Source organism: Larus michahellis, chromosome 1 (assembly GCF_964199755.1).
Source record: "Larus michahellis chromosome 1, bLarMic1.1, whole genome shotgun sequence".
Classification (NCBI taxonomy): domain Eukaryota; kingdom Metazoa; phylum Chordata; class Aves; order Charadriiformes; family Laridae; genus Larus; species Larus michahellis.
Genome location: NC_133896.1, coordinates 36,683,177 through 36,971,534, shown reverse-complemented (window position 1 = coordinate 36,971,534; position 288,358 = coordinate 36,683,177). Strand labels below are relative to the sequence as shown.

General features: G+C 43.2%; 2 protein-coding genes across 2 annotated transcripts; both read left to right on the top strand.

The window, feature by feature from the left end:
- The first annotated feature begins 22,426 nt into the window (after positions 1-22,426).
- Positions 22,427-28,921, top strand: AVPR1A (arginine vasopressin receptor 1A). The gene is made up of 2 exons (XM_074571980.1): positions 22,427-23,544; positions 25,865-28,921. The coding sequence occupies exons 1-2, from the start codon at positions 22,524-22,526 to the stop codon at positions 26,146-26,148; spliced, it is 1,305 nt and encodes a 434-aa protein (XP_074428081.1). The 5' UTR covers positions 22,427-22,523; the 3' UTR covers positions 26,149-28,921.
- An 89,507-nt stretch (positions 28,922-118,428) lies between these two features.
- PPM1H (protein phosphatase, Mg2+/Mn2+ dependent 1H) lies at positions 118,429-262,405 on the top strand. Its single transcript, XM_074571862.1, has 10 exons — positions 118,429-119,058; positions 188,296-188,461; positions 197,835-198,179; positions 206,793-206,905; positions 223,618-223,702; positions 230,919-231,037; positions 244,259-244,322; positions 246,018-246,125; positions 253,832-253,983; positions 260,137-262,405. The coding sequence occupies exons 1-10, from the start codon at positions 118,823-118,825 to the stop codon at positions 260,282-260,284; spliced, it is 1,536 nt and encodes a 511-aa protein (XP_074427963.1). The 5' UTR covers positions 118,429-118,822; the 3' UTR covers positions 260,285-262,405.
- The last annotated feature ends 25,953 nt before the right edge of the window (positions 262,406-288,358 follow it).

Genomic DNA, 288,358 nt, shown 5'->3' with positions numbered 1-288,358 from the left:
TCTGCTGTGATTGCTCCTATAGTAGTGCAACGCTGTATGTACATACATTGCTGTTACTTTTTCTCCAAACTCTACACTGACACAAATGGGATGCAGAGCAGCGTTCACAGTCACTAAGCTATTTTAACCCCTTTGCAACTCCTGAAGAAGGGACAAAGGGGATGAGAAGTTTAAGAAAACACTTTTTCATAGGTGATGACAGAAGTTGTGATCCAGCAGAGTGAGCCTGGAAGCCCATATGCAGATGGATCAATGCATGGATCTGCTGAGAGGAGCTATTATCAGTCAGGTGGTGGAGCAGAGGGTGATTCTTTCCCAGATAAACTCAGCTGCCTACAAGGGGACCATGCCTGTAACCATACTAGTAACTAGAAGGAGCCTGACAGTGATTTCTGACCGTATGACCAAGAGGAGAACTTTGTCTATATCTACGTACTGGAAACTGCTGCCCCCAAATGAAGGTGGCTGCACACGAACTAAATGTTTACTTGGCAGCGACCCTAGCAAGAGTCCTACAAACTTCTGATCCCAGGTCACACACTGAAATTAGGCCCTGCATCCTGCAGGGTCTCAGTGGAATGAAGATTTGGGCAGCTGGACACAGGCATTCAGGGATAGACATGCCGTGGTCACTGTGCAGGCTACTGCTAATGCCCAAACAACCTGTGCAAGCACCTCACAGTAGAAGTATAGTGTCATGGTTTAACCCCAGCTGGCAGCTAGGACCACACAGCTCCTCATGCAGTTCTCCCCTTTCTCCCCAGAAGGGCAAGGAGAAGAGGGAGAAAAGGAGGGGAATGAAAAAGAAAAAAAAAACAACAAAACTTTAAAAAACTTTGTGGGTTGAGATAAAGACAGCCTAATAGAACAATATCAGAAAAGGAAAATTGCAATAATAACAATAATAATAATGACACAAGTCCCTCTCACCACCCAGTAAATTGGTGAGTTCACACCATCTCGAGCTGCAATAGCGAATTCCTGCCCCCCAGCCAACCCCAATTAATATACTGAGCATGACGTCTATGGTATGGAATATTCCATTGGCTATTCCATCGGTGTGTCTATGCTCCTTCTCAGCTTCTATGGAAAACTGAAAAAGATCTTTGAATACTATAAATACCACCTAGCAACAACTAAAGCAAGATGCATTATTGACATTACTTTCATACCAAATCTGAAACATAGCAGCCATAAGAAAGAAAATTAACTCTATCCCAACTGAAACCAGGACAGTATCCACCCCTTACTCCACACCATTTACATCATGCCCAAGCCTTACACTTTTCAATAACTCACCACCACTTTTCCTGTCTTTGATATATATGTTTATATACACACACAGATATCATTCCCTTAGTCTGTGGGCCATCCCTCTAAAATGTCCATTGAGTTAATTTAGTCCATAACTTTGGGCTCCATCTGTCATAACAGTCTTTCAGAGCAGAAGGGATGGTGTGTTGAACTGTGGCATGCTGCATGTAGAGCTTGCAGCTGGTGTAGGTGGCACGGTCCATGCCCACGGTCTGTGGGTTGAGGATGTTGATCTCGAGAAAGTTGCTGGGCGCCAGTTGCTGAATTCTGGTTCTATCACCAGTTCAGTCTAACTCTCAGTTCGTCAAAGTTCATTCTCCATTAATTTGGGTGATTTTTACTGTAATACTATTGATATAGCATATAGTAACCATAGTAGTGATAACATATAGTGGTAATCTTTCAGTTAACATCACTGGCTTTTTCAGTTAACATCATTAACAGTTTAATTCATTGGCTGTTCTCACTCAAAATCAAATCCCCTTGAGGTATACATCAGATATCCCATCCTTTTGATTCACCCATCAGGTGCACCCAGGTCCTCGAGCAAAAGCAAACCATAGATGGGTTTGCCTTTGCCTGTGGCAGGAATAACCCACAGTGTTTACCCTGACATATTTTTCACGTGCACTGTGGCGACTTTATCCCCTTCCACAGTACGTAAAAGCTCTGATTGGGCAGGGCCACCTCGACTGGCAGATCCTCTAGTGTTAACTAACCAGGTGGCCTTTGCTAAATGTGTATCCCAATGTTTGAAGGTCCCACCACCCCTTGCTCTCAGTGTAGTTTTTAGCAGTCCATTGTATCGTTCAATCTTCCTGGGGGCTGATGCATGACAGCGAGTGTGATATATCCACTCAGTGCCATGCTCTTTGGCCCAGGCGTCTATGAGGCTGTTTCGGAAATAAGTCCTGTTGTCTGACTCAATTACTTCTGAGGTGTCATGTTGCCATAAGACTTGCTTTTCAAGGCCTAGGATAGTGTTCCGGGTGGTGGCATAGGGTATGTTTCCAGCTATCCAGTGGTTGCTTCCACAGTTGTAAGCACACGGCATTTGCCTTGGCGGGTTTGTGGGAGTGTGAGGTAATCAATTTGCCGGGCCTCCTCATATTTATATTTCAGCCATTGTCCTCCATACCCGAGAGGTTTTAACCGCTTGGCTTGCTTGATTGCTGCACGTTTCACATTCATGAATAACCTGTGCAATAGTGGCCATGGTCAAGTCCACTCCTCGATCACCCATCTGTATGTTGCATCTCTTCCTTGACGGCCTGAGCTGTCATGGGCCCACTGGGCTATAAATAATTCACCCTTGTGTTGCCAGTCCGGATCCACCTGAGCCACTCCAATCTTAGCAGCCTGATCCACCTGCTGGTTGTTTTGATATTTTTCAGTGGTCCACCTCTTGGGTACAAGGGCATCTACGTGACATACTTTTACAATCAAATTCTCTATCCAGGCAGCAGTATTTTGCAACAATGGTGCAGCCCACATGGGTTTGCCTCTGCACTGACAGTTGCCCTGCTTCCGTTGCCTCAGCTGCCCCCACAGAGCATTTGTCACCATCCATGAATCAGTATAGAGATAAAGTACTGGCCATTTTTCTTGTTCAGCAATATCTGAAGCCAGCTGGATGGCTTTCACCTCTGCAAACTGGCTCAACTCACCCTGGAAAGAAAATTAACTCTATCCCGGCTGAAACCAGGACACACAGCTAATGCCTTCCAGGCCCTGCACACCTGCTCTGGCCTTACTTTCCTCCCTTGTCTCAGCAATAGACACCACCAAGAAGTACACGAAGCTGCCTGTTACCATCACAGTCCTAGTAAACACTGTAACTGAAGCCACAATATCCTTTTTGCCTTACTCTATGAACAATCAGGAAACAGATCTGTTTTCTCTCCCTTGGTCCGTATTCCTAATGTTTGCAACATCGATCTCTCCTCACCCTGCTGTGTCCTATTTCTACTGCATTTTTGACAGGCAGTTTCTTGCTGCCCACCTTAGTCCCTCCTTTCCCACCAGATTCTTCCCTTTTAACTCCCCATCTGCTTCCAGCAACTTCTCCCCCCTACTATTTGCTCTCTTCCTGCACTTTCTCTGATGCCTCTCTGAACTGCACAGCAAAAGCAAACTCATGAAATAGTTCCCGTCCCCTCTGTGCAAGACATGATTTGCTTGGGCTGCTGTCATCCCCAGCTTGCTGAGTTACTTTGTGCCTTGATGGCCCCCCAGGATCCTTTGAAGTCTGCGCCTCTGCCATGCCTGCATTGTGCCTCCTGATTAGAATTGCAGCCATCTCTGCAGCTTGTCCTACCTCAAAGGCTCTGCCACAGCAACCAACAATTTTGCATGTTCTCTGCACAGGAGTTTCAGCTGAGGGAAAGGGCGAAGGAGAAGGCTGGCAAAACAAGGACAAAGCAAACTCGCCTCATCCAAAAAACCTCTGAGGGTGGGGACATATCATGTCCATAGGTCCTTCTCTGTTGCTGGGACGAGGCACGTGAGGGCAGTAGTGTTGGCCTGCAGGCTGGTAGGAGGGTTCAACTACCTGGTGCCGTGGGGACACCCTTCCTCTGATAGGTGGAAATGGCCAAGCAGGAGAGGACATCCAAAGACCTCCCTAAGAAGTTCCTGCCTCTCTTCCCTTTCCCTTCTATGTGGGCAACCCCACATGCCTCAGATAGATACATCCCAGGGAGCTCTACTCAGGACAATCATGCCTGGAGGATGAGACAGCATGGGGCTGTCATCTTCTTGTCCTCTGCCGCGTCTCACCAGGAAAGCCTCTATCTAATTAGGCTGTGACTTTCCACAAACTCTCTTTTTTATAAGGCTCTTGTAAGGAGATGTATCCGAGGAGACATGTCACTCCAAGAGAGTATCTGGAGGCACACAGGATAACATGCGGAACCTTTATATAAATTTAATATCCCAAGGCAAAATGGTGCCAAAATGTTCAGGGAAGCCCTCTTCTGAGCCTTTTCTTCTCTGGACCCTGAGCCTGCCACATCATCCACATCTTGCTCAGGGATCACGTGCGGACATTCCCTCCTTGGATGCCAGGTCATCAGAGGCTCCACAAAGCCCAGACAAAGCTGATTGTGACCCTGAGTAGCATTAAAGGATAGCTGGGGCTTAGAAGATCCAGAGCCACAACTGGAGAAGAGGTGCTAAGAAACCTCCTGCCTTTGGGGTAGCCCTGAGCAAAGTAGGGGTGCCTGATGGGATCGGGAGATGAACCCACCCATCTCTGTCTGTTCCCTATATGCGCTGGGGACAGCATCTTGGTGGCATATCTGGTTGCTTCCCAGCATCTGTTGCTTCATCTGCTGTAGTTGCTGTAAGAGATTTTGCAAACCTGAAGTGCAGCTCCTGTCAGCAGGACCCCTATCACACGACTCTCAGGGTATATTTAGCGTGATTCCCCTTCCTCTAGGCCTTTTTCCCTTTGTCTTCTGAGGTGGTGGTAGGAAATCGTCACAAATTAGTACAGCAGTTAGGCAACAAAAAGAGAAGTTGTTGTGAGCTAGGGCAGTTCTTTTGGGTAAACAAAGATCTCCATTGATTCAGTGAAGTTAGTTGCCGATATTTTAAACTTTTTACTTGATAAATTTTTCATGTTCTATGACACTCAATGGAAAAGTATATGTATAAAATTATTCATCAAAAAGGGGATGTTAATTTTCAGGGTTTTTTTTTTTGCTGCTATCAGCATTAAGTTTTTCACAGGAAAATTAAAAGTTTGAGGGGTTTAGGTTTCAGGATTTTCCACAAAATCATTTAAAAAAATTCAGATGAACATTACCATAATACACTCTCAACGAAAAAAAGCAAACAGACAGAAACCTGTCAGAAAACTGTCAGCTACCTCTGGTGGTCATAGTACAAGAGGCCACATTAGTAAGCAAGGTAATATAATTTATTAAGCCAACTGATATAGAATCACAGAATCACAGAACGGTTTGGGCCGGAAGGCACCTTAAAGATCATCCAGTTCCTACCCCCCTGCCATGGGCAGGGACACCTCCCACTAGACCAGGCTGCTCAAAGCCCCATCCAGCCTGGCCTTGAACACTTCCAGGGATGGGGCAGCCACAGCTTCTCTGGGCAACCTGTTCCTGTGTCTCACCACCCTCACAGTAAAGCATTTCTTCCTAATATCTAATCTAAATCTCCCCTCTTTCTGTTTAAAATTGTCACCCCTCATCCTATCATTACACTCCCTGATAAAGAGTCCCTCCCCATCCTTCCTGTAGGCCCCCTTTAGGTAATGAAAGGCCGCTATAAGGTCTCCCCGGAGCCTTCTCTTCTCCAGTCTGATCAACCCCAACTCTCCCAGCCTGTCCGCATAGCAGAGGTTCTCCAGCCCTCTGATCATCTTCGTGGCGCTCCTCTGGACCCGCTCCAACAGGTCCATGTCCTTCTTGTGCTGAGGACTCCAAAGCTGGATGCAGTCAGTACTCCAGGTGGGTAGTAATGATATCACCTACAAATCAGGCCTCTCTCTATGCTTTGACCATTAAAACTACAAAAATGCAACCATTTCATCATTATGGGCAATGCCTTCTATTTGTGTTTGATCTTTCATTTCCCCTACTCTTTTTGCCTCCCTCTTGCCTGTTTCTTGTCCCCTCTCCTGTCACTCCTGCATTTCCTTTGCTACAGCACTGTTCATTCGTCCCTAAAATTGATTTCACCTCGTCTCTAAAATAGATTTCACCAGAAAGACCTTGTTATCCCTTATTAAAGCGATCAAAAGGGAAATACTTGCATACTGGCCCTTAATGTCATAATTGGGCTTCAGATTTGGAGTCTTTAAAATGAATTTCTCTTCTCTCAAATCCACTGTTTTACACTGTCTCCAGACTCAGTTTATTAGGTAACTCCCATGCCTAAATAGAATATATTCTCATACCTACAAAATCTATTAATTTTTTATTTGTAAATCAAAACTGTACATTACAAGAAGGACAGATTTCACATCCTTATGTAAGTGACATCTGATTTAATGTATTAGGCACAAGAAAGGAATTAGGACAGTAGACTTCTAAATTTGGTTCAGTCCCCAAAATGTTAGGCATGTGTTGTTCTGGCAAATAGTTCCCCTTTCTGTAAGTGCATTTCATCTCTACAATGCTCCTTATCTACTGCATGGTGTCAGTTTAGAAAATAAACAGCATTTATGTACAGGCTGGTTATCAGAGTTCCTAACTTGGGAAAGCATCTCTGTTCTACGGGAGCGTTCAGAAACCTGTGCCACCACCTTCTTGAATCAGGGCACAAATGATGAATAACAGATAACAATGCAAAACTCTTGGTCTTTTCTACATATTCTTCCTCGAAATGCAGGCACACAGGGAGGCTGCTCCTGTGGCATCTGCAGTGCACGTACAAATTGCTGCAAGCCCTTGTATGTTTTTTTTACAAAACCAGAAAGACAGGAAATCTATGCAAGAGAAGCAAAGGGAAAATGCTGCGTGCATATTTTTTTTTGAATGGTTGTGCACATTTATTAATTTTGTGTGAGGAAATTAATTTCCTCAAAGAGTTCTCATACAAAACATTTGGATGTGGTCATTGTGTCGCAAGAAAATCTGCAATGTTTCTTAGCAAATGTTAGACAGCACATACATGGGATGGCTCATCCTGCCTAGCTTTGTATCTTGAGCAATCACCCGTTATGCAAATGCTCGCTTTGTATCCATAGATCCCAATGCACTTATGAAAAATTCAATTCACATTCTAGGAAGTGAAACAAAACCACGAAGACTTCAACTTACATTAAAACCCATTCTGTTTCTTCCTATTGCCCTGCGTATCTGTTTGTTTCACTGCGATGTGCAATATGCGCGACAATTCCTTGGGGATTGTCTTATCATTTGGCTCCAGAAAGTCTAAAGAGATCCGTATGGTCCAACATAATTTTTGTCTATGTTTATTCTTACTGCAGAAGAAATAGCCTCATTCTGCAGATAAACCAAATCCTTTCAGAAAAATGCTTTTGCTACTAAGTGAACCTGGTAATGGACACCTAAGGGATATTTTTTTCTCTTCATGCGGAGCAATCAGGCAATGTTTTTGCATGATGCACTTCAAAATCAAACTCCTTGCATATTGATAAACTGAACTGCATAAAAGAAAAGTGCATAATAATGCCGTGAAGGACTGTATTGCTTAATTAATCTACAAGCCAATATGAATTTGGCTATCTGTCATCTTGAAAGAACATCTACAGTGCAATCAAAGAAGCTAAAATTTATGAAGATTAAACCAGTCCTTACTGCACATTCTGAATTTACCTGGAGTTCTTCTCCGCTGATTTCAATCGGAATTGCATTAAGGCTGCCAGGCAGGTGAGGATGTGTTAATGCATTGCAGAGTAATTCTATTCAAAGCACATGCAGAAGCAGCAGCCAGAGAAGCAAGAAAGAGCAGGCTAAATCTTAATGACCTCTCTGAATCCCTATCCAGACACGTCTGTCACTTTGCTAGTTGTAACTGATGTTCTCCAAAGCATCTATGGAACTGTGTGAGGTGGCCGCTCCGAAGGAGACATTCAAAGTGCTTATTCAGCAAATTAATAGTTGCTAAGAATTTCTGCTGAGGTTAGTTCACGTCAGCTTCCAAAATATAATTTTGTTAATGGGCATTGCTATTCATGCTTAAATTAAAGTGGCATCTTTCACATCATACTGCAATTATTAAAGGGACTTCTTTAACCTAATTGCTGTACTGTGTTTTGGCAAACTCATCAGGGATGTTGCAGTCAAACTGATACCTCTGAGCTGAAGAAATAGTGCCAGCTTACGTATTTGTCTCATCTTGACATTCCATACTTGTCCCCTCTTTTCCTGCCTGCCTTGTAGAAACAGGTGGAGTAAAGAGGAAAAGGCGTAATAGAGAATCACTTTTTTAGCTCTGGAGTTTCTGTACCTTTTCTTCTCACAGGATTTTGGGAATTGAAAGCTTATATTCTTCTTATAGCTTGGCTGGATTTTAAAAGGTCCCTTTTTGTCCTTTTTGCCCTTCTTTCAGTAGTTCAATACCTCCATGGGAAGCTCATGAATGTGTGTTCTGTTTACTGTATATTCACCAGACTTGTAACTTTCCCTTAAGTTAATGGTTATACAGCCTTTATTCTTAGGATGTTTTAAGCTTAGCATTTTCCCTATTCCAGTTTTCTACAGGTCTTCTGGAAATTATTGAAACTTAAAATTCTGGTTCAAGTAAGTCCAAATACTGCTAGATTCTTCAGAAAGTATAGCAATTTCAGAGTCGTCTTTCATTAGTAATCAAGATCTCAGAGTTTTAAACTTCAGTAGTTGCTCCAAATTTTTTTAAAGCCTTTGAAAATGTGGCTCTGGCTCTCATCTCTTTGAGTTTGGTAAAACCTTTTTCCTATAGTCTTTTAAAATCTAAAGACTCCTATAAAGTCTGTCCATTCCTTATCTCATTTTCTTGACATAAGAAGCTGATATTATCTTAAAAAAAAAACAAACCCAAACCAAAAAAAAACCAGAAAAAGAGTAAGATATGCCTCAAGACCAAAAGTAACTGATTTACAGCCTACTATTTGCAGGCTGCATTCAATTTGCAAATTAAGATCTCACTCATTTTTATAAAGCAAATGTTCTCTACTAATATATTTTCTAAACAAATCATAAAAGAGTGTGATATGGAAAGCAGCAGCAAAATGTGTCATGAAAGAAAAAAATCAAGTCTATATATCAATAATTTTACAGGAAAACAAAATATTACCTTCCCAATACTTAGCCTATCCTAGTATAATACAAAGCTAAAACTTTTTGGAATTAATTGGAATAAAATAAGCAACCAAAAAATCATGTAAATGCAAGTTGTTATTATGTCCAAGTGCCAGAATATTTCAGTACAAGAAGGTAGAAATGTAGAGCTGGGACGATCTCAAGAGCTTACATTTCCTAGTCAATGCGTCTGATATCAAACCACAGAATTTTGTAACAAAAAGGTCCCAGTTCCCTGCTAAAGAGAAATTTTCCCGGACTTTACATATGGCCTTGCTATATACTCCTTTTCAGAGCTTCAGCAGTACTCTTCAGTGCTGCACAGAGCTGATGTAGCTACTTAAATCTCTATCTTGCAATGTAGTTGTGGCAAACATGAATTTGCTGTAGGCAACACCCAGGTTGCAAACAATTTGGGTGCTAAATGTGGGCAGGGTGCTATAAACCTCGAATGCTCTTGCTTATCGAATGGCATATGAGGATGAGGAGTAGATGGCAAGATGGAACATGAAAAGCTCTGTGGTATTTCAAGATTGATTGTGGCCAGTCCTTCAGGATGAGAAGGAATTGAGGTGAAGATTTCTTGGTATTTCAGGTAGCCTTTTCCAGGATTTCTTGTATCCAAAGTATGTGATTAGCGTTTTGTCCAGAATCACTCACTGGTGATTACTTTCTTTACATGATTCGTACATTTGAGTTGCCAGTCACATCTCTAGCAACCACCGGCAGCTACGTATGTTAATTCCTAGAATTTCTAACCCGGACTTGTTTAATACTATGGATGGTATCCAAATCCATTAAGCCTAAGCAGCATCTTCATGTTTAAATACATCTTAGAGCTGTCAACATAAGGTGTGTTGGGGACACAGTTTATGGAACTAGAAGCAGCTGCCTGGATCATCTTTCAGCTTCTTGTTTCAGGAAATCACAGGGTCCTTTCACAACTGTATCCCATTACTTTATTTGTTTTTTGCTATTCTACTGTGACACTACTCCAAAAGTGCTGTCAGAGATAAAAAACTGTTTTCCAAGGACTTCAATTAGTATTTTAGGGTCTCATTGATGACTGAGACAGCACTGCACTATCTCATAAGCCTCGTGAGGCTTCCTAAACTTGGGATTGCATTCCCTTTGCCTTTATTTTCCCGAGCCTGTTGCATATACCGAATAACTTGTGAGCTGGCTGATCAAACTTTTTCCTAGAATTACCAGGTAAATTCATGTGTACTTCTTGCATTGCCAGCTCTTAGTTCTTTAGTTTGCCAGATTTAGCTCTGCTAATTTCAAAGAGCTTCTGAGAATCTGAAAGCTGTGACAATTTACAGTTTGGAAAAAAAATAATCTTCTAAAGCCCCTTCTCTAATTAAGCTAACAAAATATAAATTTAAATGACTTAATTACTTGTTGTGCTAGGTTCTTTGGTAATACTAACTCAAAATTAATTTTGGCCATGATTATCTTACTGCTTCAGTCCATAAGGTGGCAGCTTGACAGATCTGAATTTCTTGAAAATGCTTTTTAAGCAACTTTCTCTTTCTGGCTGTTCATTTTGTTATCTTTTGTGGCTACCCTGAAAGCTTAAAGTTTCTCTAGTGAGTGGGCCAGAAAAGATTTCTCTACAAAGCTTCTCATTTCTGCTGGTAAGATGCCTGTTAGTTCCATAACTCAGAGGTGTTTGTTACGCACAAGGTAATAACGAAGCAGCAGAAGAGGAGAGTCTATTAGAAGGGTGCTGCACTAAGTCACACCCCAGCAGGAGCTGTATTCTTACAAGGGATGAAGACATTGTACCATGTCCAGGAACTGAAAATGGCACTCTAATCGACTTAATTACTAGTACGAATCTACGTGAATTTTAACGAGAAATACGTTATAAATATTGATTGAAAGTACTAACGTAATAAGGAGTTTAATAACTTTACTAGCAGTAGGCAAGAGAATAGGTGCATTCTGTGGCAGGTGTAGGTACACACTCGAAATAACAGACTCAGCCTCCTGGGGAAGATCAGATCATGTCTCCTTAACTGGATCTCTTCTCATAATGGTGGTGGTGACAGTGACAGAAGGAGATGAAGGATGCTGACTTGTTCAAAACAGGGACAAGCACTTCCTTGAACTCACTTGAGATAATAAGATAGTGATGACCCGTATTGTTCAGGGTGAAAAAAGTAGAGAAAATCTGGATTCTCACAAGTAGGGGCATAAGTGTTAAAAATCAAATACAAGGCTCTATTGCAATGTTGTAGACAGAAGACAGGAAGGGCTGAAATAAAGCAACAGCAGCTGATTTAAACACAAAGTCCAAATGTTAAAGAATTTTCTTTCATATGGCATATCCAATTTATTCAAGCTCTGACCTCTCAAAGAACTTGAGCGCAAATGTGGGTTTAGATCACATAGAATCATAGAATCATTTAGGTTGGAAAAGACCCTTGGGATCATTAAGTCCAACCACCAACCCCACTCTACAAAGTTCTCCCTTACACCATATCCCTTAACACTACATCTAAACGAGTCTTAAACACATCCAGGGACGGTGACTCCACCACCTCCCTGGGCAGCCTATTCCAGTGTCTGACCACTCTTTCTGTGAAGAATTTTTTCCTAATGTCCAGCCTAAACCTACCCTGCTGCAGCTTGAACCCATTCCCTCTTGTTCTATCACTAATTACCCGTGAGAAGAGACCAGCACCAACCTCTCTACAATGTCCTTTCAAGTAGTTGTAGAGAGTGATGAGGTCTCCCCTCAGCCGCCTCTTCCTCAAACTAAACAGTCCCAGCTCCTTCAATCGCTCTTCATAAGATTTATTCTCCAGGCCCTTCACCAGCTTCGTTGCCCTCCTCTGCACTCGCTCCAGCACCTCAATATCTCTCTCATATTGAGGTGCCCAGAACTGGACACAATACTCAAGGTGTGGCCTCACCAGTGTTGAGTACGGGGGGGACAATCACCTCCCCTCTTCTGCTGGTCACACTATTTCTCATACAAGCCAGGATGCCATTGGCCCTCTTGGCCACCTGGGCACACTGCTGGCTCATGTTCAGCTGCTTGTCAATTAGAACGCCCAGGTCCTTTTCTGCTGGGCAGCTCTCCAGCCACACTTCCCCAAGACTGTAGCAATGCATGGGGTTGTTGCGGCCCAAGTGCAGGACCCGGCACTTGGCCTTGTTGAAGCTCATGCCGTTAGCATTGGCCCATCGGTCCAATCTATCCAAGTCTCTCTGTAGAGCCTCCCTATCCTCATGTAGATCAACACTCCCGCTTAGCTTCGTGTCATCTGCAAACTTGCTGATGATACACTCTATGTCCTTATCAAGGTCATCAATAAAGATGTTAAACAGAAATGGTCCCAACACCGAGCCCTGAGGGACACCACTTGTGACCGTCTGCCAGCTGGATTTAACTCCATTGACCACCACTCTTTGGGACCGCCCATCCAGCCAGTGCTTGATCCAGCAGATCGTATGCTCACCCAGGCCATGAGCTGCCAGTTTTTCCATGAGAATTCTATGGGGGACAGTGTCAAATGCTTTTCGAAAGTCTAGGTAGACAATGTCCACAGCCTTTCCCTTATCCAATAACCTGGTCATCTTGTCATAGAAGGAGATCAGGTTCGTCAGGCAGGATCTGCCTTTCATAAACCCATGCTGACTAGGCCTGATCCCCTGCTTGTCCGTTATATGACTTGTAATGGCACTCAAGATGATCTGCTCCATAACCTTTCCTGCTACCGAGGTCAGACTGACAGGCCTATAGTTTCCCGGATCCTCCTTTCTGCCTTTTTTGTAGATGGGCGCTACATTTGCTACCCTCCAGTCCATTGGGACCTCCCCAGTTAGCCATGACTTCAGGTAGATAATGCAAAGTGGCTTGGCGAGCACGTCTGCCAACTCTTTCAGCACTCTTGGATGTAACCCATCTGGTCCCACAGACTTGTGCGCATCCAAGCGGCGTAGCAGGTCACCGATCACTTCCTCTTTAACTGTGATGACCTCGTCCAGCTTCCCTTCCCTGTCTCCTAGCTCACGAGGCTGGGTGCCCAGGGAACAGCTAGTTCCACTGCTAAAGACTGAGGCAAAGTAGCCATTGAGCACCTCAGCCTTTTCCTCATCCTTTGTGACTATGTTTCCCTCTGCATCCAGTAAGGGAGATTTTCCCTAATCCTCCTTTTGTTGTTAATGAATTTATAGAAACATTTTTTGTTATCCTTAACAGCTGTAGCTAGGTTGAGCTCTAGCTGCGCTTTGGTTCTCCTAATTTTCTCCCTGCATAGCTTTGCTATATCCTTATAGTCTTCATGAGAGACCTGCCCCCTCTTCCAGAGGTCATAGACTCTCCTTTTGTTCTTGAGGCCCAGCCAAAGGTCCCTATTTAGCCAGGCCGGTCTCCTTCCCCGCCTACTTGTTTTTCGGCACACAGGGACAGCCTCCTCCTGTGCCTTTAAGACTTCTCTCCTGAAGTACGTCCATCCTTCCTGGGCTCCTATGTCCTTCAGGGCAGCCTCCCAAGGGATTTTGTCCTGCAGTCTTCTGAACAGGTCAAAGTTTGCCCTCCAGAAGTCTAAGGTGACAGTTTTACTAACCCCTCTCCTTGTTTCCCCAAGAATCAGAAATTCGATCATCTCATGATCACTGTGCCCTAGACGGCCACCAACCTTTACTTCCCCCACAAGTTCTTCCCTGTTCACAAGAAACAGGTCCAGGAGGGCACCTTCCCTCATCAGCTCACTTACCAGCTGCGTGAGGAAGTTATCTTCCACACATTCCAGGAACCTGCTGGATCGTTCCCTCTCTGCTGTGTTGTATTCCCAGCAGATATCCCGGAGGTTAAAGTCCCCCACAAGAACAACGGCAAGTGACCGCGAGATTTCCCCCAGCTGCTTATAGAAAGCTTCATCCGTCTCACTGCTTTGGTTGAGAGGTCTATAGCAGATTCCCACAGAGATATCAGCTTATAAGACATATCTTACTGCCAGTTCTGCAGCTGAAGTGTCTTGAAATTAACTAGTGCAGTGTCTGAAGGCTTGTTCTGGATGACATTGCTATTATATTTGTACACGAACTACACTCTTCCTTATACATACTCTCCTGGTAATTGCCAGGGCTTCCCTAGATGAGATATATAACACAGTGATTTCCATACCAGTTAGAAAAGATTCAGAGAAAATCATAACCAGTATGAAATAGTGCCATTTACTTTTCAGTAAATGATAGAGACGTTCATGAGAGGCCACTGGGAGCAAACACCGATGGAAGCCTTCCATAAGGGTCAGTTCTAGGAAGATTTCATTTTTAGTTTTGGACAACGGCAATTAAAAGTTTTTTACCTTTTCCTTTTGAAAAGGTTCATATATAAATCCGCCTAAGAAAATTTCAGGAAATCTCCATGTGCTGGCTACTAACTCCAGAATTCTGTTTCAAATTCGCTTTACTCCTCTGCCCTATCTGAATGAGATCTGGATCCAGCTACACTACTACTATCACCTGTGTTCCTCCCCGTACAGCTGGCAGAAAAATAAAGTGATAAAACCTATTTTCAGTAGTCCAAACAAGCCATTCCACATGGTTTACTAATTCTGCTGTTGGCAAATTAAGCATAAGCAATGTAATGGCAAAACTTACGAAGAAACCATTAAAAATGTTTATTCACTGGACATAAAATTATATACTTTGGCTTATAGCTTGGCTATATCTCATGGGAGTGCTTTTCCTCTCTTGCCATGCTAGTTGGTTCGTTAGTACCTCCTATCCTTTAAAATTTATTGCTTGTTATCCTTCTTTATCGTAGAAGCACGCAAATTTTTCTCTAGTCATGAAAGGAACAAATAAAATGTTATATGATACAGAGCTGCTAAATATGATGATGAGGGAAGTACAAAGAGAGACTGCTTAAAACTGTCAGGTAGACAACTTGTTTGGAGTGAAAATGATGAACTGTACTTGTTTAAAGTATAAAGCAAGAACACCTCAAAGGGCCCTGAAGCCGCAGTAATTAGCATCAGGAAGTTCTCCCCATCTAAGTACTTGCCACGATCCAATTTAACTTACAGAAATTTGCATACCCACACAAAAGCCCTACCATCTTTGACCTAGGGCTGCTAAGTACCACTCTCCACCCACATGCATTTAAAAAACACAAGAAAATCGTCAGCCAAGATACTCAATGTGCCACCTAAATACCATTAATCATTCCCCCTCTTCCTCTCTGCTTCTTCTGGTCTTCTTCAACCCCTAAATCTACCTCATCAGTGTGAGAAACTAAGGTCTGGGCACCAGGGTATTGCTGCTGCGCCCATGCCTGGGACACGGGGCTGCCTCTCATCGCCCTGCTGGGATCCTCCTTTCACATTCTCACACGTTATCCTACAGACTCTGCTCCAAGGGCCATCTACCTCCCTGACCTGCATTTCAGCTTTCTTCTCTCTGACTTGCAATGTCTGATCCTTCTCTGCCCTCCTCAATACCGCTGTTTACTTTGTTTTATCTCTGGAGAGGCCTGAGCAGAGGAGAGCCTGTGCTGTCTGCATTGACAGCTTGTTGCTGGCTTGGATAGGGACAGCAGATGCGATAAGAGAAGACACGCTGGAAGCTGGTAGGGAACGTGCTTTTTGCTTCTTCTGCATATTGAGCATTCTGCACACCACAGCTCAGGTTAAACAGTGCCATGCATCTGCAGCCTTCAGGATCCTAAACTTGCATGTTAAGGCAATGATGAAACACACTTTGTTTTGCCTGTTCTCATCCATTCAAGCAATTTATCACACAGCTGCAAGGACTAGAACAGCTTATCCGTTGCACTTTATATTTGGATTTGAAGAAGCTGCTGCCAGTCTTTACAAACCGGTGCCAGTCCTTACAATTGTCAAAGTTTTGCATAGAGCTGTGGTAATCGTGGATTGGAGCCCTTTTCTTTTGGAGACCCACTAGGAGGCACAATGATCACCACGAGCAAAACCTGGATAACATCAAGTGTGAGCTCTTACTGAGCCAGTTGGACTGCACAGTCTGTTCCTCCCTAGAGGCTTCCTCAGGCGGCGATGCAACGCACCATGTCAATAAAGTAGCGTCAGAAAATTCTGTCTACAATACGGAAATGATTAAAAAATTACCCTTGTGCATACCAAGACCGCTTTCCATCTCCCTCAACCTTTTACATTTGGACCAGCAATAGTTCTTGGAATGAAAAAAAGGGTTTTCCCAAAACCATTACACAGATGCCTATGAAAAACTGCAGTTTTGACAAAGTGACCTTCTAATGAATGAGCATTTTGAGTAAAACATTTTTAGCTAGCTCTGTTCCAGAGAGGATTGAGCTTTAGACTGAGAGGACAGTCTCACAGAGGATAGTCCCATAGAGACTGGAACAATTAATGTCCCATTAAGTATCTGTAAAACTAGCAGGCATTTGGACCTCATCCAGTCTGTAAGAAAGACTGGATCCTATTTTTCAGTAAAGCAGTGATAAAATGTTAGCACCCCGAACTACCAAGCTTGTGAGAATGCAGCTGCCACAGTATTTTCAGTACAGATGATTTGCGTGGTGTTTTCTTTACATTAATGGTTGCATCAGTATTCTGCATCAATCACCAATGTTCTGTATCGGCAGAGTCTTCAAAACGGTCACCAGGAGAATACTGACATACAGCGTTTCAAAACCAGGTAATTTTAAAATGCTTTGGAGCGTGTTTCTTAAGGATAGCTACTGAAATAAATTTTGTCATAATTAGAAGCATTATTCTCCTTATTCTGCATATGTTAAGTGGCTCTGTCTTTCAATTAGAATTATGAAGCAGTAACACTCTGCCAGCGTATTCTCAAATACAGTATGCTTTCAGTTCTTGGCGTAGTTCCGGGATAAATATGGCAGTTTTGTACCCCGACTAGCTTTTACACAAATATTTTGGACCGTTTCCTAGAATCAGTTGATAGTGTCATTGTCAGCTGCAGTTAAATCCCTCAGAAAAATTGTCATGCATAGATTGTCTGTGTTCCTTCCGGCTGCTTTCAACGCCTGAAGAGAATTTTTACTAGAATGAAATATTTGTCTAAGAGAGTCACATCTCACTATGTCAAGTGTTTTCTAAGAAGAAATCATATGAATAACTATAAGTGTTCGTTTCGCTTCATTTTTACTGATTACTCTTGCCACCAAACTTGCCACAAATTTTCCTTCAGTTTGGCTTAGTGTATGTTAGCTGGGAGAGAACACAAAAATCATTATTAAATTGCCCCAAGATGAATCAAAACTTGTAAAAGGCATAAGGAAGCACAAGGTATGTGTTAACACAGTGATATAAACACTAGGTTACAGATGGAGTGAAAGTCAGATAAGAGTAATTTAAAAACTGGCTCAAGGCATGCTAAAGATCGTCAACAAGAGCTTTTAAGTTCTCTGAAACAAGAGAACTGAGAGATACAACTAGTGATTATGTGCTTAAAGCAAAACCAGTGCTGCCATATCTGTAGAAGTGCAAAATGTATATTAAGCCTCTTTCAGGTCTGGCAAGTCTGAGGTTATACCATTTCTCAAGGGAGATGCAACATGAGGAAGCTCAGTTCTAAATTTTTCATTTTCTGCCAACCTCAGCATTGAATGAATCCATGGATTTACGCCCTGATGAATTTAATCCTCCAGGTTAAATGAGACACTGCTGGCTGATGCTCTCGTTAAACTATCACAGGCAGATTTTATTGTGCCTTGGATGTGCTGAAAGTCTGAACAACGTGACGCATTGGGGAAAGGCAGGAGCTTTCACCGTGGTTTTTGGTACGTTCCTTCCACAAGGTTATCAACACGCATAGGCCCCTCATCCCTCTAAATGCCCATTTCCTTCGCTACCTTGAAATCCGGACAGGCTGGGAAGCTGCTGTGTTAACATTTCTGCAAGAGAATGGTTGAACTCCCTGACTCCCAGAGGCCCTGATTGCTATCAGCCAGGTCAGCAAGGCTGCGATGAAGGAGAATAAGGGCAACGTGCTGCTGCTTCTGGTGAAATTTAGCTGTATAGGCCACTCTGTGGCACTGCTGTAAATATCACACTCAACCTCCAGTACCTCAGAAAGAGAGAAACCCAGTAAGGCAGGGACGGTCAGATACAATTTCCTATGTGTGAAAATACTAGAATCTGGATCTGGCCGTGGCTCCAGTTAACAAGCAAAGGAAAACTTGGAGCATAACCTTGAGGCTCTGTGTTCCCTGGCCACTTTTAGACATTTCCAGACAGTGAACTGGGCTTTTGCAAACTGAATCCTGAGGGCTAATCCTGAAGGCCTGTCTTAATTTCTTAATTCCATGTTTTCCACAGTGGGAGTTTGTCCTCAGTCTTACTCATTTCTCAGTCCTGTACTACAGCCTTTTCAGAACTCTGAATTCAGACTTGTATCTGTTTTGAGTGTGGTTTGGGGGCAATTCTCCCGTAAGTTTTGTTCTGCTAGCCAAAAAGCTAGACCAATACAGGTTGTAAACAAGGCATTTTTTCAGGAGGCTGCAGTGAGTCCCATATGTCCTCCTGCCTGCCTTCAGGTGACATTTCCTTCCCGGGGATGGTAAATGGATGGGGTCTCTGCTTGTCTCCCTGGTGTCCCCCACTTTCAGCAGTCCCTCACTCAGCACACAGGCTTTCTCTTGGTTCCCATAGTTGTGATTTTAAAGGTTGGGATCTGCGCTATTTAAGTCTTGTGGCTCTCTGGGAAGGGCTATCAAACTCAGCCTTACTTATTAAATAGTGTCCGTGGAAGGGAGCAGCGCAGACACTTTGAACTTGGAGACAGATCACAGGAGACAACTGTTCGTAGCTATGCAGATGGTTTATGTGCTATTTAACAAGACAGATGTATCCTCTACCAATAAACAGACCTCCATTTTTTAGCAGTGCTTTAACTCTGATCCTGCATGAGGAATTTATTTGGTAAAAAAGGTTGACCTTTTTTTGCTTATATTGCTTTTTTGCAACTCTAATGGCTAGAGCAACTCTTTACAAAACCTGGCAGACAATCATGTTTTGACTATGAGTAGCTACAATTCAAAACTGTCAGTTTTCCTGAAGAAGATTATGCTGAAAGCCCCCTACCTTTTGGTGAAAAGTTATCTTGCAGAATACAAATCATCGTCAATTTCCCAGGATTAAAATCCTGAGCCTTTGGCTTGCTCAAAGCATTTCTTTAGCCATGGAAGAAGAGACTGAGACTGTCTAGAGGCAGCAAAAGTCACCACCACAACAGCACGGGATGAATGAAAAACAGCTGCATTTGGCAACAAACCAGGTCATGTTCCAATTAGGTTTTTGAGTATTTTACAGAAGCCATTGTCACCAATGAATTCAACCAACAGAAAGATATCTGGCAACCTTTTAAGCACTTCTACAGAAAGCCATATGCCAGCAGAGAATACGCTAGAAACCCTTGCCATCCTTAGACATTTTTACAGGAAGCTGCATGCCTAGTGAGAACAAATAAAGGCTTCTTGTAAGAGCAACCTCAATTTTCTTTACTGAGACTTCAGCTCCAAGCTGAGCTCCAGGTGAATCACAGAGCAAAGATGTTCATTTTCACTAGCAGCCTTCCCAGTCACATTTTTTTCTCTTTAGAAGGGCATTCTACAAGTGTTCTGTTAACCGCTTTTTCCCCAAGATGCCGTCCGTGTTACAGCTTTCTGTGGGCAGAGGAGCCCTCTCCATGTCTGGACAGATAGGAGGGCGTTACTTGTTCAGCTTGATAAAGGACACTTACTGGGAAAACTGCAACCTATACTCATTAATGGGAACAACAGCATTTTATGCAAGGCTTACCCTGTCTACCCACTGATACTGTCAGAATGGAGTAAACAAGACCAGACTAGATCCCAATTAAACTAGTACAGAAACCTCAAGAGCCCTGAATTTACTTAATATCTAGAGCAGGAGGACATTTCTGAAGTACTAGATATAAATACAATTCTCCACTGAATTACCTAGATCTACTGAAAGAAACAAATTTGCATCAGTCTGGGTAGATATATTATCTGTAAAAACACAAATACTGACTAATTTGGGGATGGGTGAAAAAAGGCATGAAATCTAGCCCTAGGTTACTTCTGGCTGACAGAGTACAACGCAGCAAAGATCAGTATCAATTTCGTGCTTAATATTGCCTGTAATCAGTAGGTGCAGCCTTGTGCAATGATGCTGAGGCAAGCTTCCAGCCTTTTGCTCTGGAAACATTCTTACAAACACAGTTCAGAGAAACTAAGTATGGGTTGTGAAGGCTATATCTGAGATGATGTGGGCTTGACAAACTCTCCGTACTCTGAACTAGCACAATCACCCTTCTCTTGCTGTCTGGCTGTTTAAAATATGTCTTTGTCACACCTGAAGTTTCCCCTCTTCTATTAATGGATGACGTACCCGGTAGTGAATAGAGCTTTACGATCCTTACACGCTTTGCACAGCAGAGGACCTGGTAGGAAGAGTTTCCTGAGTAACACCATTCATTTATGCAACATTCAGCTCCTGTAAAGCGTGGCAGAGAGAGGGGCAAGGAAATCTTCTCATGGCTGGCTATGATGCTTCGGATGTGAAAGAAGCCTCGGTAGCTGTGCAGTGGTGTGAGATTTGTGATATGTGGCTTTAATTTCCCTCTGTATTCGACCTGAAACCTATAGTCACACACGCTGACATGCGGTTCACAGGGTTTCCTAGGTCTAATACAATGTATAGCTAAGGCAACGTTATGGATCTGTTGTTGAAAAGTTGGGATACTGGGGGGGGGGCGGTGGTGGGGGCGTGAGAATGTGAGTTCGACTTACAAAGTTTCTGACTCCACAAAGTTTGAATTTCTCACCAATCCTTTCAGTAACATTTGCAACATAAAACGGAATAGGCGCTAAGTAATGGATAATGCACTGAACTGTTCATAAAAATTAAGCTTTGGAACAATGACACCTTTCAAGAAAGAAGTTCACGGGGAAACTTAGCACAGCCACATTTTTTGTCTGTATTCCAGGATTTGGGGTGGGGTTTTTTTTGCAGCTTTTTACAGAGAAGCTCATGCCAATTATTTGCACTGATGGACCAGGTGTCCTCCGAGACTACTGGCGCTGAGTCCCAAGCAAAAGAAGGGTAATGGCAGGCTGGCGTGGGTGCACATACCCTCTCACAGGTAACAAGCCCAGGAAAGGGCAAAAAGCCTGCGATAAAGCCTTGCACAATTCTAGCATGTTCAGAAGCATATAATCTTGTATTTTAAGCTGGAAGAATCTTCTGGAGTCAAAACTTTTGGAAACGTCTTTTTAATCAAAGAAGTAAGAATTAATCTTTAATTCTTCACCATTTTTCCTTCTCCCTGTAAAACCAGTAGGAAAAAACCTACATCTTTTTTTGCACCTAAATTTAACTGCAATCACATATGAGCAGACACAGAGAGTTTTATTAAAAATAAAGTAGGATTGGCATCTCAAGTAATATTTCTTTGTTGTAATGTCACGTATTTTTGTGTGACTGAAGGAAACAGTTTCTAAACAAAGGGTCAAATTCAGGTGCCGGTGAAATCAGGGTGTAAATCCACAATCCTGGCAACAGTACCAGAATTTTCACCAAGTCCAGTTTTACCAAGAGGAAGAAAACTCTGCAGCTCAATCATGTTTAAACCAGAGATTTAATTGACCCACTGCCAGGAACTTTCGAGGAAATGAAGAAATTTGGATTGTAATTGCAGAAACATGATTTTTTAGACCTATATGCTAATGTCTGGGTGATATTCGTTATCTCAGACAAAATCCTGAAACCTTTAAAGACGTTAGGTATGGGTTGCTTTCAAAGTCCTTGCAATTCTTCTAATAATAATTAACTTTACCGGGGTTTACCCGATGTCTAGATGGGTCCAGATGGGATTCCTCTTAGAGCCAGCCCTCACTTCTGACCCCCCCCCGCTTTGCCGTGGGTAGAAGCGGGCTCGGGGCCGTGCAGACCGATACCGGCAGACCTGCGCCTACTCTGCACGGCTACAGCAACCTCTCCATTCTCAATTAAACTTTTAAGAGCTGCTCTAAGTGGCCGTGAGGGACCTCTCCGGGGGCCACGCTTCGGCCGGCGCAGCTGTTCCAGCAGCCCCCTGTCTCTCTCCGACGAGCCGGGCTCCCCGGAGGCGGGGAAGAGCTCACGGTTCCCCCTCGGAGCAGCGCTGTTCGGACGGGGCGGCCCCGCGGAGGGGGAAGAAGGCGGGGGCGGTGGCGGGGGGCGGACGGGGCGGCGGCGGCGGCGGCAGCCGGGGAAGGAGGGGGCTGGCGCTTAGGCTCTGGGCAGCCACTGGCACGGAGCTCCCCCCTCGCGTCGCCTCCCGCGGCGGGGGATAAAGGCACCGGGCCCCGGCTGCTCCGCGCCGCCGGAGCGGGGAGGCGGCGGGCAGCGGCGGCGGCGGCCGAGCCGGGGGTGCGGGGGCCGGGGCGGGCCCCACCGCGCAGCCCCCTCCATGCGCCTCGCCGGCGGCGCCGGCTCCCCCCGGGCGGCGCCTTCGCCCGGGAACGGCAGCCAGTGGCGGGCGGCGGAGCCCGGTGGTGGCGGCGGCGGCGACAGCAGCCCCAGCCCCGAGGCGTGGTCGGGGTCGCCCAACGGCAGCCTGGGCGGCTGGGACCCCTTCGGGCGCGACGAGGAGCTGGCGAAGCTGGAGATCGCCGTGCTGGCCGTCACCTTCGCCGTGGCGGTGGTGGGCAACGGCAGCGTGCTGCTGGCCCTGCGGCGCACGCCCCGCAAGGCGTCCCGCATGCACCTCTTCATCCGCCACCTCAGCCTGGCCGACCTGGTGGTGGCCTTCTTCCAGGTGCTGCCCCAGCTCTGCTGGGAGGTGACCCACCGCTTCCACGGCCCCGACGGGCTCTGCCGCGTCGTCAAGCACCTGCAGGTCTTCGGCATGTTCGCCTCGGCGTACATGCTGGTGGCCATGACCGCCGACCGCTACATCGCCGTCTGCCACCCGCTGAAGACGCTGCAGCAGCCCACCAAGCGCTCCTACGGGATGATCGCGGCCGCCTGGGCGCTCAGCCTGCTGCTCAGCACCCCCCAGTACTTCATCTTCTCCCTCAGCGAGGTGGAGCGCGGCTCGCAGGTCTACGACTGCTGGGCGCACTTCATCATGCCCTGGGGGCCCCGCGCCTACATCACCTGGATCACCGGCGGCATCTTCGTCGCCCCCGTCCTCATCCTCGTCACCTGCTACGGCTTCATCTGCTACCACATCTGGCGCAACGTCCGGGGCAAGACGCGCCCGGGGGAGGCGGCGGCGGCGGCGGCGGGCAGCGGGCGGCGGGCGGGCGGCGGCGGGCGGCGGGGGCTGCTGCTCGCCCCCTGTGTCAGCAGCGTTAAGACCATCTCCCGCGCCAAGATCCGCACCGTCAAGATGACCTTCGTCATCGTCTCGGCGTACGTCGTCTGCTGGGCGCCCTTCTTCACCATCCAGATGTGGTCCGTTTGGGACCACCACTTCCCCTGGGTCGGTAGGTGACGGGGTGGGGGTGGGAACCCGGCGGGCACCGGGAGGGCACGCCGCCGCTCTCCCCCGGGACGTAATGGCACTCGTTGGGGTCCTCCGGGGGCTCGGACGGCTTTCCCGGGGCGGTGCGCAGCCCTGAGCCGAGCCTGGAGGAGATGGGGCGCGGAAACCGAGAGCGGGACCGCGGCGCAACCCCCCCACCCCCCGGTGCCGTCTCGCCGAACGAGCCCTTTTCTCCGCCGGGGGGAAGAAATAGCGGGTAAAACAAAAAAGCCCCCCTCCCCCAGGCGCCGTTGTGCGGCGAGATGAGCAAGCTCTGGGGCCGCCCCCCACGGCCCCACTCATTCCCCGACGGGGCGGCCCCGGGCCGGGGGCTGCGGAGCGGAGGCAGCGGCGCTCGCCCGAGCTGTCCCGGGAGCAGCCGGAGCGGAGCCGGGTGGAGCGGGGCGGCTGCTGGTGCCAGCCGGACCCCCGGAAAGGAGCAGCAGCCGCTGCGTTCTCATCCAGAGCAAAATCAGCGGGTGGGAACTGAAAGTATTTGCTGCGATAACTTGAACCACAGAATCATAGAATTGTCTAGGTTGGAAGGGACCTTTAAGATCATCGAGTCCAACCGTTAACCTAACAGGGACAAAACCACCATTAAACCATGTCCCTCAGCACCACGTCTACTGTCTCTTAAATACCTCCAGGGATGGCGATTCCGCCACTTCCCTGGGCAGCCTGTTTCAATGTTTGATAACCCTTTCTGTGAAGAAATTTTTCCTAATATCCAGTCTAAACCTCCCCTGGTGCAAGTTGAGGCCATTTCCTCTTGTCCTACCACCTGTTACTTGGGAGAAGAGACCGACCCCACCTCGCTACAGCCTCCTTTCAGGTAGCTGCAGAGAGCGATAAGGTCTCTCCTCAGCCTCCTTTTCTCCAGGCTGAACAACCCCAGCGCCCTCAGCTGCTCCTCGTAAGACTTGTGCTCTAGACCGCTCACCAGCAACATTTTCTTCCATTGGAAGCTGCCAATTAATAAAACTTTAGAAATCTTTTGTGTTATTACCAAGCATATAGACATATATGCCACGAACAATTATACGATTAGGGAACTTACTAAGCCTTTTTTGCTGTAACTGCCTTGCATGTGCATTCCCTGCTCTCTAATAATGGGGCTGGGCACACCCTCAACCCTTCCTCTGGACCGGGCAGTCACCTCTGAGCAGCCCCTTTAGGCAGCCACCAGTTCTCATGAAACAGTGGCAATTTAGTGTTTTGGAGATAACTGTCCCTCGGTTAAATCTGGCTGAAAATCATTGGTGAGTTTAAAAGTTGTTATATATGGAATGGCAGGCAACGTAGTAACATATACCCTGTTTCCTCATAATGAGAAAGCAGCGAGTCAAAATGTTGGAATTTGTAATTTCTTGATTTTTTTTTTAATATCCACAAATTATCACTTATTGTAGTGAGATCATTGATTGCTTCTAATATGGGACTAAAGTCAAGCCTAAAATGCAGATCCCAACAGAGAAATAAAGGCTTGCAGTGGACAAGTAGATTATTATTATTATTTTTTACTTCAAAAGAAATGCAAACCTAATTGAACAGACGGCTATTTTGTAGGTTTGTTTGAGAGATTCTTTAAATCTTAAGGAGCTGCATAATGCAGCAATTATACTTCTTTGGAGATGCAGTATTACAAAAAAAGCTCACTAATAATTAATTAGACTAAATAGATATTTAATTTTAACTAGTTATTGAAGGTAGAAGACCATAACTGTTTTATGGCAGAGTGCTAACTTCCATTTTTTCCTTAAGTAAAATTTGTTCAACCTCTGAAATCCAGATTTGATTCACAAGCCAGTAGTTCCTTGAGCATTCAGCACTTTTCAGCATGCAAATATATACAGGAAAATTCAGAATTATTGAAAGCAGTGGGAAACCAGTGGGAATTCTGCCATTGCCTCCCAGGGTAACCAGTTTTTAAAACAAAAGTCTGAATAAAAACTGTTCAGCATTTAAAGCATGGGCTTATCAACACATGGATAAACATCACTGGAAACGGGACTAAAGAATTATTTTTGATAACTTCTTCTCCCACAGCTTCTTGAAGTTTGTTCAGACAAATTCCCATTGACTTCAACATCAGCCTTACACACATAAGAACTTTCCCGATTATGGCCTCGTTATTCCTTTCAAACGCTGCTGCTCAAGTTTAAAAAATAGAATTATTCAGTAACTGAAAAAAAGTAATAATCCAACAGTTAATGCAGCAATTGATTGAACAGTGCAAATGTCCTTTTGATGATTAAACTGCTTTCTTCCCCCCTCCCCAGATTCTGAAAACACTGCGACTACCGTCACGGCTCTGTTGGCCAGCCTGAATAGTTGCTGTAACCCCTGGATCTACATGTTTTTCAGCGGGCACCTCCTGCAAGACTGCATACAGAGCTTCCCTTGCTGCCAAAAAATAAAGCAAACGCTGAGTAAAGAAGATTCAAACAGCAACAGCAGGCGACAGACTTCTTTCACCAACAACAGAAGCCCGACCCACAGCTTGAACACCTGGAGAGAGTCGCCCCACTCCAAATCGACCAGCTTCATCCCCATTCCAACCTGAGGGTGGCCCCGTGGGCAGGCAGGGCTTCCAGCCCCACGACGGCGCTTGGGATGGCTACGGCATAGCACTTGACGCTGGTCACAGGCACCAGTCGCGGTAGCAAGGAATGACTAAGACGGCCATAAGACAAGAACGTGCCGCTTTGCTCGATAAGCTATTCTGCAGCGTGTGAAGTATTTTATGAGAGGTATTTAGGACTTGGGCAACTGTTCAGGAAGGCGTGACAATAAAGCACTTATTTTTCTAAATAGAATTCATTATTTTAATTTTTTTGTTTGTTTCTAAAATATTAAATGCATTGTTTGCTTGTTGTGCAGAGCAGTAAAAGTAGTGGAGTTGGCGTGTGTTGGAGTGACTCCGCTCTCTAGCGTTAGTGCCTAAAACTTCTCATGATTGTTCAATGAAGTCACAGGGAAAGGTGATGATAAGAACAAGATCACAATTTAGTCTTAAACACAAAAAGAAAAGAGTTGGGAGAAAGTCCCGGCTGTCCAGATAAGGAACATGGTTAGACAGGATCTCTGTTATTGGGAATGTAATTGTTTTATCTTGTAAAGGTCTAGCAATTCTCAGTTAATGAAATTTAACAGCCCGTGTGAGGCAAATCCTTCAGTGCTGTTCATGTCTCTATGTGTATTGTGGGGTTTCATTTTTAGGGTGACGTTTCCTCTTCCCTTCATGTTGGTGGAAGTTACACAGCATCTTTTTTTTGTGTGCCGTTGCACCTACCGTGATTTTTTTAAACTAATTTTTAAAAATATATTGATAAATAAGTAGGATAAGCTATGACTAGCTCAGCACTGTTGCAAACAGATACACCAAGAAAACCCATTGTGACTACCAGAACCACTTGCTTTACGGGTAACAATTGCATCTTTTCTTTTTTCTTCACTAAAACAGCTGGGATTTAGTCACATTTGGTTGTCAAGAAAATAGCCCCATAAATTCAGGGGAATGTGGCTGTTTGGTAAGAGCTGAAGAATCAGTATATTCCATGACACAGATCATAGAATCAAACTTGTAAGTCTTCTGGGAACTTATAAAAATTGTCAGTGCTCTTGTTTATTTATTTTTGGGGTGATCATGACAATATAGGCTTTGAAATTGGCAGTAAACTGCAACAAAATGTCATCACAACACATTTACTAATTACAAAGCATTCGAGGTGTGCTTGTTTTCACTACAATGCACGGCAAGTCAAACATAGTTCCTACAGCTTGTAAATAATCCCGTTACGTCTTTCCGTGGAGTCTGTCTTTGACCTGGAGATCGGGTTTTGAAGGTCCTTGAGTAAGTTTTGCTGTGGTTTTAAAGTGCTGAGGATCTCTTTGAGAAGTCCAGCTACCTGCCTGCTCCTGAGCTCTCTGGGTCCTGAGATCCAGGTGTTCCCCTGTCACCGCGCAGGACTCCCGATGCAGTCCCAGCTGGCTCCCTGAAGCCGTGGAACACGTGCACGGCTGCATAACGCGCATCCTTATGTTTGCAAGGAGGAATCTCAGCAGCAGGTTCCTCTTTTTTTGGCCACCAAAACCATCCAAACAAGACGATTGCTTTCCTAATTGCCTGAGGAGAAAAAATATAAATGGTGTCACAACTGTGGCTTTCACTGAAGACGGTGCGGTCTTCATGCCTCTCGCAATAATGGTAGTAAAAATTAATAGAGCTTGATGCCAGATGAGACCATATTCAACCTGACGTCCACCCTGGGAGCTCCCAGGTGTATCACTGACTATTCCAGGCAAAGAGTAGGGAAGAATACAGCTCAAAAAGAGTATTTGGGTTTTATTGTCGCTAAAGAAAGTCTTAGGTCTTCTCTCTACATTTTGTGTTATCATTTTCTGCTCTTCAGGAGAACAATCTCGTCTAATGTTTTGTTGTTGTTGTCCAAAACGCTAGAACCCAAAGGACAGCATGGTGGAATGGCTTGTATTTAACAAATCATCTTTTTGACCACCTTTAGTACACAGAGATGACTACAGCTCCCACCAGCTATGAGTGAAGGTTTTGTGAACTTAAAGCTATATTTTAGTCTGAAAAAATGCATGCCGTGGCGCTGGGTGTGTGTGTATTTGTGTACATTATATATACTGCATATATTTCGCAAGTAGGTAATTCACTATTACTGAAATTGCAAATGTTTGAAGTTGAGTACGCTGTCCTTTGCCTAGCTTTCTATTTGTGTTACTACTTTCTTTGTACATAAAATATATATTAAAAAACAATTAGCTGCACTAACAGAATTTTCATGTTTGCGGAATTGAATTATTTTTCTATTACACTTTATATTCAAACAGAGAAAAAGAAAATAATGTAGAATAATGCTGATTATAAAACTAAGCTGGGTAATGGAAAATACATTAAAAAAAGTAAACAGGCTCAAAATTACATTTTTTAGTTTCTCCCAAATACGTTACAAAATCTAGGCTTACACTTGGGGCTTGTCAGCGTAAATGTACTCTGTGAGTGTTCTACAGCTTCTGTAATTAAATTGATGAAACTATGTAGCAGTATTTGGACTCCATGCACTTTTTGTACATACTGAGTTTTGCTTTTTCACGTAATTGTAACATTGGAAGATACAGCCCATATTTTTTTAAGTGTTCATCTGTGGAGACGTGCGTTTTTTTAACAGCTGCTTTGGGTTATCATGAGGGCACAGCAATGAAAACAGAAGGAAACAAGAAGTTGTGAAACCATTGCACGTTTAAATAAACCTGTACATTTGTTTGATGAGAAGCATTTTGTTTCTTTCGCTTGACTAGATTTTGCAGATTCTTGGTGGTACTCCCTGTATTTTACAAAATGTAAAATTTCTTCATTCATTTTAATGAGTTATCTCCATGAAAAGCTTTAAGGAGTGAACAAAATTAAAATGTTTCTCTGTTACACAGAGTGCATGAAGGACACGGGCAAAGAAGGAACGTGCAGTTAGTTTTCCACTGTATCCTGCTAGTATTGTTAAAACAGGTAACATAGCACTTATTCACGTTATAAAGGGGTTATTTTGATATTTTTTGCTTTAATTTGGGGGAATAAAATGTTTAGCTTCTAATGTAAAACATGATTGACTGCATGAGCCAGCACTCTGTTGTTTGTGCCGGTGTTACTAGAATTACAGCATTTTAAAGACAATTAGATGGCAGAAGCGAAGCACATGTGATGATACAGAGGATGGAAAGAATTTTATTCTTTTAAATAAGAAACAAAAGTTGCCAAAAATCTTGCTTTTCATTCATTTATTTTTAAATTTGTAGGCTAAGAAATAAGAAAACTTTTTTTTTTCTGTATTACCCCATCAAGACCAAAGTCTACAAGAAGACGCTAATTTGTGTGTGTCCAGTCCTGCAAAGAGAAAGGTTTTGTCTGCAACAAATCTTACAGCCAGTTCCAAATTGTCCAGATTGAAGGACCTTGTTGAAGTGCACATGTGCTTCTTTCCAATTCGTGCGTACGGAATCCAGGGCAGAAGGAAAGGAGCTGCACAGCTGGATGTCATCCCACGGCATGTACCCGTGACCAGCTGTGGGCAGTGAACCTGTATCTTACAGTAGAGCTATTGCTGAAAAGCAGAGTTACTTGCTGTGTAGGGGAAGCTCCAACAGAGTTGTCCTAGACTGAGTTCCCCACCTACAGAAAAGACTAATTAAATATAATGCCCCAGGGCCTACAGGAGAGAGCGGGAGGAAGTCTTTGTCAGGGAGTGTAATGATAGGATGAGGGGTAACAGTTTTAAACTGAAAGAGGGGAGATGTAGATTAGATATTAGGAAGAAATTCTTTACTGTGAGGGTGATGAGACACTGGAACAGGTTGCCCAGAGAAGCTGTGGCTGCCCCATCCCTGGAAGTGTTCAAGGCCAGGCTGGATGGGGCTTTGAGCAGCCTGGTCTAGTGGGAGGTGTCCCTGCCCATCGCAGGGGGGTTGGAACTAGGTGATCTTTAAGGTCCCTTCCAACACAAACCATTCTATGATTCTAAGATTCTAAAAAGTGTCTGCATGAGTTTCAGTTGGACAGTCCCTTCTGTACAGGATATCAGAAGTCTGGGGAGGCAGAAAGGAGTTAGTGTGCTTAAACACTAGTTTGGAGCTTTAGTTATTATTATAAGATAGTTTTCTGTGTTTTTCTTTAGGAGTAGGCTTTACTGGAAAATGTAGCACTTGCTACTTGGGTAAAGGAATTATGGGGTATATAAACGAACAGGTTTCAAGGTTCAGGAACAGGTCACAGCTGCTCCACCGGGAGCAGTCCTGGCTGGTTCAGGTAACAGTCCCTCACACTAGAGTAGGTGCAACTAGTCTTGCAAAAGGCAGGGAAATGTCGAAGGTAATGTAAGTCACGCGGAATGGTTTGTGCAGGTATGTAAAAAGCAAGCAAACAACAATCATGACTAGTCCCTGCTGAGCTTCGTTAGAGCCAGCCAGCATGGGTTTGCCTCTCCCGGGACTAGTCCTGCAGAAACTCCTGGATCAGTACTCTATTGATGGGTTAATACTGTATCGCTGTTTTGGTACAACTGCTCAGTAAATTGCCATGTCTTACTGTAAACTTGCTTAGAGTAACAGTTTATATGCAAATTAGCCTTAGGTCTTCATAAGGACATTTTTAGCTGAATTCCTGACACAGTCCATTGGGTTACTCCGTTTCTGAAAGGCAAGGCTGTGAGGCAGCATCGGGAGGGCAAAGCTCTCTTCCCAGCTGTATGGTGAGGAGACCGGCAAGTCTCTCTAGTTCCAGGTGGACCAAGATGTTGTTGGGTACATGTGGACTTTCTTCTAATCAGAGAAGATTAGAAGAATCTTCTGTACATTTCCAACATTTTGCACATTCCCAATAATTTTTTTCGGGGGGGGGGGGGCGGGTAGTAGGGGGCGATTAGCGATGTCACACTTTCTCAGTGCTCTGCAAGCAAAGGATGGTTTTCAGAAAAAAACATCAGGATCAGTGAAAGGTCATATACAAATTTCCCGCCTCTTCATTGGCTTAGGGCTTTTCCTTATACTGATGAAGTAAATGGAAGAGTGCCTTCCCTTCCATTTCATGTCAAATTAAGTCATTCCCAAGAACAGTTTTCAACTGCTGTGGTTCATTATGGGTTTCTGTAAGGCGCTAACACTATTAATAAAGGCATAAGCAGGAATTAAGATTTAATGGCCTCTGATTGCAGAAATAAGGACTACCATTTCATGACTGTCTATTGTTAAATTGATTGTGCTCCTACTCTGCAATAGGACAAAGTGCTATTGAAATCACAGTCCTCCTTCCATGGCAGTATTTTATATACTTAGGACTATAACATTTTAATTTTCCTGCTCAAGTGTGGTAGACCTGTGAGACCTGCTTAACCAGATTTATGAGCTTTACTTGTGCCACTGGCCAAAAAATACAGCCTTACCAGAACTGAAGATAAAGAACCCCCATGATTTGGATCCCGTTTTGACTTATGAATGACTTGTTAGGATGTGTTTCTCCTGTGTTGTCCCATTTGACATGAATCATACCAGACTGTGACCCCTGAACCAAGGAGTTTTCAGTCTAACTCAGAAAAAAAAAACCCAGTCACTGAGCCTTAGAACTGGGCTAGGAAGGATTGCTCCCACAGGGCATGAACACGCTGGGCAATGACACCATATGGACAAAAGTTTACCGCAGAAGCCGTCCTGCCGTTGCTGTGCCTCTTTGTGTTCACCTGTCTCATCCCTCTCTAGCCCAGCTGGTAGGGATCCACTGCTGACCCATGTTCAGTGTTGTCTACACCCTCTTACAGAGGCTCAGACACCGGCAGGATGCTGGGAGGTCTGGATTGTACCTCCAAGTGACAGTGGCCGCATTATCCAGTACTGGTCAAGTTAATTTACTGGTGCCTGGGTTATGCATCTGTAGTTCAGGGTAATGATGTTTATCTTCCTCTTATAGGACACATGGATAAGAAGTGCTGTGCATGAGTTTAACATTTCTTTTCAAGCAAAGCACTGGTAATGCAGGTTGTAGGTGGCCCATCAGCTTTTACACCTTTGAAGCAAAACATGGCAAAACTGGCATTACAAACCACTTGGCTCTCCAGGGCATGAAGCACATTCTGGAAAATAAGGACTAGGTAACCAGAGCCTGGCACAGCGGCTGCCCTGGCCTCTTTCACCACTACTGCTGTGATTGCTCCTGCCATAGTCTCTCTGGTCCCTGGTAATGACGGCTGCAGCATCATTACCTGCCCCCCCCCCACCATGTGGGGGCAGGGAGCGCAGGAGCCACAGCAGACAGGGTTGTCATTAAAACACATTCATTTTAAACTCCTTTTAGAGGAAGGAATGCGGATCCTACCAAATAAAAAACCCACAGTGAATATTGGGAGAGAGAGGAGCTGTGACTCAGAGAGCAAATAAAACATGTCATAGTCCAAAGATGATTTGAAAGCATCAAGATGCTTTGCACTTTGCAACTGTAAGGTTTGTCTTATATATTTAGAAAAGGAGTCCCTTGTCTTCCTGGCACTGTAACTACAGGAAGCTCCTTACAAATTTAGTAATTATCTCTGCTGAGATGGCTATGTCTAAAAAAGGGCAACAATCTCTTCAAGCTAAGCATTCAACATGTGACCTGTGGGGTCTTGGCCCCCGCAATGCTGACATGTCCTGTGGGAAATGTGGGGAGCCGCAGAGCTTTCAGGGAGGGGAAAGGAAGAAGCCTAAACACCAATCCCCTTTTTGGAAAGAGGTGATAAAGTCAGGCTAAATGTCATAAGAGATGCCTAAATCTTCAAGTTAAAAGGCAACAGTCTTCCTAGTATTTTAGCAAGCTTTTAGTTGAAGATGTTGTGGAAGTGAGGAGCAGTAGGTGAAGAACTTGAAGGATTAGGAGGCATTTAACATTGTAGCATTCTAATCAAAAGGAGAAACTTGGTCAGGCACAACTCAAATGTTTTTCTAAGTAAGAATACTAACTGTACGAAATAGTGTTAAAAGTAACAAAAAGTTGGCTAGCAAGTGCTCTCTCCTGGCTCGCTGTAAAACAGGCAGAGTTATGCAATAGACATCTGCAAACCGGGCTAGCCACAGACAAACGCATCCTCTGAAATACTGCAGGTGTTGGTCACCTCGGAGGAAGACACCGATAACGATTCACTCTATCATTGTCTGAGATCAGAAAAACAAGGAGATCGAATCATCAGACTAATTTGCCACACACTTGATCTAAATAATCAAACATTATTAAATAGTCACCATAATATTTTCTAAACATGAGACATTTCAGTGTTTACATGGGAGCGAAGGAGGGCTCCCAAGTACTATACGAGACACTAGAGCTAAGGATTGAGTTCAGTAAAACACTTGGGGGTTTGTGTGGATTTCAGTCCTTCTGGAGCCCCATTATCTCCAGTACCCCAAACACCGTGAGGGCAGCAAGGGCAATAGAGAATTACATGCGGTAATTAATAAAAAAAGGAAAAGACACATTTGTGTTTCTGTACATAATCTTATTTCCCAAAGCAAATTGTACTTGTCTTTTTCAAAAGAAATGAGCAGGGATTAAGTTATGTATCTCTGATGATAACTTAGTTCACCATGAAACTGACGTTCAGAAGCTTAGGTATCCTAAACTCTGATATATGATTATGGATGTTCTTTATTAAATTTATAGGTTTGAAGCTTATCAGTTAACAACATGTTATTAAATTAAATAGAAGCCGGGAAAATGAGGGAAGAGGTCTGCCTTTGTTCTCTCTTTTTTTTTTTTTTTTTTTTTAATCTATTACAGCAATTCCCCTGAAAAGCTATATTTTAAATATGCCGTGCTGGAGATGAGATGATCCAAAGCACCACGAAGAATCCCAGCTTGACTCACTCTTTCAACATAAGATTTATCATTAACACTTGCTCTCTGTCTCACAGAGATCACAGTGTGAGGCATAATGTAATTGAACAATGGATTCCCATTTCTTCCCAAATTTATGAGCCAAGTGCCTGCATACAGAGACTCAAAACTGGAGGACATGAAGGTGGAATTCATCTGCGTGAATGTACCTACAGTGCCGGTGTGTCCATCTGAGAAAGAGTGATTATTTTTGTAGCCAAGGCAGAGCTAGCCTTTTGGAGTTCAGGGAGTCATCATAGGGAGGATGTCAGCATCTGATCAGAAGAATGCTGCCTTTAAGTCCATTAATATATGGACCAGAAGACTATTTATTCACTGATTGCAATGACAGGTAGACAACCAGCTCAAATTGGTACACCTGTACTGCAGATAGCTGTCTACAGGTGCTATTGGTTTTATTGTCAGATCTCAGTAGAGTAGTTCAGGATTTTACTTTATTTCAGGGCAACTACAAAATGTTACCATCTAATAGCATGATATTAATTTGAATGGAGCTGATGATGTTATCCCAATAGCTAACAAAAGGTGGCTCATATTGCAAAGCTTCTGCCAGCTGGGTGCCTTTGTTAGTCATGTCACAAGAAAGACCAAAACCAAAATGAGCCTAGAGATCAATTTACCTCCTCACACCCAGGTGACATCTCTGGCCTTACAAAGGGGGAACGATCTCTACATCTAATCTCTCCACGTGTCCCATCTCTGCATGCTGAACCTTTTCGGGTTTCATCTCCTTTGTGCTTAAAGGTGGATTTACGAGAAAATCCTTAATTAGGCAGAACTCTTGAGATACTCAGATAATACAATCCTAAGGGTCAATGTACAACATAGAAAGATATATCCTATTACACAGAGAATTAGGATTGGAGAAAAAACCACAAGGATAATACCTAAAATTCTTGGTAATATAATATGGAGAAAAAAGCACTAATAAGGCAAGCGAGAGTGGCATGCTAGGTACCTCTACCACGTACAGCACGTGTAGTCCTGCTTTCCTAAGAAACTGCACAATTACAAAAACTTTGAGAATATAACCAGTGTAAAATGATTTGCACCTGATGCCATCAATGACTGTTTTCAACATGAGCAGGAGCACTGTAAGAAAAAAAAGGAAGCAACGATTCTGGTCAACAACCTTCTCTCCCAAGTGTTTAAATGAAAATGAAAGCAACGTAATGGCTTAATGGAAAAATCAGATTTGACCTCTCTGATCAAAAGTGTCCTTTTTCCACAGATGTCAGGTTCGTGTAAAATAAAGAAACAAAGTCTGTGTGCCTCCAAGTGCGAGTACCCTGTGGTCTGTGTGGGGAGGCCAGGGGTGTCTCTGGTTTCCCGGGTGCATTTCCCCAGGGCAGGGAAAACAGGCAGCAGGAATGAGCTGCCCCAGAAGCCCCCTCAGCTCCTGCTGGGAAGACACTCTGGTTTGACAATATTAATTCTGCTTGTATCAACATAATTAAGTTTCTGAGTGTATCTTTCCATTACAATTTTTAAATCTTCCTGAAGGCAGGGATACAAGGGAGTGCGGAGACTCACTGGGACGCTGGCAGAATACTTGGCAATCCTTCTCCATGGACCCAGGAGGAGGTTACGAGCAGGGATTACCTGCACCACTGCTGAGCTGACAGCAGGGCATAGGATCTGTGCTTTCCCGCACTCCTCCAGCTTCAGGTTGGCAGGCTCTGGGTAAGCAACCAGGGAGGTGGTCTCCCCACCCTGGGCGTATGATGCAGCACCTTCAAGCGAGGTCTTTCGTATGGCCAATGTAGGTATCCATCCTCCCTTGCCCTCTCTGTGGGCCTGGAGGGAATCTGGTTCTCTTTTGGGACACAAATGGTTAAAATCCCTTTCCACACGCTGCTAGCTGGGATGGGAACATTTCCAAACATGGGGGCTGACCTCCCTCAGCATTGAGAAACCGTTGGAGGGATAGGTGTATCAAGCAAAAAAATGTCTTGCACATGAGATGAAAACTAATAGGAGTTTCTTTCTGGTTTGGTTTCTTTTTTTTATAGCGCGTGTGGTAGCTGAGACTCCTTTCAGTGAGCTTGTTAGCAGGAGCCGGGAAATACAGCTGCAGTAGGCCTGTCTCTTGATGTCTGGTATTTTACGGGAGAATAACAATTTTTCTGGTTTAAAAAATAGCACTAACACATCTCAGTCTTGCTGAGCTCTGAGCTTGACCCGGCACTATGATACGACCACCAATTTCTCGCATTAGGAGCTGACTAAAAATGAGTCAATATATCTACACATATTTTGACTTTAAGCTTTTTTTTTAAACCAAATCTAATAATGACACTTTCAATGTAACATTTTAAAGCATCATTTTCTCATTATAGAGGTTTATCATAGAATAATTTGTTAAAACAAGAATATAAACCATTTTTTTATTAACATTGTCCTTTAATGTTAGTGGTCCATGACTAACCACATCTCAGTGGTCCGGTTGCTTTTTCCTTTGTGTAGATCTCTCCAACTTGATCTGGTTTGGAAATGTTCCTCTGACAAAACTGCTAGATAACATAGCAGATGTTTTAGCTGGTACAAATCCTCAAGCTCAGATGCCTGCTTTCATTTCAGTGAAAAAGCCAGAGCAAACCAACATATTGCTAATTAGCAGAAACACTGTGATAACATATGCCAAACATTTGGATTAATCCATTATAAAACATAAATATTTTAAAATGCGCTTTCTTCAGACTCTGTGATTAATAGGTATTACACGACAGAAAGAGGGTACTAATTTTTCAGAATTGAATTAATCTGAAATGAAAAGCATTTGAAACTGTTCGTTCTTTGTCTTTTTACTCATCTTCTTAACTTGAAATTGTGTTCTGTCTTGCAATCGTGTACTAAGCATGACAGAATACTTCCATCATACTACAGAAATGTTTTCCAAGCATAATACAATGATCTTTATGCTTATCCGCCCTGTAAATTACAGAATCCTGTGCGTGTTAGGGATACCAATTACAAGAATTAAGCCATGCAAGCACGCCTTCAATTAATTTACCTTTGATCTTTTGTGTAACTATGTTTGTCACGGGAAAGGATTCATCTCTTCATTTCGTTGCTTTTCAGTGAAAGCATTTGCACAAAGAAGGAAGCTTGCTCCCAAGACAGACCCAGCTCTGCCGTCTCTCGTAGGCAGCCTTGTCTGCCTTCGCTGCCTGCCTCAATGTTATGTGCGGTGGGGCAACAGCAATGAAAGGATGAGAAATCACACACACTCTGTCACAAAAGGAAATGGTTGCAATCCTGTCGCTTTAATAGTGGGAGAAGAAACATGTGAGACAGGAATAATACCAGCTCTGACACTTCTGCATGAACCCAAAGGCTAGAGAAGGCCAGCACACAGCTTCTCCTTGCAGCAGGTTGTGTCCAAGGAGACAGTCCTAGTGCTCCTTGCTTCCCAGTCTATGCTATTTTGGTTTCAGGCAGCTTGTATACCTCTGGAGAGCAATACTAACCCACTAAAGCCATGGCTTCACATAGAAGTGCCTCAGGCTCCCAGGATGGCCGTCTGCCACATCTCTGGGCAGGCTGTCCCAGTGCAGTTCGTGTCTGTTGCTCCTCTGCTGGGAGTGTGGCAACCCTGAGACAAGCTGGGCTTCAATCTCTCTGCAACTGCCCTTTCAAGGATGGCAGGCTGCTACTGAAGCACCCTGAGGCTCCTTTTTGCCAGAAGAAACAAACCCACTGCCTCAGCCTCTCTTCACACCACCGAGTACCTTGGCAGCCTGCCACCACACCCTCTCCACGTCCTTCTTGAGCAGGGGGCCCAAAATGAGACACCGTTCCAGCTGTGGCCCTGCCTGCAGCAAGCAGAGCTTGATCTGCAGACCACTCTTCCTAATGTAGCCCAGTTCCCAATTTCTGCTTGTTCCCGGTCAGAGTGCGCTCTTGGCTTGTGTTGGCCAGGGCATCCCCTGTATGCACAGGTCCTTTCAGCAGGGCTGACCACCCCAGGCAGCATCCTGCACCTCTCCCTCTTGAACTTGCCTTCTCCCTGCCAGGCTTGTGGCAGTCACCTTCCCCAGCAGGTTTAGGTAGCCATGATGGCATTTCCAGAGACTGGAGCACAGCCACAACCAAAGATGTCCCTATCAACACTGCTCTCCCACCAAGGACCTTTGTCTGTTCCACAGTCACATCGGGGCACAACCCAACAAGGGGACAGGGCTGAAGCAGGGCTTCCTCAGCCCACCTCTGTCCTGTACCCTGTGTTAGGACATTCAAGCTCTTCCACAGCATTGTCACCTCTCCAGCTTAGAGCTAGGGGGAAGGGTAAAGGGTTGCTCACCCTCACAGCAGCACACATGTCCATGCTATAGCTTGGGGTGATGGGACAAGGAGCGTGGGGAAGGTCATCTCACGCAGATTTTCACCATGGAAGTGCTGCTGCTCAGCTGTTTCTACTTGGTGCCTTCAGCATTTGCAGGTCAGGGTATAAGCAGACAATCTCCTCTCCAGAGAGCTGACCTATTGTCAGGAAAGAAAATGTCTGAGAGGCTACAAATAAGCACTGAAGGGGATTCTTGAAGTTTTTCCTCAGAGATTGGGAATTTCATTTTTTGTAAAATGCTGGCACTTTGAGGACAGAATTGTATTTCTTCTGTGGTGTGCACTCTCAGGGGTAAGTAAAAGTTCAGTTTTGACAACCTGACAAAGAATTAAAGGGATGTGATACGTGCGTTGCTTTTATTTCTTCTCAGAGCCACTCTCAAACGAGTGTCACTTGAAGTGATGCGGTAGGTAAATATATAACTAGGAGGCCAAAGGGCTTCCCAGTCTGTTGTGTACCTACAGCGAGGACAGCATGAAAATTCATGCTTACCCACTGATCCCTGACACTGGTGATAAAGCTGTGGCAGTGGCACGCAGCACGGCCTTCCTGACGGGGACTTCTCCGTTTCCAGTTTGATTGCCTGGGCTGGTTTGAGGCCTCAGTGCTATCTTTCAAAGACATTTTAAAGAATCTTTTAAAGACGTTTTAAAGAATGCTCTTCGGTATGTTACTTTTTATTGTACTTATTCTTTTAGCCAGGCTTGGCTTAAGAACTGAGTAAGAGTATACGGCCAAATGCAGCACTTCATTTATTGGTTCCAACGTGGTGCATTCTTATGAGCCTCTGCTCAGCTGCAGCTGGGAATTAATCACTGAATTTCAGTGCTTTTCTCAGCCACCTGAATGCAGGCGTGGTTTTATATGACCTTTTGTTTACCTTGCATTTAATGGGGTCATTTCCCTACCTAAATCCTGTATGTCAGCCCTATATCCTGTACATAGGCCTCTTCCTGAAGGATGCTCCAGAAATGGCAAATCAGTCTCACACAGTCTGCTATGGGGACTGGGGATTAAAGAAAAGAGATAATATGACACATTCAAGGACCATGAAAATGCTCCTTGCTTCCTACTGACGAGTGTCCGGAAGTTGGCTGAGGATGTCTCTTCTGGAGTGAAATTTGTGGCCACGCACAGCTGTATTGCTTGGTCCCTTCATCAGCCGGGGACCATCAGGTCACATTGGATGAGGCGATGGGGCGACAGCTAGCTGCAGTCCTGGACCAGACAGAGCAGCACTGGTGCAACACCGCAACCATGCGGATTTGTAGACATTTGTAACAGAAATGTAAAGATTGATATGAGCTAATTATGAATTGAAATGTTTGCATGAAAGCTGCAGAAGAAACGGTAGAATGAAGTTTAGAAGGAGAGGTAAGATTAATAGCTTTATGTGTGTGATTTCATTCAAAGGAAGAGGAGGAACAAACTGACCTTAAGATAAGGTGACAAGAAGATGAAGAACAGAACCAGAGCCATAAAATAACCAGATAAGGAAAGGAAGACTTATGAGGGCATAGTTGACATACTGAGGCAAAAGATCCCAAGCAGCATCCGCTTCTAAAGGGCACGAAAGCAAACCCACATCAGTTCCTCATTGCTACCTCTGGATGTACATGTCTCAGTGCTTCTGAGCACACGCGTGTGATCACGCAAATGGATAAAAACCAATTTGGGAATTTTGTAAATGAAAATCACCTTTCGCTCCCATAAGATCTCTTAAGTGAATTACTGTTATACTAATTTGCTACAAATTGGCCTTGCTGAGATGCAGGAGGAAAAAAGCACAGCAAAGCACTCACTGATGCAGTAATTCTGCTTTCAGAAGGATCTCTCTCTGGGCCTATGTCACAGGCAAAGGTGTAGCAAGTTGACAGGTGTCACTTCATGGGTCTGGACACTACATCCCACTGAGTTTGGGACCTGTGATCTGAAATATTTGAAATAAGGTTTATAAGACTTTTGGACAGTATCTGAATTTTGTGCTGGCTTACTGGATATTAAGGGTAGTGAAAGCATACTAATTGCAAAACAGGAAGAGAGGCACCATACCCAATCTTCCACAAAGCCCAGGAACAAAACCATTTTAGATTTAAGAAATAATAAAGAAGCATTGTCATCCGCCTTTCCAGTAACCTGCAACTGTTCTGCATCAAATTTAATTCAATCCAGCCAGAGCACAGGCCAAATTCTGATTTTGGCTATATATGTTCTAATTTTGCTGAAACTTGGAATGATTTTGGTCCCTCAGCTCCAAAATTTAGGCTTGATTTATAATCAAACCGGAATTAGTAGGCAGTCTTTTAAATGACATCAATTGCAGAATTAAAGTTACTGAAAAGGGAAGGATCTGAGGACAAGAAAGAGACAGAGCAAGAAGATTTTGGGCCACGTGACTGGCCAATAAACCCCTACAATAGAAGAAGGCTCAGAGGAGATGGTCAAGGATGATGTACCCATGAAGCTCAGGGAATAATGTAGGATGTGACTGACCAGAGCTGTTGCAAAGAAGCTGACTTCTTTGCGCCAGGACTCCGTTGCAAAGGAGGGTGCCCTTTGATTTAGATAAACAGCTATCAACAGCTGAGTGGATCAACTGGTAGTTAATTAAAAGAGTGTAAATGTCTCCCTGAGTTAGCCAGACCAACATGGGGGGAGCAAATACATGGCTCAGCCCAACATAGAGTATAGAAACTAGGCAACTAGCAAAAGTATTTCGAAGAGAGCAATGGGCTTGAGCTGGCTTCAACCCATGTATTCCTTCCTGGTGACTGGGAATGCCCAGGGTCATGATGGTGAGCGTATTGTCATAGAATCATAGAATTGTCTAGGTTGGAGGGAACCTTTCAGATCACCCAGTCCAACCATCGACCTAACACTGACCAAATCATCATTAAACCATATCATTAAGCACTATGTCTATCCATCTTTTAAATACCTCCAGGGATGAAGACTGATACTGGGAATCACATTGGTATTGTTTTTAAACTGCTTTTTACAATTGCTATATATATATTGCTAAGTGTAACTCACATTGGTGTTGTGATTTCAATGTATTTTGTTACATTCTGCTAAATCAGAGATCTTATGTAACATTAACTATCTTTAAATAAGTAAATTTGATATTAAACACCGCACCCTCCACATGTGGAATATCTAAAAGAACCTGGTGAGAGAGTACTGGACTCTGACAGGCCAGTCTTGTCTTCTCCCAGTACTGAGTTGCCCTGGGGATGCTGCTAACCTCTGAGAAAGCGATAAGAAACCATGTTAGCTTGCCAAAGGTGCAGTAACTTTGCTGTGAATGCAGTCCTGCGCCCTCTGTCTCAATAACCCTTGTGCATGGACCAAGTAAGAGAAATCATCCTAATGTTCTTTCTAATGCATAGGATATGAATTTTGAAGTGGTGGGGGTTTTTTGCCACTGTAATCTTAGTGGTATTATTTTTAATAATAATAACAATATTAATAATAGTAACAATAATAATATATTGTTGTTGTTATTATTCTTATTAGTATTATTAAGTGCTTCTCTTTTCAAATTGATGACATTTAATGTGTAGGCTCTTGGGAAATCCTGGGACAGTGGATTTGGAGATGCCTACTTCCAAAATTTTCTTGGTTGCTTTGAAAATTCCCTCCCATGAGTGCACTAGAAGTAAGCCTTCTGTTAAAAAGTTTGCTGGAATACAATCAAACCCTTACTCTCGAGTATTTTTCCACATCCAGAGGTCAATGTCTCTTTTAAATTGATGGCAGAGCTGGAGTGCTGCATAAGCTTGTCTGAGTACGGCTCATTGCATGCTCTTCGTTGCACTGTTCCCATAGGTGAAGAGACAGTTTTGCATGTCTGGTCCTACACATTTCAGAATAAGGAAGATTCAAACATGTTTCTTTCTTCAAAGGCTGTGGAAGAAGCCTATAAAGCTTTCAGAATATATGGTATTTAATTTTTTATTCTTAGCACGGACTGCAATAAACATCATGCACCAAAGTGTTATGAGTTTTTCAGTCCCCATGGTGAGGCGTGTGACTCCCATAACCTCATAGAGTTAATCATCATTAAAAGGATCTGCCAGTGGAAGGCATAGGGACTGTTTTCCTCTGGCTGTGGCTCCTGTATAACCAATTCCCTTTTCAGTGGGGATAAATTAGAGAGCGAAGACTATTTGGAATACTATTTGGAATACAGTATTCCAAATTAGACCTCTGGCCCAAATTATGACTCCCAGTTACACGATATCTTTGCAATATCAATAAAGTCAGTGGTCTCTCCACCTCCATTTTTTCTCTTTAGTTTAAGATGTAAAAATTGGGGTAGAAATTGTTGAATTTAATCAGGTTTTCGTATGCATAAATCTAAGGGTAGATTTTTTTTCCTTACATTTTTAAAAAGTGAGTTATCTTCAGAAATAGCAGTCCAGTAGCCCCAGTTGAACCAGCATGGTTTGACAAATTACAAATGCCATGAAAGCAAGGCATAATCCACTAGGGAACTCCAGTCTCCTCCCTGCCATAAGGGTATTTATAGCTAGAAATAAAAAATGCATACACAAAAAGAAGATATAAATGGCAAATGATAAACAAGTGCTCAAGAAGTGGAAGTCAGTAGAAATTTTTAGATGTCCTCGATTTTTTTTCCATTTTTTAAAAGAACGCTCTGTCCACTTCATGACTTGACCAAGGTAAGACAAAATAAAGAATGAGGCAAGTGCTCTTATCGCACTTGTCAAAAAACAGGAAAGGAATGTGTGTGAACATTTAGGGAGTTTCGCTATTAAGAATTAATATCTTTTTTGTTGAAATAAGTCAGTCGTGGGGGGGTGTGGAAATTTATGGCCTACAGATATCTGCCTGGGAGGGACACAAGTGGGAAATGGGCTGTAAGTCAATTAACTGCTGGTACAGAAAACACTGTAAAACATTGAATTTGGTGACATCTGTGCTCTCACTCTGGTTTTATTAACAAGGATACATAGACACCACCTGTGTTGTTTGCAGTGTCTAGTGGCAATAGGAAACAGGGATCCATCTGTCTTGCAATATCCGACAAGTTTTAGACACGCTGGGAAGGCTCAGAGGTACCTGGGAAAATTACTATACTTAGTGTAAAACCTTTAGCCTTACAAAGATTTAAATATTTAACAGCTAAGCACTTGATTCAGAGGTCAGTCCTTTACTGTAAGATAGGTAGTGCGGGAGGAAAGAGAAGCTCAATGGTCAGGTTGCCTCCTTCTGTCTTCCTCAGCTAATGACATGGAAATGGGAAGCAGAAGGAAGGGAAGGAGGGACATTTGTTATGTCGGCAGTACAGGCAAAGGGAAGGGCAGCAGCAGAAGGATGCAGCCTTGAAAGGGCACTGATACCCCCTGCGCCAGGTGTGTCAAATATTGGGGTAAGCTGAGCTTGTACCCAGTGAGCGCAGCTCTACGCAGGGCACAGGGTCAGCATGACAGTGGATGTTTTTACACCATGCTTGGAAATGGATAGAGTCTGTTACATGTTTTAAGGGCGTGTTGCAGAAATCAGCGCAATTCCTTGGTGCTGTACAGCACTGAGCTGAGCACTACATGGCGGGTAGTGCTGTGCAACGTAGGATACAGCCTGCTACTGGGACTAGGATGGGTAGGGACTGACCTGCTGCCTCTGGAGGAACTCAGGCTCTGGGGACGCCTTTGCCAGCCCTAGTCCTAGTATGAGACTTCATTTCTCCACTAGCTTCTGCCTCGCACTGCCTCCTGTGATGCTGGATCCTCATGCAGTACCAAAAGATTTGAGGCAGGGGCTAGTGGGAGAGAGATGGTTATGTCCTCTTTGAGTTTTCCTCAGTAAAACTGCGTCTCCTCTGCAAGACAGGGATGGCATTCACCAGCGAATGACTGGTGGTCACTGGGAAGCAGTGAAGGTCTTCTGAGAATTACCGGCATGTGGGAAATCCCACATGCCAGTGCTTTGCAGCAGCAGGTCGTGTGGCTGTTGGCTCACTGCAGAGTTAAGTGATGCTCATGTGGTCTCTGGTTAACAGAAGCAGCCTTTGGGCTATGAGATAATATTCTTATTCACTTATACGAGTGAAGAGCCTTGAGGGAATCAGCCCATCCAAATCAGTGTGAGACTTCAAGAAGAATTCATCTACTTCTGAAGCGTGAGATCTAAGCAAACCTAAAAGCCCTGTTCTTTTTAGCTCACTGCTGTATTTATTTTTTTTTTTTCAGTTGGGTTTGGCTTTTAATGTAAATATTAAATTAACTGACTCTCCCTAATTTCTTGGGTCATGACTGGTAATGGGAAGAAGACTACAGCACAAACATGAACTTTGTAAACTCTCACCATGAGCTCTCCCTCTGCTCTTCACCCTAGGGACAATTCATCTCTGACTTATGAGTACGGTTCTCAGCAGACAGCTAATCTGTTCTATAAACAAATTTCTATTCCCTTGGAAAAAAAAACAACAAATAAATGTACAATCTATGAAATCAATGTTCCAATCCAAAGGAGAAGCAAAGAGCCAACACTTGGCCTCTCAGTTGGTTTTCTTTACTTTTATGGCCTCTTGATGACAACTCTGCAAATCATCAGCTATTTCAATGAAAAGCCATGCACCATACTTTTTTTTCCCATGAAGAAGAATGAAACAATTAAATTTGGTGTTTGGGAATCCAGGAGAGTTACAGCTTATCTAAGGGCTACATTTTTATCTATTCTAGTCAGTGGGAATGTTACAAAGGAGCAAGAGAAATGCATGAGTGGTATTTTTCACAGGACTTAGTCCTACTGTATGAAAGCCAGTAGAATAATTATTTTATCAATGACTACAGCAACCAAAGTTGCTCTGAAGTCCTCCCTAGCTACAAGGACTTGTAAACCCTATTTTGACCTGGGACTTAGAATTCCTCCTCTCATACTGCCACCTGCCCAAGGACTACAAACTGGTATTCAGTGGAGCCCCTTGTAAGTGAGGTACATCAGATAATCCCCATCAAGTCGTCCTCAGCACTCCACCAGCCATTCGACTATCAAGGCTATAGTCACCCCACAGTTTCTAGGAAGGCTCAGAGGTGCTGGCATGTGACGTACATCCTTTCAGAACCATTTCCACCCCCTCACTAACTACAACGCTTTTCAGGATCATAGATATTCCCCTGAACAGTACTGCTAATCCCTCATTTTGGCATAATATGATCATGCTGTTATAATAATGATGTAATATTTGATATAAGATTGAGTCTGCTGTGCTAGATGAGCTGATTTACACAGACAGGGAAATCTATCGATGTTTTAGGCCTACTACTACACTGTGGTCTTGACAGCGAAGCATAATCCCAAACAAGTTTTTATTTAATTCATAGAAAAGGCTATGGAAAAAAGATTTTGTCAGATCTGTAATTCTGTTTCAGCAAAGATCAGCTCAATGTAGAAAGAATACGCCGTGGAAGGCTGTGAATCATCACACACTCATGGTCATCTGTATAGTAACCTAAGGGGTTTAACCCAATTCTTTGATCCACAGGCCCTGCCATGACTCCAACACCCCCACCTGAAAGGCTGCATTAAGATCCTGGTCTTTGTCCCAGGACCACCCTGTAAAACTCAGTGGAAGTGATGGGATGTGATTTGTCCTGTGTCCCTCATGCCCCCTGCACTGAACGGGCTCTTACCAGGCATGCAGTCCACCCCAAGCCCAGCATCGCGTTTCCCACCCAGGAGGGGTGTTACAGTCTGCCTTAGAGCACAGATCCCAGTACAGAGAACTGATTGTAGAACTCTAGGTCTTCCCTAGTAGTGATGGGGTAAGACACGTAATTTGGTTGCGGACAGACTTTGCCCAGAAAACGGCTTAATGATTGTTCAGGTGTCAGTGCCACTCCAGAAAGTTTCAAGCTCTTGCATGTTTCTGAGACATGTATAACATGAAGGGGGTGAACAGATTTCTGCACTGTCCTACCAAGAGTCTGGATGTTTGGTTCACTTCCTAGAATATCCTGAAGAGAAGACACTGTGTCTGCAAATGTGCTGCTCAGGGACATGTGGTGGATCACAGCTTCTGCCCAGCCTGTGTTTAGAGATGACAGAAGTAAATCATAGAGACTCATAGGTATAAGCCCATCTGCGGATTCAGATGCTTGGTTCATTCAGATGGGTCTGAAGACCAAGACAGAGTATGGTCCATTAGAGGAGAAGGTGACTCTGAGCATCTGGAGACACTGTTGTACATTTTGAGCTAGAAGCTGCACAGCCACGTGCAGATAAAAAGTCTCTCCCATGGTGAAAAGTTTTGCTCGGTAGTGAGGAATGCACACTGATAGAAGCTTGCGACAGGTCAGTGATATCCAGACTTACTGTCACCTCTCTCAAATCTTTCCATTACTGGATGAGATCTCTGTAGTTACTTTTCAAAGACTCCGCCTATAAATAAATAAATAATGTTGCAGACACAAAAAAAGGTCATGAGACATTGGATTTTCTATATATGAAAGTTCGAGAGGAGTCAGCAGGAAAGACAGAATGTTTTCGTGTTAATAAAAGGGACATGCTTCAATCGACATAGGGTTTTTCATCGAAGAGGGGACATCAATTCTCGTTTAGATTTGGTTTGAATTATGCTGGCACAGTCTGGCCTTGAGAAAAGCTGACGCATGAAAAATTCCCTTCTCTATTGGCACGAAACAAACCTCTCAGGATTTTTATGCAATGGGAATGGATCTTAATTGCATGTCACTGCATGCTTGTTGTAAGATTAGAAAGATAGATAGACAGGAAGATAGGTAGGTAGGTAGATACACAGATATGTAGATACACAGATACATATATAGACAGTGAAGCTGGCAAATTATCTGCTGGCCTCCATTTTCAGTCAGTTGCATGACTCCTAAGGAGATTTTTTTCATAGGACAGAGAAATTCCTATTTACAGGTATACTTACAACTACACAAGTACAAAATGGTGAATTTACTGAGTAGGTCACCATTCATTTTTGTGCCTGTTTCATGAAACCGACCCTGAGTAGCAGTTTTGAGCAGGAGGGTCATAATTTCTAAAAGATAAGAGAGCTGGCTCCAAAGGGCCCCTCAAATGAAGTCTTGCATCATTAGGAATATTAATAACCAATCCTTTTTAAAGGGAGATTCCTGCTGTCATCCTGAGAAGACAGACATCTATGCTGACCCATCTTACTGAATGTTAGCACTCAGGATTTCCAAATAGCAAAGCAAAGCAAAGCTAAAGTCCTTGGGAAGCTGTTATTATGAGAGCCAGAAAGACTGCTTCTTTAGAAAGAAAGAGAATTAATTTTCCTTTATCACCCTGCTTTATACCTGTCAGATACCTTTGAGGTCTCGGGAATAAAATGTAGCTGTTGAGCTGCTTTTATTTGGCTCTTGCAGAGCATCCTACGCCTCAGCAGCAAACAGGGAAATCTCTGTGGGTCTAACATTTTCCTCCTCTGGAGAAGGGCTTTTTCTGCTCCATTTGATGATTCAGCACCGGTACTTTTTTTGTTTTTTCAAATCCAAATTCAGTTACTACTTAGCCAAAACCCAGTGATCAGAGTAATAGCTAACTGGTCCAGTAATTCTCCTCCGACTCTTTTACTAACTGTTTCTCTCTTTTAAAAGCATTCATGTTCTACTTAGGCTTTTTATGAGTTATGCCACTTTTTCAGGACCCCGATTTGCAATTAGTCTAAAGGATATTTCCTTTTAAGGTATTGAAACTATTTCTGAAATGGCTGCTGCTAAATCACGTGAAGCAACACACAGCACAGCTTTCTTCAGTTGCAGGGAGTACCGGACAGGGTACCTTAAGAGGTCATTTTCCTCTTCACTTTAGCTGCCCGTGTTTTCTTTCAAAGTCTTTAAAAAGGGTCTGCTGCTACATCCTCTCATTATACAACTGTCATTTGCTTTTTTCCTAAATATGTACTGCAGCCCAATGTGGAGACAAAAAAGCCCTGATGGGTAATCAAAAAGCATCTGCTAAGGGGCATTTCGGTCCTACACTGATATCCGTAATACATCATGGTAGCACCCACATAGAAAGCAAGATGCCATCTGTATATATCTATCTATCTTACCTAGTTTGCAAACTACTCTGTATTCCAAGTGTTTTAAAGCAGAACAATGTGCTCTGAGTTTCACTTACTGGCTTTTTCATTCTGATAGCATACACATGATATTCCTGTCCTTATGGTGCGTGGACTTAGCAAAGGCTTTCTCATTATAATTCCTTTCAGAAGCAGAATACATCAACTAAGCTGTAACAGCACCATTTATTCTATTGCCTAAAATCAATTCTCCATCAGTACAAGCAATAGGTAAACCTTCCATAAAATTGGGATTTACCAAGAAATTCTTTATGCAGAGATTGACAACAGCTGCATCACTGCACATTGATCATGGTCTTGGTTGTCTAGTAGAACAAATCTGTTCTTTTTTCCTTTCTGTTTTCTTCTTAAAATAAAGTTGTTTCTATTGCTTTTGCTGGACCCTGTGAGAATTAGAGAAAAGTGCAGTTCCTACCTCTATTGATTTTCCGAAGTTTTAGGGGCAATGATTGAACACTTCTGTGACACTCTCTTGTATAAACAAAATCCTGAGAAAACAGTCAATGCCGTCCCTAACAGTGAAGGAAGCCACACACGTGACTTTGCAGGATTACTCCTTCCAGGCCACAAGCTCAGGCTTGCCTGGCAGCATTGCTATGCAGTGGGATCTGGTGCTCTATGCTGGAAAACCATGCAAAGATTCCCACGTCTGACTGTGCCCTGTTGCAGCTAACACGGCCTCTCACAGGTTTCGGGCACGCTTTGGCAGGCACCGTGCCCAGCCGCAGGCAGCTGCCCTCTTTGCTGGCACAGGCAGATCGCCAGCACTGCTGCAGCTTTGAAGACGGCCCAACGGTGAGCAGGGGTTCGGATGAGGTGCCCTCCAGGAGTCCCTCCCAACCCCTGTTTTTCTGCAGTTGTAGGAGCTGGGTCTTTTCATACTCGCCAGCCTCAATGCCTGACAAACTGAATTGCTAGTATGGACATATGTCCTGGTTTGAGCAACATAGGATTAATTTATCTTTCAGTAATTTTACTTTTCAGTATGATTTCTTCTAATGCCAGGGGAAACTGCATTTTTAGAAGACTCTAGTGTCTGAATTTGTGAAAATATTTACTTTATAGCCAGCTATGGTATGCAGGTTTCAAGGTCTCGGTGTTTTTGAGCCTTGCCAGGTGCAGGGATGAGGAGGATTGAGACCCAGGCACTTGACCCAAGCTGGCCAACAGGATTATTTCATACCATGAATGTCACATTCAACATAAATTAGAAACTTTGCTGAGAAGTGCTCTTTCTCCCGTGATGGCTGTGATCCTGAGAACTTCTTGCCCCGGTGCAGTACCCCTGAGCCCTTCCCTTCCTCCTGAAGCCGTAACACTCGCAGGGTCCGACATTTGCTGTCCACTGCTGGGAGTGCACAGCTTCCTGCTGATAGAATTGGCTGAGTATAATCCTTGTATAGTTTATATTGGTATCGGGATCAATTTTGGTTCTTTAGTATTATTAATGGTAACTATTTAGTATTATTCTATTAAATCTGTTTATATTTCAACCCTCAGGTTTCCTTGTTTTTTCCTGATTCCCCTTCCTGGGTGGGGAGGGTTCGTTGGGTGATAGAATAATTGTCTAAATTACAATAAATTGTCGTGGGTTCTTCAAACCATAACAACATACCCCCTATAGGGCCTATGCAGTAGACTAGAAACTGGGTGGGGCTTTTTTCCCAACAATTGGCCATTTTCAGGATATTCCCCTTGAATTTGTGGAGGCCATTCCTCCTGACAGCAAGCATCCTTCTGGTTTCAGACCTGGAAAGGTCCAGGCAAGCACCTCACAACCTGCGCAGCAGCCTGTGCATTGCCAAGCGAGCCTTAGCAATAGTGAAACAGACTATTAAAATTTTTGTAATGCCTGAGTATATATAATAGCCTTTGGCAGGCTGTCAAGACACACAGGCTGTTACAATCAGTAAAGTTCCATACTGAAACCTCACAACCTGGGGAAAATGAGTCGTGAAAGAGTTGCTCAGGGTTCCTCTCAGTACTTGTACTAATAAAGCTTGTACTGCGGTCTAACTTACCTCACAAAGAATTTCAAAGTATTTTAGCAATTCAACACTTTGTGGATTTACCCTGCTCTCCCAGCTGTGGGAATGCACTTTCTTCCTGACAGAAGGTCCTAACACTCTCTTTCTTTTTCTTTGGGAAAGAAAACAAATGCCTTCAAGCTTCATGCATCTGGTAGAGATGTAATCTTTTGTTCTCTGAAAAGCGTATTTTTATATTTTCTCCTCAAAATGCCAGTGGTTGTAGATTTTAAACAATCTAAGTGCTTTTCACTGTAAACTGTGCTAATCCAGGTTCCCAGACTGCTTTTCTGTGGTTGTATAGTTACATGTCTCCTGCCTTATTTTCCCACACTGTAGTGAAGTGGGAAAATAGGTTTCCGTTCAAAATGCCCATAATGTGAAAAAAGGGTCCCCATTAAGAGCATGTTTTCACTCAGACAGTCCCAAAGGTAACTGGGAGGGAAACAAATTTCTACGTATCTGATATTGTATTCCTTGGTTTTCTTTAAAAAATATTTGGCTGTGTAAATTCATGACAGTTTCTTCACCAGGTTTATGTTTCTAATACAAGGTATATAGCACTAACCAAAGGACCATTGCAAAGATGAAAAAAATTCATCACTTTAATGTTTTTCATCTTCCTAACAAATACGGAATTCTACACCTGCTTTTTCCATTAAGAGACGGCCAACAGAGAATAGCCAATATTATCTAAAATTGTACACTATGAGAGTTTTACTCCAGAACTCTGTCCCTAAGTGTCTTAACAAAACCAAACCGATACGCTTTGCCCTTAAAGTCCCAAGATTTTTTCTCCTTCTGATTTTCTTGTGTTTTGGGCTCATAGCAAGAGCTTTTTTAACTCAAGTTCATCAGCTGCCAGAGCTGCACTTATATGCCTGTGGGTCAACAATGCAGTCTAAAAGTAGGACATTTCTGCAGCACTTCAAGCTGGTCCGTCTTGCACTCAAACAGAAATGGTACTTGAATCCACAGACAGACTATGACCGTATCATGTCTGGATAAATTCTAAACTCTCTCTCCAAGTAACTTTTTCAGATCCAGAGCTCCAGAAAAATGCTCACTGGGCAGAGAATTAAAAGGGTTTGGGCTACAAGATGATGGAGTGTTCAGGTCTACCTGAGCACTAAACTGTAAACACTGATGCAACAGATCGACAGGATCTTCTTTATGTCCGATCATCTCAATTTCTTATGCAAACAGATTTTCTTCTTCTTCATTTTCTAAAGGAAAAGGGAGGGAGTGAGAAAGGGTGATGTACATTTCCCCAAGGAACCATCAGGCCACAGCCGGGTTGAGTACCCTCACCTGGGAGCTGGGAGACATTCTCACATCACACAGGACAGTCATTACCACCTGTAGCCAATTCTGTACTTTTGCCTTTTTAGCCTGTAAACCGTTTGTTTGCCAACAGTCTCAGTCAACAAGTTTTACTCAAAATTTTCAGAAAAATTCTCATTTCCTTGGCAAAAGTTATCCTCTCTCAAACCTGGAATTATTTAGACATCCCACCTGTTAAGTAAGCAAGTCTGCTTAAGACTTTTTTCCCCTGGAGAAGACAAACATTTTCAAATTTCATATACATTTCTTTTGACCATCATAAAAAACTTCTTCTTGTGGGGTGCAGAAGTACTGACATATTAAGGACATCGTTTGGCAACTCTGGATGACAGTTTTCACTTTTTGCAAGACATCTCTGCATGCAGCACATAGCATCCTTTCCTACAGTTTATGAGTTATCATGACTCTGTTTTTTATTCATGGCCTCTGAAATCAAGCTGTGGATGCTGTCATGTCTGGCTGCTGCCTTCCTGATCCCCTTGGCTATTGGTGCACCTATGGACAGAAGTTTCTGCAAAGGTTTCCAGATGTTGAGCAGCAGCAGAATTAAAGGTCTTAGTGGTGTTTTTCCTTCTCTGATTTTTGCTTGTGCATGAGTGTGTGCTGTGTGAGTGTACATATGTATACACATGAAACACGAACACAGTAAAGCTCAATGGACTCGGGTGTTGCCAGAACTGCAGTGATTATCTTACTATGTATAAGTAGATCTCAAATAATAAAACATATAGAATAGAGTATTATAAACTTTCCATCTGGAAGGAAAACTTTTACTACCCCTCACATTGTTTATCACCCAGTCCTCAACAGAAATGGGAATGTAAAAACATTTGAAAAAAATGTACCATCAGCATTTACATCTTTACAGAAATGAATGTAATAGTCTTCTTTTCCCTTCTATTGAAGCACCCATGCACATTTCATGCATTGTGCCTCTTACCTTCCTTCCAGTGTTCCTCCTCTTATTTAAGACTTTTTTAATAAACAGAGTATAATGAATAAATGACAGAATAAATGCTACCTGTATCAGCTGAAGTTTCTGTAATTTTTCAAGTAGCATCAAAATGCTTGACAGTTTCAAAACATGATTGCAAAGTGGTTTTTCTTGCAAAGTCTGTTATGAGGAAATTTGTCTATCCTGGATGATTTACAGAAGATCACTGGCTTTCATCATTACACAGAAAATTCTATAAGCAAGACACAGACCCTAGTTATTAAAAGGCATATGGCTGAAACAGAAAAACGGGCATGCTCATGTACCATTATAAAATAATTTATATCTACTTCATGTCTGTAATTGCCACTCTGTCCATGGGCTTTTTACATGAAAAAAAAGGTTAAATTCTGATGTTTTTATGTTTTTATTTTGTTGCAATTAAATGCAACCTTAACTTTATAGATGACATCATACCTCCTACTGTATGCAACACAAAAAAGAACTATTTTGCAACATGACAATGAAATGAACATTCTTCCAACAACAATTTTACACCAATGTACAACTGAAAGTTTTCTCCTCTTCCTTTCAAACCACAAATTTCCTTTCTTACAACTTCTAAGAGCAAACATGAAAACACACTTTCTGGAAATGAGCCTCACGTTCTGTTCATCTGTTCTGAGATTGGATTTTCACTGTCATCATGGGAGCTTGAATCTTTCTTTAAGAAAGGATAATTGAGGTGCTTAAAGTCACAGGTGTCCTGAACCTCTGGCAAAGGAAAACAACCATTGATGTCAACAGCACACTCCATGTCAAAATGTTAGTGGTGAAGTGGTGGCAGCTGGCAGTCCTGCAGCTGCTCCCTAATCACGCCTACTAGTTACCTGGGGGGATCGCTTTGTGCTTTGGGATTACACCACAAAGCTCCCGTGAGCATCCTAATATGCCATGCAATGGCTGTGACATCTGTTTTTACATTTCCAGTTAGCAGAAGACACGCTAGAAAAGATCCCTGTTTGGCTTCCATTGCAGATGCAAGACACTTCCCCAGCAGTCCTGTAAGAGAATTCAAGGCCTTGTCAGACAAAGAAAAATGATAATTTAGATCAGTGATTGATGAGATCTCTTTACATTGACAAAAGCATTCGAGTCCCCTCTGTCTCATAAGCTCACGGCTGTCTGCTTTCAGTTGTTTATTCCTAAACACAGAATTTTAATTTCTATCAGAGTTCTTTCACAAACACGTCATCTCTTACTTCTGCAAAGCCCTTTCTGCGCTGAAAATTCCTTCATGTTAGGCACACTGCTTTATCGTTAAAAGATTCCTCTCTGCCTTTTCCTGCAGCCAACATCCATCCACATCTTTTATTAGGGCTGCATGCAGATTTCGGTGTTTGCTACATGTGCCTTCATAGTTTACACAGCATCACAATTTTCTACCTATGTTTTTCACATATTTGAGGGCCTCAATCTAAAATATATTACCAGAGCTGAGTTGTGAATGGTACAAACTAATTTCTGTCAGACTTTAAATGCTCAGACATGTATTATTCCTACATAAAACCTTCATGCAGCTACCCCAGTAACAAAAATATAGAGTATTTATAGAGATAAAATAGAGAGCCATAGAGTAGATGTCTTCAAGTGATGATGTAGGACTGTGGACACTTTATTATGTTACAGCTTGCATGAATTCCTCATCACCTTCCAATTTTTATTTTTATTTTCATAAACAGCTCTTTAGTTTAGAAATGTGTTGCAGTCTATGTCACAAAGCATTCATTCTTCACCCTGTATTGATGGGTTATCAGTCTTCTGGGTTATGCTCATTAAAAATCATGAGGCTTTTGCAGACTCTTACACTGTATCTAATAGGGAAATGCCATGCACTAGATATTTTGGGGCCAAGCAGATGGAGTGTATAGTGTAACTGTCAGCTGCAGTAATAACAAATGAACTTTCCAAATACACATCGGTGTGTGAGGTGGGGAACATTATGGTTCATACGGGTGGTGGCCCAGAGCTACATAATTCCGGGGCAGGGGCACCCCCTGTACAACTGTTACAGTCTCTCTTGTAGGCAATGATTAACTCTGTAAAGTGAAGGCCTGGGAGACAGAGGTGAGAGTTAGCCTTTGCTAGTTACACAGGCAACAAGCTCCTAAAGACGAATGGCATTCATTAGCATTGCTTAAGATACTGTCTGCAGAGCATTATATTAGCTCAGGAAAACCAAGCTGGGCCTCTTTTCTCAATGTCTGTTAAAATCACTGTCAAAGGTTTACCTCACCTTATCTGTTCAACCCACTGTCAAGGAGCCTCCAGAAAAGCTCATTCAGACCTGAAGAGATCTTGAACGAGGAATACCAGCGAGTCATTTACTTGTAGTTTGTTCTAGTCCTCAACGCAGCTGCCTGTGCCTTGCAGGACACGTCAGCAGGTTGTATCAGTCCATCCAGGCTCCGTCATCATGGTGTTGGCTCTGCAGAGGGTTTTCTGCACCATTAAGAACAGCTTTCCTTTAGCAAGATACGAAGATGCTGTGGGTCTCCCAGGCACGTCACTGCCTGTTTTCCCCTTTAGACCTGAGGCCGAAGTGTCCTTAGGTAAAAGGTCTGTCACTGGTAGGATGTTCCTCAAGACACCCTGTCCACTTCCTGGGGTCAATATCAATGAAAACAAACAGACTTCCTTTTCAGACAAAGTTGTGGTTTTCCACAGAAAGCTGAAACTTAGGGTGAAAGTATTTAGAAACATATTTTTCCACCAGAAGGAGTCTGAAAACTCGCACCCCAATTTCCTCCAGTTCTCCTGCAGTCGCCGGTGGGAGTGGGCGTCCCGAGGGGTGGTAGCGGTGCTGGGGGAGGCCTGTGTGTCCTTTGCCATTGGTGGGTCTCGGACTCAACCTTTCCATGGGTGCTGACCCTGCTAAAGTACTGGCACCCAGCCGAGGTGGTTGAGCCACGCTGGTTGAGGGCCATGTAATGCTGGGAGAGCAGAGACAAGTGGGACTGAAAAAGCAACACACTGAGCTGTGTCAGTATTTGGTCATCCTGAAGAGGAAGACTGTGTTTGCCTCAGTGTTTAAAAAAAATATCAGGCCCTGGCTTCCCTCAGAAGCTGTCACCATTGCCGCGAGGAGGCCCGGATCGCCATTACACTGGCACCACACTGTGGACACTTCCTATCACTGCAAGAGCGCTTGAGCTTTTGAGACATATTTTATCTTCAGGGGTAAAACATGCTTAAAAAACATATTTATCCTGTGGGATAAAGTAATCTAGGGGTTCAGAAATGTCAGCTTGAAGCTCCCACCTGACATGCCTGTGTCAGGCAGTGGGTAAGCGACATTTTAGGCGCCAGGCCTGGGAGGAAGCAGGAGGCTGGTGGCACCCTGTCAGCGCCCACTGTCCCCTCAGTCAGCCGAGAAGGAGGGGGACTCTGAAGGGGGAGAGTCAATTCCGCGAAAAATTAAGCGCTTCCTTCTCTCCCCGGTGGAGGAGCTTGGGCCAGCACCTTCCCAGGAGCGGGGCCTTGCACTACAACCCTGGGCCTCCGTGGTGGCAGCGGCAGCCATCCCACACCAAGCTGGGCTGGGGTGCTGGTGTCCCGTGTTACCTCTTCTCACCTCTCTTCAATAGTTCACCATTGGTAGCCACCACTGGTGAAAGCGCCTTCGCTTCGTACCAGTTAACACCTGCGCCAACATGCGTTCACCTCTTCATCGTGACTGTGGCGGAACAGAGGGACTTCTGGAAGTGTACCTGCAAAGGTCTTCCTCACCTTTTCCAGTATAAATACAGGTTTTAGGGCAGGACAGTAAACAACTAAATTAAGCAGGATATATTTTTCTGTAGTGTAGCTTCACCAAGTTTGAAATGCTAAAATGTGTTAAGAAGTTGTCTCTTGAAACTGAAAGTTGCTGTCGCAGACCACACACCTGTTTTTGACTCGCCAAATATTTGCCATCGAGACCTATTTGGGACCTACGTGGAGTGCTAGCTATTTTGCAGGTTTGAATATTTTGCTTTCCTGGCTCAGTATACACAATTGCTTTCTAGCAACAAAATGGAGGTAGGTGCTGGTAGGCCTTGGTTATTTAATCCTTTACTTATTTTGCATGGTACACTGTGGGAAGGGAGGTCTGAGCATCCATTAGCAGCTGGTTTTTGATTTGGCTTCCTCCGGGGCTAGTGAGGCTGTGTAAGCTGCAGCCGGGCTCTGCTGGCCTCGGTCTCTCCATCAGGGCCCATGGAGCCGGGTGTCAGCCGGGTCCTTCAGCATCTGCACCTGAACCTGCAGCAACCTGAACACCTTGGTCTGATTTTCACGTGTGTTGACTCACCACAAAATTCAGGATCTCTAAACACTTGTGCATTTATTTGGGAGTATAAATATGCATTCAGACATCGGACTAACAAGGTTGTGTTGTTAGCTTGTATTGGTAGTTAAAGAACATTAATAATGCTGATTTTTGTAGACTTTTTTGGTAAGACATTGTTCTTTATTTTCCAGTCTAAATTGCCACAATATGCCATTTTTGACCACAGCATGGTATAGGTAAGATGAAAGAAAAATAGGAGAGAGGAAGCAGATGACAGCAAATCCCATCAAGGTCTAAACACTTCACCAACCTGTGTTTAGAGACGATGGGTGCCTGTTCTTTCCCCCTCTCCTCAGGAAAGCATTCCCAAGGCAGTGGAGGACCAATGGGCACCTCCCTGCTGTCTCCGTGGGGCTGGCAGATGAGAGCTGGCTCAGCAGCTGCTGCAGGAGAAGAGGAAAGGACCCTCTCAAACCCAGACCCAGAAGTTTTCAGGAGTACTATTTGAAAGGCCTGAGGGCAGCTGGCTTTCCAAGAAAAGGTCTTCCCAACACAGAGAGCTGCTCACCATCCCTAGCATTTTCAAAATGATCCCTAATTCTTTTGCCAAATGGCACATGCTCACTCCCATATTCAGACATGCACTAGACTGTGACTTCGGCTGTCCATATAATAACTTTCCGCTCCCTGTAGTCTTTATGTATATCACAAATACCACATGTAAATAGCATATACATCCTGCACACTACCACCTAACAAGACATCTATCAAGCATGAACTGTTTACGAGTTTCCTTTCTGTCTAAGGCTTGTCTTCCTTAGATTTCTGATATCAAAACTATCTCTATGAGAGACAGTGCCAGGCTCCTTAATGTCAAGGTCTGATCTTTTAAGACCAAAGTCTTTTCTTATTTCACTAAAATTTATTAAAATCAGTTACTCATTGCTGAAAACTCTTGTCAGTTTAAGAAATATCAGCCTATTGTAATTAAACACCGTCTGGCTGCCAGTAATTTAGAAAAATGGTAACCGTCTGTTTCAGATCACATATTACAGCTAACTGTGATTCACGAGGGATTTTTTAAACATTGCTTTCCAGTGACTGATCTTGCCATGCGCTTGCAGGTACGTCAAACACTTAATGTTCACATATGCTATACTACTTTCTGGTGGAATAGATATTTTATTGATTGATATATGTTCTATACAACTGATACCTTATTTCCCATAGTTCCCATTTACTCTTGATATTATCCAAATATTGATTTAAATAATGCACTGTTAGTAAGTACAACAATCCCCCCCAGGTCGGTAACATCTGATTCACCAATCAGTCTGATATCTCTGCATTTTACAGCTGGGGAAATGGAAGTGCAACTAATGCAAAACTAATCTCAAGGTATGTTGATAAATGTGTGAGCATTGCCAAATAGTTAATTATCTTATCAGTTCATGAAGCATAAACTGAGGAATGAATTCTTGATATTTGAGCAATTGCTGAGCAGGTTCAAAGGGAAAACATGGAGAAATTTCCTAGGACGCTGCTTTCCTTTCTTGACGATTCTTCACAGTTAGAGGCTGTCTTTGCAAATTTGAATGAGTCACAGAGATTTTTTCAACAGCCGAATATTTTTTTTTACACGGGGACTGAAAGCATGTAGGCTGCTTTAAAAATGAAAGCTAAGTCTGTGGAAATAAGTGGGTTTAGAAAGTAGGTTAAACAAGACCAAGTAAAACTCACTCTCCTCTTGAGTGCTCCCATGCTCGCTCATGTCATAGGAGCGTAAAACTGGACATAGTCAGGTCCCATCTACTCCAGAACCCTGTTCTGGGCAATAGCAATGGTAGATGACTAGGGATAAGTCAGAAGAGCTGGCAAACATGTAATGATCTCTTCCCAATGCAATCCCACAGCTTCCCCCAGTCTGTAGCTTGTAGGCCTCTTCACTTGGTCTTATTATAATGATTTATCTTCTAGCTTACATTTGTTGTCTCTTGCTAATGTGGTTATGTTCATTCAATGCACCTGGCTCATTTCAGCTCACTGCCCCTGCCAGGCAACACTCTCACGGACAAATAAACAAACAGGAGCAGGAAGAAAACAAGGAGGAAGGCGAAGGAGGAAAAGGCCTCATAACATAATGAGGAAAAGCTCTCATCTCGTAACTGTTCATTTAGAGCCCTTGTAACAGGGTTTAAATATTAAAGCTCATTACAATGATATTGATAGAAAGCTGCTCCATCAAAATCCCGCTCCCAAAGGAGTCTGATGGTTACGGTGAAGTACAGGCGAAACAGGCACTGATTCATCTTCATGTTGTTGTTCCACTTCCAAACTGTCCAAATAATTGTTATTGCTGAAGCAAAATGTTAAAAACATTTTGGAGGGGGAGAGAAGAATTATATGCAAGCTACAATGAGCAGAAAGAAATAGCGTTATTTAGTTAAAGAATTATAGTTTGCCTGTCTCAAGACTACTTACTGAATTGTTTTTTTCTGAATAAATACTGTCATATGTTTCATATGGCTTAGTAATAATATTTTGTTTCTGTCTCTGTGTAAAATATTTATATAAATGCAAGCAAGATCAATAAAGTTTTTGGTGATATTTCTTTGTTAATCTATAAATCGTTATTTTTTTCTGTGACACACACTGAGATAAGGCTCACAGTTGATATGGGAGGTAGAAAAGAGTGGTCTCAACAAGAAACTGGCTGAAATGGCAGTGCTTTACTGCTTACTTGTATTCCTTTTTATTCAGTTTTTAAAAAATCATAAACCAGTAATAGCCAATGCAGTAAGTATTGTTCTCACACTGTAATTTTGTCAGGGTCCTGGCATAGTAAGGACCCCGTGATTAAATATTGGAGGGCACATACCTGACTTGACAAAAGGAAAAAACCAGACTCTCCCCACCATTTCTTGTTAACTAAGTGATCCTGATTTAATAATATTTGGAATAAAATTACTTGATGTTTTTGTTTGTAAATTTCCCTTTCTTCCTTACACAGACAATCCTCATGCCAGAAATTTTTTGCTGCTTAAAGAAGAGCAAACAGAATCCAAGATTGCGGTCTGGAATAATTGCGTCAGTCGGCAGGGAATAGACTCCTCCTGCTCTTCCTCTTGAGATTGCCCTTAAAAGCTGCTTATAGTCCTAACCACTTAAGTAGAAGAAAGATGTAAGTACCCTGAAAGTAATGGAAAGAGCAACAGGGATTAAGGGGCTGCAGGGATTCATTTACAAAGAACTATTTTTAAAGCATTGCACTTCATAGACAGATGATTTTGTCCTGGATGGAAGTGCTTTACATAACCACCACCGCTGTAGTCAGCCAGGGAAACCACTTCTCTCACCATTTTCTGTAACCTCTAGGCGATTCTCCCGTTAGATTTTGTGTTTCGGTTTTGGCTTTTTTTTTTTTTTTTTTTTTTTACTTTGCTGCATCTCTGAAGTGTATAATGTTTGTAGGCCATAAACATCAAGGTGAGTGACAAATTGCTGGAGCTACAAAGCAAAGTGCACACATGAAAATGTGCCTGGCTATCTCAGGAACTGCCTGGTGCAGGGATTTATTAGACTATGATACAGCCTCCCAAAGGAAGCAGTGTAAACTTTATAATTTAAGACATTTTAAATAAGACCAGACATTGCTTGAGGAAAGGTACTCCAGCTGTTTACTTTTATGTAGTATCCTTCACGGCTGGGTCTCAGAGTGCTGAACTAATAACTCCAAAATAAAATTATCAGCACTTACTCTGCAGGGAACCAGTATTTCTTTAGTCTTCTTCTAAGTGCCAACATACAGACCGAGCGGTGAAATTCATAACTTAATTCAGAGTGCAGAGTTGCCACGTGCCCCTGTCTCTAGCTGACCTGAGTTAATAACTGAGGCAAAGCAAACATGGCATCCTGCTGCTTCGGACCTTAATGCACTGCCCTCAGGAACATAACCAAAGAGCGGATGAGCTAGAAACTGCTCTGGAGCCCTGGCTCGGGACTTTGAACGTGAATGAAGCAGACTGTGAAATCAGTATGTAATCTGATGGTAAACCAATGAAAAACCAACAGGACTAACGGTACATGTCTGGTAAAAGAAGAGCTGTTGTATTTTGACTGAAGATGCATCTTAGACACAGTACAAAGCAGAAATACAGTAAATAAGCATCACAGCTACATACAACAAACCCCAAAGACATTCTGTTTAGAGTTACGTCTCTTTTCCTGAGAAATTAGCTCAGCACTGGGGGGTTTTGTAGGCAGTAAAAAGGACTGTTTACAAGCAGACCAGTACATCAGAAATCTGAGAATCATAACAAAAAAAGAATATATTTTCTTCTTGGTGATGTAGGCACTGAAACATGGCTGAACTAGGGGAGAAGGGACCACCTGGCCTGAAATTTTTTTTGGTTGATATAATGAATCTACAGTTTGAGCTTGGCCAGTATCCCTTCAGGTGCATGTTTGCCTGAATGCAAGTACCTCACCAGAGCACAAGGTGAATTCTGCAGACTCTGCTTTAAAATCCAGTAACTGTGGAGAGTCTGCAATAGGCAACCTCCAACATGCAGAGACTTAGTGAACATGCCATGATGACAGGTAACCGGAGCTGGTCATTGTTTAGAAGTGTTAAAACTGTACAAAGAGCTACAGAAAATCATTGTTTCTCTACTATGGTACTGGTGCTGGTTTTCTTTTGCTTTTCCTCATGCAGAAGACTGGGACCAAATTGAGGAGAAAAGAGCGGAGTGAGGAAGTGCAGTGGGCTTTGCTGTGCTTGAAAACCCATGCTGCTGCGCATCTTGCTGCTGACCAACTTATCATTTTGCTCCATCCAGGTCTGCAGTCCCAACACAGTAACTTGAAAGAAGAAAGAAACACAGCATAGGTGGCAACCGATGGCTCCATAAACTTTACTCCTGTGGCTCTGGTCATGTCCCATTGACAATATCATACAGGGAAAATTGGTGATACTGAAAACATGAAGCACTGAAATGGGCAACCCCAGGAGAAGCTGTTTCTCTTCAGCAATTTGAAGAGCACTTTTAGAAATCACAGACAAACTTCCACCCTGCTGACCAGAAGTTAGAAAGGTCAAGAAAATCAGCTATCTTGTCTCGCCAGAAAAGACGACTTCTCTCCCATCAGTCTTCAGAGGCCTTGATGGTTGGCTGAGCTGATGCCAGGCCCTGTGGTAGCATTGTTTGTCACCAGGGGAGGCACTGCTTTAGCACAGTTTAAAAATGCAGTGACCCAGCTGGATCTTGAGAACCCATTGCAATATCAAAAGGACATTCAACCTGTCCCTACACGGCATGGGGACACGGAGACAGGCCTATTCCGCTGCTACCAATATCACACACCAATGTGGATGTAGCAAAGTTTCAGCACTCACAGCATGCATGGCTGGTCCCTTGCCACCTCCGAATGCCAGAGACTAAAAGTAGACATTTACAGAGCAGAGCTGCCCTCATCAGAGGAGGAGCTCATTTAGTCTGTGCATCCTAAAGCTGGTGTTCCAAAAAGGTGAGAAACCTGCACCCTAAAAACACCTTTGCTGACTCTTTGCTGACTTTGCAAAAAATTCCAAATGACCCACTCATTTGAAGAGGTCTGTACTGTAGGTTTCTACAAGTTCTGTAACACCATCACTATATATTTGCAAGGAAATTATAGTTCAGTGAATGGCCGTGAGGATCCTTGCTAATGAACAGGTATTAGTTTACCTGTGGGATCTGACGTGGGTAAGCAGAAACCCATCTGCTGATGTGTGAAGCCACCCATCTGTGAAAACATGATGCTCAGTGAAGGGCAAAATTCAAAACATGTGATCTTTTGTTCCCCTTCTTTCCTTAAGGATGACACAGGATCTCCAGAACTATGTTGCCAGCACGTTGCTGACTCTAGAAAGCAGTCAAAATAACTGATAACTTGGATATATGATGAGTGATATTTTGATAAATGCGGGGGATGTTAATCCCTATGTTAAACTGCTTTATCATATGATCACAGTTTTTGCCACTTTAACTCGTTAATATACTGATATAATAAGACACACCTATATCACATAGAAAAAAAGGAAAAAACATTCTTAATGCTTTGAAGGGCTTTATCTTAAAAATAACAAAAGTGCATCAACAGTTGAGGGCAACCTATAATTGATTGTCTCATTCTGACTACGCAGTTAAACCTTCAAGAAGAAACACAATATTTTTCTTAGAAAAAGATGATTCATGTTAGAAGGCATCCAGCTATTGTGCATAATTTTTATCCCATTTTCAATTGTATTTATCCATCTATTTTGTAATCTTTTCTGCCTGCTTCCTTGGCAACAGGGTAATACCTTATGAGCCATCACCATAAACACAAATTATAACTTCTGATTCTTTGGGTTAAGGGGCATTAGGCAGCAGATGAATGGGGGGGTCCCATTGGTGGCTATTTTTTAGCAGAGGTGGAAATGGTAGACGAGGACTGACCTGCCCTTTGCATGACCTTGATAGGGAAAATGCAGCTTGCACTCAAAATACTCGCAGCTAGCTAGATCCTATAATGATATGAAGCCTTATTTTTAATCTATTTTAGTCCAAGCAACTTAAAATGGCTCCAGTCTCCCACTAGCCTCCTCCTTTGCCTGCAGCCAGGGGTCGGCAGGATGGAGGGGCTGACAAGGCACAGCACTGAGCTGCCTGGAATTTAGTTTTGCAGTTTTGGTCACCAGAGGTCAGAAGAAGCCAGAGCCTTCAGAAATCCTGCTCATGATGCAAAACTCACCTCTTCCAGTCCAGATTTCCCATATGAATATTTTGTGAAAGTGCCCAGGTAATGTGCTTATATGGTAAGCCTAATCTGTCCGTAGGTAAACAGTTCAAAATTGCTGAGGGGAACTGCTTCTTTCCCATTAGCAGGGCATGCAAAACTGATTAAAAACCACTAAGCCAGGCACTCCAGCTTCTTGTCTTCCCTTTATCATGCTAATTACAGGGAATGGGAAAGTGACTGATAATTTACTCTCACCTTCCAAAAAATATTATTTAGCCCACCTGAAAGAATAAGTGATTCTTTCTCCACCAGAGCAGGAGACATGTTTTTGGAGTGTCTTGATTCAAAAAAAGCAGCAGATTCTGAATGTATTTTTTTTCCTTTTAGTGGCACATTTAAACAAAAGGTGGAAGATTTTAATTTAGCCATTAGAGGTCAGTAAATCCCAGGTTATTCATCGGTTTGTTTAATTCAATTATTGAAGAAAATTGGAAACAAGGGAAACATAAAAATAATTACAGCATTTCTGAAACTTTAGGGTTAAATGCTGAAATAAGGTCCTGGAATAGAAATTTTAAGAGTAAAATTGTAGTTTTCAGCTGAAAATAAGCACAGCTGAAAATTAGTCTACATGCTTCAGAATGTGTTGGTGTTCTCTTTGTAAGCCTTATTTCAATCACTTAAAAATTTATACAGCTGACTGCCCAATAGAAGATGCAGAATCAATCCAGGGAGCAGGGGGCTGGAACTAGAGAATGCTTTTCTCATACGTGAGTGCATAACCACTACGTTACGCTGCAAAGTTACGTTCTTGTGTACTGCAGCCCAGTCGGCCCAGGGATTTGTCTCTCCTGCTCCACAGCAGCCCAGCTGCAGTCAGAAAAATGCAAGGAAATACTGGCTTCCGCACACATACTGGGTGACAAGAAAGTTATATTATTCCTCTTATACTACCACCACTAGCAGGAAATTGTCTTAATCTAAGTAAGGTTAGCTGCACATGATTTAATAGCGTCTGATCCTAATCAATGCAACTTAAATGATGTATCTATTGACCAGCTAAAACTAAGCTTGCTTTCTGACCCCTGCCAGAAAAAAACTTGGGCTCATTTTTCTCCTGAACCTTCTCCCAACAATGTTTTCCTGGTGTCTAATTTTCTGTTAGCCTATCTGAAGCTAACTTGATGTATGCTGCCTCAAATGATTGCTCAAATTTTGTAAACAGCTCTTCATATTTTACTGTTCCTGGGTGCCCAGGTGCTAAGCTGCAGGCTGGAGGCGTCTCCCTGCTCCATGCCAGCATATGCCTCTCAACCTTACGTCTTGCTGTGCCAGGCTGCCGTGTTACCTGGTATGAACCTTAACCTTGATGCCTAACTCCCAAAATATTTGAAACAGAGGGAATGCGAGCACCACTCTGGTGAAGTGTATCCCCTGATGTGCACACTCACTTTCACGGGAACGTGCCAGGAGAGGAGACAGACAGAGGTCTCTTACAGAGTTACAGGAAGACTATTAGGCTGCCAATGTGATGTTCTTGTCAAAAAGACAAAAGCCAACCTGAATGGGATATTCTTAGTGAAAAAGCGGTTATAACATGGTATATGGCCAAGGTGAAACTTCCTCTAGAGTTGCCTGCAGTCCTGTGTCAGACAGTCTGACTTCCAGGCAAGGAAGACCACCCAAAAGATGAATGGATATAGACAGGGCCACAGCAATGATAAACAGAAAAGCAAAGAAGCTAAAACAGCACAGCTTGTTTAGCCTGGCAAAATAAAGGCTGGGGAGAGTTATGACAGTTGACTATAAATACACTGAGGGGTGAGTGTAGAGGAGGGAGACAAGCTATTCAGGATGAAGGATATACTTGGCACAAAAACAGATGGTTATAAATTGCCTGTAAATAAAATTTAGGCCGGAACTCAGGAAAAGATTTCAAACTCCTGCATTTCTCATGGGCAACAAATAATTAATTTAAATGTAGATCTTTCTTAATTAAAGAAATGAAAAGACATGATTGCCCATGACAGCAGGGGACTGGAAATGGTGATCCAGCAGGTCTGCAGGACCATAAGCTAGCCAGATCCCTTTAAAAGTGCTTTACAAATAGGTCATCAAAGAATAACTCCGTGGGGTCCAGTTCTGCCGTGTGTGCTCACACAGCGTTTCATGGAAATCCCTTATACTGATGAAATTAAGGCTTCCAGACACTGACTGACAGGTGATTGCCAAGGCCTGCATGCAAGACAATGTGAGATGACAGCTTGTAGATCATGCGATCTTTATGTCAACAAGGAATATGGACTTTGGATGGGTGGAGAACCCGCTTTATTTGTGACTCTCAGATATTTGCCTTGAAAACTGTGGTCCTGGGATGAAGGGGGGGAAAAAAAAGGATCAGTCTTCTCTAAACTCCAAAAGGAGATAGGCACAGAGCCAGGTTTCTGCTGAGCCTGTGCTCAGCACAGAAGGGAAAGACATTGAGGATATGTTCAGCATGTGCTCAGAAGCTTCTTCTTTTATTCTGAAGAAATAAAACTGAAGCAGTAAAGTAAAAGGAACTGAATCCTGTGGTTGGGGATTTGAACTCGGGCTGGTGAGTCAGCTTTGTGGCATCCAGAAATAGTCTTCTGCTTCGAAACAAAATGTGTGTCAGCAAGGGGTTCTTCCTTCTGAGGAGAGGCTGGGCCACCCCACTGCGTCGGTGACTGTGGCATTGGTGCAATGAGGAAAGACTTTGCCATCACCTCTGGGGAAGTCAAAGGGAGGGTAGGGGCTTCCACAGCCCTGCGATGGCAGGTCGTGCAAAGATTAGGCAATGGGGTTGCTGATCTTACAGAGTCACAGCAAGGGGCTTGCGCAGCCCATGTCCCTCAAGGACAACAAGCTAACAGATTGTATTCTTCCAAAGTAGAAGCTGAACTTCACGTTCCTCTGACCAGATTCAGGAGCAGTCTGATTTATGCAAGTCTTGAGTGTTCAATAACTTTTTTTAATTTCAGTGTTTTGGTTTTTTTGTAAATAATGTATCATTCTGTGTTAATAGAGAAGAATGCTGCAACACTGTCAAAATAATAAACAGCTTGGTGTATGTGACATTTTAATAATTCTGCTCCTTAAGTATCATGGCTCTTATCATCACCCTAACTCAATGACAAATGATTTGATCTTTCATTTTCTCTAATCAAGAGCTCTGGAACTAAATCATTTTACTTAATGGGAACAGCAAAGTCACTTGAATAATACAGGTTCAGAACTCAAGTCAGATGTGACTTTTGAGCTATGTGCTATCTGGGTCAAACTGTGTAAAAAAAAAAAAAAAAGAAGAGTAGAGACTAGGTTGAAAAAAACAGAAAAATAACCAGAAACAGAAGAAAAAAGTTCGTCTGTTTTAGTTTAGAACAGAGCACATCACATTAAAAGGCTAGAAGATAAACACATCATCAGCTCTGTTTTCATCACTTAGAATAGATATTTTAAGAAACTTCATCAACTAAGTAGGAAGTTGCTATGTGGCTGGCTAATAAGGAAGATTGGATGCGATAACAACACAAACAGCCTCGGGAAAAACCCCATGATATAAACCGATGTCTACAGCTAAAAGCTGCTATTTAAACATTTTTTTATTGATGTAAGAGCTATCATGTGCTCTTCATGCTGCAGTATCCACCGTGAAGGTCATATTTGAAACAGTGCATATTGATCTGAGCCTATGTAAGAGAGACATTGTAGATGCAGAATAACGATGTGGTCCCTGCACCATGCTCTCACGTGCTGAGACTGTATGTATGGGCACAACACAAACCAGTTCTGACGTCTCTCTGCAAACTGCCCAGCCCTTTTCCCAGCGCTGTGACATGAAGCAGGCTGACGGCCTTGCAGAAAGAAACTTTCTGCTGGGGGTGTGCAGCAGACGTGATTCCCCATGCATTGCTTGTGTCCGGCTCTCACTGTGCTGGGGCATTAGAAGTCCAACAGTACAGTGTAAAACGATGTGAGCAGACCTTAGCAGCAAGAGCTGAAAGCTATTATTCATACCAGCCTTCCTATTGATTTAAAAGCAATTATTTGCTTGAGTAAGCCCTGCTCATCTGAGTTAGAGGTTACAAAGTCATGGCCAGAGGCTTATGAAAGCTCCTATCAGCCCCAGATCTGTGTGTTGTGAGACTTGCCCTTTACTTTCATGAGGTGCCTTTACAGTCCTGAGTCTTTAACTAAGTCTTCTGTGCCCTCCTGTTTTGGAGTTATTCTACACGGCCATAGTATTCCTTCGTGTATTTTAGAAAGATTTGGGATGTGTCTAAGTTTGACAAACTTTCTAGATGGTCCTGAAGTACATAGCCCTGCCAAGGGTCTTTGCTACTAGCCAGCCCTTGACATGGTCTCCCAAACCCAGCTCCCAACTTGTGAGGGGTTGAGGAGAGGACAGCCCTGTGTCCAGCTTGGCTGCAGTTCCCCAAGGATGGACCAGCCCTTTTCCAGAGTGCTTTCTAGGGTCATGACTCTAGGGTCATGAGCTGAGAGGCTTCCCCATCTCTGGACTCTCTGGCCTGCCCCATGTAGAGGAGACAGAAGCAGCCTGGGTACACTGAGAGAGGGATGAATAAAGAGGCAGCCCAAGAACTGGTTGTAATCACAGCAGCCTTCTCAGACAGACATGTCCAAGCTCAGCTCTGGGCACATTTTAACCTGAGTGTGCTTCATTTGGACTGCAACCGGCCATCAGTTTGTCCATCCCTTACTGCCTACAGAGTGGAAAGGGCAACAGCACGCATTTTGCTCCCAGCAATAACGAGTCTTTGGTCTAGGAGGGAAAGCCTTGAGGAGCAATTTCCAGCGTATGATTCCTAAAACGCTACAGCTGTGGAGAGGCTGAGTGAGTCAGTGAACTAAGGTTATGCAGGCAATAAAAATTAATTCTATTCAGCTTCTGGTTTAGTACATAACTTTCGGTCAGACATTTAATCTTTCCCACTCTCCCTTATGTGTAATACTGCAGTGATAGGTCCCAGTTCAGGGCATACTTTGATATTCTCTGGAGCTGTAAAGGTGATATAACTGCTGAGCAACACTTGTGTCATGATAGTTATACACCTTAGAGGCTTAAATGGTAGTGCTGACAGACCCTCAGTAATAGCAGTGTTACAGGCATTAGCACGTCTATAAGTACAGGTAAACCTTCTCTTCGTGTTTATTTTGTCCTCGGATCATAAAAATCAGTCTCTTGCTTCACACACATTAAATAACCTGTCCTGAATCTTAAGAATTTGTGGCTTTCTGTAGCACAAATCCTCTGCCAGAGCTTGCAGATGGCATGAGTTAAGCATGATCTCATTTGCTTTCTTTCTGTTTCTTTTCAGGGGTACAGGTCTATATGCTGAAATCATGAAGCCACATTCTCGTGCCGCACAGTTTTTCCTTTCTTTCATATACTTTGGCTGTTGGGTGCCATTAACATTTAAAGTATCGTGAGTATGTTCAGTCAGTAATGAAAGTCTTCACAGCTTTCTTAGCTAGTGTTCATCATCTAACTAGTACTGAAATATGAAGAATGCATACTGCTTGAGCTTTGCCATTTATTTTTAAAAAAACATTGGTTCTCAAACAGCGTGATGGAAAATTCTGTCTTGGGTGATACATAGAAAGACAACAGTCATGTGGTCCTCCAGCATCTTTTTTCCAGCTGCTGAAACCGAGATGCTGATTTTTATCTCCATAACACAGATCATGAAAGAGGACAGAAGAAATGGCCTTTATAGTAGCAGAATAGCAGAGAAATAATGAGAAAATCACTTAGGAGTTATCTGCTCTCTGGATACATTTGAGAAGCCCATAATAAACTCTTTTCATTAGAATGCTTGGGGTTTTGCTAAAAATGAAATGAGTGGAGATAAGGAGTTTGTGGCTGATGCAAGGAAAACACTAGATATTCTCACAGATTAATTGCAGTCCTACCACTGCAGATCATAAAAAAGAAATTAATCTGTAATCACAAGGTTCTTGTACTCTCTTTGAAATGGTGGGGGAAAAAAGAAATGTAATTCTTGACATTAAGTGAAAATGAAGTATGCAATGTGATACTTTGCATTTATGAAGATACCTTGAGCGGTCTTCTAGCAAGACCAGCCCAAAGCAAAACCAGCTCTGTTAAATAACTGCGGACAGACATGTGTTTCATCCATTCCTAAAAATCTCCATAAATAAAGATCCTCCACCCTTCCATTGTAATCTTAGATTTGTTTTCCACAAAGAGAAATTTAGCAGTCTGGACCCATTTCACTGGAACACCAACTTTTATCAGAAAAAGTTTCCTAGAAGTGGTTGGTGCTCTCTCACTCCACTTTGCTGAAGAAACTGCCTGCATTCAGAAACTGTCCAACCTCACGAACCCGTACGTTGTCACTCCTAGCACTGGAAAGCCTCTTGACCGAAGTAGCCACTGCATAATCCAGAGAAGCGTTATGGGCTAGAAACCTACACCAAGTCAAGATCTATACCAAATGGAAACCCAAAGCAGATAGTCCAGGTATTAAGACCCCCCTCTACTTGCCAGTGTGCTGTTTGTTACTTTTCCTCCTTTTGCTTTGTCTGTGATGGCCTTCCTCTACTCCTTCCCTACTTAACTCATTCACACTGATAAATCTCTCTTTCTTCATGGTTCCTGCCCTATTGTAGCCCACCTAAGTGATATTTCTAGACCAGATTTTGCAAAAGCCATCTGAACACTGAGGGGGATATTCTAATATACTCGGGTACTCCTTCTATACCTCAGAAACTCTTCTGCCTATGCAGAACATGGAGAAGTAGCAGGTAGATGTGTCCCACTGGATGTGTCAGTTGCCATGACCACAACTAATCCAACAGTTAGCCGAAGAACCTGCCTGTTCATTTTATAACTTCTGCCGACGCAGTGTGATTTTGCCTGCTGTGACAGTGATTTTGCAGCCACTGCTGTATGCCACTGGGCCCCCCAGGTCCCCTGAGAGGCAACTGATAGACCAGCCCCGGTATGCTTTTGTGAAAGCATCAGTCTGCGCCCGGTCTCAGCGAGGCGGAGCTGCCACGATGGACCTAATCCTCGCGGCAGAGGGGAGCCAATACATGCGGGACTGCAGAGAGCCTCACTTGCAGACCGTGCTTTTGCTTTCTGAAGGAACAGCTGTCAATAGCCATTTGCCTAAGTTTTTGCTTTTAGGATGTTGAAAATCCCATCCAGGGATCAAAAGCAGTCCACTGGTATGGCTAGCTGAGAAAGGCAAAGCCTCTGAACCCTGACGTCCATTATGCTTATCTATGAGGTGTCCCACACTAGGCCCTCATACCTAAAATTTGGCCCATGTATTTTAAGTCCTCATCATCCATTAATCCCTTGATATTTTTTTCCTAGAGACCAAGGCATAAGACATTTCATCCTCTCTTATTCCGTCCCTAAGATTCATACTGGGATGGAAAAAATGATGCATTTTCTCCTGACATGTAAGTGTTGCAGCTGACTCACAAGTGTTTCTGCTCCTCCAGGACTGCGGCTGCTCTGTCCCATTCTGCCTTGGATACACAGCAAGGTTTAGGAATGACCTTCCCTTACATATGTAAGTAACATAATGTGCTAGCTTTAAAATACTCGCCCTTCTGTCATGTCCCCCCATTTATTTAATTCCTTCCCTTTCTCACTCCAATTTTTGCATCATGAAACGCTTGCAAACACAAATCCCTCAGGCAACTTTCAAAACATCAGCCTTTAGCAAGATTGATTGTTCTGCCCATACACCTTTTCCCTCATTTTTTTTTCCCTCTCTACCTTCTCTAGACCAATTCTGTGCGAAGAAGGAGGAATGCATTTTCCTCCCCTGCCCCTCTTTTAAGACTTTGCAGATGGCCCTGGACTCCCTGCACTGTAGAACAGCCTTATAGGGACAGGAACAGAGATCACTTTGCGCAGGGCTCCCTGCGCTTCCCTCCTATTCCTCGTTATCCCCTTTCTCCAAGGCCTTCGCAGTCCTTTCTGTCCCCTTTACAACGTTTTACCTCTGCTGCCTTGCTCAGCCAATGTGACTCTGTTTGTTCTGCCTCAGACCCCACACACCTCTTCTCTCCCTGTTCCCTCAATTAGCACTTTCTTTCCCCCACAAGCACCCAGAGAACTTCTCCTGTTCCCAGAATTTTTAATCCCTTCGGCTGCCCCTGCATTTGTGAATTTGCTCAAGGCCCAGGAAGACAGTGACTGTAGTTACGTCCCCAGTGAAGAGCCTGCAAAAAGCACCAGTGTCCCAGGTCGGCTCGGTGGGGACCCCGCTGAATTCTGTTTATTATTGCTGGCCCTCGGCCAGGCCAGCCCAGGCAGCGGGCTCACTGGCCACGCTTGTTCTGGTTGCTCCAGTTGGATGAAGGATCCCCCTGAGGAAAAGCTGGGGACTGGAGGAGCAGTGTGCCTGCGTGCCTGTGTGCGAACACGCGTCCATCACTACCCAGCAGCAGCCCTGGCTCCTTGTGCAGGCTCCCGCATCCCTTTTATTGCTAAATTTCCATTTTCCTGCAACCCTGAAGGGGCCTCTGGCTCCTGTGTATCCGGCTGGAGCTCACTGGAGTCTCCTCCGGCATTCCTCCATGTTTCCTCACCAGCTCTGGGGGAAGAATAGCACTTACTGAATGGCCCATTCACTCCCTGGTAGACGTACAAACCACACAGAAAACAGGGAGGGCTCCTCTGCGGAGCCGTCTCAGGCACCAGCACCTGAGTCCGCAGGAGACTCGAGGCACCGCTGCTCCTGCTCAGGACTGAGCGGACATCACTGAACACCGGGTTGGTGCGGCACCATCAGGAGGTCATTGTCCCCTGCAGACCTGGCAGCAAATTAACAGGCGGCAATGGCCTCCGAAAGGAGCCTTGCGCTTCTCCTTCAGCTCCAAGCGAGGAGCTGGATCATTTCCAAAGGCAATGTTATGTGTACTCATCTGGAGGTTGTGTAAATAAATCGGTTCAAGGAATTAACTGGGTTTTCTGAGTAACTGCAGCTTCTTCTTGCTGAACCCTCGGCACGGCAGTGATCGGCTGCCCTCTCTGCGGCCCCCGGTCCGGGCAAAGCTCTCTGCTGCCCAGGAAAAACTGTCCACAGGACTAGTGGCTTCCATTAACCACGGAACATTGGTACCTTGTTTCGTATGGGATCCTTTTGTGCCTGGTTGTATGCAAGGAATTTGTAGTCTTAAAAAAGGCTGGGAGTGATTTTCAGCCTCTCTAGACAAAAGTTTATATGATAGGCCTTTAATTACTTTTTCTGCTGGCTCCACCGTTGGTGGCCCTGGTACCTAGCCTCTTGCCATGCTACTGGTCTCCAGAATCAATATTGCCATGTATATTAAAAGGTGCTTGGGGAATTCCCCAGCCTGGGAAAACAGGTGAAACATAGAAATGGTGCCAGCATACCGGGCCCAGTATCCCGGGCTGTACAAACAGCTGCCTTGTCTGCCTATTTTGACAACAGAAAATGTTGAGGAAACATAAACCCGAGTCTGTCTGGTTGGTGCAGTGTTCACTTATGGAGTTCTACACATTATACTTTCATATCATGCACTTTTTCTTAATTTAACTGAACTTCTAGTTTTGGCAAAGGAAAATAGTGTTTTAGATACAATCTATCACAAGAGTGGAATGAGGAAGTTTTGTATCCAAACCTGACTGGACTTCTGTAAATTTTGGTAAAAATCCCTTTTCACATTTTCATTTTTAAAACTGAAACAAGGTTGGTTGGGTGCCCACCTCACAGGGGATTAGGAGGTGCTTCAAAGGGCTTTTGAGACTGAAAATACTTTACTACTCTTTAGTCCTCTTGCCCACTTACGTATTGCTTGGAGGCTCAGACCATCAAAGATGTTGGGGTGACTCTTGTTATTAACAGGGATTAAGCTGGGTAGGAGAAACCCAGGGGATACAGGGGTCCTATGTTCATAATGCTCCAAGGCTATCGGCAGTAACTGGTGACATTGATGGCAACTTCTCCCTGTGCATGCAGTTCAGTGAGGGTGTGGGAATCTCTAATGCACACATCCATAGAAACACAGATTCAGATGCACAGATGGATAGACATGGAGGTAAAAGGGATTTTGAAATACCCAAGATATTGCTGCTGTCGCTTCAGAATAAAAAACAAATTAGTAGCTTGATCTTGCTGTCATTACACAGGTAAGAAATTCATGAAATCAGTGTGACTAATCCTGTGATTAAGGACTGCAGACCAGGTTTGGGACTTAATCTCTTCTGAGAAAATCCCAATTTAACAGGAGTAAAGTGATCCTAGTATCAGGCCACGAGGGACAGTGTTTCAAGCATGTGAAAGAAGAAACTATAATTAATTTTCAGTTTGGAGGGATATTTTTGTGTTTAGATAAGTCTATTATACATGTGAAGCAATTGTGTGTTCGATTCTGCAGCTGTAAAATAATGATAATTTCTATTAGAAAATTAAGATCATCTGAACAAAAGGCTCTTTCAGGACAGCACAGTGAAGCACGAAAGGAAGAACACGGTTGTTTGCAGAAAATGCAATGACAGAGAGGGGATGCAGTGTCCTTTTTCAGGAGTCACATTTAAAGGGTAAGATTAGAAGTGCATTATCTTGATGCGGGATTACAGAAAGCCCCCTTGCACAGCTGGTGCAACTGGCACTGAGAGGAAGACAATCTGCCTGCTCTCCAGCTTCTCAGCAGCAATACCACGCTGTTTTCAACATACTGTAGGGTAACGCTGGGGAAGGGTCTTACTGAATTTTAAAATAATTGCTATATATGTGTATATATATGTGTGCGTGTGTGTGTGTCTGTGAGTGGTTTACCATTGTCTTTTGCTATTTCCAGTTTCTTAAATATCACACAGAGCTGTTCAATTCAGTGCAACTTTTTTTTCACTTCTTTCAACTCTTATTTTTGAATGTCCTTCTTTCAGTGTGCTTTCCAGGAAGGGAGGGAAGAGGGAGCAGAATAAACATCCATAGCTAGGCCTTGTTTTCAGAGCAGTTCGGTACATTCCTGCAGGCCGGGTAGAAGAGGAAGAGTGTCTGCTGTGTTTTCTCAAAGTTACGGGCAGTCCAGACATTTCAGAGGTTATTCATTTTGGGGAGGAGGGCATATTTTGACCATCCACATATACTGAGTGAACCCAGGAGAAGATGAGGGGGCAGACAGATGCAGCCAGGACACCCTCCAGGTGGGACAGGGCGGATCTACCTGCTTTGGCAGGGGGGTTGGTCTAGATGATCTCCAGAGGTCCCTTCCAACCCCTGCCATTCTGTGATTCTCTGATTCTGTGATCCATGAACTGAGCCTTTAGACAGCACAGTTTGCCCTCACGGTTTTACAAGAGCATCATGTGCTACCTACATGTCTGGGACAGAGAGACCTTTGCAAGTTATTTCTACAGATAGCCTGAAACTGGTAACCAAATAGTTTATAGTCTTTGTCTCTACAGTTATTGGGTTTGCAGGTACCTAAACTGCTCAAATAGAAGTTGCGTCTGTGATTAAGCATGTGCAGGGTCAGAGCGTCAAAGGTCAGGAGATAGCTGGGATAAATTCTTAGCCTGGTCAGCCCACGCCACCCATCCCTAAACGTACATCTAGAAAGCATAAGCATTCAGAAACTAAGGAACCTGTTTTTGTAGAAGTGTCCAAACTGTGGAAACCTCTGTCTTTTGAATGGTGGATTTGGAGTATTTGTTGGAGATTTTCTAGCATGTTGCTGCCCCTTTGTAACAGTGCAGTCCCCTGTGATGCTGCAATGTCAGCAGCAAGTCCACGCTGGCTGCCGAGGCAGAAGAACTCTTGGCCTGGCAAGACAGTTTAGATGGACAACTGTTCCTCCTTTTGTCATATAAAATGTTTTCCCTTTTGTAGGCCCTTAGTACACGCATTATTTTTATTTCATGCAACCAAATTATAACACTCTGAAAATGTTTTTTCAACCTGTAAAACCTCTCATTAGCAAAGAAAGCTTGTTAGTGCTGGGAGCCTGTCACTGCTCGACTTCCTTGCTGTTGGTTTGGGTTGCCCACAGGCGGGCTCCCAATATGCTTACAACCAATAACGGGAGCTTGAAGAGATCAGAAGGCACATTCATAATCACTCATTACTTGGTGCCAACTGGGAGCATAATAAAAGCTGCGAAGAAGGAGGCCACCAATTTCTTATTGCATTCAGTGAGTTACTGAGAAATCAAACCAAAAGTCATACTCCAATAACAGCTAATGTCTCTGCTGAGCTCCCAGCTTATTTCATGCTCACAATTTCATGGAATCAGACTGGCTCAAATAATTATCTCATGAGTCAGGCCTCCGAGGAGCAGCATTTGACATCCTGGCAGGGAAAATATTGTTTTAAGTGTCAGCATTTCATAATCTGAAATTTCAAATTTGAAGCTGCTGATCCATCCTGATAAGATATATATTTTCCTTATGAATGGTATTTCTTTTGATCTTTAGGTTTTCCCCGATGCTTCTCTGGTAGCAGTTAACAGGGGTTATCACTCACTTGCTTATTATTTTCTTTTTGTCAAGTGCTCCAGCTGATTTACCTCTTATCATCTTCTTTTCTCTTGAAAATACAACTTACTTGTATTTAATTCTTGCCCCACAACAAGCTTCCTCATTATCCATCAGTCACCATCATCATCAAGCAACGCAAAAAAGAAAAAAAACAAGCAACAACAACAAAAAACCCCACTAAATCTTTAGTGTCATTTGATATGCCCGAGTCTAGTTATAACTGAAGACACAAGAGGGAAATATTTTGTCTAAAGAACCTGCAAATTACGGTGCTGCACAGATCCTGTTGTATGTATCTGGCAGAAATCCCTTTCCTGTCTCCAGGGTTTTGTTATGAGGGAGAGTGACTGAATTTGCTTTTCTGTATTCAGTCTCTTTTCTTCCCTAAACTGGATACTTTTGCTTGCTGCTTCTTCCCTGAGAAGAATTACTGGCTGGCCCGAACCTCCCTGATTTGTTCCACTTAACTTGACATACAGAATCATTAACATTTCTCCTTTGGCTGTGAAGCAAAATCTATCAATCACCACAAGCAGTTTTTGCTAGTTTGGGCAGAAGAAATGCCTGAGTCCTCTCTCCTCAGTTTTTAGAGGACTATCATAGAAAACATAGCTCATCTCAGTGTAAAGTATTAAAGATGAAGTTTGAGCTTTTCAGCATGCCCAAGGCAGGGTGAGGACCTAGTTGCGCTGTCTGGGAACAAAACTCATCCGCAAAATCAAGAGCAGGTTTCAAAGCAAGACCACGTGCATCAAATCCTATTGTGTGGTTGTTGCAGCACCCAGTGCTACAGCTGAAGGCTGAGGTCGAAGCCTTATGTCCGGGCTCCAGAAGAGCTGGGTTCAGACTGTCTGGTGGCTGTGAAAGTGCCTTTTTCCAGCGGCACTGGAGGGACTGGGGTCTGCCCAATGGTGCCAGGCACTCATCTGTTCTCCCCGTGGACAATGTCCCCGAGCTCAGCTGCAGCATGCCCTTGAGCGCGTGGTTGCACACAAATCATGCGAGTGAGAAGCGAGTCAGGCTTGGCCTCGTGTGAGCTGCAGTTTAGGCAGACACGGCCGTGACTCATCCCTCGGACTCCCCTTGCCGTAGGTCAAGCGCCCTGTAGCCAGCCCGTAGCTGGTCTCCTGGCAAATCTTCAACCATTTAGGGGCATTGTGGCCAATGAGAGCTACTTGAAAGCTGTCTATCTAATGAAAAAGTCACTAGGCCCACGGGGCAAACTGGTTGTCACACGGATCACAGCGACAGTAAGGAGGAGCAAGCATGCTCCGCCTCCCAAAGTACGTGCCTCCACGAGGGGACTCTTCCACCCTGCATGGCACCACTCAGCTCTGACACCTGTAAGCAGGTGCCCGTGACAAACTGGCTACCCAAAATACTACAGTAATTGATTGGGAGCCACTGAGTGGCCAGAAAAGTCATATTATCCTAAATGTAATGTGAAATGTAATGTGAAAGCATCCTTACACCTGAGCAGCAGCTCTAATTTAATATGCCATCGGAATGCAAGGCACTATTAAAAGGGTAAACAATGAAAAGGAAAAACCTTATTACCCACTCACTTAAACTAATAAGTGGCAGAGGTATTATTTCAACAAGAAGAATTGTATGGGTATATGAATTCTTCCAGTTTACCAGTCACGGCACAAGAGAGCAAATGGAAGATGCTCAAATGAGGAAGTCTGAGTCCTTCTGGTGACAACAGCTGCTCGTGGAAAAGGCAAGTTTTGGCCTCCTTGCTCATGACATGGGCTCACCATGGGCAGCCTGAGGAGGGGTTAGCCTCTCGTAAGCATTTTACTCACTGCAATGACTTTTCCAGTGTTTTATCCGTTCCCCTAATGAAATGTTTGCCAAACATGCCACTCTTGAAACACTTCTTCATTCTCCATAGGTAAATCACAAACTCGAACCTGGTGTGACACTTCTGAGCTCTAGTCACTCACTCCTTGCCAATGGGCAGTCTTGTGGAAATACGGACATCTGACAGTTTGGAAGAAACAGCGTCTATAGCTGAAATCACATGTTGGCAATAACGAATTGAGCAGCTAAAAATTACCTCCCAGTAATTGTGAATGGTGAGGATGCAGCCCTGAGCATAGCGCTGTAAAAAGGCATCTAGAAATGCAGCAGGACATGGTTTAATTCCAAACTGTTCATCCCCATCTGTTAAGAGCTACATCTTAGAGAAGAAAAAAGGCGCCGCAGTATGAATCTTTTTTATTTAGAAACACTAAATTTAGGATCCAGAAGGGATTTGTCATTTTCCCCAGAGACTTTTGTGCTTGTTTGTGTCTGGATGCGGCAGCTTCACCTCTCTACCTCCGCCGGTGCTGCTGGGGGAGGGAAGGCGAGGAGGTCAGCGGTGCTAAATGACAGCATCCATGTCACGCTCGCCTGCATCATCTGTGCCCGCAGCAGATGGTGCGATGCCATCCGCTCCCTGCTGTGGCCACTCCGATATCCCTGCTGTCATCGCAAAGGAGGATGGAGAAATGTGTTCCTGTTTCAGCTTTAACTTGAAGCGGACCAAAGAAACCACTTAATTCTTGGAGCCTTGGGCACGAAGAGTTCAACTACGGCATGTTGTGGCAACAGCAATACCATAGTGAGAAGCTTAATTTCTCATTAATATATGGCAAAAGCACCTTCCCCTGTGAAAGAAAATTTCTCCAGCTGCTTTCCTGTACTTAGTGCAACTGTTTAAAAGGTTAAATACCAAACTCTAACCCAGTAGGAATTTGCTAGTCACCACATTAAGCGAAGCAGTGTTTCTGAATGATGTATGCTAACAGTCTTTTGAAAGAGAAATCAAAATCCAAGTTGATATTAACTATTTTGCAGTGCTCGGTAGCAGCCCGTACAACTGTTCAGAGGCTCATGCTCAGTTTGCCAGGTGGTAACAGTTTTGACTTCCAGCATTTTGCCTCTGTATCTTTGCAAAAAAAAAAAGCAGCCAGCACAGTTCTCTCCCACACGTATATACCCGGCAACCTTAGCATCAGTTTTGGGTACCCACAATGATCCCAGCTGCTTAGCACAGACACAAGGGGCTGTCAGCTCAGTGCCTTAAACAGGCCTGCAATCTGCCTTGCCCATATAAATAACAAAAAAAGCATGGCAGATGACAAAGGGGTGGGCTATACAGTAAATCGTAATTTTCGGTGAATATCCTGAGTTGTTAGGGCCTGTCCTTTGGTCACAGTTTGCTTTGGCCCCAACAAGAATCACCCAGCAGCAGGAGGCAGTTTTGTAACTTTCTTATTTGTGCCAGTAGTGGTGAGATGTGACTGCTGCCAGAGCAGATGCTGTGCCCAAACCTGGACATTAGTGTCAAAATCTGTAAGAAACAACTCCACCGTCAGTGGGGACAGACCAGTGTAAAACCAGTCAGAAGGGAAGAATTAGGACACTTTGCTCATGAGAGGAATTCCAGGCCATGAGAAATCTGGGCTGTTACTCCAAATACAATTTTTACAATACAGAGCAGTTGTTCTTGGGAGAGCTGGTTATCACACCAAGCCGGTGCTTCTCCTTGTATTGAGCTGCTCAGTCACAGTAAAAGCTACAACTTTATTGTGAGTACTTTCTAGTATTATTATCCCATGTAAACAACTGCTGCAGCTGCTGTAGACATTTTTATGATTTTATATGATAGCTGTGATATATGAGTGGCGCTGCCACGTGCTGGGGTACTCGAGGGAGACCTCGGCTTCATCAGCTTGGAACAAGCAATTTCTCCCAGGGTTGCTCTTTGCGATCTGCTCTGCTCTGTTCATTAGGAGGGACCGGGCTGCTCCTCGTGCTACATGGCCTTCTTCCAGCCAAGCAGGGCGGAGATGGAAAACACCAGCCAGTTCCTCTTTCTTCGTCAAGGTCTTTTACACTGGGAACAAGAGGCAACCCATGAAAACGTAAACAAGTAGAGTCTTCTTCTCCATCCATAGTCTTCCACTGCAATTAATAGGTGGTGGTAGTATTTATATTGCAGGCACCCAGGCCTTAGAGCTCCATATCGAGTTTATGGGTTGCCCGTTTGCTTGTGAGGTTCATGTCTGTTACCGCTGAAACAAAAAGGAAGCCCCTCTGCCTATTAACTGGTTCCTTTCCTCAGAAAACGAAACCTAATTTAAAGTACTGTACACCTCCACGTTGCCCAAAAAGCTTTCCTCATGCAGAGGGAAAAACAAATTAACATCTCCAGCAGTTTTTTTATTACAGCGAAGCAAAGAACAAAATAAAAAATAATTAAAATTCATTTTGAAATTGTACTTAGATCATCCTCGTTTTGAAATACTGGAGTAATATTTTGGTGCAATACTCCTTCCCCATGGAGATTTCTAGGACTTGGGGAAATTTAGGAACATAGCAGGGTTATTTTCTTTCACTTCAATATAGTGGATTTCCCTTGAGCGTGGCCTTTGGTTTGATTAAGGTATGAGAAGACTGGTACTGGCTGATAAAACACCAGTGACCAAGGCAGCAATAAAAATGCCTCTTTTTTATTTGACCAACAATCTAAATAACTTAATATAGTAGCTTAATACTTTCCAAGTGAGAGTGAGGATGATGATGCATAATTATGAGAAATGCTTTTCTGCAGCATATACAGTCTAATGATGGCCCCAGTTCAGCTCCATGACTAATCTGAATTACTTCTGCTCATAATCTTACATTAAACTCCTGCTGAGGGATTCTGCTTTCACAGCCAGCTGTCCAGTAAGTGGCCACCAAGATGAATGTGACTTCACAATGCTGGCATTTACGTAGGTTATTCATTGCTCTTATTTTATTTCTCTATTTGTCTCAGGCAGGCAGGTAAGAAAATAAAACAGAACAGAACACTTCATCTAATGGTCTCTATCCTGCAAACATTTGCCACACATACTTGGTATGGTGGTAAGCCCAAACAGCTCAAAATCATTTGTCACATAATTCACTTTCAAATAAAAGGATTTTTTAAAAAAAAAAAGACAAGACAAGACAAGTCATAGCTCTTTCAATTTGCTATTTTGCTGCTGAACTATGAGGGTGCACATTTCCAAGTTTCTCTCTGCAATCATAAGGAATTGCGCAGCTTTTAATCAAATTTTGGATTCTCACATAATCTGAGATTTTCAGAAACAAAGTTCAAGAGAAAAACTGTTCAATACTGTTGTGGTTTAACCCCAGCCAGTGACTAGAACCAAGTCACTTGCTCACTGTCCCCAGCTGGGATGGGGGAGAGAACAAGAAGAGTAAAAGTGAGGAAAAACTCATGGGTTGAGATAAAGACAGTTTAATAAGTAAAGCAAAAAACATGCACGCAAGTGAAATGAAACAAGGAATTCATTCACCACTTCCCATGGGCAGGCAGGTGTTTAGCCATCTCCAGGAAAGCAGGGCTCCATCACGAGTAGTGGTTATTTGGAGAAACAAAATACCATAACTCTGAACGTCCTCCCCTTCCTTCTTCTTCCCCCAGCTGTATATACTGACCACGACGTCATATGGTATGGAATATCCCTTTGGTCAGTTGGGGTCAGCTGTCCCAGCTGTGTCCCCTCCCAACCTCTGTGGCTCCCCCCCCACCTCCAGCCTAGTTGCTGGTGGAGCAGTGTGAGGAGCAGAAAAGGCCTTGACTGCTGAGCAACAACCAAAATTATTAGTGCGCTCTCAACAGTATTCCCATCCCAAACCCAAACCAGTTCTATGGCAGCTTCTAGTAGAAAGTCAACTCCATCCCAGCTGAACCCATGACAAATACCTTGTAAGTTGGAATGAAATTCAGACTTGGTAATAAGATCAGTTTTGTTCAAACCCATGGCTTTCAGGGTATTTAGTAGCACAGATTACTTTTTTAATAAAAGTAATTCTACACATTGCCATTTGTCTAGACTCAGACGAACAACAGGCATAAGTTCATTGTTTAGGCATTCCTTTTTGGCTTTGGTAGCTCAGTTGGGAAGATTTGTGTTTAGAGTTAGACACCCTGCTGAATCAGGGACATAGAAGTGTACTCTGTTGTAAAAACACCAGTGACATGACCATTGGCAAGAAACCACTCTTGTGTTGATGAAAGCTGGAAGGGTACAGTGTGGTTATGGTGTTATTGCGTTGTTGGATTTTAATAAGATTCTTCTGCACAATGTGCATAGCTACCCAGGCTCTGCCTTGGTACCGAGTGAGGAATCATCACTAGTAAGGTTTGAGGACAGTCATACTTTATTAGTCTAAGATGTAGAAAACCAGCAGTCTGCCGAGGAAAGAGGCCGAAGGGGACAGAGATGTCCGTTTGTGGATCTAACCTGACATCCCAGAAGAGCCTGGATCGGAGCTGTTAGAAAACCTCTTCCATTAAACGAGCCCCTGGGAAAGCTGAGAGTGGGCACTTCCATGCGGGACTTGGGGAGGAGGCGTGAGGATGGCCCTACCCAGTCCCCCCAGCTGAGGACGAAGGCTGGGGCAGGGACCAGCATCTGGAGAGGATGGGGTGGTCAGGAGACAGGACTCGGCAACAACTGCAGTTTCTCAGTGAGGAGACAATAATACCTGAAGAAAGAGAGAGTCCGTCTCACACAGAGAAGTGAGAATGTTATCAGGCACAGACAGAGCAAACTAGTAAAGAGGTGGATAATGCACATCCTGAAAGCAGGGCGCTAAAGCCCCTTCGGGAGTGAAAAGGGATAAGAAAGAAAATAGTGGGATGACTACCTTGGAGGTCTGTAAGCTAATATAAGAAACATGAAAAACAAATTGGAAGACTTTTATTCAATCAACCAGAATTATTACTTAACTGATTTGATAGGTTAATGGACATGACACATTTACGCTTTATTTTGGGCAGGGGGAGATAAGAGGCATGTTTCCAAGGTGTGCATGGTGGTTGCATATACCTGCTGTGAAGACCAGCCATCGAAGGCAACAGAGCTGCTGAAAGTCTTTGAGCATGAAAGAGGCAGGGAAGCAGCCCTGCTGCAACGGAGGTTATTATATGGTTCTCAGGGAGCAAAAAGCTTCTTTGGATCTCGCTTCTGCCGAGCAAAGGGGAGTTGGTCCAGAGCGTGAAGGGAGAAGGCAAACCCTGTGACTGGGATCATAAAGAATGGTATTCCTGACATCTAGCCAGGGAAGAAAGGAAAGCAGTAAAATAAAAATAAAGAATTTAATAAGGGAGCATCACTCAACTTGGAGAACTGAGAGAGAAGCAAGGCAGGAGGAAAAAGGGAGTTTAAAGGAAGTTCTTAAAAAGGCATCCACAAAAAGACAAGCACAGATTATTTCATATGTAGGAGATAGGGGAAATATAAGTAAGAAACGACTTTTGCTAACTCAGGAGTTTTTCGGTGACCTGAAAATTATTCTGCGTGGAAAGTAGGTCAAGTTACTAAGAAGATATATGTAAGACTAGCAGAAACCTACAAGGACAAAATCAGAAAGGCCAAGGCATAGAATAAAACAGAATTAACACTGGAGTTAACAAGAAAAAAGAACAGAAAAAATATCTGGAAGGAGCATTTGCTACAACATGAAAGCAAGGAAAAAAGTGTTTCACTGCTAAGGGCAAAAAAGGTTAGTATCGTATATAGATAGGAGATGAGGGAAGAAGCAGTAGGTTTCTTTATATTGGCTGTAGCGCTGCTTTTGACTTGGCTTCCCAGGGGAATTTCATAAGCAAGTTAAGGAAACAGTTTTATTGATAGCACTGTGAAATCATTGTACAACTGGCTGGAAAACCATACTTGTAGAGAAAAGGACAAGTAAATCTGTGCTAGGATTTCTCCCGGGTGCAGTATTATTCAATATTTAATGGTTTGGACACTGGACAACGTAGCCCTCTTGTACAGGACACAAACTGGAGGATACGACTGGAATTCAAAATTATTTTGAAAAATTGTAGTGGTCTGAAATAAACAGTTTGGGTAGTAAAATTCACAGTATGAACACAAGATGGGAAATGGCGGACTGAGCAACCGCTTTTTTAGTAAGGGCTGTGGGGTGCACAAGAGCACGTGGGTGCGTATGACTTGAGTCAGTAATGTTGCGCTGCTGCGAAAATACAACTTCACAGCAGGATGCATAAACAAAGGAGCTGCGTGGAAGATACATGCTGCCTTGTTTATCACTGGAACATCTCAGCTCTAATTTAAGAAAGATGGGGTCAGTTTGAGAGAAACCGGGGCAGGAGCTGCAAGATTAAAGGCCGAGAGTCCGTGGTCTCGGAGGCGAGACTGGGAGCTCTGGGGCTGCTTAGGCAAGAGAAAGCGGAGGAGAAATATGGTAACAGCTTTGACGACTATAAAATTGTTCTGCAGATCGTGGATCACAGGATGAGAAAAAACGGTCTTAAAAGGTGCCACATGGAGCATTTAGGTTAAACAACACAGGTTTCAAATAACTTAGCACCAGAGCTGCCTGTCTGCCAGGGGAGCTGCGAGTTGCGGGCATGGAGAGATCTCAGAGGCAGGTTAGACCAACCTCTGCCGGGGATGACCTGGCAGAGCTGAGCCTGCCTTGGGGCAAGGGGTGGGCTATGTATGCTCTCAAATACCCTGCCAGGTATTTTATACCCTGCCAGGGATTTTTTACCCTGCCAGGGCTGTTTTCCATATTTCTGCGGTGACTTAAACATTCCCTGCAATGAGAAAGGTTGTCACAGAGAGATTTCACAGAACTGACATTTTCCCTGTTAAAATCATAACTGCATCTGTAAGAGGAGTGACCAGAATACCTAATGACTCATCCCGTTAAAAATATCTTAAGGAGCAGAAAAATGAGAGCACTTATCATCTAATGCAGCCTTGAGGGGGCATAGGAGCAGATTTATTTTCCAAATGTGACATGTGTAAAAATGGCCTGTTTCAGACACAAACAATATGTCTGCTACACTGGTATTTCAAAGATGAGAAAAAATTTATCAGAACACCATTTTAAAATGAAAGTATTGGCTCATCAAGGTTCATTCCAATTAAATATAGGCAATAAACAGAAAAGACAATCATCAAAGCGTCTGTTCAACAAGGCTTTTAGATCCGTGGGGATCTAAATTCTGCTGCATCAAACCCACATCAAAACGGTGCTGCCACTGAGCACTGAGCCCGGCCTGTCTCCTGTGTAGGACCAGACGAGATGGTGGTGGGCACATACTAGAAAGGAGCTGGTTGGTTTTGTGCTTTGATTTTGACTGAAATTATATTTGAGTCTCATAGTGAAAATTGACTGGAGCAAGAATTTTTTTCTGATGTCCTGTTTACTCTGTATGTGAAAAAAAAAAAATCCCCTCTGCCTCTTTTCGGTTATGTGGTACATATGCACATATTGGCACTTAAATGCTTACACAAAATATTTTGATAACTCTCTGTATTAAAGATCCACCCAAGTTTAGGGAAGGCAAGTGATTGAATGATCAAAATCAGTAGACTAAAGCCGAAAACGTGTCTTGGACTTCGATCATGTGTGAGTGGCTCCTATCTGAAAGAAGGGATTTTTTTTTTTTTTGTAAAAACAAGCTGAGAAAGACAGATGGAAATCATGTCCCTGCCTTACTATGGCATTTTGCTACAGGCAAATATTATTACCATGATTATCTATACCAAAGCAAAATGCAATAGCTTGTGTAGTTGCAACAACTCAAACAGAATTCCTCATTAGGAAATTATCTGGAGAGTTGTTTTAGGAGATGAAAGCCATCATCTTCACGATTTATTCTCATTCTCTTTTCCTCTTGTCAGCTGCGTAGATGGATAACTTCAAAGATAATCTCTTAAACTATATCTGCTACAAGTCCAGATTTGATAAAAGCACAGAGCATTTGTAAATTTAGGCACAGCAAGTATTCCCATTGATTTCAGTACCCTGTCTGGTATATAAGGATAAGCGTAACACAGCTCCTGGTACGATTAGAGCCTTAGAGTGGTTCTCATCCTTACGGGAAAGGAGAATAAGGTCTTTTCTTCCCCAAAGGTTCATCGAGGGTCATAAACAACAAGTTAGCCTTTTATCGCCTTGTGTATTCCCTGGGAAAAGAGATGATCAAAGGCAGGCAAAGGGCCGGGAAGCACTAGCTATAGCCATGCACATTATTTATAATGTACACATGTGAGTAACCTAACAAGAGTCCCCCACTAAGAGGAGACTGCTTGATTGCTTTTTTCTAAAGCTCTGGTTGGCAAAGTATTCCCAGCAAACCACTCTCAAACTCCAAAAAAATGCAGGTGTCCTTACAAAACACAGACTCGCACCTTGATGCCCGGCTATGGGCAACCTCACAGAATAACCTTCATTTCTCAGGCGTGGAGGAGATGCTGGCAGCCTCTTGGGAAGGCAGCAGAGATGAGGGGGCACAGGGTGGGCAGTGCTACATGGGGCTGACTGCTCAGGGGGCTGAGACCTTCCATCCCAGGAGGCCCTCGGCAGAGCCATGGCTGAGCTGGTCACCTCAGTACGGGAGTCCTGCCTCAAGTGAAGGGTGTCTGGGTGACACCCAGGGCCCATCCAACCTACACTTCTGTCATTTTGTGATGAATACGGGAGGAAGAAAGGTCATTTGAACCAGATCCACAAAGAACATTACCTTTGCACTTGTGAAAGGTTGTGTGTGTGTGCTTGACAAGGTTATCAGCTTCCCAGGGTGGCTGTACATATGTCTGTACTTTGAATAAATGCAAGGGGACTATTACTCTGTGCCCTGAAATATAAGAAAACATTTCTGGATTGTCATGCAAATTCTAAGGGCTTCAGACAGCAGGACACATGTTGATGATTGTTTGCTTCAGGATTACTTGTGGTTCTGCCAGGATCATTGCTCAGTTGGGTCCATCCTCTTGCCAGGTGGTCAGTAGGGGAGGATAAAGCAACGGCCAGCATTATCTTGGCCCCTTGCATCGTTTGCAAGGAGAAGTAGTAATACTAAGCCCACAAAGTTTGGATATCTATTGAGGCTGATAATATCCCGGCGAAACACATGTATTAATTATTGATACAAATGGCATCAGATAGCAAAAATTCATGCATATAAAATTGACTTATATTTACATTTGAAACATTTCTGTTTTCTCCAGCATGAAAGTTTGTCTTTAATGGCCTATTAGTGTTTAGTTAATGCTACATTAGCTGATTTTAAATGTACTGAACTAGCAACAAAGAACTCACGATCCAGACATTACCTCAAGAAGAAAACGCAGAAGGAATCATGCATGGGAAAGAGGTGCTTGCTTTTCTTTTTTCACTGTCTGTCTCATCAGACAAAATTCGTTAGAGATACAGTCTATAAAATAATGCTCAGCCCATCACAGAAGATCATGCCAAGGGTAATTTTGTAGTGTGATAGCAAGGGAATTACACCAGCCATTCACATTAACAATAATAAGTATTCAACATCTAATCACCTATGTACCATCTGAAAATTTTCCTCTGAATGAGCATGTTAATGTTTCACCCCTTTTTTGTAATGAGTTTGCCCACGCAGGAGACAAAAAGAATTCTAATGAAATGCTGATGCAGTACCTGTAGCTTTATCTGCAATTTTACATCATTTAAAAAAAATATTAATTTAAGATAGCTATACATAGGTGATATAAATATAGTAAACATTTATTAAATCTTTGGATGGCTGATAGCCTCAAGACTGCATTGAACTATTTAGGTCTCCATAGAGAGGGTCACATTAAGGTTATGTGATGTAACAGCCTGGACTGATAGAAGTAACAAGAACTTGAGTAAAGGGAAATTCTAAGTGGCAAATCATGTCAGAAATTGTAGGTATGAAGAGAATTTCCTCCACAAAGCCTGGCTAGAAGTAGCCTGATCACAAAAACTGCTGGCGGTGCATGGGCTGGGGTGGTGGCAGAGTTGACATAAGAGCCTGGTTGAGGTGTTCCCCCAGAGGTGCCAGCGCCGGGAGCAGGGAGAGGTGCTGCACAGCAGGAGCACCACGGCGTCCTCCACAATGATGTCCAGGATGGGTGGCTTCCAGCCAGCAACTGAGCAAACTTAGAAAGCAGAATTCACGAGCAGTAAGGTATTTTTCTATCATACTAAAAAACAGTGTAGGTGAGTAGTGTACATATAGGTACTCTTTACTCCTTATTTGCATGCTTTACTCTTTATTTCCTTAATGAGCTGTATGCTCAAGATTTTCATTAACAGCCTTTAAAGTACGTTACTTCTTAATACTTGTTTCTCTGGGGAAAGGTCCTTGATTTCTCCTCATTTATATTTTATATTTCATTTTTCCTGTATGTCTATGTTATGTCTTAAATGATTTCCACTGAAACACAATCTTTTTTCATGAAAGGTAGGATCTCTGTCACTTAATTTCAGCCTCACAGAGTTTAGCAGCTTGCCTGTGCTTGTTATCCTGGTTCCCTCTATGATCAGTGGAGAGACAGAGGCCTCTCCAGGAGGCAACTCATTTGATTTGTCTCAGATGCCTCCTTTAGACTAGGGTGAATCAGTCAATCATGGGAGGGCTCACATCTCTGAGCTTTGATTTAGAGAATACATGTCTAACTCCTTTATACCTGGTGCCTAGCTTTTAGATGACTGAAGTCAGGGGAGCTGGATTTCATCTCTTCCTACTATAATGACATTCCTCTACACAAATGGTTGGGTTAGGCAGTCATCACACGCAGTTGCTGAAATAAGCCATGATATGCATTTGCTCAGAAGGGGACATACAGCTAATTTGGACTCCTTGATTTTCCCTGGTTGGATTGGCTTGATAAAATCTGTGTGGTGATCAGAACCCTGGCAGTGCTCAGATCCTATTTAAAGGACTTCTTCACAGCCCTGACTACTAACATCTCCAGGCATACGACCACATGAAGATGCAACATGACCTGCGATGCTGTCAGGGAAGTAGGTTATTTCTGTAGGAACTGCTTCTCTTTGGAGAGGCTCTGTGAGAGGCTGGGTGGGATCTCCCTCCGTCCAGAGCCTTTCCAAATGCTTCAGCTTCACCATCGTGCCACGTGCACAGAAACACACCTCACAGCCCTTTCTGGTAGTTTAAATTATAACCTAAATCATATAATGAATGGGCTCCCCCGGCTGATAAACAAGCGTGAGTGAGTTGCAATTAAATGATGATCCTTCTTGGAGCAACTTCTGCCTGGCAATAGCAAAGTATTTCATGGATTTGAGGGCAAAATTCAACTTGTGCAAGGGTGTAAGGTAAGGTCTACATCTTGCTTAATTTTCACTCATGCTTTCTAAACAACACCCAAGGAGCATTTCAGACATGCAAAGGTCCTGGCCTGGCCTTTTGACTTTCACTAATTAATTTAGGATCAACCTACTAACTGAGGGCTTTTAAGGTCATTGCAAAGTACAAGGAAGGTCTGAAAATAGAAGCCAGTTCCTCTCAGTTCCTAAACCCCAAGACCTTTGGTGTCCTTATACATGAAGATATTCACTTCCTATGCCGAAACTGTTAAACATCTTCTATAAAAGTTTTTCGGATCTCTTTTTTAAAGCACTTCTACAGATTTCAGGAGGTTCTTAATACCTTGTTAGCAATTTTGGAAATTGATCTCTGATGACTTTCTCCCTGGTTATATATTCCACAGCTGCTGCTTTGACAAGGCAAACAGCAGGAATCTGCTCATCTTTGGGCTCCTTCACATCTTACAAGGTGCATTTCATTCACACAGAGATGTAATTAGCAACCTTCTGGCTTCTCCACGCAAACACACCTTCTAACTGATCATTACCAGAAACAACAGGGTGTTCTCCCTAACAACAATTTCATTTGCATGTAATTAGCTGTATCAGGTGATATTGAAGGTGACACAAGAAAAGGTAAAATAGTTCTGTATTGATTCAGGAAGATGGAAGCAGTTTAGTTGTTTTTAATGAGGGATATTGTGCTATGTGGATGATTCCAAGTGCATATGTAGTGCTTCTCCTGAGAAGTGGGAAGTTGGTTGCATTTCACTTTCAGTGTAACCAGAATGTTCTAAACTTTCTCATTTGCAGGGACTCGCTCTGTTTGCCTTACTCTGATCCCAGGTGGAGTATTTTTTCCAGCCTATCTCTTATTTTCCTAAGCAAACATTACTGTGTGACCCTATAGGAGATACTCTTCATGCTAACTTTCAGCTGATGATGCTTTTGGTCGGATAACTTTCTTCAGTAGAGATGTAAGCTACAAAGCAAGGTTTCCTTTAAAGCAGTTCCTCTCTTACCTTCCCTTAATGACTAGTGATCCAACATCCCTCTTATTTTGGAGCCTTATCCAAGGCCTGCTAAAGTCAATGAGTCTTCCCATCCATGTCAGTGGTCTTTGTCCCCCTTGCCTAATGACTCAAGTAACTTAGTGCTTGAAAACCCATGAAATCAATGAGTTTGTACCAGCACGTCATCCCTATTATTTGGTTATTACAGTGTCAAAGATCTAGAGAACCCGGGTGCTCCAGAAGCGGTATCCCACCAGGCTGTTGGAGTCTGTCTGCCCCATGACAAAGGAACAGTCCTTCACCACCGCTCCCCCCACAAGCTCCAGCAGAACTTACCTCACTGATAGACATTTGCCCCATCAGAGCCACAAATTCAGTTATTGACCTTCGATGTCCTTCATGCACCGTATGGTGGGTGTCTGTAGTGGAAGGAGAAGCAGAACCGCACCAAAGGGTGTATGAGCACGGAATGCAGCTGTAGAAGTATGGTGAGCTTGCAGGATCTACTGTTTGCTGCTATTTCTCAAACACTGCTTGTTACGTACTATTCCCTGTTCCCAAAGATAAATAAAATAGCAAACTACTTTAAAAAGTAGTTCCACTGAGTATTGCTGTTGCAAGAATAATTTTTAAAATGTATCAGAAGGGTTGGGATCCAAAAACAGTCTGTATTTTTAGTGATGTGAATACGAATGAGAAGTCAGGAACAGAGCAGACTGTATTAGGAATGTTCATGCAGGAAAACGCAGTGTAATAAATGAAACAGAAAATATTTTCTCCTGTGAAACAAACAAGAATTCTTTCACAGTTTATAATCCTCCTCTCTACTGAAGTCCATGATCGAGTGCATGACTGAGTATTACTCTGTACACGAGCTTTTAAATTTCTTCGTACCATTAGCAGGGTAACCAGGGGTGCATCAGGTAGAAATGTGTTACCCTTTTGCTTTTTTATGAGCTGTGGTGGCTCAACAAAGGAATCGGGAACAAATTCTATAGCTTTTTCACACAATGTCAGGAGAAGCTTTCTTCCAGCTAGTTCTGGCCTGGCATTTGCTTCAAGAAAGTACTTATCTCCGGGAGCATACCAGGAAGGAAACTATAAAAATACATTTGAGGATCTTGTCAAGTTAAAAGTGGGAGACAAAGAATAAGCCTCTGATGATACTTCAATGAATTCCAGAAACTCACTCTGTTGGCCAGCTTTGTGCACCCTGTACCAGAAACAGAGAGAGATTATTCCTTACTTTTATCTTTAAATTTATGGGTCTATTTTCCCCGTAGCTTTCCTGTCACTGCACTTTTCTGTAAGGTTCAGAGGGAAGACTTCGCCACGTATTTCAAGTGAAGAAAAGAAAAGCCATCCAGTTCTTTCTTAGGAAATATCTGGTGACCTCCAGCTGGCCCAGACGTATGTGCACAGAAGAAGCGGGGCTTTACAGCGCAGGAAGGCAAATCAATTGAGAGTCTGTTTCAGAATTAGCAAACAAAGATTTAACTCACATAAACTTCAGTTCTAGAGGTATTTGTAGAAAGGAAATGGAAATTATTAGACAGCTTTAATGACAACAGACATACAGTCTTTGTATGCCATAATCACATGTACATGCTTATACTTGGATACTTCACATTCTTGCTCGCTTATTCTTTGTGTGGAAAGGGAACGACACACGTAACTGTGTTGCAATAGCAATGTGTGAAAGAGTAAAATCTGCGGTCTGATAACCGCTCCGTGGCATTTGCCCAGAAAGCTGTGAGCCAGAGAGACTTGGTGGAGGCGGCAGCCCTGAGGGAGCTGGGAAATGTTCTCTGCACCTCCTGGACTGACTCGTTGCCCTCTGGCCAGATGCAGCCCAGCTCTGACATTTGAGGGAGAGGTTCTGGCCACCTTTTAAAGAGGCTGATGGTGAGATGAGAAAAAATGATACAACACCTGGGTGTCCACTGTGGGGTGACTGAATGGCTTTGTAGGCCGCCTCTCCTCTGCACTGAATAAATGCCCGCTGACTTCAATGGGAACTTACATACCTCCAGGCTGATTCAGTTGCTTAAATACAGGCATCAAATGCAACTCGTGTGAGATGCACTAGATTATTCCGCCCACCTTCCCCTTGCCATTCCAGCGGGACATGGGGATCCCACGGGTCACAGCTGCCCAGCCCACGTGGGTGGGTGGCTCAGATAACCACCGCTCAGCAGATGAGCTGCTCTGGTTGCTCCAGGAACATGTAGTGGAGCATCTGCACCGTGCCCTTAGCTCACACGCAGATGCTAAAATTTGGAAGTCGTAAGTTTGAACAGAATTAGATGAATTCCATGTTTTGTTGCAATAAACCATACCCGACTCAGCCTGTTTCTGACGTGTAGCCAGGGAAATGCCAGAACACTGTTAACTAATGAGGAGTTTTCATTTCAGTGCCTACTGTGCAGAACTAGATTGGGTTTACTCAGGTTTCAATGCAAACCAAATGTAGGTGCCACACAGATTTCTGGTGTGTCTGCTGAGCTTTGCGGATAATGGTTTTTATTCATTTTATAGAGTAGAATGGATATGACACGATATTTTACAGGGACTTAGAGACAAATCCCTGCCCCAAGTAGCTTAAATGATGTAAGGAGTTTAAAATGGATTAATTTCTATCGCTCGTGGGAACCTTAAGGTGTATAGCTTTTGCTCCTCTCTTCATTTTCTACCCAACTAACCCTTCTCTTTCTCTGAGATCTGACACATAACGCGCTCCCACTTCCTGGAGAGGAGAAGCTAGTTGCAGCCTGCATTGCTGCAATCCACTGTGTTGAAGCAAGCTGTGTCTTTTAAACACAAGCCAGGTGGCAGAAGGTTGTGGGAAAAGAAGTAAAGCAAAAACTGGAACTTTACTGGAAAAAAAATCCTGAAAGTGACTGGGAAAGAACTGCAGATGGGAGCTCTCACGTGCTCATGCAGGCTGCAGTGTGATCCATTCCTGTGCTGAGCTGACAGTCCTCTGCAGTGCCTGTGACCGCCGTTACTTATGGCTGAAGATGTGCAGAGCCATAGGAGGAAAGTGCTCTTTATTCACCTGCACAGCTACAGAGGGCTTCGGCACGTGGCGTGTTACTCTAAGGTCTGGGTAGCAGCGAGCCTTTTAAAGAACTCCATAAATAGACCTTCTCGTTCAAGCCATGAAAAAGGTACACTGTGGAGGTACAGTGCCTAGAGAGATTCAAGTCAGGCACGTGGTGGGGAAGCTTCAGCCAGCAGCAGCCAGTCACACAACCATTCCTCAGATTCACCAAAATGGCAAGAGTATTGTAACTAAAACGTGAATTTTCAGTTTGTGAGACTTACCATTTGGATAATTCAGATAAAATTCGGATTTAAATAAGTGATGCAAGCAATATGTACCTCTACCTCACAGCAACTGCCTTTCCTCTCTCCTCTCCCTCTTAAAGCAAAAGTAGCCAAAGGCAGATCGAAGGAAGCATTACAAAATATTTCCTAATCAAGTATTCACCATGGGGGTGGTGAGACACTGGAACAGGTTGCCCAGAGAGGTGGTGGAAACCCCATCCCTGGAAGTTTTTAAGGCCAGGCTGGACGGGGCTCTGAGCAACCTGATCTAGTGGGAGGTGTCCCTGCCCACGGCACGGGGGTTGGAAAGAGATGATCTTTAAGGTCCCTTCCAACGCCAACAATTCTACGATTCTGTGATTCTATTCAAATGTCTTTAAAAGTTAATTTGATGAACGCTTATTTTAAGCCACGTGCTGTTCAAGAAATCAGGTTTTTATCCCTCAAAATGCTCATTTGAAGTGAATTAAAACCTTTCCTGCTTCAATAGAAATAAAAAGTAGGTGTGAGGAGCCCAGCAAACATCGCAAGCCTCTGACAGCACTCTTCAGGACTGGGAACTGCCTACAGTCACCTTCACCTTCACAATAGCCTTGAGAGGAATTTGCAAGCCAGTCACAAGTGTACTTTCAGGATATTTTGTATGGAGAAACATACTTTTCTCCAAAGCCCAAGGTGATCATGACCTAAGCTGTAGGACACCCCCAGTGGGACTACATGCACGCACCCAATTACCTTACGTGTAAGTTATAAGAAATTAAAATTTCATAAGTAAATAAAAGAAATCTGACAATAATCTTTATTTCAGAAATAATTCTTAGAAAAACTCTTATCTACACAGGATTTTAGGGGAAAATGTTCTGCTCTTTTTTTTTTGTTTTCTCCCTCAACTCTTACCCTCTGAGCAAAATTGTCTTGACATTTTTCAGCATCTTCTGTCAAGAGAACAGAGAAAACACGATGCACCTTTATCTACCTACACAACAAAGTAATGGCCCTAGAAGTGGAGTACTGCATACCAAATACTCACATAAAATTGCTCATAATCAATCCCCCGAAGTCATTAACATTTTGAATAATTAATAAATTCAAGAAAATTACAATCTGTTCAAAGAGGATCCATGAAAAAAGCCTTAGACTGCCAAACAAGTTATTCTTTGTGAATTACTGCTCTGCTGATGCAGTTACATCACGTAAAATGAAGCACTCAACCCTTCAAGAACGAAATGTTTCCCTACCCTTTCCAATGGGTGGCAAACAGATGAAATGAAGCACGCAGAGAGAACTAGCGGAGGAGAAACCTTGCAGTGACGGGAGATTATCCTCAACGTATATGGCATTTCATATATCTGGAGTGCTGAGATTCCTTGTAAGTAGAATAATAAAAAAATAATAAGGTAACACCAGAGCAAGGGAGCTGATGCGCGTCAGTATGCATTTTCATTAGGCACAGCTGGAAGGCCTGAGAATGCGTTGTGTAACCAAGTCTATGAAGATTAAACACTGTGATAACTGCTGACACAGCAATTGGGCTGCTTACACCAAAGGCAGTCCCACAGCTGGTGCACAACAGCACACATCCCCACACGCACCAGTGAACACCAGTTGATTCAAGAGGTCATCAGAAGCATTTTTTTAAAGAATTTTCAGACACTGAAAAATGGGCAATGTGGAAAATTAGCACCAGGTTTATAAACTGCTGCCAGATCCTTTGTGGCATATGAATGATAGACTTTAATGAAATGTGGCGTTTTCTTCCACAATACACTATCAAAAATATCTGATACAATAAAGGTAATATCTGAGAAGCTTTCATCCTCCCAGTCTTCTGTTAATAAAACACAGACGCTAATCAGATGTTGCCTTTAAAGTGCAAATCAGAGCAGAGATTCACATTCTTAAGGGTATTTTTACAGTGCTTTGTCCTACTGTCAGATATGAAATGTGTGCAGGCTGTAAATGGATAACTCAAGATACTTCTTCCCTGGGATAATTTCAGTATGTTTCTATTATTCAGACCAGATTCCAGACATACCTAGCTACCTCCCCGCACTGGCTTTATGCATCAGAAAAGTAGGAGTTTGCAGAGGGGATCAACATGTTAGGGGGTGGCCAAAGGGCCTTGTCCTCTCTTCGCTGTTTGGTGAAGTTACAGCTCTGGAAAACTCATCCGGCTTTTACTGCTGAGAAAGGGGTGGACAGGGTGGAGAGGTGCTGGTGTAGCTGCTGCCCCCACTCCTTCCATCTCTTCAGTGGCAGCAAACCCACCTCCCAAAGGCTCTTCCCCCTAACCTGGTTCACCTTCCGCATGAGGTTTATCCATAGGCTCGTCCATCTTCTCCCCTGGGAACTGCTCTGGCCCGGGCTTGGATCACCATCACCACTCCTCTGCTGTGCCTGTGCTGTTGAGGAGCCTTCAGTGCTCTGTGCTCTTTGACTGGACCACAAAACAGAGTTGGAAGAGGTCCTTAGGTTTCCACTTATGCTTCCAAATCTTTGAAAAAAATAGGTTAACATCCACTTTTCATTTCTACATTTCATTCCCAAAGCATAAGACATCATTTTTGCAGTGGACTTTACCCCGACTAATAAGATTTCACCTGAAGTAATTTCTCCAGAACAACATCAAATGCATTAAAACCAAGAAAGAAAGATTGCTGGCTTCTTTCCCATCAAACATCAGGAGTAAATCCTTTTATAAAATTTTGCATGGATGCAAGATAAATGGTTGATTCTTCCACAGGGAGAGAGCTCTGTGAGGGTTATGCCTCCAAGTGAAGGGAAACTGAAGTCACAGAACTCAATGATCTTCATTCCAAATAGACGTGTCTGCACTGTGTGGACCAGAGGCTCTACTGCCATCCATCACGCCTTCCTCATTGCTGGAGTAACCAGATTTCTTTCCAAAATCAACTACTGGGCACAGAGGGATGGTCCACACCAACACAGGATGCCATCATACAGGCCAGATGTTGCCCATTGCCACCACACGGGCCAGATGTCATCCATACATGCACCTCAGCACTGCACTGAGGGGCACCTCCTACAGCAGGAGGGACACAGCCGATGTACCTGTCCTACATCTGGAAGCAGCAGCCATAGAAGACAGCACACGGAGATGAAGGTGTACTTCAGAAGTTACCAAATCAGAGATTTCAAAGAGCTCTGGCAACCAGGTTGGGCAGTGAGGAGGAGCAGACAGCACCTGAACACGCCACAAACCCAGCGGTGGTTTAATGTGGGTACTGGTTAGTAAGTTAAATACCTTACTGTATATAAAAAGGAAGCCTCTCTACCTCACAGCATTCTTTCTGTTAGCAACTTCCCTCAGCACCTGTCACCATCAGGTGGGTGCCTCCACGGCCCAGAGACAGCCCAGTGTTGTTGCTGGAGGCTCCAAAGCTAAACCCTTCCTGTCTGCACATCTCACAGAAAGGGATTTTCCACTCTCCCCCCGCTCACCCCCACCCCAACCAGTTAGCACTGAGATGGTAAACTGATATACAAGAACCTTGAGGTAGTCATATGTTCAAATGTTTCCTTACATAAACATTTTTGAGGATTTTAAATTACAAGGAAGCCATTTGCCAGGCTGTGGTAAAGGAGGCTGTTGAAAAGAAGCAAATAATCAGAGTAAGAAACGTTTTGTTCTGCTGTACATCTTTCTCTTCGTACATTGCCAGGAGACGGTAATGAGCAGTGAGTCATGACTAGAGTTTCGCTGGAACAAAAAGGGGCAGAAATAGACCAGAAAGTACCCCCTAGCCTTTCAAGATCCCCCATCCCATAAAAATCCACATCTTCATTAATTAAGGCCTGAATGTAAATTATTGTGATTATTGCAAATTAATGCTGGGAACCGGTCCAACAGCGCCTTCCAACAGATGTCACTGAAACGCCGAGGCACATATGCTTTTCCCCACAGTGCCACTGGGAGCCTTATCTCCTTCCACGGCTCCCCAGTATGTACGTGCTCCTGGCGAGGCGTTTAACATCATCCCTCCAGCAGCTTTCAGGCCTTAGGGCATAGAAAGAATGAGGTGAAGCAATTCTTAGGTTTATTCTAAATGTAGCAGGTCTTCAGAGCCTTAGAAATGGTTGTTTGAGACTTGGCAAAACCTTTTCCACGGATACAAAAGACTCAGACAAAACACTAGGAAATGAGTTGTCTAATAATTCTTGCAAGAATAACTAAAAGAGAAGGATTTCTGCTGCAGTAAAATATCCTCTCTTTGCAGTCTCACCCCTGTAGTTCTTATATGGGCAAAGTCCTGTCTCTAGGGAACAACAGCAGCTACAAAGGCCCACCAGAGTCTTTCCTAATTGCCTTTTATCATTAACACTGAGACTATCCAGATGGGAACGCTGCAGCTATCTGAGTAACACTGAATGGCGTATTCCTCACTACTTCTATAGTGCTTGGATGTAAGTCTCCAGCTAGGTATTCCAGAAGAACTCCAGGCTGACCGGAAGCAGCAGCACCTGAAGTTATTCCCATTATTTGTGTTATGATCGCAACAAGAGGCCAGTGATCCAGGATGCCAGAGGCTGTAGGGATAAACAAACTGTCCCTTCTCCATAGCTTTGCCTCCTACAAGAAATAAAATGTACTCGGGACATCGCAGGAAGGTCATGTTCTGTCTACAAGGCCAGGAGTGCAGAGGGGGCCGGGAAGTCTGCTGGACAGGCACTGGCTTCTCAAGCCCGGGATGTTCGAGACAATCACCCTGGTTTGGAAAGAGGCATCCCAACTTCCAGAGCTCAGGTATTTTCTTGAAAGGGTCACACTGATCCTTAAGAGCTGGTCACATCCGAAGTGTTCTTTGGGCCAGCATGGCAATCTTTCTGTTGCCAAAGAAACCTGACCTCTGGTTATCACCTGATTTAAAAGGGATGTACATGACTTCCTGTCTACCTTATGTTGCCATATGCATTTATTTTTGCTCAGGTGTGTTACTGACAGGGCAGTTAAGTAGCCTGAGTTTTCTGCAATGTATCTTTCACATATGCCCATCACCTCGCAAGGCATCCTTCTGTTGCAAGTGCCTACAAAAGCTTCCCAAACTAAATTTGTCACTGTCAGCTTCCCTGAATGCTTACATGGCAATCTATTTTGTCCCATCAGGACCCAACCCCACACCTCCATTTCCCCCACTCTTCCCCATCTCTTGCACCTGAATACCCCCATCTGAACTCTGTACTCTTTCATTCCTCCTCCTTTACCTGCATTCCTACCAACCAGGATGCTGCCCCTTCTCATCTATGCAAGACAAGCTGCAAGTCCTCAAGCCTTCCTACCCTTCTTGTCCTGAGCTGGCCCACATCTGGCATCCTGAACCAGAAGCACGAATACAGGCTTCAAAGCGGCGTGTGCGTGAAGCAAGAGCAGCCACAATGGCAGCTCAGAGCTCTGACTGTGCTCTTCTGCCAGCGGATGGAGGTGCCTGTGTCACGTCTCGTGAAAAGCTCCCACACAGCGACCTGGGAGAGGTTGTGGCTGCTGCTTTCCATTCAAACATCTCACACAACACTTGAGCAAGGTCTGGTCAAATGTGATAGTTGGAAGAGCCACCAGCATGTGGTTTGTATTTCCTTACCTGAAATGAACATCTGAATGTGATCTGAGGGGAATCTCTGCTTCTTGACTCTGTGTAGTGATTGCTCCCACCTCTGAAGGGACAGGCTGAGAAATTGCACTCTGCGGGTGACCCTCTGGTCACCTGTACAAGCAATCTTATATGCTTATAACAGATGGCCGCTGTGAAAACATGGCATTTTTCTGGAAGCTCTGTAAATCTCCAGAGAATGAACAGAATGATGTGGAGAACCATGCCAGCTTTGACCCACATGCCTGGTTCAGCAGGTTGCTGACTGTGAGCAACTGGTGGCCTCTTTTCAGCATCCAGGGGTTGGTCCTCTGTGCAGGACGCAGTCTGATGTGTGGCTGAAGCAGCATCAGAGCAGCGTAACCTGCAGCTCATGTCTCACTGGGACTGCCAACACCCAGGCTCTGAGACCAGGCCTTGACTCAGCTGCCACGCTACATCCAGGAATACTCTTCAGCCATCCTCAATAGGCACCTTTGGCATCTGAATTGCCAGCTGAGACACTGTTTGGAGACACTATTGAGAAAAACTGGTAACTGGTAGCAGAGAAAGGCCAGTTCTCACAAAGTCAGACAAAAATTCACATTTTTGTCTGTTCTGCTCTGTACTGTTGCCTTTCCAAGGCCAAGTACACACCTCCTGTGCACACTGGTCAGCCCAAGAGGCCTTCTCCTTCTCATGGGCTTCACCCTGACTGCAGGCATGAGGCATCTGCAGGATGAAAGGTTTCAGATCCTCTCTTGAAGTTGAAGAGAGAGAAAATCCAGAGTTTGTTTACCTCCATAGTCTTTTATTTTAAGCTCAACTAGGTCACTTTCAGAGATGGACAGAGTATATTTCCTCAGTGTTGTTATTTTTTAAAATGTGGTACTTTCTTTTTTATATATAAAAAATCTGGTTTTATCTTCTGGTCTTAATTTTATCTTAATTTTGGTCTTTTCATACACTTCAGCTATAAGACTTGCTCCTTAGATTCATGATTTTGGGGAAGGTTTGATCCCAAACTTTTGCAGAACTATTTAGAAACAGATTAAAACCCGAAAAGAGAGACAAGCTGGTTAAACAGCACACTCCAAAGTCAGCCATTTGTTGTGACATAGGAAATGCAGATTCTTTCAAACCCATGTTGCTTCATCATTTTGACCCATTTGATCCTACAACTATCATTACTTTAGTGCTATTAGGGAAAGAAAAATTATGACCAGGGTATGATGTGCTGTCAGCGTGATCCAGACACCCATTTGTGGCTTCATTGTGCTAATTCTCAGTGTTTCTAATAGTTCGGTTACAGTCGTGGATTATGATAGCATGTATGAACTGCATAGCGATCAGAATTACAACAAAATTTTACTGTGAGGGTGGTGAGACACTGGAACAGGTTGCCCAGTGGAGTTGTGGATGCCCCATCCCCGGAGGTGTTCAAGGCCAGGCTGGATGGGGCTTTGAGCAGCCTGGTCTAGTGGGAGGTGTCCCTGCCCATGGCAGGGGGGTTGGAACAAGACGATCTTTAAGGTCCCTTCCAACCCAAACCATTCTGTGCTTCTATGAAATTTGAGTTGAGTCTTTAACTGCACTATTCCAAGTGTTCATTAATCAATATGCTTATCAAGTTGTTTTTTTTAATGTGCTCTTATTCTTCTGGCAGCAAGTGCAGTTTACTTGCATATGGAGTGAAAGATTTATCACTGTCAAATAATATAAAAGCAAGCGAATGACCTCCATCTCCATAACAGCCAAATAGCCAATTTGGCTTGCAGTCCTTGAGTAGGACTGTGATGGAACAATACATACGATAGCTATGAAATATACACCTAAGTGCACGATGCGGAACAGGGAGCACTGGGAATGCCACGCGGAGCCATTCGTATGTGAAACAATGCTCAGCCTTGCACTTTCTTGCTTGCTGGATGTCTGCAAGCAGATCCAGTCTCTCGGCGTAAATGCAAAGTAACTTTTAGGCTGCTGTAATTTTCATCTGCGCTGAACAAGTGCAGGAAAACCTGTAGAGCTTGAGATTTGCTGGGGTTTGTAATACAGGTAGGTTTTCCCAGAAGAAATAACAGAAGATTAGCGAACCTAGGACCAAGCCCCTTGCCAAATCTCATATTCCTCCTCCAAACTGGAGGGTTGCTACAAGTACTTTATAGTGGAAAAAAATATTAGGTGTTGTGAAATCTGCCTCCTGTTCCTAGCATTCCTTTTCGTTGCATCTGAATTTTTTGAAATCACATTTGACATTAAAATTCAGTGTGAGGTAAAGATGAGATAGAAAGTATGGCTGAATCAGTTCAATTTTCTCAAAAGAAAGCAATTGAAACAGGAGGTAGTATGAAAGGCTTAGACAGCCATAACAAAGGCATCTGAAAAGCACAGTTTAATTAAGTAGATAAATGCACGATTTTCTCAGTACAAAATTCAGTCCCTCTCATCCCGTAATAATCAGTTTTCATTTCAATGGAAAAAAATGTTTGTAACACCTCCATCACTGCCTTTAATTCCTGTGTAACACAAGATCAGTTGCACTCTTTTCAGGCAGCTGTTCTTTTACTTCATATTTTGCTTCAGAAGAAATCATTAATATCTTTCATACAGGCATGCGCTCAGTAGTGTTATAACATTGTTATCCGAAACAGATTACAGAAGCAGGTCCATCAGTTGAACAATCTTGGCCTCATAATATCTTTTTCAGTCTAGGGGAAAATGGTCTGTTTTATTAATGGCTGCTGTTTACCCAGAGTTTTTCTGCAGAAAAAAATAATGCAGCTATTTTGTTATCTCTGTGGCAATACACAGGATTTTCTTCACAGAGGTATTCAAGAAAAAGGACTGTTCTTTTCTTTATCATTTATTATATCTCCATTATCAAGTCAAGTCCCAGCTGAAGTAAGGACCTTGGTGTATTGGAGTACAACCATGCAATAATATCTGTCTCTCGTGGATTATACCCACCTGCCATGTATTTTCCCTCTCAGGATTAGAATTGAAAGAACAGATAATGGGCATGCATTCAGCATTTCTATTCAAAAGAGAGATATATAAATGAGCAGCTATCCCATTAAGGAGTCGTTTATTTTGAAGGGATAAAGACGAGTTTGCATCAAAATTTCCTTTGCCTTCTAGTTTCCTTTGTTACCCCTCTATTTAGGCAGAGACAATAGCTTCTAGTAGTTTTTATAGTTAACATGGCAAAAGCTTCTATTTTGGTTTGAAATGTTCATTGGATAGCAGCATTTACTAACATACCCTGAGGCCAAAAAGAATATATTTGAAGCACTTGAATAAAATGTACTTTATTTCCTAATAATCACTGAAAGGTGATGGCCAGATTTTACCAGGCTGCATTCAATTCAAGGTCAAGTACGTAGCGTAAAGATCACTTCAGGCCACTCCTATAGTCATTTTGTATGAATATAGCATTTTCCAACAGAAGTTCAAACAGATTTAGGGACAAATGTTGAAAAATATTGTAAATAGACACTGATGTTCTCTTCAATCTGCTAAGTCATGCTTGTCCCACTGCTATTTCTCTTTCCACTAATTTTATTTACAGTTTCACCATGTAGATATTTGCAGGAAGGAGAGCGGAGCAAAAAACATTATCGTTCTGGGGTGATTCAGATATTTTCGTATTTTGTCCCAAATCAGATTGAAGCCAATTTTTATGGGAACAAAACACATGAAGATTTTCAGCTGAGAAATGCAGAGGTGTTTGCTGGGGGCGCAGCCATGTAACAGCGGGGATTTGTTACGGGACTCCGCAGAAGGGATGCCCTGGTGCACGATAACAAGGAAATTTATCCCAAGGACCTGAAGGACCGAGACTGTAGTTCAGATTAAGCAAACCCAAACCGATCTATTTTATTTCAGTTCTCTCAGTGCAACAAGTTTGCAAATGTAACACTTTCTTGTGAAAATTTGCCATTTTGCAGGACTTAATGGTTAAAACCCTGTTTTTCTGGGAAAATCCCTAGCCAGGGACCTAATCGCGTCCAGAAGCAAGTGGATCCTAGTGCTGCACACTGACATGTGCAAGGAAAATTAAGTTTTGAATGAACCCAAGGAGGTTAAGTACACACTTGCTCAGGCAGTGAATAGTGCGTGACTCGCCTCAGCAACGGCAGCGACTCAGCAGAGTGAGAAGCTGAGATCTCTTCTCGTTCACTCGATGGGATAAGGCAATTTGCACAATAAAACAATCGAGGAGATTTCACCAAACAAATTGGAGGAAATCATTATGCTCATAAAAATTTTGTGAAAAGAAAGAAAGGCTAAATCTGTCACAAAATGCATATTGCTGCTATCCCTTCTATTGCCTTGGCTGTAAAATAGTTTCTCTTACAAGATATCGAGGATATCATTAAACCCCCTTCCAGAACAGAAGTTGCTCTTCCTCAGCTCATTCGACTGTTTTTGCATTATCATTTAGGAATTCCAACACAAATATTTAGCCATAAGGAAGTGTTGCAAGCAAAATGCGGCTTGTGCGCAAAATGCTTCAATCTAAAATAGCAACAGTCCTCCTTTGACAAGGTTAAACACAACTTTTAACACCCTAAGGATGCCAGGAGATAAAACATGGAAATAAAAAGCAAGGAGCCAAAAGACGCATATGGAGATAACAATGCTCTTTAAAACCTCCGCGGAGGGCTGAGATTCACATTTGTGAAATAGTTAAGCCTGAGCGGGAATATCAATGCGAGCGTCTTGTGAAACCGGGGCTGGCGTTCTCACACATGGGAGCACCTCCAGGGAGTGAGCCCTGCAGGGGACGGGACCACAGCTCACGTTTGTGGGATGGAAAACAGCAGCTCCTTCGCCCTCCCTCTGCCAGAGGACCTCCCTTCTGCATAGGCTGCTCCCAGGAAGACGGTGGGCATCGGGATTCATCCTTGAGGCTGGTGTGATGGGTGCTCCGGCCAGCTACGTGAGCAATGGTTGCGCTGAGCCATGATGAGATGATACGGCTCACTCTGTACACCAAAATCTTGGCCAGCACTCGAGGCAGTACTCTGACCTCCGCTCTTCACCTTCCTAGTCATTTGCATCCCAGCAGGACATGGTTTAGCATTCACTTGGCTGAGGAATTTGAGGGCTAAACACAGTTACAAGAAACTGTTGACATCATTTGATCTCAAAAGTCTCCTTTGTAATTACAGCTGAGTCATCTCCTTTCCACTCTGGGGGAAGCCGTACCTGTAACTCTGAATCACAAAGGAAGAAGATGGATAAGGGGCTGCAAGGAGCTGGGAGTGAACCCAATTTTTTCCACAATGCAACAGCTGTGATTTTTGTGACAGCCCACACTTGTGGGAACTTCCCTGCAAATCATACTGCTTTGCTGGCAACACCACCAGGGGAAATCAAAACACCGCACCCAATTCTGACCTGCTGTCGTGGTTTCACCCCAGCCGGCAGCTAGACCCACACAGCACTCACTCAGCCCCACCAGGTGGGATGGGGGACAGAATCAGAAGGGTAAAAGTGAGGAAAAACTCATGGGTTGAGATGAAGACAGTTTAATAGGCAGCGCAAAGGGGGCGCACGCAAGCAGAGCAAAACAAGGAATCCATTCACCGCTTCCCGTGGGCAGGCAGGTGTTCAGCCATCTCCAGGAAAGCAGGGCTCCATCACACGTAACGGTTACTTGGGGAGACAAAACACCGTAACTCCAAACATCCCCCCCTTCCTTCTTTACATGCTGAGCATGACCTCACATGGTGTGGGATATCCCTTTGGTCAGTTGGGCTGTGTCCCCTCCCAGCTTCTTGAGCCCCCCCAGTCTTTGCTGGCAGGGTGGTGTGAGGAGCAGAAAAGACCTTGACTGCTGAGCAAAACATAATGCGCTATCAACGCTATTCCTATTCCAAATCCAAAACATAGCATTACACCAGCTGCTAGCAAAAAAAAATAATTAACTCCATTCCAGCTGAAACCATGACATTCTCCACCCCTATTCCATACCATTTACGTCATGGCCAGGTGCCACACCACCCCCCCGCTCTCTACTTGTGCACACAGGCATCGATCCACTTGCATTGCTGGATGTAAACCATGGCCAGTTAAAGAATCGGGCTGCTTATTCAAGCTCTCTGCAAGACAATGCGTTCACCAGAACAGTGCCTGGACTGGTCCAGTTACTTATATGCTGAAGGGGCACCTCCATGTCACCTGGCAAGAGGCAGGACAGCACAGCAGTGAGGGGACACCAGTAGCCTGGAAGGTGGCCCTATCAGCACAGGGCAGGACACCGGCACGCAGAGATGACTCTTTCAGAGCGGGACAGACTCAGTCATACCGCCCAGCCTTGGTATTCAATTCTTGGTATTCAATTCTTCCACTTGAATTCAATTCTTCCACTTGAATCTACATACGTTATAGTGTCGTGTACCAGCTACAAAAGCTTAAGGTGTTTTATACGAACCATGTATGCAGGCACACGAATGCTTGTGCATAATACAGCTATTTTAACTTTTCTACAGAGAGAATTCTTTCTCTGTACTGGATAAGAAGAAGCTGCCAGCCTTGGGGCAGCTTTTTTTCTTTTTTTTTCTTACACCGCATTAAAACATTGCTATTCAGATTGAATTTTAGTGTGAATCATATGATCACATTGATGCTTCAGGACGTAAGTGCAGAATTCCCTTTTCGCATTAATGGCGTTTATGAAAGAAACCAGAAGAACTTGTTCAAATTTAAAATCTGGTAATATTTTGCCTTCTGGCTATTTTTAAATTTTTATTTTATTTCTGCTAAAGTCTAAGAAAAAAAACAGTCTGAAGAGATTTACATGAAAAAATATCAAAAGACCATTGCACCACCCTGAAGGAGATTCTCACATAAAGTTTCTCTCAACAGTTTTCCACATAGATTTTGTTGTTGTTGCTGTTATGGAATTTACATTTTATTAAGAGAATTCTGAGCTTGTACGCACTTTTTATTCTACAAGATGTGGAACCACTCTGTTAATGGCAGGCTGGAAGTGAGATGCAGAAATACTGAGAACTTGTTTGGAAGAGACTGAAGAGGGAGAACACATGTGACTCATACAAAAATGTATTGAGCATTGTATTTCTACAAAAGGTAACTGTCCGCAGGCCTGAGGAGCACAAGCTGCTGGGATCTCATGTCCCCTGTCACAGAGATGCTGTGCCGGGTCTGCATCTGGGCGGCGTGATTTCATCAGGGCAGCCCCTGCCGAGAGCGATTAATGTTTCACTGGGGAGAAGCAACGGCCTGGGCTTCCGCGCAGGTTGTGGGGAGATTATTAAGAATAATGCTGGATATTTCCTCTGGCACCTCTGGCACGCTGACATCTTCATTATTTCATTTCGCTATGACCATTGCTGTTACCCAAGCTATCAAAACTAAAACTGCATGCACTGCAACTCTCCTTCACTGCTATCTTTGGTATAACGATTATCACCCAAAAAAAAGAACAGAAAATATGATTATGTCCTAATCCTCTAATGTTGGCACATCACTAATTTTACATGGGTAAGCAATTCTGGCAAACTGTCTCATAAAAATGTAGCTGGGTTTATGCATTCTTGCAGTATTACTATTGATACCGTAAGTTTATTTTTCCAAATCAGTGTTCAAGACAGAATTGATGATGCATGCATAGAAAACGACAGGAAAAGTCGAGTGTCGAAGGGAGCAATATGAGCTCCTGTTTTGATAAATTACAATCACCAGGACTTTTTATAAAAATTACTATTTAGTCAGAGTGTCAAAGCCAAGTGCTCAACTCTAGATCCTAAACGCAGCTCTGGGCACCTGATGGAAAACACACAGTTTCTCAGAGCTGCTAAGCACGCACAAATTTTGCTGAAGCTAAATGGTGGCTGCAACAGAAGCCAAATGGAAGAACTTTCTAAAAACCAGGTTTGCTTTCCTTGGCAGCATCAGGTGCAGTTGGAAACGAGTTATACCCCTGTAGTTTCTGTGAAGCTTTCATGGCTGTGTTGTGGAGAATAACAACATCAAGGTGGCTCAAATGGCTATGAATTTCCTGCAGCAAGGTCTCCATAACAAAGTTTAATACATGGCTATAAAATTACAGACGATGTTGTTTACATCAATAGCATTTACTGTGACCTACCAAATTACCCTTTATTCATTAAGTCAATAGTTTCCAAACTTGATTTTCACCACAGAGTGTAGTCTTTGCTGAAATGTTATTGTGGAACTAATAATGGTATTATTATGATAATAGTCCAAAACTATCATAATCCATATTACTGAATTAATGTCTTCATGATTTTCCCACTTCACCCAGACACATCTTTGATTCCTGCCTTGCTTCAACCCTCCAGTGCCCCATCTCAACCCTTTTTCCCTATGGGGTAGCTGGTTCCCCCCACAAATCACTCCTCACCATGTCTTGAACATCTCATTCCTTTCCCAGGAGGGGCAGGGACTTGTGACCCCCTAGGGGTACTGTTCCCTGTTTCCATCCTCAGGGGGATCTCTGGTCATTTGCAAGTGTATGCTTAGGGAAGTGACCCCACCTTGGGACAAACCCCTCCAGGCAGAGGTACCACCTGAAAACCCAGGGGCAGAGTCACTGCTCCGCTCGGGTGAGCCCCCTGCGTGCTGCCAGAGAGGGGCAGCAGGCTCAGCATACTGCGGTGCCAAAGACCAGTTTCAGTCCCTCGTTAAAAAAAAAAAAAGAATGTAGGCACTCACTGAATGGCTTTAGGGCATTAGAATAAAAGGATAATTGTACGTGTGAGCTACAATCCCATGTCACAAAATCCCCCACGAGGAGCACATGAAAACAAGCCGGGGAACAGAGCGGCACAGTTCTTGTGCTGTTTTCCTTAAACAGGTTTGCTTAAACTTCAGGGAGTGGCTGGTTTTGACTGGAAGCACCCACAGGCCAAACCTTCCTGAGAAACCTCTCCCAAAGAACTTCACCCTTGAAAACCCGCTACATCGATGTAGCTGCCAACAGGGTCAGAAAGATACCTGCTTACCAGCATTTTTAAATGCTTCCTATGCAGTTTGTACAAGCCTTTCCTACCAGCTTTGAATTTCAGGCTTCATCAGATTTAATGGAGCACCGTAGCTGTCTTTGTGGTGTCAACAATTTTCTTCGGTCTCCTCTTGAGCTGCAGACTCTCTCCCTGCTATCACACCACAAAACTTTCTGACCCTGCCTTCCAGACCTGCATCTCCCATCAACTGATGTTGAATCGGGGCTCTGGCCAGTGCCGGGTTTTTTTGAGCAAACTGTCAGGGGGAATATTTTACGGTGCTCCCCACCCACCTAAATCCTTTATTATTAAATGATGCATAAATATAGATGATACATTTCCAGATTTTTATTAACCACGGGTCTTTGAATGGGACTGCAGCTCAGTAAGTCCTGTTATAAAGGTGTAAATGGAGATACCACAGCCTTTGATATACTGAAATCCATGGAGAGAACCACTTTTTGGTTTGGGATAGCAAAATGCAGGCACAAAGGACAAAGGACAACCAAGTGTAGCTGAGACCATGGTTCCTGGGTTTTGGCACGGGCAGACGGTTGTCTTGAGGGCTGGAGGCACCAAGACTGGGCTGAGCAGCCCCCAAAACTGCCCCACCACCTTCACTGCCAGCCCCATGCTGTGCCTGGTGGGGGAAGGCAGCAAGCAGCAGCAGAGTTATTTTTACTCTCATCTTCAGGAAGATCAAAGTGGTTTTTACCACAGCTGGTGACAACTTTTGGACTGGCCATTGGGTACCATAACTGCACCATAGCCTCGGAGGCCGTGGGGTTTGTTCAGGGCTGTTGTGCTGGCCGTGGGCAAGGAGCCCTTGGCACCTCCCCTCTTCAGGCAGGGCTTCAGGCAAGGCCTCAAGCGGAGGGGAAAGGAGTCTGAAAACACGGTGCAAAGGGAACTTCTCTTGCACCACAGTGAGAACTGTTCTCAGTGGCCAAGCTGAGGAACGACTGGCAATAACCAGCGTTAAGTTATGGCATACGTAAGTTATTACTTAAGTCATTACTTAAATGTATTTGAGGCGCATGTATCACTCTCAAAAGGGGCTACAGCTCCATAGAAATCATTGGCAATTTTTTAAAAAACACTTTATATATAAAAAAACTTGTAAACACAGATGTTCAATCACAAATAATTGTATTTCCAAAAGGTCAGCATATTTATTCTATGTCAGTTATTTAGTGGAAGGTTATGATGCTTGCTTTATTGTTTCAAATCTGTTAAAAAGTATCATCTTTATCTGGTTCCTTAGGTTGTTGCACACAATAGTTGAAAGGCCATGACCCATGAAAGTCAGAGGTTAATTTGATTTTCAGATACATCAGCTGGAGCAAGCAGAAGGTCGGGCAGATTGCCTATTGTTGTGGACACGTGTTTGCTTAGGGCATTTCCCGCAGCTGCCTCCGCTGCGGAAGCAGAGATGTTTGGACAATCCTGTTTGCACTTTTTCCCCATCAGCGTGCTCCAGAGCTGAACGGACTTTTCCCTGACACAACTTTTTCAGTCGGATTTTAGGCCTCCAGTTTATTCTTTTTTTTTCTTTTTTGAGAACATCTGTAGAAGCCATGGTTTCTGCGATCTCAGAAGGGCCTTTAAGTTAGCCCGATGGGTGTAATGCAACACAACTGAAACGGGCCCAGTTCCCAACCACTGGAACTCCTCGGTGTCCCTCTAAGCAGGATGGCCATAACTGGTAAATCGCTAATGCTTTCTTACGTGCCTGTCCCTTGGCCGGCAGCACAGTAGTACTGAATGAAGTCCTGGGTTTTAGTCACTGATTCAGTTCAAATCAGGAGAAATGAAGCAGATATAACTGTCATATTTTTGTGCCTTGAGCAAGCTAATTAGGAAGAAGCATGAAAAACTTATTCCTTTTCTATTATTATTATTCTCGTCATCATCATCATTTTTAAATCCACTTTGCAGAAGACTCTCAAAAGCCATAGCTTCTAGTCCTTAAATAAGGAAGTAAAAAAAACCAAACAAATCAAGACAAAAAGCCCTCAATAAGCAAAACAAGGTGAGGAAGAATCCATTTAAGTAAAACTGTCATGAGCATTAATAAAAGAGTTATAAAAGTAAAGAAGTTATAAAACATATGTAGGGGAGAAAAAAAGCAATGTGCTTGCCCAAGCTAAAAATGGTTTAGGTCCCACATTACTGACACAGACAGAAAAAGCAGCAGATACTATAACAAAAGGCCTTTGAAGGATTCTGCAGAAGAAAGGGCAAAATTCATAGTATCTTATTACACAACTAAACCAGGACAGCTCTTTTTTTACTCTAACACAACATGATAAATATTTATATACCCACTTTTACCTCTTCATAAGACTTTTGAAAGTGCCAGTAAATTCTAAATACTTGCTTTTGCCTTGTTTTTTCTTGTTTCTTTGACTATTGACAAGATTCTGCATATTATTTGTCGCATTCTGAACGGCAACATGTTAATATCAGAATGTCACATATTTGGGAAAGCAGATAGCCAGGCTGACTATGCAGGGCCACAGGCACCTCGTGAGCAGTGCTGGAAAGAAAAAAAAAGAATGAGAAAAACAGTTTCTGTATTCCTGCTTACAGAAGATGAGCAGAAATCCAAGCGCTAAATAGAGAAGTAGCATGATTTCTTTAACTTTCTCTGCCATCATGCAGTATAGCCAGGACTGTGATTTCTGACAGCATACAACATCTGGTAAACTCAGCCTGAAGTCTAGGAGCCCGGGGTTTTGACAACTTGCTCCAAAATCCCACTTCCTTCCTTGGCAAGGCTGGCTGAGAAGGAGTGCCACGTAAGGCACCTGGGACTTCCTATGCCCAGGCTGACTTTCAAACCTTGAAGTTTTCCTAAACTGTTCATTTAATTACTATTAAAAAAAAAAAAAAAAAAGAAAAAAGAAATAAGCCCAACCTGTCCAAAATAAGAAGAAGAAAGAAAAAACAAGAAGGGGGGGAAAAAAAAAAGAAGTATTGTCTAACTTTAAGCAAGGCGTGATGGTTCAGGCTCAACCGTGCTGCAGACAAGACCCCAGTGGACACGCAGTTGAAAGCCAGTGCCTGGCTGGCCCGAGCTGTGGCTCGTACAGCCAAAGCCGCAGCCCAGATGTAGGGAGAGGATCCTTCTCGGTGTTCGCCATCCACTCCCGAGCCACTGTCGGCAGGCAAGAAGCCCCTCACCCACCCATCCCGCTTACTCTTGAAACAGCCCCATTTACGGAGCATCTGCAGCGAAGGCAGCTAAGCAGGTTACTCCAAAATTCCCCACCACTTGGTACATACAAAACACTGCCCTGTGTGTTTAACCCCTACTTAACTAGGCATGAGTCAAGACCATCTTACACTCCAAAACACGCTCCAACTCAACCCGAAATGTTGAGGCAGTTAAACCACGTGTGCCTGTGCTCAGCCAAGCTTTTAGTGCTGCCCCACGACTCCGAGCACCTACAAATACCCACATGTCCTTTTACCTGCTCGTTTTCCTCTTGTCTCTGCATTGCAACCTATTCGATTACATTCAGGGTGGGGTTTTTTTTGCTGAGACTGCAGCGGAAGTGTTGCCATCGCTGACATTTTGAGGCATCTCACAACATCATCAGGGCAAGATGTTCTTTTGCAGGAGCCAGGGCAAAGGAGCCCCAGAGAGGATATAACCATTTTGCTCCACCTCCCCTATGAGAAGCAACCAACGGGAGCACATAAACAAGCTAATCCCTATTCCATCCCATTATTAGCAGATTTAGCTACAGGCATTAAAAAGGTGCAGATAATGGAAAGTAAGAAGAGGCTGCAGAAGCCAAAATTGTGATGATAATATTTATTGTGAAATTAGATGTTTATTTTCAGGATACTTGCAGATAGATTCTTGAAGAAAAAGTCATTCTGTAGCTTTTGTCAAACATGAAATTCTTACAGGTTTATGGGCAGCTTATGTCGAAATATTTATTTATATTTATACAGATTGCAAGCAGCTAGAATTTTTAATGTGATTGCCAGTCAATTAAGACCCCTCTTTTGGGCCTTTTTCCTGCCTGGGTACCTAAACCAGCACTGCTGTCCCACAGCTCAGGATGCTGCATTTTTGTTATTCTTCCATCCTTAGAAGGGATATGAACCCACTTTTCTGGCATGAATGAATGCTTTCACCGCTCAGCTATATAGTGTATTTTTGAGTAAGGACAAGGCTGTGACAGTGCTCCGTTTTGCATCACCTCCTAAATATTTCTGGGAAGGGGCAGGAAGAACGAGTCTGCAAAAGCAAGAGGGAGAGAATCTGCTGGGGAATGGGACACCTGCGTTCCAGCCCCTGCTTTGCTAAAGCCCATCCTGATTTGGTACAACAGTTGTGTTCTGAAAATACCTTCTAGATTAAATCCTGCTGGTGAGAGAAATCTCTGGTTTTTGGATCCCTAAAAGCATAGGTTTTTAGCCATTCAGCATGACCAAGAATGAAGGTAGTTCTCCATGTACATTGAATTTGGTGGGGGTAGACAACTTCTGGCTCCAATTACTGCCTGCCACCCCAGGGGTCCTGGAATATCCATGTTGCATATCAGCATAAACCCCATGCTTACAACAGTTTTATCCCTAGTTTCATCCTAGTCTAAACGAAACCTTGGATGTTTGCTTGCCCATCCCATGGCCTCAACCCTCACTGTTCTCCAGCAGGTCTCTGATACAGGCAATGCTCAGAGGAAGACCCACAGATGAAAGGCACCATGCCATGAAAGGTGAATCTAACTACAGACCCTGCAGCCTGTCAAAGCAAAAATACTGATGGGTTTTGGCCACCTTGTGGTTAGGACAGCACTGGAAAAAGAACAGTTTTCCTAAATTTTGTGCTTGAGAATGAAATATATGGGGGGTTGGCCCCAATGCCATGGGATTTGGCCTCTTTGTGTAGCCTGCAGTGGGACTACTCAAGTCATGCTCCCTGGAGGACTGGATTGGGCCCCAAAGCCTTGGGACCACCACAGTAACCGTGTTCTGCTGGAGACGCTCTCTCTGAACTTTAGTCCCAGAAGTCTCTCAAAAGGAAATCCTGTGTGTGGAATTAATATTGACTAGAGGGTGGTGCAGCAGAAATCAGGTATAGCAGAGGAAACATATCACTCCAAGTATGGCTAGCATTTAATTATTTTTAAATGTACTTGGTGCTCTTGCTTGCAAACTGGCAAGAGCACCAATGGCTTTGATCTTGTCAGCTCTGATAAGCCTAGAAATGCTGGGGGTTGCTGCAGGCACGGTGGGGAGATATGGTATTGGGAGAAGTAGGATTGATGTCTTAATAACTTATTAAGACATTTTCTCCTCTGCATCACTATGATGCCTCAGGCACCATGCTTCTGAAGGGCCTTTCTCAGGAGATAAAGAGCTTCCTCATGCTTATAAAAGGTCGCACAGTACTTTTGAAAAGGTAAGAATAACTTCATTGGTCACCACATGACATGGTGATCTTCCTCAGTAGAATCATATGCAAAAATAAGGCTCTAAGTGTTTTTTGTCTGGGGGATTAACAGAGAAAAACTACCAGTTCTTCCTTCAAAACTGTTTTTTTTCCCCTGCAGATACAGTCTCATCTCCATAACGTCAGACACCTATTCTGACATACTCTCTGAATTAATTCAGCAGCAGAGCTCACACCTGTGGATATTCTGCACTTCTGTGACAGTATGACACAGAAGTTCATGCCAGCAGAAATAGTACATTCATCTCACATTAGACCTACTTCAGCTCTCACCGACGTCTTTGGGAGTTTTCCCATTGCTTTTATTCAGAGCATGAAAAACACAGGAAACAAAACTTAAAGCAAGCAAGCATCACAAACAAGGTACAAGCAAGTCAGAGTCACGCTGCTGAAATAAAATCCATATTCCTATGAGGCAGAGCCCCAATTATTTCCATGTTCTGTAAAAGAAACAAAAAAGGGCCTGCAGCAGAATTAATGTGTAAACACGTGCAGTCAATGCACTTTCACTGGATACACTTAATATACCCTCTGCTCAAGTACTCTGTATACTTGAGAGCCAGAACCAGAGTCCTCACAGACAAGTAGATATTTCATCTTGCAAGCTTTTCCTTTTTTTAAAGTAAATTTTGTTACAGTTCTTTAAAAAGTGGCTGGAAAGGCAGAAATATATAAACAGTATATTTATATTAAATTGTACATCTAATTATTTTTATTTTTATTGAGACAGAGCCTCTAATAGCCATGAGTTTCCGTTGACTGTAGGTATTTGTCTCCTTTCCCCCAGGTTGTAGGGGAGAAGTTGACAGCTGGAGGGCAAGGCTGCCACTCAGAGGGATGTCAGAGGGCTGGAGAAATGGGCTGACTGGAACCTCCTGAAGTTCACCAAGAACATATGCAGAGTCCTGTTAACTGGGATGGAATAAACCTGTGTTGAGGGCTGACTGTCGAGAAAGCATCTTTGCAGGAAAGGGCCCGAGGGACCTGGTAGACAGCAAAGCAAATATGAGCCACCAGTGTGCCTTGGCAGCCATGAAGGCTAACCGCATATTGGGGTGTATTAGGAATAGTCAAGGGAAGTGATCATACCCCTCCAAATGGTACTTGTGAGAGAATTGTGTCCAGTTTGGGGCTTCCCAGCTGACCTACTGGAGCAAGTCCAGCAGTTGGCCATCAAGGTTTTCACAGGAAGATGCTGAGAGAAATGGATTTGTTCAGCCTTTAGAAGGCAAGGCTAAGGGGGAGAAACCTTACTGCTATCTTCAACTACCTAATAAAAGGGTAGAGAGAGGAAAGAGTCTTATTCTTTTTGGAGGTGAACAGTGACAAGAGGCAACAGACACAAACTGCAACAACAGAAATCCCAAATATATATCAGGAAAAAAAATTTCATGGGTTGCTAGTTGAAGATTGAAACTGGTGCCCAGAGAGGCTCTGGTATCTCCATCCTTGGAAATACTGAAAACTTGACTGGACAAGATTCTGGACAACGTAATATAACTTTAAAGTTGGCCCTGCTTTGACAAAGAAGTTGGAACGCATGGTCTTCAGAAGTCATCTCCAATCAGAATAAAAGTTTATTCTCTGTGTCAATCTGTTTTCATCATGATTAAAATGCACTTGAATTTCTTGAATGCTGAACATGATGCATGGCAAGGTGGCATAACATAATTCAGATGCTTCAAAGAGCTCATATGAATGCGTTTCTGGCCCACACACAGCTCCACAAGCTCCACGGTGTGGTTAGCCATTCAGAGAGAAAAGTATATTTATCACAATATCACAAATAAGTTTATATTTAAAAAAAACCCAACTTGTCATCTTTCCTTTGCATCAGTCGTGGGATTACAGAAGGATACAGAGTCAATTTTCAAACATTTGCATAGAGAATTCAGCCTCAACATTTTATTTGAAGTCAATATCCAAAGCTTTAGATATCTACCCACCACCAAAGAAAAATGTCTGCCTTGGACCAGATGGATCACAGGCTAGGAGATTTGAGTAACTTGCTGAGCTCTGACAGACCTCACCATTACTTCCTTTGAGAAACGGGGCTTCGCCTTTGACTCAAAAGTGAACAACACGATCCTCCTTCCCAAAGAGAACTGAAATCAAAGCATCTCTATACTTTTCAGCATGAAGAGGCCATATCATACCTGTTGTATCCTTGCAGCATTCTTGTGCCAGAGGCAAGCATCCACAGAATTTCAAACAGCGCACAGATTTGTTTTGAGTGGTGAGCTGTTAAGCTGTCTCCCCATATGTCTGATCTGAGCTTTTCCTTGTCATCTTGCAGAGATAATCATTTAAACTCTAGCAAGCCTATATATACTCCCTTAATGTTTCTCCTTCACATTTTGTGCCAATCAGTGACCGCAGGTGGGGCAGGAGGACAAACACTGCATCCTCTCTGTTTTAGTTAATGGTATTTTTCAAAGTCTTTGGGTCAAATAAAATGCAAAGTTTCGTCTGCTGGCGCAGCCTCTCCAGAAGTATATTTGATAACCAGTGAGGGGCTCTACTTTTACACAGAAAAAATGAGCCTCTCCAAGATACATGTCAAGTTCCACTCATGCCCCTCTTCTCACTCCTGTCTTCTCCAGGTGGCAGATCCATAACAGCAGTAGTGAGGGAAACGGGCGCTGGAGTGCCTGTCTGAGGAAAAACACTGGCCATCTAGCAGACAAAAACAGTATAAAGACATTGTCCTTTGGTGGAAGAGGCTGGGAATGAACTGGGACCGGACAAAGCAAACATCCTTCAGGCCACCGAATAGAGTAGCCACTGGGCTTTGGGAATCCCACCACCTCAGGCTTGCTTTCCCCTGTGACATGTGAATCTGGATGAATGGCTGCCTGTTATGGCACCCAGACACAGGTCCTGTGAAAAAAAGCCCGGATTTTTTTAAAAAGTCTTTTGTTTCTTTTTATTTCTTAGCATTTTTCTCTTAAGTAACAACCTCTGCAGCATAACCAGGAAACAAAGCAAATAGCATGAAAGGAAGAACTACGAGGTTTCCATTATATTGTAATCAAATGGTGAGTTATTAATGTCAAGTATTTTTTGACCTAAGAGAGGTTTACTGTTCCTCAAAAAATCTATAATATCAGCCCTGGAAACGACTAAATGAGAGGAAAAATAACCACCTCCTCCCAAAGGAGGTATACCTCTAATGTTTAATTCGGGGTGGATATTTTTCCAACTGTACTTCAAGTAGCACTTAACACACTCTTAGCATCCCTGTTCGCTAATCTACTTTTGGCTCTGTAGATGTTATTAATAGACAGTTTTATCATAAAAACTAGTAAGTGTCACATCATCTTTCTCACACATTGCTCACATCTGTACCTAATTACCTGGAGCAAACACAGGCATTGTTGGAAACTCAGATATCAGGATGTGCTTTAATAATCAGAAATTGAACGTGCTCGCAGGGTTTAGCCTCCAAAACTGTAACTGCGTGTTCAGTGCTACGCCAGCTGGTTCCTAATATGAGCCAGTGAGATGACAGCCCATCAGCCCCACTAGCCACGCATGATGACTAACCAGATTTTCCCTGCTAAGTCCCAGAGCTGTGCTACCCTCACGGCTTGCTGTACCGACAGGTCACTCTGCCTTTTGGTGGGACATAGAGCTCTCAGGAGTAATGCAATATCCCAGGGCATGGACACAGCCTTGCTGTGGAGGACACGCTTCCTACATACTCCTGCTACCTTCCCCTCACCCCTGTTTTCCTGAAGCTTGGGAGACCCAAACCTGCAACCTTTCCCTGCACTTGGGTGACTACCATTTGCAGCGGACCTGCCAAGTTGTTTGGTTTTCTTGTTGTGTGCAAGCGTATGACATGGTCAATACGACACAGCCAGGGAAAGAGGGTTTAACACATCTGTGCTTTCAAATCTGAAGATATTCAGGCTTGTCCTTTCACCCTCGCTCCACAACCGCATCCTAACAGCCTGGCTGTGCGCGGGGGCACCCGGGGGCTGCCCCACTATCTCCGGGGCAGGCGGGACCCCCGGCTTCCCCAAGCGGGCAAGGGGGAGCCCACGGCCGGCTGGCCACCAGACTCGTTTTAGGCCACTGCCGCTGGCCCGCCCAGGTGACTTATACTTCTTCTTTTACAGCAAATTGTTTTGTAAGAAAAATACCTTTGGCATGTTTAAGGGGGAGAAGGATGGAAAACCCTTCAAACGGCACCTGCGTCCCACAGCATCAGAGCTCTGCCGGGGGCCGGGACGGCGCCCGGCTCAGCCCCAGGGGCGACAGGGACGGGGCGCACGGCGGGGCGGCGACCACCCGCCCGCCGGTAACGGCACCCCCCCAGCGCCCCGCCGCGGGGGACGTCCCCCGGGCACCTCCTCCCGGCAGGGCCGGCCCCAGCCCCCGCCGCACCGCCGCAGGAGCAGCCGGGGGCGGCCCTGCCAGGCCCCGCCCGCCGCGCACCTGCCGCGGGCCGTCCCGTTCCCGCCCCCTCCTCCCCAAGCCCGGCGCAGGAGGCGGGCGGGGGCGGCGGTCGCCAGTGCCCGGCGTGTGCCAGGAGCCCGCCGGTGCCGCAGGAGGAGCAGGAAGCGCCCGGGCACATCCAGCCTCGCTATCACATGACTCAGCAGCGGCAGCCGCCGGGCTGAGTTCACCCAGCGCCGCGCCGGGAGGGGGGAAACCTACCGCCGCCGCCGCTGCGATGAGCCCGCGGCCCCGCGGCTGCCCCTGAGCCCGTCGTTCACACCCCCCACCACCACCCCCGCCCGGTTCCCCCATTGCGGAAGCGCGGCGGGGGCCGCCGGAGCCGCCGCCGCCGCAGCAGCAGCAGCGCTGCCCGCCGGCGCCCCCCGCTCCCCGCCCTGCGCGGCGGCCCCGGCGCTGCCGCCGCCGGCGGGGGTACTATGCTTACGCGGGTGAAGTCCGCCGTGGCCAATTTCATGGGCGGCATCATGGCTGGCAGCGCGGGGGCCGACCACGGCAGCGGCGCGGACTTGCCCCTCCGCTTCCCTTACGGGAGACCCGAGTTCCTGGGACTGTCGCCGGACGAGGTGGAGTGCTCCGCCGACCACATCGCCCGCCCCATCCTCATCCTCAGCAAGGAGACCCGCCGCCTGCCCTGGACCACGGGCTACGCGGAGTGAGTACGGACCCCGGCTGCGGCGGGCAGGTGGGCGGGCGGCCGGTACCGCCGCCTCTGGTCGCCGGTGCGCCCAGGAGCTCCTGGGCGCACCGGCGACCAGAGGCGGCAGTACCGGGTGACCCCCCACCGCGGCGGGTGCCGGCGTTGCCGGAGGCGCCGTCCCGGGCCTGCGCGGCGCCGCGGGCAGCGGGAGCCGGGGGAGGGAAGGGCGGGGGGGGGCGGTGGGTAGCCGTATCCGTGTCGCCCTGTGCCGGGCCCGACCGTAGCTTTGCACCTGGGTAGGTCTTTTTTTGGGAGGCCGAAGGGTGCGAAAGGGCAAGTGCCCTTGGAAGTGCCCGCGGAAGCGGCCGGTAGCCTAAGGGTGGGAAACGGGGGGGGCGTCACCGGGGCACCTCCGCCTGCAGTGGGGGCACCGCGGGAGAGGATGGAGCCCCCGCCGGTGAACAACTGTCTCCATTCTTGACGCGGGAATGAAAAGGGCCATTGATGGGAAACCCGTGTTGGTTTGTGCGTGTGTAACTGCTTCCCGCTGTCCAGAAGTGGTGAAACGTGTGGGGTTTGGGGCACCTTCCTGTGGACCTGGCAGGGCAGCTGGTCGCTTGTTCCCCAGGTGCTTTCCAGTTTGGGGGGGATGCTTGAGGAACATGAGCTCCAAACGGAAAGAAAAAAAAAAAATCCATTGAACAGCCCCAAAACTGGGCTTTCCTAGCAGTTTGTTGCCCTGACTCACTCATGTCATGGTATTTACTTTAGAGGGTGTCTGGTTGTAGCCTTGAGCGCAATCAAAGTGATTGCAGGCAGCACCTTCGATACCAGCCAGGCAAAGGGCAGCATTCGTTTGGATGCAGATCCTTATCCCGCTGGCAAGTGGGAGTAGCTGCAGAGGCAAGGCATGTCCTTGCACTTCATTCCTGTATCAGTACACATGTTTTCTTCAGTGATGCTGGGAGCAGGACTCAGAATTTGGTTTCTCTCCGCTGCTGTTTCAAAGCCTTGAATGTTTCTGGCCATCCATGTTGCTACCAACTCACAGGTTACACAAGTTACGCTAAACAAGCTCTTCCAAGCTACAAACTGTTTTGCTGTTGAGTCTCTTCAGGCATCCATGAATTCCCCACAAAGCTACTGCAAAAACTGCTGCGAAGGCTTCACGTTGTTAATGAGCAATCACTAGCTTTATTTAAAAGGTTGTTACATCATTTGGGACACTGAATTGGGAAGAGAGATTTAAAGAATTTTAAATTGGATTGTTCTCTTCAGATTATTAAAGAATTTGAGTAGACTACTGAGCATATTCCCTGGGAGCAATAAATTTAAATGTTTAAAAGTAAGCTCTAATTGTTCTGCTACTATAATAGTCCCTTAAAAAGCAGTGCTTTACCAAAGCAAGTAAGTGCTGCTATTTTTAGCTTAGGTGAGGTGCTGTGGCTTTCAGCAAGTAACTGTAATTGCAGGTTGGTGACAAGGTGGAAGGGAGGATCTCTGGCTCCCAGGTACACGCATCCACTGCTGCCCGAAAGCTTTACCCAAGACTGTCGGGGAAGAAAAACATGTGTGCCAGAAAATGAAAGCCCAGGTAGACCCTGTAGATGAAACCACCTGTGAGGGAGGGTTTGAAGATGAAGTAAATGGCTCTGGTGATCATGAAAGGAGAAGAACGTGCCAGGATCGTTTTCGTATACTTATTATTCTGAGCTTTGAGCAGTTCGGTTAATCGAGAGGCGTGATAAAGTCACTGGCTTTCTCAGTTCCTATTGTTATCTATATGAACAGAGGTTGGCCTTTTGCTTTATCTCTGGTTTTTTTTTTTCTTTTGTCTCATCCCCTTCCAGTGCAGTTGCTGGTTCCAGTGCCGGTGGAGCAGACCTCAGTGAAAGGTTCTCCTTCTTAGAGAGAGAGAGAACTAGTGAACTTGTTATCAGGCTCTTCCCAGAAACATCTATACGATCTTCCAGAATGGAGTTTGGTTGTAACTGGAAGATGTTAAAATGCTTGCTGTGCAGAAGCTAAGAGGAAAGCAGTGTTACCAAAATGGCACTGTCCTCCAAAGAAAGGCAAAGCAGTGCAACAGCCATTAATGAATAAAGAAAAAGAAGGAAATAAGGATGAACTTGGGTTTTGCCGAAAAAGACTTTTTTCTTTTTCTTAACTCCTACTGAGCTATTACCAGGCTTTCTGAAAATAATTGCGAGACTTGCTTGGAGATATACTTTCAAAATACCTGTTCTCCTTCTGGAATGTATTTGAGTTATATAGAGAAAAGAAATGGAAAAATACCAGGAAGGTCAAATTACTGTTGTACATACTCTGAAGTTTGTTTGCTTGGAGGAAGCGGGGGATGAAGTACTTTTATGCTATCATTTAGCATTGTGTTAGTGTCTATATTGAGGAAACTATCAGAGCAGTGTCTGCCTTTTGTTACAGTACAAGTGAGCGCTTGCAAGAATGTCAGGAGGAAGTTTGTTGTCCTCACAAGGCGCTTGTGACATAACACAAAGATCAGCCGTTTAATTCACATGTTACTGGTTTGCTTTGGTATGAAGGAATTGGAATATACGTGTCGTACCCACAATGCTGCGAGGGCCAGCTTCCCTGAGCTATTTCTTTTCCCTTGTTTCCATGTTGCAGTAAATCAGCAAAAGTGATTCCAGTGTTTTGTTGCCTTTGGGCACTGCGATTTTTACTTCTTGAAGTTAAGGAGAGGTTTGTTGTAGACTTAGAAGGTGGGGACTTGGCCCAGAAGGTGTAAGGGGAGAGTATATGCCACCTCTGTTGTGTCTGCCCTGATGTCATGGGCCGTCCGCACAGCGGGGTTTGAGTCGGTGGATTTATGCTCCACACCCAGCACCTGTCTCACTGTCCTTAGGAGGAAATTTTGGCTCTGAGAACAGATCACCTGGAGGCTTTGGCTCAGGAAAGTGTTTGTAATGTTTATGTTCTTTAGTTGTAAAACATGTCAGTTTACAGATGATACTAGAGCTGCTTGATGTTGTCATGTTAGTGTTTCATCCAAGCTGGGTAAGGCATTTCGGCATTAGACCTGGTTCCCATGCAGGACTAAAGCAGTCTGAGTCCACAAAATATGTAGGTTTTTTCATGGACTTCTTGTTCCTTTGATTCTTGAGGATAGGAGTTTCTTACTAACTTAAGTAGTAATAAAGAAGCCCACCCTGTTGACTATTTCTTCTCTTTAGCATCTGTGGTATGTGCCTGTTCATCTGACTTGTTCCCATGGAACAAGGACTTCTCCCCTTTTCCCTGCTTCTCTCATACTGAACTGTTTTTGTAATAGATATTTTTGCAATATTGCTCATCCATGTCATATATTTTAACTTATTTTTAAAATTACCTACTTATCTCTGTGGTATTATGCAGTGAAATGTAAATTAGCCTTTATTTTTTATTATTAGCTTCCCCTCTTTTAATAGTGTGATTATTATGCAAAGCATGTAGGCAGGCAAATGAAATCTTCAAAAACATACTTGATGCTGGGATAAAACATCATTGCTTCCTGAAATTTCAGTGGGAATCCCATAGGGACTTGGCTTTCCTTAATCGGTGAGCAGCGAAAATTGAAAATTGTCTTCGAAATGACTCCCCTGCTGTCTCTTCCTTGCGTGGGAGACCCGAAACCTTGAATTTCAGTTCACCTCATGCTACAGGATGGCAAAAAGCTGGTAGATGTTTCCAAGAGTTACTCTTACACCACAGACACTTTTCTAACGGTCGTCAAACTCCATACAAGCAAAATGAAAATTGTATCCCACCTCCAGTAAGCTTTTTAATTGTCTTTAAAGGTATCACTTTAGTTTAGAAATAAACTTTTCCTTTTTAATCAAGGGCATCCTTAACATAGTTTTACTGCATGCAGCTAGCTGATGTGTATGAGGAATGACCCAGGGAGAGGACAGTCTGTTAACAAACATTCCTTTAAGTCTGCCTTTAATCCAGAGGGGTAAGGAGATTTGCTGCTCTCTGAAAAGTTAAGTGATTTATTTGAGTAAGGGGGTGGGGGGGATCCTGCCTGACACTTTATTTACTCGTTGCCCTCCCTCCCCTCCGCGGGCAGCTCCCAAGGCCACAGGGCTCTTCCAGGCCTTTCCCTGTATGAGCCACAAGCTGGTTTCTGAGGTTCTGCTTGGCGTGTCCTGTTACTGTGAGGAAAATTTCTTATCTAGACCCTTTCTGTGCTGCTTTCGGTGTGTTACGACCTCTTCCCTGCAGAGCTTCTGTGAAGCTGCCCGCAAGCCCCTGCCTTAAACTCTGAAAGTAACTGGCAAAGCGGAGGCAGTAACATAGGTGGAGTGTGTAACATGAAATGACTCGGATGGTATTCACCTGCATCTGAACTCTGCCCAGAACATTTTCACCTTTTGCTCTTTTGCTTTATCTTGTTTCCCCTGTGAAGGTAGAGGATGAACAAGGTGGAGCAGAGCCTTCCTCTCCTGGTTGAATTCCTGGGGCTAGATTCGACGTGACAAAATAGATGCTAAATTTGCAAATGACAAAGGATGAGCCTGCTACTTGTGCTGGTGGAGTTGCATTTTGTGGTAGTCAAGACTACCACATTGCATTTTGTGGTAGTCAAAGTCAAGACTAGTCATTTTCTGTCTATTTTGAAAGTGTACTCCTGGTAGTCTAGAATTCAGTACTATTACCACTTTTCTAAATTGCATGAATCCTGGGGATGGGATCATAGCTAGCTGCTTCTGTGTTGTATGCTTTCCTCTCTTTACTGTTACCTTTCTGCAGTTTCTTTGGGGAATATCAAAAGGTGCTATTAAATACATTTAAAGGAAATGGGGAAAGTCACAATCGTATGTTGTCTGTGACCTTATGCAAAGGACAGTTTTGCCTGCCTTTTCTATTAATTTTTTAAAAAATTTCTAAATGACCCTTTAGATACCTTTGCAGTTCCAAGTTATAATGGGTAGCCAGAAACTTGACTTTTGTGCTGTGTGTGTGTTCCTTGGCTTGTAATGTCAACTTATTATCCCAGCAGTGCCTTTTGTTTGATGAGACACAAAGTCCTGGCTCTTTTTCCATAATGTTACATTTCACAGATAATGTGGTTTCTCTGCTCTGCAGGCCTGCAGTAGCAATTACATTTTCTCTGTGGTGTGGTGACTGCTGACCCATAATGGATGCAGAGTTGTAGGTGAAGTATGATGACTGTGTCCTTCTGCAGCATTATTACAATGGCACGTTGTTACAGCAATAACTTAAGTTCAAAATGAAAAGGAGTGGGGGAAGCTTTTCTTTTTCTACTCTAAGTACTCGTTGCTTTGTAAGGCTGACGATGTTGCATCATATTTTCTCATGCTGTATTACTTAGCTTGTAGGAAATGAATGTACGTGAGAATTGTCTGGAGGTTTTTATTAAAACAATTTTCTGCCTTTCTCAGCGATCATAAATTTTAGGTTGGCACAATCAACATAAAATTTGTTGATTTTTTTTTGAGTTAAGGTAACACAGAAGTATTTTTCCACCTGAAGTACCTTTCATAGAATCCTAAAATATCTCAAGTTGGAATGGACCCATAAGGATCACTGAGTCCAACTCCGCGCTCCTCCCAGGACTACCTAAAACTAAACCATATGACTAAGAGCGTCATCCATATGTTCTGCCTAGACCAAACTATTTATTCAAACGTTAAGCATTGTAATAACAATCCAAAGCAGGTCAAAGCTTACCACTTCTGTGAGATGAGGTAAACCAAAGCACTTGCCTGTCCTGAGTTGGTCAACATGTTGTCGGAGGATAGTGTAGGGCTTGCAACTACTGATCGCTTATTCTAATCTCCTTTGCCTCCTATTAACAGGAGATAGCACTACCAATGTGCTCCTGTGAATTGAAAGTAATATTCTCATTTCTGGGAGCTAGTCTTTCGAGCCGTCATCTGGGAGCATGACTCATACCTCGTCGGTAAACACAGTTCTTCTATGTGTTCTGTTTGGTACAAATTTCAGGAGGATGGTACGCCTGGGAAAAGAAATACCTTTTTTTATCCAGTTCTCTTTGGCTGTCTTCTCAGGTTAAGTACACAGAAATAATAAATTACTTTCCGTTTTAAATTTTTTAAAAATTTGTTTGTGCTTCTCTTTGTCTGGATAAAATTATGTTTCTTTATTCCTTCTGTAGTTCAGAACGCAAGACTGAGTAGGACCTGATGAATGAGCTAAAAATTCAAATCCCATACGTGTACCCAAAGACAACTGAACATTCTTCCTGTGTATGAATTATTCTTCTATGCATAATGTAACGTTAACTTTAATATACATTGCCAGACTCTTGTTTAAGCCTGAGCTCATATAAAACAGCCTACAGAAACCTCATGATAGTTTTAAGAGCTTCAGAAATCCTTTTCCTTGGGTAAGAGCTTATACTATAGCATCTAATATTTATGTAATGTCTCTAATCTGCCAAGTGTCTTGCAAATAATGATATCAGAATAACCTTGAATAAAAATGTACATGTGTAAATGTGCTGGTTCCTCAGGTGAAGAAACCAAGGCAGTGATGGTAAGCTTTGGCAAGAGGTTTGGTACAAATGTGGAGAACAAATCCTGAGTTTAAGGTTCTGTGCTTGGACAACACAGTTGTTCTTCCTGCAGTTGTGTGCTTGTTCCTATGTGGTCTCTAATTTCTTATAACTAATAGGGGTAAAAGGAGAAAAAGCGAGGGGGGAAGGGTAAATCATGTGCTCTGGTATTTTTAATGTAGTCTAAGTTGCACACATGATTCCTAACGACGCAAGTATGAAATTCATCCCTCTAAGCTGTCTTGTATCACTAGTCCCCCAGAGGCTTAAGGCTAGTGCTGTCTCATGTGTTTCTGAAAAGCTCACTTGAGGACGGTCCTGGCTTCTGAAACCAGAGGGTGACTGTGTCCTCCCGGGCAGCTTTACTTTGGCCCCTTTTGGCCTTGGCACTAGTGGCAGTCAGCAGATGTTACCTGCAAACACTCCAGCTTTCTTCATTTGTCTTAGATGCAGCTACATTGCTTGGGAAAGATGTAAGTAGGATAGCTTGGCGGAGTTATCGTCATGCTATAAAGTAATCTGACGGGGCTGTGCCCCTTGGGGTGAACCGCTTTGAGCCTGTGAATGTGATCAAATGGACATGCTCAGCTCGACCTTGAAAGGAAGCTGCGCTGCAAAGCACAGGTTGTTCCTGCCGTGGGATCTGTGTATCACGTGAGGAAGAAATATGGTTTGTAGGTTTAAGGACAGGTTAAGTCATCTCTGTGTTGAGCCGCATCCTGAGTTAAGACTTGGAATAGGGGAGCGCTGTTAATGAGTGGAGGGAGACGTCTTTGGGTGGATTTGTGCTGAATAGGCACAGTAACTTTGCTGGGGTAGGAGTAGGTGCTGCGTGTGTGCTGGAGCAGCGTTTGCAGGGGAGACAGAGGCTCCTGGATTCACTCCTATCTTGGATCCTTATCCTCGCCCTTTTGGATTTGTGTTCTGATTGAACTAGCTGCTCTAAAATGCAAGACGTCCTACTGGGCAGCAGTAGCTCGGTATGAATTGTGCATTTTGTTGTCTCAACTGTCTGAAAATTATTTTTCTCCCTCCTTGTTAAACAGAAAGAGGAAGGTGACTTTTAAGACTTGATTCCCATTTGGCAAGTTACATTACCTGGCAGGGTATATGTTTGTGATGGCCAGCTACTGTACAAGCTATTATCCAGAGTGGTTTCCTTGCTCATAAGTTAGGTAGAGTATAAGGGGTCATGGTTTCAAGTGCTCAGAGTGCAAAACATTTAGCACAGCTGGTGAGAGAAATCCCAGCTTGTGTTGAGCCCCTCCACCCCTCAAATGCAACAGACATGGTGTGGGACTTTTATTGCATACTAATTACAGAGGTTCAAGCACATAGGAGGTGGCCAGTAGGTCCGTTGCAGCCATTTGGCCGGCTTCACCGCTAGTGTCTCCTGCCCAGCTCCCCCATCCAGTGGCATGCTTGCCGTCTAGTAAACACTGCCAACTGCACTTGTGGCTGTAAGTGGCAGGGTGCTAAACGGTTGATGCTGCGTGAGCTGTTCAACAGATGAACCTCATAAAACAGCTGGAGGCAGGTATGATTCCTCCTCCCAATCCTGTACGTAAGGCAAATGTTTGTCCGCAGAGTTTAGCATTCTCTAAATAAATGCTGCACCCAGTATTTCTTCAAAGGAAAGCTGTGCTGGAGTAAAGCCAGTCTAAGGGACATCCCTTGTTCTTGATCACTGCATGGTTTTATTGCTGCAGTCTAAGAGGGGAAAGGAGAAAAATAAGGCTAAGCTGAGGCAGCCAGCATTGGCAAGTGTGGTGGTTGGGGGAAGGCTCTGAGCAGGAGGGGTGTTGGCAGTGCATAGTTGGGGAGCACCAAAATATGGACCCTGTGCATGACTCGGCACTTGTGCTGATTGAGGTTGTCAGTGTGCTGGGGTGGGGGGGAGGGTCCTTTCTGTCATGAAGCAGGGTGGCAAATCTGGAGCTTGGCTCCTTGTGTGGGATCTGTATTCAGCATGGTGCTGGGGGAGTCCAGGGCTGCTGAGGTACAAGGCTATGGGCAGTGCTGTGTCCCTAGAGATCCTCTGGCTTGACAGAACTGAAAATGTATATATTTTTTAAAAAAAGAGAAAATTATAGTGGTAAGCTCTTAGTCCCATTCACTGAAGTGATTATCATCTGTGTTTAGCTTAGTTTCCTTCTTTCTTTTCTTTGATACCAAGGGTAGCATGAACACCTGAATCTTGTATGGCCACAAGACTTGATGGCCAGGGCAATGCTTCTCCTAAATGGTCCCCACTCCCAAGAGGGTCAGGAGTCAAATGGGCCTGGTCCCTAAGAGGAAAGAGAGCAGCATTATGTCAGCGTTTGCCTGCTCTAGTGTGGGGAAATCTGTCTGTCCATCGATTTTGCTTGTCATAATGTCAGGTTGTTTGTAATTCTACTGGGCATCTCCTCTGCTGGAGGAGGAACAGTGTCAGATCCTGTAGGCTCTGCACCTTTCCTTCTCGTGAAAGCAGGTCCTGGATCCTGGTCGTGACCGTGACTGAAAGCTGAATAACTGTTTCCAGTATCTCTTTTTTTTTTTCTTTCCCTCCTGTTTCTTCTTTTTGAAGTGCTACCATAAGATGTAGTCAATCTTGACTGATTGTTTTCGATGCTGTTCAGGCTCCTTTGCAGGCAGTGATAATGACACTGATACCACCAACTTGAGGTGATGAGTTTTGTCTGACTTAGGGAGAGAGGGTGGGGAAAAGAGGGGGAAACCACGTACTGTCATGTATATGCTTTCCATGGTGATCTCCTGTTATGATAGGAGGAGAAACGTCTTTGATTGCATCTTTTGCTACTTTTATTTTGCACTGTAAACTATTGGGTCTTTTAAGGGGGAGATGACACAACAGTGTATGTGTGAGTTGGAGTGGAAGAAGAGCAAGCACTGTTTGGGTGTTAGCTTGCGGTGATTTTCTAGATCATACTCTGACGTCCTGCGTACCACTGCTTCAGAAATCCTGCAGCAAAGTGTCCTTGGACTGGTGTTAGAGGTCTGTGAGATTGTCTAGGGATCCCTTTGTAAGTATAGCTCTGCTTCCAAAATCTTCCCAGTTAATATCTCCTTCTATTCAATCTGCCAGTCCCATAGCTAAGTGCCCTTTGTGGTGTCCTGTCTGTGTATCTGCCCCATTGCGTAAAGGTACCAAGAGGCGAGATCTTTCCTTCCCTCTGTGAGTCCTTCTGAGTTTCCCTGATTTGTTCCTCTGTCCTTCATGTCCTGTTATGATAATTTCCACTATCCAAACTCCCTGCAGAGAGGAAAAAGAGATCCAGCTCCATCCAAGCTCTGCAGCAGATCTTTATTTTTTTTGGCCAACATGGATTCATTCAGGTCAAGTATGATTTGTCTATCTTTAGGTATGTTTTAGAGACCTCCTTAGAAACAGATGATGTGTAGTGTGTGTTTGTAATGCTGTAAAATACTTGTCAGCTAGCACTAACAGTCCTAGTCTTTGGTGGAGTCTAATGTTGGAGGTGGGACTGAGGCTGGGTCTCCAGCTCTTAGAACTTGAACAGTGGTCCATTTTGTGGAGAAGTCTTGCAAAGAAAAAAAAAAAGTTACCCTGTTGTTCTTCATTGATCTCTGTATTTTTCAGTTGTAGCAGATCACCATGTGGACAGACACGCTGTGGGTTCTCATCCATGAAACACTCCATACCCATTCCCTGGCGTGAAACAGGATCCTTTCCATGGCAAGCTACCTAGGCAGGGAATTTGTCCTTTTGTTCAGGTGTGGTGTTAAAGATGCAGCTCTTTGAAGGCTAGGAAAATACTACAGGCATAGCTGCTTTGCATTTGCATGGGTTTTGTTAGGTTTTGAAACAGTTTGAATGAATGGGAGGTTAGTGCTGGAAAAAGAAGTTTCCCAAAGTGCCACTGTTTGTTTTTTTAACTATTATTATTATTTTATTATTTTTTTATTTTCCCCTTTTGCTGTGAGGGAAGTTGCTTTTTATCCTTGGTTGTGGACTTTATTCTTTTTGATTCACGGCCCGTGCTGCCTGTCTATGAGGAGGAGAAAGTGAGAAACTGTGAGAATTAATAGAGGGAAGCAAACCTTCCTTTACTTTCTGGTTGGGAAGAGTGCTCCTGAAATCGCTTCAGGCCCAAGTGTTGTAACTGAGAGCAGGGTCCTCTCCAGCGGGCTCAGGGTTGTGTTGGATGATCTGTTTCAAAGCCGCCACATCCCTGCCTTGCTGACCAGGCTCACAAAGCAGCTGAGCAGCTCTGCTCGTACCCAGGAGTGCGAAGTGTTGCACCTTGATTGGTTTTGGTGGCTGTGCAGGGAGCTTAGTGCCAATTCCCGTGTCCCATTCTGTTCCCCCCCCTGCTGTTAATTCCACTGGCTCCATGTCTGTGCAAGTGCCTTGGCAGGCTGAGTGTGGGTCTTGGGTTATTGTTTTTTTTTGTTTGTTTATTTGTTCAGCAGTATGTGATACTTTGCAGAAGCCTGTGCAGTAAAACTAGGTTCCTTAAATTGCTGGTTAAGTGCTTTTAAAACAGCATTTGGGAGAAAGTGCTCTTTCTTCTGAATTTGTATTAAGGGTCTTTGTTTCACGAGTGAATGCTAAATTTTGGAGTAGAAGTTAGATCTAAAATCCAGTTTGAACTAGTTTTCGTTTCTCTTTGCTGAGGTGTCTTGACTGAAAAAGGAAATTAAAAGGGTGGTTTTTTCCCGATTTCCTTCCAAGGACTTGATCTAAGTTCAAACTTGCAATATTTATCCTTTAGAAATTTTAAGAGCCGTACAGTGAAACCTGCATTGTATGTGTGGTGCTGCTGGGGATGGAGTATGCCTTTAGATTCAGGTATTTGGTTAGGCATTTAGAAATGAAAAATACTTACTGTAAAGTTAACCTCAGTGAATATTGTTGCTTATATCACCACATAGACCATACATTTTTATGGATAGTTAGTCTGAAATGAGTGATTTCCATTTTGCAGAATGTAAATAGAATTTTTTTCCCCTTTCACCTGCCCTTTGCACAAAAATTAATTGTTTTTCAGGCATTTTGTGTATTTTGAAGCTGAGAACTTATATCAGTTACATATACTTTCGACCCATAAGGCAGGAATTGGTAAGGCATTAAAACTTACACTGATATTTTTAAGAATTAAAGAAAGGTATGTCAACATTAGGCTTGGAGGGTGATTCCCTCTCGTTTACATTGTCACCTCTCTTGTTAATCACATCTCCAGTCCTGTGTTTTCAGTTCATTTCTTTATTCTTCTCAACAAACTTTAATTAAGATCAGTGTCTCCATGTCTCTTGCAAAATGCAGATGACAACTTCTTCGCGCTGGGACTCCCTCTGGCGTACTTCTCAATGTCATTTTAAGGTCTCTCCATCCCTCTCTGGTAGTGCAAAGCTGGGAATTACAGCCCAGTGAGTTCCTTCAGCAACCTCTCCAGAGTAATCCCTGAAAATCCCAGGTCTGGGGATGGTAATTCTATTAGCCGTTCAGCAAGCCGAGTCTGGAAGAATGCAGCTGGTGTGTGGTAATGTGGGAAGTTCCCCATCTCTGCCTTTAATCCTGCTTTTAGAGGGAGGAAAAAAGTTATAGGCTAATGTGATTAGCTGTAATCCCATTCTTGCTTGGTTTTAGAGGAGTGTCTGACTCCTAAATCACAAGCTAGTTCTGTGAAGTGCTTTTGTGGAGAGGACCAGGAATTATTTTGGTAGTCAGCCCATTTGTCTTTGGAAAAAACACTGGAAGCAAGAGAAAAAGAAATTCTCATAGTCGGCAGTGAGTTCCTAGCTGTTGCACAGTATGATTTAGAAATCTGAAACCAAGAGCATGTAAATAGAAACACAAAATGAGCATAATCCTTTCAGGTATCTAGGTATATGTATAAACACAGGCAAGGAATAACTTACCTGTTCACTGCAAATTGCTCTTCAGGGCTTTGTATGCCCAAAGGTTTATGCTGGGATCTTGTTATTTGCTGAAATGTTGCTGTTGAAACTGGTGGTGTGGTTGGCTCTGTGCAGGCCGGGGACAGAGCTGTCTCTAATAAAAGCCACAGCTTCTACTTGAAGTGAATGATCCGGGGACTTTTTTTTTCCCCCATTAAGGCACTTGTTTTTCCTTTTAGTCCTAAGGGAATGAAAACACTAACTTCAGTGGAAGTGCTGGTGTGAAGCATTAGACGTCCTGTTGGCCGCTGGAGCGGGGCAGAGGCAGGACCCTCCATGACAGGAATGGAACACGCTGCTGCCTGTCCCCGTGTGCGCACACAAATGATACGCCGCTTTGGGGACAAAGGTCGTCATCTTCTTGTGTGAAAGGCAAAGTGGAACCTGAGATCAAGGTCTTTCAATGCCATTGTTTGCTAGTGGCAGATCAGTTGTGTTCAAAGGTTTGGTGCTCCCCGCGGCCTTTGTCTGGGGAGGAGGAACCACTGCCCTCACAGGCACGGCCTGTGGCCCGTTTTCTGTTTCCAGGGGAAAGGAGGGAGAAGGCAGAAAAATACTTCGTTGGTATCTTGTTTGTTTGCTGGACAAATTGGAAATAAGCATGGCTTGTTTTGGAGTCAAATGCTGCATGAAGCCTCTGGCGTGAATGGCTCTGGAGAGGGATGAGGTCTGAGGACTGAATTGTTGCTGCCTTTTTTTTTTTTTTTTTTTGAGAAGCAAATTTGAGATACCGCAACTTAGAGAAACTGTGTGAATTGAGGCTTTCCCTTGTCTTCCCGTCAGGTTCCCCCTCCTCTCATGCCCTTCCCTGGCAGCATGGCGGCAGTGGTGGCATGGGGACCCTGGGTGGGGGGGTCGCTGTGGCAGCTGCCCCCAAGGGATGGCCACCTGGCCTGAGCTGTGACACAGCTTTGCAGCTCGGCTCCCTGAAGGACTGCAAGGTGGGAGCAAATTCACTGAAAAGGAGTATTATTCGCTTTTTGTCTCCTGTGTTGAGTTGGCCTCAGGTATCGGTCCTGTCACAGTAGTTCAAATGCTTCGGAAATGTGGGAGGGACGGTGCTGTAGTGATAAAATGCTGCAATACTAGTCCTATAAATGTATAGGCTTAGTCAAGCTGGTGTTTTGAAAGGTTGTGTGGGACTGCCTTGTTTACAAATAAAAACTACCACTTAGTTTAATTAGGGTGTAAGACACACTGCCTCTCTTGCGCTTGTTTACAAGCCTGACGATTTGGTATGTGGTATAACTGCTGTGCTCCCTCACAGCTTTCTCTAATGCCACGAAACTTCTTTAGGCTATCAAATATATAACTGAGTGCCTTCAAAACAACAACAAACCCCTCGAACCTCCCCCTGCTATCAAATAATTGAAGGGGAAACTTTTATTCTTGTTTCCCCTTTTGAAATTGTATCATGCTCCCTGGAGAATTTGGAAACACTAGATGAGTAACTAGATGGATTTAATCCTGGAGAATTGTAGTGGTGCTTAGCACGGATAATTTGAATTAGCATCACACAGGTACATGTTTTAAAATTACTGTACCTCCTCTAGTATCCTTGTAGCGAGCATGCCAAAATGGCTGCTTGGTGCATAGTCAAAAAGCCAAAGAAAGTATCAGTACAAGGGAAGTGGGATGCGATAGTGGAAAATGGATTGCCTCTGTAAAAGTCTACATTTAAAACACTGTTGAGAAGACTGTGTTCACCCTTAATTATGGGCAAAGCTAAAGAGGAAGGAAAATGACTGTGGAAAAAAACAAGTAGGAAACAGTGGAGTTGGAAGAGAGGGAATAAAAATGAAGTCTACAAAACCAGGACAGAGCACGCTGAAGGCAGGGTAAATATTTCAGTATTGGAGGAAAAGTTTAACAGGAATAGAAACCTCTATGACAGAAAATGAAAGGCTGTAAACAGTGATAAAAGGTAATGCTTCCTCATGTAACTTAAGAGTATATGGGCAGATTTAATTGCTTGAGGGCATACAATTGTGAAAGGCTTCTTTAGTGTCTCAGGGTCTTCTGTTTCAGGGTGCTCTGAGACCTTGGATCTAAATGTATTTGAAATTGTTAGAGGTGTCACGAAAACCTGGACTATTTTTTTTCTCTTTAAAATAGAGAAGATAAAACCATTTGTGCTTTGCTGCATGACAGAGGACTCTACTGGGCATTAAGGGGATCACTCTGCTATGGCTGGGTTCATTCCTGAATTAACCTGGTTATTATATATATTATATATTAACCTATATATATATAATATATATATCATATATTAACCTGGGAGTGTAGCAAAAGGATGAAGGGTAACAGTTTTAAACTGAAAGGGGGTAGATTTAGATTAGATATTAGGAAGAATTTTTTTCTGCGAGGGTGCTGCGACACTGGAACAGGTTGCCCATGGAAGTTGCGGATGCCCCATCCCTGGAAGTGCTCAAGGCCAGGCTGGATGAGGCTTTGCGCAATCTGATCTAGTGGGAGGTGTCCCTGCCCGTGGCAGGGGGGTTGGAACTGGATGATCTTTAAGGTCCCTTCCAACTCTAACCATTCTATGATTGTATTCTATTTCTCACACTTCCACCTGGAATACCTGGACTTATCCCTGCAACAGAGAGCAGTGCAATTAGTGGGGCACAAACTGATCTGCTGAGAAAATTCTTGCAAAGGTGTTTTTTTTTTTTTTTTTGTTATTTGGAATGATAATCAGTCCAGAGCGTTATGGTTTAACCCCAGCCGGCAACTAAGTGCCACACAACTGCTCAGTCACCTCCCTGCCATGGGATGGGGGAGAGAACTGGAAGGGCGAAAGTGAGAACTCGTGGGTTGAGATAAAGACAGTTTAATAGGTAAATCAAAAGCCACACATGCAAGTAAAGCAAAACAAGGAATTCATTCACCACTTCCCATCAGCAGGCAGGTGTTCAGCCATCTCCAGGAAAGCAGGGCTCCATCATGCCTAACGGTTACTTAAGAAGACAAAGGCCATCACCCTGAAAGTCCCCCCTTCCTTCATCTTCCCCCAGTTTTATATGCTGAACATGATGTCATATGGTATGGGATATCCCTTTGGTCAGCTGTCCCAGCTGTGTCTTCTTTCAGCTTCTTGTGCACCCCAGTCTGCTTGCTGGTGGGGTGGTGTGAGAAGCAGAAAAGGCCTTGGCTCTGCGTACTCAGCAGTAACTAAAACATCCCTGTATTATCAACACTGTCTTCAGCACAAATCCAAAACATAGCCCCATACTAGCTATTATGAAGAAATTTAACTCTATCCCAGCCAAAACCAGTACTCAGAGGAAATACCAAAATGTGGGAGAAGGCCCTTCTGTGGAGAGCACAAAAGAAATTGGGAAAGAGAAAGGCACTTGCAGTACAAAACACCTGGTGCTTGCAATAGTATGTCACACAGCATAGTGAGGGGTGCAAGTCTCATACAGAGCTAACATAGCATTTTGCCAGAGAGCTTATCTTAACCAAAATTTAAAGGATGTTTGTGAATGTGTAGACAGAGATGGGGGTTTTCGTATAAGAGGCATGAAGTCAGCTTGTTTGGGAACGCTGCTGCTAGAACATCTCCATGAGCTATTACTCTCCTACGCCTAAAACAGTGAAACAGGCGTTATGCATATCTGCAGATAAGAGCTTACACAATATTCTTCATCAAACTCAGTTGTGAAACAAATAGAAAGTAAACCTGGTAAGCTGTGTGAGTTTAGCTATGTAAAAAGTAAATCTGTGGGGATATGGGAGGAAGCGTGATTGCAGACTCAAAAGTGAAGGTGGGAGAATTCCAGCTTGTTATTTTAGGAAACAGCATGAAATCTGAACAAATACCTGAGGTGTAAGAAATAACAGCATCCTGGCTTGTATCAGGAACAGTGTGGCCAGCAGGACTAGGGAAGTGATTGTCCCCCTGTACTTGGCACTGGTGAGGCCCCAACTTCAATACTGTGTCCAGTTTTGGGCCCCTCACTACAGGAAAGACATTGAGGTGCTGAAACGGCTCCAGAGAAGGGTCTAGAGAACAAGTCTTATGAGGAGAGGCTGAAGGAACTGGGATTGTCTAGCCTGGAGAAGAGGAGGCTGAGGGGAGACCTCATTGCCCTCTACAGCTACCTGAAAGGAGGTTGGAGAGAGGTGGGGGTCGGTCTCTTCTCCCAAGTGAATAATGACAGGACCAGAGGAAATGGCCTGAAGTTGGGGCAGGGGAGGTTTAGATTAGATATTAGGAAGAATTACTTTACTGAAAGAGTGCTCAGGCACTGGAACAGCCTGCCCAGGGAGGTGGTTGAGTCACCATCCCTGGAGGTATTTAAGAAACATATAGATTTGGTGCTTCAGGGCATGCTCTAATGGCAGAGATTGTGTGTGTCGGGGGGGTTGTATGTGTATGGTTGGACTCAATGATCTCAAAGGTCCTTTCCAACCATGAAGATTCTATGAATTCCTATTAAGGTAGAGTAAAATGTGTCTGACACGAGTCTGTCAAGGTACTTAAGAAACTTTTCCACTTGTTCAGCTCTGAATAGGAATTTGGTCTAGAAATCTGAAAATAAGAATTTGACAACTCATTGAAGTCTGGGACCATTACTGGTGTTGCCCCATTACAAATAGAGGCTTCGTGCATGAGCAGCTGCCGTACCTGGTGTTAGCAGCTGGGGAACATGTACCACAGCTGAGAGTATAGGTTTCATTTGTATGTGTTGGCAATGACCTATTAATGATGTTTTGAGGAAAGGCATTTTAGACAGGTTTTTAAAGAAAACATACCCACGACCTTTCTCTGAAACAAAGCCGTTCCTTATTCAGAGCGTGCCCAGCAGGCTGCCATACTGGGAGGCAGTTGTGTTCTTGAAAGTGTTTTGTTTTCTTTTGCCTATTACTCTCCTTTGGCCTTTCCTATCAAATTGCTCTCTTGAAATCCCCTGCTGTTTGTTTGCAACAGTTGAATGAAATGGAAAACTTCTAATTATACCCTTATCTAGGAGTGCTGTCGCTCTTTACTTAAGTACTGTTTGAGATAAAAAAGCCACGTTGCTCTACTTTTCAGCTGGACTAATCTTGCAGTGTGACAGATAAATTTTGTGAATTATGTTTCTCTGTGATCATTGATCCTTTTAATTAATTGTGTGGCAAATCAGCATGAAACGGAAGACTTATGTCTAAAAAGAGCCAATATTATTATTTTTCTCTGCCAGCTTGCAGTCAGTGATGTCCAGTGTGGCAGTGGTGTCCATTTGACCTGTGGAGAGTTAGGGGACAAGAAAGTTGTCGTCACGCTTTGATTGCTCAGACCTTGCCAGACTTCTGAGGTCCAGCCCACAGACCAAGAAACCCTCATCCCCCAAACCAGCAGGCATCTGAAATACACCAGCAAAGCATTATGTTCAACTCGGGTGCTAACGTAGCACCCTAGGGAGAACCCCGTTTCATCTAAAGAACGCTCTTTGTTGTTTCTCTGGACAAGCCATTCCCACATCTCCTAAAACATTTGGAACAAAAATTCTCATTCATTGTTTATCCTTTTATTTACCATCCTATTCTGTGACGATGGTAGATCAGTGTGCATTTTACAGCCACAACTGGAAGACCAAACCTTGAAAAAAATTTCTTCATTATCCTCAACCCACATTCCTTTTCTGCCCTCACTTCTTGAGCTTTCAGAATAGCCATCAGCCTTACCAAAGTCTTCACAAGCAACAAACTTCCAGTGGACTAAAAAAAAAATCAAACCCCGCTGAAACCAAGCTGGGCCAAAATAGCACGTGTTTATAATAAATGCTTTGGACCACAGAGCTGTAGGAATTCCTGAAACCTGTGTATGCTTTGAATACAGTAGACTCTGTCCAGAGCAGTAGTGCCATCATGGGAATTGTGTGGGTGACTCTACACCCAGATGCTTTCCTGCAGACGGTTGGTGAAGGGCTGGAATGCTATGTTTTTAGCAGGAAACATCTTTCATATCTTCCGATCATTATCTTCCTGGCCTTGATCCTTCCATGTTACTTTAAAACAAAAACAAAAAAAAATAAATCTAGAACAAAACAGATAAACGAAAAGCTTTACAAAGATGAACCTGGGAAATCAAACTACTTGTAACTCTCCTGGATATACATAATGGATAACGGTAGAGATACACATATGCATAGTGGCTGGGATATCCCTAGATATGTATAATGACTTTATGGCCTGACTTGTAATTATCCTGCTCTCCTGCTTCTCTCCTCTCGTTCCTAGTGTCACCTTTCTCCCATTGTCTTACCAGCCAGTGCCCTTCTTGTCTTATGACATGCTTCATTTTCTGTCGACGCTTGTTTCTTTATGATTTATCTGCATTTAGTTTGAAGTTTTCTGAATTTGTTCATTTCTGAAGCAGTTTGCAGATAACCTGGGTGAAAACATTGGGCAGAGTTTCAGCTCTGTCAGCTAGTCTCATAAAAGATGCTGTTGCTCTCTGGAGACCTGATCTCCCTAATACTATTTTGATAGTGGGCTATTTTAAGCCACGATCAAAAATGAAATAAAGCCCTCATTTGATTGTTAAAAGGAAGGCATACCACAGATTTACAGTAAGTCTCTTGGAAAAAAGCCAGTAGGATTAAGTGCTGTCTGTGTATTCCCAGATGGTGAAGCTAGCAAAAGATTACACTTAGAGATTTTGTGAAATTCTCCTAGTCGCCCAGAAATAGTTATAGTATGTGGGATGCTTAAGTAATATTAAAACAATTATTTGCATAATACCGTAACTTCCATTGTCAAATGTAATTGTCATAGCTCCAAATTTTAGTGATCCTTATTTATGCTGCATCTTTAAGATCCTCTTAAAACCATCAGAACTTCCTAATTTCAGAATATGGTGGTATTTGTTGAGAATGAAACACTAATGTGGTTCTTGCAGGTTCTGTATTCTGATACAAAAAGAAAATGGGTATTTTCCTCTTTTATTCCAGTTTCAGAGTCTGTTTCCAACCATTGCTACTGTGCCTTCTGTTTTTCTCAGGACCTGGCAGAGGGATGGGAAGTGTAGGAGGACAGGCAATTGATGTTTAATCCTTCATATGTTTTCTAATTTATACTAGGGCTGATTATACATGCATCTAGAGCAAATAGGCACACATGCATATTCTAAACAGAGATACATTATGATGTTCCTGCTACGGATAAACACTATATCATCTTCCATGGCCTCCGTGGTTTGGGCCTGGTAAAACTCCTTATTATGTATTTTCACTTCTGCACTGTTCTTGTAGATGAGAAAGCTTTGATAAAGATTCATTGCTCGAGAAGTCTAGTTTCTTAGGAGATCTTGTCAAACTGTCACTTCTTAGATCAAATTTGGGCCTTTCTTGTACTAAGTAATTAAAAATGCTGTATAAATGATAGAATTCCCTTAAGTGGTTGTGATAATTGAGTGGTTGAGTGATTATTTTATATGAAGGTTGCAACAGACCGAGTGCTCTTTTTAAAAAATAAAAATAACCCCCTGTGGTGTTGTGAGAAGCATTGCTGTCGCTAATGCTAAAGAGCATTGCTGCTGCTTTGTTACAGGGCTGAATTTGGCCCTTGTGTCTCTTTGGTCCCTATAGGCAAGGTATCGAATTTGCAGAATTGCCCTTTATTCCAGGATTAAATGTCTGGGCAAGTCTGATAGCTGCTCCCAAAGGGTGCTTTGGGGGCCCTGACTCCCTGGTAGTGGTTACCAGCAGTGGGGAGTACTGTGTGGAGAGTTTCATGCAGGTCTTTTTTGGGTGAAGGCTTCTTGTTCTTCTGTTTGGTATTTTAAGGAAAGCGTAAAAAGAAACATTTCTATCTTCACATGAAAGATACGCATCTGTAACGACAGTGAATTATTTCCGTATTATTGAGCATTTCCTGCTTTGGTAATTATGGTTATGTAGCAATGCTGTCACTGGAGTTGCTGCCAAATTGGTTTATAAATCTGCAGAGACTGCAGCTAGCAAGGAAAGTCTATTAAAATAATATAGTCTTGGTTTATAGGGTTTCTTTCACAGCTTGAAATTTCCAGGTTGCAGAGTACAGACACAATGCTTGCTGCTTAATACTGTATTTTGAAGTCACAAGCTACTCTTTATCACCTTGACAGAAATTGAGGTGGCATTGTGCTTCCTGAGATGAGAAGGGGAAGCTACAGGGACATACCCGGTGGGAGTGGGTCGCTTCCAGTGGAGACTTTTCAGCTCATCTTCCTGGGCAGAGCTGTCGGGGAGTTCAGCAGAAGCACGGGGATATCAAGCTGGTCTGCTCTGAAAGAGGAGAGTGCAAAAGAGGAGACAAGGCAAAAGGTTTTAGAGAGGAATCACTGCCCGGCATAAGTGGGCAGAGCTGAAGGCTTTGGGGGTTTGATAGCTTGGGCCTTGCTTTTAGGGTTGAGATGTCTATGAAAAGACACTCTCTGCTTTACAGGCAGCCTGACTGTATCTCTTTGTTGTATCCATAACATGCCCCAGAACTGTTGGGCAGATAAAGTTTTGCCTCAGCATCTCACATTGTGGGGGCACTGGGTGATGTTCTGATGTCAGCATTCTTTAAAGGATGTTGGAAGAGCTGCAGGGTGAAAAGGAGAGCTGTGGAAGTTATTCCAAAAATGGAGAAAGTGTCTTACAGCAGGGAACTTGCATGTAATCTAACTAGATGACCAAAAAAAGGTTGATAAATAAGCTGATTAGAGTTATGAAAATATTTATGGGAAAATGCATTATGAAGGGGCTCTTTTATCTAGTGAAGAAAAGCAGAAAAAGAACTGAGGCCTGGAAGCTAAAACTGTTAATTCAAATAAGAAATGAAGCACAAATATTTTTGTGGGGTGGAAGGTAATTCAGGGTGCTGTCAGGGAAGCGGGTGAAGCTCTCATCTTGCAGTCCTAACTTGACAAGTGAATACTCCAGAGACACCAAATGTTTCTACAAGCACAAATGTCTGACGTTGATCCCAAGATACTTCAATCATATATAAGATTCTGTGGTAGATTAGAGGTGTAACTAGATAATGACCTTCTCTCTTCTGGCTTCAGAACTTTTTGTAAATACACTTTTTAGAATATGTATTAATAAATAAAACTGTAACACAGCGATTGCTATATTGGTTATAGCACTTGGCTAAAGTCTGTCACGTATAACTATTCAGTGTTGCTTACACTCCTCTGATTAGAGATTGTATCAGCCTTATTAGTGGCTATGGAGATGCCCTGTGCTTTCACCCATTTAGAAAAGATTATCTCAGGTGGGTTTGTAATTAAGCAGGTAGCCAATTAGTTGAGGAGTGGCTGTATGCATGCATACCCCAAATGCTGTATGCATGCATGCAAAATAGGTGTGCTAGGTAGTCCTTGTACCTGGTGGCAGAGCTGTAAAAGCCTGAGTTGTAAATAGCCCCACAGAAGCAGCTGGGGAGTGATGTGGTGGCACTTGCAAAGTGGCAGCCTTCCCACTTCAGAGGAGCAGCAGCCCACAGTTTCAGACTATCAATTCTGCAAAAGCATATCTTTGGCAGTTTACAGTCTTGAAAAAAACATTTTAATAAGTCAGTGCCTGTATTTGGAGCATGTGTATTTCTGCTGGGTTATTTATCTTATCTTCACATTTGCCCTGGTGCTGCTTTGACTGCTAGAAGAACACTGACTTGTATTTTGATTAATTCTGACTAATTAAAGGCGAGCGTTTGCGTCACCACATTTCCTTCTGTCTTTGATTTCATTTTATTCATCCCCCAAGGAGTTATAAAATATCTACCAGCTTTCTGCAGTATCTACATAAATACTTAATTGTGAGGTGACTGTATTAATAGAATTTCTTGTTCCTTATTTTAGTTTAATGTACACATGTCATTTGGTAACAAGAGCAATGAAAAGAGAAGCATGATAAATTTCATGTATAAAGCAAGCAATGTAAACAATGTGTAGGGATCTCTGTCATTGTGTTTCCCTCTCTCTAAATATATATATATGTAAGTATAGATATATAAAATATATCTCTGTGTGTGAATATCTGTATATCTCTATTTATACATAGAGATACAAGCATGTTTTAGAATAAGTTTTCATCAAAGTATGATAGACCATGCGAAACAGCTATTTGGAGACTTCACGTGTGCTGAGGGCGGAGAGAAACCTTTGAGGACTTGCAGGGCTAACATTTTAACTTGCCTGCTCTGCTTAATCTTACCTTTGTGCTGTCATTGTAAATACTAGTGTTTTCATCCCTAGTTTTTCTTCCCATTATCTTACTCTAGATAACTGGGGTTGGAAATACCATAAATGGGGTGGAAAGATCCAAGTGTAGTATCCTTCGCCTGTTTCAAAATCTGTATTAAAATGAAACTGATTTTACAAAACAAACAAACAAAAAAAGCCATATAACTTTATGGGCAAGACGAAGCCCAATGTTTTGAAGGACAGATGCACACCTGTTTATCCTGTCTCTCAAGGGCTGATCCATGGCTTGAAGTTTTGTAGAGGAAAATTTCATCCAGACTTGTCCGAGGAGCAGGGCTCCTGAGTTGAATACTCACAGACTTCTTGAAAATACCTTGATTTATCTGTTCTCTTTGATCAGGCCCGATTGTCAGTCAGGATGGGCATATTGGCCAGTGAGTCAGCACAGGCGTAGCTGAGAATTGAGCATAACACAAGCTGCCTCTTCCCCTGCAAGGAAGGATGTGCAGAAGGAGCTAGAAATAATCTTGGAAGATCAAGTGCTGTTTCATAAGAGAAGGGGAGAACATAGGGGCTGTGGTGATAGCTGGGACAGAGACAGATGTGGCTTTACTGTGCTTCAGGAGGCATAAGGATATGAGAAACCAAGTTTCAGTAGCTCTGCTGCTATCATTCCAGTCTTCTGAAATACAGAGAAGACAACAAAGCCATTTATTGACCTTCATGGGAGCGTCAGTGCCCCACTTCCTAATTATTGATGTGTTAAAGCAAGGGTCAGTTGATATCACAGAGCAGAAATAAAGCATATCGGAAGTAAGCTTTTTTAGTATTATGTTAAAGTATAATCTATTCTTAATGGAATTCTTTTTATAACTTGCTAGGCTGTGCATTTAAAAATATTGATTATGGGACTTTAGCGGTTCTAAGTGAAAAGATGCTTTATATGCTACAAGATAAGGAGGAAAGAGTACCCATTTTGTGTCCTGGTTTTGTTTTATGGTGTTAAGAAAATGCAGAGATTGCTGTCTCCTTTATCTTTCTTATAAAACACGTAGAAATGAAGTTATAAAAAAGGGGGGGAAAAGTCCCACAGAAGTAAAAAGTTAGTGATAATTGGTTATAATTACTTCTGTTAAAATACTTTATGTTCCAAAATGCTGTTTGCAGCATTTATTTCTGAACTTGGACATCAGCTAATTACAAGCCTAAACAGTTTTGCTAAGGGCATTTTTTTCTTTTTAGTTGCAGTACTTATTTCTTGTGGGCCGTGTCGATGATTTTGAACACTAATGTTCCAGTTGGTCCCAAAACCAAATGTCCCATGCAGCACCAAGCACCTTTAAAAAGATTAAAAAAGATTTTAAAAACAAACTAACAAAATATGCAATAAAAGTCCATGCTCTCTGTACTAGTCTTTTAATCAAAATTTACCAACGGTGATGACATCCATCTGCCAACACAACATAGTAGGGCAAGCATTTCAAAGTCTGATGTTGCCAGACTTCCTTCAAAAGTCTGAACATCAGGGATGTTAGGTTAAATCTCATGTCCTTCAGCAGGATTTGGCATTCATGGCATCTCTAAATTTCACAAAAGCTGCACATCTAATGTTGCCTCTTTAAAAATTCACTTACACCAGTGAAATTGAGTTGGTATATGATCCAAGGCAAAGATGTTGGTGTGCTTTTCTACATTATCTTGCTATTCTTTGCATCCACATAAAAGACCTGGGATATGACTTTTGGGGGGTTGAGGGACTAGCCTTTTTTTGTGATAAACTACTGAGGTATCTCAGCTCGCAGTCCAGGCAAAATATTAATTGTTCATATGAGTTGTTACCTTAGGGTTTAATTCTACTTCTGTTGAAGTCAGTAAGCGCCGTCCCTTTGGTTTAAGCAGTTTGAGAAAGTGAGTCTTTGGGAATACACGTGAATTGGAGGTGGCGATTCTGAAATAATGAATCTCTCCTATGTGTATATCATTAGTCTGGCATAAAGGTGGTTTGACTTTCAAATAGATTTATCATTTTGATCCATGCAAGTAAAAATTTTATTAAGATGGGGAGATCTGGGAATATATATTTTATACCTGTATTACCTGAAAAATCAGCGCAGGAAAAAGTGTTTTGCGCATGTGGTAGCATCTCTTTTAGTCACTGTACATTAATACTTGGTGTTTCTTTTTTTTTTCCCCCTAATGGATTGCTATTATAAAGTGAATGTTTAATCATTAATTTGGAAAAGGATGCATGTGGCCTAATATTAAAGTCTCAAAGCTATACAGGAGCATAATGTTAATTGTTCCATAAGGGATGCTCTGTCTGGTGTCACCGGCCTGGCTCATGTGGGGCTATTCTTGTTCTTTAGGGACCTTCCCTGTTGTTGGGGTGCTGTATCTTCCAGCAGGGCTTTGAAACCAGTCTGCTGTGCACATTAAATTACAGTCTGGTAACACAGCCTGCCATTTGGTGTGTGAACACGCTGTGTGTTATGTTGCTGGAGGGTTAATTGTGGTTGTCTTTAGAATGTCAGAAGCCCATCCTTTTTTTTTGTCCTCGCATCTCTTTCCTTTTAGTAAAAGTGGTAGAAAGAGTCTCTTGAGTTGTGAACAGAAGAGCCACAACTGACTTGCAAAGGATGGTGTAAGGCAAGTGATGCTGGGACATGTTTGGGAGGACTTGGGTGACAGATGGCACCCTTGTAGCTGCTGGTGGCTGAAGACTGACTTGTGGCCATCAGAGGCTGGAAATGTTCCAGGTAAGTTAGGCTTGTGTATCAGCTGTGCTGTTGTGTACTAGCATTTTCCTTCTCAATGCTTTCTCCTTACTGGTTAAGTAAATGCTACCCTGATGTGAATGTGAGGGTTTCTCCTGGGGGGTGGAGAAGGTGGAAGGCCCTGTCCAGCCCAACTGTCGTGCTCGGTTGGAGAACCGGTGAGAGGAAAAGCTTCTCGTAGGAGGCAAAACAACAAAACATGCCTGAAATCTTAATGGTTCATGCCAGAGACCAGGAAGGGTTCATAGGTGGGACTAGCGCTGTGGTTGTGGTGGGGAACATAGCACGCCTGATGTGAGTGAGAGGAGATGATGAAAAGTGTGGCCTGAAGGGGCTGAGCCCTGCCCTCCGGATTCCCCGGGATGGCTGGGTGCCTGCATGGTTCCCCCAACAAGCCTGGAGGCTGTGTTAGACCCTGGGAGCCAGCACCAAGTGCCGTAGTAACCATCTGGTAGACTTTAGGGTTGGAGGCTAGATTTTAAAAACAAACTCATGCTTGGAAATATTCTCCTTTCTTTCTGCTGCACATCCAGCTGACCTGGTATTTTGTGTCAGAGCAGAGATGTGTTTTGAAATGATGCTTCAGAATCCACAGGTTGGCCATACCCACCCCAAAATGTGGTTCCTATCACCTGTTCAGCTGGAGTAAGAACTCTGACTAGGGCTGTGGGACGCAATGTGCAAGTCAACAGGAAGAGGGGCAAAAAAAGTTTCCTAGAAGAAATGGGCCATGTTTCTCCTAATACAGAATGAAGACAAGTAGTTAATAGTAACTAACAATATACGTAGATATAACTAATAAAAAGAAGGGAAAGCTGGGCAGCTGCAGATGGAGGAGATAAATGGAGTGGCTCATGGAAGCCTTGCTTTGGTCATTAGTGTCTGTGGGAAGGAACATGATGGCCATGAGTGGTGGTGGCGGCTGACAGAAAGCATAGCAAGCAGCTGTTATGTGGGGGTGATCCACAAGCTGGACTGATGGCCGCTGACTGCTGGATTGATTTGCTAATCACTGTTTTTGTTCAGTCTGTGCTGGAAAAGTGTGTTTCAGAGCTGTTGCAATCTATTATTCTTAATAGCAAATGAACCGATTGGTCCCTTAAGACTTCCTCTGTAGTACTTTGCAGGTGCTGCGCCAGCTGAAAGGAGAGGTCGCGCTTGCTGCAAAGAAGTTGCATCTATTTATCCCACCTTGCTTTTGAGGGTGAAGGGGTTGTCCTTCAAATTGTGATGCACAAATTAAGCAGTTTGCCTGGCAAGAGATGTGTGATGAGATGGCAAAAGCAAGCAGACACAGAGGAGCAGTATGATGCAGAGCTATATGAGAAAAATTAGAAATGATCTGACTGAGGTTGAGGTGCTAGAAACTGAAGTCTGTTAATGCTATCGCAAGCCTGTAAAGCAGGCTGGATGGAGGAAGAAACTGTGTTTGCAGTCAATATAGAGCCAGGGAGAGAAAAGAAGGAAGCAAGTGGATGTGGAGCAGAGAAAGCATGAGTGGCCATGTGGTATGCATTAAAATAACTTGAAGGTGATGCACACAAACAGGGAGGCAGCTTGGTGCCAGGCACAACCAAGTCAGCACTGATGCCTTGCAGGCACAAGGCTTTTGCTGTCGGTGGTTTGTGCTGCTGAGTGGAGTGGTGCCACGGCACAGACTCCAAGCCCAATGCCACGCTTGTTCGGAATGCCTGAGAGGTTTGTGTCTGGTGCTCTTAGGCAATGCCTTGGTGCAGTTTGGGACTGTGCACGCATTAGGCGTTGTTCCCAGTAGCCAGGATGGATAAGGCTATCCTGAGGTGAGGTACAGGTTTGATTTAGGTGGAGGGAAGATTTAGGTGTACAGTTGTGAGCTGCGCTGTTTCAGAGGAGAGGCTCTGCATCATCATATTCACTCACATAGACAAGAGTTGTGGGGAAAAAAAAGCCACCAAAAAACAAAACAACAGCAACCAAAAAAAGACACAGAAAAGAAGAGGAGGGAAAGGCCTGATCTACAGCCTGTGAAGGGAGAAAACAAAAGGCTCAACCACAACCTAGGTATGAAATGAAAAAAGAAGTATTCAACTTGCTGTACACCATCACGAGTCAAAAGAATGCTTTTATTAAAAAAAAAACAAACAAAAAAACAACCAAAAAAACCCCACCACCACAACAACAAAAAAACCCCAAAACCAACCAAAAGGACATGCTAGAGTGTAAGGGAGAACATCTTGATGTCAAGCATGTTAGCTTCATGGTAATGATTAACAAGATTTTGGGGAACAAGCATAAGATGACCACATCGGTCAGAGAGATATTTAGGGATCATTCTCCAAGGCTCTTCTAGGGTGTTATGAGAAGATGATGGCTACACACCACTACAGGAGTGCTGAGCCTGCCATGTTTTGAGGCTTGCTCATTTCTGGGTTTAGTTGAGAAAAGCCATATCCTCCTCATGCCTTGTTCTTGCCTTGGAATCCCAATAAACTCCAAGAGCTTTGTGGTCAGAACAACTGCTGCAATACCATGCCTAGATGACTGGGGTAACGGTGGCAAAAAAATAGACAAAAGGAGCGGAGGGACTCAAAAGTCTATGCAGTCTCTGATGGAGGAGGGGGGAGGAATATCTTTCATACCTTAGAAGTCCAGAATCCAATAGGATTTATCACTTTGATCTTGCAGAGACCTCGTACAGGAATTTCAGATTTATGTGGTACTTACAATCACTTGATCTCAGTATGATTTTAGAATGTTTAAGAACAGATGTTTTTACTCATTCAAGACACTGAGAATAACCTTTTCAAACTCTTGTTTAGAAGAATACAGGCCACAGAGAAATGTTCATCAAACTGTGAATGAATTGTTTCTTGTGTAAGTCTAACAAATACTTCAGTGAAGTGACCTGAACACTTTTCTGGCTGTTACTAGAAGTCAGAAGATCAGCTGGTCAGTGGCAGCAGGAATAGACTTACAGTATGCCATAGATGGTAAATCCTAGAGTGGGGACTGTTTATTATGGAGAGGCTCCTATTGGATGACTTGACTTGCAAATATCTGTAATAAATATTTAAAAGAAGAAAAATCCTTGTTTGAATTTGAACAGTCTGAGAGTTCAGTTCCTCCAAAAGGGTCATTTCTGTCTGTTCTCCAGCTGAAGAATTTGAAAGGCATCGTGTCTTCGAAACACTGTTAATTTTAAGTAGGAATAAGTCTGAGACAAAGAATTACAAGAACCTTTTATTCTCATGAAGCAAACTGGTTATGAATAGGAATTGTAAACGCTGATACAGACATAAAAACCTTAGATGAACTTCTGTCTATCTTCTTAGCATTAACTGTGCAGACACAGTTCTCTGCAACAGTCAGGCACTTGTCCCAGGGTCATCAATTGCTGTTCGCTAGCAGTTCTCACTGAATTTACTTCTGTTTCCTTAAATGTATTTGACTAGTATTGTTAGTTTATGGTTCTTTGACTATCGTTTCTGTGCTTGCTTCTATAAAAAGAGTTTTCTCAGTTGTTGAGTTAAAGGAAGCTTTGCCATTTGTTTCAGTGGAAGCAGGACATGGCCAAGTCTAGTTGTGCATGTCCAGAATGTCAGCCTGCGCATGCAGTTGTTACATCTGAAGGTCAATTTATGTAGTCGGCTAAAAATGTAACCGAATTATATGGTTCAGTGAGAAATTGTGTAGTACAGCTGTAGCTAGTGAAATCCTATGTGAAAGGAACAAGCAATTTGAAAACAGAATCATCATCTGTAAACCCAGATGAAAAAGAACTACGTGAGGATTTTGTTTTTCCCAAAAACTGCAAATACAATGATGCAGCACTTCAAACATGGACTCTGAGTACATGATGTGTTTTTGTTTGTTGTTTTTTTTGGCTAGAGAGCAGTGTCTAGCTTAGGGGTATTGGCCCTTTGCTGGAAAAACTTTGGTCCGATATTTCAGTTGAAGAGTATAACATTGCTGGGAGTCAAAACCCAGGAACCTGTGCTTTGGGGAGAGCCTGGGTATAGGTCCTATAGGAACTTGGTTATCCAGATGTTTAGGCAGTATTGCAGAGGAGAGAGATGAAAGTTTGCTGGTTTGGGTGATTCTGGGGACATCGTCTTTGCCTGTTTGTGTGTCCTGGGAAAAATCTTTGTAGGATCAGTGTTTCTATGTAGATGCTGTGAAAAAACTGATATGGCTCTAGAAAAGGTGTGCCTTGTTAGGTACATTTTCATCATAGTATGTGATATCTTTTGGAAACTCTCGAATAAGTGGCTTTTTGTAAAGCTCCCACTACTATTTTGGTCTCCAAAATTGTGTGTGCAAGATGATCCCTTAGGGTGCAGGAAGATAATACTAGACCTTTAATAGTACAAATGTATAATTTGTAAATAAATATACATATATTGTGGGGGTGTGGTCAAAACTTTTTTTTTTTACTGATGGAATGCACAATCAGGGTGGAGGCCACTGTTCTGGAGGGTGACATGTAATTGCCTCAATTAGGTACACAGAAAAAAAAAAAAATGAAGTCCTGTCAAAGACTTTCCTCCTTGTGGGGAGTTTGCATGGTGTCCATCAGCTTGGTAGTCAGCTAACGGAGTAGGTGCTGTAGTTACAGCAGTATCTCCTATCTTCTTGTTCTTATAGTAGACAAGCTCTGAATTAGAGCATTTATTGTTAGCAACAAAAGTTGAATTCAAGGGAAGACTTTAATAGAAGTTGGTTAGGGTTTTGTTTCAGTTATCTGGGACCCATCATGTAGAGTGGCTCAATAGCGTGGGTGGGTTTCAGCATCAGCTCTAGCATATAGAGAATTGTCTTTGGTCAAAAGTATTTCAGTGCTGGTCGTGATAACTGGAAAGCCCATGTGAGGAGGGGAGTGGGTGCTTCCTTGGGCACCATGGTGGGTGCTGCTGACCTCCTGGAATGAGGAGAATGTCTTGCCCTTTTGCCCTGAATCATAGAACCATAGGGTTGGAAGGGACCTCTGGAGATCATCTAGTCCAACCCCCCTGCCAGAGCAGGGTCACCTAGAGCAGGTTGCACAGGAACGCATCCAGGCGGGTTTTGAATGTCTCCAGAGTTGGAGACTCCACCACCTCTCTGGGCAGCCTGTTCCGGTGCTCTGCCACCCTCAAAGTAAAGAAGTTCCTCCTCATGTTTAGGTGGAACTTCCTATGCTCAAGTTTGTGCCCATTACCTCTTGTGCTGCTGCTGGGCACCACTGAAAAGAGCCTGGCCCCATCCTCCTGACACCCACCCTTTAAGTATTTATAAGTGTTGATAAGATCCCGCCTCAGCCATCTTTTTTCCAGACTGAAGAGACCCAAATCCCTCAGCCTTTCTTCATAAGAGAGGTGTTCGAGTCCCCTAATCATCTTGGTAGCTCTCTGCTGTACCCTCTCCAGCAGTTCCCTGTCCCTCTGAACCCGGGGGCCCAGAACTGGACCCAGTACTCCAGATGCGGCCTCACCAGGGCAGAGTAGAGGGGGAGCATGACCTCCCTCGACGTACTGGCCACACTCTTCTTGATGCACCCCAGGATGCCATTGGCCTTCTTGGCCATGAGGGCACGTTGCTGGCTCATGGTCATCCTGTTGTCCACCAGGACTCCCAAGTCTCTTTCAGCTGAGCTGCTCTCCAGCAGGTCAGCCCCCAACCTGTACTGGTGCATAGGGTTATTCCTCCCCAATTATAAATAAATTAATTATATTAATTATAAATAAAACCCCAAAGAAAGCAAAATGGCTATGTGGATGTCAGTACAGCTGCCTTAAAATTTAATTTTTAAAAATGATTTATTAAAAAAATATTTTTATCTTTTTATTTACTGGACCTTACAGGGTTTCTTCTTCCCATCTTGCTCTGAGGGTGCATCCCCCTCTGTACAGCCATTGTTCTTAGTCTCCTAAGAGCATCTCAACTGCTTCAGGTGGCTGTCACCTATACACATTTATGTTCCAAACCAAGAACTTAGTAAAGCCTTATGTTATGCTTTGGCATATTACTGGGTTAACAAAAAAGTAAAATGCTGTTTCTCTATCAAGGATGAATCATCCTGACCCCTCTTCTGTTGTGCCAGCAGAGGCTATTGTCACATCAGGGGATGCTGTTCTTCCTGCATATTTACTCCAGCCCAGACCTTTGTGTGGTCAAAAATGTGGAAGGAAGGAGACCAGGGATTAATCATGTTGTTTCACTTGCCCATCTCCCTTTTGAAAAGCAGGCGGATGAGCCAAATCAGACTTTCTCTTCCAAGGCTCCCGTTTGTGATTGGAGGCAATGTTGCGAGCATCCTGATCACAGGTGGCAATCCTGTTACAACTGGAAACTTGCTTATTTTCCAGAGCACTTGTAGTTAACAAAAAGTCCTAGTTCGTGCTTTTTGTTTTTGTAAAGTTATTTCCTTTACAAACTTGGCACCTTCAGAGTTAAGAGTTTTTGATCTAGCTCTTGTGCGGAGAATTTGAGTGCATCGCAGAAAAGGACTTCAAAGCAGGTGCATCTTTGTACTTCTGAACACTTTTTTGAAGGTGTAGAAAGCATCCATTTTCGTAGCCCTTTCTGTGGATAGACGCCTGCTTTGTCTAATGCACATTTCTTCTTTTATGCTGCTCCATCCCTTCTTGCCCCGCAGCCACAGGCACCCAGCAGTTGCAGCCAGCCTCCATCCTCACGTGCAGGAGCTCACAGACAGTGAGCTGTGCTGCGCTACCCTGGGGTGCATTTGTGATATTCAGGAGGCTCAGATTATATCCTTCTTGGTAGTGTAATGTTTGATCGCTTTGCCTAGGACTTGATAATAATGATTAATTACACTGCTTCTTCAGATCTCTAGACTATGTATTACTTTTTCCCTTATGTTGGAGAACAACCTTAACAGCAGCATTTGAGACTGTTGACCTCCCCACTCAATTAGCGTTTGACACTGATTATAGAAATCTTAATCTGGGGTTTCCAAAATGATTAGAAAGATGACTTCTTATCTGGAATTCGCGTGCTAGCAGATGTTAGCACTGGCAGTAGGACTGTGGTGGTACCTCTTTCTTTTCCATGCTTTCAAGGGAATAATGTACCATGTATGGTTATTTCAGAAATCATAACGTTGTCTAGGGAGGAACATGTTACCCTCACTGAGATCCACTAGTTTATTTAAGAAAACAAAAAAGGGAAGTGGTACAAACTAAAGTATGTCAGTACTTTTTAAGTACCTATTTTGAAGGCCATTTTTTAAAAAAGAGAAGATGATCTGTTGCTTTCCAGCTGGAAAGCAGCTCTATAGAGAGAGACCTTGGAGTCCTGGTGGACAACAAGTTGACCATGAGCCAGCGGTGTGCCCTTGTGGCCAAAAAGGCCAATGGCATCCTGGGGTGCATCAAGAAGAGTGTGGCCAGCAGGTCGAGGTCATGCTCTCCCTCTACTCTGCCCTGGTGAGGCCGCATCTGGAGTACTGTGTCCAGTTCTGGGCCTCCCAGTTCAAGAAGGACAGGGAACTACTGGAGACAAGTTCCAGGGATTCTTTATCAGGGAGTGTAATGATAAGATGCGGGGTAATGCTTTTGAACTGAAGGAGGGTAGATTTAGATTGGATATTAGGAAGACATTCTTTACTGTCAGGGTGTTGAGGCACTGGCACAGGTTGCCCAGGGAAGTTGTGGATGCCCCATCCTTGGAAGTGTTCGAGGCCAGGCTGGATGGGGCTTTGAGCAACCTGATCTAGTGGGAGGTGTCCCTGCCCATGGCAGGGGAGTTGGAACTAGGTGATCTTTAAGGTCCCTTCCAACCCAAACCATTCTATGAATGCATCCAGGAGGGTTTTAAATATCTCCAGAGAAGGAGACTCCGTTGCCTCTCTGGGCAGCCTGTTCCGGTGCTGCATCATCCTCAACATAAAGAAGTTTTTCCTCATGTTGAGATGGAATTTCCTGTGTTCCAGCTTGTGCCAGTTGCTCCTTGTGCTGTCACTGGGCACCGCTGAGAAGAGCCTGACCCCATCCTCTTGGCACCCACCCTTTAGATGTTTATAAGCATTGATGAGATCTCCTCTCAGTCTTCTCTTCTCTAGGCTAAAGAGACCCAGGTCTCTCAGCCTTTCCTCATAAGAGAGATGCTCCAGTCCCTTGATCATCTTCATGGCCTTCTGCTGGACCTGTTCCAAGAGGTCCATGTCGTTCTTGTGCTGAGGACTTCAGAGCTGCACACAGTACTCCAGGTGGGGTCTCAACAGAGCGCACAGTTCCTGTCCAGCCTGCTCTAGGTGAGCCTGCTTTGGCAGGGGCGTTGGACTAGATGATCTCCAGAGGTCCCTTCCAACCCCTGCCATTCTGTGATTCTGTGAAAAGAAACTTTACATATTTATCTGATGAACTTTTTTTCGTAGCTGGCTGACTGAGAACAGACCCTGTAACCTAGCTTTTGTATTGTATGTCTGACCTGATTATTGAATACTTTGTTTTCTTTAATTCTACGAAGTTGCATCCCTGCCAGCTACCTACTGACTTCACTAATGACATTCCTCTTCTCTCATTTTTTGTGAAATCTAGATAACTGATCTCTGGAAAAATTGGCTATAAGTTCCAGTTGTAACTGTCACTGACCTTGCCAAAGTTATTCTGCAGGATTTACCCTGGTTGCGACTGTCTTGTAGTACCACGTCACTCTGGTGTTAATAGGTGGGTACCAGGCCAAAAAAAATGGGGCAATGGTAGACATTTACTTTAACCTGCACAACTATTAATGGTAGCAGTTTTATGGGTTAACACTGGCAGTTCAGTATTTTTTTCAATACAAATGAGTTCCTTGCTTATCTTATATCTTTAACTGGCTTGAGCCTGTTTAACTGCATAGTGAAGGACCCATCAGAGGAACTGGAAAGCCCTCTTCAAAGAGTCTCTGGCTGATGTAATAAGCTGAGCTGGGACCAACCGGGCTGAAACATGGGCCACCTGTACCTGGGGTCACTGGCCTGCATTTCTGCAGGAATCCGAATTTTGCTGCTGCTGCCTGTTTGATCGTTAGTGCTTTTCTTGACCAACTGGCATCTAGTAGTGTTCATTGTTGCTGTCTGCTTTGTGTTGATTTCTAGCAATGATACTAATTTAGCTTTGAAGCTGAGCACTTCTTTTTCCAGCGTTAACACCATCGTTTTTGGAACAGAGATGGCTTAAAAAAAAAAAAAAAAAGGAGAGAGGAGACAACAAAAACCTTTTTCCCCCAGTATTTGTTTTCACTTGGAAATTTGCAGATGCCCTCCAGGACGGCTCTTCCCCAGTGTGGAAGCCATCCCATGCAAGGCATGAAGCTTGCAGCCTCTCTTTGGTATGAGCTCCTGCCTATAGCCAGCTGCAGGCTTCCTGATCTGGGCTGAAATTCAAAGGGAATTAGGAGGCTTAGTGACAGATCCAGATCATGTCAGCCCTCAAGACAGGTCTTCCTGAGTTTGTATTTAAGAACCCAATTGTCAGAACTAACATCTCGTGACTGGGCATCTCCAGTAAATTAATAAAATGTTGATTCATCTGTTTGGATGGGCATGGAGAGGGCAGACGGATAAACTCTGTGTAGCCCAAACTTGAAAGAGTAAGTTCCACGTATCCATTTTTCTGTGGCTGATGCTGTCGGCTGCCTTGCTGGCCATGCCCACCTGCAGCTGAGAATCTGTAGGATTTGGTGTTTTTATACTAGGATTCGGTTCTTCTTGTGTGCCTCTTTGCAGGGTGAAGTGCTTGAGTGTCAGCTGCTGTCCGCTCCAGCGCGCTCCTGTGTCCCAGGCAAGAATTGTTAGACTGCAGTTGGGGTGTTTGCAAAGGGCATTTTTCAACCAATTTTACATGTTCAGAGTGGGAATGTATTCCAGCAGGAAGAAATAATCATAGTGAAGGAAGCTTCTGGCAGCTCTATGCTTGCATCATGCCCGGGCCTGTGTGTGGGGTGGAGGGGCAGTGCCATGGCGGTGGCACGTGTTCCCAGGCACAGCTCGTGGACTGGCCCAGGGAGCTCCCAGCTACTTTCTTCTTCTTCCCCAACAGATAGATATAGAAGGGATACTAAAACGCAACACTGAAGTTTAGGCTTGGCTTGGAAGGAAAGAAGGAACGCTGCCCTAAATAAATTTGATTTATTTATTTATTGCTTTATTCTTATCTGTGTTTTTGCCTGCTGTCCTTGCAGGTGGAAACAGTCCTGAAATTTTTTTTTTGCTTTGCTATATGTAGCTACTGTGTGGGTGTTGCTGGGAGGGACAGAAACATGGAGGGGGAGAAAGGATCCACAAATGTTTTTTTTGATTAAGATAGTTGTGTCTATTGTTTGGCTGATTTGGGGGACAGATATCGGCGGGGGGGGAGGGGGGACACACATGTACGTTTGATTCTGCCCCCCCAGCTTCTACATTATTTCTACTTTGATCTGCTTTTAGCATGTGAATGTCTCTCTTAAGTATTTATGCTTATTGTATATAATTTATTTCTTGAAACATCTTGCCTAACTTCATTATTGGAAGAATACAAACGATCAAGTTCCCTGTTCACAGAATCACAGAATCTTCGTGGTTGGAAAGGACCCTTAAGATCCTCGAGTCCAACCAAACAACGTACAATCTCTGCCCTTCAGAGCATGCCCTGAAGTGCCACATCTACGCGTTCAAGTCCTTATTCATTGCTTATTACTGAAGCGTTTACGTGTCAGGCTGCAGAGTGTGTATGTGTGTTGGGCGTTAGGGGAGAAGAGGCTTTTTTCTTCAAGAACAAGGATATACCTGCAAACAGGTACAGAGATCTGGGTGCTTCTCTGTCTGAGCTCAGAGAGTCGTGGATGAAAGCATTACTTGTGCATCGTGTGGAAGGGAGTGGGTGTTCGTGCAATTACTATGGTGCACTTATAATTGGCAAGGAGAGGCCATATGGGCAGCTTCCATCAATTCTGCTCAAATTAATGAAATCCTTCACAGAGGACCTCTTGATATTTGAGTATAAAGTAAGAGCTAAAAGGCCTTTGTTCGTTAATTTTTAACAGCCTAAATGCCTTCCAGGCTTCTGATTTTTAAGGCAAATCATAAAGCAGTAATTCACATGGGAAAAATTTGTCAGGTTTAAGCAGCGGCAGAATCCTGTGGGACTTTGCAGAGGAACATGTTTCCTGATGCTTGATGACTTCTAAAAATTGATATTAGGAGGTGTGGTTTTCACTCTCACGCTGCATAAACCTGGGACACCTTCATCATCAGGTATGTGTTTACAGATTGGAAAATGCTTTATATTGTACTAGATACAATGCAACAGTGGTAAAATGAGGTGACTGTACTTTAAAGTTCTGTAAAGCTATATTTTTTCAGGGAAAAATGCTTTCAGTTTTTGACGAGGCTGTTTAGCCTGATGGCTTTGTGAGATAGCTGTCCTATTAGGCCAGGCTTTGGTGGTATAACCTCATGTTGCTTTTGAGTCCTCTAATGTTTGTCCAGAAGTGTCCCTGGGACTGTGAAACCCAAATTCCCCATTGTGTGGGAAGAAAGAGACAGCTTCCAGGATAACGATGCTGTATCTCTTGGACGTGAGTACTGGAGATGAACTGCCAGGATATGTCATTCTCTACTGAATGTTTTATATTCAGTGATAACCTTAAGCTATTAATCAAGCAGTAACATATGTTGCATAATCCAATATTCAGTTCTACTGGAATTATATCCCTTCCTAATTGTTACTTAGTACCAGCAAAGAATGGTTTAAATCTTCTGCTTCTCTTTAGATTTAGATGAAGCCTCTCACCTTCTCTGTGTAAAATTTCTGTAATTGTTAAGATTTTTCTCATTATGATTTCAACAAATCTAGAATTAAAGTCACAAGTCTTGAATTTGCTTTACTCCTTGATTGTAAAGAGAGGGGAAATACACCATCTCTCATAATTTGCATTTAATTGGGTGATGAAGAACAGCACAAATTGATAACCTCTTAAATGTTTGCTTCAATAACTTTGAATCTTTTAAATGAAACCGATATAATCGGACAACTCTCCGCATTTAAGACAAAGCAAAAATGACAAGCCATTGAATCACTAACTATGCTCATAAAGTAGTTCACAACTTTTCAAAAGCCTTCAGATGTGACTCCTGTGAAAAGCTTGAGGTTTAGATGACTTTTTCATTCTTAGGACTGTAATCCTACAGAGTTGTAAAGCCCACTTTAATTTTCTGCATGTGCAGTCTGAATGGACATATATGTCTCCATCATCACAGGCCTTATAGAATCAGAGAGTCATCTAGTTTGGAGAATACCTTTAAGATCATCAAGTCCAACTGTTAACCTAGCACTGCCAAGTCCACCATTAAACCATGTCCCTGAGCACCACATCTACACATCTTTTAAATACCTCCAGAGATGGACGCTCCATCACTTCCCTTGGCAGCCTATTCCAATGCTTGACAACCTTTTCAGTGGAGAAATTTTTCCTAATATCCGATCTAAACCTTCCCTGGCACAACTTGAGGCTGTTTCCTCTCATCGTATTGCTTGTTACTTGGAGAAGAGACCGACCCCCACCTCACTACAACCTCCTTTCAGGTAGTTGTAGAGAGCGATAAGGTCTCCTTTTCTGCAGACTAAACCACCCCAGTCCCCTCAGCTGTTCCTCGTAGGACTTGTGCTCCAGACCCCTCACCAGCTTCATTGCCTTTCTCTGGAGTCGTTTCAGTGCCTCAATGTCTTTCTTGTAATGAGGGGCCCAAAACTGAAAACAATATTTGAGGTGCAGCCTCACCAGTGCTGAGTACAGGGGGACGATCACTTCCCTAGTCCTGCTGGCCACACTATTTCTGATACAAGCCAGGATGCTATTGGTCTTCTTGGCCACCTTCGCACACTGCTGGTTCATATTCAACTGGCTGTTGACCAAGTGAATTCTCACTTCAAAGTTGTATCCTCCTCAGGCTTAAAAAAAAGACAGTTGCTTAGAAAGTGTTGGGTCTTGAAAGCGTGAATAGAGATGAGTCATCTACGTTAGAAAAATTGGGAGTTTTTGTAGCAAAACTTGAGTTCACTTGTTATCTGCAGTCCCTGGGTTAGAAGTTTGTTTTGGAATGAAATACGGGGTTATTATGCAGGGGTGCCACTATTCAAGTTAAAAACATGCAAAGTATGCACACTGCTTGATTGTTTTTTTTGTTTTCTCCCCCACAATATTAATCTACTTGGTTCAAAGAAATTAAGCTGTCATAGGATTTTGACAACAGTAAATGATGCTAGCTGGATTTTTTTTTAAATGCATTATTTAAAGATAAGATTATTAGATCAGGTTCCTCTGCTTGTTGAAGTGTTGTAAACAGGCATGGAGGCTTCTTACTGTTCTAGGTGTGGAAAGCTTGCATTTATCTCCTCAATCCAGCATAGGTTCGGGGCGAATGTTAAAAACGGAAACCCAATCTAAAGGTATTAAAAGTAACCTCCAAAAGAAGGAGAATATTTCTTTATTGCCCTTCTCTGTTATGACAAACAATCAATATGTAAATTCCACCCCCCCACTCCTCTGCATTTCTAGAACTTAGTCTTCTTGCTTGATGGCCAGGCCCTCTGAGATGATTTTGCAAAGCATTTGCTTATTGCTCTGCTCTCCTTCCTTGTGTCTTAAAGCACTGGGCTTTCAACATGCTTCCCCCCGAAAAAAAAATTAAAAAATAGAAAATTCAGGGGCAGAGAAAAATTGGGGAATGGACTTCCCTTTTTACCCCAAGACTTAAGGTTTTCTTGCACCCTGTCAGGTAATACATATTCTTCATCTTCAGGACTGAGAGTGGAGTGTCAGTGGGTCTGTATTTACTTGTCTCTTTTGAACAGTTTTACAATGAAAAAGCCTTTTTGCTGACAAGATAAGCCTCATATGTTGTCTTACACTGGATTTCACATAAGCTTGTCAAATTATTTTTGCTACATGTTTTAGGAGTAGATCCTGCTTTCTGGGAACATTGAGTATTGATACAATTTTCTTACTGTTTTTAGGAGGAAGTGTACTACTTACAATATCTAATAGTCTGATATCATCCGATACTGCCACTTATCTTTAAATTCACAGTCATTTGATTTGTTCTCCGTTTTACCCATCTTACGTGTTTTGGAGCTACATTGTATTTCTTGACATGCCAAAGTTGTGTTGGCACTCATGATAAATCTGCTCAGGTACAATCTTGGCCGCACCCTCTGAATGGTTGTTTTCTACCCTGGAAGTGGAGGTGGCTTCTCTGGGTTTCTTGAGGGAGCGGGTCATCCCAATATGGACAGGATTAGTCCTCTACTGACCTGACTTTGCTGTGTAACACTGAAGCTCCCAAATTTAGTATATTTATTTTAAAACAGTTTCCGATGGAGAACGGAGGCATCTGCTGCTAGTCCCACCACGCTGGGTCTGAGGTGGGACATGGTGAAAGACGGCTGCTGTAATCACTGCTGTCAGTCAGGTGTTTTCGTGCAACTTGATGGCTCTGTTTCTCTCCAGCCTCAGCTGTGTTTTCTTTATTTTGATTTAACAAGAGGCTGGAGGGAGGAGGAAAGTGGAAGAACATTTGTAAATTAAATGGGCCTCCTTCTGGATCTGGGCATAGCTTCAGTGAGTTCCCAAGAGCTCATGGTAGAAAAGGGTTGTGTTTAAAGTAAGCTTTTCTCATGTTTGGATCATGGTGAGAGTTTTGCCTCTTGTTTTCTTCACTGTGGATGAGGAAATCATAACGTCCAGGATAACTGCATGTTTCAACACTGTCAGTTTGATGCTGTAAATTCCTGCCTGGGAGGATGCTGTTCTGAACGTTTGGCGGGTGGATGGTTATGTATCGCCTTTGAACGTCCTGGGGTTTTTAGCTTCTCATCAAGTGAATCCATTATGACTTGATCTAACGATGCTAATATTTTCCCTTATCTGTCTGGCAGGGGGTTGGTTTTTTTAATGTGATCTCATTGGTATTATTAGATGAGTTTGAATGCTGAAACTTTTTTTTTCCTTTTATTCCAGTGCCAAATATATTTATGTGGTTTTAAGATGGACTATATGCATCAGAATTACAGTGCAGTATAAACAGCAAACACTTCTCAGCTGGCAAGTGAAAATAATTCTGTTCAGCAGTATGCAGTGTCTTAATAATTTAAAGCATCCTATTTTTGCAGGACAGATTTCAGCTATAGGTGGCTGAAGCATTATGGCAAGTTCTGTTACTGTCTGAACAACACCTTGGTTTGCTAGAAACATATATTGCTTTATGATTACTCCCCAGTTTTAAATGTTAACTTCTGCAAAGATTTTTATGTACATTACTATACATAATTTGTGTATTAGTAATTCTGTTGAATGCAACAATGAAACCAAGAAATAGGGAAGACTGAAAGCAGGATTGTACACCTCCTTGCATAAAAGGTTTTTCATTAAGAATTTAAGAAAATCACTAATGTAGAGGAATTAGAATGAGATTCTAATCTGGGTTTAAAACCTGGGATTTATCCATCGTTCTTTGGGGTTCTTGTGCCTTCTCTGATTAATATCTTCCTCGTTTGTGTCCAGTTAATGGGCATGAACGGCCCTTTCTCAGGTTCCTTGGTATTGCTTGTGGTGCTCTGTAGACTAGGCCTTTGGCAAGAATTAAATCACACCTTTATAGTAGGAAATTTTGTCAGTCAGGAACTTTGGTTGTCTGAATGATTTTTACGTGGTACTGGATAATAGGCTAGGTTCTTTCCACAGTGCTAGATACTGCAAAAATCTTGAAAACAGCTTTTATCTTTGTCCCGGGGCCTGCTTTAATCATGATTCTATTGCTTTTGTTTCATTTTGTTGTGGTTTTGGGGTTTTTTTTGGTTTTTTGTTTTTGTTTTTTTTTAAGGAATGGCACATGGTCAGCTTTCACCCTCCTATTTTGAACACCAGTTAATTTCTTCTTTTTTGATCTTTGTCCTTTATCCAACATGTATTGCCCATACTCCAGGTTTTATAATTCCATATGAAAATAGCTTTCAAGGTCACTGGGACAAGCCTTCCAGCACATCATGATGCAAGCATCAGAGGAGGGTTTTGACTAGCAGTGAGGGAATCTTCTTGCAGAGAGGAGGTATCTCCTCACCAGCTGGGATGTGACTCTCCTGCCACTGACCAACCACTGCTCATCTGCAGTGGGTGTTAACATGCTTGCCCTTTGCCACGATATGGTACGAACCCCAAGAACAGAAGAATTGGGATATTTTCCTCTTCTGCCAGATTAAACAGTTCGTTGTGTTCAATCAGTCTATGCAATGTACTTAACATTTGATGCCAGCACCTGTTAAGTTCCTCTAGAAAATATTTTAGCTGTTATGGAGAGGAAAAACGTATGTGCTTGTTTTCTGTAGCCCAGAAAGGAACTCGGTGCTCAAGACAAACGTTGATACAAATCATCAGTAAAAACGCTTCTTGGAGGGGGTGGGAAATCCTCCCTCGAGTTTTCCTGCTGTTGTGATTGCTGTGCCATTCTTCTCAGCAAGTTTAAATATAATTAAATATGACTAAAGACAGACACACTACATCTGTCTCATCAGTGTACATTGATGTACATTCGTGTTTCTGAGTAGGCCCTGGGATGATTTTTTTGCTACAATCTAAATGTTATCTCAAAACAAAAATTTTCCCTTTTCCCTTCTAATTTTTTCTAAACTAACTGTAATTTCTGGACTATGGCAGTGACCCATTGGAAACATAAAGCTATTCAAGGTAAAACTGATATAGATATTGGTCAAAAATACAGCACAACTTGCTGTGGCCACCAAAGTAGAATGGCATCTCTTTCAGTTCAAATCAGGCTGTACCTGAATTTAAAAGTTTAACTCCTGTCCTGTGTTTTGATGATTCATATGCCAACTTCATGTTCATTGCTGAATTCCTTGAGGACTCTCGAGGTTTAGACATGCTTAGAGTGAATTGATGAGTACAAAGGAGGTGACCTGCCCGAAGCTTGTCACATAACCCCCTTCTCCACTCGGATCCCTGCAATGACCCATGCAATCCCCGAGTGACTGATACAGTTTAGTAAAGGAGCATGCTGTTATCCTCCGAGAACCCTTGAACTCAACTGGGACTTGAGCATCACAGGAATCGTTCGTGTCCTTGGCAGTGGGATGCCTTGTTGTATACCAGATGGCCTGAGGCCAGACTGGTTCTAAGTAAATGTTTAGGGTAAAAAATATGTTTGTTTGATCCACTACAGGAAAAATTTGTTTTGAAACTTGTAAAAAGATAACACATTAAAATGCATTTTTAGAGTTATGCTTAGACATAAGTTGGTTTTTAGTTAGTGTGGTTTTGTTTTTTGGGTTTTTTTTACCATGAGATTTTTTTCTTAGCTACTTCAGCATCTTAACTAGCTTGCAATGGTGGCTAATGAGCCATGCAGCTGGGCTGTCGTGTCCCAGAGAGTCCCTATAGCTACATCTTCCTTCTGTATCCTGTATCCTTCTTCAAGGTAATGTGTCCTTCTGAAGGCACTTGCTAGAGCTGGTCAAAATGGCTGCTCTGAGTTATTTTCCCCTCCCTGCCTAAAACACAAGTGTCCCGACTTTGCCATGCTTGTTTCTTTCACTGGACACTGGCTTGTTCTCTCATGGTGTGGGAGATGAAGTCATTTCCCTCCACGTTCTTAGGCTCCTTTCGTTGAAGTTTCTATTGAGTATCTCACCTAGCACGTTTCCCATTCTGGACCTCAGGTGCTTGCAAGGCACAGTGTGCGTTTAATGTTTGTCATCGCATATTACGTTTCAACAGTATAAAATGTAAAACAGTACAGTAGATGTAGAGAAAGACTGAATATATTAAATTCAGCTTAACATGCCTGTAGCTGTTTTCTTTGTGAGCATCATATAAAAAACAAACGTGTTACTGCAGAGCTGAATTTGAGTGCTTATATTAAGTAACCCCTTCTTCCTGCCATGTGTAGTGTTAGTTTTGAAAAGAGGAGGAGGATCTTCTAGGATACTGTTAAAAAGTATTTTTTAAAAGTTGGTAGTGTGGGGAAAAAAAAGTGTTCCACTCTCAGGTGGCTTTTCCCTAATGAGTTATACAAATCTATTTTTGGTGGGGTAATATTTCTACTTTGTTTAATTGAAGTACAAGATAGAGTCTGTACTTGTTTAGGAGTATGTCTTCAACAAGGAGGTGTACAAATGAGTACCAGGAATTTAGACAAATTGTATCACGCTGAATCTGCTGTAGTACTAGTTGTATCTGGCTGTGTGCAGACATCAGATTTCTGATTGAAAGCTTCAAGGGAAGGTGAAAGCAAAGCATTTTTAAGCTTTTTTTTTTTTTAAGCTTCAAAGGAAGCTGAAAGCAAAGCATTGAAACCTGGTGTTTTGGGCATTTTCTCTATTACGCTGCACTGGAGTTACAGTGCAGCTTTGTATGATTCTTCATTCTGTAGTTATCTACTGAGTAAAACCACATTGTTTCCCCTAGTTCTTAAAAACGAACAAAAACAACTGCAAAACCCACCACAAAGAAATCAATGTGCCATTCGTGTTGAACTCTACACTCTGGTCTGCACTAACTATTCTTCTTTTTTTATTTAAATTTTGTCATTGTTCTGATCAATTATTTACTGAGTTTTCTATGGAAACAAGGTCTGTGTGAATGCTCTGTGTATATCTCCTTTCTTGATTGAAAATAGCTGATGGGTTTCAAACGAAGTTTGACAGTTACTACATGTTTTGTAGAAATATTGACTTGATCAGGGGTGTTTATTTGTCTAATACTCTGGGTACCAGATGTTGCTGGTGTCACATGTCTTTCAACCCTGTGCGTTCCGTGGCACTTGCATATTTGTTTTGGGGTTGTTTATTTCTAAGCATTGGTATGGCCTTTTGGGGAGAGACTATTGCTCGCGCTCTGTTGATGAATGACCCCAGAAAACAGATGCAGGCTTACTCTGAGGAATTGTTCAAATTCCTTAGCTTGCAAAATGGCAAAGCCATTTGCCATGTCACCTCTCCTCGATCACCTCTTCTAAAATTTGAAAAGTACCCTCTGAAAGAAGCTGCTGCCTAAAGTGAGGACCAGGAAGCTAAAAAAGACACTTTAACCACTTCAATATCTTTCTCTCTCAAACTTGTTTTCTCCTATGGGTATTGAAAAGTTTTCTCTTGAAATTTCTTGAGAGTTGGTTAATATCAAAGTTGCACACAAGAAATCTTGTAACCGTGTCTGGTGTGTGCCCTGCGCTGCTGCAGCATTCGGACCTTCAGCCTGTGTTTTGCTGAGTGGAGAAACCACATCAAGGTTTGCATAGATCACACGCAGCGTGTGGCTGGCAGAAGGCTAACCAGGTAAATGCCTTGTGGTCAGGGCAGCCTGCAGCTTAGTGCAAGCTGTAAAACCTGCCTGCAAAGCTGAGAGAAGGCTGTTGACTTGAACAAACCCTCAAAGCACAGTTAACAAATTGGAAAGAGCTCCTGTGCCTTAGCGGCTTTCATTTACACTTAAACATCTTAGCATAAATGTACCTTCATAAGCCATCTACACTGAGCTGAATGCGAACCAGAGCAGCTGAGGTATCAGCAAGTGCTCCATTTTTTGTGGACTGTAAAGTGGGAGATGGGATAGCATCCGGGATAAGGGTGCAACAAACCTAAACCTTTATGTTTCAGCTTAAAAAAGAAAAAAAAAAAAAAAAAAAAAAAAAAAAAAAAAAAACCAAAACCAAAAAACAACAACAACAAAAAACCAACTTAAAAAAGAACCTAACCCAAATATGGAGCTTCCTTTTCTTTTGTATCATCTTTAGCTTCTCTTTCTTCATGCCTTTCTCTGCTTTTGGAGTCATTGATCAGACACTGAGTTAACATTACTAATAGCCTAGTTCACTTTCTCACATCCTGAGATCTCACCAGAACAACACAGGTGCTTTCTGCTACTGAGTGCAGCTGTGGAGAAATAACTGTGGAGACAATACATGGAAGCTGTAGTTTCACCTACTGAAGCCATGTTATGGCAGAACTTCAAGGAGGAACAACAGTTTTAAACCACTTCTTCCTTAATTACCTCTTCCTGTGGTACCTACAAACAACTGCTGTCCAAAAAGACAAAGGCAAAATAAAATGGCAGCTGTTACGTTATCCTTGTGTGAATTTCTAGGTGATGAAAAGGAAACTTTTGTATTTGATCTGCTGACACTTTTACTTAAAGGTCTTAAGAGTCCTCACTGGGAGTGAGGCACTGGAACAGCCTGCCCAGGGAGGTGGTGGAGTCACCATCCCTGGAGGTATTTAAGAAACGTGTAGACATGGCTCTTCAGGGCATGCTCTAGTGCCCAAGATTATTGTTTGTGGTGGGGTGTTGTGTGTGGGGTTGTGGGTGTGGAGTTTAGTAGGTGGGTGCGCTTTTTTTTTTTGCGATTGGACTCGATGATCTCAGAGGTCCCTTCCAACCACTAAGATTCTGTGATTCTGTGAGACTTTTCTCATGACTGGCTGATACAGCTTTTGCCCATTTTTGCTAAGATTAGAAATTGGACATTTGGGCTGAGTAGAAGCAACTTTCTCAAAACCTCACATGAGGGACCTGGGAATGGAAGCAGGTCTCTGAATCCAGCCTAGCGTTGTGCTCGCACTGTGCTGCATCATGCTTTGCTGGGTGAGGCAAAAGCCTTCAAGCATCTCCTACAAGAAAACTGGCATATCTAGCTAATGTAGTTTTAAGATAGCCTACTTTGAGCTACCTGCTTGCAGTGTCCGTCAGAATAACCATCTCTTTGTAACAGTCATCGGAATAGCGTGGTGTCTGTGGCTCGGATGCGTTGGTTGGCAGTTCGGCATTGGTCGCTGGAGGAGGCTGGCTTGGCTGGGAGGGAGCAGGCAGCAGGCTGGAGGGGGGTTGTGGAGTGTCGGCAGGAGCAGTAAACCCCAGCGGAGAAGATGGTAAAGACACCCGGAGGGTGGTCGAGGCTCAGCTGCCTGTTTGCTCAGCTGATGAGTCAGGTTTGTGAGGGCTTATTGCTTGAGCTGAACCCTGAGCCTTTGGTTCAGTGGAGTTATTTCTTTATTTGATGGATGGATAAAAGCCTGACATACGGGCTTTTATTGACAAAAAATTTACAGTTTGTCTGATCCAATACCTGGGTTATCTCTTTGCTGAGGCAAAAAAGGCAGTTGCCGGAGGCAATCAATGTGTTCAGTGTGATTGCAGGTTGTGATTGGTAACCTCTGTGGGCTTGACTGATATGACATAAAAAATTACGTTGCCTTTTTCAGTGCAGTGCTGGTTGCAAATACATATGCATTTTGCTGATTGTATCCTGCTTTGCCAATGTATGTTCAGAACATCTGTGATCACCTAATAAATGAAATGCTGAGTGGTAGCCAGCCTTTCCTTTTTTAAAGATAGTGCTAATATTTGTTTCTGCTGCTTTGGAATTTGTCCTGGGTATGCAGATAGAGCTGGATATTGAAAAAGTTTGCTGTAATCCTTTCTTCCCTTGGCTTAACTACTACAGCTGAAGGCCAGAGGCGAGAAGGGTGAGCAGAAAGTACTATGTAAGCCACCCACGTGTCCTTCCCAGGGAGCGGGGCATGAACTCCCTGTTTGGAGGTATGGGGTGAAGCAGTTGACCCAGTTCATGTCTTGGGCATATGGAACTGCACCCAGGAAAAGCAGTTGCTCTCCCAGGTTTACACTAAGTTGGTCTTCCATTTTCTTGCAGAAACAAGTCCAATTTGGGTACTAGGGACGTTCTGGAGGTTGGGGGTTCATTCTGTCAGTCCTTTGCCTAGAGGCGGTCTTTTTTGAGATGCTGAGCTGTCCCTACAAAATTTATGTTTACTGCTGTGCTTCTAATTATTTTTAGTGATAGTTGTGAGAAAGGAAACTTGTAAATAGATAAGCAGCTGTATATAAAGAAACACAAAAGGTTGTTCTTGTACTATGCAGGAAAAAGGCCTAAACTAAAAATACAGTTATCGCATGTCCTCCTCTTGGCTTTTTCATCTCTGCCTTTGAGGCTGTTGAAGGTTTACCCCACAGTCCTCTGCAGCTTCATCTGCAGAATCATCCTTTAACACCGACCTGTGGAACTGGTTTCCCCAGTCTTGAAAGCATCAAACCCTGGTTTTGGTATTTGGAAAACTGCAGTGGGCTGAGCATCAGCACCATGTCACCAGCCCCTGTGTGTCCTTGCTTGGCGACAATGGCAAAATGTGACAGCAAAAGCTGCGGCCGCTGTCAAGCTGGCACCTAAGCTGCTGAGGAGCAAAACCCTAGTTGCCCTTTCCCAATTTGGCTTTGCCAACAAACCCTCAGGGCATAGGAGCAGCAAGTGGAGATCTCCAGCCTCGAAAGATATGTTCCTGAAAGAGTATATTTGGTTAAACTGCCTTTCTGGAGGTCTCACCACAGATGAGGGGGAGCTCTGGGTAGTGTAAAGCATCCTTGCTAGTTTTGTATGGGGTGGGAGGGGAGGAGAGGTTGGGAGGTGGGATTTAGAATAGGGAAATATTTCCCTGACCCTTCACCTAAGCCGGATGACCTTCGTGTAGGCGAAGAAGGCATTTTCTTAGTCTGAAAGAAATGTACATTTTTACAGTTCTGTCTCACCTGAGAGATGTGAGAAAGGGGTTATTTTCTGATTACTACTGTGAATTTCAAAAGTAACAAAAAAATACCCATTGTTAAATGCAAAATTGCTGCCTATGCTAGTTCCTGAGATACTTTTTTTAGAGATGTACTCTAAATCAAAACCTGTGACTAAATACTTGGAAATATTCTGCTACTTAATTGTTGGGGATGCTGATAGATGGCACTGGTGTAAAACTTACTTTCCACTTCAAGAGACCTGTAAAAGCTGGAAAAAATCTTTTAAACTTTCTCTTCTTCCACTCTACTTAATGCAGTGTCAGATCCATTCACCTGCCACCTTCCTCTCCCCAAGCTGGAGTTCCTCACGCTGTTTGTCCTCCGTACTGTGCTAGCTTTATTTCAGAAAGCTCTATCTAGAGGCTGATTTTACTGTGGCAAAACGGACTTGTGTATGTTCTGCTGCATTTTAGCTGACTGGGAAGTTTTTGTTACCGTGCGTGTTGCCACTGAACCATTGCTTCCCAGTAGAAACCCCTGTAGGCGTGTGTGCCATCAGTAAAGCTCGACTGTGGTGCACGAGCAAAGCTGACAGGGGGCTGTCCCCAAGCTGTGGTGTGAGCTCCTGCAGGAACCTCGCCATGACGGATAGCCTTGGTGTCGGCTGTGCTTGCAAGCCAGCTCCTCTGGTGTTCACCGCCTTCTCTCAGCCGTAAACATAAATGAAGCTGTGGTCTGACTGTATATGTGAGAAAGAGTTGGGACACAGTCTGAAATCAGAAAAAAAATAAAAAATAGTATATTCTAATGAGCAGCAGTTCTACCTGTGTCACTGCAACCTGCATCAGTCAAAGCGCTCTGAAAGGTATTATAGACTATAGGCCTGCATAGCTGGACTCCTATACAATAAGCTCATATAGAAGAAGGGAAATGTTTTATTGCCATTTTTTAATATATAGGATTTTTTGCATTTTTTCATTTATGTAGTTGCCCATGCCAGTTTGTGGGTTTTCATTATTTTCTCTATTTAGCTCACAAAAGCTTGGAAAATTCATTATTGTAATCTGCCAGAGCTGGAAATAAAAGCTTTTTGTCCCATTAGGCCGGTTCAGGCTTCCGTACAGTTTTTGACTTGCTTTTAAAGATATGAAGAGCTGTCTGAAAGGTGAGGAATAAGCACAGCACAGAGCTGACTCGAGCTCTGTACGTATGTTTCAGCTGTTGCTTGTTTCCATTAACTGCTGACCAAAGTGATAGTGCCTGAAAGCATGCCCACCCCTTCACTTGCCTAGACACGCAGGAAAGTCTCTTTCCTCAGGTGGTGACAGAAATAGTCCTCTCTCTGATTAAAACAGGCATCATAAAATACATTGGAAGCAAAGGCAGTCTCCTTATTTGTCAAAGAGCAATTCTTTAGGTAGATGAACTTAATAGAATCTCAGTGGTTTTGGAGAAACAAAACCAACCCTTTGGGTTGAGGAGTGTTCAGCTTGTGACCTGTACCTATAGATGTTATGCAAAACAGCCCCACAAACTGAATATATATATATTTTTATATATATATATTTGACTCTATAATAATCCATTGAGTCTCATAAACACCTACAAAGACTTGATGATGCAGGGAATATTCTTAAAGCAAATAAGCTGAGTGTGAACCTTATCTTTTTGCTTTCTTGTGCTGTTGATAAAGTGATCCTGCCTTTGTTACAGAAGATAACCTTTTTTGTGTTTTGAAGAGAGTTTGTAAAGGATGAAGCCTGACATGATTAAACAATTTGGGGAGTATTGTTCCCATGTCCAAATAATGGATGTCTGTGTTCATATAGAGTAAAAATTGTCAGTCTTACCTTAATCAAAGGTATTTTTGAAAGTCTGTGTACTATTGAGAATTAACTATAATGGTGTTCTTGTTTAATTTTTTTATCGTGATATTTAAAGCCCAGTTGAAGGCCACTGTGGAGTCACAGGCAGATAAAAGATGCCTGAAGCACAGAAGTCTAATGGATACAATTATCATTATAGTGTTCTTTGCAGTAGTTATTGAGGCTATTCAAAATGTTAATTGGGCACTAAGTTTCATCTCTAGAGAAAATGTCTACTAAAATGTTTGGGTCATGTTCAAAATATGCTAGATCCCAAGAGGATATTAGTTGCTACGCTTCACAGGACATTATACCAAAGATGTGTTATCTGATGAAGGAAATGCAAAAAAAATATATATATAATATACAATGATGCCAACTATCAACTGGAATGTGTGATGGTTTTAATTAGGTATTTAGATTAATATTTTTTTTTCAGGTAGTTCAGTTTTTGCTGGTAGGCAGGATATAAATCAGGGGTGGGGAAAATAGAACTGTTGTCATAGAGGTAAGAAAATAAGAGTGCAGTGAAGTTTTTGCATGTGTATATAAATGGGAAAGATGGGATGCTTGTTGCTTAATCCTCTGGCCTCTCATTGATGTCTTTATGGCAGAAATTCAGTTTATATTCAATGGGTAGTTATGGTCTAAAAAGTACAGTAAATCCTGAAGACTGTGCAAAGTCTTATGCATGTGGAAATAAGAGGATTAAACAATTTTAGTACCCTTTTTTTCCCCATAATTGAAAAACCATGCCTTCATAAGCAGAAATACTGCTTGCAAAAACAAAAAAGACAGGCAGTTTCCCTTCAGCATCCAACCTCCTGGAAAAGCCTGTCGTCTTCATAAAAGGCAAGAAATGCCAGCCAAAATAACTTTCCCAAGAAGGGAAGGAGTCATATATGTGGGAGCTCAAGTCATAAAATGTGATTAACACTGGAGCAACTGTTGTGTACACTAGAAGACCATCGAGCAGGTAGTGGGCAATTCCTTTTGGCATTTAGTTGGAGGTGTCTGGTCCCGGGACTACAGTGGGAAGGTAATGTTCCTTTATAAAATGTTCTGCTATTAGTAAAGTGCCTAATTGCTCTACCCGCTCCCTGCTTTCTACTCCAAAATGCTGCCTCAGAGTCCTGAGGCATCAGGGGGACAGCAGAGCTGTGCTGAGGCAGTTCTGAAGATGCTCCAGAAATTGATTACTTTTTTTTGTTCCAGTTTATATATGGAGATAGATTATAAGGACCACGGGGCTGTCAGATTGAAGGTTGGCATCTTTCCTTTCCCATTGGCACCACCATCACCCAGTGGGTAGAGGAGCAGAAAGACATAGTCACTGCTGATATCTGCTGCTGGCTTGTTTCTCCGCAGACCCAAATGCCAGCTTCTTCACTCCTGAGTGTGTCATGTTGCTCTGGAGGAAGTCAGTTAACCCACCTCCTCTCAGGTGCACTTCTTTCCCTTGTTTGACACCATGGAGCCACACAATTTTTAACTTATGCATTACAGGAGGGAGGGTAAGGGCAGGTAATGCGGCAGGAGACTCCTTTTCCTCTGCTGCAACCACCGTCCATTCACCAGCCACAGAAGGATGTATTTCTTCTGTTCAGAAATGCATTGCTCAAAATCTTTTCTTTGTAAGATTGAATTTTGTACTTACTGATATAATCAGTATTTCAGAGGAATGGGAAATTTTTTGCTTGCTTTTTTTTCTTTCCGGTAGAGGAAGACTCCTCTGTGTTTTAAAGCTTTCTTTTCTAATTGCTGTGCTGATTACTCCTGTATTCTGTGGGGTGTTTTATCTCAACGCTCTGAGAACTGCAGAGATTGGATTTCTTAATCTTAGTGTGGTAAATAAAATCTGTCCTAACCAGGTAAGTTTATCCCTGTTTAAAATATACATGGGTGGTGTGTGTGTATATATATCTCCAGAGAAGATGGAGGTAAAGGAAGTATGGTGATTTAACTGGTCCCGAAAACCCCATTTAAACTCATGTAGTAGTGGGTATGATCGTATTTTGTGGCTATTTGAGTCTGGAGTAAAGGATCTCCTTTTTCTCAATTGAAATATTTCCCCAACCCCTAATACACACACACTTTGATGGGAAAAGGTGGGTATTCTGGACTTATTGATGGGTAAAGGGAAGGAAAATTATATTAATGCCACGATTTCGCCAGTCAGAAGTGAGAAATCCAATGCAAAGATGGAAGGTTCTGGCTGCTTCACTAGTTACTTTGAAGATACATTCATGTGTTTGTATATTTGTATGGAAGATACAGTATAACTGATTGATTATATAAAGATGCAGTATTATTTAAAACAATTTTTTTTTATTAAGCAGTTGTCTCTTGTGCTTAAAATATTCTTTTCTCTCTTTTTGTTCTCTTACTCTGGAGGTGCTTCCAAGTTTTGTTTGCTGTGTATGTAAAAACCATTGGATGTTATACCATTCTACTGTCTTGTACAATGCATTAAGAAATTTGGAGGCAAGAAGTAATGTGTTTTAAGCTGCTATGGTGTCTTATATTAGGAGACAATCTTGTGGAGCTGGAGGATAATTTTGAGAATCGGTTGAAGAGTACTGAGTATAATGGTTTGCAATGAAGTTTCTGTTTACTGCTGGTTAATAAACTACGTGACTGGGAGTTTTTATTTTTCTTTCTTTTAGTAGCAGTATCTTTGGACAGTGTTGGCTGAAAGTAGGAAATATCTCCTTCAGCTTCCTTTCAAGCAGGTTTATGCAGAAATAGAAAGTTCCTCGTAATGAGAAAAGAGAATCAAGTCTTTTGGTGGTGTGCTGTGAACCAGCTGGAGAAGGTTGAAGAATATGGTCAGAAAGCTTGATGCCATCCTGAGGTCTGGGGGAAGGGTTATGGCCTTGCCACAGTATATCCCCTTTAACCAAGGGGCCTGGCAGGAGCAGAGGAACCTGAGACAGAGCGAGTTTAAAGAAAAAAGGGAGGTGGGGGGAAGGGAGGAAAAAAAAAAAAGACTCAGCATAACATTGCAGTTATATCTATCAGTATCAGTGAAGAGAGCTCAGGAGGACTCCACTTGAACCCTGAAGAACTTGCCAGGGGACTGGAGAATGTGAAGCAGGGTTAGGCTTTATCAGGTGTGGTTTAGCTAGTAGGCTTGGAGAATCCGTTCGGCTAGATCACTAATTACGTGGACACCTTAGTGCTGTGTGTCCCTGAGGAGGGAGCTCGGGCGCAGCACGGGAGCATGATGGTGCAGAGCCCAGCAGCAGCCAGGAGAACACCTGCGCTGGGCTGGCAACAACCAGGGCTTAGAGCTGCCCAAGATGAAAAGGTGCTTCAAGCATCTCTGCCAGTGCCTGAGCGATCCAAAAGGGTGGTGCTCAGAAAGGAATGGCTCTCTCCCTGTGTCCTGGTTTGAGGTAAAACAGAACTAATTTTCTTTCTAGTAATTTTACTTTTCAGTTAAGCCTCTCCTAGCTTTCTGAAATTACTGGCATATTCTTCAGACAGTGTCTGCTTCTAAAGTGGTATGGTCTGATGTTTACAAGTAATATGGAGGAATGGTACGCAGAGAGGCTCTTGCTTATACTTATTACAATAAAACCCAAGGACAGCTAACTTGTTATGTACCAAGTTGGAGGGGTGGAAGTGGAAGAGCGTTAACAGGGTCACACCTGCAGTGAGGAGTGGACAGGACAGGTGACCCAAAACTGACCAACAGGGCATTCCATCCCATCTGCATCATGCTCAGTATAAAAGCTGAGGGATCAAAGGGGCAGCCTCTTTCTTCAGTGGTCGGTGTCTGAGGAGGACTCCGTCTGTTTCTGTCTTTGATCCCGATCTGTGCATTCCTGAATCCAGTTCCCATCCGTCGCTGAGTCCAGTTTGGGACTTTCCCAGTGCCTGCCATGATTGTCAACCTGGGAGGTCAATACTGGTTTTGTATATATTGTATGTATTTCATTATTTTATTATTTAATATTATTATCTTATCTTTTTATTATAGTATTAGTATTTCATTAAAGTAGTTTAGTTTCTTTTTCAACTTATAAGTCTGTCTCTCATATTCTCTCTCTCTTCTCCGAAGGGAGAGAGGTTAAAGAGAGCATTGGTCGGTTGTCTTAGTGACCGGCCCAGCCCAAACTGCAACACTCTGCCATCGCTGTGACACTGTGGTGCTGATGCTGTTCTGTTGTCTCCCCACAGAATTTGGACTTGCCGATTCACTGTCCTCCTCAAGTCTCTGGGACTTGTCATTACCAACATTCTAGTTAGCTAGTTCTGCACTACGAAACAGTCATTGTATTAGTAAACACTCTTGCTGCAGAAGAATGATTAACTTCATTTTTCCCTGAGTGCAGTATCAGTCTTTACAATGAATAATACAACACACTTGAAGCTTTGGAGAAAGATCTTTTGAAGATGAATGACTTTTAATTATGGTGTTTGTGGTGCCTAACAGCAGCTATCTGTACTCATCTTTCATTGCAGAATTATATTTCGGGTGGATCATGTGGTGAAATAAGAGTGGGTTTTATTTTTCTATTCAAGAAAAAGTGCGTAGGAAAAACGAATTCGTTTTTGTTGCTTTGAGGTTCCTGAGAACTTCTCAACTGGAAAGGCATAGTTGAACATCCCATCTGACAGTGTCCAGCACTGGAGACCTTACAAGACCACAGGAATTCCTGAGTCTGCAGGTTGAGATAAACTGCCCTTCATTGCAGGTCTTGTTCTGGCTGCCAGGACAGCGTTTGTACTGGGAAATAGTACTGAAGCAAATGTTGGCTTCAGTGCTTGTCCTGCATTTGTGCATGTTGTTTCTTAGTGTGTCCCCACCATGGCTGTGGCCTATGTAATCTAGTGTTTTTCCAGATGGTACTCATGAGCAGCCTGGGCAGCTCTGGGCAGTCTGGATGCAGGCACTCAGTTCTGGGAGAGGAGGATGAGAGTAGCCCAAGCCCCTCGGCCCCTGGGCTGGGGAAGGGCCAGTTGTATGTAGTAGTAGAGGTGTAACCTAGGATCAGTCTTGCACAGTGGAGTAGGTGCAGAGTTTCCTGCTGCCTGGCCAGGTCAGCTGTGGTGCTTCCCCTTCACCGGGCTCGAGATCTCCAGCTTTCTGCTGGGCTGACTGAACTTGAGAAACCATCAGGAAATGGATCTGACAAAAATGAATTCTGTTTGGGGGTGGGGGTGGTGTTTGTCTGGTGGATGAATGAGCAAAAAGTCGGAGTGATGGATCTGAGGCAGGGAGAGGGCAAAACCTTGAGGCAAAGGATAGGACCAAATGTGTCTACAAGCTGCCCTTGGAGCCTTTTGCAGCATGGTCTAGTTGTAGGGATGGATGTAAATGTTGGGTAGGGAGCCTAGAGGAATTTTGCCATTCTTCTATCAGGCCATTTTTTCAGAGTCTGACTATTTTATTCTTTAAAGTCCAGACTTAACTTTAAAAATATTTTTTTTAATATACTTTTTGTAAAGGAGAGGATGGAAGCTGCACGCAAACTTACCAAGCAGAAGACTTTTGGTCGCACACCCACATTCTAAGCCCGGCCTGGGTTTTGCAGGTTTTCAGTCAGGAGAGTCATGTTCTCAGATGGGTTAGGTAGATTTTTTTTTTTTTTTTTCCCCTGCCTTAAAAACAAATTTCTTGTATGCTGCCTTTACTGCCCCCACCCCAGCTAGCATGAACACTAGTTTCCTCAGACCACGTTGATGAATGGAGGACAGCCTGTCCACTGCTTTGAAGATCCTGGCGCCACCTCTTCGTGGCTTTTCCCAGTCTAACAGCAGTCTCTTGATGCTGCTCTGGAGGTATTTTGTCCTTGGCAAATGATTTGCAAATCCTTTGCCACCACTTGTTGATCATTTTGAATTGAGTACGGATTAGTGATTGTTTCTTTAGTGGCAGTGTTGGGCTCTTAATAACGGTTATCCAGCTTTCTTGTGCCTGTCTAAATATCATGTGCTCAAATGACTCCAAGGGAACATATCTGGGTAGTGTGCAAGTGTCTAAATATAGCAATAATAATCTCTAGCTTTCTTCTTTTCAGTCAGCAGAATAAATTATTGGATACACTTCCACTTGTGTGGAGTGCATGCTGAGATAAGTCTATGTTGACATCTGTTTCAATACTAATTTCTGACATCTTCCTGGTACTTCCGGAAGAAGAGAAATTCTTTTTCTGTAAAAAATCTCTGAACTTGTCTTCAGTCTCTGGTTGTGGATTGGATTTTTTTCCCTGTTATGCCAGAGAATTACACAGTTTTCAGCCCCCTTCGAAACTGCCAACTTTCTGCTCCGCTGAAGTTACTTCTGGCTCCAATCCCAGTATTTTGGGGGAACAATACATCCTATTTTAGCCTATACAGATTTAATTGCTGTGAATAAGGTTGACAATTATCTCCTTTTGTGTCTGAGAGTCCCACCAGCTGTTTTAGATGCATTTAAATTGCTGCACCGTGCTAAACACACTTGTCGCATCAGAAAATATAATGCCAAATTTCAGGCACATGGTAATCTGTCCATGGCCTTTATTTTAAAAATAATTTTTGCTGCATTTAATTCTGTTTCTTCTGCTTCCCCTTCAACCTTGGTTCTCTGCACTGGGTGGCATTATTAGTCATACCAAGGGACTTCTATATCAAAGATGCATTTTGAGGAAAATGCATTTCAAATAGCAAGAAAACCTATTGAAAGAGAACTTGGTGGGGTTTTTTGTTGTGTTTTGGGGTTTTTTTTTTCCTCCCTCCACCACTCTAAGCTCAGGCACATAAGGCGGGAATCATCTGACCACACGCTGACAACCTGCTGTGTAAGTGTCTAGGCTCAGCTTTATTGTCCACGAAGAGGAACAGACATTTCATGCTAATGTAAACAACTAAAATAGGTCAGATGAATCATGCCCCCAAATGTCCTCTTTCTCTTTGCTTATAAATAAAGTCTGGGTGATTAGCCAGACTTAGCTGTCTGCGCTGTAGACATCTGACTAGATCTCACCTCTGGGGAGCATACTTGTAGAAGCAGTCACATGTAGGTGACTGTAGACTCATGTGGACACCTAAGAAGATTAGAAGTACTTGGCTTCTTGATGCAGAGATGCTGCAAGTGCCAAGCTGAAGGTGCTCTGGGCTTGACTTCTCAAAGCTGAAGGCAAACTTGAGTGGATTTTCCCAAGGAAGAGACAGATCAGGGTTTGATGTCCATGGTTACATAGCATTACACTGTGGTGCACCACCTCTTTTTCATTGCTAGCTTCCTAGACTTGTAAAATACAACTTCATAACTTTTTCTTTTTTTCAGAAATTTTAGTTTAAGCAGGAGCTCTCCTCCCTATCATCTGCTATTTCTGCCTCCATATTGTCTCTTCAGTCTTGCTGTGGCAATATGTTGATTTGGGTTTAAAAAAATATATTAATTTCGCTGCACGGGTGTCCCTGTGGGGCAGCACACTGGCACATGAAGGTTGGTTACACTGGGAAAGGGGGTACTTGTGAAAGGTCACCTTTCATCCTTTGCCTGAGAAGTTGGCTCTCTTGCTAATTTTCTGAATTGTTGAACTGTTGAATTCTGCAGGGTTTTCTTTTCAGTTCACATACAGCTTTGTTTAATGTTTATTTACAGTCTTGTCAAGGGGTTAATAAATTCCTTTTGAACTTCCAGTTTCAGTCACTGCCTTAGTGCATATTTTGCATTTGTGGAACTGTAATTATAATTTCTGAAAACAAGTTGTTCCTTGGTGTAGCAGGATGCAGGGACCTGCTAATACTTCATTACTTCCTGATACATATTTTTATAGATCTTGACATGATTTTAATTTCCCAGTGGTCTGAGAGGAATGGGGAGGGTTATGTACGAGTTACAGTAGTCAATTGGTTCTGGTGTTGACTTTGTTCTTGTGGAGACCTCCCTGGGATTGCAACTGCCTTTGATCGTACCACACAGGATCCATCCCATCAGTGCTGCTCAGGTCTGTTTGTGCTGGGCTACCCCATCTTCTGTGGGCTTTTTCAGATACAATTGAGTCTTCTTAGCTATAGCTCTTAAAATATTTCATGTTGGCCCTGCTTACTATGTTTGTGCTAAGTATTTGCTGGCCTGTAGGTTTTCTGGTGTGCGCGGATGTGTTTGCAAGTGAAGACTTGGATTGAGGTTTCACAGGAGCCAGTGGTGTTTTTGCTATTGACTTTGGAAGGGGTAAGATTCATAATGGAGGCTGATTTGCAGCACAAATAGAAGAAACAGTACTGCTAGAGAGTAGTGCTATAGCTGGTAGTAGCTGTGCAGCTGCTCCTGCTCCCATTCAGACCAGAGCTGGGTCCCAGCACAGAGCCCCATTCGCCTCACAGGGTGGCAATGAGCAGGTCCTGCTCTGTGACAGATCCTGTGCACACACCGGGTAAGGCATGTCTCCATTGCTTTGTGCTTTGCTACCTCTGCGTTCTCATATGGACATGGTCCTGGACAATCTGCTCTAGGTGACCCTGCTTGAGCAGGGAAGTTGGTCCAGATGACCTCCAGAGGTCCCTTCCGAGCACAACCGTTCTGTGATTCTCTGGTACTGCACCTTCCAAAACTGCTCCTTAGCCTTGCTGTACCTCCTCTGCTCTTGGGTGGGGGCACACCTCTTCATCCCTAAACCGCTGCAAGGGCAGCAGAAACCTGTGGGGACAGTTTGCCCTGAGGTTCAGCCCTGGTGTGTACCCAGTACTCGTGTCCATGCCATCTGAGGCGCAGTGGGACTGGTTGCAGCGCACCCCTAAGACATGTTGTGGCATAGCATGGTAATAGGTGGTGTGCAGATCCCAGAGCTTGAGTACCTTCCCTCTGGATAAAGGTGACGGATGGAGCTGGAAAGGACACCCGTGTCTTCAAGCCCTATGCACAGGCGCAGACACTTGTTTGTTCACTGCTATGTGCCTGCTCTTGGGTAGAAGTTCTGCGTTTGGCTGTGATTCTTCTTTTTGCTGGTACTGATTTTACCAGGGTTTCTATGCTGACTATCTACAAATTATCACTGCACTTGACATTTTGCATGTGTGATGCCTGAACAACTGAGCAAAGATATTAAGCACTTTGACCTATATTACATGAAAAATAGATGTTTTAACATTTAACTGAACTTTGAATAGGTTGCCTGAGAAATACAATAGGTTTTTGTACAGAGCTCTGTGTGTGTGTGTATATAAAATATATGTTAAAGTATTGCAATATTTTCTTAATCCTGGTTTGCATTAAATACTATGGCTTGTTTTTTACCTTAAGTTTGGGAAAGCTAATTTTGGCTTTGGTTGTTACTCCCAAGCAGGATGAATGAACACTATACAAATTGTTTGATGGATCATCCAAGATCTGTCAAGATTAAGGTAGCCGTCATTTTTCTGCAACTTTTTTTTTAATTCTAAACTCAGGATTGCTGATATTTCATTGGCTTGCATTTAGCTGATATTTTAACAGCTTCAAAGATGAGGTCTATGAAAGTAATTTTAATAACAGAAGTAAAAGACTGGGTTTTGAGGCACGTTTCTATGGCAAAGAGTTATTGTGGTGGTTTTCATATGTGGTCCCTTCCTGCAGATCTGCCATTTAATGTTCTCCGTGAGGAAAAGTGATGGATGTAAAACTCCAGCAGCAGGGTGTTGTTTTTCTTTAAGCTATTCTTAAAAATTACCAACTTACAAGTGGCATTGAATTAATTTTCTACTAATGGGTTCTTGGTAATAAAGCTGTATTAAAGCTGTATGTAGTGTGTTCTTTTTTCTTTTTCTCCTTGCGTTGCATATGTGTGCTTTCATACGTATGCAGTTTGCTATAATGACTTTTTAGGAATAAATTAGCAGATTGTCTTCTTTCAGGTTGTAGGGGCTTCACAATGCCTGCTGCAGTAGAGGAGGGATATTGTGAATAAGGCATTAGTACTTATCTGTGGAAATGTGTACATTCTCTGTCACACTTGCAAAGATTAGCTCAGGGCTAATTTAAGTTGACAGCTGTATAAAAGGGATTAGTACCGTCGCCACAAACTCTTGGGTTAACTTTCACACATGCTAAATACAAGAGATAATATATTTTTTTTTTTTAAAGCTTGGACTAGTTTTGCATAAGCCGTTTATCTTGATGTCTCTTAACCCTGAGAGAGCTGAGACTGCAGCCTACAGCATCATAGTCTAATGGTGTGGGATTCACTGAAGTACTTTAAACACATAACTTGCTTCATTGTAATCATAAGGAGACCTTTATTTGCATATAATTGGCATTGTTTTAAGAAGAAAGGGTTTATATTGGAGTAGAACTTTGGGAAGGAAATCAGAGGGGGGGAAAAAAACTGGCATTTTGTTTTCTTCATGCATCCTTGCCATGTGCAAACACTGATTATGAGTCTACAATAAAGCTAAAATATTTTAATTCAAATTGAGCATTTGGTTGGGTTTTTGTGCAGTAATAATAGTTGGTGTAGTAGTAATAGCAGTGTTAAGCTTGTAGACAAAGTGAGTATTTCTGAGGCTCAGGTGGCCCTTGCTGTAGAGATTCCGGGCAGGCTGCTGTCCCTGCCCTTTCATCACTTTAACTAGTGTGATTTGTATATTTCTGTCACACAACTGTGTGGGAACAACTGGACCTCACAGGCAACCATTCTTTCTTCTATCAGACTTGTGTGTCTACTGTGTCGTCCTTGTGATGGATGCTTGTGGTCAAGACTCTTCTCAGCCTCACGTGCACAAGGAGTTGTACAGCTCATGGGAACAGGCATGGAAGCAGCTACTTTCTCCCTGCATTAGAGGGAAGGGAATGGCAGAACTTGGGTTCTTGTCTTGAATGTGAGCTCAAGGATGGGTCCTAAGATGTTTCTCATTTCAAAACAGCTCAAAACCACTATCCATGGATGTGTTTCTCAGGGTGCAGTGAAAAGCCAAATATTGCTCATCAGTGAACTTTCAGGATCACCCTTCAAGGCCAAAGCAGCAAAGTCACATGTGTGGTGAAACAGCTGGGAACAAAATAAAGAAAAGTCACTGTCATGATGTGCATAGTGTGTTCTCTTAAGATTCGACCAGGTGTCTCAGTTTTTCAAGACTTGTTATTCCTAATGTGTAAAGTGAAGTCAAAGGGCTATTCACAGGCTAATGAACCATGGTAAAGTATATTCCTGTAGAAAAGTTCCTATTCTTTTCACACCTGTTCTGTTGTTTAACGTTTTCTGCTTCAATTTGAAGCTCTAAACTTGTCATATTAGCTGAAGCTGATAAGCGTTCTTTGCCTTATAAACAACAAAGATCTAGAGAAATGTAACGACGCATAAAAATCTTAATATTTTTGTGCAGATGTACCCATCTGAAGGCTGACTTCACCAGGCTGAATATGCCATAAGAAGCATCACTGAAGAACTTCCAAGGCAACTGTTTCCTGTATAGCATGGAAATAAGTTTAGACCTATTTTTCTCAGATGAACAGGAAACAACTTATTTGAAAATTCACCTATTAAGGAGAAGAAGAAAAAGGTGCAAGACAATGTGTTAGTGGAATTGAGGCTAGGATGCCGGTCAGCATGAAGTTATTTGTCCCCGTTATCCTCCAGGTCTCTTGCTTAGTTTTTTCAGCAAGCTTTAGACAGGCAGGCAGTTGCTTTAGGTAGGCCTGTGAGCAGTGTGACCAGGCTCCCTTCGAAATTGCTTTGTGTGAAAGAAATGGTGGTTCTCTTTTACAGTGTCAAGTTCATCTTTGCTTTTGCAGCCTTTTCTCCCCCCATGCTGATAGCCAGTACAGAAGGAGCGAGGAGGGAAAACTTGACAATTAGTATTGCCAGCTGTGGCTGAGATTGCTCAGCCCTGAAGTGAGATTGTGCTTAACCACGTCTGTGTCCCACCACTCTCGCTCAGCATCTGCTCTGGGCTCACTGTCTGTTGCTTTTCTCACGTAATACCTGCAGGCTAATTATCAAAAGGAGCTGCTCATCCCTGTGTAGTGATCACAGAGCTTGTTCCATTACTGTCACCTACAGCTGTCTTGTTCCGTGTAGTCGCGTAGTATTTCATCTTTTTTGGAAAGTGTAGATGGATGCTCTGCCATGCAATAGCATTTCAGGAAGTGCATATAAATAACGTGAAAGTGGACTTCCCTTCCAAGATGTCATCGACTTCAGTCCAAAGACAAGTTGTGTTACAGTTTATGTTCATTTGCACTGAACTTGTGGCAGAAATTTTTTAGAACTCTTTCTTGCATTGTTTCTTACTTCTTCAATGTATTTTAAATTTCCAGCATAATGGTATTCTGCTTTTGGGTCTTGCCTTTTTTAATACCATATTTAGTCCTTATCAGCTTGGCAGGTGTTGTAGCTTCTAGCTGACTCCTAAAGTGAACTTGTCCCAGTATACTGGTGTGATTGCTGGTATGAGAAACCATATTTTCACACTGGATCATCACAAGACTCATCTTTATGGCTAAACATTCACTTCCTCCTCAGTTAAGAAAACCAAAGGTTTTATTCAACCCCATGGATTTAGAGAAGCGATTCAGGGATGGCTTTAGTTTCTGCCCGCCGTGGACAATACTAGTGGGTGGTTTGGTTTTGATGTGAGCAATATGACAGCTACCGTAGTGAATGAATGAAACTGTTTAGGCTGCTTGTAAAGCTGCCTTTCATCTGCGGGAGGAGGTGAACAACTAGGAGGAAATATCTTTCAAGTCGATTCCCAGCGCAGAAATAAATCTTGTGTGGGTGAAGGGAGGGAAACAGCCACCTACCTGGAAATCTAAGACTATAAATGAGATGTCACAGAAAAAGGCAGTGGTATCCACTCACAATGCTAATCCATTAAGGGGGGGAAAAAAAAGAAAAGGACAGGAGGGGGAAGAAAAGCCAGTAATACTTGTATGAAAGGGTTTTTTATAGTGTCTTTAATCATTATTCTGAGACTGTTGGAATTATAACGCAGAACTGTAGAAAAATAACTGTCTGTTGTTTATAGGTATGGTGTTCATTCAGCTGGGTTACTTCTGTGTTATTAGTTGGGCTGGATGCAAGCTGGTGTCATGCTCATGGCTGTGGGTGGCACGTGTGGCCCACAGCTGGAATGAGAGAGGCAGGCTGGCTGGAGCTATTGCAAACGGCTGGAGCCTGCTGGGCTGGCAGGGGGAGAGAAGGGCTCTGTGCCACCTGATAAATTGATTTATTCAGTGTCAAAACAACTACAGGTGCCCACTGCTACTCTGAGCCCCCAGCCTTAAATGGAAAATCGCAATAAACCATGAATCTGCTTTTGCCTACCTCCTTTTTCCTAAGCCGTAAGGAATAGATGAAGAGCTTTAGCATTTGCCTGGGGTTAACAAATCGAAGTTTTTGTAGATCAAGTGAGAGAGGTTTCCACAAGTAAAGACATCCTGCAGGACATCGTGCAAGCAACTCTTTCATCTCAGCTAATGGGCTCCGGTTTAATTTTCTGTTGTGGGACAAATTTTCCTCCAGGCATGTAAGGCAACTGTATTGGGATGTATTTTTTGTTGGGTTGGGGGAGGAGGTGGGGGGGCATGTGATTAAGGCATGATATTTTGCCATTATTCTTTTTTCACCTTGTAAACAGCAGGAAGGTTGATGATACTTACATTTCAGAAACTTATATATGCCAGAATTGCAGAAAGTCACCTTTATCCACAGTAAATTGAGAATCTCAGCAGCAGCCCTTGGTTGTCATTGCTTAATTCTTATGATTATTGAATGTTCTTTTTCCTAGAAAAACAATCAGTTACTTTCCCCAATGAGTGGTATTATTCTTTGATGTTGTTAGTAACCTGAAAACTGACAATGGAGAAAAAAGGAGCGTGTTCCAATTTGTATAGTTCAATAAATGTTTAAGATCATAAGTCTGCTAATCAGATAAATGGTGGAGTTAGAAAATTTCCTTGGGGAAGAAAGATAAAAACACAGGAGAAAAATTTTGCTTTGGTGATTGAAAGATTTTTTTTATTTTTATTTTATTTGAATTATTTTGAAGTAGATAACTTTGAGGGGGGGCTTTTCTTTATATATTTTCCTACTGTCTTACGGGACTTTCAGCTATTGTTTGAGCAGAGTTGGGGTCTTTGCAGTTACAGAGAAAAGCATTTGACAGCATCTTTTTGTAAGAGATCTAAGAAAGCAGCAACTTGGGATCATCAACTGGTCTTTTGTTTAAGGCTTTACTTTTTGTTGCTTTATCAGAAGTGTTTAGGGCGCTTGCAAGCTGGTTTTGTGTTCTTTCATTCCCCCTCTTCCACTTTCAGCTGACCTTTCCTACCGGGATGGCTTCCTGCCTGGCACAGCTGCTTTCTCACCAACAAATGCAAGTTGCCAAATCTCCCCCTTTCTCTGCAGCACTTTCTTTTTAGAAACATTTGTAGGTATTTTGATGTTCCAGTGTCGGACCCTGTGGGCTACACAGATAATACACATGGCCTCAGCCTTAACCTACATGGTATAAGCAGAGGGGGCCCGGACCCTTGCTCTGGAAGAGCTTGCTTAGGATGTCTTGACCCTTGGAACAGATCTTACAGAGGAGGTGCAACTGGGAATGCTCTCCACTACCATGGAGAGGAACTAGGCCTTGGTAGGGGAGAAGCAGATAGGTTTTGTAGTACCATCCCATGGTTGCAGGTGGTTGTCAGTTACCCCACAGCTCAACTAAACCGAGGAGGTGGGTCAGGCTCCCTGCTTACAGGTTTTATTTTTTAGCTTGGGCAGGTCTGGAGTGTGTGTGCGGCCAGTTCCCACGCTTCTCCTGGTGCAACACAACTCCCCAAGATCTTGTAGCGCACTCAGCCCTTAAATTTCAAAAAGCATTTTTTGTGCATGCTGTTGTTGTCGTGCATCATTCAGAATTTCTGCTGAGCTCTCTGCCTTTACCTGTTATTTTTATCTAGGTATGCTACATACAAAATTTTGCTAGACTCGTGAGTTTAAAAAATACAAGTACTTGGATGACTGCTTCAATTTTTTTCAGAATATGAGATCTAGACCTGAGTAAAACTCTTCACCTCCTACAGCACAGCTTGGAACTTTCACTGAAGCAAATACAACTTGCTGTAATCTTAATGAGCACAATATAGGGAGGAGTAAAACAGCCAAAGAGTGATTGTTCTGATATCAGTGTGAAAAATAGAGGGCTGAATAGAAATGCTTCAAAAGAGTCGAGCTGTTTTTTGGGTTGGTTGGGTTTTTGTGGGATTTTTTTTGTTTGTTTTGGTTTGGGGTTGTTTTTTTTTTGTTGTTTTTTTTTTTTTTTTTTCAGGAAACTATTATCAAAACCTGTTTTGGATTTGTTCAACTGGCCTGTTTTGGTTCTTTTAAGATAAACTTGGGATTTTGTAATCAGTGACCTTGACACAAGAGTTTCACAGCTGCTTGTTGAATGAAGGATAGAAGCACAGTGTGACCTACATTTCCATTCATTCGGATGGGATTTAGGGTCTCGCGAGATACCAGCAGAATGCTAATTGTGAGCCAAACAAACCAGCTGGCTCCTATCTGGGGGATTTGCTTTTGGCTGAGGACATGTCAGAGATTAGTCTTGTAAGGTACTGAAGTACTGATCAAGTGATGCAAATACCTCTTCAAATGTGACTGAATCCCACCGCCTCACTGTGCAGGCTTCAGGAAGCTCCTGTTTGCGAAGTAGGGTGTATTTTTACTAGCACTACTATACCGTGAACTAAACCTTAGGATTATTTATTTATTGCTGAGCAATGTGTTTGACGCAATAGATACAGCTAATAGTGTAAAAAGAGGAGCTTCTGATCCAAATTAGATATGTTATTTGGATTGAATGTCATAAAAGATTGGATAGGAGATAAGCGGGTAATGGGGGAAAGAAGGGAAGGGATGGAAAGGAGTTGATCATGAATAGGTCTAATCAAACAGCTCCTGGAGGAACTGTTGTTGGGTGAGAAAACAAAAGCAAGAATTCCCTTGAAAATATGTCTCTGAGTAAAAGCTAGGGAATTATGTAGATCTCAGTCTTCTTTTTTTTATTATTTCATCTCCAAATGTTGTTGTTGTTATTTACATCCGTGATAAAATGGAAGCGAGGACAACAACTGGAGGGTTTTTTTTGATGGGGGAGGGTTGTTTTTTTTTCTCTCAAGCATGAGAAAGTAGAGCTTTATCTCATTTCATTCACTTCGCTGGAGGATAACATATTTTTCGAGGCAGAGAGAAAAAGAGATATGAAGGGGAACTGAAGAGCTTAGGAAACTGAGGCACTTCCTCTGTGGAAAGAGGGAGGGGGATGGTAGGTTTTACATAAAAAATTTCAGAGGTCTAATTAAGGGTTACCTTTTGGAGATATGGACATCTTGTTAGTTCTGCTTTGTTATTTGTATAAGCAGCTTAGGTGTGGGTTTTGTCCTGATAAGTTACAGTCTGTGAAAGCAAGGAGGAAAGACAACAGTAAAATCAGCATTGGAAAGCTGGTTGAAAGAATTCCCTCGAGGAGGAATTTAAGAAGCTGCAGAGAGAAAGGGATTTCAAAAGACAGCAAAGACAGAAGCTGAGGGGAAGGTGTTACCAGCTCTTGTGCTGGGCATCAGGCACCAACACATAGCTCAGGCTTTGAGATTAAAAATCATAGGGCTTCGCTGCAGCCCTTTCACAAAGTTTGCCTGTGAGATGGGATTGAGGGGTAGAATAGTACCCTTGCCAGGAAGGGGGTACCTCTTGGCATCTAGACGGTGTTACCTGGTAGCTCCCATAAGCACTATTTGGATGTTATGATTAGTTCCAGTCTTCACAAGGATTTAAAAAATAAACGTAATCCTCTGCTGGTGAGAGGAAAACTGGATTTTTGGGAGACAAAGTGAAATTCTGGGAGGGAACATATACTGACACCTCAACCCCCACATCTTTTCAGTATTCAGTCTTGCCAGGTTCCTTTTGACCATATCCTCGTCTAGCAAGGTGTTTGGTACACAGGTTCAACTCCAGGCGTTTCGCGGTAGCTCACTGCCAAGCTACTCTGTTAGGTCACTTTGTTCTTGCAGCCTTTCTAATGTATTCAGTGCCTTGACAAATTTTCTTGGCAAGAGCTTTATAAAATGATACCATATTGTGCGTAACTTAACACGCCGTTAAACATCAGAACATCTCCTGCCGTACAAGCCCTGAAGTCCATCATTAAGCTTAGAAACCAGAGCAACTCCAGTACTTGAGTGATTTTTTTCTAAGGAACAATAAGTGGTAAGGAAGGTAGTGATTTTTGTAAGGAGTTGATTTTGTCTCTGTTTGTCTTCTGCTTTTTTTTTTTTAAGTGGGGTTGCAAACAGGTAGCAGTATCAGTGAGGGGACTGAATCAGTGAGCTAAACTGAATATTAATTAGCTCTTCATGTGATAAAACTACACTTTCTGTGCTGCTGCAATATTTTAATCATGCTTCTGGCATTTCAAACTAAAGAGGTGTTGGTCAGCTGATTTAAATCCTTTGCTATTTGTGCTCCCCCCACCCGCCCCTGTTTCTGAATATATTTTTTCCCAATGTGGCAAGAAAATGTCGAGTTTTCAGACTAGAAGCTTATTGTGTCTCAATGTTTGATCTCCAGTTGCTCAAAGGTTAGGCACTGCAGGGGGTGAGTGGTTAAACTGCTCACAGGTGCCTTCCAACTACATGCTCTTTCATCTTTGCTCTCTGTGTGTTTCACAAAATAATTTTATCCACAGTTGGTGTTTATTTACAAGAAATACTTGTAAACAACTGATGGTATTGTGCATACAGGTGTCAGGCTGCAGTGTGTGACATTTGGCACTGTAAGGAAACTTAAGAGTTTCTGGAAGCAGTTAACTGTAGTGGATGCACGTTTTCTTAAGAGTTACACTGTCTCTTTTTTTCTAATCCGAGGCAGGAATAGTCATTTGCATGTCACAGTATCATGTTGCTCTTAGAAAATCAAAAGAATATATTACCTTCAGCAAGGCTGACCTAGAATTGACATTTCAGCAAGAGCAGGCAAGCTGGCGCAGAGTCCCGTGCAGACCTTCCTTTGGTTTTTATTTTCATTTCAACAACCTTTAGCAAGTGTTTTCCTGTTATGTAAAATTTTACTGTAATGAAAACATTAGAGATCAAGAAGTCAGGTATGTCTTGAACTTGCCACCACGATTATGATGTGCCTTCTAGCTGGTTTACTTTCTGGGGAAGCAGCAGTTGTTTTCAAAGACATCAAGTGCCTGATGTGAAACTTGATGTTTGTCTGGTAGTGGAGAGGCTGTCTTTGATTAGCGGTCAGCTCGTTAGGTGACTTGCACCTCATAGTAGAGAGGAGTGGTTAGATATTGTTTGTGGAAGAAGACATGCTTGCATCAAAGTGACAACATCTTTGCTTGGTGGGAACAAGACATGGTCCCAGCTTGCTCAAGTTTTTCCTGTGTGAGCCCAGGACTGTCAGAGCGTGTGTCTTACTGAATGTGGTGTCGACTGATGAAAAATTAGTCAGTTTGTGGTGAGGTTCTCATGTAGAAAGTGGAAAACATGTTTAAACTTGGTTGTTCTGAGACAGATGATAGTAACCATGGTATCTTGGATAATGCAAACTTCTGGTTAGGGTTCGAAATGTTGGTGGTGGAAGAGCTGTTATTTCAGGTTCATCACTGATGGAAGGAAGATAAGCAGTTGTGGTGCAAATCTCAGGGTACCTTTGGTTTTCCGAAGATTGTGCTGAGCTCTTACTGCTGATTTCTGCAGCTCTTGGTGCAGATCTTCTCTCTATGCTGCAGGTGGGACAGAGGTGCGAGGGTTTGAGGGTTTTTTGGGGAGGATTATGCTCTGCAATGCTAGAGGGGTGTATTTAGTATGGATCTCTGTGTTGCTGTGCTACAAGCAAACTTGACTTGCATGTTGGAATATTAAGGCAAAGCCTTTCCTTTGTATTTCTGTTACAGCATTTCTAATATATGCCCTTTAAACAGACTAATAGCAGTTGCACATTTTTCTGTGCCTTTAGCAGTAACAGCTTTTTAGATTTATAGCAGGTGTTTTGTTTGTACAAGACTTGGAACTTGACAGAACGCACACCCTTAGCCAACAGATTCGTTACTCACTGTAGCAGAGAGGCTGGCAGGTAGAAAAGCAACTGGGGATCTCATGTTTCAACTAGGAGGCATAAGTGTTATCAGTCGTGACCATCAAGTAGTCCCTTTCTTTAGAAAAGTATGGTATGCCTAAGGGTAAAATACGCTCATGATACCATTTGTTCTTATTCACATAGTTCTGTGAAACATGCTTGTTACGCCATGGGTAGGTGTATAGAAACAAGCAAGTATGCATGTGTGTATGTATGCATACGTATGTGTGTAAGAAAGGTATTTTAATTCGGTTGGTGTTTGCAATACTTCTGGGCTATGGTTCTGTACATCTTGAGTCACATAGGAGGTACAGATGAAGGCTTCTGTGCTTTGCTAACTTGGACATGTGCCTTGTTTTCTCGTTTTGTTTCTTCTCAGGGTAATAAATGCAGGGAAGAGCACGCACAATGAAGATCAAGCCAGCTGTGAAGTCCTCTTTGTCAAGAAGAAAGCTGGAGGTGCTAATTCTACACCAAACAAGAACTCAACAAAACGGAGGTCGTCGCTGCCTAATGGAGAAGGTCTCCAGCTGAAAGACAATTCAGTAAGCAGACTTCTGTATCTTGTCAGTGAAGAAATACAAAATAAATATAAAAGGATGTGGCAATATGACACTAAAAGATGTTTACTGAATGTTTCATATATTTTCAGTTACCTCATTAATTATCTCTGCTTAAATACAGAATGCTCAACTTTATTTTTCTTAGCTCTACTACTTGATTTTTTTATTTCGTGCATTAAAAAATGCTCCTTGCATCTAAGATGTTTTAGTTTAAAGGTGGGGAGGGGCATATTCCTTGACTTTTCCTTTTTGTTTCATTTCTGAAAATATAATCCTGAAAAATTTATTGCTGAAGAATTCTGTGAGTTTGATGGCTGTGGTTGACTTGTCCAGTGATGGTCACTGCAAGCATGGCAGTATCACCGTTTGTACACTCATACAATTTTATTAAGGGTTAGATAGTCATGTGGGTTTGTTGTGGTTTAACCCCAGCCAGCAATTTAGTACCACCCAGCTGCTCGCTCACCCCCCCCATGGCGGGATGGGGGAGAGAATCAGAAGAGTGAAAGTGAGAAAACTTGTGGGTTGAGATAAAGACAGTTTAATAAATAAAGCAAAAGCTGTGCATGAAAGCAGAGCAAAATGAGGAATTCACTCACCGCTTCCCATGGGTAGGCAGGTGTTCAGCCATCTCCAGGAAAGCAGGGCTCCATCACACATAACGGTTACTTGGGGAGACAAACACCATCACTCCAAACATGCTCCCTTCCTTCTACTTCCCTGACGTTTATATACTGAGCATGACCTCACATGGTATGGGATATCCCTTTGGTTAGTTGGGATCAGCTGGCCCGGCTGTCCCAGCTTCTTGGGTGCCCCCTACCTTCTTGTTGGCAGGCCTCTATGAGAAGCTGAAAAGTCCTTGACTGCTTAGCAACAACTAAAATATGAGTGTGTTATCAAGATTATTCTCATCCTAAATCCAAAACACAGCAGTATATCAGCTGCTTGTAAGAAAATTAACTCTATCCCAGCTGAAACTTCCACTGAAGCAGTATTATGTGTAGCAAGGTTGGTTTATGCAGGTAGGGTAAGGTCATCCAGCAGACTGAATTCAGCTGTTTTTGCGGACTATGGCTCCTCTCTTTATGTGGATACACGTCATGCACTTGTCTACTGGCAGTCATCTGCTATTCTTCATCTGTCTTGTTTCCTGACTGGCTAATTACTTCATCTGCTTTTTAAGCATGAGCTCAGGCTCCAACAATAATTAATAGTGTGCGTTCAATTCAGACATTTAGCCATGTAACACGAAATGCCCTATCTGAATGTTGGAGTTTGACAATGTGGATATGCAGTCTTTCTGCTGCTGGAAGAACACAAGTTCTCCCTAAGTGATAATTAGTCGTTCGGTGGACTTTAAGTGCCGTTTTCTGTTTGGTTTTTGTTTTAAACCAGGTTGTGAATAGCAGTCTGCTTCAGTCTCTCTCCCAAAATCCCCTGGCTTGGTACACCTGATGGCTGCAGGGCTCATTGGGGTCCTCAGCCACAAGCGTTCCTCTTGCACTGTGTCCCTCCCCACCTCTTGCTCCTCCTGTTCTGTTTCCTGTTTCATTATTGCTGCAACGTTTTCAGGCTCTGACAGATTTTCCAGGTTTGCGAAGAGCCCCGTGCTTTCCTCTTTGAAATTTTTCCTTAAATCACCTGTCCCAGTTCCTGTGTGCTGATATTCCTCATTGTGTTCAGACAGTCATGAATTTTTTTTAAGTCCGTATTTCCACACTCCTGGATAAAGAGTTGTGCTGTGTACTTGCTGGGACTGAGTTCTGTGTAGAGTCATGCAACGCAAAACAGAATTTGTTTTATTAGTCTGTGTTTTAAAAAGTCTTTCTTAGAAAGTCCGTGCAACTGTCTGCTATTTGCTCATGCAGACACTTGGTTCCACGAGTGTACTTAATTTTCATATGCATTAATTACATTTAGTGAAGCAAGCATTTGGCCACAGTACTTGTTCGTGTATATACAGCATATCAAGGTAAGCAACAGTGTGCTTGGTCCAGGTGATGGGTTTGTTTGAAACAAAGGGCATCGCTGTGTTGTGCGCACAGGATGCAAAGACCCCTGTGCAGACCCCAGCCTGGGCAGACACATCTTGGTGGTGTGCAGAGGTACTAGCTTTGGTCTAAGACCACATCTAAGTTCCAGGCCTACTGTGTGAGATACCTGCTCGGGGCCTATGCATCTGGGATGTGGATGAATGTAGCTGCAGTGAATTTGCCTATGTTTTCATGTTTTGGGGGCATGCATGGGACACTGAAGGCTTTGTAGCATTGTTTCACAAAGTCCAGTTAACTTCCAGCTTTGAGCAGTATCAAATGCTTCTCAACAGCAAAAGCAGGCTATGTTTTATATATTACACTGTGTGTTTAATCGTCTTCCTCAGAAGACACTTTTTTCCAAACATTACATAGTTAATATGTTTAGATTGCATTAAAAATACAGGTTATAAAACTATTCTGTTACTGGAAGGGTGTCTTCACTAACCGTGATGGTATCCATCATTATGGTCATCATACTGTTACGGTATCGTAATGGTAGGGTCTGTCAACTGATTGCATATTTTTGAAAGCTGTTCTCTTTATCCATTTTAACTTAATAATTGTCAGCCTTGCTAAATATCCAATTACCCTGCGTTATGTGAAGTATCTCACAGAACTTTCTCATTTCTCTTCCTTCTGTATCTTTCATCTCGATTTTGGAATAAACAGCCACTCCCTTTCAAGCTTCTTGAGAGAAACGCTTTTATTTCAGATCTTCTGTTCTTTCTTCTATTCCTGACATATTTTGACCAGAAATGAGCATAATGTCTGAAGTGAAGACCCAGCTGATCTGTGTAATATAGTATACTATTTTCATGCTGCTTGTTATCGTGTTCTTTATATGTTCTCTTCTTATCTACAGATTTACTTCTGTTTTCTACGTGGCATTTGAATGAGTGCTATAGCACTCATTATTTAGCTGTGTAAAACCTATTCTACCATGTTATTAGACCACAGCTTGTGAATTTAAATTTGTAATATATTTTCCCAAAACAGGCAGCATATATCTGGAGAAAGTTTTCTACTAGAGGGCAGTCTTACACTAGCAATTAGTAGGATTTTGTGCTGGTTGAATATATCTAAAAAGGAAAAAAAAAGACGTACATGTTTTTATAATGTGTCATATTTTTATGTTTTCATATTTTTATACTGTGAAGTGTAATGTTGTGTTTTGCCCTCACATAGCATTGTTACAAATATTTTTTTAAGGAGTGTATGAGTTCAGTGTTAAATGTGATGAGGGTGCAGCACGCTCTATATCAACAGGATGTAGAAATACAGGCTTGAGACACTCCAGTGAATGGTATAATATCATCTTGGCAAGCATTTTGTAAGAAAGCCAGAGGCTGAATACTGTAAATGCCTCATGGGGAAATCCCACTGTAACACACAGTCTGAAATTGTCTCCGAGTGAAGAACCTTGTAGAAATACTGAAGGAAGAAGGGATGAGGGAAGCAGCTTATTGAGCATTTGTCTGATTAAAACAAAGATTTTAATTTTTTTCTGTTCTTTTTTAGTTTTTTAAAGTGTGGAGCACAAAGGCAATAGGATGTGCAACTTAAACTGTCTCTTGATTTACCAGAGTCCATTTCATGATCCTCAGATTTTTCTTTTTTTCCACAGGATCTTGAGAAGGCCACATGCCATCTTTGTTTTATCCTGCTTTCTGGGAAGTTTGTGAAACTTAAATGGCAGCTGCATCCGAGGTTGTGTGATTATTGTTGTTTAATGCTTACCCTATCAATGCAGCCCTGTGTTTCAGTAAGGCAGCATAAGGGAGTTGGAGATCCATGTGTTGTCCATGCAGGTTGGATGCTGCTGTCATGGCCTTGACTCTGTGGGTGGATTCTGTAGAGTTTCTGGGAATGGGAGGAAGGAGGTGGTGGGCCAGAAATTATGAGATGGAGAAGCGAACAATTGTTTAGCCCCGACACACACACAAATCCAAGGAAACCTGTTAAATAGCATAAATATGTTTTTCTTCTTGAAAGAGCAGGTGGTATACTGAGCAGAGCAGTGAAAGGAAAGACTCTGCAAATAAAACCCTAAATTCTCTCCCCTTCCCCCCCCCCACTCCACTGTTGCTTGATTAATCATATTTGCCCTCTGTCCCTATTAAGGAGCATTCACTTTATAAATTACACAGCTTTTTCACTGGTAGTATTTTACTACGGGGCCTTTAACTACGGGGTACCTCGATGAGGAACGCTGAAGACCATCCGTAAGTGAAATGGGAATCCTATGCCAGGATATTGTCATAGTGACAATCAGGTTGCAGGACTTAATGTGAAGCATTATTGATTGCCATTGTAATGTGAGGATACATAATTATTAATTCTGCAGTTTTCTTTGCAACAAAGATGGGACGGAGTATTTGTTTTGTGTGACACAAGGCTGGTTGCCTACTATGGGGAGCTGAGCATATCATCAGTTACACGAGGAGGCTTTTCTCTGAGGATGGGGTGGCGATTGCCCACCCAGTTCAGATTTTATGAGCATTAAAGATGTGCGTTAGTGCATTTTGTGAGTTTAGTTCATATTTGGAACAATAATAGTCAGGGTGGGTTGTGGTTTTCAGAATAAATCTTTAGTGGCAACATGATTCATTTGCCTGTTTGTAATTAGCTTCATAAAAAATAAAAATTCTGAAGGTTTGCAGTGTAGGACCACTGTCTAGCTTACCTGAAAAAATTGTCCCAAATTGATTGCTGTATATTGGTAAGGCTGCCCTTTTTTCTTATTTTTTTTTTCTATAACTGAGCTCCCATTATGTGTGTGTATGTATATATATGCATTTTCTGTCATGATTTCTTATACCTTACTTGACCCAAAATTTTGTGTGTCTTAATTATATTTTACAATTACAAAACCCAGGAGACTGCTGAACCTTCCTGAAAGCTAGGTCAGCAGTTGAGGAACCTGAAGCTTATTAAATTTCCTAGTACATTCTGGAAATGAATTGTAAGGTCAGTGCAGTGAAGGGTTTGTTTGCTCTTCATGTATCTGGTAGCTATTCATAATGTTGTTAAATCTGAATCTTTTGAAAGCAAATCTAAAATAGATCAGTTTGACTGATCATACTCCCACTTGAGGGCTCTGTCCAGTTAGAACAGATGGAGACTGATATTTGAAAGACTGCTTTTGACAGAATACCGCCAGAGCTAGTAGAAATAGATGTCTTGTTCTCCAAGAGTTTGCAGAATGTAAGTACTTTTGGGAAGAAGTTCAAGCTCCCAAATGTGAAAGACAGAGAACAGCCATACATATGCATACCGAAAGAGGTAATTGCTTGGTGGCTACAAAGGTCATCTCAGCTATGGGAGGAAAAGCAAGGACCTTTTTGTGCATTTGGTCTTACGTGTGCCCTGACTGCTAGCCCTTGTTCATTCTCTGAGTCTCTGCTTTATTTGCACCCTATACTTAATTCTCGTCGAATTGGTATGGTTTTGGAGAATTCATCTCTTTCAAATAGAGGAGCTGTTTTTATTCTCAAGGTGGGGGAAAGGAATTTGTTTCTTCCTTTTTTAGACAGCTAATAGGTTATTCGTGGTTATACTCTCTCTGCTAGTTCAAAAGTAAATGGAGCTTCGTAGGAATATATAGAAGTTTTTGGAGACTAATATTTAGGTTACAGTAATTGGTTGCAGATCCCAAATGAAGTTAAGGCCCTAGAGCATCTCACACAGAACATGTGTATAACAGCAGCGTTGCAGTAGTCATCTCCCCTGACTGTATATGCTTGTAATACGGACCTCTCGGTTATCTATGGTACTTCTGCAGTTGATAGGGAGAAATAAATCTACTTTGGAATGAGATGAGCGTAGTCTGAAAGCGCAGGATTTTTTCTCTCTGCTGAGTATAGAGGCAATTTAGAGAACTATGTTGGACATGTGCAATGTAGGTGTCTGAACTAAGCTGACCTGGTAGCAGCACCCTCTTGTTTAAGAATTACTAGTCCAAAAAGGACAAGACCGGTGAACTCCAGAAGAACCACCATAGCTGACGTGGCCATGCTGTGTTCATGTCCGTGACAGCCTGAGAATACAGCTCAGGCCCATGTGAGATTCTCTGTCATAATTTGTGCTGCCCATTGGCTTAGAGGAAATGAGTAGTAACATTTAAATTTCACTTTTTGTCATGGGCCATTGTTCTGGTGTGTTTTAAAGCTTCCTGGTCTCTGATAGTACCTTATTTGACTGCCAAGTTCACAAGAGACTTGTGTGAGTGTTGTGCTCATAATAATGAGAGTGAATTGTGTTAATAACTGTTCTCCTTCTATCTTTTGAAAAGCTCTAATACAGACTTTGGTAGAGGCTTTTTTTGGGAAAACTTAAGAAGGTGGGGGGGTTAAACTTGTTCTTAATTTTAAGTTTCTGTTCTAGTTTGGAAACAGGGAGAAGGCAATGCTAAAATACCTTCTTCCTCTAGGTGGAAGGTAGAATATTTCCATTTCAATCAGAGGTGTAATGCCTTTATGCTTTTTCCCTCAAAGGCAGCGCATCTCCAAAGGAGTAGCACCTTTCGAATGACATGAGGACATAAGCTGTGGAAGCATTATCCATGGTGCATGATGAGGTAGATTTTGGCCAGGGAGCCCAACCTTAAGAGAAGAATGGGGGCAGAAGTAGTTTGATCTACAGCTCCCAGGAGACACAGTGTTGCCGTTTTGACTAAATGGTTTCTGTTTTCACCTGACCTACTGTCACTTTGGGGTGCTTGTTTCTGTTGGCAGAATACTTTGCCTTTTGCATTAATAACAGTCTATTTTTACAAACAGGCTTTTTAGTCAGTAATCCTGTCATCCGTTAAAAATAGCTTAAGCAGAATTTTACAGCCAACTGTTGTGTGAACTTGGAGGGATTCTGAGCTCAGAGCAGGCTAGCACAACTGCCAGTCATGCCTTCAGGGGTGAAGTTTCGGAAGAGGTTTTTTGGTGAATTTACCAGACTGGGTAAGTGGGTGGGTCTGGCTGAACAGCTGCATTTGGAAATGTGGACATTTGTTGTTTTTTCCACCATTATGGGATGTATCCTGTATGATCCCTATGGTTGTAAGAAATCCAGTACCGTAGAACAATACTTCCTTTTCTCAGCATTTCAGTAACAAAATGACGAGTGCACAATAGACTGCTGAATTCCTTCTCTTGGAGGAACTCTCCGCTATGTAGATGAGTGTATTGTTAATGCACTGGTTAAGAATATTTTGGACTTTACTACAGCAGCAATGCTATAAGCTAAAAAAACCAAAAAGACTTTTATGTAATTTTATAATCAAGGCTTTTAAATATGCATTTCAAGAAAGTAAGTTCTAAGTAATAATGATCATTCAGCAATGAGTCATGCCCTTTGAACAGCATGAACTTGTAGTGATGGTCTATATACATGTTGCTAAAAGAGACATTTTGCATCAGGTTTTGGATTTTGTAGCTCAGGGCAGCAATGAATGATGTCTTTTGGATCTGCAAATGACAGTTCACGGTGTTCTTACTCTAACTTGTCTGTCACCTCCTACAGCCAGTGGTTGGCACCTTTGTGGAGCACTGGAACAGCAGAGAGTAGAAGGAACTGCAGTTCATAGCGATGTCCATAAATTTGAAATAAACAATGCTTCGGGCATGAGGTGCTGGGATGCAGGTGGTGCCTAGACTATGTGCTCATCTGTTGTGTACAGGAGCAGTATTCAGGTGAATGAAACAAATCATGTCTGTCATCCTGAATTAGACCACAGTCAGTCTGACGTGCAGATACAATTTATAAGTTCTTTGATTGCAGGGAGATCTAGGTTATGCTCCTTAGTATGAGGTGTTTTGCAATAGTATTGCCTGATTCCTGCCCCTTGCAAAATGATTTGTTTCAAAGTCTGTATTAGTCCACCCACATCTGACTTGCAAGGCAGACCCACAAGCAGTTGTTTCAGCATAGCTGGGAGAAGGTGCAGGATTAAGAAGAAATTAAGGGGAAAGGAGAGACTGAAAAGACTCTTCCCACATGCTGCTGCCAAATATGCTGTCATGCAAAGACAGGTATTGTTACACCTTAAATGCTTCCCTGAGGATCTCTAGGTGAATTTCTCAAAAAAAAAAAAAAAAAAAAAAAAAAAAAAAAAAAGTGGAGGTTATCTAGGGTATGGCTCCTTGGTATTTTTCAGGCAAATCAGAACTTGTGCTCCCCAGAATTTAGTCTGCCTCCAGCCATGGGTACTGGGCCCTGTCTGAGTGATAGGGCACCCCAACACAAAAACATGGTTTCTGTTCAAATTGGAGCAATAGTGGAGCTGACTTACACGTATCAGAGGAGACTGCATGGAGCAGAAAGGGAGAAATATTAGAAAATCACATAATTGATCACTAACTGCTGAACATATACATGACATTACCACGTATACCTTAATTTTAATAATTATGTCTACAAAACTTACTTTTTCTGGATACTCTGCCTGTACGAGAGTGGTTGTGCTGACCAGCATGCTAGGTGTTGAGCTAAAATATAAGATCTAAAAGCATCCTATTATGCTGAAGGCTATACTAAAACACTTGCATGGCTGTTCTGGTCAGAGGGTATATAACTCCAGTACTGTACAGGAAACTTTTCAGAGGACTGGGAAGAACTAGGCAGTGAATGTGTAGGCTAGAATGGGTGGAGTGCAGCTGATCCCACTTGGGTCTGCCATCCTTCAGGACGTCTGCGCTATACACGTTCCTGGGCTGGCACAGGCAGGGAAAGGCTGAGCTGTCCCATCTGCCAGCATGAATCGACCTTATCTACTAGTCATGGAAGTGGGGATCACGTCTTGTTACTAGATGTCAAACTGAGGTCTTTCATATCTCATGCCTAGTGAAAAAAAAGGTCTGTCGCAGAAGTATTGGGTGCTGTCTTGTGTAGAATTTTGGTCTCCGTGGCAGTAGGTCCATCATTTATCAATGATGTGATTTTTTTCAAATGCTTTTCTTCTGATCTGCACAATCATTAGGAAATCAACTTAGTCCCACAGTGGTAGCTGTGCTTGGTCAGTGCATCCTATGATGGCTGTAAGGTAAGAAAGACTGTAAGTTCAGCCTTTTTCTTTTTTTTGAGGGGGTTAAGGAAAAGAAAAAAGGAAAAAAAAAATGGTGTGTGGCAAAAATAATCATCTCTCCTTCCTGCCAGAGCTGTACTAACACAGTGAGTATTTCTCCATTTCAGAAAGGTTACCTCTGGGAAAGTTACCTGTGTTTCACCTGCTGCCCCTGTGCCACCGGCTGCTCCATCATCTCACTTGTGGCTGTGTAACGCTGATCGTCTCTTTTCCTTCCCTTTCTTCCCCTCTGCTTCTCCAGGACACAGATGGTATCAACCTCTACTACTGGTCCCTATTTGATGGACATGCTGGGTCTGGAGCAGCTGTGGTCGCTTCCAAACTGCTGCAGCACCATATCCTGGAGCAGCTGCAGGAGATTGTGGACATCCTGAGGAACACAGCCGTCCTCCCGCCCACCTGCCTGGGAGAGGAGCCTGACAACCCGGCCACCAACAGCAGGACACTGACGCGGGCGGCCTCCCTCCGTGGTGGTGTGGGGGCCCCGGGCTCACCCAGCACACCTCCAACACGCTTCTTCACCGAGAAGAAGATCCCACATGAGTGCCTGGTTATTGGGGCCATAGAAAGTGCATTCAAGGAAATGGTATGTATATGTCGGGGCTCTGAAGTCCTTGTTGCATACGTTAATTAGTCGCATGGCCTGGAGAAGATGAACATTTAGAGAGATTTTTTTGTTCCATTTTTTTTTCTTTCCCCTTCTTAAACACCTTCTGAGTGTGGATAAAATTATTTAAGAGCCTCAACAGCTTACCTGGTACATCCCTGTGAGGCAGGAACTGCATTTTAACTCCCAGGGAGCACCATGGCCATGTTTGTGGGTTACTTGACTCATGGAAGCTTTGTGCTCTTTTATTTTTGATTTTTTCCCCCCCCTCCTTTTTAAGATAAAAATTAGTATTGCCTCACAGTAGTACATTTCAGTATTGGCCGTTGTCATAAGGCTGTATGTACGGACACGCACTTTACAAGGCCTCATTGACCTACCGAAGCAGCAGCAAAGGCTCTCAGCATTCCTTGCACCACAGACCCTTGTTCATGTTGCCTGCAGCTACGTAAACGGGTCATAAAAGGTCACATCAGGGACATGGATGAGGGGCAGCATGCTTGATCCAATGACTTGTAGTTCATGTTAGTGTTGGGGTGGCTCATAAAGCGCAGCAGGGACTGCAGAGAGTATATGTGCAGCTCTTGGCTGAGGCAGGTTGGGTGTGTGTGCGTGGGGCATCAAGTGTGTTCCTATCACCCACTTGACTGTGTACAGCATGAACAACTGGGAGGAAATCATGACCCTGTGGAAACAGAATATCCATCAATTTCCCTATGGAAGGCTGTTTTTTCTCTTTCATAATTGATGTAGCTGCTATGCATCTTTACTTTTCACTTCTCTGTATTATTAAAAATAATTCTTGTCAGGCAGAGCAGAGGCTTGGCCTGCCTATGAGTACATGTGGATCAGGTCTTGGGAGATCTGATCTTGTTCTTTTTCTACTTTTTTGTTGTTGTTGTTTTTCAAAAAGGCTCTTATTTAAGCAGAAGGCTTTTAAACAAATGAGTGTTTCCCAGAGGTTTTATTTGTTGTCTGAAAAGAAGTATTTAATTATTGTTCTTCCTGATACATGTGAATTTTGTTTAGTATATGCATCTAATGAGAGACTAGAGTTGTTTTAATTAACAAAGCGATGCTTCACTTTGAATTCTGAATAGCAATTATCTTGCTGGATTGTCCTTTCTCCCCATGGAAGGGCAGGCAAACAGACCCACCAACTGTATTTGGACTTTAGGTCGGTAGGTCCAGGAGCGGGTTCCATAGCCGTGGTTTAGGCATCATTCACCATAGGGCATGCAAGCGGTTTTATGCACTGTGGGTAGTGGGCTCAGTTTCTGCTAGCTGAAAAGAGAGAGGAGGACGCATGAAAATTTCCTGTCAGTTTAGCATGCCCTTTTCAGAAAGGGAGGACTAGCTTCTTCCCTTCTTTGTCAAGAAAGAAGGGAAAAGATTACACTGTCCATCCACTGCACCCTAGTGGGCTCAGAGCATGCTTAAAAGAGGGACACCAATTTCATACTTCAGTTGGGGCAATTTTCAGACCAGAAGAGTGCCAGGCTCTGCGTGCATGGCATGACTTTCTCTCTTCTTTTGAAACTGGCTCCAAGTGCAGAAGAGATGAGAAATGGAGTTCCATGAGGCTGGAAAGCGAAGGTAGGAGAGCTAAAGAAGGGCTGTTTCAAGTGCTCTACCTTTCTTTTGAGAGCAACGTGAGTATTACTCATCACTGCCTTCCTTCAACACATCTGAATAGGCAGGGCTGTTACTGCCCTGCTTTATTTTGAGTTCACACCTCCAGTAGGTGTTCACACAGGAGACCATCTCAGCTCATGTCCAGGCACCTGACTGCGTGGGAGGGCTTCTGTGGATCGAATATGGCAACTGCAGAAACCCTGAATAACTCGCTATAGATACGATGTCTGAGTATTCCATGTACAGGTCACAGTAATCACTCTCCCCTTTTTCTAAACTGAAGCCCAGGGAATGTTTTATTTTCCTCCCTGTGTCTTTGTTCATATGCTACAGATCAGATACCTTAATTCTGACTTTTGCTCTTTATCAGAGAGCTGAAGTGCATTGTCTGTCTTTGCTATGTAAAGGACTACGCGTACCACAATGCGATAGAATTTCAGCATTAAGTTTTACATTACAAGGAAGACTTAAAAACAGTCAGATTAAGAAAAGCAACAGCTGATGGTATCTGCTTTAAGCTCTTGGGGGAGTCTTGTGCTTATAATTGATTTGGGCAAGAAGTATTTTCTTTTGTCCGTGTAAGGGAGTGTTTCATAAGATCAACACTCCCGAGTCTCATCTGTGCTTGCAATGACTGACCTCTGTCAAACTTCTGCTAGCTTACACTCCTGGTAGTTTTTGGGTGAAGATTTTGGGCCTCCTCCACAGCACGTTGTGTATTCAGCCCCGTTTTGTACTGCAACGTCATGGATGTTGTTGAGTTAGGTCAGTGCAGTTGAGATGTGCATAATGTATGAGGGTTCATGCCAGCAGAGTGTATCGTTTTACCTGGCACTCGGTCAGAGCTCATATTTCCTGGACATGTAGGCAGACTTCTTGGTGGTGTTTCCTGAAACACCCAGAGCGGCAAAGGAGCCCTTTGAACCTGGTGAAAATGCTGAGCGGATACAGATACCTTATGGTTTTGTGTTTGGCTTGTTTTTTGGTTTTTGGTTGTTTTTTTTTTTTTTTTAAACAGTCCAACCTGACTCGTTTATCTAATGATGGTTTTGTCCCCCTTTCCTGGGAGCATTTTGCGTACCATTACTTTTTTCCTTAACTGCCCTTTGAATTCTAGTTAAGCTCTCACCATTTTTGCCTCAAGTCTCAAATAAAATGCAATTCATCCCTTTCAAAAGGCTTTTTAAAATTACGTTTCTTTTACTGGGTGTGACTTCTTCTGGACAGTGCTTGTCTGACAGCTACATCCAGTAAAACGCTGTGGAAAGCTGACACAGACCAAGTCATTGCTTAACTCTAACTTAGAAATTTAACAGTTAAGCTGTCCCTTTTTGAAGTGCTTCTAGGTGGTGCTCTCTGATTGTGTTGGAACTGGGATTAGCAAGTTTCTTTGTTGTGTTCTCTGATAATTGACTGTCCTGTTTAAAAAATAAAAAATACTCAATGTCAGTAATTGTCAGTGATCACAATTATTCCAGCTAAATGGAAATCAATAAGCTTAAGTTCTGAAGGTATAATAAGTCAAATCCTCTAGTTTTTATCTTGTGAATTTTAAGATGTGCACTTATAGATTCAGTTCTAGGAGCCAGGTGGGATGTTTCCAAGTGCTCTTCTGTACTGGATAGAAGCATCAAACTATAATACCTTCCTTGTATTTAACCTTGTATACATGTGTGTGACATAATATGTATTTTAAAGAAAGGTTAAGGGGAGAGAGCACCTATTCCACACTGAAATCCATTTAATTTTGAATGTGAAAAAGTGGCGCAGAACTAGTCTGTACGATTTATTGGAAGGTATAAGTTTGTATACATTGTATCATGATTTTCTTTTTTAATGAGATTTTTTTTGACTCGGATGAAAGCTAGACAAGTGCTTTTGCAAGACTGGTGCCATTTTAATTTGAACTATCTTGAGACAGTAAAATATGTTGTAAGGTTTTCCTTTTGAAAAGCTTCCTCTGATTAAATAGCCAGTAGAAATTAAGAGGAATGAAACAGCGGTACAGGCATTTCAATGCCTTTTTCACAGAATGGCAGGGGTTGGAAGGGACCTTTGGAGATCACCTAGTCCAACCCCCTGCCAAAGCAGGTTCACCTAGACCAGGCTGGACAGGAATGCGTCCAGGTGGGTTTTGACTATCTCCAGAGATATCTCCATTTTGACAGAGGTAAAGCAGATTAAGGAGTTAATTTTGACTTTATGACTTCTGAAACGTGACTTTTTTTTTTTTTTGCATGCTCTAGTGACAGAGATTGGGGGGGGTTGGTTTTTTGTTTGGTTGGGTTTTTTGTGTTTGGGTTTTTTTTGTGTGTGTGTGTATGGTTGGGCTTGATGATCTCAAAGGTCCTTTCCAGCCATGAAGATTCTATGATTTTTGGTTTGGTTTTTTTTTTTTTTTAAGCAGATACCTGATATCCTGTGTGTAGGCAGTAAAGCTGAGATTTCCTGGATGAAAGGCCCCTACCTAGAGGATGGATATAGATGAAAAATAGTTATTTTAGTTGTTGCAGTATGATAACTTGTTATAATGATGATACTGCAATATCATGAATGTACCCACTTCTGTTTTTGAGATCCTAAATTTCTAAAACTTGGCACCGGCTGTAGCTGCCGGGCACTTTCTGCGCCTCCCCGCTTGCCGTGCCCTCTCCCCGCGCCCGGGCACCGCCTGCCCCGGCTGTGGACCGGCGGCTGATGCTGGCGAGTGGCCGGGGCCGGCGGCAGGTAAAGCTGCGGCCCCGCAGCCCCGGTGCCCTCCGCGGGCTCTCCAGCAGGTGGCAGGAGCAAGCCGCCGTCGGGGGCCCGGCAGCCTCCCGCCGAGCGGATGGTGATGGCTTTTCGTAGCTTGATCTTCCTCTTTTTTTTTTTTTTTTTTTTTTTTTTTGGAAGAGATAGTTAATTAGCGTGATTAACCTGCTGGTTTTGCTCTGGGAAGGCCGGGTCTGAGCCTTAGCGAGGCAGGGCGCTGAGGAGACCTAAGGAGTCAGGACGGCGGGGATGGTCTGTCCCAGGGCTGATGCCATGTCCTCGGGCTGCTTCTGTAATCCGTGGAGAAAGCAACCCCGGTGCCCGCTCTGGAAGCGTACCCCGTGGCACTTCGTGGGATCCTCTGCAGGCTTTGCTCCATCCTCCCAACACTCCCTCATCCAGGGAAGAGGGACGAGGGTGACCAGGCATGAGGCAACTCCTGTGGGCCCCCCTTCTCCAAAAGACAGAGTGGTTTGGGTTGGAAAGGACTTTAAAGAACACCTAGTTCCACCCCCCTGCCCTGGTCACGGACACCTCCCACTAGACCAGGTTACTCAAAGCCCCATCCAGTCTGGCCTGGAACACTTCCAGGGATAGGGCATCCACAACTTCTCTGGGCAACCTGTTCCAGTGCCCAGAGGTGGTGATTCTCACCACCCTGACAGTGAAAAATTTCTTCCTCATATCTAATCTACATCTCCCTTCTTTCAGTTTAAAACCATTACCCCTCATCCTGTCACTACACTCCCTGATAAAGACTTCCTCCCCATCCTTCCTGTAGGCCCCCTTTAAGTGGGTGGGGGCTGCACTAAGGTCTCCCTGGAGCCTTGTCTTCAGGCTGAACATCCCAAACTCTCTCAGCCTGTCTTCATAGGAGAGATGGTCCAGCCCTCTGATCATCTTCATGGACCTGTTCTGGACCTGCTCCAACCTGCTTCTTATAGGCTCCAGAGCTGGACACAGTACTCCAGGTGGGATCTCATAAGAGTGGAGCAGAGGGGCAGAATCACCTCCCTCACCCTGCTGGCCACGCTTCTTTTGAATACAGCCCAGGATGTGGTTGGCTTTCTGGGCCACATTGCTGGCTCATGTTAAGTTCTTCATCAACTGACACCTCCAAGTCATGGGCTAGGTCATGCATCCTAAGTCATGGGCTAGGTCATGCATCCTAAGTCATGGGCTAGGTCATGCATCCTAAAAAGAGAGGCAGAACACAGACTAAATTAGCTGCTTCCTTGGTGTGAAACGATAGCCTTTTGAACAGAGGATATAGAAATCCTTCCTCCCCCTCCCTCTCAGGTTCTGAGTGAGTGGCACGTGCTGCACTTTGGGCTGAAAGGTGCATCGTTTGATTCTGCTCAGCATTGCGCAGCTCTTCCCCTGCACGCAGATTGTTACATGGGAATGAGCTGTATGCCACAGAAAAGAAAGGAAAAAAACAAAAAAAAACAAAAAACAAAAAACAAACAAACTTGCTCTGAAATCTTTCTCCAGGTGGAAAACGAGGAAAGATTTGTATATGCTCAGACTTTGTCTAGAATGAGCCCCTTTATACCCGTAAAGACTTCAGAGGTGTTCTGGTTTTTCTGCCCTTGTTTGTGCTGCAGTACTTTTCCAGCAGCAGTGTTATAAAGTATTTCATTAAAAGCTAATGTCTCTACATCAGAATAACTTAGTGGCAATAGTGGGTTTTATTTTATTTTGGTTTATTTTTTCCCCTCAAATCTTGTTGAGCTGTAAGAAAGCCGCCTCCTCTTTTCCTCCCCCTAAAAAAGGAAATGTCAAATGAAGTATGTAATATCAAATTAAACATGGCACTGAATATTCTCTGGCAAGTCATGGCAGTAAATTCAAGTTCTGAACAACAACTAGACAGAAGAGCCCATGAACAGCAATGATTCAAAAAAATCCAGTACACAGATCTAGTTTAAGTCAAGGAAACTCTGAAAATGAGGCCCTAAGGATTATCCGTCTTCTCTCCTATAATAGATGCTTCTGAATTCTGCTTATTGAAAGAAATAAATTTTAATTTGGGCATTCCAGCACTTGCAAAGTGTATGTATGATGGAGCTGAAACCAGGTGAGGAATTGTACATTGTTTGAAGGTCTCAGAGGATACTCTGAGCTGTGGAGATGAAGGTTTTTTAAAATTCCTGGCAGTGTCTGGAAAATCCACTGTAGTATTTGTAAGTTTAAATTATTTTGATGGTTAGAAACGTCTGCTTCCTTTGAACTGTTCTTTTCAGCTTAATTTAAAAATACATAGAAACCATGGGGAGGAAAATCAGCTTCTCTATGGCAAGATTAGATAAAGTGGCATTTATAACAGGCCCACGTCTGTGACCAAAGGTTCTGTGAGATTTGATTTTTAGCTTGGAGGTCTTTTCCTCCTGGTCCTCACGCCCTCAAAAGAAAAAACAGAAAGAAACAGGAAAACCACAAGTCAGTCAGTGAGAGCACAGGCGAAAAGCCATCAGTAAAACCCCAAATCTCTCTGGCAGCAGAATGCAGTTCCCGTCTGCGGCAGAGGATGGCCTCGTCGGGCAGCGCTGATGACTCTTGCTGCCCCTGCCACACTGCCAGCCTCAGTACTGTATTCATGGCACAAATGGGATGGGGCCCTGCATACCCTGGCCAGCGAGGAGTCACCTTATTTGTGACAGACACCTCTGCTCAGGCCAGCGGCTGAGTGCTGCTGAGCATCCCCACCGCTGCCCCGGGTCACCCCCCGCCTGAAATTTGTGGGAAGCAAAGCGCAGTCCATGGCCGCCTCCAACTCTGCAGATTTTCAATCAAATTGCAGCCGTCATGGTTTGCATTTGTTGTGGTGCTTTCCCTCAGATAATTTTAGCTCTAAAATAAAGCTCTAAATCCCATACCCCAAGGCGTGGACAATTTGAGCTGTTTCTCGCTCAGTGCAAATATGAAAATGGCTGAAGTATAGCTCTGCGTGTGTATGCACGCACACGGCAAACAAATATGTTCATAATAAAAAACACATACAAGTAGGCAGGGTTTAGCCGAAAAGATCTGCCAGTACTTGCAATAGCAATGTTAAATGATGCTCCCTGTTTGAATCCAGTGTTACAAGGAAAGACCAGTTTGAAATTGGATTTGATTCTGGACACAGGAGAGGAAGGTAATTTGTAATGTGCTGTGTTATTACCCCAAAGTAAACTAAGAGGCAGCAGGATGAATTCATTGGCATATACTTAAATTTTTGTTTAAAATGTATGGAGTACTGGAAAACAGCTCATTTTCTTGTGTCCTTTATGTTCTCCAAGCTTTTCTGGGACTATATGTATATATACGTGTATATGTATATATTTATGGGTTGTTTCATTCCTGGGGTTGATTGATTGTTGGTGACAAGATGTGACTTCTGTTCTCTACTTCTATTAAGCAGGAGGGCTTTTTTTATATGTAATATTTCTTACAATCAGAATCAGTTGGAAGCTAAACACAGGAAGAACTATTTGAGTAGGTACTTACCTCCCTACATTTGGGCCTGTGCATATGCATAAAAATTAAGTCTTTTCAGGACCCCATAAAAGCAGTGAGATGAGACACCGAGTTAAATACTGGGGTTCATCCTGGAAAGCCTGTGAATGCCTAGTATTTTTCTGTAACTACTGTTCTACTGACCTTCCCCTGCACCCCCTTAATAATTTTAGCATCCACCCGTTCCCTGTGTCTCTGAAGGGCGGCCTTGTGGCATGAGTGTGTCTTGCTGCTGTTTGTAAAGGCAGATGCTCTGCAATCCTAGCATCCTTTTTGGAGAGCAGGTAGTTCATCATGTCATAGCTAAGTCTCATTAATTATTTTCTGTCTATGTAAAGCACTCTCCAATTATACCACCAGGTACCTGTTGTTAAGCTACATTTATCTTTGCCTTCATTGTGCTTTTTCCGTAGCAAATTGCCTTGCATCCCTCAGAGTTGCCATTTGTTCCTTAGTGCCTGATGTTTTACAATTTCCTGTCCTGATTTTTCCCAAACATCTTTCTATCGTAAGTAATATGTACTTCTCTACTTCCCATTCTTCTCCCTCACCACGTGGCCATAGCTTCAAGAGTAAAGAAAGCCAGTGGAACATGCAGTTTAAGAAAGACTCTATTTTTTTATATTTTTTTTTTAGGGGAATCTTCATTTTCTAAAACATTAATTAGAATCCTGTCTTTATAAATCTTATTCTCTTTTCCCATAGGATTTGCAAATAGAACGAGAGAGGACCGTGTATAATATTTCTGGCGGCTGCACAGCCCTTGTGGTGGTGTATTTATTGGGGAAGCTTTATGTGGCAAACGCTGGTGACAGCAGGTGAGTAAGTGTTGTGTCTCCCCAGCTATTCCTTCATCTCAGACTCCCCAGATCTGGTGTAACCAAGTTTCCTTAGTTGCAAACAGTATCACAAGAGTGACATAGTGTTCAATATGTTCATCCACGACCTGGATGAGGGGACAAAGTGTATCTATCCTCGGCAAGCTTGCTGATACAAAACTAGGAGGAGTGGCTGACACACCGGAAGGCTGTGCTGTCATTTAGCAAGGCCTAGACAGGTTAGAAAGTTGGGCGGTGAGAAACCTAATGAAATTCAACAAGGGCAAGTGTAGGGTCCTGCACCTAGGAAGGAATAACCCCATACACTGTTACAAGTTAGAGGCTGACCTGCTTCAAAGCAGCTCTGTAGAGAGAGACCTTGGAGTCCTGGTGGACAACAAGTTGACCATGAGCCAGCAATGTGCCCTTGTGGCCAAGAAGGCCAATGGTCTCCTGTGGTGCATTAAAAAGAGCATGGCCAGCAGGTCAAGGGAGGTCATCCTCCCCCTCTACTCTGCCCTGGAGAGGCCACATCTGGAGTACTGTGTCCGGTTCTGGGTCCCCCAGTTCAAGAAGGACAGGGAACTACAGGAGAGAGTCCAGCAGAGGGCTGCAAAGACAATCAAGGGACTGGAGCATCTCTCTTACGAGGAAAGGCTGAGATACCTGGGTCTGTTTCTCCTGGAGAAGACAAGACTGAGAAGGGATCTTACCAATGCTTAGAAATATCTAAAGGGCGAGTGTCAAGAGGATGGGGTCAGGCTCTTCTCGGTGCCCAGTGACAGGACAAGGGCAACTGGCACAAGCTGGAATACATGAAATTCCATCTCAAGATGAAGAAAAACTTCTTTACTTTGAGGGTGACAGAGGCTGCCCAGAGAGGGTGTGGAGTCTCCTTCTCTGGAGATACTCAAAACCCGCCTGGATGTGTTCCTGTCCAGCGTGCTCTAGGTGAACCTGCTTTGGCAGGGAGGTTGGACTAGATGATCTCTGAAGGTCCCTTCCAAACCCCTACAATTCTGTGATTCTGTGAAGAGGATTCTGTTTCTTTAATGACCCTGTGGAAATTAAAGCAAATGGCAGTGATAGGCTTCTGGTATCTAGTCAAGTGGTGGATGCAATCACGGAGGTTGATGACACTTCTGTCCCTGTAGCAGTTTCTGAATGACTTGATGGTTGCAGAGAAGTGGAAAGGCACTAAAGAGCCATTGAAACAGAAGAGGTGTTGGGTGTGTAGTAGAATTGTGCATTGGGCACTGACAAGGTGACTGCATCTGGAACAGCTGATAGGGCTGGACTGGTTCAGGAGGAAGTCCTGCAGCTCCTGTCCTCAGCCTTAGACTTGGAAGGCCACCTGGCGCTCAGATTTTGATATAATTGAAGGTAATCATCTGTAAGCAAATAACTGCTATTCCTCCAACAGGAAGGAGGGGAGCAAGAGGGGCTGTCACAGGTTAGGATTTTTACTGTGTCCTGTTCTAGCTCATGTACTTGTCTTGCTTTGTTATATTTAGAAGTTGGATGCTTGGAGACTTGTGACGAGAAGCTTATTCTGTGTATTCTGATTTAGCTAAAGCTAGGAGTGAATTAGAAATCTCTTGCATTCGTTTTCTCTGTCTCACTCTCAGCCCATAACACCATCAGAGACAGATAATGAGGCTGGTCTTGCAAGACTTTAAACCTTCACGTCTTTCTTTTGGCAGCGCTCTGCATAAACAGGCCAGGGAGAATAGTTCCCCGCATGATACAGACTGCTGTTGTGTTCTTTTAGTTAGCGGCTGAGAAATTAAAGTCTGCAAAGGTACTGAACCACATTGTCTTTAGGTGAAGGCTGCTACCATTACGCATTTGTGTTTGAGGTTTGTGCGCACACAGTTCGTGTTTGTACTGTGTGTGTACAATGTATCTACAAAGGCAGCGGTCAACCGCAAAATGTTTTGTAGTTTAAACCTAACATTTTTATTGCCTCTTGCTGCTTTAAACTTTGTAGGAAGTCAGATAAATCCTTTGTGCATAGATTTCCTATTCTTTTCATGTTGGTGATTATTCTTAATATGCTGCATTTGCTGTTTATATTGCAAGTTGCTCACCCAGTTCCTCTTGATAAGTGACATATACAAATCTTTTTTGCATCAAAGGGGTCCTCACAGAGGATAGCTGCAAACATGTTTGAGTAAACCACCTATCTAGTCATCAGAACCACTAGCTGCACTAAATTTTAGCTCTTTTGCCATTAAATTAGAAATAATCATGTTTTCCTGTGCTATTGTACTTGAGGTACAGTTGAGTCTCTTCCATTGGACTGGCTAAATTGCTTTATTCTCTCTTAAAAGTGTGCTGTGTAAAATTGGCCATGCAGGACCTACTTTTGAGTAGTTGAGATCTTTGTTCTTAAATGACTGGCTGCTTCCAGTTCCCCCAAGATTTCTCCACTGGTTCCCAAGAGCAGCCTCAGCTCCATTGCAGCCTCTCACACCCAATGGGAAGAAACTCATTGTTGGTGACCTTGAATTAGCCCAAGTGTCCGCTGTAGTTAAAGCCACAAGGTGTTCAAGAGGCTTTGAATGTTCATCAAGCCAGTCAAAAACATCTTTTCAGAAAAACAGGAAGAGCAGGAATTAGAAGGGAAGCCATCATCAAGGCTGTGTCTTGTTTGAACCAGGAATCAAATCTTTTCTACTTATTCCTCGCATCCTGTAGATACCAAGGTCCCTCCAGATCCAAAATAGTTTGGTTTGGCACTTTACAAACTTTCCGCATGGAAACCTTTCTGATGCTGAGGAGAATTTGCTGGATTCACAAAATTTTTCACTTGCAAATAATCCCACTTCTAGATTTTCATAGCTCAAGAAAAGCTTTAAAGTGTAGAAGATCAGTTGATCTGGGCCTCTGTCCCACCAAATCCCCACTTTCCATGTTTCAGAAAGGGAGAAAAACTGCTATTGCAAAACATCTAAGTTGCTTCTCACACTTAAATGTCATTTTAGGACTAGAATAGCAGTTCTGAGGTTGTCTGCCTACTGCCAGGGTGTACAGTGTATTCCTGTATTTTTAAGAGCCCAGTCACGTAGCCAAGAAGTTTTATTTGTGTCAGTTGGAAAAATATGTTCCTTTTTGCTGTCTCATGCCTTGCATGGTCGACTTCACTGTTTATACAGATACAAATGAGTTCAGTGAGAAATAAAATAAGGAAACTACTTAAAAAAAAAAAAAGTTTGTCTGCTCTTGAGAAGAAGGGTGAGGTTTGTTTTTTCACCCAAACAGGGGACTTGTGCTTATTGCTTTTGGAACTGAATGCCGAAACCCTCAATTCTTCAGTCAAGCTTTAGTTTCTTTGAGTTCACCTACTCGTTTGTGCCTCTTCTCTGTCATCATTCTCCTTCTCCCCTCTCCGCTCCCCCACTGTAAAAAGCCTACAAATAAATCAAGCTACGTTTCCCACAGACGAGAGTCTGTGAGAAGAGGTTTCGTGCTGCAGGATTGGGAAATAAACATTTTGGGTTCACGCAAACATCATTTGTACTGCCTCTGCTCAGAAGAAAGTTAGGTCTTTTAATTCCAGGCAACTTAAAAACAGCAGAAGCTTTTAAAGGTGGGTGTTGAACAGCTTCTGCTGTCACAAGACCAAGGTACGTGCAACAAAGTGTTACTATCACAATGAGACTAAGGAAACACCAAGTGTGAGACTTGAATAATAATGTGCTGTGCAGTGCCAGCTATACCTCAGACTTATGTCTGTGGTATTCAGTTTAACCACCAAAGCCTCTCAAATCTAATCATTTCATGCCACGTACCCTGGCAGTGTTGTATAGCAGCTGTCCTTTTGTAGTTGATGTGTAATTACATCATGAAAAGACTTTAATTACCATATTACTAAATTACCAGCCAGCAATCCTTTCAGGTTCAGCCCTAGCTCACTTCTGTATGGACTATTAGGCTTCTCCAAGCTGAACACTTTTGGTTGGTGTAAAAGGGAGGAAAAATTGTGCTAATTGTAGGTTTTGTTGTGAACTATTATTGAGCTTGATGTTATGGCATCACTAATGTCAATGATATAATTAAACTTCTGCTAACGATGCAGTCACAGTTCTGTAATAATTATATGTTAACTGCACATGATACCAGAACACTGCTAAAAATGAGGTGATGTATTCAGAGCCTGATGAAAACATCTTGGAGGGAGCCGCTTTCATTCTCTAATGGCTTGTCTGATCATTCTTGGACTCTGCCATAAATATACCTACTTGTACAGTCAAAATTCATGTCTTAATATTGGCCAGAGCTTTTTTTTAATGTTCCTGGAGGTATTTAAAAGATGGGTAGACACAGCGCTTAGAGATACGGTTTAGTGATGGTTTTTGGCAGAGTTACGTTGATGGTTGGACTAGAAGATCTGAAAGGTCCCTTCCAACCTAGGCGATTCTATGATTTTCTCTCTCTCGTTCTTCCTCTCAGTGGTTGGGATTGTCCATGCAAGGTTATCTAATTAGAGACTGATAGTGCTATAGTCAGCTGTCCAATATATAGTGCTTGTCTGGTGAGCATCGAGGCACTGTGCTTTGCTTACCAGTTTGACATACACACTCTGGTAACTAGGCCAGACCCTCTGAATAGCTGTTTTTTTTAATAAGGAATAGTAAATCTTCTCTGCTCGTTCTTTTAAACAGTATTGTTCAATTTTATATTGCTAAAGTGACTTTTACTTCTAAACTGCCATAACACGCCTTGTTAATCTCAGCTCTTTTTGCATTTGTGCTCTTTATTAGGATGTTGTTTTATAGCTAGTGATGAAGCAGTAGTAAAACAGGGACTTAATGCTTTTACTGATTACTGCCCAATTATTGTATAGCCTCATGCAACATAGCATTTGCTCAGTATCACTACAGTGACTGTAATGCAATATGATCATATTAACTATCTTTGGCACAAGCATTCTTCTGGCTTTCATGTTGTCTGGCGAAGGAGCTGCTGGGAGGCTGCAGGCACTGCCATTTTGTGCTGTGCTTGGAGCCATGTAGGGAAGCTGTGCTTTTATCATTATACAAGAAGCAGAACACCACAAGTTGATTTGACTTTTCCATGGGCCCTGAAACACTCACTGAATCTGCAAATGGGTTCTTGGGCTTTTTTGATTTATTGGCAGAATATGGGATCAAAGCAAAGGGTCTGATGTTTCAGAGGCTTTGCAGACTTGCAGGGTCACTGGATTTTTTGCTTTGCTTCATCACCTTTTTTTATAATCTTTTTGCTTCCTTGCTTTTGCTCCCCTGTGCTTATGTTTTCAGGGAATATTCACCCTCTGCTTGAACATATATCTTCATGTCCAGAATAGATTTTCTCCTCCTTTTTGCAAGTGTAGAATTAACGCTAAGGCATTTGGTACTGTTAAATGATAGGAGTTCGTTCAGTGAATGTTTTTGTAGCGCTTCCATCTGACTGCAGGTTAAACAGCTTCATTGGTGCTTCAGGTGCCCACATGCGGGAAAGTGTGTTTATAACACCGACTTCTCCCAGTGTAATAAAGTAGTGAATTGAAAATTGAATTCTACTTTGTTTACTGTGTCACTTCTTTCCGGATTTGCTGCTTGTGTTGAATCTCACGACGTTTGTAGTTCCTCTTCTTCTGTGTCAGGGTGCTTGTCAGCTGCCTGTCTCATGCATAGTTCTCATTGTAGGAAGTAAAATTTGGGGGATTAATCTGCTTTTATGAAGTAAATGAGAGAGGCATGGAAACAGCCACGTATCTGCTGACTGGCAGTGTAGCTTAAATACAATTTCTGAGAAGTCAGAATTGATGATTCTGACCCACTTTTGTGGTTCCATGGTATCTGACCTCTTCCTCAAGGCAATTCAGCAGAGTGACTTTTGCCAGAAGCTCTAACACTGTGGAAGGATGGAAACCAAAAAGTGTTCTAGTATATTACTGTTGTAGAGCTAGTTTGCTTTCATCTTTGGTTTACGGTATTTTTAACAAACTTTAAATTTCTGATTTTCTTAACCACCTATCTTCAAATCTAAAGGGTATATATTTTGCCTGTTTTCCTTGAGTGGTCTGCCTAAGCCCTCTGTCTCCTTACATCTGTGTCTGCATAAACAACAATAACTGTGCATTGTACTTAGAGGTCTCTAGAGGGAAGACTAACTCAGTTACTGAGCTCTTCCAGTCTGCAGTATTTGGAAAAAGCGTTCTATTTCCTGTCTCATAAAGATGGGACAAAAAGAGCTTCAAATCTCTGAACCACATGCAGGGCCTTTTCACCCTTGGACCACACAATCTGTGGTGACTCTTGTTTGTCCTAAGTTCTAATTCCTCCAGATCCTCAGAAGATGCCTCCCAAGAGGTGAGAGCAACACTTACGGAGTGTATTTTGGGCAAGCTATGTGCACATCCCCTTTTTAGGTTATTGTTATTTATTTGACAGAATGACTTGATAATAAATGCTTAATGGTTTCAAGGCAATGGGTAACGTAAGCCTGGTCTGCTCGGGAGCCTGTGTAGTGAGGAGAGACTTGAATTCAAGACGAAGTGAGTCTCTCCCACGTGCATTCTCCTTCACTGACTGCAGTTTGGTAGGTAGAGAAGTCTGATCCTGCCTAGCCGAAAATGTTGGAAAAGAGTGTGGCATTTTAGTCACGCTCAGGAGATATGGCCAAGTCTCATCTTTCTGTTTCCCCTGTTTCCTCTTTCTTGGAAGCCTGACTTGCAGGCCTGCAGAAAGCACTCCTGCTCCCCATCTGCCTGGCCTCCTCCCAGGGAGAAGCAAGAGCACAGGATTCATAGAAGTAGCAGCAGCCTCAGATATTGCTGGATTTTTGTGCTGGGTAAAGGCTTTGAAGGCACTTTAAGAAACACTTTAACTGAGGTGTGCAGAAAAGGTGTTGGATCAGAAATAAGTCATTGCACTCAAAGTGCAGTGATAAGGGAGAGCATTTTCTAGTGATCCAGTGGATGACAGGTTCCAGGGTACTGGCACGTCATATCCAGCACTGACTTGGCAGAAATGATTTATCTGGCAGTAAATGTTCCTAGGCTTTTGAAGACAAAACAAATGTCCTGCCTCTTCTCCAAACTCTTGTTTTTCCTGGGAGACCGTATGCCTTAGCAATGTCTATGGCAGTCTAGCAGGTGTTGAAAGCATTGTAAACATTTTCGATGAGTGATAACATTCAGCCTTTCGTCCTAATCGCACAGATGTCATCTACCCATTAAGTCCTTATGTTCCAGATTATGAGGAAGGAGAGGATTTGGGGGTATTCAAGTAATATCAGTAAACTGGAAAGCCACAGTTCATTGGTATTAGTTTCCAGGAGTGATGAATTCTATTAACTTTCATTCTCGTAGGTTTTCAACCTTTACAAAAGGGGGCAGGGGTGGGCAGAGGTAAGAAAAAACCAAAACCAACAAAAATTAAACTAATCAAACCAGACAAAAAAGTTGGTTGCTGACACTGCAAGTAAGAACTCCCCTGCTGCCTATTTTTATTGGTGAATATAAGCACTGATCAAGGAAAAATTCCCACTGTAATAACATCTTTGCATGTATGTTGCATATGGAGCTTGTAGAGCTCATAGTGTCTGAGGCAAGATCAGCAAAGGGTGCTGAGATGTAATTTTAATCACCCTCTTACTAATACTTTACTGATGCATAAAGAGCTGTGACCTCTAATAGAGACAGCTCATGGTATAAGCATGTTCACCAGAGTCCAGATCTCCCTGTGCAGTGCATTAAGCTCAAAACCATCTTCTTAATCTGTGCCTTTGTAGCTGACCACAGAGAGACCCTCAGGCTCTTTGTTCTGGTGTTACAGGGCCAAGGCACGCCGAGCAGGCTGGGTGCCTTGGACCTCTAGCTCCTCTCTGTACTAAGGGAGGAGCACCCCAGGCTTGTTTGGTGAATGTTTCAAGTCTGCTGCAGTCCTTACGGTGCTGGAACACTTTTCTCATACCCTGAATTCAGCGAGCTTGCCAGGCAGCCCAGGCCGTTCAGTCTTAGCAGCAGCTAGGCAACGCAGCTTGAGCTCTGCTCCTGGGGCTTTTAGCGAGGGCTTCCCTTGTCGCTTCTGGAAGGGTAAATGAAGCAGAGCTTGGGTAAAAATTCACTGATGCAGAGTGAGCAGAGTGTGACTTTCAGTCTGCTTTTACCTCTTGGTCCAGCTTATTCCAATATCCAGCAACTGCCGCTGAATTAAGCAGAAAAGCTGAGATCAAAGTAGATGTGATGCTTTAGGTGCTAAAAGTCATTCTGACTTCCTCAGTGGTAAGTCTGTGAAGAGCGGGGGAAAAAAAATCCGTGCTTCTTCCATCTTACGTGGTCAGCCATATCCCAGCCATATTACTGGCAAAATAAACACTGACTTGCACAGCGATGCCTTCATCCACTAAGCCCAGGTTTAGTTGCCATAGTAACTCGTCCTGGAGATGAATGTGATATCCTGGACAGCAGGGAAAAAGACTTTGATTCCATAGATACCAGTCCTGAGGCTCAGAGCTGGCCACAGAGATGTGACTGCCCTTCTTTGTTCATTTCCCTGGCACGGCCTGAATAATTGTTGTTCAGCCATGATACAGAAACGTGGTGGTGTATCATCATCGCAACCCTGGACTTAGCTGTGTCCAAATCAAGAATACATTGAAAACATCATGGGCAAAATTAATCCCGTGAGGGCTGCCAGTCTCCAACCTAAGGATGCTGGAACCAATGGTGGGCAGTTTTTGTGTGCTAGCAGTGTCACTATAAACTTGCTATAAACTGGCTTCTAATAGCTTCCTAGCTGCCAGCTGACGTCCTCGCTGAAAGATCTGTGGGTTCAGATGTAAACCAACAGGGAAGTACACGCAGTTAATTACAGAGCATTTTAGTTTAGTTCATTGCCTTTTGGTTTAGTGCTACAGGAGCCAGAGTAGACAATACTAGAAGTACATAGGTAAACACATAAAGTCACCACTGGCTCAACAGCAAAAGTTACTTTCCTGATTAAACAAACAAAAAAATCACATACAGATAGCCAGTGCCGTCCCATTAGTGATGGGGTGGGAGTACAAGAAAAATGTATAATTAGCCCTAAAATGAAACAGTGCTAATAAAGCCAACTGCTAATTATAAGCCAACTGCTAATAATAACTCTGTACTTAGATTGCATCAGACAAGCAGTACACCTGAGGACCTAAACTAGAGCAGGGAGTTCACAGGAGAGTCCCACAGGAATGGAGCTGCAGCCTGCCAAAGAGGCACTGAGAACTAAAAGCATGCGGCTCCTGGGGCTGAAAAAGACCGGGCAATGTGCCTTCTCCAAGCTCTCTCTTCTGTGGGCAACCTGCAAGCTAAGTATTATATGTAATTTAAAACTGTAGTATGAGAAGTGATGCAGAAACAACTGAAATAACTTAGTTACAGTGTTGGTGACGGCCAAGTGCTTCTCACCGTTGGATGCAACGTGTAGAAAATCCCTTTAACTGCTGCTTACTAAGTTGTTAATTGAACACATGGGATGGAATGTGAGATCAGTTCTAAAAATTCAGATTTTTATTATTTTCAGTGGCAGTAAGGAAGATGATGACTGGCTCGGGTGCTAGTGTAGATGAGAAGTAAGCCCTCCGTGGAAATCTATGAATATTACTTTGCTTTGAGAAACAGCTTCTACTTGCCCATTCATGATTCTTTATTAAAAATAATACAATTAATTTGGTAAAAACAGACCACCAGAACAGTGGCTTTAGAGTATATCAGCAGCTTCATTTTGCCCAGAGGCCTTCTCCACAGGAATCACTAAATAAGCATTAGAAATGTAAATATGAATGAGTTGGGTAACCGGAAACAACATAAAGCTCTACGTGTGCATGAACAGGAACAGCTCGTGTGCTTTGTAGGTGCCTCTGAAAGATGACTTTCAGGGTTTCTTGCAGGGACTGGATTTAGAACCATAGAATTGTCTAGGTTGGAAAGGACGTTTAAGATTGAGTCCAACTGTCAACCTAACACTGACAAAACCACTGCTAAGCCATGTCCCTCAGCACCATGTCTACCTGTCTTCAGGGATGGCGATTCCACCACTTCCCTGGGCAGTCTGTTCCAATGTTTGATAACTATTTCGGTGAAGAAATTTTGCCTAATATCCAGTCTAAACCTCCCCTGGCGTAACTTGAGGCCATTTCATAATTTCTTCCCCTGGTTCTTTTCATAAGCAGGAGGAGGTTCTTGTGTTGCCACAGAAGAAGTGTAGCACACTTGGCTCCATGCTGGCGCGAGGACATGAAGAAAGGCCCTTGAATGAAATACCTGGGAATGCCCTGCGTCGGTGTCCTGCCGGAGCAGGGCTGTACTTGGCAGTTGTGCTGCTGAGATGTTAACCCTCAGAGCAGCCAGGGTGGCTGGCAGTCTGCAAAAGGCCTTTTGCAGAAGTTTGGGAGGGTTCTTCATTGTTCCTGCAGGACATGCACGCTCCTGTAGGAAATGACTTTAACCCAGCCTTTGTGCAATACATCACCAAGGCAAGTTCTCCCACCTTTTATTGGCTTGAGGCAGCTGAAGTTCCCCCAAGTGATGAATGAATGAACGCGTACGAGCAGCCTGCTGTGACCACCTCGTACACAATGAGGCTGCGTTGTCACAGGAAGAGCCACAAGCAGGGAGAGCGTGTTCCCCCTCAACATTGGCTTTGTTTGGCTGAAAGAAAAATGATCTCATGTTTCTACTCTGTCACAATATTTCTGTGGACAGCCTGATGTTTCTGCTGAAAAATGTGAAGAAACCAGGGTGGCAGGACTGTTGAGTGGCAGTAGATGGAAAATGAGGACAGAGGCAGTTTTCATTGGCTCTGTCCCCTCCCCGGTTTGTTGCTTGTTTTCTTCTTGGTAGCGATGCCGAGTAGGAGTTGGGGCGTTTTTGAAACATCTCTTGGGTATTACGGGTGGGAGGCAGCCAGGGTTTTTTTTCCATTGGTGTCGCTGAGGGTTGCTGCCTTCACCTCTGAGTTTTATGGTGATGGATATGTCATCGCTGGGACCTGTTTTAATGCCAGCTAAACATTATATAATGGTTTGTTTCACTATCCCCAGCCTGCCTTAATTCATAAAATTAAGGAAATCATTTAAAGGCTTTGCGCTATAGTTCCATGATTATTGCCAGTGCAGTGAGGTGTTTGTTCACCTGGTTTCTAAAGAAACATTGAGAAATGAGCCTGCATGGGACTAAGGGAGAGTAATTCAGTTCATACTAAGTGAAACCAGGGTGCCAGGGCTGAATGTATTGAAAGTCATCAGTAATCATAACGGCTGTAAGTTCTAGTACTTCATTTAGAAGGGAGAGGAACACTTTTTTGAATCTTTTTATAATCACTTCTTTCACTTCTTAGCAATTAAGAAAAGGTAAATAAAACTCACCAGATATTACATTGCTCTTCCTTGGCTTCTTTAAATATATGCATTTAGTTACCATAGTAAACAAGTACCCATCTAGACTGATTCCACAGTTCTAGCATTTACTTTTTTTTGTCTCAGCTATTTTGTGACACACAATTAAAATCTACTGCTTCGTTCCCCTTTGAATGTAATAAAACCCTGCCTTATTCTTTCTGTCAGTTTAATCCCTCTTTCTTTTCCATTGGCACATTTCTAATACCTCTTCAGACAGGCCAGACACTTCTGCTTCATCTGTACCGAACCCACAATGCTTAACACCTCTTGACAAAATGGATACATCCTCCCTGTAGCTTGGAATTGATATACGCTGTCAAAAAGGGTTTTCCGAACAGTCTCTCTTTGTCACCTTTACCAGATTTTTATCCTCTGTTGTAGAAATGTGCAGTTTAATGTTGCATTTCAAATCATTTTTGGCTGAAAAAGTGTGTAATGGAATCGGGGTGTCCCCTGAATACTCCTAACGGTAGGAGATGCCTCTTTGTTTTGAACACCAGAATCCCGATAGACCCATGACAGCAGTGAAATTACACTCTTGACCTTGTTCACTAAAGTGTTTCTTTCTCTGTATGATTAAATGAGAGTAACCAACAATAGCTTCCTCTAAAATGTATGAGTTTCCCTCTGTTTGTTTCTCATAAGAAACTCAGAAGGGATGCTGTGCAATTCTCAGCTGATTGCGTTCTCCACAAAAGAAAAAAAAAACACAACAAACCCTGTTTGATTCAAGGAGAGATGGCTCTTTTATCCATATTAAAAATGCAAAAGCAATTGATATATTGATATTTTCCTTAAGCCAGTGTTGTTGCTACATCCTAAGGGTGAGAGCAGCAGTACAACGCAGTGGCGGATTTTTACCCTTTCATTGCTTCATTCACCACATATTTTAAAAGGGGATATATACTAAAGGACCAAATATAGTTTTAAAGTACTGAATGAATACAGAAAATAATCATATACTTAAGGTTCTGTGTGAATTTAGATGATCACCATGGACTACACAGTTACGTCAGTCCAAAATAGAAATGTAGTATTTTCTGTGGATTTACATGCAGCCTTTTAAGCTGCTGGTGTTTCTTTTCATTGGCGTGTGACTGGGTGGACCTAGCCTGCTGCAGGATTTGCTGAGACTGCCAGTCCCACCTTACGCGCCGAGCCACTGGCACATCTCTTGCTCCACATTTAGTTGTTCAGGACACGGCTCCTCTGGATCAGAAAATACACAGTGAAGTGGCCAGAAGAGAGACACAAAATGAGATTTTTGTTTCTTCTGCTTTAGGCTACTTCAGCTGTGTTTTGGGAACTGTTTTTCCCCCAATATATTCCTGCTTTCTGTGAATATTTACCGCCTCCAGATTAGTGAATGTACTTTCTTTGTCGTGCAGAGCACGTATCTGAAATGCAAGGGCAAGTATGATCCGGCAGTTCATGTGGGTGGGCAATTCAGTAGCTGGGTTCAAAAGAGGGGAGAGGACTCAGGGAGATCTATAGTTTGTTTTTTGGAGGGGATCAAAATAAGTGGCTTAATGGCCTCCTTGGCCTCAAGACTTAGGAGCGGTTTCTCCTGTTCTGTTTGCTCGCTGTGAACGATGCTGCGTGGGGAGGGCGTCAGAGCCATAGAGCGTGGAGGGCTATTCACCAAGGGGGCTGCACATCTGGGACTCCTGATTTCCTATCCTGCCAAAAACCCCATTGTTTTTTAATTACTACGTCATTGGTGATATAAATTAATGATTGGTACGGGTCTGAAGCAACCTTGTCATCAGAGAATATTTGGTTAGTGTTGACATACTCATTCCCTGCAAACATGAATCATTCGTCTGCCTTTGGCAGGCTCACCCTGTGGCTTTGCTATTATGTGTTTTACCAGTGTGGCTGAAATGAAAATGTCACTATTAAACATGGCAGAATCAGATGCTGTCTGGGCACTGCATCTCTTCGAGTTCTTCTTTGCTTCCTGTGTAGCTATTTCTGACAGTTTAATAGGACAGCTGTATTCTGGTATAAAATAATACATTCATGTTTCCACAATGCGCAGGGAGCTAAATGCTTTCAGAGCACTATTTCATTGTGTACATGCATCTCATGCATGACAGACGCAGTAACGCTCAGCATAACGCCACGTTGCTGCTTAGTCCATTAGGAAGTGTAAAGTCAAAATTAATTGTCCTGCAGGACTGTATAGAGTGGGTCTGTAAAAGCAGTTGCTGGGCTGGTTTGCGGCTGCCGGGCTCCCTCCCTGTGAGCAGTTATTGACGCTGGGCTATTGAATTCAGGGCTCTGGAGGTTGCTTGGTGGGAAAAGCCTTCAGTTGGTTCTTGGCAGCTCTGTCACTGTGAGGTCATGGAAAGGGCAGTTCAGTCTCCAAACCCAATTAGGGCCTGATTCGGCACCTCTTCAATCACAGGGGAAGAATCCCACTGAGCAGGGTGGCTCCCGGGCCAGGCTTTCGCACCCAGCCTCTCCAGTGAGACGGCTGACGAATGTGTCCATTTTTGTCACTTGGGCTATCAGAAATACCCTTTGCTGTCATGCAATGGCTAAGCAGCTGGTGTGGAAAGGTAAAGAGACTGGTAAGAGGATAATGAGCCCACCAGAGTTGAATTCAGACCAGTGACCTGTATATGTACATCTGCGTCCCTCCCGTTACTCATATCTAGAGCCGTCTAATTCCTCGGATCAAGTCACTTGACTCTTATGAGCAGCTGTAACTTTCAAGTTGAATAAAGTCCAACTGCTGAAAACATTAATGAAAAACATAAAACTGAGGCTCTGTTTTATCAGGTATCAACAGCATTGCTCTAATTCCCCCCCTCCAAAGGCTGCTTTTTTTTTTTTTTTTTTTTTGTGTGTGCTGGGTTGTGCTTTTCATCCCAGGTGGCTGCTATTCCTTGTGAAAATAAGTTGAGCCATGAAAGGTTGACCCATTCGCCTCTGAATTGCTTTTTATGATGTGAGTCCCTCAGGGCCCAATTCTACCCATAGAAGTGAGAATGATACCTATCAACGTATATAGGAAGTATGTCACCGTGTGCACAAAAAAAAAAGATGAACCCCAGACTGGTCTGTGTGGTCTTTAAAATATGGAATTCCTGTGAAATGGTGATTAAAGGGGAAGAAAAGGATAATTAAAAAATTAGCCTGATGTGCTAGCAGTTATATCAATGTGTGTTTTTTATACTAGCTCTTTCAGACAAGCACAGGATCAGTAGATCCCTTATGACTCTCTTAAACTAGTGTGTAAAATTTGGTTAGTGTCTGATCAGCTCCTTTGATCAGTCTGGTCTAGACTGTTGCCAGAGTACTTACCACTGTACTAAACCGCAGTCCCCTTAAATGGAGGCCTACTCAACTGAGTCAAATTACATATGAAAAGGTTATAAAAACTGTCCGCTGTCTTTGAGTAAATGAGTCTGGTTCAAAGCTGAATACCTTAGGAACTACAGAAATAAAAGCAAAGGTGTTGTTGCAGAAAAGGTGTGGTAGAGTTCTTAACTCGTTTTTAAATGACTGTCTCGGAAATCCAAGGGAAAAATTTTCAGCAAACCTTTATTATTTTTAATTAGACCAGCATTTTTGTAAGCCTGTAATGTATTCAGACTGCATACAGGGGAAAACATTCCATAAAAAATTCTGTACAAATTTCTCTTAAGAAATTAATGAGTTACAGCCACCATGTCTGTCTCATTTCAAGCACACAATATTGTTTTTAATTGCAGCAGTGGAGGGCCAGTGGGAGCCTTCAGTATGTACGTGGCACTCTTGACATGTCTAACTTTTACATAGGATTATTTGCAAGGGAGTGCTGGAAGTCCAAGAGCAGTAAATTTGTTATTTATCAAAACAGAGCTGGTTTTCCCCTCATCACTAGAGCCTTTTGTAGCGCTATCCTGTACCTGTCTGTTCTTTGCCAAATGAATCTCAGAAATGTGAACGGTTCCTTTCCTCTTTGATAATGCTCCTCCCTTTTGCATAGTACCAATAGATGATCATTCGGAGACAATTTTAGTCCAATATCATATCCAGAAGACTTGGAAAATTATTCAGTGCCACTAATTTTACAAAGCTGGTTTGTACCTGGGCTGGTTTTCTCAAGATGCCAGTGTTTTGAATTTGGAGGTTAAGTTTTCAGTCTTCATGTGCCTACCGTATTTGTTGGTTGCATTGCAGTGCCGTCAGAATACCTGGCATAGAAGCAATACCAGCAAGTTGATCAAATTATCAAGACAAATGAGCTAACACGTAAACATCACATCAATAGGATGAGAAGATCACACAGAGGAGACCATTTAAAAAAGAAACTGGAATCCAAGCGACAGTTGCTTGTTTTATCTACACAAAATTCTGTGCAAATTCAAGAGGATAGCTGGTACACTGCTACTATCCAAACACTGAATTAATCTACTGGTGGTTGAGAAACAGCTTCAAAACAGGCATTAAACTCTTTGGGATGATACATGGTTCATCCAGCTCTTCAAAAGTGCCAAGTGTTACTATACTTACAAAGCTGTGTAAATAACAGAAAGATAAAAGAACTCAATTCTATGAGTGTGTACATGACCACAGAATGCGGTAGCAACAGTGGGTAAATTCTTCCCTCTCGTGACTGTGTTTCAGCCAGTGGCCTTACACCAGGGGAGAATCGGACCATATTTTGCATGCAGCATAGCAGATTGTTAAGAGGCAAGAGGCAGGTGTTTGAGAGAATTTCCTCCCTGCCGTTTGCAGAAGTGTATGCAAAATCTCATGGCTGATCTATAGTCATTCCATTACCTGTCGTCTTTTGGCAGGTAACTAGTTAAATTTGTATTAAACAGGATTTGCTTTGCCACTTCCATTTGCTGGTGGAGTAGAAATGTTCTGACATGACATATGACCAATCAATAATTGGAAAGTGCTGGCATGAGTCATTTGAAGCCAGTAGTTTAGACAGTGTCAGCCACAACTGGGATTAAAACCTGCAAAGAGTTGTTCTACAATCAGTGATTCTGCAGCATCTCCTCTGGGTGTCTGCATTTCACTTAATAAAGATACCCTGTAGACATCGACTGAAATAACTCTTGCCTTTGTTGCTTAGATGTTTTTGTGAGCTCTGAAACGAACTTGGCATATACAAATATACTTTGTTATCCACCCTAAAGGATGCAGGGCAGGAATTATTATCCTGTTCTGCTGACAACTTCAGTAGAAAATAAATGGCTTTATTTTGCTGTGACTCTGAAGAGAATAAGAGTGTGACTGGGTATTTCTTACTTTTTTTTTTTTACTTTACTGATGATATTTTATTACTGTTACAGGGCTATAATAATCCGAAATGGCGAAGTGATTCCAATGTCTTCGGAATTCACTCCAGAGACCGAACGCCAGCGACTTCAGTATCTGGTAAGAGACCTGAGGGCCAAGTGCTGCTGATGACAAGTATTCCCTGGTAATATCTACGTTCAGACCTGTACCACTGAGTTACTGTGGCTCAGTGAAGGACCACATGTCCGCTGAACACCAGTGACTGACCATGTATGTCTTTCAGCAAATGTGGAGAAAAGCCCAGTGCTGCAAATCCCAATGAAAAGATTCTTATCTCTTCTGTGAAGGCCATCGATTAGCATGGCTGTGCTTGTGTACCTTGTTCAGCTGCAGACCTTCAGCAGCTCGTTGGTACTGGATAATGAGAGCTTAGACATAGAGCTAACAAGCCACAGAGGTATTCAGTCCATCTCAGGGTTTACTGTGTGACAGTATAAAATACCACAGACTGCTCTTTCTGTGCGTGTGAACAATATTGCAGGGTTTTATTCATTTGCTCTAATCGTACCCCAATAGTGTATCAATCAGGGAAAAGATATTCAACTTAGAGGTGATCTCAGCGAGCGTTAGTAGCTGCAGGATAGGACGGGTGAAGAAAGACTAGCTTTATTTAGTGTAGCAGCGCTCATAAAGCTGGAATAGGGTGTCTAGCTGAGTAGGTGTGGGATGCTTTATACACCAACTTGTGCTGAGTGATAAGCTGCCTAAGAAACATAAATCAAAATGCATGGTGTTATTTTTCATGCAGACAATCCTGTTATTTTTTAAGTTTTTCATCGATGGTCAGATAGGTTGATTGAAGTTGATCGGCTGTTTGTCAAAACATCATTCCTAACATGGCCAAGAGATTCCTTTTATGCTTCTTCTGGTCTTCGACATTTTCCTCTTAGAAATTTAAGCTTAAGCCAAAGCAGGCTCACTGTCAGCTTTGCCTGATGCGAGGTGGATGGGCCAAGGCTAGTGGCATTCCCTGTTCTTAAGGTGTCTTTTCTCTTCAGCCCGATCCAAGCACTGTGGTTTGAAACCCGGCAAACTGCCGGTGGTTGAAGGCAGGGCTGCAAGGTTTTAAAGAAAAGTTGTAAATGTTTTGGCAATTGTCACATTTGATTTTTAGTCAGGTTCACTGACTTGAAACTGAAAATTTCAGCGGAAATACTACTTCGGGAGTATTCATATTCAGAGAACCAAATGGAAAAGAGGCCTAATGAATATTTACAGTTCAGTTACATTTAAAATAATTTGTTTGTCTTTAAAATAAAAGATACCTTTAATATCTAGGAAGTCTGCTACTTCTGTAGGAAATAACGAGATAAAGCGTTGCCTACAAGATATTTTTTTTTGCTTTTGATGTCCTTTCTGGCTTATATTTGAAAACAGCAGCTGATCTGAAAAGCTGTGTCTGCTGTTTCCTTTGGAATATTCCTTTACCTTTGTTTATTTTATTTCTATAAGTAACAAATATGTCAGGGTTATGGGTATCATGTTCAAAGAAAATCCATGCAAGACAGCAAGAGCGTGAAACAAAATTAGAGATAATTTCAAACATAACATTCTGTAAGTAACATTTTTACTCTAGAGTTTAAAAAAAAAAAAAAAGCCCCCAAATTTCTTAAAAGGTTGGCATAAACACATAAACATAACACTCCAGAGATTGCAATTGTCCTGCTGATTAGGTTCCAAATAGTTCTCCTTACTCACCTTGGCTCTTCCCAGGTTCTGCTATCAGTCTATTGCAGCATCACCATCTCTCTTCTGCTGTTCTTATCTGAAAGTTATTTACTTTGGATTTATTTTCTTATTTGCAGTTAAAGCTGAGCTTCTTTGTTTCAAACATATTACACTGCTCTTCCTGCACAATAGGAAGAAAATCACTTAATCATTTTAGCATTAATATTTTACTTGGTAAATGCAGGGATACGGTTCACCGCAGGGCTTTTCTGCCTGGGGAAGTTACTGCACAGGCAAAGGGAAGGTGTGGATTTACAGCCCACAGACTGCTCAGTGTTGGCTCCCTGGGCAGTAGATACTGTTCGCCAGTCAGGGCGAAAGGAACTTTCCTCTGCCTTTAGTGCCTATTGATTGCTTTGGCCACAAGGGACTTTAGGTTAACTGGCATCTTCTGTATCCACACCCTGTTTTCTGGATCCTAATTTCCATGTGCAAAGAAATCTGCAAGATAATGAGTTGTTTGGGTCATGTGAGCAGCTCTATATGAAGTCATCCAGCCTAGTCTTAGACAAAACTGTGCTTCGGCCAGTACTGGTTGAGTAACTGAGGACGGTGGAAACAAATGTTTTCCCTATCCAGCTCCCATTTTAATGCAGGTTTATTGCCATGTATCCAAGAATGACCTTGGGCATAGACCTCTGGTATGGCAACTTCAGAAGAGCAAGTTGACTGCCCAGTCGTTCTGACTTCTGAGCAGCTCTGGGCATGGCCATCGCTCCATCTCCACCTGCACCCCCTATGTTTTTTGCAGTGGGAGAACAGCATAGAGCTGCGAATTTCAAGCAGGCTGTATGGCAGAGGCAGACTTCTGTGTCAGGGGACTTGTGGGAGTATTGCAGAAGGCAATCAACCCCTCAAACAGAGAGCACTTCTTAAGATTTAAGACGTGAAAGCTTTGCACCAGTATTCCCTTGGTCCTTTGGCTTCTGTAGGGGTTCAGTGCACCATATTGCTTCCCTTCCACTGGCAGGCATTCACGAGCCTCTGAGTTCTCGTGTCTATCTTTTCTTTTTAGCACTGTGGCAGGAGAGCTCACTCAGCACCTACTCCAGGAAAGCCCTGGTTTCCCGTATCAGTGCATCTTGAGGGAAAACAAAATCCAGTATTGACTGGGAACTGCTCTAGTACATTAGCAGTTGTGCAGGCACTGACTGCCACAGGCAATTTTCCTTTAATCTTCTGAGGAGACTATTAATTTCAGTCATGATAGTCTAAATTGCAACAGTAAATGGCATAGATTTTGTTACTTACTCCCTTAGAAAACGTGTTTAAAATGAATAATGAATGAGTGTATTACAGATGGGTGTATTTCTATTAGTTATCAAAGTTGCGCTTTGAAGATGTGATGTGAGGTCAGCATGGTGTTTCTGCATACCGTGTCCATCTGTGTGGCCAGGCAATGCCCCAAAAGTTCACAGCTCAGACCAAAGATGGTGCACTGCTGCTGCCAGGCCAGGCTTTACTACTAGTAGAGACTGGGTAGTCATCAGTAGCAGTGAGCTGTGGGTGCTCTTTGTGTTTGGCACCATTTGAACAAAGGTTCATGAGCCCAGAAAAGCATGAGTTCAAAGAGGACCTATTCTTACTTCATTGTTCAGGTGAGGATTAAATGCAACTTACTTATGTGCTAAAGGATGCTTGGGAAACCCAAGCCTGAAGAGGAAATGAACCTGGATCTCCTAAATGTCAGCTCAGTGCTTCAATTACAAGTCTTAATTCTCTTACAGCGTGTGGCTTCTTGCATCACTCAGCGTAGGATTGCTTTGGCCATCTGACACATTACACGATGCTGTGGTAAACGAGATGTGCGGTTTTATGGAAGGGATCCTGGCCTTTCATAAGAGGAGAGACCAATCCAGGGATGGAATTGGCTCCCGCTTCCCTCTTTCCTTCTACCATGACCTCCTTTAGTTTTAATCTCTGCTTGGCTTAAACGTGTCCATGTGATAATGGCTGAGTAATTTGCAAAACTTCTGGATGCGTTGTCCTGTGCATGCTGTTGTGAGCGGCAGTCCCATATAGTAGAATATCCTGTTTTAAAAAATGTCGCAACATAAGAGGATAAGGTTCTAATATGTAGTTGACGTAGGGGAAAACAGCAATTCTGAAAAAAACACAGAATACACGCTAGTGCTAGTGATGTCGCAGAGCAGCACGTGCTGGAGGAGCTAGAAAAGGCATCAGCAGGCCTTATTGAGGTCCGATAAGATGCATGCAGTGTTCCCTGCCACCTAATTAACTGGCACACTAGAGTGTAAGTCTAGGTTTATCTTAATTTTGTGTTTGCTTTGCTGATCACCAGGAAACACAGCAGGCAGTAAATCGCCTTTTGAAAGAAACGTGACTAATAGTTCCTTGAGCGGACTCCATTTTAAATAACCAATGTTGAATGTAATACATCCAGCCACAAAATGCACCATAAAATGGCAGAGTACCAAAAACACACAACGCAGACTGTGCCAGATACATGCCAAAAAACTGTAATATCTTCTGAAAGAAAAAGGATGGAAAATATTGCAGTTCCATAACACAGAATAAGGATGTTGTCTGAACATATTGATAGTCACTCTTTTTATTAAATTTTAAGTTCTCTGAATGGTGTTTCTGATCTGAGGTTCTTGCAAATCAAGACTAAAAAAAAGAAAAAATGGAAAATACAGTGGTGCTTCATCACAGATGAAATTCTGGTAATCAGTTCACTTACTGTTTTTGTTTCTTGTTTGATCGCTTGAGGGGATTTCATGGTGTCTGCTTGTATATCTACTTGAAAGATCTGTATATTTTTAAAGCATTGCTGCATTGCTTTTTTACTTTTTTTCTGGTTCTGCTGCCCAGCAAAGTTTGATTGGGGTGGAGAGGGAGAAGAGCCCTGCTTTGTATTAAATGGAGAACAGTTCTCAACAAACCCAACTGGAAGTTGCAGCTGAGTTTTATAGTAGAACATTGTTCTCCCTGTAGAATTACCAGTGAAGCATCAAAAATAACAGTTAAAAAGAAAAGGGTAAAAAAAAATAGAGAAAATTAAAAAAAAAAAAAGTCCAAGAAAAATCCCCATTTCTTCACATAAGAATTCAGCTCACAGGCACCAGAAGCTTCCAAATTGCTCTTTTCCCTCTGTTCCACTGACGCCAAAAATATTAGAATCAAGTTAAGATCCCTGGATTGTAAATCAAGCATTGAGGGTTGGCTGCGGAAGAGAAATCTTATTTGAACATTAGCAGTCCACTGGTAACTCTGCCAGCTTTATTAATCTTATTTCACTTGTGACCTCAGACTTTCCATCTGAGTAAATCTTTATGAAATGCAGTCTCTCCCAATCGCTTTACCTTTTCAATAAAGGAAATTCTTGTTTTCGAGGGGAAAAATGCTAAAAGCCTGTAACTTTTTTCTTCTGGACCTGTGATCCAGCCTAATAAGTAATCTAATAATCTAAAGGTTAAATAACTTCATTTTGATGTCAGGTATGAGTTTTTCTGCTTTAAATAAGGTTTCTTGTTTTGTAGGCAGGCGACAGTAGTCTTTAGCTAGAAGTGGTTTCTAATGATTTAATCAAGATAGGCTGTGCATTTTTAAAAGTGAACTGAATTGCACTTTCCAAGCAGACTGACTTCATTGTTTACAATACCATAGACTAGAAAGAATTAAAAAATACCAAAAAAAGAGTTCAGCTCTCTGCTGTCAGTGTGTAGCAATACATCAAATAAATCATTAGGGATGTTCCATCTTTTTTGCGACTGGAATGAAAATAAATAAAAATAAAAAGTTTACATGTACTTTTAAATAAAGAATCCAGAGTGCTGGAAGTATGGAAAGCCTCATCTGGGCTAATACTGCTAGACCTCTCAGAAGTCACTAGTGCTTCGCAACCGTTTCTGTAATGAAGAACAGTGATCCAATTAGAGGGTCCTTGAAAACAATATTTAGGTGGGGGAGGGGACCTTGGCTGATGGTAGACTGCAGGAAAAAAATGTATTTCCCTTAACTGTACACGGAGAGAGAATTTGATGGAACTCCTGTTCCAGGAAGGGATCACAGTGTCAAGATCACACTTGCGTGCTTGAAAGCCGCCTCTTGAAAGCAGAATCCAATCTTGTTGGCTACATGCAGTAATCTCCCTCGGCCCCGTTTCAGCTGAGCTCGAGGTGTTTTCTGGAAGGATGTCTGGCGACGGGAACGGGAACAAGCTGATGGAGGGTTAGCGCTGTGATGTGCTGAGCCTGATCCAACCCCTATTAAATTGAGCGGGAGCAGGCTCGGCCCTTAAATGCAGGAAATATTTTATTGTGAACTATCTGCATGATAGCTGCCAGGTAGATCAATAAGGGCTTCCACTGCTTCCTGCTGCTCACCTTTGATGAGCGCTAGATTTATGACAAACCCACAAACTAAAGCCAGCTCATTTGGTCTGCCCTGACGGCAGCTGCTGCTGGAGATAAGACCGACTTTATTGCCTTAACTGGCTGGATAAGGAAAAGGAGTTATCTGCGGAAAGGTTAAGAAACACAACTTTTTTTTCAGTTCCCTTGCCAATTTGACTGTGTCTTCAGAAGAGTTCACTCACAATGCAGCTTTGGGGAGGGAGAGAGAAAGGCTCATTTATGCAAATATTAAAAGAAAAATGAGTGAAGTTTATTTCAGAAAGAAGAAATACAGTATGTTTAAGGATTAACCTATTGTGTCAGCTGATCTGTGCATAAATCCAAACCAAAAATCTGTGTGGTGGACAAAGAGCCTCCTGATGCTCTTGAGTACAGTCAGCTCTGGAGCGCATGAGCTTCAGGCATGGCTCTAGCAAAGAGGCATCCCAGCATCTGCAGAGCAGCACTCCAGAAAGGGCAGCACCAGTCAGACGTTAACACAGTCAAAAACATTAGTTGTGGTTGTGACACATAACTGCTGCTGCTTTTCTTAAAAGTCTATTCTGTGCGAACGAAGTAGTTTTTAGAAAACAAGAAAATAAAGTGCTCTGCAACTCCTGTTTATTTGCAGTGTCTTGTGCGATGGGGTGCAGCCCACTGCGCAGGTAAAATTGTTCTCAAGGCAGTGAAAATTCAAGTGTGGTAGTAATATTAGGTTTTGTGTGTTGTGGGCATAGTTTAACTGCGAGTCAAAAAGCTTGAGCTTCACTCTACAGACACCCCTCCAAGTCTCTACTTGCTCCACGGCTTTGTCCGTTAATCATTCCCTTTTCTCAGGTCACTGACTTACAAAAAGGAGATCTGTTCTGTTTGATGAAGCCCTGCAGACTCCTTTGGGGTCAGTGGATGAGGCATACTTTAGAGATAACAAATGTTGAGGAGCAGAGAGAAGTAGTGAAGGATTTTGAGGGCAAGAGGACTGCTCCCTGTAAGGCTGCTGCCGGACACCAGGCGGTGTCAGAACTGATGTATGTGCACATCACTTGCTGAAATGGAGTTCATCATCTTCCTTGTTTAAAAAAGGTGGGGGAGAAAAAGTACGTGTGGGAAGGGGGCGGGAAGGGATGGTAATGCTACCTCATTAAAAATAGATGGTGTCTTGTTTTATGATGTTCGTGTGGTATCTGTGGCTTGGTTTCTGCCCACAGGCTTACATGCAGCCCCACTTGCTGGGAAATGAGTTCACACATTTAGAGTTTCCACGGAGGGTGCAGCGCAAGGAAGTTGGAAAGAGGATGCTCTACCGTGACTTCAACATGACTGGCTGGTAAGAATGTGTCCTTTTCAGCGTGGGGTCAGCCTTCTCCATAACTAATGCCTGCTTTGTACGTGTCTTCGATTAGTGTAAACTGCATCAAACATGGAGGTGTATGCCTGCATATTAAAGGGAAAGGTATTTCCTTCTCTCTAATGTATGAAAAATACATTTTAGAAGTTAACACTCTAAACCAGGACTTTGGTTCATTTTAACGTGGGAGCATTCAAAGCAGAGCAAACACGTGAAGGGGAAGATATGCCAGGGGATCTTCCTGAAAGCTAAACAACTTTCCTATGTTGGAAGTAGCTTTTTATAGAATCTGGATCAGTGGGCCATCATGCCTTTGGCACGCTGAAGAACACTTACAGAAGGGAAGAGCTGCCTCCTATACTCCAGTGCAGCCGACCCCTGATTTGGGTAACCCTTGAGGAATTGTTTTAGAGATGGGCCTATCTGAACAGAAGTCATAGCCACCCTAAAATGAAAAGGCTTGAATGAACAGCATTAACTTAACAAAGTGAAGACAGGAAGAACGATGAGGTTTTTGTCTCTGGCTAAACGTCTTCATTGTTTTGTGTCAGTTCAAGAAGCTCCTTCTCAAGTGACTCCCGCTCACTTAGAGAAGCCCTAATCCTTGCTGTTGTGTGCTCTGTGTGTGACCTATAAAAGCAAAGGCCCTATGTATGCAAATGGTCTTCACTTCCATGCTGTTTGTTGTTTTAGCATTCTTAGGAAATGTCCTTTCAGGAAGGGAAGAGTGGAGGGAGTTAAAAAGCCTGAACTCTTGTTGGTTTGGAGACTTGGATGCTCACATGCAACTACAGCTCCACATGCTTCTGATTTGTTCCATACTTTATAGACCATAAATATAATGATGTTTTAATGGCAGAATAATGATCTAAGCTTAATATTATCTGGAGTGCCTGTGCAGAACATGTTACTCTGGGAATAACCATCATTGTCCATCATCTTGAACAGCTGCTAGTAGAGTACGCAGTCTCACCCTAAGAATGATGACTTCACTTTTTAAAAAGGCTACAGGCATGAGCAAAAGAATAGGAACAGAATGAGAACATTGGATCAACTGAGGACTTAAACAGCAAAACACTTGGAAGATCATGAGACGCTCTCCCAGTTTCTGCAAAGGGAATTTTCCGATTAAGCTCCCGGATGTCTCTGAAGGCATCAGTAAAAAATGACTTCATGTAGACTTCCAAAGGCTCTTTTTCGAGATGTGAGATATTGTTGGGAAAAAAAAAAATACCCAGACCAAAAAGCAAAACCTCCTAATTCAGGGGAGAGCTACAGAAGTATCATGGGCCAAGAACTTCCTGAGAGAAGGGTAAGAGCAGAATTCTTTCATCATGGTTGGATAGCAAAGAGGGTTTCTCCAGGTCCGCGGGAGTAGTTTTGCATTTCCCCGGTTGGTTAGTGGTCTGGAAAGGAAATGAGGTTAGAATGGTTGAAGTTGCAGCATTGGCAGGTGACACCACAGCTCTTTTCCTAATAAACAAGAAGGACCATGAGGAACTGCAAAGAAGTAAATGATTTACATGAATGTGCATCACGGAGACTGAATTTGGTGTTGATAAATACCAAGTAAAGCATGAAAAGGGAAAAATAATTTTTTTTTGCACACTAGAGGTTCCAAATGAACTTGAGAGCCATGTCGAAAAGCTCAGCGGAAGTTCTCCTTGCTGTGATTTTTCCAGTCAAAAGCACCGGGGGGATGTTGGGATGCATACCAGGTTGGAATGGTTAAAAATTAAAAAAAGAGCTGATTCTGTATATTAGTTTGTACCTCATTTGTGAACCTGTGCATAGCACTTTACCTTACTCAAAATGGTTATTGTATAGCTAATACTGTTTGGCATTAGAAAGAATGCAAATTTTAAATATAGAATAATGAGTAAGGTAAAAGAGCTTGGGTAAGTCTAAATGGATGGCAGATTTGATTCAATGTATTGTTTTTCAGTACTGGTGTGTGAACTCTGTTAACTCTAACATATGGCAGGGGGGAGAAGAGAGTTGATTTTCTTGTTGATTTTTCTGAGTTTCCTGGAGTGTAGGACACAAGTTGATCCAGTTACAGATTCTAATATGGTCAATGCAAAAATTGCCACCAGTTTAGCACAAATATGCCTAGCTGTAAGCAGTTATTCCGGAATAAATATTTAAACTGTGACTTGAAAATTCAAGTCTGAATTCACCTCAGTGCTGTCCCAGAACGGGATGGCCTGTGCCCAGCAAAAGCATGTGGAGACTGTGATGAGGCTGCCTCTCCCTGCTGTGTTCCTTTTGACTTCTGGCTGGAAGTGGAAAACAGGGTCTACAGTTTTGGCCTGAATAAAAGAATCAGACTGTTTTAGCTGCTCTGTATCCCACAGCTAGCGCATCAGTTACCTCTTTGTTTGCCTTGGGACAATAAAATGGTGAGGGAATTGCTCTGTCGCCATACATTTATCTAAATCAGAGCCTTTCTAAATAAGGATCCATTTCTTTTTTGCAGGGTGTTTGCCCCAGGGAGTCTTATTTTCCATTGAACTGTGTGCAGTGATCTCCTAAGCAGAGGAGAAGCAATTTGTTTCTATTTATCCAGAAGTCTGGGTCAATTTTGGTGGTTGAGATTGTGGACAAGACATTAGATTTCCAGCTTGATGGGCCCTCAGAGGTGATGGTTTGAGGTGGCTGGTGTTTCACAGTGGTCATTCTCCACTTCAAGGATTTTGCTTCTATTTTCTTCCCTTTCTAATTCCTAGATTTAACTGATGCATCAGGACACAGCGGCTGAGGGCGCGTCTGTTCTGCATTTGTTCCTAAGGACAATATTTATCATGGAGAATAAATTAGCATATATATTCCTTTTCTAGAAAATGTCAGATGGAGCTTTGGCCAGCCAGAGCTTGATATGGTAAAATGCTGCCAAACTTTTATTACTTACAATGCAGAAGATCAATTGTCTGAACCTTTTTTTGGTCAGTGACTTCACTGTCTGTTGACATTTGCACGTACACGTAGAGAGGTGCAGGTGATGTTAGGACGAAGCAGCCACTTTTACACTTAATTACTTGAATCCTTTAGTGAGAGGGTGTAAAACTCGCTCTGCTCTGACATTTCCTCATGAAAATGAACTGTTTTATTTTAAAATTCAGAACGCTTTGTGTTTTCTATTAGAAGCTGTATGATTTTTACTTTTTTTTCCCCTTCGTTTTTACCCTTCTTCTGTGCTCTGGAGCTTTTCAGATTCTCAACAATGGCTTGGCTTGCCCAGCTTGTTTGGATTACAAAAGGTTATTGTCTTTGGGTCTGTCATAATGCATTTGGCCTTTTTTTTTTGCTTTTCGCTTTTGCTTTTTTTTGCCTTTTTTTTTTTTTTTTTTTGATGTGAAGTTTCCACACTGGCTTTGTCTCAGCGCTGGTAGCAGAGCTGCCAAGTTTCCCCACAGCATTAGGACAACCACTGATCCAGCAATGTGTGCCGCATCACTAGTCCAGGCTGCCTGTAACTGCTTTGAGACCAGCCTTTCCCTGCTCCCTCCGGATCTCCCACCCTTTTTCCTTTCTCTGCATTGGCAGTTGGGGTGAGAAAATCTGCTGTATTAAATGTATCTAAAATAAATCCCGCTTAGGTGGGAGCTGCCCCTCCTGCGCCCTCGCCCCACGCGTGTTGTGGTTGAGCAACCGTTGCAAAACGTGTACTGTAGCTGGCGAGGCATCTTAAGAGCTGTGTCTCCTGCCGAACAAGCCTCCGAGCTGTCTCGAGCTGTAATTTGCTGGCAGACATCTGTGTTACTGACAGTCTTTCACAGCTGGGTCTCTGGGCTGGGTTTTTCAGGCCCATGGCTTGCAGAGGTTAAACTTGTATCGGAGAGAGGGTAGTTCAGGTGGCTTTGACAAGTCCTGGCAGCAGAAGCATCAGGAAAGACTCGGTGGCCACGGAAGCAAAGTGCTGCCAGCGCTAAAAGGGGGTGCCTGAGGTAGAAATACATGGGGGGAAAATAAGCAGGCCTGATGATAACTTCATCTTTAAAGGACTGCACAGAATTAGTAAATTAGTATTCTCTGTCTCTGCCTTTTAAATAAAAGTTAAGACATGGTTGGTCAGGTTTTCTTTACTCAGGGTAAATCCAGTGTTGAACAATTTTTGAAGTACTTTGCTCTGACGATATCCTAGACACCTTCCCAACACCTGGTTTTCTGGCTTACTGTGTCCCTCGCTGGCACAGTGGCTCCTTACAGGGTTCCCCTCTTGGCCTCCCGCCGGGCCGGAGGGGCCGTACAGGGCTGCACTTAACCAAAGGCATCCGGAAGGCGCTACCAACTGACATCAGCTTTTGTGGTTTCAAAATTAATTTTTTGCTCCTCCCTGGAACGAAAACAGCGGCCTTTCTGCTGCTTGCATTGAGGCGGAGTTCTTCAAATGCTTCTTTCCAGATCAGAGCTTTAGCTTTTTGACTTGATTTTAGGGTGGCAGAAGAGACCTAGATAACAAGTTCGGGTTTTGACCTGATTTGTTGGTGGCTTCCTTTGCCCTCCAGGAGCATGCAGAGCCGAGCTGCATCCCGTCAGAAATAGTTCGAGCTGGTGTGGTACCCACCACCTGCCAGCTCCCTGTCAAGGGGATGCTGTGGCACATGGTGAGCCACCCGAGGGTCAGCCTGTGCCGGGGAATCGCCTGCCCGAGCGATTTATTCCAAAGCAGGGAGGCTGGTGCCCTGGGGCAAGCGCTAAGCTAACCCCATTTTATTCTAGAGTCAATATTGTCTGCCACCTGGAACGCCGCCAGCCTGCCCTGCGTTCGCCCTTTTCTTTCCATCAGGGAACGTCTTTCAGCCTCTAAGCGTCTGATTAAAAAAGCAACTTCACTTTTCAAGCCGTTTTATTTCGTTTGGGATGGATGCCTTTTGCTTTCATTGTGCAGCCCGCCTTGCCGTCTGCGGTTCAGACTCCGGCTCACAAAAACCAGGCTCTCATTAATCACTTATTGGGGATCCAAAATACCCCGGTGAGAGCCAATGTACATGTTTTGCTTGGTAATGCGTGAGCTGATTTGAACAAATATTGCCAATGCGGCTGCTATCTTATGCTTTATTGCCGGGCTGGATGTCCTTTGACAGCGCGTTCAGGTAGCCTGCCCGAGGAGTGCCTGGGCAGATTGAGAAATGCCACAGAAATGCTTTATGGAGGAGGCGCCCGTGCTGCGTGTCGTCCACCCCCCCTTAATATAAATTGATTTATTGAATCAAGCGCAGAAGCCCTGCTACAGAAACCTCAGGCTATATTCTCTGGAGAACCACCTAATAAAACAGCCCCGACTGACACTCCTCATTAGCTTTTCCACCGATCCCAAGGCAGTATTTAAAGTGACAGTGTCCCTCTTTTTGGCCTGAATTTATCTGCCGGCTAATGCCTGTGGGTCTAATTAGCTTAGCATTATTAGTCTTATTCAGATAAGCTGCATTTCCTAACAGCTTGATTCCAACTTGTAAAAAGTAATTGGAAGTCTGCAAACTCTGTGCTGTAACCTGCTTGATTGTGCCTTTTAGCCAAATTCACGTAATTTACAAAAAGTCATCCTTTCTTCCTCCCCCCCCCTCCACCCCGCCTTTTTAATTGAGCTTTTTTGTCTAGTGAAACCTTCTGTGCTTCTGTTGAAATCCTGGCCGTATTGTTGTGTTCGAGACCTCAGCCGTATCCTTTGTACAATCACCAGGGAGAGATCAAATTTTAATTTCATAATTACTTCACAAGAAAGCAGCCTTTTCCCCAGTCATGCCTGGTATTAATTTCCTCCCAGCAACTTACATTTTCATAATTTAATGATTATGGGCCACCTTTGCAGCACCGGGCCTTTCTGGAGAAGGGAGAGATAGGATGTCATTTTTGCAGCAGAAACTGTAATCCACAGCCACTCGCCTTGCCATTATTTTTTTTTTTTGGTTTTTGCTCTCATCTCTCATTGCAAGGTAGCCAGGAGCGGGAGGAGACGTGCCCCTTTGGTGTGCACGGCCAGAGCAGCTTGCTGTGGCGTGTGCCTAGATGTCTGGGGCACGGCTCTGCCGTGATGAATGGCTGTTTGCAATGTGCATGTTATGCATCTTTTCCAAGATTTGCAGCCCTCGCTGCAGGAGCAGTGGGAGGTGAGAGCTGACCTGCTGTGTACAGCACATCTGTGACAGTGACGAATGGCTCTGTTTCCCCCAAGCGCACACATGCCACAGGAGCTGAGCCAGTGTCTTCAGGGCAGGAGAGAGCAGAAACAAGAAAGTAATAGTGCTGCGACAAAGGAGAAAACTTTGTAAGTCTGGGGTAAACCTCTTTGTAAAGGGCCTCTCTGGGGCCAAGTGAGCCCGACAAGAATGAGGTTGGTCTGAGTCACGTCCTGCAGGAGCATCTCCTGGAAGCAGTGTGTCTAAGGGCTGTCCCCGCGTGGCTGTGCATCTCGCATCTCTGCGTGGGCTTTGCCTTGGCACAAGATCAGGTGCTGCACGTGCAAGTGCGAACAAAAGGCTCCCGGTCTGTTTTATCAGAAAGAAACTAAACTGAAATGAGGTAATCTTCAATCTGAAAACCCAAGCAAAAACAACTCTTCTTCCTGGTAAGACAAAGTCTTTTCCCCTGCTCCTGCTTTCTCTGGCTTCCCCAGCTGCACAAATTTGACATAACCTCGGCTGGGTCCCTAGGAAATCCTCTTTCTTTCTGTTGCCACCCAGGATTGACTTACGGCTCTGCTCCTGGCTGAGAGGGAGGCCCCTTGCACCTCAGAGGAGTTTCCAGCACTGCTGTGAGATGGTGAGGTCTGTGCTTGCTGCTTCTCACTGCCTCAGCCTACGCTACGGCGATAGTTTGCAGAAGAGTTTGCTCCACCATTCCTCCTTAGCAGCAATCTCCTTTCCTTCCAGAGGATCCCAGCTAGCAAGTGTGGAGCAGGCACTGTGAGGTTAACATGCAGTCTTTCTCCCCTCTGCCTCACCACATCCTTTTAACAAGAAGTACAGCAAAATGTGAATTTACAAACTTTTTTTCTGCCCATCACAGTGCATTAAGCCCATAGGGTGTTAACAGCCCACTTCTCTCTTACCTCTCTATCTCCAGAGAAAACTGCTGACAAATCTTCCTTTGTCTTTAAAAGTAGAAGAGATGAAGTAAATTTTAAGAAGCATTCAAGACAACAAATTGGCAGGGGAGAAAACCAAGGCTTGGCCTGCTGAGACTGTTGCAGAACACGGATCCACTTGATGTGCAGCTGCGGTATCCGCACACAGTTTCTGTCACTTAGTAGTGGAAGCTCAACTGGTCACAAGCAGCGAACAAAAGCACTTACAGTACAGTTGCTCTGTTCCTCCCAGCCTCCTGAGCACAAAAGCAGCAAGGGAGAGTGGTTATAGATACCACCAGTTAATTTTTTTCCTGATTTGTCCTTTTTTTGGGCAAGGACCTCTCTAGGTCACCTGGCCACCCTCTCCCCGACTTTTCCTCCACCACTTTCTTTTAATGCTCCATTAGAGGTGAAAGGACTAAAAAAAATCAGACGTGCTCCAGGAAGTGCCTGAGAGAAGGTGCTGGTGCTTGAATCTTTAAAATGGGCCAGCCAAGATGGATAGAATTTGTTTTCCTTAGGAATCGCTTCCACAGGGGTGCGTGGTGCTGGGGGATACATCCTTTTCAAAGTCAAGACTCTGTCTTAGGACGGTACATGACAGTGAAGGCTCCCTGGAGGTCCAGAGCTGATGTTCCAGTTTGATTTGACCAAGGCAGAGATTATATATATATATATATATATATATACAAGTCATGCTGAGATACTTAATATTTATTTTTTTAATTTGTAGATGTGTAGACAGAACTAGGATTTGCATAATGAAGTGTTATACAGTTTAAGGTTCAGAAAATGGGGTTTCTGAATTTTCTGGGCAGAACACGTGTTTTAAAACTTGCATGTTTTCCTCTTTGCCTGAAAGATACCCTATGAGAGTATCTTGGTTTAGAGTACATCTTTCCCTAAAAACTGTTCTGTGCACATGTGCACATGCATCGGTCGTCTCTAATTGATTTGGTTTTGCTATCATCTTTTCTCTTAACAAACATTACTATAGTTTGTGTGCTTTTATTATCTTTGTTTATCGTAGTTTTGCCTCATTAAACTGTATGTCAGACGAGTAATAGGGGAAAGATACTGAGGCACTGGAACATTAAAGCTAACCTACCTAGAGGGTACTTAGTATCAGACAATGCTGCCTGGATTTGAGAGATCCTGACTCCGCAGAAGCACATATGTCTAAGGACATTTTTAAAAAATTATGGCTGGATCAGGACAGAAATTGCATAATTTTCAGTGGCTCTGTGCCTAACCTGCAGTACACATCTTTTCTTCTTGGTAGTAAGCACACACGTATACTGGTTTGATGCCTGTAGTTCAATAGACAGTAGAGATAAACAATTCCTTTTGGGTTTGTGATTTAAGTTCTGTTATGCAAAGGGTGTACTCCAATCCACTGATTCCTTGTGTGGGATGGGGAAAAAAAAAATACCAGTTTCTGTCAAGTCTTGTGTTGCTTGAAGATTAAAATCTGGGTTTTTTTGGTATGACCAAACAAATCTGAGCTTGGCGGAAGGGAGGTTCGTTGGGTAGCTGGGGTGGTTTTGTTGTGGGGTGGGTTTTTTGGGGGATGAAGGGTGTTTGGGGGATGGTTCAGGGTTTTTTACAGAGTGGTAGCAAAGCACTGCTAGAAATATACCAAATCCACAGACCGTCTCAAAAGAGAGTCTTCATCCTTGTACTCGGTATGAACTAGGACGTTTCTGAAGCTGTAGTGATTTTTCTTGCTTGCTTACCACATGTGGATTTTGCACTGTGCTTCAAGCTAAAGCCCTTTGATGATGATTTTTTTTTTTTTGCTCTTCCTTAGATTTAATTCTGTTTCCTATCAGGTGTCACTAACAGAGATATGAAATACAGAGAAACTTTCTAAAGCCAAGTATGGCAGAGTATGGAGTCTGGATTCCCCTATTCTTCACAGAACTGAGCAGTCCAGGTCAGGGTAGATTGTGTTTTCGCCACCATCTGTTGTGCCTGGGGATGCCAACGCTATACTTTTCATCACCAGTAACCTTACACAGGTTACTGTAAAAGAAAATATAATGTGGATCTAGGTGCTGGTCATCAATAACTTCTACTCTTACATGAATTTGTATGTGCTTTCAGAAGGCCAATTTTAAGAACAAATTATATGGCAGGAGAATGCATAACACATGTAAGAAATTATCTAGGATTTTGGCTCTGAAATCTCTATTTGGGAGCTGACCAGTTTTTCAAGTTCTGACCCATCAATATGCAGGTAACTTTGATTATCTTTTATTTAAAGCGTGCCTAAAGCACTGCTAATGACCTCGGCACTGTAGGAAATTTCTTCCGTAGATTGTCTTGTGCATTTAGCAGCTTCTGGTGATTTTTTCACCATGTATTTAGAGCAGATTCCTGTTAGCATATGAGTAACATCATGTCAGTCCTAGTTCTTTCATTCTGACATCTCTCTTGGCTCCTGGTGCGATTTGGCCCGGTTTTCCAAAATGTTGATCCTGAGTCCAAATGTAACTTTGTGGGTGGTACATATGTCAAGCCCTAGTTCAGTATTTTTGGACAGCAGTAGCATTTCATAATTCTTTTGAAATGAAAAGAAGAAATGAAGTTAACTGAAAAAAAATGCAACTAGATTGAGCTGGGCACAAGCTTGCCTTTTCTACTCCCCCGTCCGCCCCCCTGTTTTTCCATTTGGAAAAAAAGAGGTTTACGTGGCAGAAGCACTTGCCGAGATTTAAGCTCATTCAGACCAGCAACCAATAGCATAGCCTTGTCTTTATAACCTGTCTTGTCATTCCCTGGTGGCCACTGAGACCTCCTGGGATGCAGATGAGGAAGATGGGGAGAGTGGAGGGTTGCAACCCTGTGTTTGAATTTGTTAAAACAGTGAGCTAGGCTGAACTACGTAGATGGCTGAATAAGGCCATGCTGGCACTAAAAAAGCCAAACAACCCCCTCAGGTTCTCCGTATGTTTGTGTTTGATATACCTACTGCCATATTATATCTTTATATACAGCACATTCTAAACAGCACAGGAAGGTATAAATGCAACTTTATTACATTAAATCAAGTGAAATAGTCCAGAAGTTTGTAGCCTGTGTGAAATAAACACATGTCCAAAGTACAGGAGGTTTCACAGGGCATAAATCAAAATGAACTTCATAGCTTCCTTCCTTCCTTCTCCCCAGTGCAGTTGCTGAGCTGCTAGCTGAAAAGCTGTCCTTCATCCTTCTCTTCCAGCAAACCACACGCTCATATATTATTTATTCTGTTTCACTAGTAACGCAGGACATAGGTACTTTTCTAGAGTGTCTCAGGTTGCTTTTCAGTGTGTCTGTGCCAGCTCCTCTGCTGCGGTTGCAGTTCTGAGCATTGTTTTTTCAAGTGCTGATAATTTTTCAAGCAATAGCAACATCAACAGAAAAAACATGTTTGTGATGAGTGTTGACACCCAGGTTTGGAGCTCAAGGGGGGATTTGCTGTGAGAAACCACAGAACAAATCACTGTATCCCTCTGGTCCTCCCTTAGTTAGTCACAGAGCTTCAGGAGGTTATAGGCTAGCCAGCTGCCCTTCCTAATCTGCTGATGAAACAAGTTAGCTTCAGCCCTTACGACATGGCCTCTTCCAGCATCCTTGCACCATCCTGTCATAGTCGAAGGCCTCAGGGACGGTAGTCCTTATGGTGGTTCCATAAAAGATGCTGAACTCTGTAGTGGGAACCCTTCTTTTTAAGGACACCAGCCTAAATGATGCCTTTTTCACCCCTTCTTTTTTTTTTTCCTTCTTCCTAAGGCGCAGTCAGTGTGAGGTGCTGTGCAGGACAATATAAGGAAGGAGGGGAGAGAGAGAAGGAAACTTGGTCCCTGTTTTTGGTTACTTACAGGACAGTGTAAAGTGAAAACTTCAATTTTTAAGTATTTGTAGTTACCTTGCAGACAATATAGTTTGTGGGTAAAGAATGGGTTTGTTTTTTTCTTTTAAAAAGGGGATTGCCAATAGTTAAGTCACATCAACTTAGTCTTGTTTGCTAGTTGTAACAAATATGCAGAACAACTTTGTCTTGCTGGGCTTGTGGTTTGATTAGTCATTTGACTCTGATGCCCAACGTGGACTCAGCTGATACCCTTTTTCTTGGTGTCAGAGCACAGCTGGCTTTATGCAAGGAATAGGGAAGAGTTCAGACTTCTCCTCAAGGAGGTCTGACCAGGGCTTCCTGCAGTGTAGGTCCAGCTGGAAGCTCTAGGACATGTTCATGAGCAGTCAGGGTTGGTAAAATTCCTCCTCCGCATTCAAACCAGGATATCCAAGCTGGTGAGTGAGGCAGAGACGTTAGCTATTCCCTGTTAGAAATAGAGGAAGGAACAAGACCAAAGTCCGTGACTGACTCATCCTTCCCAACAAAATGCTATTCCAGGATTTAAGCATCAGGGAAGTATTATGATGTGGGCTGCTTGTCATAATGTGTGCCTTTTTGTTTGGTTTAAGAGCAAATCCCCAGTACGCGATGCCATTTAAACGCCTTCTCTATATCATCTCTTATAGAGATGCCCAAGTATCATGGTTATATACCTAAGATATTCTTGACTGCATGGTCTCCCATGGAGCACCCGCTGTGTTTTGCAAACCTCACCTGGTTCCCTTTGGGGATTTCACACATAGTAGTGTTTTGTAGTATGAGAGCGGAGTCCTCCACTACTGTGTCCTCTTAGCATTTTGGTTGCTTTTCCTTTTTTCTTCCCCTTCCTGTCACCCCCAAGCCCTAATATGAGCCTTACCAGTGGTTACTGGGAAATGTAAAGGTGGGGCTTAAATGTCTATGCTACTCTCTTTAAGAGGCTTGCCTAGGTGATGCAGCTTGTATAGCTGTGTAATACAACAGTAATTATTGATTCCAGGTCTGTGCCATATTTCAGTGAAGCAGGAGTCGGTTCGATTACAATATAGGATTTCACCCTTAATTTTTAATTTCCTGCAGGTTTGTGTCACAGCCTTAACATTGCATAAACCTGATCGAATGCGACTCCCCGGAGCTCAAGCAGCCAGCCCGGCTGGAGTGCCAGGCAGCAGGGGCTGGCAGGGGATGCGCCGTGGCGCTCTCCCTCCTCCCGCTTGTCCCTTCTGCTTTGGTGGGGAGCACTGACTTGTGTGTTCAGGGGATGATTTTGGTATCACCCCAGGGGCTGGGAGGGAAGGACAACGTGCGGGGAAAGGCTGGGGAGGGACGATTTTGTGGTATGAAGGGAAGCGCGTCCCTCTGGGGCGACGTGCTTCAACCAAGGAGGCTTCCCAGCACCTCCGCTCAATCATGTGTTATGGAAACCAAGGGGCTCTACAGCTGATGAGAATGGCAGCCATCTATTTTTTTTATATTTTTTTTTCTTTTATTTCTCACTGGCAAAATTTCTCACCTTCTCACCTCATCAGTGTCAACAGCTGGAAGTGTAAAAGGTAGAGTAACACAGGCATGTGGTAAACAGAACCAGAGCATGAGCATTTACTTCTCTTGTCTCTTGGCCATGGGAATACTGCTGTGAAACGTGGAATCTCTGACAACCTTGACTGTTGCAGTCAAGGTCAAATGAGCACTAAATATCCTTCAGCACGTGAAGCTTGTCTTGGTTTAAGCGGTCCTGAAAGGTGAGAACGGGATCGGAGAGCTGTTTCACACCTTGACTGTGTACACGTCCTGTCGTTGCTCACCGTTTCACGTTAACAGTGAATCTAGTCCTTGGTTAACTTTTTGGTGGGTTTGGGGTGTTTGGGGATTTTTTTGTTTTGTTGGGTGGTTTTTTATGACACCGTATTATAGTATAGCTGCTGCCTTAGCCAGCAGTATCTTACCCGATTAGGATGTTATTCCAATACACTTCTTTTTCCTTGCAAGCAATAGGAGTAGCTTGGCATGTTAGATGTTTCCTCGTGTTCACTGTTCCTTTTGGTGAAATGGGTAATTCTTTAGAGAAAATCTTTCCACAGAAAAAGAAAATTACATCTTGGTCCCTAGGAAAAATGATGACTTTTTTGTTTGTTTAGGGTTTTTTTTGTTTTGTTTTGTTTTTTTTTTTTAATCACAGCTGCTTGTTTCAGGGCACTGGGTTGCTAATTGAGTGCAAACTTTATAAATGTTGTTTGTCCTCCCCCCACAGGGCATACAAAACCATTGAGGAAGATGACTTGAAGTTTCCCCTTATATACGGAGAAGGCAAGAAGGTGGGCACGTTTGCTTTCCTCAGACCAAAGGAAGAAGGAATTCTGTGCTGTTTACCACTCAGTTTAGCCTGTGGCAGTCCAGTGTTTTCCACTCAGTATCTCTTTATTTTATCGTTTTGACAGCTTGAGTATCTTGGTTCTGTCATAAATCAGTCTCGTGTCTGGGGGGCTGTGGGGAGAGCTCAACATACTAAAAAGCATTTTTGTAGCAAACATAGTCATTTGCTGTTCAGTTTGCTTTTGTTTTTCTGTCATTGTAAGTAGGCTACAGTGAGACAGTCTTAAATAATTGACTTTAAATGTTTCTGGTTTCATTGTAAAATATAACCTGGCTGGATGAAGATAGCAAAATACCTCATGTTTGCTGAAAACAAAGCAGGAACATATTTAATAACATTTTAGAGTGCTTTGAGATGCAAAACCCTAATTTAGGAAGGGGAGGGATCAGGGCAGGATTTGGGAAGTATGACACTCCTTAATTGTATCTTCTTCAGCTAGTAGTGTACATGAACTCATGGTTGAATTTTTCTGATGTGTAAATGCTGATAGTTATTCTTGAAAGGGAGAAACGAACCGTTCTGTTTGGGTGTACTTTGTTTCCAGCTCTGTGATTAAGAACAGTGAGATCATTAGTGCTGATCCCAGCAAGCTTAGCTGGATGCAGCAGTAGGATCAATATAAGGACGCAGTGGTGTCAGTTTGCCGATATTGGTATGCTCGCTGTGTTTCTAAATAGTGCTCCCCTGCTGCATTAGGTTCTTATCTCAATGCAAAAATACACGCTTTTCAAAATTAGTCCAAATTTTGAAGGTTCAGACCTGCAACTTATCTCTGAATTTGGTTAGGTTTATAATTATTTGCAAAATGTTTCATGCACATCTTTTTAATTTACTTTCTTATTGCTTTATGGAGCCAGTTAGTTACTTGCTGTTATTGGTGCTGTGAGCTCTCTTGTTCAGAAGCTGATGCAGCTAAACTAGAGTTTGGGGGAAGTGATATGCAGAGAGCGAGGTTCCTCATGAGGTATACTACCTGGTCAATCTTTGGAGAAGCGTTAGTGAAGAAGAGCCCAGCACCTCTTGGAAAACAGCTCATGTTGCAGAGGCAGGTGCTTGGGGAAGGAAGTAGTAGACCTGAGGTAACAGCAGACCTGCCCTAGACTGGCTCTCCACAGAGGAGAACATTGCGGTCAGTGCCACAGTCACCTGCGTGTTTAGCAATTTAAGGGGGCCTTTAGCACTTTTCCTTGGTGGAGGGAATATACGGCAATATGTCAATAGAGAGAGGCCACAGGTTCCTTAGGTGAGTAATGAGGCTCCTAATCCTTTTTATAAAAACCTGTTTACTAACAGTATAATTTACTGAAGGAATTCTGTCGTAGACTGATGTGGGACAGTGAGGTGACTGGGTTAGGTTTCCGTAGTCTTGGTCTCTTACAGATGGTCACAGTCTAAGATGGGTGTACACAGACTGGGATGTGGATGAATACAAAGCTTGGAATAATGAGGGAAACCAAGATGATGTGAGTGTCAAAAGTTTTGAAGTTGATTAGCTGTGTAAAATCTAGAGTTTCTGGGAGAGAAAAGGGAATTTATCCCTAACTGTAGCAGTTATGGAGTTAGGAACATTATCACTTTCCCTGTTGATTCAGTGCATGTAACAAGATTTGATCCCACTGCTTTTCTTTATTTCCAGGCTCGGGTTATGGCAACAATTGGAGTGACCCGAGGACTGGGAGATCACGACCTGAAAGTGCACGACTCCAATATATACATCAAACCTTTCCTGTCCTCATCTCCCGAGGTAAAACAGCCAAGATGTCTGATTAGTGAGAGAGAAACAGATATACTTAGTGTGCTTATTTGTTCTTCATAAATTGTCCATTCTGATTGTGGTCCAATCCAGGTAACATGCTGCCCTTCCCAAAGGTGCAGTATGTTAGTAACATCCACATAGTAGGAACGGTGTAAGTTGCCCAGCTGTGTGCCCTGGTTCTGGATGCTCCACATCCCTGGCAGAGCATTGGTGCCTTCCCACTCCCTGGTCTACGGTTATCCCATAGCCTCACCATTCCATGTCACAGGCACCCATCTCTCCCCACCTTCATGTGCTCCAGCTCCCCTCGAGGCTTAGATCATGCCGTCTTCACAGAAGCTGATGTAAATATGTGTTCTCCAGAAGGGAGCACTGGATGTCTTCCACAGTTAACGTAGTATCCTGCATTACGCAGAGGATACCAGGTCAGTCTTTAAGCTGGAAGATGCCAAGAGTGATTGGAAAAGTGCTTTATGCTTCCATGTGTCTGCACCTTCACCTCCAGTTCTTAATTCTTTATGATGATTTTGTACAAACGCCAAATAATGTCAGGAATGACAGCGTGCATTCCCAAATGATGGCATAACAAAGGGATTATGTGGTATTTGTGTTAGGAATAGTTTTAAATTCCTTCATCATTTTGACTTGCCTCGCCACAAACAATTCCCGTTTTTGACCACCAGAGACCTTGCAGTGAAGGATATCAAGCCTTCCAAAGGGATTTGAATGCATTTGTTAACAAGAAACATGCAAACCTTGCTTTTTTTTTTTTTTTTCTCTGTAGCTGCATTCCTGTTCCTATGTCAAGGAACAGATGACACATATTTTTTAATAAAATATTAAGCAAGGGCAAACCATCTGATGACAGCACAAAAAGAGGAGGCTTTGATTCCATGGCCCAAATGCTGAGCCGTCCACTGTCAACTGGCTTGCTGGAGTTTTAACCATACCCAGTGTTTGACCTTGAATTTATTGCTTTTTATAGCAGTGCGAGAGAATGAAAATACAGACATGACATAATACTGCTAGGACAGAACCAAATTATTAAATTAACCTTAGAAAGTCTTTGAGACTTTAAAAATAAAAATTTTTTGAGAGATTCTGGCCCTGAAGAAAAGTGGGAGATCTACAGACAGCCCCTTTTTCATGTTTCCTTGCTGTCAATCCAGTACCTTCTCTCTCCCCTCTTTGAATGTATGGTATCCCTCACCTGGGACCTGTTCCCATTCTCCTCAGCCAGGCAGGCAGCAGCTCTGCCCTCATCACTGTGATGGATTTGTTTAGTGCCAGCGAAATGATGCAATTCTGCCTATTTATTTTTCTTTCTGGCATGCTGAGACCCAGTGTTTCTGGGGTACGTAATGGCTGCAGCACAGTATCTCAGCAGTATCATCTCTGCCAATTGCTGCTGCAGTATTTGTCTGTGTGTATAAACCAAAGCTTCTCATGGGCTTTTCTGATTTGTGTGGAGCGCGTCTGTACGTGTTCAAATTCTGGAATATGACATCCAGTTCATATGCTATCCACGTTTCAGGATCTCTTAACTGCTTTGCAAAAGGGAAGCAAAATTGGCTTTGTTTCCACATTCCCTTCACAGCTAAATTCAGCAGAAACGTACGAGGGCAGGAGGAGGAAAGACAGAGCACCAGCCACCTCGATCTAGAGATACTGGCAAAAAAAGCCCTGAATTTTATTAGGAAGTAACATATGTTCCAACTGGCTTTCCGTTGCACCTCCTTCTCTTAATCATCTCTTCCTTCTCTTCGCAGAGAGATCCCCAGTGCTTTATCTCCTCGTGTTTTTCCCTGACTTGTTCAGTCCATACGTGGACAGTGCACCTTGCACAGAAACCAGCATTAAGAAACAATGTCTTTATGCTGCCATCTGGGAAGTTTGGCACTTGGAAGTAAAGGCAGTGGCGTGAAGCAGCAGTCATATTTGGCCCTCGCGCAGCATTGGATTTCAAATTGTTTATATAGAGGTAGGGAAGCACAATGTCTGGTTTCCAGACCTAGAAAAAGGGAGGCACAGGAAATTAAGGCGCACAGTGAGTCGTCACAGAGGGGGTGATCCAAGTCCTCTGGCTTCTGTTTCTGTGCCGTAATTGCAGAATCCCTTCCCAAGTTGGGGGCAATGTGGTGAGTTTTCAGAATATTTTACTTCCAGCATGACAAAGCTCTGGTATGCCATGTCCACCAAAATTTAGCTGAAGGAAAGGTAGGCATCCCGGAGACTACATCCAGAAATAGGCACATAAAAGTAATTTGAGGGTGGTGTGAAATGATGCTTTGATAGAGTGCCAGGCTATGGGAGGAGAAGTCATATAGCCAAGACTGACAAATGTAATCAGGATTCAGTGGCTCAGCTGTTACAAGACCAGATTTGGAGGACTTCTGCAGGTTGATGAGCTCTAGAGAATTGAGCCTTTTATAATGAACTGGAGTAGCACAAAGCAGGCAAGCCATGGCTGAGGCTCTCTGGCATGGAATTAAATATTTATTTTTCATAATGGAACAGTTCATTTGAAAGCTTTCAGCAGGAAATTCTGATTTTTAAAGCTCAGCAAGATCTGCCTTGTTGCAGCTGAAAAGCAGAATTTCATCCCGAAATTTTTCGAACAGCGGCTCAGCCGTTTGGTGGGAGAGGTGTGGATCTCACGGCAGCATTTGGCCCCTGCCGGTGGTGAACGTGAAGCCAGCCACCACAGCAAATGAGAAGAGGGTAATAAAGGAGAATTTTTCTCCTTCCATTATGTTAGTAAAATCTTTCTGACAACTCCACAAATACGTCAAAGGAGACCATTTTGGATTCACATCTGCCTTCTGGAGAAATCTTTAGGAATTACACCATTTAAAGGAACGAGCAAGGCAAAGACTTAGAGAAGTACAGTATGATCAAAGGGAGTCAAGGTGGTTTCAAGTAGCAAACGTCACACTTTAGTGGCATGAAGTCCTTCAGGGTTATGTCTACCAGAGAATTAAAAAAATAATAATAATAAATGCAGTAGATGGTCTTGCATGAGCACTTTGATTTCTCAGAAAACGTTTGAGAAACTGTTCTGCATCACAGGTTATTAATATAAAAGATATGAAGCTACAGACTAAGTGGAAAGTTGGCACAGTCTACTGGAAATTGGCTAAAGGGCAGGAAACAAAGGGTGGCAGTAAAAAGCTAAAAGGAGATTAATTGGTGAGTGCTGCAGGGAGCAGTGTTGGGACCCGCTTTTTATTATTTACATATAAATTACTTGGAGGGTGGGATTGAAAGATCTCGTCGTTTGCCAGCGAGGCTGTGCTGGATAACACTGTGCATAAAAAGGGGCGATACAATTAAGAAAGGGCCTAATTTATTGAAGTAGCTGAGTTGATCAATAGTGCAGGGGAGTGAATGCGGACTGTTGTTTGGCTTGAATCCCCCCGGGGCTGGCTGCTGAGGAGCACCTCAGGTGGCCGCAGGCTCGCATGTCGCTCTGTTGTGAACGGGTTTTGAGCTGCGGGGACTCGTGTTGGCTGCCTCTTAAAAACAAACCCGGCAAACAAGCCGCAGTGCCTTCGCAGAGCTGTACCGGTCCTTTTCGGCAGCCAAACGCAGGTTTTGTCCGGTGGGTAGATCGGTTTGAACTGTAAATATAAAACCAGCCCACCTGTTTGTTCATTGCTTGCCCAGAGCGCGTTTTTCTCAGTGCTCTTGACTTACACGTAGGTGAGCAATATGAGAAACAGCTATCTGGATCGAAGAAAGGCGTTATGTGACAAACTGCATAACGCATGTTCAGGAAGATGATGTGTGTGACTATGTGCTCCAGCGGTGTGTATCCGCTGTTACCTATCAGCAGGGATGTGTAAGTACCAGACAGGATAAAATATAGTGTAACCTAATGCTTATTGTCATGGATGCCTGTGCTACCGAGGCTCTGGTGCTCCTTCCTTACAGTTGTTTTTTTACGTTTTCTGGTGACTAAAGTCAAATTTAGCTAGTTAATAGGTCAGCTACTCTACATCAAGTAAGACATCAGTGGATGGTAGAAGTGTGGTGACCAAAGTGGGCTCCTTTCAAGGCTGCTCTGATGCTCCAGAGAGGAGTTAAAGAGTGAGAGGGTTTGCCAGGGCAGCACAGAAGGGGCTAAGTAGGCTCGGGGCGAGTTGGTGGCGAGGCTCTTGGGACAGCCCAGCAGGCAGAGGACAGAGCACAGGTAGCCCACGGTGTTTGGGGTAGAGGACACGAGTTCTGTGGGGCACTATCAGGATTGATGTCTGGCCGCAGTAGCAACGAGTCATGAGGGAAAGATTGAAGATTCAGGGTGGAATTGCTAGGAAATTTGTCAAGGGTGCAGTAGTAGTTAAGGAAACTGCCGAACGGTGTCCGGCCAGCCGTCATCTGCACTACCGGGGGTGTGCAATACCGATTTGCAGTGCATGCAGCTTTGTGCAAACTTACGCCACAGACAGAACATTGCTTAAACCTTGCTGTTCTTTCATTCCCTGAAATACAGCTAGGGGGAGGAGGCAGTTGTTAGGTAGGTTGGCTCTGGAATTAAAAAAAAAAAAAAAATTTTGAAAAAGTAATAATTTCCATTGGAGGCAAAGAGCTGTTTTCGATCACGTAAGATTTACAGGGCTGTGGGTTTGCTTACTGTTGCAGGCACTTAAGAAGCTCCCCGGATCTCTGCTCGTCTTTCTGAAACTCTGGCGTATCACACCAGCATGTGTGGAGTATGCTATGGGGTGTTGCACAGTGTGGGAGTGTGGGGTGGATGTTCTCTGAGCTCTGCTGGTCTGAGCATCTGTTAATGTGTCTTGGAGGTACTGCCCAACCTGTGTGCCTCCGGGAGCTCTGCTGTGGCGCTGCTCCGTGTCCAGCTGAAGGCACGTGTGGCTGCTGCAGGAGAGCCGCACTGAAAACATGAACTAGAACAAAGCTGCTAGCCGAAAAGCGAAGAGTTTCTGTGCCTGGGCAAGGAGGTCTGTGAGCATAACCTGAACCTACAACAGACTGGACAGCTCTAAATTAAGTCACTTTTTTCAGCAACATACTAGGGGCCCCTGCAGCTGTGTTTTAGAAATCTGAGGAAAGACAGAAAGAAAAAGCTTAATTTTCTCTTAAGTATTGTGTGGACATGGCTGCCTTGATATGTGGCTGCTGCAGTGGTTGGAAGGCAGACAAAGCTGCATTTCAGTAAACATTTTATTGCATGTGCTGGTCATGGTATACAGAATCTTACCTGAAGTTGCCCCAGGCTTGCCTCCTGTGACCTTGACACTCTCTTTTCCTTAGCCTGGGTACCAGCCTAGCATCCCTTATTCCTTATTACTCACCCCACTGCCCTTCTCTGCACCTCTTCTGACATCTGGTTCCTTCTCAATAGCACCCCTTTCTGGAGGTGCTCAATTCACAAACCTTTTGCTCTTAGGAAGTAACTACCTTGTTTGCAGATTACCCATAAAATCAGTAATTGCAATTATATTTTTTTCCTTTTCCCCAAGAACTAAACGTGTTTTTGGTAAAATGATGTGTTCCTGGTGTTGCTGTAGCATTGTGCTACAACAAGGATTTGGACCTTTTGAGCTGTGGATTGCCTGCAGGTAGCTTTGGCAAGTTTCCTATCTGTCCCAGTGCTGTTCCCCAGTCAGACAGGATTGTTCATTTCAGGAGGATTCAAATCAATGATGCATGGGTCTTGGTTTTCTGCCTTGTCCCCCAGCAATGCTGCAAAAATTGCTCTTGTGGTGTAACGTGCTTTGCCTGGGTGGGAGAGCCATGGTAGAATCACAGAATCATAGAATTGACTAGGTTGGGAGGGACCTTTCAGATCATCGACTCCAACCATCAACCTAACACATCACCTGGTAGATGTGTCTTTTCCTAGTGCTGATGTTTGAAGTTGGTTATTCCTACAGTGAGCTTGCTGCTGAGTGCATCTCTGAGCATTAACCCCGATGCTCTCTCAAATATTTGCCATTACCCAAGAGATCTGACCAGAACATGTGCTGCTTGTTGATGGCTGTGTTGGCTAACTTGGCCCCCACACCCCAGCGATTTCTGGGCTGTTAGAGGCTGAACTAAATTTTGGGGAATGGGGACTATGACAACTGCTGGTTTCTGTGCAGTGGGCTTGAGAGAAGAGCTGTGCTGCATATAGGGATCTTTTCTATAACAGTATTCCCACTCAGTCTGAATAAAGAGATAGGCTGTAATGAATAGAGTATCGTGCCTTGACTTTAATCCCCTCCAAAGTCCTTATTCAGCTGCTACCTTAGATAATGAAGTGAAGGTTACATTTTACAAATGACCTTCTTGTGCTTTTGAGTGAAAGGCGAACAAGTAAGGATTAGCAGTCAGGTCTGGGTGATTTTTTTCTTTTTCCTCCAGTACTGGTTGCAGTCCCATAAAATCATAATTACATTAAAAGGTCCAGGCATTTTATGTGCTTTGCCTGCTCCGTGGCTCCTAAAGGGAGAATGCATCAGGAGGGAGAATAAAACAGCTCGTATTTTCTAGTTATGCCAAGTGCTTATCCCGACAAATTTCCCGACTGCGGCTGCTGTTAGTGGAGCCCGAGGCCGGAGCAGGGTGCGTGACGAGGTGCACCGTTTCCAGACTTCAGTACAGATGATCATTTCCTCCTGTCTGCCTTGCCAAGGTTGTCACACTTCTTTCAAACTGTGGTCGTTGCTGTGGTAATTAAAGTGCTCCATGAGCGCTTCCTAATGGCTCCCCATCACAGCCTGGGAATTGCAGGCGGTTTGTCAGCTAGAATGCTGCGTGTGCTGGAGGGAGAGTTACGCCCAGATAAAGGCTGATTTTAAAGCGTTTACTGTGACATTTGCTCATATTGTGGCTCAGCTGAAGGCCTGATGGCCCCCCTCCCGGTGTCTGCCCCCTCTGCTCCCAGCTTTCCCCAGCCTCGTCGGGAAGAGGACGGTGGAAGTCGCTGTAAAGGCAGGGTGTTATGGAGATGCCAGCAGCAGTGGTCAGCCTGACGGTGGCTGCAGACTGATGAGGTGAAGCCAGTGGGCATTTGAATAGTGTGGATAACCTTGGGGGTTCACTCTTGTGCAGATCTTGAATTGGTCTCTACCCACTGAACTCCTTACAGATAAACGTAACTGGCAGGTAAATAGTTTATCTCCATTTCGTCGAACTGCTCGCTTGTGCAGGCATAATTCTTGAGTGCAGTGGCTGCCTCGGGTCTAGAAAAAATGAATGCGATGCCTTCTGCAACACAGGCATTTCCAAACATGTGCAATTTACCTGACAGAGTTAAGTGGATCTGGACAAATAGCGAAAACAATTATTTGTGAATATTTTATTAGAAAATATCAAAAATTCATCAAATAAATTATTCAGCTTCCATATGACTAGTCCTGCCAGTGATAGGGAAGAGCCTCACATGCTGAACCAAGCTTCTGGGTGGGGGAGGCTCTGAGCACTGCTGGCAGCAGGCAGCGCGGTGCTTTACAGCCTTGCTCAGGAACACTTGCTTCCCTCCTGGCACTTGAGCCACGCTGAGCCGGGTTGGGAAGAGCTGCTGGCTCAAGGGCTAAACTGGAGACAGACCCCAGCAGTGCTGCGGGAGAGGTATTTCAGTGCCCTGGCCAAACCTGCTAACCCACAGCCGAACTCAGCAACGTCTCACAAACAGCTCTGACGGTTTCTTCCTTCATGAATGTCTCTTGGGGTTTATTTTGTTTTAGGTTAGAGTCTACGACCTCCTGCAGTATGAGCATGGGCCAGATGATGTCCTGATCCTAGCTACTGATGGACTCTGGGATGTGCTGTTAAATGAAGAAGTGGCAGAAGCTGTCACTAACTTTCTACCAAACTGTGACCCCGATGATCCCCACAGGTTTGTGCTCATCTCTGACTTTCTAGCTTCTCCGTGGAAGTAAGAGTGCTTTTTGGTAACGTAGTTTTGTAGAAAGTATGATCTGAGTAACGTTCAGTAAAGATGCAGCACTTAAAAGACATTTTTATATGTTGGATGGAGGCTCTACAGCAAATGTGGCATTTTGGTCTTGCTTTTTTTTGTCTTTTGTAACTCAGAATTGCCTACTTTCAAAGGAGAAGTTGTGGGGTCACAGTATCTTGGTATGGGATCCGTTTTGTTTGCTCTACTAGCTTGTGTGGAAACTATAAGAGGCTGAGGTCTTAGAAGAACATGGCAACGCTTCTCTGTCTCCAGCAGTTTTCCACTCAACTCCCCTCTGGATAGTCCATTAACACTAAGGATTGTTTCTCACTAGGACATCATCAGCATGTATCTCCCTCTCACTGTATGTATGTATGTTTAAATACTGTACAGTGGGGTTCCCACTCGTTCCTGGTCATGCTGTGACCTTTAAACCCGCCTTCAGTAGGTGATGCTCAGTGCTACCAGCTGCAGGAGAGGGGGGATGACAAAATAGGTGGAAAGTCTGACTGTTTCATTTAGTTGGATTCTGTTTCATTTCACAATTTTAACCTACCTTATCATCTTCATTTTCCTGTCTTTATCACCTCTTACTTGATCAGTTGCTCTCTTTAAAATATACCATCAAGCAAACAAACAAGTTCCCAAACAACCAGCTAAAGCACTGCCTTGAGTGAGTCCATCAGTCTGTCTGCTGCTGAGTTCAGTGTCGCCATGAATTAAAACATTACGCTGGAGATCCGAAGTCTCTTGCTTGTAAAAGGGAGGACTGTGAAAGTGGAAAGAGCTTTATCCTTCCCTAGGGACTCAGCCCTGGCCATCACTGTCTTCTGCCCTCGCCCTGGGCTGAGAGTGAGGAAAAGAGCTTTTGCGCATCCCCAGTTGGCATGTGGAAAGCTGAGCTTCAGAGATGAGCTCTGGGATATCTTGGCATCCAAGTGAAAACATGTGGGACGGTGTGAGAGCTCAGGTTACATTTGTTTAGGTGTGACAACTCTTGAGGACATGGGGAAACCCATCTCAAAATGCTTGGTGTTTCTCATGTTTCTAAGTGGTCATCTTCACAGGGTCAGCCCTGTTCTCCATCAGCAAACAAGGAAGATAACTGGGACACCCTTACAGTCACTGGGGTTTTAAAGTGAGAGCAGCTCCAAAGTAACTCACAAGTGGTATTTTCTTGCCCTGACACTTACAAAGATGGAATGTAAAGCAACATTTTGCTGCAAGCACTGAGTCTTCAGGTGAATTAATGGTTAGCATGAAGCTGAAACTGCAATATTTTGACCTTCCCCACCTCCTTGTGCTGAAGAGGAGATGTGGTACAAATGACAGTCGGGGCTGTCTCCACTTCAACAAGACGTAGAAGTGTCTCTGCCCTTCTCTGGGAGGAGATCAGGCAGGATTAGCGAGAGGTAAGGAGATGACCCACCCAAGCTACTTCCCATTATTCCCATTCAGAGGTGCTTGGGAGCTTTTGTTCTCTGAGCGGAATTTTTGTTTTGTTTCTCTTTTTGTTTCTCTCTCTCTCTGTACAGCTTTTGTTCTGTATCCCTGAGTCTCCCCTTGCAGAGGCACCTCGTAAAAATGTAATACCTCTGCCCTGCTGTGTCTCCATTCTCATCTAGTAATTGGGAAAGGTTGACTCTTCCTGCTGTCCTTGCTGGTCCTGCCTGTTGTGCATACAGTCTGGCTGTGTTGTGTCTGTCTTTTTCCTTTGGGTCTTTCCAAAGCTGGTGATGGCCACCACGTTTGCTGTAGCAGGAATGGAAACTCTTTGTTCAATCTTTTAATTTCTTAGGTGAGTAATTTTTCATCCATTATAAAACACTCATAGAAATCAGAGACATTAAAGGGAAAAAAAAGAGATTTTCTTTGTTTCGTTTAGATTTGATTGTGCTGGTTTAGCCCCAGTAATTGTGGAGGATTAGTCCCTGTTTATGCCAGAGTGAGTACAACACATGCCAGGACTGGGCCTGCTGTATTATGAGTTAGAACAAACATGTTTATTAGTGTTTGACCTACTGGTCTATGAATGGACATCTGAATTGAAAATTAATTTGTTCTTTTAAGTAATTTTGTGCCAGGTCATTTAGAGGCTTACAAATAGTGGTGGCAAGACATTTCTCATGCCAGCTTGCAAAAGGTAATTAGAACAGTCCCTCATATAGTTTACAATGATATTTATGAAAACTACCTTTGTGAAATTGCTCTTGCTGCTTGGTTGTAAAGAATATTTAAAGGGTTTAAAGTACTGTGTGAGAGGTTTTACGTAATTACTTCACAGTGGTCCAAATGAGGTATAACTAATGAATTTACAATAGCACAGCAGCTCAGACTGTGGAGCTGCGTTCATTCCTCTCGCTAGTCAGTGACAGGAAAATCTTGTTTGCCGTATTGTCAGTGTTATGTTTAAAGGAAATGTTATCCCACTAAATGTCAGGTTCTGTGATGGGTGTAGTGACATAGTCTGTGGTGAGGTGATCAGCTGGAAATGTGAAATCTCCAGGGATGTAGAAAACTTGTCAGAATGTGAGAGTCTTGCCCCCTGGGTTTGGTAATGCTGTGGTCTTCTGGAGAACCTACCTGTGGAGCAGACTCTGGATCCGCCTGACCCAGTAGCCTACTTACTCCCTGACAGCAGCATATTTTAAAAAAAAAAAAAAAAAAAAAAAGGCACTAGGGAGGAAGATTTTAGAGCTGCACAGTACTTCTCTGCTATGTAATTAGCTCTTTGAGGGAACAATATCCCTCCCATTTGAATCAGAAGTCGTTTTATAGCCTGATGGGTAAGAGCTTACAGCCCTCGGCAAAGCTCTTGGGACTTTCTCCTGCTGATATTTACTGTCAGAACTGTGAGTGTTTGTTACCCACAGAAAAACATCTTTGAATCCTGTCAAACATAGCATGTGCCTGGGCATCACCAAGTGCAGAGAGAGCAAAATCCTCGTGTCTGTCTTCACCCAGACGTGCACACGCAGCCTCAAGGGATTTGGGCAGCAGGTGACAGGCACAGACTTGATTAGAGAACAGTTCCTCTACAAGGGCTGCAATGGAGTGAAGAAGCTGGGGTGGAGCTGGATTTCTTAGCCGGCTCATTTCTTGCGGGTGTTGTGGCAGACAAGAGCATGAAGGGGACCCCTGAGTGAAGAACAGGTGGTAGCGACACACTGCTGCTTTCCATACATCATCTCTCTGAAGAGGTAGGAAGATGGAGAAGCGCGATTCTTGCCCGTTTCCTTTGGCTGCACTTGTGCAGGTTTACCCCCTGACCTTGGGAATCTTTTATTTCTTGTCCTCCCACCTGTCCTTTTGCATTCCCTCTCACTCTCTCTCAAACTAACTAGAGATTTACGAGGATGCTGGTGAGTTGCTCCACCGCTGCTGGGTGTGAGAATATAAGGAGCTGCTCAGACAGCAGCACGTTTCCTCCATTGTCACCATTTCTCCTGCAGCACTTTCACTGATCAATACTGAAAGCTTCAGCAGAGGGGGGAAAAAAACCCAAACATATATATTTATTCTTAAAACACAGAAGTTGTATTCCAGCGAGGCTGTTCATTAGGAGGGAGTGGATACTTTAAAACTACTTCAGCAGTTCTCTAATGCTGTCTCAACAGCTGAATCCCAAGTTCACAGTGCTGGAGAATAAAGCATTGGGTAATGGACTGCTGCTGCTATTCATCTCCAGGTACAAGAGACTCACCCTATCTCCTCTAGTGCCAAGTTGAACAGCATCGCTTCAATTCAGCTCTACAGAAGGAGAGGAACATGTTACCTCGCTGCTGCCTTCACCTGTTCCTTTTCCTTTGCTTCCATGTGCTCATTTTCTTGTGTGTTTCACAGTCTGTCTACGAGAGAACTTCTGGTTTATTAAAATTCTTTTTATTTTATCTTGCCATCTCCAAACATGAAGCAGCAAAAGCTTTACACAATCAAGAGCAATACTCATTCCTTTGTACTCTTTAGATGTGGGGAGCCCTTGTTAATTAGAAAAAAGAGGAAGGCAAAAGTTTTCTCCCAGAGTGATGGGTGTTTTCTTCTCTTAAATTCCGACAATAGCTGAGAAATCCTTGGAAAAGATGTTCTAGCCAAAATTCACTCAGCATCAGACATGCTGTGAATAAATATTCCCCTTTCTCCCTTGCCACATGGAGTCCTTTTGTTCCTTAGCCCTGCATCTGATTTGGGATCTGGGAGTACAAGAATGAATGCTTGGGTTTTTTCCCCTTAGAAAATAAATTTCATGTTGCATTAGGACAATAGGGGCAGTGCTTCTTGGTACATCCCGCCGTTACACCTCGAGGTCGTCGGTACAGGCTGATCTGGAACCTGTGGACAGTTTGCACGTGTGTGTGCAAGCGCGTGAGTTAGAGTTCATGCCATTCTTTTATCACTAAAAGTAAATCCTCTGTCAAAACAAGTGAGGGCTTGAAATTTTATCATTCAGTACCATTAGGAGCAGGGGGGTGCATTGCTTCCATGCAGCGTTACTTGGATTTAACATCAAACCTTTTGGGTAGTCAAATGTTGGTATATTTGCATGGAAGAAATCTTTCTAGTAGAGCAAATAAATCTATCCCTGGTTCAAAGGAGCCATTTGAGCTTAAGGCACCAGAATTGTAGAAACAGAACATAATTGGGGGTTTTCTTCTTCATTAATCCCCAGAGAAGAAGTCTCCACTGACAGAAATTGCCATTTAATAATGCTTTCTCTGGTGGAAATTTCTGGGGTTAGAACAGTCCTGGATACTCACTTAATAAACTTCCCCCCCACTCCCCCACCTCTTCTGATCAGTGGAGCTACTGTTCTTTCCCGTTCCTCAGATGGGATCTGGGCAGATCATTTCTGGCCAAGGATCCTCCCTTGAAAAGGGGGTCTTGAAATGCAAACCCTTCTTGTCCTTCCTGGTTTCTGGAAAGTGCAGAGGTGTGCTTTGCTTCTGGTGGCCCGTGTGTTTGGCTTTGTAGAGCCCCTCATCGTCTTGGAGGCTGATACTTAACGCTTCAAATAAAACACAGGCGGACACAATATTGAACTGCTTTTTCGTGTCAGGCTTGTAACTGTTCGATTAATTTTTAATTGTCAAGTCACAGAAAAGCTTGCCTCCACCCAACCAAATTCAAAACATCTCAGCCAGGTGTTGGACTGATGAATTAAAACACATGACAGTAGCTGTTCACCCATAATGAGATTTCTTTCAAAGGAAACTTCTAAACGAGTCCACAGATGTGTTGATCTAGTAACAGCAGGTAAAGCGATAAGGGCGAACACGTCAGAGCACGTGACAGAGCACTGTCAGGTGCCACCTTTTGGACTGTGACACCCTTCTGCCCCTGAGCAGCATCTGTTATTTTTTCAGGACAGAAAATAACTCCCATAAATCCAATGCCGCTTGGCCCAGCACAGGCTGGGAGTTTTGAAGCAACATGAAACTTGGGTTTTTCACTAAATTAAGTACTCGACAACTCACACGCACGCAGTTTTCCTTGAACTCATAAATGTGAGAGGACTGCGGAACTCTGTTAATCTGGCTGTATTTACTGTAAATTTCCTTTTCCAGTTTCAGAATAAAAGATGATTAAATATCATTCCTATGGTCAAGGAAAACAGACAAGTTAGTCTGCTTGGTTTAAAGTGTAATTTGGATTTTATTTTTAGTGCTCTGTTATTTTCAAATCACTTTGTTATGATTTGTCTCTGAAATAGTGGACCCATGTTTACCTTCAGATGTTTCAGTCCACAAGTGTGTAGTTTTCAACAACAAGTAGTGTTATTTTGGTTCTATTTTTTTCAGTCATTTTTTTCAGACTGCTAAAAAGCAGACTTGTTAAGGCAAGTATTTTAATATTTTTCTGAAAACTTGTGAAGCCGGGCACCCAAAACGATGGGTGACTTCTTGATCAATTGGTGCCTGTGAGATACCTTCAGATTCCGCTGCAGGAGCGGTCACTGAACTGGAAGGGGCGTTGCTTTGCAGTTATGCTGTGGTTTGAGTTTCTCCTGCCTGCTTTGAAAACCCTGAGAAGCTTGACCTGGTAGCTGACAACACAAAACGAGCACTCCCTGGCTGTCTTCTGCCTTTTCCACAGGTACACGCTGGCGGCGCAGGACCTGGTGATGCGAGCCAGGGGAGTGCTGAAGGACCGGGGCTGGCGAATATCCAACGACAGGCTGGGCTCTGGAGACGACATCTCTGTCTACGTCATCCCTTTAATACACGGGAACAAACAGTCGTGAAAGTAGCATCAAGAGTGGTTATGGGATGGGGATCTTTTGGGGAAGGGACTGTAAGAGACAATATGTTTTTGGTGATCTGACCAGGACACTTCCAACTGATGTAATCTATTCAAAACAAATGCTGGAGGGATGTTCTTCTGCCCGAAAGGTAGGGCTCTGCACATATACTGTATATGATTAAAGATAACCCTTAAGATTACAATTTCCCTATAGAAATGGTTTTGGTGCTTAACAGGAATGGGATTTAAATGCTGCTAGCATATTCTGGATTCTGTTATCCCTCCAGGTGGGGAATTATTTTTTTTCCTCGGTTTACCATGTAGCTTGGAAGAGCCATTTCAGTTATGAAAGTAGAAGTAGGTATCAGAAGCCAAGGAGGCTCCTGAAATCTACCCCCAAACATTCAGAAGGTGACTTGGGTCACATCTCATTTATAAATAGCTATATATACACATATGAGACTCGAGTTTTCTTCTTTCAAAAAGTTGCATTCATGACTTATGGACAACTTCAAACTTGTGTAATCCTTGGAACCCCCATTTTCCTCTCCTGTCTCTTCTTCAGTAGATTATGCTCCTGTATTTTAGTGGGAAAACTGAAATTGTTTTCAGTGTGACTATGCCTGTTTACTGCAGCTAAAACAGCCACCTGCAAAATTGTCCAGGAGAAATAGTTCACAGTCCTGTATGGCAAGATTTATTCTGGTGTGAGGAGTTACTTGTCAGGATTCCCTGTTGCGTGTATACTATGATTATACAGAGCACGCGAACTCAGCGCTATGTGATGTTTACCCTGGAGGCCATGGTTTCTTTGGGATCAGAGATTTTCATTCGTTGAATGGTTCTGCCTGCTTTATCCTGTTGAAAGGATCCCTGACCGTACGGCTTTTGCACCAGTTGGGATTCAGTAAATTGATTTGGGCTCCTGACTGTATTTTTAGTTGGATTCTTGCTTGAAGTGGTGGTCGTGGTGGTGTTCTTGTTAGCAGTTTGGATACCCAGGTAGCGATCTATTTAAAAGTCGTTTCACTTCTTCCTGCCTCACTTACTATTCAGTATGCCTTTGCCTGCTTGACTTGGTGACCAGAAAGTGACAGCTTATAACTTTGTCCTCTTGGTATCGAGGGCTGTAGTCAAGGATCAAAAGATCACTGTGATAGATACCAGCCCTTGGCTAGCTTCAGCAGCTTTTTTTCTTAGCAGTGATGAATCAATTTAAATAAAGAAAATCTGAGTAAAACATTATCAGAGTGAAAGCGATAGTCCAAGAGGGAAACAAGTGAGCAAAGCTGCAGCTTGACCTGGCTCCCTATTCCTCATTGGCGGGAAACGAAGGAAAAACAACATCAGGAGGCTGTAGCATGTAGGCAGGTATATTGGCTGGGGAGCCAAATCCAACCTGACTTTCCCCCAGTACCACGTTCTTTTGGAGCTGCAGATTGGCTTGTACTTCTTGGCTAGCCAGAAACTCGGGGGCTAACGCACTTGTAGGGCACTGGCCAGGCAGCTCACAAGTGTTGTGTCCTTTCTGAAGGAGGAGGAGGACGCCGTGCCCTTTGCAGACTCTCTCCCGAACAGGCGTGGCCAAGAGCTTGCCAGTTTTGTCATTTATAATGTGCTACGTAAACACCGCGCAGCGCGTGGGGGGTACAGCTGCCCAGGTGCTTCATTTGATTGCATCCGGACATACCTGTGCAACAGTCTCAGTGGGTTTGAACCCCGCCTTGTTCTAAATCTTTAGACCCAGTAGGAGTTTCCGGTTGAGAGGGGGCAGTGCGGAGTCTGTAATGGCTCAAACGTGCAGCAAACTGCATGATTTTAGCCTGGAAACTGTTCCATGCATTCCCCGGTGCCTGCATGTGATAAAGCTGCGCAGAACACAGACGTTTTATATTCTAGAGCTTCAGCATAAATCAATGGCGTATCTGATTATGTGTTGTCATGCTTTATCTATTCTTTCCTTATTTTTTTTCTTTACCTCTTTTTCTGTATGCAGCTGGGTGAAAAGAGAGGTTTGGAGTCTAAATATTTTCCACGTGGCCCCTCATATGTTTTAAAGTTTAAGCAAGAGATCTTCTCTTGCACTTTTTTTTTTTTTTGGCCTAATAAACTTGTAAACATGCTTTTCATGCTCTGTGTAACTCCTGTTGTCTCTTCACAAATGCAGTTGTGTAGTCCTCTAGCGATTCAGATCCTTTTTCACAAAGAAACTAATGCTGGCAATTCCAGGGGAGTCGTCTGACCAGCAAAGAACCTGGTGCTTGCTGGTCCCAGCTGCAACCCTGAGTCAAGTATTTCAGTGCCCATGTGTTGTTAATATTCATTATTTGGTAACATGGTGTCAACACACACACCAGTCGTTATAAAACCACTGAGTACAATGCGGTGGAAATAAATTTCCAGTGTAGCACTTGCCAAAATTTGAAAGTGTAATTTCAAGGCAACGGACGATGCACCTTCTCATTCAGGGGTGTTTTCAAACATAACCCTGGAGAGTTGGGTTAGGCGCATGCACGACTTGGTGGGAGCAAGCTGGCTGGTGACTTCTCAGAGCAAAATCTCCTGGGTGCTGGCACGGCTTCGAGAACGGGCCTCCAGTATGTTTGTTGGTCACCCGAGGTATTGCTGTCCGTCACCCTGCTGCTCTGCAGCGGCTGTGCCCAGGTGGAGTAGCGGTAGCTATCACAGCCTCTCCTGGAAAGGGTGGAAGTACAGTATCAACAGTTAATATCAATTAGCATCAATTAATAAATTCTGAGAACTTTAAAGGATAATTAAAAAAGCTTTCTACCCAGATGTATGTGACTGAAAGTATGCTGTGATGCTTTTTGTTTTGCTTTTTTACAAAGTATCTGTTACCCAGTTCCGTGCTTGCCTCCCTAGAGCATCTCTGGTACATCTCCGATATGCTGCGTTGGGACTTGGGCTTTCACTTCTCTCCGCTTTCACTAGGGGCTTCCTACGTGCCTGCACTGTGGTCTGTGCGCTGCTTCAAGGCATGGTATAAATACAGATACACACCAAAGCCTCGTGTAGATAGGAGGCAGGAGTCACTTCTTGGGCAGGTGTTGTGTGAGAAGCAAAAAAAAAATAAAAGCATTTCCAATTTCCTTTATAGGTTGAATTATTTTGGGAGTCACAACATTAGAAACCAGTGATGGCAGGGAGGATCCGTGGTGCACAAACCCATTTTTCAGGTAGGCGGGGGATGGGTATTGCCATGTGCAGACTCGCAGCTGCCCTAGGGCTGAGTGAAGCGCCTGCGTGAGGAGCAGACGCTCGCCGCCTCAAACTGGAGCAAGGTGGGCACTAACTCCAAATTTTAGATCCTTGGCACGTCATCTTAGTCAGTGCCTGTTGCCAGCAGTACTATGGGGGTTTTTGCCAGTGAACTTCCCTTAGTATCCAAAAGTTGTTTAAGGCTCCGTTGCAAGGAACCTCGGTCCCGCGTTACGTCTGTATTCGTATTGCTCTTGCACAGTGCTGTGCCCTCGCCTCTACCCAGACACTGCTTAGAAAGTCAGGCAAGTTCTTGTCCTTCCTTGGCCAATGGCAAGGAGAGGAAAGCGGTTATCCGACAGTGCGGCGTAACACTGTTTTCTGGTGCCCAGTCCAGTTTCTAGAAACTCGAAACCAAGAAGCTTCTGCCATTCTCCTGTGAATACTGTTGCAGAAGGTAGCACAGCCATTTCCGACATTTTTCTCTTGCACTACAGCCTAAAATCTTCTTCGTTTAAATTGATGAAGAAGGTAGGTAGAGATTTCATTTACACCTTAAGTGAGGCACACAACTGTCTTTTGGTACGTTAATGCAATGATGCTTCCCTCATGAACACAAAAGTGTATTGTCTGAGGGGGCTGATGTTCAGGGGCCTCATGCTGGAGAGAGGTTTGATTCCCCGCCCCCCCCCCCCCCCAAATTCAAAAAAACAACAGGGCTAAGAAGCTGAAGGAAAAGTGCTCAGAGTCTGCTGTTAGCAGTGGATTTCTGTGTTAAAGTTACTTCCGTGTTAAAATCCGAGAAGAGAGGTCTGGGAGGTATGGCCAACTCTGCGCCTCCAGGATCTTTTTGAAGAACTGCACTTGATGTTTGGGCACAACTTTTGCTGGGTTTTTAAAGAACACTACGCACTCCAAGCAGATCTGCCGTCTTTCGTCCTGCCTCCGTGTTTTGCTTTTATTTTATATTTTATGTACAAATACTTTCAACGTTTTTGTATCGAACATGACTTGCAAACTGTGTGGAATTGTTCCTCCCTGACATTTTTGGTGTGTAAATAGTTTTCCTCCACGTGTCTTAGAGGGAGACATAGTGAGGTGGCTGCCATAGAGAGAGTGACCAAACAATGCTGTAACTGCTGCTGTATTTCTACCAGTGATGTACTTGAAGGAGGATGCCCTTGTCCACCTCCACTCTCATTCTTTTTTCCTTCTTTTGTTTGTTGTGTTGGTTTTTTTTTTTAACCATTGCTGGTGGTGGTCTTTCATAGGTGTCTTATTTTGGTTTGGGATTATTTTTTTTTCAATAGCTGCCACCTTTTTCTTTCCTTCATTGGACAAGTCGTCTTGTTTTGAGATCTGTACAACTCTCTGGGTGTCCTGAAGAATGGAGGACCTGCTGGAGGAAGATGTTTTGGACCAATGTACTTCTGCTTTGTGACTGTGAAATGTTAACCTTTTTGTAACCTTAAGAACAAACAAAATGTTTAGTAAAGGGATATATTTTGTGGTTTTTGAAACTTTTCAGTGCAATGAATAAAAGAGGAGGATGCCGAAGAAGTGTATGCGCAAAGTTTTAAAATAAAATTTTAAATTATATATTATATATATCCCTCTATATCTATAACCATTATTATTCTGCCTTTGTCCTGAAGTTTACCTGAGTGAGTGTCTGTGTGTGTATTACTAATTGTGCGATACGGCCAGGTAGCACAGCCTGCTGTCGAGGGAATGGCCGATTCACTGACAAAAGGTCTCACTCTTGATTTAATGAAGGAAATCCCTGTGAGGTGCATTAGCGTCTGGGTTGATCTGGAAGAGTTTGGCTGTGGGATAACCGTGTGAGCTGTGTGCTGCCATGAGATTGTGATTCAGTGCCCAGACTGCCAGTTGCCGCGTTCTGACTCAGTGAAGAGCTATGCAAAGTGATCAGCTGTCAGCTCTCCGTGACATGAGAAACTGGGTGTAAGTTTTGAAATCACAACACAGTTGGAATAAGTTTTCCCTCCTCCCCAGTTTCTTAGGAATCACAGTCTCAAATTCTGCTGTAAGTTTAGAGTAAAACCAAGGGTGAATTCCTAGATTCCACCGAAGCAAGCTGTCACGGTTATTTAGTAACCAAAGATGTATTTGAAGGTACCAAAGATCATAGAATCAGAATGGTTTGGGTTGGGAAGGACCTTAAAGATCACCTAGTTCCAACCCCCCTGCCATGGGCAGGGACACCTCCCACTAGACCAGGCTGCTCAAAGCCCCATCCAGCCTGGCCTTGAACACCTCCAGGGATGGGGCATCCACAGCTTCTCTGGGCAACCTGTTCCAGTGCCTCTCCACCCTCAGAGTGAAAACATTTTTCCTGATATCTAATCTAAGTCTTCCCTCTTTTTCAGTTTAAAACTGTTACCCCTTGTCCTATTGCTACACTCCCTGATAAAGAGTCCCTCCCCATCTCTCCTGTAGGCCCCCTTCAGGTACTGGAAGGGGCTATAACATCTCCCTGGAGCCTTCTCTTCTCCAGTCTGAACAACCCCAGCTCTCTCAGCCTGTCCTCATAGGAGAGGTGCTCCAGCCCTCGGATCATCTTCGTGGCGCTCCTCTGGACCCGCTCCAACAGGTCCATGTCCTTCTTGTGCTGAGGGCTCCAGAGCTGGACACAGTAGGATGCGGGAACTAACACCAGCCCCTTTGCATTGTACCAGCACAGAGCCACGGGCAATACCCATGGGGGTCGCCAGCAAGAGAATGAGAGGTAGTCTCATACCTGCTGGTTACGTCTTTGAAATATTGTATTGTAGCACAAGCTGTTCTCCCGATTCCTATTTCACCTCACGCTCAGTAGAAGAGCAGAGAAAACATTTGTTCTAGTGTCACCCCAGTTTTTAAAATGCTGCATGTGCCCGTTGTGTTCACCGAGCATAATGGAGGGTGCAAAGAGAAGTGATTTGCTGTTTTCGCTCTGGTTCTTCTCACTCTCCTGTTAAGTCCTACTGTTATTACTGCAGTCCAGCCTCTGAGTCAAGTTTAAAATTGCTGTGCAAATAAACTTCGGCCCAGCTTTGCCTGGCTCCCTGGTGTCAGCTGAATAAATAAGAGTTGGTAGCATGCAGTGATGCACGTCAAGTGAACCTAAAGGAGCTTGCTCCACGGCATCCTATTGCTTTTGCATCTCTTACGCCCTTAGTTCTGTAAGACTGTAGGCCAAGTAAGGCTTGTTGTTTTCATTTTTTTAGGTAATAGATACAGCTTTTCAAATGTGGGCATCAGTTTCTATAATTCCTGTATGCAGTAAATCAGTGTGTAGCCAAATGATATATTCATGTTATTCTGCTGAAGGTACTCAGTTAACTGAAGCGACATAAGGGAACAATCCCAGTAATTTATTGTATTTTCTACAGTTACTGTAAAACCGAGGCCCGAAGTTTCATCTTATTAATGTATCCTCGTGCGGCAGTGTACCTTCACAGAAAGTTTACTTCTTTATACTATTACACTGCAGCTTTTATTGATTCCAGAGTTTCTCTCGTGCTTTCCAGGAAGGCTTATATAAACCAAAGTTATTGCACATCCTGTTCTTGTTAGAAGGAAGGACGAAGGCTTTTTTTTAAAATCCTCCACTTTTTGCAAAACAAAGGCTGCCATAACGTTTTAGGGACATAAAATGATAAAAGGAGTATGGTCAGGGTAGACAAAATGTGTCTACGGGTAGATAAAGAACAGATGATTTGGAGACTCTTTTTTTTTTTAACAATTTAAGAACAATTAATCATAAATTTGAAGCTGCAGGAATAGTCCACAGCACTCTGCCACAAAATACGAAAGGGAGAGGGAGGAAGCTGGAGTAGAAAAAATAATCAGATCTTTATTGCAGCTAATTTAAGGCTGATTATTTAGATGCATAGCCAGAGGGAGATCTCTGAACCTTCATGAATTTCAGGCGACCTAAGATTAGAATTACAACCTTTTTCCTGGGTGTACAGTGCATAATTTCTCAGGCTCTAAAGAGTCAAAAATGTCCCTGATCTTTACTCCTGAGCATTTATTCCCTTATACAATAGAAGGCAATCCCTTATGGCGTTCTTCTGTAAAGACAGCGTTACATCCAGCTGCAATGGTCTGGCATCGTCCCTGAGCTTCGCGGGCACCCCCGCATTGACCAGTCTGTTGGTCAGGGGTTTTTTTCCTTCTCTCTGGTAAATCGAGGCCTTTCCCAACCGCCTCGACCCCAACAAGAGCATCTTTCTGGTTCCTTTATGCTGTGGGTGGTATTTTTCCTTCCTTCTCGTTGCCGTGCTCCTCTCGGATTTAAACCATTTTGGCGTAGTTAACTGCTGTGTCAGGGCGCCCCTGAGTCCTTGGCCATCCACCTCCACCACGGCTCCCCTCCTGCGGGTGCTGGTGCAGGCGGCATCACCAGCAACGCAGGGATCGCTGGTAGCCAAAGGGAAGCCCCATAGAAAGGGAAATGATTTCTTCATTAACCTAACGTTGCTCATTACCTCAAAAGGAAAGCTTACATGCATGTAGTATGTGAATTCTCTTATTTGAAAGGGGAAAACTGGCTTTAAGTTGATTTTAGCAGGTTCTAGCAGTCCCAGTTATTCTCCAGGGAAACTACTTCTCCTTAGAAATGAGGAGCTGGCTGGAAGATTCGAAGGCGATCACACAAGCTCAGATGCAGCATTGAGCTTCTGATGTGATGGCCGTTGCTTATTTCTGTAATTATTGCTACAACTTTGGGGGAGGGCTAAGCAAACAAACCTGAAATTTTGCTATTTTTGCTTTAGGAAGGTAAAACTTAAGAATATGGAAAGTCTGCGAGATATCCATGAGTGAAATCAGAAGAAAAGATACTGTTTTCCCATGAGAGTAACTGTTGAAGACAAATGACTAGACGGACACCTCATCAAGGAGCTCAAATTGCCCCTCGACAGAGAGCCTTTCTCTGCCCAGTGTGATGGCCAGTAAAGCTCAGGGATGTACGAGCGACCGATACGCCTGCAGCCACCTTAGCCTCTTCAAAAATTCCGACTGGGTCTGTGCGTCCAGACGTCTCCAATGTGTCCTCAGTTTAATTGTGAATCCTGCGGCCCCGCGCAGCCGGAGCGCCGCAGCGGCTGTGGGCTGGGGCAGCTGTTGGGCGGAACAGCGCGGTGTCGCAGCACGGGCTGGGATGGGGAAGGGGAGACAAGAAGCCAAATCCCGTTGCAGCTCTCCAGGATCTAGAAGCAGACAAGCCAATTACTCAAATAGGGAATTGCCAAAGAACGTACAAAGGGCGGGGAATTGCTGCATCCTCAAGCAGTTTAAAACCTTGGTTCTGAAAGAGCCTCTCCTCCCCACTTGGTGCCTGTTTACTTTCATTCCTGCGTTGGTTCTGCAGCTAATTGCACCAAATGTCTTATTTCTTACCATCCTCCAGCTTTCCCTAGAGCTTTGTCAGCCAAATGTCAACCGCGTCTCATCTAGCTGAGATCAAGGCACTCCACAAACAAGCTCCTAATACAAACTTCTTATACTGCATTTTCGGAGGATTGAGTTCGCTTTGCTCCCAATTAAAAAAATAAATTTACTTTGCCGGTCTTTGCACCCCCTTCTTAGTGCTTGTTTTTCACCAGCACTCAGGCAATTGAATTTTACATCTGGGAATTCAGACTACGTTAGAAGAGCTGGAACATCATTCTTACCCCTTCTCTGCTTGAGCCCCAGCGCAGAAGCTGTTTAAATGAGCCAGACAAGAATCAAAACACACCCTTCAAACTGAGTCTCGTGTCCAGACATACAAGTATTTTATGAATGGGAAAAATATGAAACACAATGCTTAGACAGTAAATCTTGCTGTGGTTACAGTTTTCTAAGAATCGTGTTTTAGGGATGGTCTGTTTAGTGCCAAAAAAAAAAAAAAAAAGGAGGAGAGGGGGAAAAAAAAGATTTATGGTTATGTACAATTTCCCAGTTGTGCTTCTCTGCTACCGCTCCTGCAAGATTTCCCTGGTGCTGGCTGCACTGGGAAAGCCGGTAACGTGGGGCTCACTCGGGTACTCGGTCAAGTAGGAAATGGGGAAGACAGCACCCAGCTAACCTGCACGCCGGGCGTTAGCCATACGGCACGGACTGAGTTCTAATAAATAAACTGGTGTAGCATATTGAACTTGAATTCAGAACTTTACAACCATATATATGTATGAATACAGGAAAAAATTGGCAAGGGACTTTGAGCAACAACTAAGATGTTGGAAGACGTGATCTGTTTGTGCCTGTTACAGGAGCCAAAAGCAAGCAGTGGTCTGTAAATACACCTATTTTTGCTGTAAGTTACCCAGAATACAGCTAAGTATATGTCTGTGCTTTTGTTAACAAACCCTCCACCTTTTAGGAGGATTAGTGGGGAAGACACAGCAAGACGCCCCCTTTCTCCAGGTGCCTTATCCACGATGGAAACAAAATTGAGTTTTAAAACTGAACTGGGAGTAACTCATTTTTTTAATTCTTTGGAGGGTTCAACATCTATCTCTGTATTAAAAAGCATCCGATATTTGCAATTCCTGGGAATGCACCAGCCTGTGGCCATCAGACAGCCTGGGCCTGTGAAAACGCCCATCCCTGGCCCGCAGCAGGCAGCTGAGCATCACAGTGATCAGCGGAGACAACGATTCTTGGGGACCTGCAAGGTTAAGCAGTGGCTAAACAATGGTAGGACACAACCATCTAAGTAAAAGGATAAATCCTTCAGGATATATATTTTTTTTTTTTTTTTTTTTTTTGGAAGAAAGCTGGTATTTGCACACCACCCAAAACAAGGCTCAGGAGCAAGAACATCAACTCTTGTAACCCCCTCGGGAGGGTCACTGCTCCTGCACTCAGGGAAAGGCAAAATAAATAGACTCCTCTCTCCTTCTGCCCTGGAAGCAGGCAAAGAGAAAGAAAAGCAGGGCTGTGCTAGCCCTCAAGAACCTGCACGACTCCTGCACATACCGTCATGGTCGGCCTCGTAAATGGAGCTTGGTACTGAGGCTTGAGGTTTCCGGGTCTCCTTGCTGTGCTGGGCTATAGCTGGCACTCAGCACCATCCATTGTTGTCTTGCGGCAGCTGAGGTGGATTTTGTTGCTTTTCCCCAATCCCGTGTTGCGCCTAAAAAAAAAATGTGCTGAGGTTTCTGGAGAAATAGTTATTATTTTTATTCTTTAAATGCATCTAGGGCCGTAACACGCTGATTGCATGCCAGCCTCCCCCAGCAACCGTTCATGCTCCCCCTTGCTCTCCCCCAGTAACGTAACACACGATGTGCAAGGAGCCACTCGCTCCCAGGAAGGTGATTCATTTCTGAAAGGCATATTTGGGAAAAAAAGCCCAACAAAACCATACTTTGAGGGTGTTGCTGTGGCTCTGTGTGACCTGCATCGGGGAGGAAGTCGAAACCTCAACGTCGCAGACAAATCCCAGGGTCGCGTTCGCAAGGCGCAGGGAAGCCGTGGGGGAAGGATGCGAGCGGAGCACGAGCAGCTCCGTTGCTCCATCTGAAAATAAACTCTAATAGCAATTAGGGGAAAGGAGTAGGAAATTAATAAGGCAGTAAAGATTTTTTTCCAAATTGGTCACAAACCATTGGTTTATCCCTTGAAAAGCTCAGCTGACAAGGATTCTCTCATCCCTTTGTCCTCCTATCTCTTTCAATAATCATCCTTCTTCATGCAAATATAGATGGAGAGGGGAGAACAGTGAAAGGTTAAAATGGAAGCAGGCTATCTTTCATCGACATGGTAATTTTGCTGCTTGGCTCGGTGCCAAACGCTCGCTGCAGCCACTCGCTGCCATTCCAACGTGAGTGAAAGGATCTTTAATAAGAGTGTAAATAAAAGCCAGGCTGAGAAATGAGTTTTCCATCCCAGCAATCGCTGGCCTAACCTCTGCTGTAAATAGTCTCTGAGAGCGGCACAGATGGAGTACCAGCACCTGGGGATCAAGGCAATCTCTGCACAGTGCAATTTAAACAGCTGGGTACAATTGAAACACGAATTAGCAGGGATAGACGGAGGGATTCCATTTTGTGCGCTAGGTAAAAACAAATCCTTCACTCCTTTTTCCCCTTTTTAAAAAAAAAAAAAAAAAAAAGCGTGGTGTTGGGGAGGGGGAGAACTTTTGACATGATCTGGTGGGAGGTGCTCTTCAGTGCAGCTGTTAGATTAATTTAACCATGAGAATTTCCCACAAGGCGCTGTAAAAACAGAGCCCTAATTTATGATCATTGATTTAACAGCTTGAAAGTGATTTATCTGACCTCAGTAAAGATAGCGAGGACACCAAAAGAATGATCGGTCATTCTGGGCTTTGTGTGGCCGTGATTGGCCTTATTAATTTAGAGCAGAAGGTCTGTTTCAATGTCTTACTGAGGCAGTCAAAGGCAGTTGGCAACTGAGCCATTTTAAATACTTTTTTTTTTTTTTTTTGGAAGCATTACTAATGGTGCTAAGTACTAAGAATTTATCCCACATGGAAAAGATCCTCATTAGTTAAGAAATGGTAAGGCTTCATTTAGAACTGCACACAAACAGATGCCTGGTCTTGGATTTGCAAGTAATTTTATTATTTATTTTTTTTTTTAGCTGTTGTTGGGAATCTAAAGCACAGTGTGGCATAGAACTGTTAAGCATTACAGAACATAAGGGATGGCTTTGGAAGAGATAAAAGAGGTTGGCACAAGGGATTGCTGGCTCTTGCTCTTTTTAAGGGTAGATTTCAGAAACACCTAAACGCTTCACGTATTTTACTATTTTTATCATTGAGTCCTCTTTATGGAAGTTATAGAGCGTATCTGTTGACAAGTAAATATGTCTAGGTTTTATTTCAGAAGAATATGCTTTTGGTTAAAATGAGCGTAGCTTCCACTACGGAAATGTCACAACTGAGTGATGCAATTTCTTTGCACAAATAAGAGGAGAAAGGATGAAAGGCAAAGGGAGAGGCGAGCGCTCCCTCTCCAGAAGGGACAACTGGTTTTAAGAGGAGCGTGAAATGAAATACAGGTGCTTTAAACGTTTACCAGAAAAATCTGAATACGGAATAAAGTGTGTTTGCATGAGCGTGTGCACATGTACAAAAATCACATAGGAGGTGCCAAAACTGTTTCTTGTATTTTAGAGCACTAACCAGAAAAACGGGCTGGAAGGAGGTGAGTACCAGTTTATCTTCCCACCTGGACTGACGCGTGGTTGGGTTAAATGTCACCGATTTCAATGGCTCTGCATTTCATTCACCGCTGGATTATGCCCAGCTTTAAAGTCCATCTACAGGGATCTCCGTAATTGTCTTGCCGCTTTTCAAGGTGGGAGACAGAAAGGCTGCAGGCCAGGATTTCATCCACAGGGGATGAACGCTTACAGTCATTTTGCTGTCCTGATGAAATGCTATCTGACCTGAAACTAAGATAGTCCACTTAGTCTCCACACGATGGGGGGAAAAAGCAGAAAACAATATTTCAGCCCTCCAAAATATGAAATAAGAACAATTATTTTAAACAGTGAAAAGACAACATAAGACAACAGAATAAATTATGAAATATATAGAAAAAATCTCCCCACAAAATCTCGTACGCGTTGCCAAGAGCTTGAAGAATAAATGCATAAACAGCTACTTATCTCACTAAAAGTTTTGGGGGGCCAACAGTAACTGTAAAACCAAGCCCAACCCCCCTTACAAATAAAACAAAGCTGAATCCCATGTTATGGGCCCGAAGAATACAGAAAGCTGTGTGTCAGCCTGCACATCTTCTTGCCATCATCTCGCCTTGCCATCGATCTCGGGTTGTTCCCTATAACACGCTATAGAAACATGAGGAGAATCTGATCAATTATGTGCAGTATTGCTTTGCTTAAATTCAAATTTCTGGGGGAAAAAATAAACAATAAGGTGAGCAGCACGATAAAGTGTTTCCACACACTGCTTTTATCCACGACGAGTCTCCTAAATAAATAAAATAAAGCAGCTTCTTCAGAGTACTGACCTGCATACCAACAAATCTGTGTCCCTCTCAAAATAACACTAGATATTTCTTCCCACTTAAAGCCCATTCTGGATGGGTTCAGATCTAATTCTGGAAAATTACAAATACGCATCCTCAACAGCATAGACGTCACGAACACTTCTACAGGAATGACTGCTTTTTAGCAAATAGGCTGCCTTTTTTTTTTTGATCCCTGATTTTACCAGTGACACTGAACACGATTACATACACAGGTGTAAGCGAGTCTCACAGGTTAGTTTAGAAGCACAACTATTTTTCAGTTATCATCACAGGAACAACAATCTAAAGACATTCTCTTTTAGGGGCCAAAGCCCACATGACGTCCTGGAATAGTGTTCATCTCAAGAGTTCTCCTGTTTAAAATTCCTAAGGATGGTTTAGTTGGCATCTCAGGGTCCAAACTGTGTGACTCATTTACTGCTGAAGCACCAGCAGTTCTGGACTAGAACATACAGAATCACATTTGGCTTTTTTAAAAAAAGAAAAACAAAAAAAAAAATCAGTGACTATGTTTGCAGACATGTTCCTGCTTTAGCAAGAGCCAGAGAGACCATTTGAGACGACTGAAACTTTCAAAAAATTCTAATAACCAACAAGCCTGACGAGGTGATCTTTTACGCGTCCTCCTCCTCCTTTTCTTTGAACTTCTGAGAACCATTTGTATTAAAAGGTGTCTTTAATTTCTGCAAAAGCGATCTGCAGGCAAAGACGCTTGAAGTGCCAATGTGTTTACCATCAGAACAAGGAAAGGGACAGCCCCTTCCTCAGACGCTGCGCTGCCCTTCCGAGCTCTGGATCAACCCACAACCCTCCCGCTCCTGCTGATGGTGTGTCTGCTCCCAACAACAAAGACCAGAAGCAGACTTCCCTTCAAAAAACTCTAGAAGGAAATAACTGACTGCCCAAAGCTGCAATTAAAGCTACTTTTAGATATTTACATACAGAACACAACAAAAAAATAGCGTTGAAAGTCTCTTAAATATGTCCATAGCTCAAGAAAGCAGAGTGTTTGGGGGGTTGCTGGGCTCAGACTATGTGGTGTGACCAGGAAAAGCCCAGTTCTGCCCTGGGAGTGGACAGCATAAACGGAACAGGCTTCGTGAGCGCCCCTCCACCATCCACTAGTCAAAAACGCTACATGTCTTACAGCAAAGTATGGTGTCCACAGAAAAATTCATAAAATGCATGTGAGAGTTAAAACCACAAGCTCAAAGTACTGCATTCACGGATGCGGAGAGGACTACAGGCAAGAGGTTAGGGGCAGACATGCTGGGAAGCAGCTCTGAGGAGAAGGACCTGGGGGTCCTAGTAGACAGCAAATTATCCATGAGCCAGCAGTGTGCCCTTGTCGCCAAGAAGGCCAATGGCATCCTGGGCTGCATAGGGAAGACTGTGGCCAGTAGGTCGAGGGAGGTCATTCTCCCCCTCTACTCTGCACTGGTGAGGCCACAACTGGAGTATTGTGTCCAGTTTTGGGCTCCCCAGTTCAAGAGGGACAGGGAACTACTGGAGCGAGTGCAGCGAAGGGCAACCAAGATGATTATGGGACTGGAGCATCTCCCTTATGAGGAAAGGCTGAAAGAGCTGGGACTCTTTAGCCTGGAGAAGAGAAGGTTGAGGGGGGACCTGATTAATGTTTACAAGTATCTAAAGGGTGGGTTTAAGGAGGACGGAGCCAGGCTCTTTTCAATGGTTCCCAGTGACAGGACAAGGGGCAATGGGCACAAGCTAGAACATAGGAAGTTCCATTCAAATACACGGAAAAACTTCTTTACGGTGAGGGTGACAGAGCACTGGAACAGGCTGCCCAGGGAGGTTGTGGAGTCCCCTTCTCTGGAGATTTTCAAGACCCGCCTGGATGCAGCCCTGGGGGATGTGCTCTAGGCAATCCTGCTCTAGCAGGGGACTTGGACTAGATGATCTCTAGAGGTCCCTTCCAACTCTGAAGATTCCGTGATTCCGTGATTTGGAGCAAGATCGGTGCCCATGAAAAGCTGAGTGTGTGTTCGGTGGCACCCACCTCTGTGGGACGTGAGCCGTGGCATGAACCCACCCAACACCAGCAGCACCGCAGGCAAATACCAGCGCGGGAGATGAGCCACCACCGGCAGGAGGGGAACCACACAAACCCCAAGCAGATCTGGCTGTTACAGCAGGTCTCCGCGTACCACGTTCTGGAGCTCACTGCGGCAGCTGGAATGAACGCTGAGTTCATGTTCGCTTCACTGCCAGGAAAATTGCTAGAATGAAGCTTATGGAACTGAATTAAGATAGGGGTTTTTTTTTGTTTGTTTGTTTACCTTTGCAGATTTAACATGACTCGAGAGCTGGAGAAAGGATCAGTTCCAATAACGTAGCCAGCCGGATTTGGTCCTCATAAAAAAAGCTGTTAATTGTTAGTCAGGTGTACAGCGTATTGCTTATAAACGCCGAGGTAAGAGAAAGCCCCCGAGCAGAGTCTCGAAGCTGCAGGACCGCAATAAGGACAGTCACTCGCGAACCTCAATTTTGCTTCCATGGAATGCATCACAAAGTCACCGGCAATTTTGTTCAACGCTGAGTGACGCCATCAGCAGAGAGATGAGAGGAGGGGGAGAGGAGGGGTCACGGGGAGTTTTGCTGGAGGGAGCGTCAAGTCACGAAGTCATCGGTTGCCAGTGTGCGAACGCCCGATGCTGCAACAGCTGGAAAGCTGCACTCCGCTGGCTGGGGATTAGCAAACAAAGTGAGGGTTTGTGAGAACAAAGATGTGTGATGGGTCTTGTCGATCTTGAGGAGGAAGGCACTGACTCCACCTCATATGCAAAGCACCATCCTCTGGATTACAGCTCTTACCTACAGGTGTAAATGTGCTGCAGAACATACGCGTGAGTTACGCGTAAAAGCAGTCTTTTATATGGGAAGGAGGAACTAGATTGTCCACACGGAAGGCGCTTGTGTAACAGAAAAATGCTGAATACGGTGTTACCTGCTTTCAGTCTCCGTCCTATCGAAAGGAACTAATTGTTCATTATCATCAGTGATAAATATGGTCAGAGCTATTTAAATTTCAGTCTTTAATGGAAACATGCTTCATCTGTAATGTTATTACTCCTATCATTGCATCCACAGTCATTTCTTGTGGCTGCCGTTAGGCCACCTTCAGTCATCTGCATCGACAGGCAAAGGTAGACACACAGGTTTTCAAGAAATTACTCGGAAGAATAAAATTCCCAAAGTCGTAACTTCAACACAATTACCCTATGTTCTTAAAAATTGCACTTCATGAAAGAGCCACCATGAAATGGTCTTGTTCTCACCATGTTCTGTTTTCTACTAACAGCAGAATTTTTATTTTTGAATGGAGACTGTGTGGATATACGTCCATCACTCAGTATTGCTGAGAAACCCTATGCTAGTTTTTTAGCGTGCTTTCTGTAGATACTTTCTTAGGTGGGGGTGAGCAGTAGTCCTTTAAAACTGGGACCAAGAATGATTCATGCATGCATCCCATTAGTTTCATATGTTTTTCTTACATTGTTTTTTTCTGTCTTCATCATCTGCCCCATCAGACTAATTAAATTTGGAAACCACAGAACAGTGAAACCAGGATTTGCCAGGAAACAGAAGAACATGAAAAAAGAGTATTGTTATAGTAGCAACATTTCTGAAAGCAGGAGATGAAAACCAGCAGAACGTGCGGGACAACAGCAACAGAAACCACAGAACAGCTGAAGAAGGTAACAGATGCTCAAAAGCACAACCACAAAGATTTCATTTTCATTCTGTGTCCCACCATTACACGGTATCTACACTAGCATTACAGCAATAGTTAAGTCAGGCTCCTGTCTGTCAGCTGAGGTTTCTCAACCATGTCTCGAGAACACCAGTTCTCCTAGGCTACAGTCCTATGAATGCCACCACCGGGCACCACTGCATGGCAAGGACTGGGAAGTTTGAAAGATCTGAGGATCTGAACCAGTAAAGCCTGGTTTCCTCTGGATTTGTGCTTATATAATGCATTCTCTTGTGGATTTTAAGGTAACTGATAAGAGTTCTCACAGTCTTTCCATTAGTAGGCTCTCTTTATCCAGCTGCCTAGACAAGGACATAATTTGGCATAATTTTTCCATAAACTTAGTATTATTAATTTCTCTTCCTATTGGTCAAATCTGGATGAAATAGGACAATGGATTCAAGGTTCACAAGGAAGGATTAGCAAATGCACAATCACATAAACCTTTTTTTCTTAGAAAGTCGGGTTAAAAGTGTTTAGCCATAGAAAAGTAATTAGTAAAAAAGCAAGTGAAATTACCTGATAAAGCAGAACAAGCTCTTGAGAAAGAAAGAACAATAAAATAGCATGTGACTATGGATTTGTTTTACCTTCCTGTTTCAAGAGACATGGGGAAGGCTGAAATGTTTAAAAACGACTTGGCTGCAATGTTAAGTGCGTAACAGTGGCATGACACTACAAAACGACGGCCAACAAAAAGAAACTTGTCATGAGACGGGATCAAGAAAAACAGATGGAAAACAACTCGATAAACATTTAAAAGCACACAATAGGAAGGGGGTTTGAGAACCCAGATTTTATTGCTTGTTGGTTTTGCAACTGTCTCCCATAAGCCTTCTCATGAGTTCGTAAAATGCTCTCTTAAAACTAGTCTTTTTTTTTTCCCCTGATCCCAGAAGTCTATCTACGATGACTATTGCTCGAACAGCACTGTCCATCTTTCTCCATGCCATGCTCTGTGATGAGCCTTCATATCCTATGCCCTTCCTCCCTCTTCCTGTTCATGTAGGCATGGATTGTATGTAAATCTAGCTCTATCTCAACTTAAATCCCCCCTGCATGGGTCTAAATTGAATCTCAGAAAGTATCCATAATACTTGTATATCCATTAAGAAATAGCCTCTTTCTGTACTGTTCTCAGTGATCCATCAATCTTAGCACCGACTCTTGAGTCATCTGTTGACCATCACACCTTTGCCCTTCTGTCTTCAGGAAATGGGAAAATTCCACTGAAGTTTGTAGGAAATCTGCACACTTTTGTTCACTGGATCATTAGCGTTTTCAGATCCAAACTTATAATTTTTACCTTAGCAAACACACTTCTGGATCCATTCTCATGACAGCCTACCCATTTTTTCTTCAGAAGGGAGTACCAGCTACATGCCTGTCCTCTTTCTGATGCTAATTGCATCTTCCTTAGATTCCCCACCTTTGCTTTCTTCTGTCTGCAGACCATTCTGTCATCTGTTCTCTGTCACAGTCCATTTATCATGCTCACTGTTCCTTGAGCCCCAGACATTATCACCTCAATTTTTTCTTCTTTTCTGCTGATGCTGCCTTCTCTCCTCAACTCATCTGCTACTCTGTTTTCTTCCTTCTTTCTTTTCTCTCCTTCAGTAAAGGAAACTTGTTCCACAACTTTATTTTTCCTTCACTAGCCAGTCTTGTCAATTTGAATTGTGCATCAGTTATTCAAAAGGTCACTTCCACAATTTGTCTTTTTTTCCAAGTGTTCTATTTTGGTAAATATCCACAAAAAATCACCCATCTAATATTCTTCTCCTTCACTCCCATCTTGCTGTTGTCTTCACAAATCCATTTAAACTTATGTTGCTGTCATCAAGCTGTAGCTAGAATTTCTCTTCTAAGAGATATGTGCTTATAGAGAAGTAAAGGATATAGCAATATTTAACTGGAATCATCCACCATTATTTCTACATAATCAGGTTAGGTGAGCTGAGGGAGCTTTGGCAAATGGCAAGTACAGAAACTATTTCAAAATGCATGTATAAGGACTTACAGTTCAGTATTTCTCATGAAATACTAAGCTTACTGCCAGAATTCCACTGCCAACAGGACAATAGTTAAGTAGTAGTCAACTTGGTCATCAGAATTCAAGTGCAACTAACTAAACTTGCTTTCTTTGCTAGGGAAACAAACACAATGGAGCGAAGAAATGCCCTGGTGTTCGTATTACCTGGAAGAAGATTTGGAAATGTGTTCTACCAGAATCCATTCCTGCAACGCACTTCTCTATGTATTCATTAACAATTGTGGGCTGGTGTAGGGAAAATAAGGTTCTTACCAGCATTGTTTGAAATGGAAAAGAGCAAAAGTCTAGTCACTGTGAATTCAATATCACGTTGATAAGTAAAGAAGTCACCTTAAATAAACAAAAGCATCATGAGATGTTGAAGCAGTGCTGATAAGAAGTAACCGAATTCAGAAAAGGAGGAAGGGGTTAAGTTATAGGAACGTGGAATCAGGAGATGGATTTTACGTTCATTACATAGCGAGGTAATACTGTTCCAACAAAAATAAAAAACATGTATTTTATGCAAGACAAATGAGGTCATTAGTTTATGTTTGAAACTGGTCTGATTTCAGTCATAGACCTAGGATTCTCTCTCGTACAGCACAGTTTTTGAAAAAGCTAATGGAAATGGTCACATGGGAAGGGTCAAAATAATAATAATTAAAAAATGGAAAATAAGATCCATCAGGCAAACTTGTGAAAAAGTCCTTGAATAGATGCATTCATTTGAAGAACATTATTTTCCACATGTATGTAAAGATCTGTCCGTTTTTTTTTTTTCAAACTCTAAAATCACTTGAAGGAGAATGGAAGTTACTTTGTAAAGACAAAAAGAAAAAAAAAGCCAAAATAGAAACTCAATAAAGATGTGGAATTATTGCTGGAGAAAATTATCATACTTTAATCTTACATTTATGTAACTACTAGAGACTGGCTTATTTACATAGTTCTTGATATGAAATAGCATGTTCTTACATGAAGCAGTATTCATTCGCTATCAAGTTAAACAGTGTAAGAACTCCAATTTCTTTCCATCATCTGCAAATATCAACAAAAATGCAGTGATATACAACCCATCCCGCAGACTGCCAAATTCAGGTTATATTGGATAAAGAAGGTGGGGGGTGTGGGGCGCGGAGTAACCACATGTTGCTTTTCAAGCAGTTCCTTCTTTTGTCGTTGTAGTTACCCAGCACGGGCATTTCTGATAACCTCAGGTACAACAGGGAGACAGAGAGTTTGTTTGCTCCTTTATCTTTTTCCTGTAGGTTTTAAGACAAGCAGAGCTTTACAGGCACTTACTGGAAATACAAAGGCAGCCAAACAACTTGTATTACACGGCAACGCATCTGAACTACAAAGGGGAAACCATGTCCTGGGTCAGGTTCAATATCAGGATTGTTTCAGAGTAACCGCCTAACAATACAGCCTTTGCACCAGTCTGTGGTTTAGGTGACAATACCGTGGCAGGTGGCTGCAGACTCCCCAAATAAGTACTTACAGGTTCTATAGAAAAGGTTAGTCATTTTTGGCATAGCTTCAGACTACTTCTTCCAAACCCCCAGGCCCATCTGTGCACCATCTTGTTCGAGCCCTAGTTCTCTCACTGATTTCCCCAAGTTCACTTGGGGCAGCTGAAAAAATCTCAGTCCGTGTTTCCTGAAAAAATTCTGTAAATGGCTCCTTTCAAGTGTCGAACAAGGCAGAGATTAAGTTTAGCTGGTTATGCTGCAGCAGACCACAGAGAAGTGTCCTTGGAGAGGAAAAGCAATTTCTCAGCACCAGCTTAAAAGAAAAATCTGTTGGCATAAACATGGATGCTTAAAAACAACTATATCATACATGTAGAAAAGAATGAGGAATCTAAGGAGATTAGCCTTTATCACAGCTTTTCTTGGGTTTTTTTTGTGAGAAGCAGCCCATAACGCAGACTGATCTGATGGCCCACGTTAAGTGATAGCTTCTTGCTGCAGCAATCGCTCAGATGCTTCTATAAATGGAGCATATGATCTGCATTACTTCAAGGGGATTCTGACCATACCCAGCAGTGGATCCGGTAATTCTCCAGTTGCCGTCTTCAGCCAAAAAACACCTAAGTGAAACACACACTGTTGAATGAAGAGTGTTTCTAATGCTTTTAGTAATTTGGAAAACAAAACCTGCTGGAATTGAGAAAAACAACCAACCAAACAACACACCTCCCCATCCCCCCTCCAAAAAAAAAAAGTGTTTGAGAAGAATAACTTTGCTGTGCAGAAATCTTGGGTTTGGTTCAGGTTTTTTTCACACCAAAGTTTAAAAATTAAACAAAGCCCTTCGCAGTAACAGTAGTTGAGTAAGCACCCAAAGAGAAGCAAAATGTGCTATTCACAACCAAAGTCAATGACGATAGCAAAGGAAGGGAAGCTCCAGTGAAAGCAAAGGAAGTGTTCTGTTACAGCTATGTCATAACACTAAAATGAGAGTAATCCACTTGCCAAAGCAGGCAAGCAAGTTTTTCTTATAGCATACAAACTCTCCATTTATAAGTATTTTTAAATTATAACACCAAGAAGTATTTACACTAGGTATTTGCCACTATCTGTGTTAAAAAAAACAATCAAAAAAAAAAAAAACCCAACCCCTGAAAAAACCCACCCCACCTACAGTCCAATTACTGCCAATTAGTGGTGCAAAAACTGTGACTTGTAGAGTATTTCTGAGTAGCCCTTTTCCTTCAATGTGGCAGCACAGCACCTTCTGAGTCTGCTCACACTCCAACATAGAAAACAAAGCAAAAAGATCTGTGGGGTTGTGTAAAAACGCACAGGAGGGGTGCCTTTCAGCTACAGCTACTGCTCCTCACCCTTCCCAGGCCACTACAGCAGTAGTTGTCTGACCTTTTGGGTAAGTTTGCAGCAACGAGTCAAGAACGGGGCGGGTAGTGGGTTTCACTCATTACCACCTTATTAGGGTAGACCAAGCCTGGCTTTTGGTGACAAGCAGAGGACAATGAATTCCGCAGCTGCTCAAGGAAGAAAATACCTATCTCTGTACAGGTTAGGACCAGCAGATGTTGCTACAGCTAGAAGGAAAGGAGACCAAGGCACCCCGCGCTTCTGCAGACAAAGTTATGGCCGGGTGCTCTTGCCAGTAGGAGGGCAGAAGGCTGCCCAGATGCAGGGAAGGAAGCGCTGGGCACATTCCATGTCAGATATGTTAAGACAAGCATCAGAAGAGTTACATCCAGCAGAAAGGATGACACTAAAGAGGACTCATTATGGTCACAGAAAACAGCAACTTATTCACATAATCACAGAATGGCAGGGGTTGGAAGGGATCTTTGGAGATCATCTAGTCCAGCCCCCTGCCAAAGCAGGTTCACCTCGAGCAGGCTGGACAGGAATGCATCCAGGCAGGTTTTGAATATCTCCAGAGAAGAAGACTCCACCACCTCTCTAGGCAGCCGGTTCCAGTGCTCTGTCACTCTCAAAGTAAAGAAGTTTTTCCTCATGTTGAGATGGAATTTCCTGTGTTCCAGCTTGTGCCTTTTACCCCTTGTCCTGTCACCGGGCTCCACCAAAGGCCAAAAGAATGTCTGTCCACACGTGCCTTGTGAACCAGAACCAGGAACATAAGCTTCATGTGATTTCTAGGAACAGTGAAGGCAGCAGGATACGAAGCCAAGGAAACACTAGTGCCAGGCATGCAATAACTGCATTTCACAGAGAATACAGTGGTGTGCAATATTGCAACAGTGCATTGTTAATGATTTTATTTTTCTTGACCATGAGGAGAAGAGGAAGGAAAATGCTGACTTTGAATTTTCAATTAATAGCCATACTACAGAAAGAGAAGAACCATTACCATGGTCATTGTCCTTTTGGACTCACTGGAGCTGAGGAACTTAAGTACAGTAAGGACTGTAGAATTACTGACTCCTAAGAGAAGACCATGGCCCTCAGCACCAAGTAAAAAGGACTGACTGTTTTGATAATTAGGCTTTGAAATCATTGCAAAAGCTTAGCCACTGAGTAGACATGGAGTTTGATGCTGAAGAGACCAGGTACTGTTTTGGCCTAGCAGTACCACTGTCATCACTTACTCTATACAAAAGTCATACTTTTTTTTTCAAATGTCAAACATCAAACATGGATCAGCGTGTGTTGTTTAGAGAGACAGCTCTAAGACCTAAAGCATGTTTCAATTCTATCGCTTTTCCCCATCAATTGTTCAAATGTTTCATTATTCCTAGCACTCAAACTGTAGAAATTAATGGCATAAGATTGAACTGCAGCTTCTGTGCTTCTATGTATTATTAAAAGCTCCCCACAATGAGTTTACTTTGCCATACGTAAGTGCTATGTTACCTTCCATCCTCTTATCTGATCTGCTGAGTACGTATATGGCTTGCGTCTTGAGACTTTTTCCCCAAGCGCTTCAGTCTTTGAATTCTCTCCAATAGTCCCATTTTCCTTCTGAATTAAGATGACCAGTCCACCAATATACAATAATCAAGTGATATATGAAGGGAAGATCACTTTGTTCAGCTTAATAGCTTGCTTTCTGTATACTGAAGCACTGTAGCAGAAGTCCACTTCAAGAGGACTACAATGACACCAGCCCCTTTTCTAAATCTTTGCTTAATAAGATGTAGTCCTGCGTTGATTACCCTGGTCCATGTATACTGCCAAAACCAGTACAAAGTGGTTAATATCTTGTACCATATTAAATGTCAGGGTTATGAGCCCAGCAATCTCATCCTGCTTAATTCTATCACAGACAACCATACTAGAAACAAACAAGCCCTTTAAAAAGAACGTGGGGGAGGCAGCAGCAAATCCTACCCAGTTAAATCATTTGAAGGGTAACCTAAGTCTTAATTTTATCTCTTTCCCATTATTTTAGATACACAAAATACAAGAAACACTCCTGTTTTGACAGTCTTGACAAACCAAAACATTGATAATAGTGTTAACAGTGTTTTTAGGGATGGGAAAAAAAATATAAATCAAAATCGAAATAGCCTAGAGATTAATGTCGTGAAGCCAAAAGGGAGGTACAAACATAACAAGCGTGAAAGGGAGAAAAAAAAAATCTAAATGCTAAACAAATAAGAAAGTGTCATTTGATCTTGCTAGGTTCTTCCGTATCAGTCACTACTAATGAAAAGTTAAGTGTCGCATTTCAGTCACTTCAAGCTCCGCCAAAACTATTATCGCATCAGACACTGCTTTTTACCTGGTCACAAAGTTGCAGAAGACAAGCTTTTTAAACAAGACATGATTAGCATAAAGGCAAAAATCAGAAGGACTAGAAAAGAAAGAGGGAGAAACTGAAGCACAAAGGGGCAATCAAAAGTAGCGAAGTCATCTTATTTCAGGTAATGGTTGGGACTAGAGCAGAGTCGGTAAAGATGGTAAGATGACCTCAGTCCTTGCTGCCTTGGCTTGGCCTGAGAACTTTGGGATTTCAATGTATCGTGATTGAACCCAGAAATCTTCGGGGGTGGTGACTCACACTGGTGTTGGCTTTGCAGGTAAATGTTGCACACCTTTTTACTCAAACAATGAATTCCAAAGAAGACGAAGAGAGGGGAAGCCCTCCTCTTCTACCATTTAAGCTTAATTTTCAAAACACCGGGTCCACTGCAATCGTTTTCCTGTCAAACACTCCTATTATCCATCAGATATAATCTCAATATGTTCTTTAAATCAGCAGGAATTTTTGACTGAATTAATTCTATTTTTAATTTTTTCCTGACGTTTACAAATAATTTTATGTAACAGACCGAGAGTTGCCATCTGTTACCTCAAACTACTTTTAGGTCTCTATACAACACATCCTGCGGATGTAGCCTACTTTTTTGCTCGTAGATACGGTATTTCATGATTGACAGTATTAAATATGTTAGACTGTGACTAACAAAACATTTTGGATTGCTTTGTAACAGTAAATGCTCCATGTGTACTGTCCTATCAATCACTGTGTCACCTGCAGCTATTGTTATGGATGGTATTTTGCCTTGATCATTGATAACTGGATTGAACAATACTGGCATCTAAACACAGAATTGCAAATTTTGGCCTTGGGATGCACGTGCCAAAGTAGATGAGCCCTGGGAAACAGCCCCGTACACAGCTCAGTTCCAGTGGTTCCCTCTCTGCCTCTGCTGATTCTTCTGAAGGTGGGCCCTGCTGCTCCACAGCTGCCTGCAGCCCCTCCTGCCACACAAGTCAATAGCAGACTGTGGAGGGTACCACAAAGACCTCAGAATTACCATAAAGGATTTTCTGGGCCAATGCCAAGTCCAGCCTTGGCATGAGCTGACCACAGCCATCTGGCCAGGCTTACATATGATCATTGTGACCAGCTGAGCCACCTGCATTAGGGCTTCCTGAGGCAGAAGATCCTAACGGCACCTGAACTGTTTGCGTGCCGCCTCCAGATTCAACTTCAGCTAACTGCAGCTCATGTGGTGGCTGCTGGGGGTTGTCAGGAGCCGCATGATATCCTAAGCACTCCACCATCGTGTTGTTACAACAGCAGGACTGTAGGTAGTACAAGACTGTGGAAGGGAGGGGAGAACATACTGCATATTTAAGGACCTCTGCTCCCACTAGACCTTGCACTGATTATTTCATTTGGGTTTTGATTAGCATCGCTACTGTTTATCTACTTTAAGCCTTACACTTTGTTGCTTTATTAGACTATTTTTACTTTTCAACCATTAGAGAAAGGATTGGTAAACTTAAGCACTTGCTTCCTCTGCCATCCTTCCCTATTTTCTTTTCTACTCTAGCCTGTAACCATGTACTCAAGTAGCAGACAGCAGCTGGGCACAGGATGCATGACAGACCATGTGTGACATCAGGGACTAAAATGACTAGAAAGCAATCTTTCAGGTGCTGGAAAGAAGATGTTCATGAGGCTGGGGAGTACTGGAAAAGCTAGGTCACAAGAGAGGGAAGAAGCCTCGGGGATCTGGAAAATAATGGCATCGTAGCTGGCAGAGTGGCACACCTATAAACATTTAATGTGTATAGCAGTGCTAGCTCTCACTGTGCACATTTGTATACACCATTTCAGACCTACCTTACATCTAGGCATTCTACTACATGAGATTATACAGAAGTAACCTACGGCATCCTTGCTGACAGAAGCATTTCTTAGGTCTGTATTCAGGTTTTGCAGCATGAAAGGCCACCATGATACTGATGGCACCAGCAATGAGCCTAGCTCAAAGGATTACTATTACACTGCCACCCTAAATCTCTAGGCTGACAAATCCCAGCACCTGACTGAAATCACTATGTAAATCAGACATGACACAGAGCATCACAAGATAGATATGGACAGTGACAATGCATGTGTACATCCTGATAACAGTTACAATTTTCACCTTGGGAAAAAAGACCTCAGAAAGCACAGACATCGCATATTGAGTACAACCCATTGTATACATAGATACTGGCCCCTAACGAGGTAAGTCGGGTAGGTAAGTGGAGGTAAGGAAGTGATTTATTTTCTGCTTAGCCTGAGAACTCTAGAGAAGACATGATATAGTAGGTTTTTGCATCACCATGATACAGACCACCCAGTAACATGGATTCAGACATCAGATTTACCCATTCTAAAGTAATTGTCCACCAGGTGACCAGAATTGGATGCAGCAGTTGACCGAACAAGAGGTGCACTGATGCAGTTGGGAAAGTGACAGCTCTCAACCCACAGTCCTGAGAAAAGGCCTACTCATGCAAGCGTCCTGGATCTGCTGGTAATTTCTCCATTGTTCACCTAAGACAAAACCTCTCCTCGAGGGGTAAGTTGTAGTTTGACCTAGACTTGTAAGGAGGTGCAGGCAGCTTTCCAGACAGAAAAGTTTTTGAAAGCTAGGACGACAGAAAAATCTAAGGTCCAAACTCCAACCAGACGTCCTTGTTCCATCCTGTGTAACACAGATGGCCTTGAAGCAGTCCTAGCTAGCTGCAAGCAGCAAGAACTAGATGCAGTACAGCATAGAATCGACTTTGCAGGACATGTTGAAGGGCTGTAGTTTATATAAGACCCTTATATAAATTATGCATGCTGGTGTAGCCCTTAGGTATACAATAGATGAACAGTCTCCTCACTACAGCCACCTGCATTGCCAAGAAATTTAGGAATAGGTTTCATACTGTAAAGCATAGCTGCTGACTTGCAGTACAGAGGTGACCTGTTAATCTGGAAGAAGCCCAGGGCTTCACGAACAAGAGTGAGACTGCATCGTTTACCCTGTACACCTATTGCACAGACACAGTGTTTCAAGGACTGTACTTTGGCCTTACATCTCCCTCAGTTTCTAATACATGTGTTTGATTTAGGAACAGAGAGAACAAAAGAATGCACACCATTGAACATCTACCTCCTTGGCCTCATCTTCCTCCTGGCATAATTGAGGTTTCAGCTACAACACATCTAGAAATCATTCAAGGAAACACACAATAGTGGGATCTGTCCCGTCAGCACAGCGGGAATGGAAAAATAGATCCAGGTGGTGGCTTTCTTACCTGAATTAGTACCTATTACAGAGGTCATTGCCACAGCAATATGTTTTTCAGAAGGTTCTGACGCTCCCATGCTCCAATACGAGGAATGGAAACACCACAGAGGCTCTCCAAGAAATGTCTCAGGTTTTGAGTTCACTTTTGACCTGTGTCATTTATGTTAGGCATACCACCACACTTGCCACTGCACGAGACATTAACATGTCTGTAACAGCTACACACATCACTACCTGATGAATCCCATGGTACTCTACAGAAACACAATTCATTTCAAGTACCACTTTATTGCACGAGTGATATAGCTTTTGCTTACACCTACCTAAGAAAAAAAAGCACCACTTCATACTTCAAATACCAAAATGTCATTCACTATCATAACCAAAGCTCTCAATGATAATTAAAATGTACTATTTTTTAGGTTTATTTTAAGGTTCCAGAAGCTTTCTTCTGGAAGCTCCTCAACTGGACCAACTTCCCCTTTAAGAGCATAGTGTAGAAACTC

Bases quoted from the DNA above. Each gene is read 5' to 3' on its own strand.
- AVPR1A (XM_074571980.1), top strand. From the start codon at position 22,524: ATGCGCCTCGCCGGCGGCGCCGGCTCCCCCCGGGCGGCGCCTTCGCCC. The intron at 23,545-25,864 runs GTAGGTGACGGG...CCCCCTCCCCAG, and splicing joins CCACCACTTCCCCTGGGTCG to ATTCTGAAAACACTGCGACT.
- PPM1H (XM_074571862.1), top strand. From the start codon at position 118,823: ATGCTTACGCGGGTGAAGTCCGCCGTGGCCAATTTCATGGGCGGCATC. The intron at 198,180-206,792 runs GTATGTATATGT...CTTTTCCCATAG, and splicing joins AAAGTGCATTCAAGGAAATG to GATTTGCAAATAGAACGAGA. The intron at 244,323-246,017 runs GTGGGCACGTTT...CTTTATTTCCAG, and splicing joins TATACGGAGAAGGCAAGAAG to GCTCGGGTTATGGCAACAAT.